Source organism: Lygodium microphyllum, chromosome 2 (genome assembly GCF_053477565.2).
Source record: "Lygodium microphyllum isolate KBCC chromosome 2, Lygodium_microphyllum_v1.1.10, whole genome shotgun sequence".
Taxonomy (NCBI): domain Eukaryota; kingdom Viridiplantae; phylum Streptophyta; class Polypodiopsida; order Schizaeales; family Lygodiaceae; genus Lygodium; species Lygodium microphyllum.
This window is the reverse complement of record NC_141136.1, coordinates 58,812,018-59,100,375: the sequence shown is the minus strand read 5'-3', so window position 1 is coordinate 59,100,375 and position 288,358 is coordinate 58,812,018. Positions and strand designations below refer to the sequence as shown.

The 288,358-nt window shown below is 40.9% G+C and overlaps 1 protein-coding gene across 6 annotated transcripts; it reads right to left on the bottom strand.

The window, feature by feature from the left end:
- Nucleotides 1-87,353: 87,353 nt before the first annotated feature.
- LOC148039779 (branched-chain-amino-acid aminotransferase-like protein 2) lies at nt 87,354-262,523 on the bottom strand. Of its 6 annotated transcripts, XR_015693303.1 has the most exons (20): nt 262,184-262,523; nt 261,284-261,382; nt 261,124-261,195; nt 252,004-252,096; nt 251,578-251,715; nt 241,706-241,764; nt 228,852-228,957; nt 179,980-180,168; nt 179,734-179,834; nt 179,596-179,650; nt 141,648-141,734; nt 141,495-141,546; nt 141,290-141,375; nt 141,095-141,148; nt 140,926-141,009; nt 140,549-140,592; nt 124,118-124,189; nt 123,497-123,577; nt 123,367-123,402; nt 87,662-87,685 (listed from the first exon to the last, which is right to left on the bottom strand). XR_015693303.1 is itself a non-coding variant. In XM_087694003.1 (19 exons), the coding sequence occupies exons 1-19, from the start codon at nt 262,310-262,312 to the stop codon at nt 87,560-87,562; spliced, it is 1,719 nt and encodes a 572-aa protein (XP_087550129.1). In that variant the 5' UTR covers nt 262,313-262,519; the 3' UTR covers nt 87,354-87,559. The 6 variants fall into 6 exon arrangements, 4 of the variants coding, with proteins under 4 accessions (XP_087550129.1, XP_087550139.1, XP_087550148.1 ...); XM_087694003.1 differs by lacking the exon at nt 140,549-140,592 and having other exon boundaries at nt 87,354-87,685; nt 262,184-262,519; XR_015693304.1 differs by lacking the exon at nt 123,367-123,402 and having other exon boundaries at nt 87,627-87,685.
- Nucleotides 262,524-288,358: the final 25,835 nt, after the last annotated feature.

Below are 288,358 nucleotides of genomic sequence, written 5' to 3'. Positions count from 1 at the left end.
TAAAGGTTACTACTATTGACTTATTTAGGACATTATATGCATTGTAGGATGATATGCTTTTGTGTGTGAGTTTTTTCCATGTGCTTTGAAATGTTAATGAAATGCGGTTTATAAAATTATTATTGTAGTGTACTACCATGTTATGCAGAGGAAGTTGAAAGGAAGATGAGCAAGGATTCCTCCTATAATACAATCAAGACAAAAACCAACAAAGGGAGAAGAGTGGGATGTTGTTTTGTAGATGATGAGTGTGGAGAAGAGAGGGTGTGAAGTGTATTGATCTTTTGGTGTTGTGTTAAGAAAATGACTATTGTGCTAAGACTATGAGTATTGTATGGGTTGGTTTGAAAAATTTGATAACCTCGGGTTTTTTAATCTCTATCATATGGTTTAATTATCAAATTTGAGCATGCATGGAGTGTTTTTTTGTGGCTTCAAGTCGTGTGTTGTAAGTAAGGTTTGAGATTTTTCAATAAGCAATTAGAGTAGATAAGAGGTGTGATTTTGGTTCTATAGTGGTTGAATTCTATCACTTCTCTTCGTGTTGCTCTGTTTTATTGCTCTACTCGGTCTTTGCATGCTCGGTTTCTATCTCTTCTCGGTTCATGCATGCTCAGTTTAAAGTTAAACTCATGAAGAGTCCATTTCCCTCAACGATGATGAAGTACCACAAAGAAGCCCTACATAGAACTTCTTTGATTTCTCAATAGGCACTTTCTCTGAAGACCCCAAATGGCTGCTACTCATGGAACACTGGCAAATCCCTTAAGTAAAAGTGGGATGAGGCCTTAGAGAAACTTGAAGTGCTCCAAAATTATCATTTTCAATTTTGTCCTGATGAGAACATGGAGGTCAAGTATTTATGGAAGCACATCTTAATATCCATTAGGAAAACCATAGATAGGACAATGCAATGGGGTGTTATTTCTTCTTCTAACCTAGTCCTAGTCATAGCCATAGCAACAATAGGATCCCAAATTTGAGCTCAAATATCCACTGCTAAAGGCTTCATGTAGAAGAAGTGCACCTTGCAGAAGAAGTCTAGGGAGGAGCCCAAAGATTAGTAGCATGTGGAGGCAAAGACCCTTGCGCCCAACATCACGTTACATGTCGAGGTGGAGCAACTCAAAGGGAGGTTGACATCGGTGGAGGTTGTCTCTTCAAAGCACATCATGCACATCTACTCCTTGGGGGATGCTACTATCCAGCAAGTGCACAACAAGTGGGGCATTTGGAGCAACACCTTGTGATAGTAAGAGTGGAATGGGATCATCTTCAGCAGGCTATTTAGATGGATGCTGACTACCTTGAGATCCTAGTTGCAAAAGTCTTCACTCACTATATTCCCTAGCCGCCCTACTGAAACTACATGGACCTTTGGCTCTAGTAGCACCATCTAAACTACAACCCACTTCTACCCCCTTACCACCAACACCTCCCTAACAATGCCTACTCCAAGTTTGGCCCCTTTCCCTTCACATTTTCCCATCCCTCTGAATTAGCCACTATTGGCTCCTTGCAATACCAATCAGCCCCACCAACATCACTCTCTAGAAGATATTGGAGACATTGAAGAATGATCTCCTATGGGTTTGAGTCCACCATGAGTGCCATGTGTTAGGCATAGAATGCAAGATAGATGAGGTATATTGATGGCTAAAAGTGGCAATCAATGTTGACGACAATAGAGCAATGGACTAATGAAAGGTAGTGGTTTAGCTAATGATTGTGGTAGAAGGACTTCAAGTCATTGTAGGTAGCAAAGGATATAAAAGAAGAGATGAAGTGATGAGGGTTCCACACCTAGGTTATGACCTCAATTGTTGCACTCACACATGGTTGATTGTTGGCATGAGTACAAATAAAAATCACCCCTTATCCCTTCTCCATATTTTCTCATTTATCCTGATTGTATGTTTGCGAGGGTAGCTATGGCCATCTAGCTTGTGCCTTGTGTCCCTTTGAGGGAATTACCCTTGGAAATGTATTTTATTGTTTGAGTCTATTTGTTCTTAGAAACATATCCTTCTGAGACCATGATGCTTTGTATACATTGCACTAATTTTTCTATTTGAGCATATGAGTATTTCATCTTTGATTAAGTATTATCTATGGTAGTGCATTTTGGTTTTCTTCCTTTTGATATGTTGTACTACTAAACCTATCATGCTAGCATATCCCCGTGTCAGGTTTTAATATATTAAAACTCTACTCTCCCATAGAGTTGGTGCAATCCACTTACTTTAGTGATCACAATCAGAACTTGGACCTGATTATAGTGTAAATTGGGTGAGGTAATGGGATATATAGAGTCTTGGAAAGGCAAGCATGTATTTAGGTTGGGAGGAAAGGATAATCCAAGCATTATCTCTCTTTCTATTCCCCTCTTCCACTATCTTTCTTCTCTCTATCTCTCTCTAACTCCCTCTCTTTTAACTATTGTCTCTCTCAACTCTCTCTATCCTCTTTCACTCTATCCCCTTCTCTCTCTCTATCTTTCTCTCTCTCAATTTCTCCCTCTATCTCCCACTATCTTTTCTCTTTATCTATATCTCTCTCCCTATAACTTCCATTATCTTTGTTATTTCTCTCTCTTCATCTCTCATTCACTCACACACACACACACACACACACACTCTCTCTCTCTCTCTCTCTCTCTCTCTCTCTCTCTCTAGCTAAGGCTTATATAGCCTTTAGTCTTCACCATTATTTGGAATTGCAAGGCTAGAAGAATGATGACATTAAGCCTTACTAGCTAATGCTTATATAGCATTTAGTCTTCACCATTATTTAATTATCTTTGCTTAGTCATGTGTGAGATTTCCTCCATCAGGTTGACCTTTGTGTAGCTTTGTAGGATAGAGCATACTATTCAAGCATCTTGATGAGAAGATAGTGGCGATGCTAATGTCAACAGTGGTGAGCATGCAATGAAGTTAATGATGATGAGGGAGGGGTCGTAATAAGAATTGGATGAGGTCGACTGTGATAGTATAGTTGGCAGCCAGTTTTCTTTCTTGTTTTTGAAAATATGAAAATGTTATAAAATTACACTAAACAAGAGTACAAAGATGACCATGCCACCCAACCAGAGGTAACTACTCTTTTAGCAATACCTCTATCCACTTGAACTTTCCATAATTGTAGTGCATGTATCCAAATTCTTTAGGTGATGATGGTGTACTATCAAATAGCCATTGTTGTGTTGAAGGCATGCTACCCTCCTCATACTATGTGCCATTTGTGCTCTTTAAGGTCCTCAAGAAAGTAATTGATGATGTGCAACACTCATATGCAATGTGTGTTCTCTTTAGCAATGCAAAGTGAAACTTAAGAAGGCAAAAGATCAAAGGAAGATTAACCCTCAAGGAAAACAAGAGAAAGTGCAAGCCCTAATTTAGCAATGCAAAGTGAATCCTAAGAAGGGACAAGATCCAATGAAGCTATACATTGATGAGCAAAGACAACCCATGGAATTTCAAGAAGGAGAGTTAGTACTATTCAAGGTTCCAAAGTTAAGATATGCCACTATTAAAGACGGTTTCAGTAACAAACTTATACATATGTACTATGGTCCTTATAAGATCATCAATTATGGGGGAGATCTTACTGCCTATCACTTGGAACTCCCTTTTTCTACAAGGTTTCACAATTTTTTTCATGCAAGCCAGCTTAAATCTTTCATTTGATCGTAAGTAGAACACTTGGAAGAGCTATCATCGATGGATGAAGAGAGTTCGAGTCAATATGTACTTGAGGGTATGATATGGAAGCATGAAAAGAAGCTTAGATATCAATCAATTTGGGAATACTTCATCAAGTGATAGACTCAACCACTTCACAAAGCTTTTTGGAGGCCAATAATCATTTTGAAGGAGTTTTTTCATTTTAAATATTCTATCTAGGGTAAATAACAAGTCAAATTTGGGCTTTGTTTCACTATAGGACTTTATGTTGTGACACCCCACTATTTTAGAATGATTTTAATTTTGATCTAATGATAGATGAATATAGATTTAAATATTCAAAAAAGGATTTCTTTTTTAGCTATAGCACACTTGATTGGATCATCTTATAAAAAGTTATGGAAAATTCAGTGCAAGAGAGTCTACAGTAGACAACTCTATGTCTATCTTTTACAAGAGCTCATCTATGAATAGTTTGTGGGCCTCAAGATAGATGTACATACATCATATTTTATCATCATCTCCAAATCCAACCAACTCTTTTAAGATTCTTCAAGGTGATTAGATTCTTGTAATGCTCAACATAGAGCACCCTATCATCTCCATTGTTTGGAGCCAATTATAATAAGTCTCCTTTTTTGTTTCTAAGGGAAAAAATTTCTAGATGGAGATGGGTTGTAAGGAAGAGAAGCTAATATGATCTTGATACCATGTAAAATATACTAGTCATAGTCACATAGGTATATAAGATATAATAGAATTTACTTTTTTTATTATTCAATATAATATAAAGTTTCTCTCTATTTCTATCTTCTTGCTCATAGTAGCTTCCATGGCTTCTTACCATTTCTCTCTCCAAGGATAACAATTTAGTCAATTTTCTTTGAGCCGATATCTAATAAAAGTGTTATATAATTGGTTATAATCAAATTTTAAATAAAGAAAAAATTGAAAGCAGGCACTTTTTCACTTTAGGACATGTGACTGTAAGAGTAACTATATTTAGCATGTGAATATAGATTTATTATAGCATGGCTTGCATAGTTGTACTCTCATGTATTTCCATGACACAATTATTATAGGCATCTATCACAAAATGACTTTGGTTATAACATATTTCTAATATTTTGGGATGTTTGTGTGGGTCTATGTGAGTCTATCCTAGCTATCTTAAGGTCGCTCAACAGACTAAATGCACATATCAAAATTTTCTCTCAATAAAATTTTCTCTCAATAACTTTATCTTATTTAATAATTTTGAGTATCATGTGTAACTTAGTCTATCAAATTTTTTTTACTTTAACTTATTTTTATAAAAAATAATGAATTAATTTTGATTAGATTAAACATTTCCTTTCTATCTCTAAATGACTTTAGATGCCTTAAAATTTTAATGCATTTATTGTATTCTTTAATGGGGATTTATGAAAAAAAATTAATTGAATTTTTGGAAGTTATGTGTAACCTATTTCTTAATGTAATTTGTCTAAATTGAATTATCCTTCAAATTTCTCTAGTTTTTGCATCATTTCCTACTAATGTAACCTATTTGTTCAGGAAAGACAGAAAACTTTAGTATTTAAAAATTTCCATGTTTCCATTTCTTTTAAATTAATAACTTATATTTGTCATTTTTATTTTTATTTTTAGTACCTTTATGTCAAATTTAATTCCATAAACTACAAAATACTCATTTATAATTTGAAGAAAACTCTTCTATATTTTCATCTTTTATATTAAATGAATTGTAAATTCTATAGAGGGATTGGTTCACAAGCAACGACACCTTGTCCATACTTGTGATTCCCCGTTGGCAGCTTTAGCAATTCCCGCTCCAAAGCTTTACTTCTTCGAGGCCATTATCAATGCAAATCCTCTTATGTGCTAGGTTTCATTCTTCGTCAGACTTGAAGGGTGCAACTATGTGAGTCTAGAGTGGCTAGGTAGGGCCTTTATGAGAGACAAGGACCTTGCAAAGGAAGATGGAATTGCCCAATGGCTGCTAGAGGTTGGAAGGGTGAAAGTAGAGTTTTTCCAAAATGGAAGGAGATACTCCTTTATTGGATATCAATGATTGGATGATGATGGTTCTCATCCTTCGTCTCTTATCTTCTCCTTGTGTCTGTCTCTTTTTTTATGTGTCTTCTCTCTTCCTCTCCTCTCTTTTTTTCTTATATTCTTTATCTCATTCTCTCTCTTTTTAAAATTTATTCTCTTCATTTTTCTACTTTTTCTATTCTTGCTCTTCTCTTTCCTCTCTTCTTCTCCTACTTTTTCCCTTCTACCTCCTTCGCTTCTTCTTCTCTTCCTCTTTTCTCTACCCTTTCTTCTCTTCTTCCTTTATTTCCTACATCTTTCATTTTCCTCCTCCTATCCCACTATCCCTCTCTTCTCTCCCTACCAATCTCTCCTTCTCCCTTCTCTTTCTTCCTCTCACTTCCTCCCTCCCTCTCCCCCTCTCTCTCCACTAGCGTAAAGGATTTAGAATAAGGATATCCCTTTCAAGCCTTAGCCATAAGGATTTTATAGCCTTGTCGATTACAACTTCAAATTCTTAGTTCAAGTCTGGTAGTTTCAAGATAGGGGTTGTGAGTAAGCTTTGTTTAAGCTTCACAAAGCTAGACTATTTAGTGGGAGTCCATACAATAGCAACCTGCTTCTTGAGTAAGTCAACTAGGGGTGCAATAATCAAGGCATAGTCCTTAATAAATATTTTATACCATCCTATTAAACCCAAAAAGCTTTAGAATTCCTTAATTCTTGTTGGAGGTGCCCATTCTTGTACATTCTTGACTTTGGCAAGGTCTACTACAATCCCTTAATTAGATATGAATCCAAGATATTCAAATTTCCTCTTGAAAAATACACATTTCTTCTTCTTGGCATAGCATTTACATGTTCTCACTATTTCAAGGACAACTTGGAGTTATGCCTCATGCTCGAGGAATTCACTATATGTATACCCTCTATATCACGTGCATTCAAGGCCTATTTATAAATATCCTTATCTGTGAATTTTCCCTTAATAAAACATAACCCTTTTCTATTCAATATGTAAGTAATCCTTTTATATGGGACCCTTTTGTATATAAAATATGTGTAAAAATAGTATTTTAAAAATCCCTTATGTTGAACCCACATGATACATACATATATTTATGACTAACCTCCTCAGGGGCTCATGATGTTTGTCCTTCTTTGCAGGTTAAGATGTCATCAAAGAATATAAGGACAAAGTCATCAAGATAGGTCTAAAAAATATATTGCATTAACATATTGAAGGTTATAGGTGCATTGGATAACCCAAAAGAAATCATGACAAATTCGTAATGATCATATCTTGTGTTAAAGGAAATCTTTGGAATGTCTTCTTCTTTGATCCTTATCTAGTAATAGTATAATCTTAGATCAATTTTTGAGAAGATCTTTGCCCCTTGAAGATAGGTCAATAGTTTTTCTATCCTTGGAGTCGGATATTTATTCTTGATTGTCACTTGGTTTAGCTCACGGTAATAGATGCAAAGGAAAAAGTTGCCATCCTTCTTCTTTTGGAACAACACTTAGGCTTCCCATGGTGAGTTACTTGGCCTAATTTATCATTGACCCGAGAGTTACTTGTGTTGCTCTTTTAACCTAATGGCTTCTAGAACAGACATTTTTGGTAAGGTCTCTTTGATACTAGAGCAACTTTCTTAGTGCTAACTTGATTTCATGATCAACTTCTCTTTGTGGTGGTAGTTCAATCAGCTCTTCTAGGAATACATCCACATATTCCTTTAACTAGGATGGCTTTTTCTTTGCCTCTTTCCTATTATGTATCTTATTAAGTTTAATTAGATAGATATGTAGTCCTTTTCTTAGCCCCTTCATGATTAAGAAGCTCTTGCTAATTGGACTCTAGGTTTTTTGGCTTCTTCTTGACTAGTTACTAGCTCTCCTTTTTTATTTTGGAATGTGACTTGGCTTCTCCTACATTTAATTTGAGAATTACTAGGGATAAACCATTCCATTCCTAGCAAACACTCGTAAGCTCCTAGGTTCATAATTTTGAACCCCATGTTGGAAAGATTGCCTCCTAAGTTGAATTCCACTTTGTCAGACTGTTGAGCAAAGATTACCGAGTCTTTTCCATTTGCTAATTCTACCAAAAAAATTTGGTGCAGATGTAGTGTCTATCCATAATCTTTTTGCATATTTTTGTGAGATAAATAAGTGGGCACTTTCATAGTCAATAAAAATCTTGAATGCTTTACCTTGGTAGGTCACTGGGGTCTAGATCATAAAGAATTGGTGATTTGGACCCTTCTTATTGAAGGTAGTATGTATTATTTCTCTTTCCATGTTTGCCTCTAAAGCAAGGTATTCACCTTCTTCCATCCCCCTGAGAGTTACTCCAACAACCTTTTCCTTGGCCATAGTTGCTTGATTTTGGCCATGAAATTGTACTTGCTGAATTGTTTGGCCTAGCTTTGGGCACTATCTTTTGATGTGGCCTAGCTCATTGTTGCAATGAAATATCTTGCACTTCATTGTTTTCAATTGTAAATACAAATATTCCAACCTTCTTCCTTTGATTGGCTTGGTGTTATCCTTGGATTCTTTTGATGTAACCACATGGTCCTTTCTATGGAGAACTCTATCCCCAAAATTTTCCACTCTTGGGTTCTCTTTGAAGTTCCTAGATAATTGAATTATCTTCAATTAATGCATATTGCAAAACAAATAGGTGCATTGCTACGAGGTGAGTATCTAGTGGAGGATTCAATCCATGGAAAAACTTTGGCATATACTAGGAGATATCCATGGGTGGGGTGTATTTCAAAAGAGATACACATTTAGAATAGTAGGTTTCTAAGCTTAGTCCAAACTTTTTCATTTCCACCAAAGCCAACTCACCTATCAACTTTAACTTAGCTATTATTTCTTAGTTAGGATGAGCAATTTTTGTAGTAGCAAAGTAATCCTCCATGGACTCAATACAAACTTTTGCTTCGAATTCAATATCCTTCCCTTTGCTGTCAAAATCGGGCAACTTGATGTCCATAAGGAATTTCTTCTCTTGCACTTCAACCAAGGTAAGCATAGACAAAGAAGATATGATATCCTAGGATTGTAAAACTTGCATGGTTAGATGTATATTTTGCAAGAAACAACTTTCAATCCTCTCTTAACACTTTTAGTACTCTATTTCACAATTTTAAGTTTACAAAAAGATTTTAGCACAAAAATTTGCAATCTTGAAAGGAAATCTAGATATTTATTATTATTCACAAATGTACTAATGCTAGTTGATTTTCTAAAATTACATTAGATAGAAATTCTAAGTACAAAAAATGCTTCTTATGAATGGATAACAAGAAGAGAGTAGCATATGTATAACAAGAAGAGGATAGATCTTTTATTTATACCCTAAAAACTTACAACTTTAGGGTAGAATCCTAAGGATGATAAATAGCTAGATCAATGCAGTAACAACATGGTTGTTTCTGGTGGATATCAAAAAGCTTGTACTGTGAAGGAGGGTTAGGAAGACCTTCTATATGGAATCTATAATGACATGAATAGCCCTATACTAACATTGTGTAAGTCAGAATTGCTATTGTCACTTCATCACAAATATAACAATTTAGATGAATTGCTCAATTTTGGGTGTAAAAGTTGGATTAATTCCTCCTTGATGGGGGGAATATAAAAGCAACTACAAACTTCAGGTTGTCCATTCATTGAATTATCTTTAAGTTTTTTTGGATGTAGTGGAAATAATCAGTAACTATGTAATAGTAACACTCATCCCAAACCCATTTTCTTTCTCAAACAATGGAGACAAATCATACAACCGGTCCAGGATGTGCATCACTTCTCTCTTTCATCCATTGTCAAAGAGGTGTATTGCTGATATGTAAATGGCTCAAAACATTAGAAAATGATCCCAAGCATCCATATTCTATTGAAGTTACACCCACATTAGTAACAAAAAACTTATTAAATTCCTAGCTTAGGTTAACAACTTTTCCATAAGTTTTCATCATATAATCGTAACTCCATTTAAGCTCTCATACCATGTATAATATGCTTGACTGAAATGGTATCATTAACACAATTTAGTGGTCCATCAAGAGGTTGTTCCTAAGTAATTCTACTTGGTATTCTTTAGATTAATGCTAGGTTTGTTGCCTAGGCTCTTTCAAGTCCACTTCACAATGAAACTTTTTGGCCATAACCCATAAGGATTAACTTGAATTTCAGGTTCCTAAAGTAAGCTAAGGTTGTTTATCAATTTGGGTCTTTGAGAATTTTCTTGTACTAGATCACTCAAGTCAAACTGTGTCACACTTGGTTCAAGGAGAGTGAGAAATGAGGGGGAGTATAGGTATGTCAACCCCTCTACCCACCATAGGGTGTTGTCTCACTCTGATTCCCTAAAATGACACAAAGTCAGGATTCTAGCTAATCTCTACTTGGTCAATGTTTACTTCAAATGAATGTATAAAATTATGGAGAAGCGCCTCTTGACTCATCGAGACTACCCTACCTTAGGACAAATTTATCAAGAATCTCGCCCTCCCACTTTCCTCAATTGGTAAGCTTTAGTTAACTAATTACCTAACGTGCTTATGCTTGAACATATAAAACCAACTTTCTTAATTTACCTTTAAAAGAAAAAGGTTACTTCACATAATTTAGGATCAGGACACTGAAACAAAAAAGTCATTTGAAAACAAAAGTCTTATAGAATTCCACCTTTCACCTAGGCAGAAGAACAACCTGAAGGCCTTATTTTTTCCAAGATTCTACCCTTAACTAGTAACAAGGCTCATAGGAAGTCCATTTTGAGTCACGTAGGGATTGGAAAATTCTTAAGAGCCTAAGGGTTTACTAGCAAGAGTCCCCCTGGCATCCTCACCTCTTCCTATCCAACGGTTTTTTTACGGAGCAACCTCTTGCCATTAGGGTAGTTCTTAGCTCTTTAAGGCAATAAAAGATCAACTCTCCTTAGTGTAGGGTTTCATATCTATCCTTGCGGGAGGTCTAATATGACTCTTTTATCCTATTGTAAATTAGATTCAAGTAGGATCCTAAATTTTACAACATATTTTTCTAAGTGCATTAGGCAAACTTTTGCAAGCACTATTCAAATCACAAATAAGATGGAAATCAAAAGTAGGGTTTAACCTAGTAGTCAATCTTTTCAACCTTCCAACTTGGTTTCTCTTCTTCTTTGATGTTTCCAAGATTTTTTGAATCCTCAAACCGATAAACCCTGTCAAATTTTTCGTTTGGATATAATCAACTTACTTGATTTATATATGTCTTTTATCAGCAACCACTCATTAGATGATTGACCTAATTGAGATCCTTAGTTGAGAGTTTGATATTCTATGTGTTGATATAATGCTAAGTCTAAGCTTAGCTTATTAAAGCTAAATAAAATTGTCTTGCTTTGATATTGCCACTAAAGTATGTTATCAAAGTGTATTGTGTTTCATAAAGTTCAGGTTTCAACTATTTTCAGAGAGGATTGATAGGCTCTTATATTTGCTTCTTTCAATAAGGATCATACCTCCTTCTTTATGTGAGTCTATCCTAGTTATCCTAAAGTCACTCAATAGACTAAGTACATGTATCAAAATTTTGTCTCAAGAATTTTATCTTATTCAATGATATTTAATAGCATGAGTAACTTATTTTATCAAAAGAAAATGTTTTTTTATTTACACTTAACTTATTGTTATAATAAAATTATGAGCTAAGATTTCCCTTTCTATCTCTAAATAACTTTAGATGCCTTAAAATTTTAATGTATTTGTTGTGTTCTTTAACAAGATTTTATGCAAATTTTCTATTCAAGTTTTCTAAAGCTATGTATAACCCATTTCTTAATATAATTGGTTTAAATTCAACTACCCTTCAATTTTCTCTAAATTTTGCATCATTTTTACTACCCTAATCTATTTGTTTAGGAAATACATAAAACTTTAGTATTTAAAAATTTTCATGTTTTCCTTTCTCTTAAATTAATTACATAAATTAATCATTCCTATTCCATCCCTTCATTCCTTCATGTTAAAATTTATTCCCTAAAATATGAAGTACTCATTTATAATTTGAAGAAAACTTTGCTATATTTTCATCTTTTGTGTTAAATAGATCTTAAATTCTATGAAAGGAACTTGGGATTAGTTCACAACAAGTGATGGTGTGATGTCTATGCTTGCAGATCCTTTTGCATCTTTAGCATGTCCTACTCTAGAGATTCACTTATTCGGGGCCATCATGGATTCAGATCCTTAGATGCTAGGCTCCCAAATTTGTTAGACTTGAAGGGTACATCTACAAGTCTTGAGTGGCTAGGTAGGGCCTTTACAAGACAAGGACCTTGTAAAGGAAGATGGAATTGTCCAGTGGGTGCTAGAGATTGGAAGGGTATGGATAGAGTTTTCCAAAAATGGAAGACAATACTCCTTCATATGATGTCAATGATCGGGTGATGACATCTCTCATCCATCCTCTCTTATCCTCTAGAGTTCTTGTCCATCTCTTCTTTTATCTCTCTTCTCTCTTTCTTTAACCTCTCCTCTTCTTATCTTCTTTGTCTCCTTCTCTCTTCTTCTTTTATTGCTTATTTTACTTCTTCTCTTTCTTTCTCTTCTTTTTCTCTACCACCACCACCACCTCCTCCTCCTCCTTTCTCTACCCTTTCTTCTCTTATTCCTTTATTTCCTCCTCTTCTTCCCTTTCCCTCCTCCTCCTATCCCACTATTTCCCTCTTTTCTCTCTACCGATCTCTCCCTCACACACACACACACACACACACACACACACACACACACACACACACACACACACACACACACACACACACACACACACACACACACACACACACACACACACACACACACACACTCACTCACTCACTCACTCTCTCTCTCTCTCTCTCTCTCTCTCTCTCTCTCTCTCTCTCTCTCTCTCTCTCTCTCTCTCTCTCTCTCTCTCTCTCTCTCTCTCTCAGCCGACAATTGTTCCCCTATCATAGCTGACATTTGTTCCCCTTTTGTAGCCATTATTTGGAGTACCAGAGCTACATACGCACATACACATACACGACACTTATCACACTCACAGCACCGTATTTTCAGTTTCCAGTTTTTAGCTTTTCATTCAGCACTTTTATTTTGGATAGCTGGACCTCATCAGTTGTATCACAGTTTGTCTCATAGGCCAGTTTTTGGTCTTTAGAAAACGTTAATATAACTTTCTCTCTCTCTCTCTCTCTCTCTCTCTCTCTCTCTCTCTCTCTCTCTCTCTCTCTCTCTCTCTCTCTCTCTCTCTCTCTACTAGTGTAAAGGATTTAGAATAAGACTAGTCCTTTCAAGCCCTAGCCCCATAAGGCCTTTTTATGCTTTCCCATATGTAGCCCTTGATTATGACCATGGCCACCACCATGATGGACTCCCTCTCTCTCACTCTCTCTTGGTGATCCTTTGGAGGATGATTTTGTCTACACAACTGGATGGTGTTTGATATAATCCAGGCACCATGGTATTCTTTGGAGCTATGATGATGGCGAGGAGGAGGGTGGTGGCCAATGAATAGTTGTAATGGGTTCTCTTCAATCCTTTACATTCTTTTCTTTTTTTTTTAAGTTAAAACTTTTAAAAATTTTAAAACTTGCCTCCCAACTGTTTTAGTCTTGTTTTAGTCTTGTGAGCAGTCTCCTATAATTGAGTTATCTTACAATCAAGTTCTAGTTCAAATTCTCTTTCAACTTTTTCTCTTGTAATTTGTGAGAGAAATCACCTTATTCTTAAAGAGCACTTGCCATACCCATAAGAGTTTGGTAAGACTCTCCTACTATGATCTCGCCTAGTCATGAGATGGAGTCCATGATGGAATGTATATTTGCTTCTTTATAAAGCATATAATAGAAAATCCAAGTGTAATATTTTCGCACGAAATATTAATGACCTTAGACCCTGCACATCCCGCGCAAGAGCAATTTCGAGTGATCTCCTACACAGAAAAACCTTGGGCTAAGTACTCCACCCTCGCACATTACTAAACTCCAACCCACGTTGTGCATAAGAGACCGTTACTAAAAACCCGTAGCCCACACAGGAACACCCCTTCAAGGGGAAAAAGGGATAATGGATAATGAATTAAGTGCAAATTTTTTTATTAAACCCCCTACCATTCAGTCGTTGCATGGCGGGGAGAGGGAGTATGAGTAATGGCATGGAGAGGCATGGAGGAGGAGGGCATGCACCTTGCCACGTGTGTGGCTACCCTCCCCCCTTCTACCTATATGAACCCCCCTCTCCCAAGCTTGAGGGGGAGAGGAAGGAGGAGAGCGTGTTGTCCCTTGTTGTCACCATCATGCTGCTACCGCCACCAAGCCACGTCGCCACGCTGTTGTACCACCCCTGCCGTCATCATCACCATCATCTTCATCATCATTACCATCATCATCTTCTTCTTCTTCAGCATCCTCGTCATCCTCCCAATCATCTCCCCACCTCCACGTCATCTTTCTGAGTTCAGAAGCTTGGAAGCTTCTAATTTGGAAGCTTCCAATAAGGCTTCCATAAGCCTTATTCACCCATACCTCTCGGGTTTTTAAAACCAAGTTTGTAAGGCTCGATTCCTGTGAAGAGGAATAAATTCGCGGGCAGAGGGGAGTTTCGGAAATCCGATAAAGGGTAAGGAGAGTTTGATGAGTCGAGATCTACGTCATCGATGGCTTCTAAGCAAAAGTCGCGAGGCGCACACGCGGGAGCTTCCAACCCGAGTACATGAGTGGACAACACCCCGATTCTTAATGCCTAGGTTCTGATAATACACCTGCATGAAAGAATGCATTAAGCATGTCTTTAATTCTCGTAGGGAAATTTTAAATGCATTGACTCATCCGATTTACAAGGTTTAGTGGCATGTCGAGTGCTTGCATTTGCTTGCACTTCCGTGGTCATGAGTAGCTACATTTTCAAACGTATGATGCATAAGTTAAAAGATGGAATTCGTGCGAAGGCATCCTTGTTGCATCTTGCAAAGGATAAGGCTTATGTCGCATAATGCACTTATGAAATAAATTCCTGGTTGTGACTCATGTAGAAGATAATCGTAGATGGTCATTAAATGATGTCCAAATAGTCGCAAGGCATGGAAAGGATTTATGAACCTTGCAAATTGCATGTGATGATAATGACATTCTAGGTTGGGTTAACTACTAAAGGAAGGATTAAATTAGTTATGGACGCATGGCATTCGCTCATGCATGGAGTTTTCTTATCAAAGTTTGATTGCATCTTCATTAAAAATATTAGAGCTTCAATTCGATGCATAAAACGTAGGGCTTTAAAGAACAAGCTCTGAATGTCACTCAATATGGCATAGGGCAAGGAAAAGAAAGATCACTATAAGTTGCATAAAAGCAGAAGGTCTATGGTTTGAAGTTGCATACTCACATGGAATGATACATCTCTTACATCTTGCAGTCATTTACATCTTTTAGGGAAAGTATTTGCATCTCTAAGGAAAGATTACATCTTGTCGTAAGACAATTAGATCAATTAGGTAAATCGCTTGTAATTGTGTAACTCACATGGGATTCATAAAGGTGCAAATAGTTAGTACGACAAACACCTCAATGTGCTAGATAGGGTTAAGCTATGTTAAAATTTTTCCTAGTATCACACTCAGGATGCCAACCTAATATTTCCGACCTCAAAGGTCCTACCCACAATCACAGAATGTTAGGGTTAGCTAAACGCCCATGCAAGAATGATCTAGGGTTCTCACCCTAAGGATCAATTGACGAAATACTAGACTTTTGTATGAATTTAGGAACCCTAGGGCCAAAGCGTTATTGACCTAGTAGGGTTAGTGGGTCAAGAGGAATCCCAAGCCCTTATCTTGATCAAAGGTATTCTTGATCAAGAAAGACCGTATGAAGAAAGATATAATCCCACAAGTTGGTATTGACATCTATCTCGTGCTATGAGCTACAACGCCATACGATCTTGTGTCCAAATCACAATTAGTATTGCTACCCCTTAGACCAAGTTTGGCGAGTTCTAATCGCAAGTCAAATTTCCTAAGAATCGAGGAGACTTCCCGCTTCAACACTCTTCCTTGAAGACTGATTTGTCAAGCCAGGGTAGCAATGACTTGTCAAGAAAGCAGTTGACCAACCAAGTTAGGGCGACGAGGTTGCCCTAGATTTATTAATCTTAATATAAGGAAACCTAACCCTTGGGATCTTGCCAAGTCACGATTGATCCTGGATCGGATGCTGGAAGCGTTCGGGGAGAAGGAATCACACCTTAGCAGTTGGCCATATAAACGACCACTGGAGTGCTTGTGTTTGTACACTCAGGAGCACTGTTTGTTCTTCTTTACTCAAAGAACTAATTCAGGAAAAACATCTAATACTTCAGGTTGAGAGCCTAGAGGGAGAGGCAGTATCAGTTACCTCCAACTATCTGCTTGACCCTATCCAAGGGGGTTGTTAGCCGCGCCGCGTACGTGGACCAACCCACCGCGAGAGGTCTCTCAGTGGGTGCTGCTTGGAGTAGGAGGACGCTTGGGTGCCATGGGAGGCTCTGGCCGTAAATCCCTTGTCTCCAGATCCTGCACAAGAGGCCGATGTGACTCGAGATGGGATCTCGAGGCCCGCATACTAGTCAACGGGCGGAAACTTGGAATAGCGATCCCTGAGGATTGCTGGATTAGCCTTCGAGCAGATTATATGATGTATTCCAAAGATTGATAAATAAAGGTCAAATGTTGAAAAGAAACTTGTTTGACATTGTTTTTCTATGTCAGTTCCTAAGTTATGTGAAGGAACTAGTGATTAATTGGTTAATTAAAGAAGTTGTTTTTGCTTGTCAAACTAAATGTGGTAGGTAATTAGATAACTAAAGCAACCCAAGGAAAGTGCGGTGGATGTGACCTTGGGTCTGTCCTATGGAAGGGTGGTCCCAATTGGCCGGGAAATTTTCTCAAAGGAATTGACAGCAAGGTAACGATGACCTAGAATCTATAGAGTTAGAATCCCGATTTGTGCTATTTTAGGGGAACGGAATGGGACTATGCCTTACGGGCAGAGAGGTTGAGCTTTGCATCCCTCTTGTTTCCCATTCTCCTTGAACCAAGTGCAGCATGAATCCGCTTCGACCCTGATGTTTCTGCGTAAAGTGGTTCGACGCTAGCTACCATTCTAGGAAGTTGACCATTAGGGAAACCCTGATTCAGGTTGGTCCTAAGTAGGAACAGCCGGAATGCTTCCACTTCGTGGCAGACTCGGGAAGACCTAGATCACAAACCCCGTGATGTTCCTTGGGAGTGTCGGGCGGCACTTTCTAGACTCTCTTCTCGATGGGCTGCTAAGACGTGTCCCACAAGTGGACAGGAGGACACATTACAATTGGTATCAGAGCGAATCAACGGGTCTAATATTTACAAGGAAACTTAATGAGGGGAAGTAGAGCAATGTTGCCGTTAAGAACATTTCCTTACTTACCTTGGCTGATGGCCTGCAGAGTCGCGAAGCATGGAACAAATTCTTGGTGTTCGAGGTTATGTTTATGACCACAATGCGTGCTTTGGATTATCGACGAAGGCTAGGTATGATGAATATCCTAGACCGCATCTACAATCCTTCACCCCTGTATGTGAAATGAAGATGGACGAGTGAATCAGTAATTTATTACATAGCTGCCCATCGACTTGCATACCTTTGGACCAACTTGAAGAGAATCAAGTGGATGGAGGATTTAAAGATTGTAAAGCTGTACATATTTGTCGAGGCTATCGGAAGTGACTCAAAAAATCCCTGTTGACAGAATCAAGGTGTTGGGACGTTATGAGAAGAATGGGTATCAAAGGAAAGGATACCCTAAGCTTCCTATGGCCTATCAATTCCTGAAAATCCATGACCCCTCTCCATATTATTACTCAATTTCCATGGCCGAATGTAATACAATCTTATTCTCCCCAAACTGATGTGCCAATCAGCTTGTTCTACCTACCCAAAATTAAATGTATTCAAAAGGGCTATGCCCATATGAATAAAATAGACTTTTTATCACTGTCTGTCATGGCTGTAAGTGTTGGTAAAGGAGTTAAGTGATTAGGTCACTTGGCTAAAAGCTGAACTGGGCATATTAATGTAATGTGAGAAACGTTTAGTAATTTTTTAACGTAAAGAATCTTATTTCCCAGGCACAACCTCAAGTGCAAACTCCTAATTCGACCCCTACACCAAGTACAGTTGTAATCCAAGAGAAGAAGTTCCTTCTCAAACAAATCAAGTCACCTAAATTCGATGGTAAGGGAAGAACTGTCCAAAACTGTCGCTGAGGTCTAGATCGAATCCATGGAGGATTACTTTGAAGCAGCAGGTACTGCACCCGCTAACCAAGCAATGCTCGCCAAAATGAAGCTTACCGGTGAAGCAAGACTTTGGTGGAAGCAATGGTGCAGAGACCAAGGGATCTCGAAAGGGTCAGTTACTTGGGAGAAGCTTAAAAGAGCTGTGCGAGGGAGCTATCTGCCACTTGCCTACCACACACAGAAGATGAATGAATTCTATGAATTAAAGCAGCTTGGACTATCCCTGGATGCATACTATTCAAAGTTCATCTCTCTCTTAAAGTACGCGCCACAAATGGATATGACACAATAGGTGTCAAAGTTTTGTGCTGGATTAAACCCTTTCATAAACACCCGCTTGGAATCAATGTGCCCAACGGGCCTTCAAGACGCTCTCATTGGAGCTATGCCAATAATACAGGAGGTGCAGTCCAAGACAAGAAACGACAGGACTTGGTCTTATAGGGATTAGAACAAGGGAGTGTATAGGTCTGAGACCAAGAGAGCGCAGGGCCAAAACAAGGGGAAAAAGGAAGAAAGCTAAGGCGTACGCTGCTAACAACTTCATTCCTGCAGCACAAGGTGATGGTCGGAATCTCTGTTGCTTCCATTGCAACGAGGCAGGTCACTTTAAAAGGCAGTGTCCCAAGCTTAGCAGAGGACAACATCAAGGGCCATTCCAAGGAGCCACCCATGGACAAGGAGCCACCATCATGGCCAAAGGGAGAACCTCCTGTGTTTCCAACAAGGAGTTGCGTGATGAAGAAGATCCAACCATGGAAGCAGACATTGAGAGGGAAACGGTTCATGCCGCACTTCACAAGAAAGGCCTGAATCGCCAATTCTCAGTGATTCAAACCCCTTCGGATTACCAAGGTAAAAATTTTAAAACCTTGATTGATTGTGGCAGTACACATTCCTTCATTTCACCAGTTTGTGCAAGAAGATTAGGAATAGCCACAAAAGATACACCTACCTTACTTGTGGAATTAGCAAATGGTTGTGAGGTCTCTTGTACTAGGCAAATTGCTAAGGTGAAATTCCTACTGGGTGGAAAGTCGACTTTGGTCAGATTCAGGGTAATGAACCTAGGTGTCCACGAATGCTTGCTCAGAATGGATTGGCTTATACCCAATGATGCCCACATTCACTGTGGAAAAGGTCAAGTTTCCTTTCAAAATTTTGAAGGGGAACTAGTCACAACTCAAGGAGAGGATGGTAGGCCAAAAATTCAATTGGCCAAAGCAACACGGATAATAAAAGGAGTTAGAAAGGGGCTACCTGTCTATTTGATTAAACTAAATAAGCTAGATGAGAACCGGGAATCTAGGGAAGAACCTTCATGGTTAAAGGAATACACAGACGTATTTCCTGAAGAGCTAACAGAACTTCCTCCTCAAAGGGAAGTCGATCACGAAATAAAGCTGGCGCTAGGAGCTGCACCAATCGCAAAGAGACCATATAGGATGTCCATCCCGGAAGCAATTGAGCTGAAGGAGCAACTCAAGCAACTGTTAGACCAAGGCTACATCCGTCCTAGTAGTTCGCCATGGGGAGCTCCAGTGTTGTTCCAGAAAAAGAAAGATGGAACCCTTCGGCTATGCATTGACTACAGAGGGTTGAATCAATCAACCATTAAAAACAAATACCCCATCCCAAGAATATATGAACTTCTTTACCGTCTTCAAGGTGTGAAGGTCTTCTCTAAGATAGATATCAGGTCTGGATATTATTAGATAAGGATCAAGGAAGAAGATATCCCAAAGACAGCATTCAGCACAAGGTATAGACACTTTGAATTCCTAGTCATCTCATTCGAGCTGACAAATGCTCCCGCTACCTTCAACAGGTTAATGTAGGATATCTTTAGGCCCTATCTTGATGACTTCGTACTCGTCTTCTTTGACGATATCCTAGTCTACTCCAAATAGGAAGAAGATAATGAACCCCAGCTTTGCATTGTCCTCAATACAATGAGAGCACACAAGCTTTATGCCAAGAAGAAGAAGTGTGCATTTTTCAAGCGACAGATTGAATATCTGGGATTCATTATATCAATGGAAGGAATTTTAGTAGATCCGGCCAAGGTCAGAGACGTTCTAGAATGGCCAACACCAACTTCTATCAAAGAAATACGTAGTTTTCTTGGATTGACAGGATGGTACATGATCTTTATCAAAAACTATGCTTTGATTCCAGCACCTCTGACTGATCTACTAAAGAAGCAAGTATCAATTGTATGGTCAACTGCTGAACAGTCCAGCTTTGACAAACTAAAGCAAACCTTAGTATCAGCATCCATCCTAAAACTTCCTGATCTTAGTAAGAAGTTTGAAGTGATAACTGATGCTAGTACACTTGCCTTAGGATGTGTGCTTACGCAAGAAGGTCATCTTGTAGCATACTCTTCAAGGAAACTAAAGAGCCATGAAAGGAACTATGCTACCCACGATCTAGAGCTGTTGGTTGTCATACATGCTCTCAAACTTTGGAGACACTACTTGCTAGGTAATAAATTTACCTTAGTAACGGACCACAAGAGTCTTAAATGGATTTTCACCCAGAATGAGCTCAATATGAGGCAACGCCGATGGATTGAAGTGCTGGAAGAATATGATTTTGAAATCAAATACCGGCCTAGAAAGGATAATGTAGTTGCCGATGCACTTAGTTTGCAAGGCAATTCTGAATTCTCCGATTTTGCAAGATCTATCAACAGCAAGATCTCTAACTACAAAGTTATCCATGCCGAACAACCCAATTCTTGAGCTAGTTAGAGAAGAGGCATGTCATGACCCAACCTATTAGAAATTGCTAAGGGAGATCCCCATCAAGGATCAAGACCTGAAGCTACAAACAAAGTATCAAGAATTCTCTATCAATAGTGGACTTGCCTACTATAGGACAAGATTATGTATCCCGACAAGCCAAACACTCAAGCAGAAGATACTTTGGGAAGCCCATGATTCCCCTTTCTCAGGACATCCTGGCTATGCCAAGACCCTTAATGCGGTCAGAAAGAGCTATTATTGGGAGAGGCTCAAAAGTGACATTCTCAAATATGTCACGAAATGTTTGTCTTGTCAATGCATTAAGGTTGAACATGTCAAAATGCCAAGGAAATTGCAACCACTTGGCATTCCCCAAATGAAATGGGAATTCATTAGTATGGACTTTATTATTGACCTGCCCCAAGTTCAGGGAGGATACAACTCCATTATGGTCATGGTAGATATGCTCACCAAGGTTGCACATCTTATCCCTGTTAAGACAAACTATAAGGCCTCAGACATCGCAAGGTTATTCATCAAGGAAATATTCAAACTACATGGATTATCGAGAAGAATCATTAGTGATCGTGACTCTCTCTTCACATCACACTTCTGGAGGGCTATCTTCGAGGCCATTGGGACTCAACTCTGTTTCAGTACTGCTTACCATCCCCAAACCGATGGTCAAACAGAACGAGTCAACCAAGTCATTGAAGATATGCTTAGGGCACACTATTGTCGTGAACCCAAAAAGTGGATTCAATATTTGCCACTAGTTGAGTTTGCCCACAATGCTTCTTACCAGCAAAGCATTCAGATGACCCCTTTTCAAGCATTGTATGGGCATGATTGTTGTATTCCTTTAAGCTTTTCAGATCCAACCTTGAGGGTTGAAGCCTCAAAGCAGATGCTGGAAGACATGGATGACCAAATCAAGTCAATAAGACAGGACATCCAAGCTGTCAAGGACAGACAGAAGGCTTACATGGACCTGAAGTGCCAAGACAAATCCTTCATTGAAGGTGATATGGTCTTCATTCGTGTACGTCCAAAGAAGAGTTCCCTATCCTTGGGTGAATGCAAAAAGCTATGTCCAAGGTATTATGGACCATACAAGATTCTCAAGTACCTAGGGCCCAATGCTTATAGACTTCAACTCCCTGAAAACCTAAAAGTTCATAATGTATTCCATATCAGTCTATTGAAAAAGTATGTGCCTAACAGTAGTCACGTGCTTGATGATCAACAAGTTGTAATGCCAAGCCAAGGAGTCCTTGAGCTACGGCCTGACAAGATCTTAGATGTTAGGGAGAGGCATTTAAGATCTAGGACCTTAAGAGAATACCTCATCCAGTGGAAAGATTACCCCAAAGAGGATGCCACTTGGATGGATGAAAGTACTCTCAACCACCAAAACACCAGGTTTTATCGAGATGAGGACATCTCGATTCCTCTAAGTGGGAGAGAATGTAATATTTCTGCACCAACAATACCCCCCAAAGAGGATGCCACTTGGATGGATGAAAGTACTCTCAACCAACAATACCCCCCAGATTTTATTGAGATGAGGACATCTCAATTCCTCTAAGTGGGAGAGAATGTAATATTTCCACACGAAATATTAATGACCCTAGACCCCGCACATCCTGCGCAAGAGCAATTTTGAGTAGTCTCCTGCACATAAAAACCTTGGGCTAAGTACTCCACCCTCGCGCATTACTAAACTCCAGCTCACGTTGTGTATAAGAGATCGTGGCTAAAAACCCGTAGCCCACATAGGAACACCCCTTCAAGGGGGAAAAGGGATAATAGATAATGAATTAAGTATAAATTCTTTTATTAAACCCCCTCCCCTTAAGCTGTTGCACGGCGGGGAGAGGGAGTATGAGTAATGGCATGAAGGGGCATGGAGGAGTAGGGCATGCATCCTGCCACGTGTGTGGCTATCCTCCCCCCCTTCTACCTATATCAACCCCCCCTCTCCCAAGCTTGAGGGGGAGAGGAAGGAGGAGATCGTGTTGTCCCTTGCTGCTGCCATCGTGCTACTACCGCCGCTAGGCCACGTCACCACGCTGTTGTACCACCCCTACTGTCATCATCACCATCATCTTCATCATCATTACCATCATCATCATCATCTTCTTCAACATCGTCGTCATCCTCCCAAACATCTCCCCACCTCCATGTCATCTGTCTGAGTTCAGAAGCTTGGAAGCTTCTAATAAGGCTTCCATAAGCCTTATTCACCCATACCTCTCGGGTTTTTAAAACCAAGTTTGTAAGGCCCGATTCCTACAAAGAGGAGTAAATTTGTGCAGGGAAGGGAGTTTTGGAAATCGGATAAAGGGCAAGGAGAGTTTGCTGAGTCGAGATCTACGTCATCAATGACTCCTAAGCAAAAGTCACGAGGCGCACACGCGGGAGCTTCCAACCCGAGCACGCGAGTGGAAAACACCCCGATTCTTAATGCCCAGGTTTCGATAATACTCCCGCATGAAAGGATGCATTAATCATGTCTTTAATTCTTGTAGGGAAATTTAAATGCATTGACTCATTTGATTTACAAGGTTTAGTGGCATGTTGAGTGCTTGCATTTGCTTGCACTTCCGTGGTCATGAGTAGCTACATTTTCGAACATATGATGCATAAGTTAAAAGATGGAAATTTGTGCGAAGGCATCCTTGTTGCATCTTGCAAAGGATAAGGCTTATGTCGCATAATGCACTTATGAAATAAATTCCTGGTTGTGACTCATGTAGAAGATAATCGTAGACAGTCATTAAATGATGTTCAAATAGTCGCAAGGCATGGAAAGGATTTATGAACCTTGCAAATTGCATGCGATGATAATGACATTCTAGGTTGGGTTAACTACTAAAGGAAGGATTAAATTAGTTATGGACGCATGACATTCGCTCATGCATGGAGTTTTCTTATCAAAGTTTGATTGCATCTTCATTAAAAATATTAGAGCTTCAATTCGATGCATAAAACGTAGGGCTTTAGAGAACAAGCTCTGAATGTCACTCAATATCACATAGGGCAAGGAAAAGAAACATCACTATAATTTGCATAAAAGCAGAAGGTCTATGGTTTGAAGTTGTATACTCGCATGGAATGGTACATCTCTTACATCTTGTAGTCATTTACATCTTTTCAGGAAAGTATTTGCATCTCTAAGGAAAGATCACCTCTTGTCGTAAGACAATTAGATCAATTAGGTAAATTGCTTGTAATTGTGTAACTCACATGGGATTCATAAAGGTGCAAATAGTTAGTACGACAAACACCTCAATGTGCTAGATAGGATTAAGCTATGTTAAAATTCTGCCTAGTATCGCACTTAGGATGCCAACCTAATATTTCCGACCTCAAAGGTCCTACCCACAGTCACAGAATGTTAGGGTTAGATAAACGCCCATGCAAGAATGATCTAGGGTCCTCACCCTAAGGATCAATTGACAAAATACTAGACTTTTGTATGAATTTACTAACCCTAGGGCCAAAGCGTTATCGGCCTAGTAGGGTTAGGATTGGGTTGGGTTAAGAGGACTCCCAAGCCCTTATCTTGATCAAAGGTATTCTTGATCAAGAAAGACCGTATGAAGAAAGATATAATCCCACAAGTTGGTATTGACACTTATCTTGTGCTACAAGCTGCAACGCCGTACGATCTTGTATCTAAATCACAATTAGTATTGCTACCCCTTAGACCAAGTTTGGCGAGTTCTAATCGCAAGTCAAATTTCCTAAGAATTGAGGAGACGTCCCGCTTCAACACTCTTCCTTGAAGACTGATTTGTCAAGACAGGGTAGTAATGACTTGCCAAGAAAGCAGTTGACCAACTAAGTTAGGGCGACGAGGTTGCCCAGGATTTATTGACCTTAATATAAGAAAACCTAAGGTATTGACAATTTGGGTCAACAGGGTATAAACCCTAACCCAAGGATAAAGGGTAAACAAGCAACATAGCTTATGAAACCCTTGGGATCTTGCCAAGTTGTGATTGATCCCGGATCGGATGTTGGAAGCATTCGGGGAGAAGGAATCACACCTTAGCAGTTGGTCGTATAAACGACCACTGGAGTGCTTGTGTTTGTACACTTAGGACCACTGCTTATTCTTGTTTGCTTAAAGAACTAATTCAGGAAAAATATCTAATGCTTCAGGTTGAGAGCCTGGAGGGAGAGGTAGTATCAGTTACCTCCAACTGTCTACGTGGCCCTATCCAAGGGGGTTGTTAGCCGCGTCAAGTACATGGATCAAACCCGTCGCGAGAGGTCTCTTCGTGGGTGCTACTTGGAGCAGGAGGACGCTTGGTTGCCAAGGGAGGCTCTCGCCATAAATCCCTTGTCTTCGGATCTTGCACAAGAGGCCAATGTGACTCGAGATGGGATCTTGAGGCTCGCATATTAGTCAACAGGCGAAAACTTGGAATAGTGATCCCTGAGGATTGCTGGATTAACCTTCGAGCAGATTATATGATGTATTCCAAAGACTGATAAATAAAGATCAAATGTTGAAAAGGAACTTGTTTGACATTGTTTTTCTATGTCAGTGCCTTAGTTACGTGAAGGAACGAGTGATTAATTGGTTAATTAAAGAAGCTCTTTTTGCTTGTCAAACTAAATGTGGTAGGTAATTAGATAACTAAAGCAACTCGAGGAAAGTGTGGTGGATGTGACCTTGGGTCTGTCCTACAGAAGGGTGGTCCCGATTGGCCGGGAACTTTTCTCAAAGGAATTGACAGCAAGGTAACGATGACCTAGAATCTATAGAGTTAGAATCTCGATTTGTGCTGTTTTAGGGGAACAGAATGGGACTATGCCTTACAGGCAGAGAGGTCGAGCTTCTCATCCCTCTCATTTTCCATTCTCCTTGAACCAAGTGTAGCATGAACCCACTTCGACCCTGATGTTTCTGCGTAAAGTGGTTCGACTCGGGTTCGACGCTAGCTACCATTCTAGGAACTTGACCATTAGGGAAACCTTGATTTAGGTCGGTCCTAAGTGAGAACGGTCGGAATGCTTCGCTTCGTGGCAGACTCGGGAAGACCTAGATCGCAAACCCCGTGACATTCCTTGGGAGTGCCAGGTGGCGCTTTCTAGACTCTCTTCCCGATGGGCTATTAAGACGTGTCCCACAAGTGGATAGGGGGAACGTTACACCAAGAGCTCCAAGAAAGTAATGTAAAGCTACAAGTAGAGCAACCACACCTTTGGGCTTAGTTGTGCATAATGACAACTTCAAGAAATTTGAGAGACAAGTAAGAGGTCCATCAACTACTGGCAACCTTCATGATCAACATAGGAAAGAACCAAAGTTCAATCTTCTAGATAAATTTTAGAGATAAGTCTATATCAAGACAGAGGTCCATCAATTGCTAGCAACGTTCACATGATCAACATAGGAAAGAACCAAATATCAATCTTCCAGAGAATTTTGATGGCACAAGGCCAATCCTCTAGTAGGTATGATTATTCATATGTATGCAACTAGATTATCACCCAAATGATATTTCTCAGGTTGGGACTTTTAGGAATTCTTCTCTTAGGTACATCTCTCTATTGGGTTCCCCCCTTGCTTGAGGAGAAATCCCCATTGCTATACAATTTTGAGGCCTTCATACAAGAGTTCTGTGCCACATTTGGAGAAGTAGATAGAGCAAGCTTAGTTAAATACATGATTAGAAATCTATGCCAAGGGTCAAGACCCACCTTAGTATATGCATCAAAATTTTAGTAACTCACATGCAATTTCAATGGAGAAGCAAAAGAATAAAAGGTTTGGACACACTTCCAGCTTAATATGCAAAGTTCAAGGATGTGTTTCAAAAGAGGAATGCAAATATGCTACTAGAACACCAACCTTATGATTGTGCAATAGATTTACAAGAAGGATCTTAACCTTCTTTTAGCCCCATCTATAACTTATCTCAAGATGAATCAATAGAGCTTAGGAAATATATTGATGAGAATCTTTCTGAGGGACTCATACATCATTCAAAATCTTTAGCTGGTGCTCCAATTCTATTTGCTAAGAAAAAGGATGGATCCCTCTGTATATATGTGTGGATTTGATAGACCCAAGATTTGTGCAAAAAGAAGGCACTAAAATAGACTCTATATGGACATATGCCTAGCATTTGGCTATCTTCTTTGTAATCTCTGTGCTCCCAAACATAAAAACATTATGTAAAAATGGCATGACTCAACATTATAAAGTCATGACCCATGCAATTTGGAAAGGGAAAAAACTAGATGTCCCTTCTAATAGAAAGGTCATAGGACCTTAGCAAAATGAAAGTTTAAAAATATAATTTTGATAATAATAAAAGAAATATTGAGGAGTCATAGGAAGAAAGAAGTGGCTGAGAGAAGTTGTAACTTCCTCTCTCTTCTCCTTTTATCTCTTCCTCTCCACGACTTTCTTTCTCTCTCTCTCTTTGGGCACAACTTTCTTGTCTCTTTCCCTTTGCGCATTCCTGTTTGTTCTAATGGAAGAGGGAGAGCTTGAAGATGGTGAGGATGCAGAGCCTTTGTGTGCATGATGGATGGGTATGGGTGTTTATTTGGGGTGAAAGAGTAAGAGTTTCTATAGATTTTTAAGGTCGGGCATTGTAGGTGCCACTCTACAGCCTGGTTTTTGAGCATATTTTGGTGCCTCCTTGGGTGTCTCCATGATTATAAAGGGCTAAGAATCTTTAACTTTTTCCCTTGATTCCATAACTCCTTGAATAACTTGGGAAAGCCATAATCTTCACTAAGATAGATCCTAATAATGCTTATAATCTTTTCATGATAAAGGAAGGTGATGAATGGAAGATGGATTTTCACACAAGGTATGGGCATTTTGATTATGTTTTTATGCCATTTGGCCTCATGAATGTTCTAGAAAATATTTTTGAGAGTACTTGGACAAATTTATAATGATCTATTTGGATGGCATCTTAATCTTTTTCAAGAACCAAGAGAAGCATGAACATCATGTTTAAAATATTTTTAAATAAATTAAGAGAAGCATGCTTGTATGCAACATCGAAAAAGTGTTATTTCCATCAAATTAAAGTTGAGTTTTTGGCATTGGGAGAAATATGGACTCTCTTTTTTGCCCCTTAAGGAGTGAATAAACAAATATAGGCCTAACCAATGAGAGAGCTAGGGTTCCATATTCATGTAACATGAATCTTCTATCCATATCTTGGCCCAAATATTCCCTCAACAATAAAATAAGGGAAAATGTGGGGAATATAATGCTATTACTTCATGGAAGTTTGTGACTCGAATTTTTATTTTCTTAATTTTTTATGTTTGACTTTTCATTTCTCCCCTTTTCAATTTCCTTCTTAGGTGGAACTCAAATTTATCATATCTCTTTTCTCGCTTCTTCTTTCCTGATGAAATTTTACAACCTCATTGTTGCTTTCCCTATCTATAACCCTATGAAATTTCATTTCCTCTTCACAAACACAGAGTGAGTTTCACATGTTTTATGAGAGCAGATCTTGTTCTACGAAAGCCCTTAGATTTTCTTCACAAAATGTTTTACAGGTATATTGTTCTCTAGAAAACAGTTAAGGATTACTACCCACTATCCTTTATCGACCAACTTTTGGATCAATTGTGGTGGGTAGGGAGATATATTTATTCATGGACAGTTTTGTAGGCTATAATCAAATAGTGATCGCATAAGAGAATAAGCTCAAAATGAAGTTCATAATAGTCTTCGAGAACTTTGCGTATCATGTGATGGCATTTGGTCTATGCAATGCGCCTGGTTCTTGGCAACGAACTACCGATAAGACCTTTGGTGACATTTCCCCTAAGGAGCTGAAGGTATTTATTGACAATTTAGGGGCACCCACAGTGAGAGAAAGGCAGTTGATTATTTTATGAAAATGTTTTGAGTGATGTAGACAATTTTGCATAGCTCTTAATCTAAGGAAGTGCATTTTTGGCGTATCCTATGGGCTCCTACTAGGCCATGTAGTTAGCTCAATGGGGATCGCGACGGATCCTGAAAAGATCAAAGCTATAGTTGCCATGAGTCCGCCATGTACCACCAAAGAAGTCCACAGCTTTTTGTCATTAGTTGGATATTATCGATGGTTCATAAATGATTTGGCAGAAAGAACGTTGCCATTGACAAATCGATTATCCTTCAATTGTTTGTTTATGTGGAGTGACCCTTGTAAGGTGGCTTTCAAGGATGTAAAGTAAGAACTTGCAAGAGCACCTATGCTGAAAGCACCAAAGAGGGGTGAAATTTTTTATATATTTTTAGCAGCTACCATGCATGGCATTAGTTGTTGTTTAGCGCAGATGTGGGAAGAGAAGTGGTATCCAAAATTGTTATAGCTTTTGCTAGTCGGAAGCTGGGTGTATCCGAAATTAATTATACTTATATTTAAGTGAAATAGTTAGGAAAGGTGTCAATTGATAAGTAGGAAAGGTAGAAGGTATATGGATAGATGGAGAAGGGCATGGTGGAGAAGGGGAAAAAACTCAATCTTCGATGAAAGAACAATAGGTAAAGATCGGAATTTGAGGAAAACCTTGAGGTTGGAAAAGGAGAGGTAAGATAGCTGTTGAGTTGGATTGATAAAGGGAAAGATAAGCATCATAGCGATGGGCCATTTGTTGATAGTACAATAGGCTAGGAATAGAGGGACCTAAAACAAATCGTCTATGGCCATCAAAGAAGGATGAATCAAATGGATGGTTCTCGGAAAGATAAGCTAGAAGATCCACCCTCAACTGGTTAGTACTCTGCACATAAGTATAAGTTGTATTCTGACATTGATTCAGGACCACATAATCAATCATTGAATGCCATGAAGTGACAGGGCAAGTATCCACTTTAGAAGAATAACACTAGAACATGTAATCTATCCTCAACTCCAAATAGTTGACATAAGACAGCTTGCAAAACCACATCCCCCATATACCAAACCAAATCTACATCATCTGAAATTAACAGATCTCCTCATAGATACATGTAAGACGGCAACATGGTATCCGTTGTCATAGAACCTTCAAAGACCATAAGGACAAATTCTGTCAGCAAATCAGAAGACCAAGCCCCACTCCAACCATCCTCTAGAAGAGGGAGATCCATCATTGAAAGCTTCATATAGAAGGCCAACTTCCTGCAATTGATAGTGGACAAAGAAAGAATGTTCCAAAGAAACATACATCTTGCCCTGTGCTGGCATACAGTGCAAGAAGGAAGGCCAGGGAGCCTTATGGTCTAGTGCATAGGAACAGATCGTGCATTGTGCATTGAGAGGCCCAACCCGTACGTGCAACACTCCATTCACACATCTTATCTCTCATTTGATTTGAAGGGAAAGACTGGTCACTCACCCCACCCTCTATCTCACTCTCTGTTGAAAGATATAGAGGACAGCCCATACTCACGTCCCCATCCTATTAAGATGAAAGCTCACATCACTCAAGGGGTTGGTGATGAAGATCATGTCGGTTGTTGTCATCAGGATCTTGAAGACGAGGCGTACCCAGGGAGGCAGCCTACAAATCTCATACTTCAATGATTTATAAGAAAGATCATCCTGTTAAGAAGGGCAGACGGACTGATATTGCAAAAACAGCACACCAAGGGAGGTGGCTTCAAATTACTTGCTAGAAAGGTATTGCTGATGAGTCAGCTATCCTGAACTGCAGGGTACTACCTCCTTTTCCACAGTCAGCTTCTCGCCCGAGGGTGTTTCCACCTTTTCTTGGAACGAGGTGTGTTATGACAGGGAATTTCTTCCTTTTCTCCCATAATAGTTTTATTTGTTTTTTTTTTCGTGTTAGGACCAACCTCGCCACCGTTGTTGGATTAGATAAGAAGAAAACAAGGTGGGGTTGAGATGTATCTATGAGGGGCTAGTAGAACAAGACCGCCTCATGAGGAGAATCATAAGGGCTATCAGAAGCACAACAAGAAGGACAGTGCGACGTCCAAAAGGGGGAGGGTAGGTTGATTGTGATTGTCAAGATCCCCAGGGAGGGAAGTACTTCTTCAGACGATAGCCATTGATTAGGAAAGGATCATTGGAGGCATCAACGGTCTGCACCTGAATAGAGCCGTTAAGATTGATAGTAAGTACCTTGTATGGGCCCATCCACCGTTGTTGAAGCTTGCTAGAAAACTTGCCAAATCTCGAATCATAGGCTAGGACAAGATCACCTTCTTTGAGCTCATTGTGCTTGATGAAACTATCATGATAGGCTTTGTGTCACGCTTGAGTGATTTCCATACACTATAGGGCCATCCGCCGTATCTCATCCAAGAATTCCAAGTGCAGGAGGCGGAGTTGTAGTGACTCATCATCTCCCAAGCGTTCTTTGACTGCCACTCACAAAGAGGGAAATTCCAGTTCAATAGGGAAGACGGTTTCTATACCATACACTAGTTGGAAAGGGGTCTATCCTATAGCTGCCTTATGGGAGGTTCTATATGTCCAAAGGGCCTTTGTAAGTTGATCGTCCCAGTCGCAACGATGCATGGAAATTTTTCTTATTAGGATCGAGCAAAGAATGCGATTGGTGACTTAAACTTGGCCATTGGCTCTGGGATAATAGGGAGTAGACTTGCGATGGCAGATCTTATACAGCTCTGTCAGCTCCTCCATGATTTTGTTAAGGAAATGAGTACCTCTGTCACTTACCAACTCGAGGGGACTACCAAACCAGGTGATAATATTCTCATACATGAACAGGGCTACATTGTTACAATCATCCCACTTTAGGGATTTAGCTTTACACCACTTTGTGACATAATTCGTACATACTAAGATGTATCTGTTCTGCTTCCGTCTGGTAGGTGGATTAATGGGACCCACAAAATCAATTCTCCACTTCTCCAATGGCTTTAGGGGAAGAATAGGTTGCAGTGGCATGGCACTTGTTTTGGTGGGTTTCCCCATTCGCTAACAAGCATCACATCTCTTGCAGTAGTCATATGCATCCTTGTGGAGTGTCGGCCACCAATATCCTACTAACAGAGCCTTCCTGGTTGTCGCTTCTCCTGCCAAGTGTCCACCACATGGTTCGTCATGGCATGCTTTCAATGCTATGCCGATTTCATCCCCTGCAACACATCTTCGCAGCACTTCATCTTTGTGTTGAGATTCAGCAATCACACTCACTGATAGCCTCTTTGTATGGAGCTTCAGGGCCAAGGACATGCAAGCTTACCTATCCCATATACACAGTGGTGCCTACTGCAGTTTCCTACTTTCCTATAAAGCATTGTACTTGCTTCCTTTTCTTAATGCAATGATAGTACTCTTTTCTTTCTAGTAAAGTGTCTGTGTCATTGTCCACACACAAGATTGTGTTTATGAGTTCAAGTCTCAATCTTGAAACCTAATTCACTTGTGTGACAGCCAGTGTCTAAGTCTATGTCTACATGAGTCTTCTTCCTGTCTTTGAACCACCATAGCCATGCTCTAGATCCATGTATTTTCACATGGTATCACAGCTCAGCTGAGCATGGTTCTCCTCTACTCTCTCTTCATCTTAGGTCAGCTCAAGTCAAGTTTATGGTTCCATTTCTCACCTCCATCTCTACTTGACCTTCCTTGGCAGCCATAGCCAGCCTGCACCCTGCCTGCTTCAAACTCTTGGATCTCTCTCCACAAGTCAAATCTCTTGGAGCTTCCTTCTCGAAAAGTGTTCCCCAGCTCACAAAGCCTCCTTGTATCACATCAGTCAATGACATTTGGCTTTCTAGAGCTCAGCATTGTGAAAATTCTCAATCTCTGCCCTATGTCTACCATAGCCAGACATGACCTACCTCACTTGGAGCTTCCATAACTCCTCAACCAGGCCACTTCACCTCCTGCTTCCTTCTAGGGGATTGTTCTTCTACTCAATACGCTCCACCCTGGCACATCAATCGATCACATTGTTGCTCTCTGGCCCTGGCATTGGAGAAATTGGCTACGCCTATCCTTATCTGTGCCGTTTCTTGTCAAGAATCGCGTGGTGGGGGGACTTGCTCAAGATGCTGCACCGAACACACACAGAATGCACAAGGAGAAGCTCACTCAAGAGACAAGAAGAGAGATGGAGGCCAAAACGTTTTCTTGCTGGTTTCTTCTTCTTCTTCCACACTCTTTACAATGTACATAAAGTATAGATAAGATACAACATAAAGGAAAGTGGCCTACTAAGTCAAACAATGCATAACCGACTACACTAGTCGACTGGCGCTATAACTATGCCAGTTCTAAATAGGTGTAACAACCTGAATATAATAACTAATGAGTCAGTGGCCATGTGAGAGTCATAATGACCACCGACGTGCTAAGTGTAGACGTGTGGACCCATCTAACCAGGTGGTCCATCATCAATGTTTGCATGTGTTGAGCTTGTCATCTCAACATTCCTGATTAAGCTCTCTGCACGTGCCGTACTGGCCGTGATCTGGTCAATTGCTATGGGGCTTTGATAGCCCTTGAAGTAAGCTTCATTTTCATAAAAAAAACTTTTGAAAATGATCAAGTATTGAGTTCACAGCCAGGTCCCTATCTCAGAAACCCTAATTCCACCATAGCCAAAATCTCCCAAGCTCATTTTTCTCTCAGTTTCTCACTCCTGCCACTAAACCATGCTAAAGCCTACTAAATCTGAAGTTCCCAGTATCAAATCAAGGAGGGAAAGATTTGGATTTTGCAGATCTTGAAGAATTTTGCAGATTTGGAAGACTCAAGGAAGAATATACAAACATAGTGTCCATTGACACTCATCTAGTGCTCTTAGCACTTGTGTCTTGTGACACAACCAACACTTTTGCTACTCAAATCTGAGAAATTGATGTTGATTTGCTGTTGCTTCAACCATCCAACATGGGAAAAGACTCTCCAAATGCTCGGTTCAAGGGAGCCGGGTTTCACACCTGGCAAACCCGCATCAAGCTCATTCTGATGAAGAAGGGTCTTTGGGCCATTACCAATGGCAAAGAGAAGAAACCTCGGGATGCGAACCTTGTAGTTACTTGGCAGAAGAATGATGACAAGGCACAAGCCATCATTAAGCTGGAATTGGATGACAGCTACATCCATCATGTGGATGCCTGTGACACGTCCCATGACACTTGGGACAAATTGGATACCTTGTTGGTGCACAGTCAAAGTCATCTAAGTATGGTCTACTGATTGAATTTTTCCGACTTGATATGAAGCCTCATACATCCCTAGCATCTCATTTGAATTACATGGAAAGTCTTTTAACTCAGCTCGCAGGGATAAAGCTAAAAATGGATGAAGATATTTGTATTGGTGTCTTGTTAAAAAGTCTGCCTCCTGCCTATGATAATGTATCAACTACTCTAACCAATATGCCTAAGCCTAAACTAGTTGATATTAAAGCCTCTCTACTAGAGGAAGAAAAGAAACTTAAAAGCAAAGAAGAGCCTAGCACTTCTAAGGATGAAAAAATGTTATATGTCAACAACAGATACAAAGGTAAAAAGGAACCGCTCTTCTGTGACTTCTGCAAAAGGACCAGGCACACTGAGAAGTTCTGTCATGCTAGAAAGAGGTCCCAAAAGGCCTATCTTGCAGCTGTGAAAGAAGAATAAGACCATGGACCAAAAGAAGAAGATGAAGATGAAGATGAAAACCACCACGATCGAAAGGACAAGCCTCATTAGTCCTTCTACTTCCATTACTCTGATAGACTGTTTTAAAAGCCTTGTATTTCCTAGCCCTAATACTTCTTTCCATAAGCTTTGTAAACTCCTCATGTAACTTGGCACTACAATCCCGGTACACTTTGTGAGGCCCTTGTTATAGCCTCTGGATGTCCATCATGTTTTGGTGCCCACACTTAGCCTTTTCTGCGACAGCCTCTGGTGTCTACCATGTTTGTGGTGTGCCCACACTTTGCAGGTGGTTCTCATTACAGCCTCTACACACTTTGTGCCTTTCTAGTTGTGATTGAGGAGGGGTGTTGAGATTCAGCAATCACACTCACTAACAGCCTCTTTGTATGGAGCTTCAGGGCCAAGGATATGCAAGCTTACCTATCCCATATGCACAGTGGTGCCTACTGCAATTTCTTACTTTCCTATAAAGCATTGTACTTGCTTCCTTTTCTTAATGCAATGATAGTACTCTTTTCTTTCTAGTGAAGTGTCTCTGTCATTGTCCGCACACAAGATTGTATTTATGAGTTCAAGTCTCAATCTTGAAACCTAATTCACTTGTGTGACAGCCAGTGTCTAAGTCTATGTCTACACGAGTCTTCTTCCTGTCTTTGAACCACCATAGCCATGCTCTAGATCCATGTATTTTCATACTTTACCTCTCTTGTACAGTGCACTGCCTAGCAAGGTGTAGGGGGTTGATTCTAACAAAAGATTCTTCTTCTCACGACTTGAGATGCCAGGAGGATACTATTGAGTTTCCAGGAGGTTGGCTATGTCTGCATACCAGGGAGTAACTATTTCAACTAGAAACAAGGAAGCATGAGGAAGGCCTAGATCATCGTGTTCCTCTTCTTTTGTTTGAGGGATCCGTGACAGATGATCAGCTAGGACACGGGAACGGCTAGGCTTAGTGACCACTTCAAAATCAAACTCCTGAAATAGGAGTAACCATCTCATTAGTCGTCCTTTAACATCTGCTTTGCTCATTAGGAAGGACAGGGCTTCATGATCCACGTAGAACTTAAAATGTGTTGATAGTAGATAGTGTCAAAACTTCTCCAGTGCAAACACCATTGCTAAGCATTCAAGCTCTGTCATTGTATAGTTTCGTTTCCTATCAGTGACATTTCATCTTGCATAATATATTGGTTGATCTAATTTAGAGGGGCCATTTTGATATAGAACATCACCTAGCCCTTCAACTGATGCATCTGTGTGCACATGAAACTCCTTCGTCCAGTTAGGAGATTGTAAGATAGGTGCTTGGATAAAGCACTATTTTAGGGTATTAAAGGCTTCTTCATAGTCATCATTCCAAAGGAAATCTGCATCTTTCCTTAGGAGCTTATGCAGAGGGTATGCCTTGGTTGCAAAATGTGCAATTAATCTTCTGTAGTAGCCCACATGGCCAAGAAATTCTCTCAATTTCTTGAGGTTTGTTGGTGTTGTTAAGGCGGAAATCTTCTCAATCTTTGCTGGGTCTGTTGCAGTCCCTTGTGCAGAGACAATATGACCCAGAAGAACTCCTGATGAGACGCCAAAGACACATTTGTCGGGGTTGAGAGAAATCCCATACTCTCAGCATCTGTCAAAACATTGCTCCAGGTGTCCCCAGTGCTCACAGATTAAGCTATAGACACAAAAATCATCAAGATACACCTCAATAAAATCATGCAAATGATTCTGAAAGGTAGCCATCATTACTCATTGGAAGGTGGCACGAGCATTACAGAGCCCAAATGGCATCACTCTATAGGCATAGGTCCCCCATTCTGTGGTGAAGGTTGTTTTGGATTGGTCCTCTTCTGCAATTTGGACTTGGTTATATCCATTGAATCCATCCAAGAGGGAATATAGCTCATGGCTTGCCACTATGTCCAACAGTTGGTCTATAAAAGGGATAGGGAAATGATCCTTCTTCATCTTTGAATTGAGCTTTCAAAAGTCCACACATATTCAAAGTTTCCCATTCTTCTTGGGTACAACCACAATGGGAAAAACCCATTCACTGTTAGCCACAGGATAAATGAACTCGGCTTCAAGAAGTTTCAATAATTCAGCCTTCACCATAGTAGAATAATTAGGATTCATACGCCTTTGTCTTTGCCTTACAGGTTTGGCATTAGGCTCTAGGTCAATGTGATGTTGGCATACTGTGGGATCAATTCCCTTTATATCTTTATATGACCAAGAAAACACGTCTAAATTCTCTTTGATTAGGTCTCGCAGGACCACTAGTTCTTCTTTTGGAAGATTGAGACCCACTTTTAGGTGACGTTCAGTACCGTCAATATCCAGGAACGTCACTTGTTTTTCACCTTCCACTTTGCGGATAAATGTCCCGCGGATGGCTTTTGGATAAAGGTCTGACTCTTTCAAGAGAGTATTTTCCTCATCTGACGTTCCAGTAGAACCAGTGTCCTTCTTCTGAACAAATGACTTATTTTTCTATTGAGGTTGTTGGAAGAGTATCAGAGCTTGGTTTGCTTCTGTGTGAGTCGTAATTTCTTCTGGACTTAGGTATTCATCTTCAGAGGATGTGTCCAAGAATGTCACATAGCACGGACCTTCTAGAGGTCGTGGCTCTTATTTAGGGCTTTGGCTTCTGTTGACAAGGAGCATCATCATCATCTTTTCTCTGGGGACTGAACGGTCAGGGCGACAAGAGCCACTAGTGAACTTAATTCTTATGTCTTTAATCCATTTCTTATACAGATTTTGCATATTTTTTTGGTCCACTGATCAACCCAAATGGAACCATGGTTATTCCATCCAACACCCTGAGATCTTTGGCCTCTGAGGTCTCTATAGGGACATCAACAAGATCATCCACTATCACAGGATCTTCTTCATTTGTACTTCCACATCTTATTTCGTTTTCTTCCTCGTCATTTTCATATTCTTCCTCTGGAGGCTCTATCTCTGCTTCTATAGAGGCTCTATAGGAGAAGAACGTATCTTCTGCCTCTGCATCTGCTTCTGCTTCTGTTACAGTCATTGTCTCTGTGACTGTCTCTGGTTCTGTCTCTGCTCTGTCTCTATTCTGTCTCTGTTACTATCTCTGTGACTGCCATGTAAAAGGGAGAACAATACATCCATGCTTCTATTTCACTGTCAAAGGTGATTTTAGAAGTCAATTCAAGTTGAGGCAGGAGGTATTCTCCCATGGACAAGGACTTTGCTTTCCTTGGTAGTTAGCTTATAGTGCCCACTGTTAGGGACTGTGCCTCTGTTTTCTTGGGAAAGATCTGTTTAACAACCTCTTCATCTCCTAATGTACCATCTGTTACCTCATTGGAGGAGTCAGTTATGACTTCAATAGATGTGGATCCATTGCCTTTTTGCGATCCATACAACTTCAACACCACTTTGTTGGGTCCTCTACCTAGGGTCAGGGTTCCTTTGAACCAGTCCGCCCTGGTTCTCACTTCAAAAAGCCAAGGTCTTCCCAACAACAGAGGGTATGAAGTCCCTTAAGAATTTGGTTTGACCACCAAATATGTCAGCCAATAGTCTCTTCTTGCAAGGGTTGTTTTTAAGTATGGGAGGATGGCCACCAACGGTTTAATTCTACTTTGGTCTGCCAATCTGATAAGCCATTGTGTAGATTGAATTCCTTGCAACCCTAAGTCCTTCATTGTCACATCCATCATTATGTTTACTAATGAACCTCCATCAATCAATGCATCTGAAATAAAGCATCCTTCAAATCCATACACTAATCTCTGGGGTTCCAAGATCTAGGAAGGTATTAGCCACATCTACTTCCTTTACAGGCTCTGAGGCCTTATTAGTCTTGGTCACTGTTGAAGAAACAATCAGTCCACGTCTTCTTGTCAAGATGCCTTTGAATTTATTTCGACAGCTGGGAGACAGCATCACCAACTATCAGAATGTTAAGTTTGGTTTAAAAGTGTCTAGGTCTTTTACCAAGTCATAATCTTTGATAGGATCCACACGCTTCTCCAGCCGACTAGAGAATGGGGCTACACCCATTTTCATCTTTCCTTTTTCTTCTAGCAATTGCAGCATCGGCACTTCTTTTTATTGGAGGTGCTTATGTATCGTCTATCTCCTAGACCTCTAGTTGTGTCTTTGGGACTGTCTCTGTGACGCTCTGTGGCACTATAGTGCTTTGTACTGCACTGTTCTGTTCTGTACTGTTATGTCCCTCTGTTGGTAGGTTGAACTTCAGAGTCTTGGCAAGAAATTTGTTCTCATTATAAACAATTGGTGCCTTCTTCTTGGCACACGTGACAACTGCAACTTCCAACTCTACCAAATTGGAGGCAGGCTCTTGTGCCTTCTGTTGGCTATCAATGGCATTGACCTTTATAGGGGCTGGACTTGTACAGTCCTTTGCAGTGTGGCCTTCACCCTTGCATCGGCTGCATAAGGGCTTGTAATCCACAGATCGTCTAGGGTTTGGACAATTTGAGGAGATATGACCCTTTTCTCCACACTTGTAACATTCCACTTCCTTGGACCAAAATTAGGACCAAGTTTCCTAGGCTTTGGTCCAATATCCTGTGTTGTCATTTTGGACTCTAGCAAGTTGAATCTTGCATTTTCATCTTTATGTCTTCGTTTGTGCATCTCTTTCAGAGAGAAAATATCCTCTATATGGTTCTTTCGCAAACAGTAGTAGGAACATAAAGCTCTAGGAATGGTTGGTTTTCGAGTACATTAAGTGGCTAAATGTCCTACGCTTGATGACACTTTCCGCACCATGTATTAGAGCGCATCACATCTCTTCTAGCTCCCGCAGGAGTGGATATATTGACTGTATTTACCTTCAGCATCTATAGCTGCTTTGTAATCACATCCATAAGCTCTTTCTTGATACTTGCAACTGAGTTGGATAAGTAATCCTTCAGATTTTCACATGTGCTTGTAGTAGGGTTTTGGGAAGCTTCTGTAATTACTGCATACAATGGTTGGGTTGATCTAGAAGGTCCTCTATTTTGCTTCTGATTTAGAGCTCCTACTGAGACTTGGGATTGTTGTTTCTAGTTGGTAGGGTTCCATTGTTGTTGAGTCGCCATTGGAGGAACTGTTTGAGGCCACTGTTGTTGTGGTTGAACCATCATTTGAGGCACTGTTGTCTGTGGTGACCACAGTGGATTAGGTGCATTATACTACGGCACTGTTTGCATCTGGGGATAGGGGTAGGGAACTATCCCTGGGACTGCATTTGGTGGGTATACCATTCCTGGCATAGGAGGAGGTAAGACTCCTCTTCCTGGAGTCATTGACAGCCTTGCTTCAACTTCGTCATACAATCTTGCACCTTCCACTGTAGCTTGCAGATTGACCGGTCTTCTCAATTCCACGAACTTGTGAACTTTTGGTTGTAGGCTTCTGAGAAATACTCCTTTCTGAATGCCTTTGTCCAAATGATGGTTGGTCCATCTCTTTAGGATGGATTCCATTCTCGAGACATAAGCTTCTACTCTTTCTCCAGAGGATTGACTTAGGTTCATGAACTCCTCTCGCATCCGCTCTTCAAAACCTTCACACCTGAGTTTATTGAGGAAGGCCAAATTCAGGTCATCCCAAGTGCCAAAAGTTCCTGCTGCTTGTCTCTCATACCACTGAAACGCTGCACCTTTAAAAGTAGTGGGAAATATTGCTAACCAATGCTCAGGGGTTCTGGCATTGTTAGCCACACATGCTACCATGAGTTCTGCTACATGAAGATCAGGGTCTTCATTGTGCTCTCCCTTAAAAACTAGCAATGGGACTACATTTGCTAGCCTGTCATAAATATTTCTAGGACGAATCTGACTAGGAAGGGGACCCTGAGTTGCCATGGGGACTTCTGTAAAGAGTGCTTTTAGGGTGTCAAAGGAAGCTTCAGCTGCGAGCTCATTCTCAGCTTTGATTTTTGCCTTCTCTCTTCTTACATACCTCTGGACTCGTTCTAATGCTTGCGTCTTGATTACGTCATTCATCAGGGGCTTGGCCCCAACCAGTTGGTCTGTACTCAATAGGATAGTAACAGAGAGGGCTTCAGTCTCTGGGGGATTCTTTGGCCAACATGTCCTCTACTTTCTTCTTTTCAACATCTCTAAATTCGGCTTTCAAACCACTACAGAGGGGGAGATATTTCGTTCTGAAAGTATCAAAACTCATTCTTCTTAGGATCGTTGTTGTGCCATTATAATAATGCCAGCTTTTGAGGTTTCTATAGTGTATGTTGTGAAAAACACTCTGTCTACCAACTTCCAATGGGTTGCTAATTGGACAAACAAAAGATTGTCAGTGCACCAAGCATCCCACGTATCTTGTTGTTGAGCACCCATGAACAAATCCCAACTCTTTTCCTTCTTGTTTTCATGAACCTCAACAAACCACAACTCCTGAAGCTTCTTCACAATCTCCCACTGATGATGCAAGTTTGGAAATCTTCCTATCCTATAGTATCAGAGTTGTGGTCTGTACTCAATAGGATAGTATCAGACCACAACTGATGATGTTTGGAAACTTCTCAATGAATACCAAATCTTCCATGGATGGTCATTCTCTCTGTTTCTACTCTTCAGTTTGTTTCCAAACAATTTTCCACCAAGATGCAAGTTTCTGCTGCTTCAACAGGAAGAGGAAACAATCCACCACATAGAGCATACATCATGATGGTAATATGTTTCCACCATTGTGGGATGAACTTCTTGTGGAAAGTGGCTTTGATAATGAGAATCTCCAACTCTTCAGTGGAAGAAGGAACTTTGCAAACTTCCATTGAATTCTTCTCTTCTTGGCAATGCCATTTCCTTCATTTTTAGCCTCTTCTAACACTTGTTGATGGCAAGTTTCCCCAACTGCGCACCAAAAACATGGAGCCCCAAGAGAAATACCAAGGAGAAGGGGATTCTACTGCAAGAAAATCTATCTTGTAATATCAAAAAGCTTTTATTTCGTTCTTTTGATGACCAAAACAAAGAAAACGGAAAATCTTCACGCAACATCATAGTAGATATCTCCCACGGATTTAATAAAATCAACCATAATCTTCAACATCTTCATAGAATCCATCAACAAAATAAATAATATAAAATAATACACTATTTTTTAATGGAAAATAAATCACATAGTATTCATCTTCAATGTCTTCATAGTTCTCTCTCTTGATCTCTCATATACAATTACACTGTTTTGATAGAATTGACTATCTTTGGCTCTCTTTCTCTCTCTCTCTCTCTCAATAGTACATCATCTCCTCACTATAATACTCTAATAATGACTCTCAATAATCCTTATTAGATCATGGATGCACCTCCCAAGAGGTATGTCTGATGTGAAGAGGTACCAGAGCCACTACAGTGTCTCTTCATAGCTCACTACTGTCACTGTCACTCCAGTCTTCTCTTCAGTCTTCAGTAGTTGCTTCTTCCATTTGTTTTAGCTCTTTTGAACTTAGATTCATCCTTTCTAAAAGTTAGAAAACTTTCCCAAAATCACACATACATTCTACAGAACACTTACAGAAGATCTATAGAACAGTACAGAACAGGAACAAAGCAGATACAGAATAAATACAGAGCAGAGATAGAGGCTCTACAGAAGGTTTACAGAGGGTTATAGAAGGTCATCAGGGAACATCAAATCCTCATAACTCATACTAAAACCATTCCAAACTATCGAAAAATATTCAATAAGCTTTCAAAATATTTCAATCTTCATCAATCATCAATCCATGCTTTATACAAAAGAAAATCAAAACAAAACAAAAGCTATACAGAAGGTATCAGAACCAATCAGAACCTCAACAGAACCTATCAGAACATCACAGAGCTTCATATCTCCACTAAAAATCATCATGAGCTTCCAAAACATAATCAATATCATCCAAAACACTCTCAAATACTTCCATTAACAACCATACATCACTGTAAATCCATCAAAAATAAATTATTCAAACATCAAAAACAACAAAATCAATAAAAAATTCAGTCTTTTTCCACTCTCAACACCAAGATAAAACAATAGACATTGACGTACGATCCACGATGGGTCCCCAAGACCTTATTGCAAGCACAAGGCTACTATGAGGGTAACACTTGGATCTCGGTACATAAATCCAAAAGGGCCAAAGGCCCTACTCAAATGCCATCCTCAAGCTTAACCACACAAAACATCAAGATAGATCAGTCACTCATGCTACGAGAGACTCAGGTTACTGAATCCATAGAACCCCCAAAATCTAGGCCCATAGAATCTAAAACAATCTATAGACCAAAATTTCAAGCCGATACTCACAAACTATCTCAACCTAGGCCTACTAGTGCCCCTCAAACCTCAAAAGCACCATTAACAGCCACAGCCTAGCCTATTGAACAAGAGACCAAGCCACAACCTCAAAAGCACTCCAAGTTGCAACAATCGCCTACTGGACTATCTTGTTTAGTAAAACCCCAACCACCACTCAACCTCGGACCTCTTACCAACAGAGATCCATTCTAACCCTAGCTACTGACCTAGCAAAGAATACAGGTGACAACTTGATTACCTGCCTTAGACGCTTAGATGCCACGTTCATCATGCTTGCTAAGAGTTACAATCGGTTGGACTTAGGCCTTTTAGACGAGCCTCTAGCAATGGAAGTGCACATGCTACCCTGCTCATGGGAGGAATCTGAATTTGTATTTGTTAAAACTCCCTAGGAAGCCGAGGAAATCATTACCACCAAGCTCTCCATTAAGCAAGCCTGCAAAAAATGCCTAATCACCTCTTATGTCAAGAGCAAAGTCCTTGCCCCATGGACCAAGAAATTGCGCAATTGAAGCAGCTCACTGCCAACAACTCCTCTTTCTTACACAAATGGTACACTCTTCGACTTCAATGGGAACAACATGGTTGCCAAATCATGACCAATGCTGAGCGATGGCACTCCATTAAAACCTCTTAGTATGATCCCACCTATGTAGCCCCTACCTCTTTTAGGGTGTTGGTGAAAAACTGAAGTGGAGGGAGTCCGTGAGATAGATCAAATCAGAGGTCACGAGCTCCATGTTATCTTCTCCTCCATTATTCTTCTTCCATTCTCAGATTCAACTACAACAAGTGGTATCCTCAAAAGATAGATACCCCCAACTTAAGGACACTTTACATATGCTTCTATTTTAGATACATACATCCATAGAGTATGTCTTAGGATATGTCGTATTTATCAACACTTCCCCTAAAGCTCAGAATGAGCTTGCACACATAAGACTCCAAGTGCACTCCTGAAGTATGCAAACTTATATTTACCTAATGCTTTGGTAAAGATATCAGCAACTTGGTCATTTGTTTTCACATAGACCAAGTTAATCTCTCCATCAATGACTTTTTCTCTAATGAAATGATAGTGCACTTCTATGTGTTTTGTCCTTGCATGGTAGACTAGGGTCTTTTCCAACATAATGCTACTAGCATTGTCACAATACATAACGACTCCACCATCAATCTCTATACCCATGTCATATAAGATCAATCTCAGCCATGTTTGCTCACATGATGCCAATGCAATGCCTCTATACTCTGCTTCAGTGCTTGATAGAGCACCTGTAGGTTGCTTCTTACTGCTCCAACTTACCATGGCTGATCCAAATGAGAATGCATAGCCACTAGTAGATCTTCTATCCATAGAGCTACCTACCCAGTCTACATTTGAGTATCCAAACAATGTAGGCTTGATTCCTTTTTCATAAAGCAAGCCAAATCCAACTGTCTTCTTCACATACCTGAGAACTCTTCTCACTACATCCAAATGTGATTTGCATGGTTTCTGCATAAACTAACTTATCAATTCAACAGCATAACTCAAGTCTGGTCTTGTAATGGTCAAGTAGATAAACATCCTCAACATAAGATCCATCATCCATAAACTTAACATTTTGATCCAATGGTGTATCAAATTGGTTTGCATCCTGTCATGCCATATTTTTCCAGCATCTCGAATGCATATTTCCTTTGTATCATCCATATACCATGAGGTGTGTCAATAACCTCAATACCCAAGAAGTATCTCAACAAACCAAGGTCCTTTATATCAAACTCTTTATGTAACCCATGCTTGACTTCAGTAATCTCCTTCTCAAGTGTACATGTAATAATGAGATCATCAACATAGATGTCAACAACAACCATACCATCTTCTGTATGCCTCACATAACATGAATAACCAGCTTTGCTTTGCTGAAATCCCATACTGCATAAGAATTTGCCCATTCTATCACACCACCATGCTCTTGTGGTGCTTGCTTTAGTCCATATAAAGCCTTCTTCAACCTGCATACATAATGTGGGTATTTTGGATCCGCATAGCCCTCTGGTTGATCCATTACACTTCCTCTTCTAGGTTGCCATTCAAAAATGCATTGTTCACATCCATTTGATAAAGCTTCCAACCATATATAGAAGCCAAAGCAATTACCTATCTCACTGTCGTCATTTTAGCTACTGGACTAAATGTTTCTTCATAGTCCAAACCATAAGTTTGTGCATATCCTTTTGCAACCAGCCTTACTTTATACCTCTCAAGAGAACCATCCGACTTACATTTGACCTTATAAACCCATCTACATCCAATGGATTTCTTGCCATGAGGTAATTTCACCAAATCCCAAGTCTTGTTTTTCCTTAGTGCATCCATCTCTTCATCCATTTCTTGTCTCCGCTCTTTGCTCTCTACTGCTTCTTCAAAGCAAGTAGGCTCCACATGTTGTACATAAGAAACCATGTATGCATAATGCATCTTCATGAACCCATTATAAGTCAATCTATCAATTGGATACCTTACCCTTTCTGACCTTCTAAATTGAGGTGCACTACCATGTGTCTCATCTGATATAGCATGTGGTGGAACATACTTTCCTGCACTTCTAGTGCCAAGTGTTTTAACATGCGGAATGCCATATTCGTTATCTATAGATTCATCTTCTGAACTTTCAGCCATAGGTTTCTTTCCTTTTGCAACTTCTGCACTCCTTTGTGCATTTCTCAATCTACCACTCCATGGACTGTAGCTGCCACTACTTTCCACTTTCTCTTGAGGTCTTGAAGTATCTTTCACATGCTAATTTTCAGACTTGTTGTTTGCTGAAATTTTCCTTCCATAGCCATCATCATCATTGCTTTTATAGGAATCAACATCCACTACAATTTTGGGCTTGTACCATGATTCATATTTACTGAATCTGACATCCCTGCTTATGTATACTTCTTTATTCACTAGATCATAGCATTTGTATCCCTTCTTCTCATTAGGATATCCAAGGAAAATGCATTTTGCAGCCTTTGGTTCCATCTTCTTTCTCAAATCATCTGGAACATGAACATAACAAACACATCCAAAGACTCTAAGGTATGCAATAGTGGGTGTCCTACCATACATTCTTTGATATGGTGACATATTATGAGTCAAGGCTGTAGGTGTTCTATTCATAATGTGAACTGCAATTTGCACTACTTCTGCCCAATATGACAATGGCATGTTCATTTGGTTCATCATTGCCCTTGCAACCTCTACAATAATCTGATTCTTCCTTTCAGCCACACCATTTTCCTTATGTGCGTGCCTCCATGTCAATTTCCTTTTGATACCATGATCTCTCAAGAAGTCACAAAACTCATATGACATATACTCTCCACCATTATCTGACCTCAAACATTTTATGTAGCATCCAAACTGCTTTTCAGCCATAGATTTAAATTTCAAGAACTTTTCAAATGCTTCACTTCTATGTTGCATAAAGTACATCCAAGTCATTTTGCTAAAATCATCAATGAAAGTGATATAGAATCTACATCTTCCGCTCATGGAAACATTCTAACATGGGCCCCAAATATCTTAGAGTAATATTTCCAAAGGATAGCTGCTTATTCTCCCCCTCTTTGGCAATGGCAATCTGGACTGCTTGCCCAAATTGACATGCCTCACATACATGATCAAAATTCACATATCCAAAATGCAGTAGACCACAGACTATCTGTCTCGATTGCGTTTGCTTCAATCTTTGCAAATTGACATGACCAATCCCTCTATGCCATAATTTCACATCCTTATCTTGCCCATGTCCTCTCTCAACATACATAGAGTTTTGAAGCACTGGAGTACCTGCATCCAAAGCAAATAATCTCCCTTTCTTTCTACCATGAGCAATCACCTTGCCAGTTCTCCCATTATGGAACTCTTTAATGAAACATCCAAACTTATTGAATCTCACCTGCAATCCTTGATGTGTCATTTGACCAACCGATGCTAAGTTATTAGTTATTGTGGGCACATAAAGTACATCACCAAGCTTGTTCTCAATCCCATCTTTACTAACAAGTGGCACACTACCAATATGAGTAATTTTATGTAAAGTATCATCACCAGTGGCAACATATTCCTCATTCTACATTTGCTCCTTGTTATCAAACCACTCAACATAATGAGTCATGTGGTTTGTAGCTCCTGAATCCAAAAACTAGTCATTCTCACAAAGACGGTGAGTCATTCTCCCAAGCACATGCTCCATAGCAAATAGGTGACCTCTAGGCGATCCACCTCTAGGTCCATAACATGTACCACCATAAGTGCCTCCATAGTGTCCATATTGGGTCCTTCCATGACTCATAAACATGGCATTCTATTTTTGATAACAATCACTCTCAAAGTGACCAAACTGCCCACAATAATGACAAGTGCCATCTCTCTGTGAAGAAGGACCAGACCTCCTCTACCTCTAGGGAAAGATCTCCCCCTGCCTCTATGCATGAAGTCACCATGACCAAAGTTACCTCTTCCATGAGAAAAACCATAATTACTACGACCAAGTGAAGAGCCTCTAGCTCTAGATGAGCTGCCACGACCTCTTTGGTGATAGAAAACATTGTCTCCACCTGCATTTTTGCCACTGCTAGATGCATTCAATCCTAGCTTGATTTCTTCTGTAAAGTAGCATTCCAATAAGCTCCTCAAAGTTAGGTATAGAGTCTCCTCTAACTGAAATATAGGTATCCAAAGATTTGAAAGCTGGTCCAAGTCCATTTAGTGTCACTAACACTAAATCATCATCATCAAAAGGTGCATTAATGGATGCGAGGTCTTCTGCAATTTGTTTGATTTCTGCCACATAGACACTGATACTACGATTGCCTCTCCATGCACCATGTAATCTCTGCTTGAGTTGTATCTTACGAGCCTCTATACATGTTCCATACATTTTTTCTATGATTTCCCATGACTCCTTACAAGTACTTGCCTTTTTTATATGAGGAATCAATGTTTGTGAAATACATATGGAGATCCAATGCAAAACCTTCATGTTCTTCCCTGTCCAATCCTTGTTCACTTTCTTTTGCTCTTCAGTTGGATGTTCAAGAACTTCTAGACATTCATCATCACCTATTATGAGGTCCCATAGACCTCTACCCATCAAAAAATTCTCCATCCTGTAAGACCAAACACTATAATTGTCTTTGGTCAATTTTTCTCCTACAATCTGAGTGATTTGTGTTGTGTCAGACATTATGGGTGCTGCAAATTCAGAAAAAAAATAGCAATACAAATTTTCCACAAATGATATTCGGTAGTATGCCCCAATCCGGAACATCAATGGTCCAATCTGAGACCAAAAAGCATTAAAAATAGTCCAAAAATGCATGTAAAAATAGGTTCCAGCAATATGATTGTCATACATGTGTCCAAAATCTATCATATACATCCATCCATGATGCCAACATGTCATACATTCATCCATGATGCCAATATGTCATACATTCAGTTTCCAACAAGAAACATCCAATTCGGATCCCAAACGATGTCCCTACGACCCAAAATGCATCATGGCATCACCAATGATAGCAGTCCCAGAGACTCAAGAAGGACAGCATTCTGCTACACCCACAATGAATGATTTACTTGTAATTGCACCTGGGGTCTTAGGAAGGCTAGTTGCAGGATTGTGGATGAAAGAGTATCCCAGTTCTTCTGTTGTTGGTGAAACAATTATCATAGCACATTATCATGAGCTGCAGTCACTAGGAATATCCCCAATTGTTAAAGGCAGCCTGTCTAGGGACCGCTTTCCTTATATAATATTTTATACACCTCCATCTAGAAGTTCAGACTATGCTTCAGAGCTCAAGCTAGCTGGAGAGTGATGGAATCAAGGTGTATTTCTATTTACCTCCAGTAGTGCTATGTATGACTACAATGACAACATTTGTGATGAGGACACACCAACACCTGTTCCAATCTGCCCCTTCTTATTTAGTTGAGAAAATGTATTCTTCTCAGTTATGGTACCTATCCCCATATTGGCCAATCCACAAACATTGCCACTTTCAGATTTGTTCGTGCCAAGGTGAAAACATTTCATGGACTCTGTTTCAACTCCATCAGACTACTTTATACTCTCATGCCCTAAGCACCTTTGCTCCAGTAGTCTCATGCCCTAAGCACCTTCGTCAATATGAATAGTAGGATGCCATCTTTGAGGCCAAACATTGGCCCTGCAAGTTGATTCATGGTTTAAGAATCCTGCTTACTCTCGAGTTCGAAACTTTGAAAATCTCAAATGAGCAGATGCCGGTTCAGTGAGAGCGAAGCCCCGATGCCCGATAAATACAAACCTGAAGGTGAGAGGAAAAGTGCCGTCAGTTCGTGCCAAGCTGATTTCGACCAATCTCGTCTCGATGGAGATATGAGGAGGAGGAGGCAAAGGCTCCAACACTAGATCTATGACTGCCTAACTTGGTGGAGATGTTTTACAGATGAACCTGTTATCCTTCTCTTCAATCTTGCTTTGCAAATTGACACGCTTCTCAACAAACTGCTCCCTCATAACCAGTCCAATAGTTTCCTTCTTGAAGGCACTTTCCAAGATCTTTAAGGTGCCAGAGCCGAATTGCAGGAGGCCCATCTAGCCATCGGCTGACTTATTCTTGAGTTCTTGGATTTGCTTGCGCTCTACCTCACGCTGCTTCTCCAACCTGCGGATGCCTGCGACATCCTAGGCTGTGCCGACATAACCATCGTAACTATCTCCTTGTTGTTGGTCCTCCACCTTCCATCATCCTTGCAGCAATAGAATTGTAGCACAGTTTTTTCTTTCAATGAATCTGTGGTTTACAATCTAACAAAATGTGCCAGCCTCTCTACGCAGGGTGCAGTCCTCGCCTGGACCTATTATGAGGAAAACACCTCCCTCAACTTAACCATCGCCCATACCAGACATCTTGACTGGGTTTTTGTTCTTTCCATTCCTGTGTTGCTTACAGGAGAGAGTATCTTACAGCATAACGATGAAGTATCAAAATGCTTCTTCATCTCTAGATATGGCTGCTATGAGTCCACCCCTTGCACCAGGTTGTCCCTCCTCTATGTTGATGATGAGTCCTCTTCAATCCTGAAATTCCACTTTGATACTAAATGAAAAACTGAAGTGGAGGGAGTCCGCGAGATAGATCAAATCAAAGGTCAGGAGCTCCATGTTATCTTCTCCTCCATTATTCTTCTTCCATTCTCAGAGTCAACTACAACAAGTGGTATCCTCAAAAGATAGATACCCCAACTTAAGGACACTTTACATATGCTTCTATTTTAGATACTTACATCCATAGAATATGGCTTAGGATATGTCGTATTTATCAACAGTTGGCCACCACTTGCAATCAATCATTGGAAGATCACCTCATGAGCTACCCTTACCTAGATCACATCCTTACTAAAGAAGAGCTACACATTGCTAGCAGGATCAAATCTGGCGACCTTATCACTAATGTATTAACCTATATTACACATGTAAGCATGAGACCTCAAGATATGGACCCCCATGCTCACTTGGAATATAACCCAAAATTCTATGGGTGGCTTCTCCAAGGTTATGTCCTGCTCAAAGGCACCTAAACACTTGTAACCCTTTGCTTTCCAATCTTGGGAAGGATTCAAATCATTCCCAAGGAAGGGAGGGGGTGGGTGGAAAGGAAACTAAGTATAGAAAGAAAATTGGAAAAGAAGAAAACCAACACACCTTAAGCGCAAATCAACATTGAAATGGCAAGACTTAGAATATGGAAAAATTATCAGGGATGCTTTTGTATCATGTGGATTGCTTGAAGTGGAAACTTAAATCTATATTTCAGTGTCTCACATTCACAAGAAGCTTTCATGTATGCTTTATCTACCTTTTTGTGGAAGCCAACTCAAGAAAGCTAATGGTGGGCCATGATATATGACCGAAACCTAAAATGGGAGGGCAAGATAAAGGTAGAAAGCTCCCATTCATGGAGGAAGAGCAAGCAAAGTATGGCTTGATGGTAGAAATGAGGGGCTACAGCTAGTTCACATTCAAGCATGCCATGAACCTAGAAGATGCCATCATGGAAAACAACTTGCAAACCAGTGCAACCTAGAGAAGTACGTAGAGAAGGTCGACTACAGCAAGTGCATAGAATTTCTTAGGAGTTTCAATGCCAAAAGGAACTATGGCACAATAGCGATTAGGAAAGGGGAAGAAGCCCACCAAGTAGAGGTGGAATTAAGCCTTGCAGTGGTGGAGAAGGCCCTAGGTTTGACTAACAGGAGACAGAGAGATGCCCGAAGAGGGATGTGTATAGCATGTTGGGGATGAACAAGGCTGAGGTACACATAGTGTATGGGATAAGCATGGATGACATCCCAAATCCTGAGATCAAGCTGCAGGCAAAGAGAGTTCATGCTCTCTTTTCCAGTCAACGGTACAATGCCCTTGTGAACAGAATTGGGGTGCCGTTGTTGGAAAGCATCCCAGCTAGATTTCTAAATGAGGTAGAGTGGAATGACTTCATGTAAAAGACTATTGAAAGCTTAGCAAAAGCCTTGAACTCAGGCACAGTAGTAGTAGCAGGGGAATCCCTAGCCTCTACAACAAGGTCAGCCCAGAATAAATCCTCCTCCAAGGCATCCACCATTAGGTTCGGTGGAGTCCTAATGGCCATCATCTAGGAGGCCTTGAATGACACAAAAGGAGGTGAAGAGGGAGTAGGGGAGACCCTTGACCGACTGTCTCACCATGAACACACACAGTCCAGTGAAAGGACTATAAGTGATAGATAAGAGCAAGAGACACAATGGCCAAAGAGAGTCGAAGGTGGCAAAGAAGGGAACCCCATCAAAGCCACAGAAGGAGATGAAAGAAACAATGACAAAGGAGGAACATGCTGAGCTAAAGAGGGCCCAAAGAGAGTCCAAGAGGGCTGAAGATGAGAGAAAAAGAAAAGCAGAGCAAGAGGTAGAAGAGTTGAGAAGAAAGGAAGATGAGGACATGGCCGAGGCCATACACAGGTCAGTCGAGGAGACCTTGGGTATGGAAGAGCTAGCCACCATGAGCCCCCTAGGGGAAGGAGAGCCAAGCAGTAGTGCCAGGGCCTCAAAAATCAAAGCAAACCCAATATAGTAATAGGCAAGGGCAAGGCCCCAATGCACCCCCTCCCCTCAATCTTCACATCCCATACCCGACCACCTCAACCACCGAAGAAACTACATCCATCATGGACTTTAGCAAGTTAATATCCATGATGCAATTTTTGATGATGAAGATACAAGATAGCTCCAAATTTGGAAGTAGTGTCCCCCCTACAAGAACAAAGAGATTGGCTATAGTTGATGCTGAGTCAAGGCAAGATCCAAAGAGATAGAAGGTAGAGGCCTCCATGACTACATCATCCCCTACAATGCCCGCGGACACAACATACGATGATTCTGTGTGGCAGGAGAGCCGAGTTGGAGATTGAGAGAGAAGCCTCAACTGCACTCAGTTGGAAGCAATCTGCCAAGTAGCACAGCATCAATGAAAAATCCGAGAGTTAAAAGAATAGCTCGATGCCAATAAAGGAGAAGAAGGAGAATGGAAAGCAAGGTGGGCTGAGGAGAAACAAAGCCACGTGAGCTTGCAATAGCTTAATGAGGAATGCTTTCCTCAATGATTACTTGGAAGAGGATGTTTACATGGATCATTCTGAAGGGTATATGCACGCCTAAGTTTCCACACTATATTTGTAAGCTCAAGAAAGCTTTTTATGGACTGAAAGAGGCTCCTAAAGCATGGCATGCTAGGATCAGTAATTACTTGCAAAGTTTGGGATTCACTATTGGCAGGGCTAATCATAGTCTATTCACAAAAAAGACTGGGGTAGTACTGGTTATTTATGTGGATGAATTGATAATCACAGGTGATGATGACTTTGGGATACATAATGTTATGAAAATGCTAAAATTTGAATTTGATATGAAGGACTTAAGTAAGCTGAAGTACTTCTTGGGTATTGAGGTAATCAAGACTTAAAATGGTTTATGGCGGATGCCGAAACACTATGCCATGGAAATGCTGAAGAAATATGGCATGACTGAATGTAAATTGCTTAATACACCTCTTGATCAAAATGCCAAGTTGGACATTAGCACTAGAGCTGAAATTGATGATGTGATTATATATATACAAATGGTTGGAAGCTTGATCTACTTAACTATCACTGGCGTCATTTGAGTTATGTTGTTTGTTAATCGTCAGACAAAAAAGGTGGAAAATCCGGAAAAGCTAAAGCAAAAGAAAAAGGTCAAGGCAAAGTGAAACAGAAGACGAAGGCGCGCCAAGAAAAATTTAGAAACACAAGAAGCGTAGAAAAGTCCTAAATAAGGGAAAAAGGCGCACAAGGAAAAATGCAAGTCAATACTTTTGTAAAAGAGCGCAAGCACATCATGATTTAATTTAAAGAGCACCGGGCTCTCACTCATGCAATTTGTAAAGGTAGATGGGCGGTAGGAAGGAAGCTAGGAAGATAGGAGGACAATGGGAAAAAGGACTCAGGCCATAGTTGGCCATGTAAAAAAGGGGATAAGGGGATGACCGCCCAAAAGGGATTTAGGGTTTTGTATATAAAGTTGAAAAGTGAATGAGAAGCTCATTCTTGTGTGTGGACAAAACTGGGTCTACTCTTCTTCTTCTTCTTCCTCTTCTTCTAATGACACCCAAAGAAGCATAAAAACAAGGCACAAAAATGTCCATGCACATATCACAATTTTATCTTTTGTAAAGGGGATAGCATTTACATTGTTGCAAAATCACTAAAATACACACTTACATGAGGGGGCCACATCCACATCCACATACACCATGATAAATAAATGGTATACCCAAAATTGTTACGTGCATGCATTTGTAAAGGGTAGGAATACTCAAAATTAAAGGCAAAAGGTCTTCTAATATCAAATGTATCAAAGTTTCAAAGAAATAATAAAAATACGAAGGGGTATGCTTTTTGGGGAAGAGGTGGGGTGGAGTGCACGAGTGGTTATGTGCCTCTTTCCCTTCCCTCTCTTGTCCAATTGCATATTCTCTTTTTTTTGGTGGTGCAAAAAGTGGTTCTCTCTCCTCTCTCCTTTGTCTTTTGTGCAGAAATTATTATTTTCCCTTTTGTTCTTGTATAATGATTGAAGATATGGATGAAGATGATGAAGATAACGAATCGGTTCATTATTAAGTGGAAGATTTATGGTTTCTTTTCAGTTTTTGAGATTAATGGCTAAGCCATACACATAGATTTTGTGTGCTTTCTCCTCGGTTTTGTGGTTATTTCTGTTCGTGGGAGGGTTGCTGTCATTTTGGTGCGCAGTCGGGGAAGAAGCTGATCTCAACAACTACAATTACAGAGAGATTCTATGATCTTCTATGCTACGAACCCTCAAAGAAGATATTCTTCACAATCTCGCCTCCATCAATAATGGAATCCCCTTCACATCCCCTATTTGCATGTCCCTCAACAAAGGATAGTAGCATGAAGAAGAAGATGGCAAGGGGTTTCAGGGTAGGAAGATCAAAGACAACCAGCAAGAAGAAAAATTAGTAGAAGATGAAGAAAACAACTCTCCCCTCCGTCGACACCCTACAAAGAAATGATGACAGATCAGCCCTGAATGATGGCGGACAGCTCATCACTTCGATGATTAGCTGTCGAATTGAAGAGGAATCAACCATACATAGCCATGGATTCGATGAAGATTAGCCGTCAAATGAACTAGATTGACGAAAAATTTGCCATAGATTAATGGCAAAATTTGTCATAGATTGATGGAAGGAGGACCCATGGATCATGCAACGCTGTGTACCCTTGCATTCTAGTGTCCCGCCTTCAGAACTCATCTCGGCCTCCAAGAATGGCGGCACAAACGACCTCGTCTACGAGGCTTTTGGTCAGAGGCCACCAGCTCTCCCTCTGGCACGTGGACCTTAAAGCTTATGGCTGCCACATCATCCATTGCCCCACCTTAGGCAAAGCCCCCTAATCCTCCCTTAACACCCTCCCTCAATAGCAAATCCCACCCCCAGCGCTCCTGCAATGACAAATTCCAGCTTATTTTAGCCCCAGGCAGAGAATCATCCAACAATTAGAGCAGTGAATTGATTCAACATCAAAGCAGAGACATCCCTCTCATAAATCAGAACAAAGGATTAGTGCCACATCAAAGTAGAGATAAATCTCTTGATCATTGCCGAGGATCTTCTCCAAACCGCCTTAGCCTGACTCCATCGAGTGATGAGGAAGTGGATTGCAGTAAGCCTTTGATTAAGCAGCATTACCCCTTTCTCCAGCAGCCTCTTGATTCGGATCCATCTTGCTCAAATCACGATCTGGCTAGTGCCAGTTCGAGTTCTTCTTGCATCCCACATTGCCCTCTAACACCGGTTATCAATGCAGAGGCAAGGGCTCATGCTAATGAGGAGTTTACAGATGATGACAATCAGGAGAACTCTCCTTCCTCCTGCTTAATCAGCCCCAAATCCATTGAAAAACAATCTGCTTATCAATATCTCAATAAGGGAATTATCAATTCACCCTCTTCATCTTCTTATTCTTCATCGCATTTGGCTACCGCTCTAGAAGCCCATTTCCCATCATTTATTGATGTGGAGGATGCTTTGTCTGTTCTGGAAATTGCACATCAAAAACAAGCCAAAAGGAGAAGAAGTAGCATCAATTGTAGAGAGAGAGAGAGAGTCCTTTTTCATGCCTGTGGTTGGCATTCCTACCACTCCAACTAAGCCATACCACTCCACCTCTCACAATCATGAGATTCTCTCATCTAAAAATACACACGACAACCAACCATCAAAAGTGGTGTGCTGATTATTCTTTCCTTGGTCAGACGACTGAGTCAGAGATTGTTTATCACTCTAAGACAAAGAGAGAGAGAGAGAGAGAGGCAGTCGCAGAAGAAGAGAGTGTATACCAGAAAGACAGATCAGAGACGTTTCTGTGAGAGAGAGACATAGATTAGAATATCACGATTTCATCAACATCCTGTGGAATTATGACTGATTGGCCACAACGACTTGGCTCCTAATGAAGACCTACAACAGTAGCATGATTAAGAGGAGACAAGTTGACAATCATCATCTACGATCAAACGTTGATTTGTGCCCAAGTGTTTCGAAACTTTGTTCTTGGATTCCAACTATGAGGCAAACATCATGGCATCTACAATGTTTAGCCATAAGAAGAACGAAGCAGAAGAGAGAGATGGAAAGCTGTAACAGATCATGAAGATGCATATGAGGAACGGAGAGGAAAGAGAGAATGAATGTGCAGCAACGGCGATGCACCCGCCCCAAACACGTCCTGCTCCCCTATTTTTGCCATCATCCCCCGTTCCTATCATAATAGTCACATAGGTGCATACCGTAGAGGAAGGGCAAGAGAATAAAATTCCCTTCTTCATCGACCTCATCTTGGTGCATTCGCAAGGCCTGGTTGGATCTCTGATAATGCCTAACCTTCCGACTATGCATCATCACCATAGCATTTTGTTGTGAGGTTATGCATGGCATTATTTAGCAGGTCACAATACTAGGTAGCAAGCTCACCAAGCTCCTCGCCACCTCTCATATCTCTCTTCTGAATGCGCATGGTGATCCTCATGCCTATCCTTCCTATCTTCCTATGGGTTTACCTAAATGTTGCTATCATCGGCCTCAAATCCCAGCAGCTCACCCATTCTAACCTTCTCTTATCCTCTCCATGCGGTGTCTTGTTTCCCCTAACCCTAAGGCTTTCACCTAAACAAAAAGAAAATTGGTAATATATGTATATTTTATTCAATAAACCACCTTTGAAAAAGGTTGGCCCTTTTGAAGCCCCACATTTGGCCATCAAACGAATTCCCTAGAGTACACATCTCAACAACCACAACCTACCACCTTACTTAGAATCCCCAATATCTTTCCCCTTTCATTCTCTCCAAATTCCCTTATCCCCCACCATTCCTATATTTCCCTTTTCTTCATCTCACATTGGCAACAACCACAAGGAAGCGCAAGAAAAGGTTTAATAAAAAATAACCCTTTTAAAAACACACTTTTCCAAAAAAAAAAAAAAAAAAACATTATCTCAAGAGGAACAACCAAGCCCTATTCCCAAAGTATCCTTGGGGCTACATGATGGAGTCTTATTTATTTCCCTATTGGGATGGAGTTGTGCTCATGATTCCTTGTGAAAGGTAGAACCCTATCTTTTGGAGACTATACAAACTTTTCAGTGTGGGAGTATAGTGGAGGCAAGAGTTCCCTTACTCTGGTGGTCATGGCTTTGGAGTCCCATACCCTACCATGCCTAGGCCTCATCCTTATGATCGAAGTTGTTTTACTAACAATTTTGGAAATGTTTATGTTAGACAGTGGTTCTTCTTTGACAAGGTTCGTGAGGACGCTTCACATTTCAATGTGGGAGGAATGATGACACCCAAAGAAGCATAAAAACAAGGCACAAAAATGTCCATGCACATATCACAATTTTATCTTTTGTAAAGGGGATAGCATTTACATTGTTGCAAAATCACTAAAATACACACTTACATGAGTGGGCCACATCCACATCCACATACACAATAATAAATAAATGGTATACACAAAAGTGTTACGTGCATGCATTTGTAAAGGGTAGGAATACTCAAAATTAAAGGCCAAAGGTCTTATAATATCAAATGTATCAAAGTTTCAAAGAAATAATAAAAATACAAAGGAGTGTGCTTTTTGGGGAAGAGGTGGGGTGGAGTGCACGAGTGGTTATGTGCCTCTTTCCCTTCTCTCTCTTGTCCAATTGCATATTCTCCTTTTTTTGGTGGTGCAAAAAGTGGTTCTCTCTCCTCTCTCCTCTATCTTTTGTGCAGAAATTCTTCTTTTCCCTTTTGTTCTTGTATAATATTTGAAGATATAGATGAAGATGATGAAGATAACGCTATGCCCTATCCTTTGCGTGATGCGGCAAGGACATGGTCTTAGGAAAATTTCATCTTTTAACTTATGCATCCTACGTTCAAAAATGCGACTACCCTTGACCATGGAAGTGCAAGCAAATGCAAATATTAGTCATGCAACCAGACTTTGTAAATTGAACAAGTATATAGATTTTCCAATGCATTTAAGCTTCCCTACGAGAATTAAAACATGCTTTATGCATCCTTTCCATGAGGCAATATTTTTCGGAACCTGGGCATTCAAAATCGTGGCATTGTCGACTCTCCTACTTTGGGTGGAAGCTCCTGCGTATGCTCTTCTCGACTTTTACTTAAGAGCCATTGATGATGTAAATCTCGACTCAACAAGCTCTTCTTGGTCCCCTTTTTCGATTTCCAGAATTTCCTACTGCCCGAGATCTCCTTCGCAGCACGGGAAATAGGCCTTGGGAAACACGGACTAAGCAATCCAACACCGGGGGCAAACCGGATCTAGAGAAGCTTCTCAAGCTTCTGGAATAGACAGAGATGACGTGTGAGAAGATGATTGGAGAGATGATGGGAGGATGAAGATGGTGAGGAGGACAATGATAAGGATGATGATGATGATGAGGGTGGCAACAGCCTGGTGGCATGGATAGCCTGGCGGCGGCAGCAGGTGGACGGCGGCAGCTCCTCACGATGGCGGGCAGAACCATGATCCCCAGGGGGGTTCATATGGGGTGAAGGTGGGGGGGGGGGGGGGGGGGTGGCCACACAAGTGGCAAGTTGCATGCCCTCCTCCCCATGCCCCTCCACAACTCAAGCTCCACATATACTCCCTCTCCCCGCCATGGAATGGCTGAAGAGGAGGGAGTTTTTTTTTTAATATTTGCAAATAATTCATTATCTTTTTTCCCTTGAAGGGGAGTTCTCGCGGTGGACTATGGTTTTGAGCCACGGTTTCTTATGTACAACGCGAGGTTGGTGTTTGTTAGTGCACGAGGATGGAGCACTTAGGCCAAAGTTTTTCTATTTTGCGAGAGATTACTTTGAATCACTTTTGTGCAGGATCTAGGTACTTTAATATTTTATTGTAGAAATATTACAATAATATTTGCACCACAATCTATACATAGTTTGGGTCCTCAAGTGTAGGACAATACTCTCATCTTGCTTAGAGTTTGATCTATCACCCAAACTAATCAAACTATGTCTTATGCACGATAAGAAGACTAGTACTAACCCCTAGGGAGAGACCATATGAGAGATTTTCAATTGCAGGTATTGAAGTCTCCAATGAAAGGAACGTCAGCTCTTCATCAACACCCAACTTTAAACTCTTGTCCTTTATCATCATGCAAGGCCACACAAGCAGAATCCCCAGAACACCAACACCCATGCTAGCCATGAGTGCAACTCCCAACAAAGAATAGCCCTATCACCAATTACAACAACCCTATCACTAGCCAATCATGCCAACAAAGTGCCACCAATGACATTCATTCACACCACCACTAAAACTCCTCCAAGGCAAACCACAACAGTCCCTTCCACCCACGCCTTTTGTGCATGCCAAAGCCCGGTACCTATGACAGAGAGTGCCATGGGACTGGCACTCGGCTAGGAGGGGGTAATGTTAACCATAGTTCCAAGAAAGCAAAAAGAAAATTAAAAATTTGCATGGCACAGTGAAAAAAGGCAGCCCTAGAAACGAGAGGAGAAAATGCCAAAAGTGCAAGGACAATCTTAAAAGTTCAAGGCAAGCGCAAAAGAGGAAATACACATTTTAAATATAAAAGTGGACTCTAAATCCTTGTAAAAGAGTGCCATGCTCCCTCTTGTGCAATTTGTAAATGTAGATGGGCATGGATGAAGGCATAATGCAAATAGGAAGGAAATAGGAAAAAAGGACCTAGACTAGATGGCCGGCCATGTAAAAAGGGATGGGTGCCCAAATGGGATTAGGGTTAGGGCTTTGTATAAAAGACAAAAAGTGAATGAAGAAGCTTATTCTTGTGTGTGGCCAAAAGTAGCTCTCTTGCTCCTCCTCCTCCTCCTCCTCCTCCTCCTCTTCTTCTTTTTCTTCTTCTTCTTCTTCTTCTTCTTCTTGCTTCCTTGCTTGAGCTTGTGCTTGAGAGAGGGAGTGTGAGAGTGTGAGGAAGCGAGGGATCGTGGTGGAGAAGTTCTCAATATTCTCTTATTTTCTTTTCTCTTCTCTTCTCTTCTCTTCTCTTCTCTTGCTCATGACAATGGAGCTTGGAGCGTGGAGCTTGAGGATCGAGCTCGCTTGAAGCTTGCACTTGGATTGTGGAGCTACTAGAGTGCTTCGGGAGAGGAGGCAACTCGATCGGGCATGAAGTTAAGCTCACTACACCTGTAGGTTGAGAGTGTGCACAATTAAGTGAGAGATATCCATAGCATTTGGCTTGAAATGCTTGAAAAAATAAGCGGTCCATGGGTCTTGGCAAATGAGCATGAGCTCCCAGTAGAGGAACCCTCTAGGGGCAGAAACTCTTGCTACAATGATTTCAATGCCCAATAACCCTCTCATAGAAATGGCTAAAGAAGAATAGTGAAGGATCCAATCTATCAAAGAATGTTAACAAAGATTTTTGTTTAAGATTCAAGTCCAAAACTCAAGCCTAAGTATCAAGATTTTTCCATAAACGAGGAGCTTGCCTATTTTAAGACAAGACCATGTTTTCTTGCAAGGTAGAAACTCAAGAAGAAAATACTATGGGAAACTCATGTTTCTCCATTTTCGAGTCATCCTAAATATGTTGAGACTCTGAATATAGTTGGAAGAAGCTTCTATTGGAAAAAACTCAAGGGTGATGTACTCAAGCATGTCACTGAATGGCTAAACTGCCAAATCAAGGCTGAACGTGTCAAGTTGCCAGGAAAGCTCTAGCCACTTGACATCCCTCAAATGAAATGGGAGTATATCAACATGGACTTCATAGTTGGATTACCCCTAGTACAAGGAGGATATAACTCCATAATGGTAGTCATTGATATACTAACAAAAGTTACACACGTTATTCTTGTAAAAACCAATTACAGGGCTTCCAATATTGCCATGCTTTTCATTAAGAAAATTTTTAGATTACATGGATTATCCCAAAGAATCATCAACAACCGCGATTCTCTCTTCACATCAAAGTTTTGTAAGAGTTTTTTTGAAGCTCTTGTAACCCAAATCTGCTTGAGTACTGCTTACTATCCCCAAATCGATAGTCAAATAGAGCAGATCAACCAAGTTATTGTGAAGACATACTAAAAGCTTATTGTAATAGGGAGCTCAAACTATGGATCCAATACCTACCCTTAGTTGAATTCACCTACAATGCATCATACCATCAAAGTATTCAAATGACTCCTCTTCAAGCACTATATGGGCAAGTTGTCTTACATCACTAAATTTTTCCGATCCCACCCTATGGGCAAAAGCATCTAGGCAAATGCTGGAAGAAATGGATTAGCATAAGTAAAGACTATAAGGCAATATATTCAAGCTGCTAAGAATCGACAAAAGGCATATGCCGATCAACAAAGACAAGAAAGCATTTTCAAAGAAGGTGACATGGTTTTCACTCGAGTTTGTGCTAAAGTGTCTAGGAGCAAATGCCTATAAGATGCAACTCCTTAACAACTTGAAAGTACATAATGTATTTCATGTCAGTCTATTGAAAGCATATGTTCCTAACCTTGACCATGTACTTAACGACCAAAAAATTGTGATGCCAAGTCAAGGAATCCTCAAACTTCAACCAAAAAAGATACTTGACATGCGGGAGAAGACTCTAAGAAGCAAAACCCTTAGAGAGTATCTCATCTAGTGGAAAGACTACCCTGAAGAGGATGCCCCTTAGGTTGACTAAAAATCACTATATAGCCAATATCCCCAGTTTCATTCGAGATGAGGACATCTTAATTCCTCTAAGGGAAAGAGGATGTGACATTCCAACTTTTATTTTCAATATTCACAACTTCTTGTAATTAGATTTGGAGATTTTTAGAATAGTAAATAGAGGGAGTCTCGAATAAAACAATCTGAAGTTTGTAACTAGACACCTTTCAGGCAATAAAATCTATAGACAACCTTCACGAAAATTGCCATACACACGGTAGTCATGGCTTGTAAGTCAAAATTGACTAAGCACATTTAAAACTTAGAAACTAAGAGAAAGGTGAAAGATTTAAAGCTTAAGCTTTAAAACGAAAGATTATGGGAAGGAGAAGTCGACGAACAGGGCACCCCCCCTTTTTTAACAGAAAAAAAAGGTGCCAAATTACTCTCTCTCCTCCTAAATTGGGAGATGTTGAAAACACAAAGCAAAACCTAAGTTCTCCTCCTCAATCTCAGCAGACAAAAGACTCTAGTAATCTCCCCCTTTTCTCAATTCCACAAGAGGCCTAGATTGGAGCAAGATCATCTGCTGAGAGCCATGTGAATCAGTCATGGCATCTCTAACAGCCTCTCTAGACCTTAAATATTAGATTGCTAGCTTAAATTGCATCTTGAAAGCTTCCAGATTACTAGATTTCCAAGATACCCTCCACAAAGAGCTCCTCTTCTTGGCCACAACCCATAAACCCCTTCTTCTTTAATTTAACTATAAATATGGGACATGAGGAGCCATTGGAGGGGTAGCCTGATCAGAGAGAAGAGGCTCTTCTTAAACCAAGAGTAAAGAGCAAGAGGGAGTGGGGCAAGAGGAGCACGAGGACGTAAATTCTTGTCATGAAGACAAGGAGGATACTTCGCCGGCTCTTGGAATCAAATCCCCCATCCCTTCTACCTTCACTTCCCTATGGAATCAAGACTCTACTAGATTTTTCTCAATTACTAGTGATCGCCATCCCCCATTAATCCAATTGTGACAACCCCAAGTTCTATTGCCAAAATATCCTCTACAATCTTGTGATTAAAGACCATGGCCCCAAAGAAGAAAATTATGAACGTTGCGGAGGCAGGAGTTGTGAATAACGTTGCGAATACGACCACTATAAACGAAATGGTGAGTAGCGGGATTAAAAATGAAGTTGTGAATACCATCAACCAAGCACTTGTCGTAGATCCCTAGGTACCTTATTTTTATATTAAAGGAGGCTATAGCAGATCATCATCTTATGAGTTGGTAACAAAAGCTGCATTTGTAAAAAAGGAAAATTTTAAATCTCTTGCATTAAATCTTTTAAAGGAATTATTAACCACAAATTCCAAGGGATAATTTGGGTTTGTACGAGATGTTCCAAGGAGAAGTACAAGGAAGGCATTGTGTTCCTAAAAATACTTAAAAATTTTGATCTATATTGGACTAACGAAACCTTTGATGGATAAATACGAACACTAATTCTCCGTATGAAAAAAAAGGGGCCTTGAAGTGTAATTGTTAAAAGAGTACCTTCCATAATCAAATTAACTAGATTTTTTTTTTTTGCGAGCAAAGACCCACGAACTCTGTTGAGAAAAGGAAAGAACATCACAGGAATTGTTCTCAAAAATAGAATTTTTTTTAGATTCAATCCAAACTAGATCCCAAGGGGAGGGTAATCCAAGAAGATTATTGGAAGATATTGCCACTTACGCTAAGTTTTGCCTTGATATTATTATTTTTGAAAGATATTGCCACTTACTCTTTTGAGGGAAGCAAGAGGATGGGATCGAGACCTACATTTGGGTGGACTTGGTGAGCTGAGAGCTTTCCTAAAAAGGAAAAATTTTACATTTTTAATAGGTAAATGTATGACCATTAGAGATCAGGAAGCCTGACTTGCATCATTTTAGGGCTCAAAATGGGATTTTGCACCATGTGCAGAAGGGATTGAGGTGCCATACTCCCCTTCATCTCCCATTCTCTTTGAAGCAAGTGCAATGCAAGTACGTTTCAGTTGGATAATTCTATAAGAAGTGGAAACTCAAACTGCTAACACTAATCAACCATTAGTAGTTGATTTGACTCATAATAGGAACCAAAAACTCAGGTCGATCCTCATGGGGACGGCCGAAACTTCCACTGCAAAGGTAGACTCAAGCGAGCCTAGATAGCAAACTCCGAGGGATTTCATCAAATCCTGGGTGGTGTTCTCTAGGACATCTCTTGATGGGCTACTAAGAATGTGCCAATGAGGAAGCGGCTCGTGTGGGCACGTTACACTACATCACATCACACAACATGTATGATTGTAGAGCACACACTATGACTACTACCCTATAAGATGCACATTCACCTAACCTTGGATATCATGCATTGTCCACATCAATATACATCTTTAAGTAAAATTTATTTTGTTTCACAATTGTGACATATGGATTATATCTATACCCCCTCCATAGTATCTCAAGCTCTTTATTCAATTGTTTTCCAAACACACATTCATCTTTAATCTTGTTCTTGCTTGGAGACCATAGAGAAAGGGTAAAGCAAATATTTTTTATAGTTTAATATTAACATTAGGAGGCAATGAAGGACACAAAGCTAAAGCAAAAAAGGCCCAATCTGAATGTGAGAATTATTTTTGAAAAGAGATCATTTTTATAAACTTCATTGTATGAATTTAGGTGCTCATTTGTAAGATGCACTTGTAACTTAATCTCACCATTTAATTTGTAGATAAGAGAAAACTATATTTTTTAAACAATCGATGAGAGCCAAGTTCACTCCCATGCAAATTGAATATTACTGGGAGTCACATTTAGAAGACCTACAATTGTTGAGAAGATGATCAAAAATCTATGTTTGTTTAACCTAAAACCATATCCACAAAATCCAAAGTACATGCGAAAGGAAAAAGATTGGTCTCAAGTGTATAGGAAAAGGAGTGAGAACGCCAAACTTAAGTAGAAAACTCTAAATCTAACGCTAGTGTGCATAATTTGTAAAGCTGAATAGAGAGCTCATTCTTGTGTTCAATTTGTGAGTTGAAACTCTCTTCTCTTTCTTCTTGATTCAACCATTGCTTGAGAGAGACAGAGTGAGAGAGAGGTTGTGAGAGTGTGAGAGCTAGAAAGTGTAAGGGACTTGGAGAGGGAAGCTCTCTCTTAGACTCTTTTCATCTCCTTCTTCTTTTTCCCTTCTTCTACAACATGTGGATATTTTGTGACACCCATATCTATTTGAGAGCTTACATGAGAGTGAGAAAGTGAGGGAGCATAAAGAATCTCCACTTTTACTTGTCTTCATCCTCTTGTTTACATGGAGTGGAGCACAAGTACACTAGATATAGAGCTTGGCATGCAAGAAACATGCTTTTGAATTGTGAGGCCATCTACTACTCCCTTTAGCAATGGTAGGCTGCAACAAGAAGGTGAGTAATAAATGAGGCTACTAAAAATGTTGTGTTCTTACTTATTTCTTTTCTTTCATGGGGGAGACACACACACATAGAGTTGGTGGTGAGCCAACCAACTAAGTGAGAGGTAGTTGAGCCATGGAAGAATTCAGATCTTGAAAGAATAAGAGGGCCTTCTAGTGTCCACTATTGAGCTCTCATTGTGGCTAACATTTTTATTCCATTTCTTGGGTTAAAGATAGGATTGACTCACACAAGGTGCTTTATTTTTACCTTTTAGAAAAATAGGAGGCTTATATGCTTGCATGGAATGGAATGGTAAGGAACTAATCTCCTACTTGCACTCCTTGCTTACTACAAAACACACACACCTAGATTAGAATATCAAATCAATGAGGACTTGGTTAGAGGATGGATTAGGATCGAATAGGATAGATTCAAAAATAATGAATAGAGAAAAAAAAATTTAAAACATAAACACTTAATGCACTAATATTTTCTCATCAATCTTGTGCTTGAAAAAAATTCACTTGTTTCATGCATTAGGTCAATTGTGCTTCATAAAAGATTAATATCACATATACTTAGATTGAAGTCCACCACACTTGGAAAAAATCTATCATACTTGGACTAAGCATACCTACACCTAAGCTTTCTTTCTTAAGAGTCCTCTTTGGTGGCTTGAGAGTGCCAAGGTGGTAGCATGATCCTGCTCATTAGGAAGTACTTGCCTAAATTGGAAATTTCCACAAGACTAGCTACCCAATATTTCATACTCAAGAGTGCCCTCTACTTACTAAAGAGTGGCTACTACACAAGTTTTCTTACAATTGATCTTGTTCACCCTAACTTTTCCTATCCAACCTACTAATCTAAGCTTAAGAGTTTCCACTTTCAATAGAGCCTAAGAGTGCCTACCTAAGCTTGCTAACCTCAACCTAAGCTTAAGAGTGCTAATTGGAATCTAAGACTATCTAAACCTAAGCTTTCTTACACTTGGACTTAAAGCTTGACTAACCACTTTCTTTGTCTAAGGCCAAATAAGCTTTCTTATACCACTCAGCTAGGCTAAGCTCTCCTATACTAAAACTCATCTGAAGGCCCCCTACTAAGTCTAGATACCTTGGACCCAAGTCCACCCCACATGAACTTAAGCATGCCTCACCTAGATTCAAGCTTACCACACTCAAGCTTTCCTACTATTGAGAAGTCCCAAATCAACCCCATCTAGTCTACCTGCTAACAAACCTTGCCACATGAGTAATATGATTACCTACACTTAGAGCTAGCCCATGATAAAACAAGCTTGCTTACACCTAGACTTACCCAATTTATCTTTCCTATACTTAGATTCAATCCCACTTGGACTTAATCTTTCCCAATCTCCTTTTTTTTCAATTTTCCTACCCAAAAAGAAAAACAACCATGATTATGCTGACTAAGAAATTGATGGAGCTTAAAATAACTCTAGCTTTTGCACCCAAACTCAAATTTGGGACTTTAAATTATTGAAACAATGCCATTCACTAATCCAACTTAAGTGAAATTATAAAATTAATTTGCTATCAATAACCATGATTAAATGCATTGTTTTATGGATGCAACTAGTTTTCCATTCTAAGATCCAAAAACCCATAGGATGCTAAGAATAATATGCCTACACATGCTTCATACCTAGCTTGGATAAAAAGAGAGCTTGCTTGAACCTTTGGGAAACTTGGGAAAAAACAATAAGATTTATTCCCTCTTGCATGAGCATGATCACTAAGAAATCATGTTTAAGCTTATACATAACTAAGAAATCCTAAATATACTTGGCTTCCTATACTAGCCTTCAACTAGGAAAACTTACCTAAAGCTTACCCTACTTGGCCTACCCTATTGAGTAAACCTACCCAAAAAAGCTTGGCTATCTAAAGTAGACCTAGTCTCCCCACCCTCAAAGTAGTCTACTTGAAAGAAGCTAGAATATGGAAAAAAATGTCCAAGTAGGATAAGGGGGCCAATTATAGAACACCTGAGGAAAAATGTTTTCTTTTTTGTTGGGGGGGATTTTACATTTTGTAGTGTCTTTGAGATTTGAATATATGAGCATGTAGGGGATATCAACAAGAAGAATTGAACGAGCCCAATATTGAATTTGTTATTGTTAGAACATTTCTTGCAATTTGAAAACACAATTTTGAGAGGTAAGGGTACACTTGAGAGCTAGTAATGTAACACTTTTGGCAAAACAATGAGTGAAAACTAACCAAGATTATCAATGTATTCTTTTTTTTTGTCACATTGCCATCTGCAAGGTGTTTGTTTTTTAACACCCATTTCACAATTGGCCCATTGTACCATATATGCATGCCCTTCCCCCTCCAGAAAATTTAAAGATTTTACTTTCAATGGGCATAAATTAATGGAAAGAAAACATATCAGAAGTAGTAGCTATAAATAGATTTAGTATTACTAGGTAGTCTAGCTAGTGTTGTCTACACATGCTAATGTTAGACAAAATGTTGGTCAGGTAGCAAAGCCTAGGTTGAGGCGTTCTATTAGAGATAGACGATATCTTGACCATTTTGTGCCCTCTATGGATTATGTACTAGTTACAGATGTAGGAGAGCCTCTCACTTATGATGAGACTATGCATAGGGGTGATTGTCACTCTTGGGAGAGGACTATGCAATCTGAGCTTAACTCATTGCATAAGAATAATACTTGGGATTTGGTTTCCTTGCCTCAAGGTAAGAAGGGTTTGCCATGCAAGTGGGTATAGAAGCTGAAAAGTACCCCTAGACACCCCAAGCTGGCATACAAGGCTCGGTTGGTTGCTAAGGGCTTTAAGCAGGAGAACGGTGTTGAATTTTATGAAGCCTTTTCTCCAGTGGTCAAGATGGCCACCCTATGCTTAGTCTTGGCTTTGGTTGCACAACTGGACCTAGACTTGTACCAAATGGATGTCAAGACAACTTTTTTACATGGGGACTTACATGATGAGATTTACATGGAGCAGCCTAAGGGCTTTGTAGACCCTGGCAGGGAACACCTAGTGTGCAAGCTAAAGAAGAGTCTATATGGCTTGAAGTATAAGTTTGATGCATTCATGCAGTCACATAAGTTTGATGCATTCATGTAGTCACAGGGCTACAGCTGCAGTGCTATGGATCTGTTCTTGTACACGAAGAAAGCCCATGACGGTTCTTTACTGATTTTGGTACTCTATGTGGATGACATGCTTTTAGTAGGGATAACTCATGAGGAGCTAGATGCTCTTAAGGCTCAGCTCAAGAAGATCTTTGAGATGAAAGATCTGGGACATGCCTCTCATACACTTGGTATGCGCATTACGCGCGACAAATCTTAGGGACTACTCTATTGTCACAGAGGGAGTACATTCATAAAGTCCTTGAGTGCTTCCGTATGCAGGATGTTAGGCCTACTAGCTGTCCATTAACTTCTCATGTGAAGGTTTCACAAGCCGATTGTCTACAGATAGATGAGCAGAGGGCTGAGATGACCAAGATTCCCTATGCATCAGTCGTGGGCAGTCTTATGTATGCCATGATAGCCACCTATCTAGATATTGCTTTTACAATTGGGGTTGTGGCATGTTATATGGCTACACCTCTGGCAAGAAACATTGGGATTCCGTGAAGAGTATCATGAGGTACCTGAAGGGCACAACATATATGTGTATTTGCTATGGCAGCCTAGATATAGGAGTCGTGAGGTACAGTGACTCTGATTATGCATGACATGCAGATAGTAGGAAGTCCACTTCTGGCTATGTGTTCACTTATGCTGGAGGGGCTATCTCTTGGATGTCCAAGGCACAGAAGTGTACGAATAATTCTACTACAGAGGTCGAGTATATTGCAGCCACACAGGCTTGCAAGGAAGCTATCTAGTTAGACCGTTTGATTGCAGACCTTGGTATGACAGATGCTATGCCTACATTGCATTCGGATCCTATGAATGCCATTCAGTTGGCCAAGAATCCGGTCTTCCATGAGAAGATGAAACATATTGAGGTGAGGTATCACTTCATGCGTGAGGTCGTTGAGCACAGGTTTGTTGACCTTGTCAAGATTTTGATTGAGCAGAATCTTGCAGAGTTGCTCGAGAAGAGCCTCACTACAGAGCGCTTTGCCTTCCTCAGGAGATTGATGGGCGTTGGATGAGATGATGTCTTTTTCCTCATCTTGTTGTACATGTGTACATGTTGTATTGTCTTTTCTTTTCTTTTCTCTCTCACTGGGGCAGATTTGCCTTTAAGTGGGAGGTTGTTGGGGGTAAAGGCACCTCCTCCTAGCCGCTCGTGTATTACTACACTTTACTACACTAACAGTACCCGCCACTGCACACACTGTAGGTGGCGGGTGCCCGTCACAGTCACTTATTCTTTATTCTTTTAGTGACAATTTGAATCAAGGAAGGCCTGGCCACACATTGTGGTTATTGGAGTTCCCACTTTGAGTTTCTCTCTCTCTCTTGCTCTTGCTCTCCATCCACCATAGCTCTCACTGCCAAGCTTCTTCCTCCTGGGTTCTACTTCCCTTTCAATGGTATCCATCGATTATCGGTTAAAGGTGACTTGCAGTTTTAGTAATTAATCAGGTAAATGGGACCTATAGTGTGCAGGATCACATCTTACGAATGTACCATCGTGCAACTTTGGATATGCTGCATATCTTTGAGACAGTGACTTGTCAGTTAGTTCCTCAACAATGGAATCACTTTGTAGATTCCTTGGCTAACTATGCTTTTGTGAAAGATGTATTTACATCCTAACATCAGTCCTGGACTACGTTGGGGTCTTCTTGCTGACATGTCATATTTTGGACACCGATGGTTAGTTTGGGTTATGAGTCAAGTAGCAAGTGAGTACCTTCCTACTCTATCATGGATGTACAGGATTGTGTATCGTCATATTCATTGGACACCCCCTGCTACTTATGCATGGGGGTTTAGCTAATAACCCTTGTTGTCCTAGGGTTGGGTTAGGTATATCTGGGGGAGATTTGAGTAGTTGTCTACCTCTTGTTATGACATTGTCAGGCAATAAAGACCTACGATAGAGGGTAGCCCTTGTGGCCTTGTCCTCCTGCTTGCTAGGCAGTTGTCTTAGGAGTCCTTGCTCATGTTGGGTTGTTAAAGAAGCCTGCCAAAATATTAAAAAAGAGCAGGTTCTGAATCTATCTAAAATTAACAATTACAGAGGTGTGTAAAAAGGGGTTCTAACCCCTCAATAAGAAAAGGAAAAGAAAAAACAAGAAAGTTCCTATAAGCAATTGATTCTCACCTTGCAGAGGCTTGGTAGGTTTTTGGGGTTGAGTCAAACCCACTGATGCCTTATGTTTCTAGGGGTAGTAGCTAGCAAAAATACAAGGAAGGTTGGAGCAAAAATAAAAGTGAGCAAAAGAAAATGATTAAATGTCACCTTGCAAGAGCTTGGTAGGTTCTTGGGTACAAAGTTAGGACCTAAGATCGATGCCTTGTTCTCCTTGGGTCACTCTATGCTCAGCTCCCTCCTTTTTACATGTCTAAGTATGAAACCTTGAAGGGAAAATGTGTTACAAGAACAATATGATGCCCATGTATAGGAGTCCTCACCTAGTAGGAGGTCCTGGTCAAGTTTTCCTAAGTTAGGTAGGTAGTTTAGACCACCACTAGGATGACCTCTTTGATAGGTTTTTTTAAAGCCAGCTATATTAGAGTAGTTGGTTAGAGACTCACTTTGGATTTCTGTTAGATTATGTTGGGCCTATCCCTTGTGGATTTTCATGCCTTAATTCTATCAAGGGGTAGGGTGAGAGATGTGGAGTGTTTTGTTGTGTATTTGTCGTTTCACCTTGATGCTCTGAATGGTTATGTTTATGTAGATCTGTTTGTGGGATTCGACGGGTTGAGTCACCCTATCCTGTGGTCGCCAATGAGAGTGGAATTTAAAGCCCATTAAAGTGCGGGAAAGAAGCACAGAAGTGCAATTTCAAGGCGGGAATCGAACCTCCTTGGAAGCAACACAAACATATTTGGCAATTTTTATAAGCCATGGAAGATGGGATTTGAAAGTGAATTTGAAGAGTAGTTGCAATTTTTTTATAATTTTTTAGATGCCAAATCAAGCAAGAGCAAGTGACTGGTAGTTTGGGACCTCAAGACGAACTAGCAAAAATTTATGGCACTCGAAACGGAGGCTAGACAGTGGAGATTTGAAGGGCGGGCACTATGAAGGCCAAAATAGGCCAAAGTGAAAAAACTTTGGGCATGGGTATTTTGGAGGGGCCTTGGGCCCCTGAAACTTTTTTAAAAATGGCATCATTCCAAAATGACACCTAATTTTGGGGGAAGTTGGTGTTTCAAAATGGCACCAGCAAAAACGTACTACCCCCCAAAGGCGACGATTTGGAGAGAAAGGCCATGTCAGGCTTGTGAAAAAGAAGAACCCCCCCAAATGATCTCAGTAATGGACTTCTCTGATTTTTCACCTCCAATCACCAACCTTCACTCGCATAATGGTTGCCCATTTGTAAGAGAACAAAATTCAGTCTTTCTCTCTCTCTCTCCTCGTCTCTCCTCTAAGGGGCTGATCACACATAGAAAATCAAGAAGGAAGGGAGATGAAGTATTCTTGTTTGGCGTGGATTGGATTGCTCCAAGATCGAAAGGAGGATGAGAGGCAATGTCCAGCACTGTTGGGGAACTGATGATGGGTCAGTTGGCTACCCGAAACCATTTTAAAAAACCACACAACATGCAAATAAGTGGTATGCTCAATTTTTACAAAGGAAAACTCATTCTCTTGATGTTTGATGGCTTTAATGATGTGCACATGGAAAGAAAATTTGTATGAATCAAGATGAAGTATGTTTGAGGTCTGCACATGATAAAATGCAAAACCCATATTCATACATAGTCGTATTTAATAATTTAAAACCCGAAATACATCTTAAATGAGGAAAAATGAGGGTTTTTCTGTTTCAAGTTGGGGAATGAAGTTCATATGGGATTAAAAAATGATAAAAACTAATGTTCAATTAATATGATTAGTCAAGGCACATAAATTAGAAAACACTATATTTTTTAAATAAATAAATGAGAAAAAAATAAAAATAAGTGAAAAATATTTTTTCACACCTAAAAAATTAGAAAAAAATATATTTTATGTTTGTGAATGTATAACAAGGTTGGAGCATGAGGGTTAAGCCTCATTCAAGCCTTGTTCTCTGTTAGAGTATGTTTTTATTGATTTTTACATGAAAAACTACATAAGAATGAATGTTACACCTACCCAACGAATGTAAAACCTAAATTGTAGGAGGGAAGAGGGATTGTCAATGTAAGTGATCATTGTGGAAAATGTTTTAAATTTTGATTTATTTTATTATGCATAGCATATAGGTCGATCCCCGTTTAAATTTAAAAGAGACTGGTAGCACGAGGAAACTCGGTGCTAGTCTCTAGCAATGCCACAATTACGAGTAGCTTGGAAATCATTAAAGGATTGGATTTTATACCTCACATTGTTGTTTTTTTCATCAAAAAATGATTGAGCACGAGGTTTGTCATCCACAATTTCATTACACATATCACATAGTAAATCATGGATGCATATCAATTGATTGCCAATTACATGACCTACGCTAAGTTGTGAGGAGACCCAAGCTGTAGGCTAGACGCTCAAATCTTTGAGAAATTTCCAAGTGAGAATATTTATATCTTGGAACGTTTGAAATATATAAGAGTGGAGTGTGTTCGTATTTTGTAAGAGCAACGCATCTTGGGGCCAATCCCCAAGGTGTAGGAGAGCTGTAGTGGGGCCATGACATTTAGCCGGAGGGGTGCCTCCTTTATGTTTGTATTACGATGGTGTACTACACCAAGATGTGTGGGATCTCCCTCTAAGAAGTAAGGAAGGGAAATTGTTGGATTATATTCCACTACAAATGCAATATCTACATTATCAATTAGGGTAGTGTGTCTCTTGGATGCTCGTAGCCGATCATTTTCATAGCTTGTTAATATATGTGAATAATGTGATTGTTGGGGATGATAATGTGCAAGAGGTGGAGCATGTGAAGAGTCATCTCAATAAGAAATTTTACATGAAAGATTTGGGAGAGCTAAAATACTTTCTTGGCATTGAGGTGATAAAAATTGCCAAGGGGATATGGCTCTCACAAAGGCAATACATCTTGGATACGTTGAGAAATTATAGTATGGTTGATTGTAACCCAATCTCAATGCCATTGTATCATAATCTTAAGCTAAGTCCTGATGTGGGTGAGATATTGGAGGATCCCATAATGTATAGGAAGATCATGGGAAATTTTATCTTCATTACTATCACCAAGCCAAATTGTGACTACACAATTGGCTCAAAAGGTCAATCTATGCACATGCATTGTAAGCCTTATTTAGACAATGTACCTTGAAGTACCTTAATGCTATATTGGATTATGGTATCTTTTATGAGGTTTAATCGATGGTGCAATTATTTAGTTATACTAATAAAGATTGGGTAGACAACATGTTTGATAGAAAGTCCACAGTGGCTATGTATTTTTCTTGGGGAGTGGGGTTGTGAGTTGGAGAAGTAAGAAACAACTCACTATTGCATTATCGAGTACAAAGGCAAAGTATAGGGATGTCGCTATGGTTGCATGTGAGGTAGCCTGGGTGTGAAAGTTGCTTGATGATTTCAAGATATATATAGATATGAGAGTTTTCATTTATTGTGATAACATGAGTATCATACAATTGGCGAGGAACCCAATGTTTCATGCATGCACAAAATACATTGATGCTCATTATCATTTTATCAGTCAACACGCATTGGCATGTGACATTGATCTCATATATGTGAGAACAGAGGAGCAAGTTGTAGATATTTTCACTAAGGCCCTAGGAGGAGAAAATCTTCAATGATCTCGATGCTTATTTGGAGTATAGGCCATGGAGTTGAGCTTGAGTGGGAGTATTGACAAGCTCAACATGAGTTGACACTCATATACCTAAATCATTGGTCTTTCATTCATATCATTGACATGGTTTACCTACATTGGCATATCATAGTGATACTTTGCAAATGAACATCAGTTAATCCACCTACCCAAGTTATGGGACATCAATGCTACCATCTATTTTCCTTTTCAATAGACATAGCTAGTATTAAATCATGCCCATTCTACCTGGCATGCAGCCAATTAAAACTCTTCTTTTAATTTTTTAGATTACACCGAATTCTCTCCATCACAAGCATGGTCATCAATAAATGAAGCATGAAAAGAAGCCTTAGTGTAGTCGATTCACTATTCTTGATATTTTATGAAGCCCATTTGGGCAATTGTTTTGACTGATAAATGGATGCTCTATTTTTAGGCACTACTACCTCATCCAAATCCATTTTATCAGCAAATCAATTTGGGTGATATATCTCTAGTTACACATGTGACAACATTGGTGGAAAAGAGCCACAATATCCATTAATATATCTAGTGCCAAACAAGGGAAGGAAAATATCCTATTATATATATTATTACCATTTACAAGAGTAAAGGGGTTGAACTACATTTTCAGCAAAATCCCTATAAAATTTTACTTTTGTTTCAGCAAGATTATAAAGCCTTGAAAACAATAATGATCAAGAGTCATATTTTTATTTTATGAGTCATATATACAAGTTTATTATCATCACCAAATGGTTTAACCTAGTCACATTGTCAAGATTGTGGGAGAGAAAGAAGGAGTCTCACTTGTAGCTTTCTTGCTTGCACAATAGGGGAATACACACAGAGGTGGAGGCTGAAAACAGTTTTCCTCTTCTTAGTTGTGTAAGCCAAAAGAACTCTAGTACAAAGAAATAGAAGAACCCTATATATGGGTCTCAAACCAAACTCAACTAACTAAGGTGGCATACTAACTGAGCCACGAACTAGAGTAGATAAGGATAGCTGTCATCTAGCTATTATTCATGGGCGGTGTACCAACCGCATCTGCAACTGACACGTCGGTGACATAAATGCACAACGGTCACCTTGGCATATCACGAGTGGAGCTCGATATCTCAACACTCCCCCTCGAGCTCAATCCCAATTCCTGCACACCAAGCAGGTCTCTGAACTTGCGCAGCTTCTCTACACCCAATGCCTTTGTAAATATGTCAGCTATCTAATCCTCTGTGCTGACATAAACTAGATCAATAAGACCTAGTAAGACCCTCTCTCGCACATAGTGATAATGCACCTCAATGTGCTTTGTTCTAGCATGATAGACTGGGTTATTTGCCAAGTGTATACTACTCATGTTGTCACAATAAATGACAACTGGCCCATCTGTAGACTGATGCATATCATAAAGTAGCTTATGCAACCAAGCTACCTCACATGCAGCCATTGCTGCACCCCTGTACTCAGCCTCTGTGCTTGACAAGGCAACTATAGGCTGTTTCTTGCTACTCCAAGTGACTGCAGCACTCCCAAAAGAGAACACATATCCACTGGTAGATCGTCTATCAGAAATACTACCAGCCCAATCAGCATCAGTGTATCCATGCAACTGTATCTGAACCCCAGTCTCATAAAATAGTCCATACTGCAATGTGGACTTCACATACCTGAGTATGCATCTAGCCGCATCCAAATGCGGTTTCCTTGGAGTCTGCATAAACTGACTTACCATTCCAACAGCATAGCTCAAATCTGGCCTGGTAATAGTCATATAAATCAAACTTCCTACTATGCGTCTGTACATAGTAGGGTCTTCTAGAAGCTCACCTGCATATGTGCTCAGCTTCACATTCTGCTCCAAAGGAACTGAAATAGGCTTACAGCCTGTCATCCCATATTTGGATAGCATGTCCAATCCATACTGCCTCTGCAAGAGATGTATCCCACTCGGTGATCTAATCACCTCAATGCCCAAGAAATAATGCAGCTCTCCCAAATCCTTCATCTCAAACTTCTGCTTCAATAGCATTTTCACATGAATGATATCTTCATCACTGTCACCTGTCATAATCAAATCATCAACATAAATGACAAGTAGCATAATACCTTTCTTTGTTTTTCTCACATAAAGTGAGAAATCTGCCTTGGAAATCTGAAAGCCAATAGTGATAAGATACTGTCCTATCTTGTCAGACCATGCTCTAGGTGCTTGCTTCAAGCCATACAATGCTTTCTTCAACCTGCAAACAAACTCAGGATGAACGGCATGTACATAACCTGGTGGCTGCTCCATATAGACCTCTTCTTACAAATCACCATGCAAGAAGGCATTCTTTACATCCATCTGATGTAAAGACCATCCCTTTGATGCAGCCATAGCAATGACTGCTCTTACGGTTTCCATCCTTGCAACCGGACTGAATGTTTCTTCATAGTCAATGCCATATGTTTGTGCATACCCCTTGACTACTAATCTTACCTTGTATCTATTCACAGAACCATCTGCATTGTGCTTCACCTTATAAACCCACTTACAGCCAATTGCATTTTTACCTTTAGGCAAAGGTACCAATTCCCATGTAGCATTTGCTTCCAAGGCATCCATTTCTTCATCCATGGCTTTCTCCTATTTTTCTTTTCCCATGGCTTGCTCAAAAGAAGTGGGTTCTGGTTCCTGTATCACTTTGACCATATATGCATAGTGAATGGCTGTAAATCCATCATATTTAAGCCTATCCACAGGATACCTAGCTCTGGTAGACCTACGCAAAGTAGGTTCACTCCCAGGTGCTCTCAAAACATCCTTGGTCTTCCTTACTCCAGGTGTAACAATAGAAGGAATACCCAACTCATCATCAATGCTCTGTTCTGAGCCACTGGATTCACCATCCACATAAGAGTGACCTGCATTCACATCAAACATGGGTTGATCAACCTTCTCTTTTCCTTTTCGTGATACCTGCATACCACTATCTGCATTGCTTTGAGAAGATTCTCCTGATCTCAATCTGCCTGTCCATGGCGAAGAATGTGAACCACTGCTAGAGGACGCTCCAGGTCCACTAATATTTTGTGACTGCTGCTGTGAATTATGTGCAGCATTACCATTTTGTGCATCTGCATCATCAATCACATTTACTGGTTTATACCAGCTACTCATCTCATCAAAGACATCTCTGCTCACTGTAAACTTACGAGTAGAAGGGTTATAGCATCTATACCCTTTTTGCTGCAGAGAGTAACCAATAAAGATGCACTTCTCAGCTTTTGGATCCAACTTGGATCTCATCTTATCTAGCACATGTACATAGGCAATGCAACAAAAAATTTTCAAATGAGAAATATCTGGTTTCCTACCATTATACCTCTCCTCTGGAGTCATCCCATGTATTGCTGCAGTGGGAGTCCTGTTCATTATATAGACTGCTGTAGCAACTGCTTCAGCCCAATAAAAATCTGGCAAGTCTTTTTCATTGAGCATGGCACGAGATACCTCTCCAATATGCATGTTTTTCCTTTCTGCAATTCCATTTTGTTGTGGGGTATGACTGCATGAATATTGCTGCTTTATGCCATGCTCCTGCAGGAACCTTGCAAACTCATTTGAGAGGTACTCTCCCCCTCTATCTGACCTTAGGCATTTTATTTGCAGGCCTGTTTCTTTTTCAACCATAGCTTTAAGAGTTTTGAAATGCCCAAAAACTTCACATTTCTTTTTCATAAAATACACCCAAACTTTTCTGCTATAGTCATCAATAAAAGTGACAAAATAATGACAGCCTCCAAGAGATGCAGCTTTAGTAGTCCACACATCAGAGTGGATTAATTCCAATGGCTTTTCACTCTCTTAAACATGTCTAGGAAATGGTTTCCTTGCCTGTTTTCTAAACTGACAGGCTTCACATACCTTATGCATTTCTGCAACCTTGAATTTGGGCAATCCTGCAACAATATTTTGGGCCTTCATTGATTTAAGTCGCTGTACATTAACATGACCAATGCGTTTATGCCAGATATCAATATCTGCAACTACACCGGTCCCATGTGCAAACATTGCTACACTCAATTCAGACATGTTTGCATCCAATGTAAACATTCTGCCCTTCTTCTTTCCTTTTGCTATCAAGCGACATTTATTTTTCATATCCTCAGCAAAGCATCCATGAGGATTAAATCTGACCTGCAAGCCCTGCTCAACCATTTGACCAACAGAAACAAGATTCTTGGTGATATTCGGGACATGAAATACATCGGACAGGTATTTCTTTTTTCCATCCTGCATAGACAAAGGAATTTTTCCAATCTGCACAATAGGATGTGCAGTATCATCACCAGTCTCCACAAATCCTGGTTTTTCCATTTTTCTTGCATCCTCCATCCATTCTACATGACCTGTCATGTGGTTTGATGCACCTGAGTCAACATACCATACATCATTGCTTTCTTCTGCACTTGTCACAGAATTGTTCATGTGCTGCACCATAAACAAATGCTCATTTCTATCATCACCCTGTCTACTAGAAGATGCATAATTCCCTTGTTGCAGTTTTCCATTCATGATGTCATTCTGCTTTTTATAGCAGTCTTTAGCCATATGACCCATTTTACCACAGTAGTAGCATTCAACATTACTGTTTGCATTTTGGCCTCTTTGCCATCCACCACGACCTCTTTGGCTCCCCCTACCTCTAGAGTTACCACGTCCTCCTCCATAGGACTGGTTTTCTTGAGTTTGCTGCATATTCTGATTTCTACCACGGCCTCCAAATCGGCCTCCTCTACCTCTGCCTCTACCTCTTCCAGCATTTGAGTAGAATACAGCTTCTTTTGAAGTTCCTCCTGAAGAAGATGCACCACCATTTCTCTGCTCCTCAGAAATTAGAAGAGCAATCAACTCCTCAAAATTAGGAAATCTTTCACGAACTGAAATGGATGTCCGAAACTGTAATCCTTACCTAGACCATTCAAGGTCACGGAAACTAAATCATCATCTTCCATTGGCGACCCAATGGAAGCAAATGCATCTGCAATCTTCTTCACCTTCATGTGGTAGTCATTGATGCTCATATTTTCTCTTTGCACATTATGCAACTCTTGCTTGAGCTGCATTTTCCTAGCTTGAGTATTTGTGCTGTACATTTTTGACAAAGTATCCCATGCCTCCTTTGGCGTACTTGCATCCTGAATATGCACAATCATAGAGTCTGAAATACTGATAGACAGCCAGTACATAACTTTCCTGGCTCTCTCATGCCATGCTTTGAATGCCTGCATTTGCTGTTGATTGGGAACATCAGGAAGAACTGGTTCTTCTTCATTTCCTGCAACAAATTCCCAATATCCTTTTCCCATAAGGAAATTCGTCATTCTAAACTTCCATGCTTGGAAGTTGTTCTTGTCAAGCTTTTCAGTTACAATCTGTGAAAGAGAATCAGACGCCATTACAGAATCTTGCAAAAAATTATGTCACTGCAGAGAACACAGCTTCAGCCTCACAAGGGCAAATCTGCAAAACTGACGAAAGTGGTATTTGACCACACAGTCACTTCCTAGTGACGATTTTGCATCAACAGGCAACAGGGATGATTCTGTAACTCCCAATGTCTCTGCGCACATGCATACGATGCAATTTCTACAGTAACTTTTCACGGACCAGTAGAACAGTGGCTGCACAGCATAAAACTGCCCTCTTGCTTCACCGCGAAGGGCGTCTCAACCTGAGACAATGCACTCTTGCACTTTTCGGCTGTGCTACCTGCAGAGATCTGCTCCCAAAACAGAAAATGAAAGCAACACTGCTCCTCTTACCAGAACACCACGAGCTTGGCTTGCTTTCTTGAGCTCCTTACCACGAACAAGGCTCTGATACCATGCCAAGATTGTGGGAGAGAAAGAAGGAGTCTCACTTGTAGCTTTCTTGCTTACACAATGGGGGAATACACACAGAGGTGGAGGCTGAAAACAGTTTTCCTCTTCTTAGTTGTGTAAGCCAAAAGAAGTCAAGTACAAAGAAATAGAAGAACCCTATATATGGGTCTCAAACCAAACTCAACTAACTAAGGTGGCATACTAACTGAGCCACGAACTAGAGTAGATAAGGATAGTTGTCATCTAGCTATTATTCATGGGCGGTGTACCAACCGCATCTGCAATTGACACGTCCGTGACATAAATGCACAACGGTCACCCTGGCATATCACGAGTGGAGCTCGATATCTCAACACACATTGGCATAGATCTTCTAAGGATACTTAATCCAAACCATGAAATTCTTTTAAAAAGACTACATGATTGGCAAGGATGATGCATAACCCTCTCATATGCCCATAAAGAGTTTTCCATTTACCATGTGGATAGATTAGGTGGAATCAAAATTGATGATAAATAAGCAAACAACTTTTAGTTCTTCCACCCATCAAAATCTTCTCCAGTCAATTTCTAGGTATCCAATTTGGCTAGCATAGATGTAGAAATGCCATCTTGTTGAAAGAGACCTTGGAGCCACTTCCATCTACAAGTTCATGGTAAAGAAATGATATTTGTTTAGGCCCTCATAATATGGTAACACATAGTTGTAAGTCCATAGTATTATAGGCAGCTTGGTACATTAATTTAAAGATCATGAATCTTTGATAAGCATGTCTCTCCTCTTGCCAATAGTCATATGCTTCAAGACACACATTGCATACTTATCAAGAAAATAGTAACTCCAAATATTCCTATTAACCTTAATGTTTTATTCAAGAAATTACTTAATTTTCTAAGGTTTCATGAGTTCTTTGAAACTTACATACACTTGGATTCTTAACAAGTTGTGATTAGGTATTTTGGATCCTAACAACTTCTCTTTAAATCAGCTACTAGGATCACCTTGATACATGTGAGGCATCCCTCTTGGGATGATAAAGGGGATATGTCTTTGATAGATTAATCCAAGCCAATGTCATTTGGAGTATTCCAAGAGGCACTAATAAGAAACGGGGATCAAGGTTATCAACCACCAACCTCAAGCAAACTACTTGGCATTTTGAGATATCTTTTCAAATTTCAAACTTGTTTATAGATATCGATCTTTTTTTATTGTCGAGCAAAGCGTAGCCACCAATATGCTTCCCAAAAATGCATCTAACCTGGAATCCTTGAATGACATATTTTTTTAGTTTATCTTAGGTTGAAAATTTATCCAACTTACCAAATCCACCCATTCATAAACCAAAAGCATCTCAATCACAATCACATACTTTCACCTAACACATGTGGTAATTTTAGCAGGCCAAATTGTTTACACCACTGCATTGATTAATATGCAAAAGTGTATTACTCCATTACACGTGATTCATTGGTAGAATCCCTTGATAAGTAATTAGCAATTGAAAAGAAAGCTCATATTTATTTTAAAAACCCTAACTTGGCTAGCCTTATGCGTTTCCTTTAGAATAGGCTTTCTAACCACTAACCATGGCTAGGCATGAATGAAAGTACATTAGCCCTTACCATTATCGGTATTTATGTGCTCATTGCCATGTTGAGCTCGTTTAGGTCTTAATTGACTAATTATGTCATGTTGAGAGAGAATAGTCTAATTTGGCTCATTCCCTAAGGTACCTAGTTCAAAATGTCATCTCTTGGGTGACAAACCCTTACCTAACCAATAAGTTAAATAATCCTTACCTACCCATGAGTAATGTTACCTCACCTACACAATTAGGATGGGATGGCCAAAAGACCATTTTGGCTTTGGGTCTTTTATTGTGGTTGTAAACACGTGGATCGAGATATTACATTTCTTTTAATCATACAACCAAGGGCTATGGGGTGGCTAGATCCTCCCAGTGCTTTGCGCTAATGTCTTTCTGATGCTTTGCATTGGGATTCAAAGCACAAGTGGAAGTAAAATAATTAGGACATTCTACATCTTTATGCATGTTTCACGTACTTGTACACCATTGTCTTCATATATATATATATATATATATATATATATATATATATATATATATATATATATATAGAGAGAGAGAGAGAGAGAGAATCTGTGGTGCACAGATTGGATGTTGTATGTGTACATAGTGAATGTGGGAAGGTCCCCAAGAACAAAGAACTCTACAAAACCTTCATAAAAGCAAAAGAGAATTTGCACAACATGTGACAAAATGACAAATTGGGTGCAATCTCCCTCCATGCCTTGTGTGAGCACTTCACAAGGCATGTATTTATAGATTTATTTATCTTTTAGCTTAAAAATAGCCCACTTTACAAATAGCATACTTTTGCTTTTGTGTTTACTTTTTTCCAATTATAGAGTAAGGTGTTTGGGCATCCAAAAGTCGGTGGGCTATGCCCAAATACAAATATCAAATAATGAAATATATAACCGAGTGTCTTTGCACATACAATATAATAAATGTTTTGTCAAGTGCTTTAATAAATAAGTGCGCCTAAATAAATATTAGCGCCATGCCTTTAGTGATAAGGCACGCGGCCATCAAAAATAGTAATTATTCTAGGCATTTGGATTCATTTCATCGCCTGGTGCTACCCAATGCCACTACCGCTTGCTTTACATATTTTCTGAAGCACTCACAATGGTTAGAAAATAATTAGCTAAAATCCAACAAAAGTGAATACCTAGCAGTCTTCAACTATAAAATAATTAAATAGGTTGAAACTCTATCCTAACCTTAATTTAATTCAAGTGCATACTCTAAACTCATAAACGTCCATTAATTTGATATGTATTTTGTAGAATCACCCACTGTGGAATCACTCATGTGTACATTAAATTAATCTAATGTCCGAAAAGGACAAACATCCCCGTCAACTTCTTGCATAAGGAATCAACATTGTGTACAACCCCCAGAAAATAAATATAATCATGGAATCCAGTGTGGAATATGCCTCCTGGCATCATATCTCTGGGGTGGAATAGCAATTGTCCTCAATTGCTATTAGCTCAATGTGGAGCGAGCAGTGAGGGGTAAGCACTTAGGTCGCTGGCGTGCATCCATTGGGCCTCTTGAACATGATGATTTTTAAACTTAACCAAATATATATGACCAGTTCTAGTGGTCATAAAGTTAGTATCTAGAATAGTTTCAAGTTCAAAAATTTTAATTTTTTCTTCTAACAAATGAGGGTTTTCATAAACAAGGTGGACATGTAATTGGCCTCTAAAAGGTCATAGAAAATTGATATGAAAAGTATTATGGATCTTCCAATGGTTGGGTAGTTCTAATTTAAATGCATTGTCATTGATCTTGTGAATTATTTTGAAAGTTCCATAAAACCTAGGTGGTAATTTAACAATAGGTTATTTCTCAACACTTTGTAATCTTCTCTTTTCAATGCGTAACCATATATAATCACCAATATTGAAACTCATGGCGGCTTGTCTTTTCTTATTAGCTTGTTTAGTGTATGATTGCTGGGCTTTCGCAATCATATCTTTAACTTGAGTAAAAGTAGTAGCATGCGTATTTGGCAATATCATCAATAGCTTTAACTTTATTCGATAATGATGTGACATGTGTAGGCAATCTATGTCCATAAATTATTTTAAAATATGCTTTATGAGTAGTTGCATGTGGTGTATTATTGTATACAAATTGAAGTAGATGTAAATGTGTGTCCCATGTTTGTAGTTTTGAAATTGTGTATGTACACAAAAGATCTAGAATTGTACTATTAGTAGCTTCTATTTGCCTATTGGTTTGAGGATGGAATGTAGATGAGAAATCAATATTAGTACCCAAATTAGCAGACAAAGTAGTTCAAAAATTATTACAAAATCTAGAATCACGATTAGAAATAATAACTTTTAGCAAACCATGATCAGTGAAAACGGTCTTCAAAAAAAATTGTACAGCTTGAGATACAGTTAATATTTTCTTGCATGGTAGAAAATATGCTTCTCTACTAAATCGATCTACTAATAATAATTCAAATCATATCATGATTAGCTTGTGTATTAGAAAAACCAGTTATAAAATCCATTGAAATATATTCCCATGGATGGCTCTTTTAAATTTAAACGATGATTGACCTGTATGCTATACATAATCACTCATGTTCACAATCTCTCTTCCCTCCTACCATTTACGTTTTGCATTCATTGGGGGTAGGTGTAATGTTCATTTTTATGTAGTTTTTCATGTAAAAATCGATAAAAACATACTCTAACATGAAAATAAGGCTTGACTAAGGCTTAACCCTCATGCTCCAGCCTTGTCATATGTTTATGAATATAATATATATATTTTTATAAATTTTTAGATACGAAAACTAATTTTCTCTTATTTTTTCTATATTTTTCTCATTTATTTGTTCATAAAAATGTGGTATTTTTTTATTTATGTGTCTTGGCTAATCATATTGATTGAACACTTGCTTTAATTAAATTTTCATCCCATATGAACTTCATTTTCCAACCCAAAATGAAAAAATCCTCATTTTTTCTCATTTAAGACACATTTCAAGTTTTAAATGATTAATTACGACTATATGCGACTACATGTTCTACATTTTATTATGTGTAGCCCTCAAACATACTTGAAACGTGATTCAGACAAATTTTCTTTCCATGTGCACATCATTAAGGCCATTAAACATTAAAACAATGAGATTTCCTTTGTAAAATTTGAGCATACTGCTTATTTGCATGTTGCATGGTTTTTTAAAATGGTTTTGGGCAGTCAATGGACCCATCATCAATTGCCTAACAACGCTGGACATTGCTTCTCATCCTCCTTTCAATCTTGGAGCAATCCAATCTACACCAAACAAGCATCCTTTATCTTCCTTCTTGATTTTCTATGCGTGTGATCAGCCCCTTAGAGGAGAGAGGAGAAAAGAGAAAGATTGAATTATGTTCTCTTCAACCGGGCAGCCATTGAGCAAAGATTGGCGATGGGAGGTGAAAAATCGGAGAAGTCCATTACTAATATCATTTGGGGGAGTTCTTCATAGGTCTAACATAGCCTCTCTCCAAATCATCCCCTTTGGGGGGTGGCATATTTTGGCGCCATTTTGAACCCCCCCCCCCCCCCCCCCCCCCCCCCCCCCCTCCCAAGCTACTTTTTTTTTAAATTAGGGGACCCAAGGTCCCCCCAAAATGCCCATGCCCAAAGTTTTTTTTACTTTGGCCTATTTTGGCCTTTGTAGTGCGCACCCTTCGAATCTCCACTGCCTGACCTCCGTTTTGAGTGCTAAAAGTTTTTCCCATTTCATCTTAAGGTCCTAAACTGCAATCACTTGCTCTAGCTCAATCTGCCGTTTGGAAAATTTATGAAAAATCTGCAAACAACTGCTCTTCGAAACTACTTTCAAATCCGTCTTCCCGAGGCTTCTAAAAATTGCAAAATCTGTTTCTACTACTTCCAATGAGGTTCAATTCCCGCCTTGAATTTATACTTCTTCGCTTCTTTCTTGCACTTCAACAAGCTTTAAATTTCACTCTCAGATTCTAATAAGATAGATTGTTATGACATGAAAGTGCCCATTAGTGGGTAAAGTTTCATCTTGGTGCTTTATAGATATCATTCTTGAGCAAAAAGAAACCTCTAATGACCAATTTTACCTTCGAAAGAAACAATGAGCCTCCTTTGAAGGTCATCATACCTATGACATAAGGAAGATTCAAGTGATTTATCATCATATATAGAAGTGACTCTCATTAGGCAATATTAGCTTAGTTTATGTGCCTATATGGAATAGCTTGGCAAACCTATTTAAGTTTTAAAGATTTTCGAAATATTTAAATATCTTACCTTCTTATATTGATTCACCATATCCCCATGCTTGTTTACATAATCACTCTCAAGGAGAAATTTGTGGCATATGTTCTGACAATAATGTGTGGATGTACTTAAAAATAGTTCCATTTCTCTCCTTGTTAAGAAAGCTTTTCCCTTAGGATCATACATACCTTATCCTAGCCCATTTTAGGGTTGTGTACTTATCTTCTTCCATTTCATTATCCTAGAATAGTAGAGTTATGAGCTTTCTCTCTCTCCTTTATCAGTTCTCATATTCTTACTTTGCCCTATTATCATTGTTTCTAACATGAACTTTGTGTCTTGTAATGTATTAGTTGTCATTTAATCTAACCTTTTGCAACAAGTATTTAAAGAGCATTGGGAATTCTAAGAATGCACCCTCGATCAAAATTCACAAGCAAGCACATCAATTTGGGTGGTCGTATGTGAAAATAATGTAAATTTAGAGTTTAAGAAGAAAATTTCCATTTTGTAAAGTAATGTTCATGAATATCTACTCTCTGGCAATTGTAATAGAAGAAGTGTTTCAAGATGTACGAAAAATTAAAAGCCTTACCTCACATGTATCAAGAGCTTATGAGGTCCACTAGTTTATACTAAAAAACACAAGAATACTGTATGTAGTCTCCTCAATTTGATGGACACAAAGTTATAAGCCTTCAATATGTAGCTGTCAAAAGGCATACAAAGACCAAGATGGAAAGGAAGCTCCCTAAACGTTAGTACAATTCCAAGTAAACAAAAAAAAAAAACATTTGTTTTATAATACATAAATATTAAAATGATATTCAACGATGATAATAGTAACTCTGTATTTGCTATGATATTATTTAATTATACGAGAGAGATTAGTCCAAAAAAGCATAGGAAAAGATTACCAAAGCCTATTCATCATCACAAAACTTTACAAAGCCATGTCATTTGCGTCATTTTGTATTTTTGTGAATATGTAAACATTTAGTGGATGTACAATAGATTGCCATCCAAACTACATTATACCAAGGCAAAAGTTGATGCTTACTAGATATTTGAGATGCCGTCACAAAACCTATAGGTTGTGTACACCTCTATTCATTGCATTAGGCATTGGGCATAGAATATGTGCAATTTGGGTGGGTTGAATTTCTTGATCATGTTCAACATCAATGGTTCAACCTCAAAGGCGGTGGCATGGGTTCATAGTGCAAAGTAGACACCCTAAGCAATAGCAAAATCCTCATTGCTAATACTCTTTTTTTATTACATCTACAAAACTCTTCTTAGTTATCATTTCCTGTCCAACCATAGAGATGAAGGAAACATTTTCTTAAGAGGGCTGGTGGCCATCTAGAACTTCTATGTCTATGTGGATAGCAAAGTAATGTGTACATGTTACATAGTCACAACTCTTTGCAAGAATTCTATTAGTTTAGTTATCTTTCTTGATTCGATGAATGAAATGATGAAATAGAGGATTTGTCAAGCCAAAATGAAAAATCAATTTACTCCAAATTTGATGTCCTTATGCATTGCTTAGGGAAAACATTTTTGAGGGGAACACAACAAGTCCTGAATAAAATTTTTGTCAAGCCCACATGGAAAATAAATTTGAAAAAGAGGTTGATATTATTGTTCATGTTGGGAAAATAAATTTTGGGAAGAAACATTTTAATTATATTATTTGTAGGGTTTTCGCAAACCTTTGGATGGCATGTCACAAAAATATAGCTAAAATGGGAACATTTTCAAAAATGTCAAAGCCTCCTCTTTGAAAATTGGACTGATGTCATCCAATTTGCTGTCTCAGATGCAGTGGATAGGGGTGTTAACAATGGTTAACACTAGGCCACCCACTGATTAAGCCTTATTTGCTGGTATGGGAATGCCAATCTTCTCTACCAAATCTGCATAATGGCCTTGCAGTGTTCTTGTTATTTGCCCAGCTGCACCATCACTGATACTGCGACCGTCTACTTCAATCACCTGCCCATTCAAAAGCAATGGCATGTATCAAAATTCAAAACCAAAATTTGTACTTGCAGTTTTAGTCACAGCACCACTGCATTTGAAAGCTTCAGAAGTTTGAAATATCAAACATTGAGCTTTTACTGAACCTCAAATATGGGCATTTTCATGGTGGAAATAAGTGGAGTTCTAGATGGGCCGTCTTTTCTCCCTTTTCATATCAATGGCATTTAGAAAATCTGTACTTCGGAGACAACCAGCTCAGATGTGTCTACATGCATTTTAAATTGCTGACACTGTATAGCTACAGCGCAATCTGAAGACATAATCTAGGAAAATGTATTGGATTCTGTTTCTGACAGTTGCTAATAGTGGAGGAATCTTTGTATTCTGCAGACTGAATTATCATTACCTGTTCAATTCAAACAATACTCTCAATTTAGACAAACAAAGAGATCAGCTAGGAGTATCAGGAAAAAGAAAGATGGTGGCATCATTTGAATTTGCTGAGGAGAAAGAACTGTCACCATAGGTTTAACTTCCTCCTTGGAAGAGGAACTGCCACGGCTGAAAATCATCTGGCAATGTGCCTTCCAGATGTGCCTCAATTCTTCTGATCGTGATTTTACAGCTTCAATTCTTGGCAGCTGGGCAAGCCCTCCAGACCTACCACATGACAAAAGCCTGCCTCGATGATGAAGATCGTAGCATGCACCTTTGCCTCATATAGTATCAGGCATCCCTGGCTGACTGCCTGCTGCCAGCAGAAGGCCCCCCAAGAGATGCACCCAGGCTACACACTAGCTCAACGGAATAGTCAGTAGACTTCCCATACTAGCTATGTTGCTTCACACGACCAAAGGCAATGCTTTGGAGTCTCCAAATGCTTTTGCGAGCAATGCTTATAGACTGTCCTGTTGCATCTTGGCCAACCAATCAACTACTAGGCTTCTGTGTGCTGAAAGCGATTGAAGTAAGATATTCTCCCTGGCCATTAGCAATCCCAAAGATGACACTAGAAGGTCCGGCAGAAAGCATTCGTGATTCTCTACTCTCCACAATGTCTGCTATGTGAGGGTGCCCAATCCATGTCAACCTGCATCAACAAGTGTCTGCCAATCAGGGCCATCTAAGCAATGAAACTCAGTGGCTTTTGGGAGACTACTCACACTGGCTAGAGCCACTCTCTTGCATTTCCAATCCAACTCATTCAAAAGCTGACTTTCCCAGACTGACAGGCACTACTCCTGGATGTCTGACCAAGCTATGAGTGGATTCATCTTCCATGTCTTCCCTTAGAGGCCGATGACTCAAATCCTTTTCCAAGGGACGCCAAGGAAGTCTAGACCCTGTTCTCTATCGAGGGCTAGCTGGCCACCTTTCTGTAATGAAAAGAAAGTGCCAGTGGATGCCCACTGGCAAAACTTGTGCTGCCCACACTTCTCCTTGCTGCAATGGCTCTTTTAGGGGTGGTTAGCCAACCCTAGGGGATTGCTGCATCAATCTCTGACCTTTGCCCCTCTCTGGCATCCTACTGCCTAGTGTATAACCTTCAGGTCCAGACCCTGATAGATATCTCTTTGAACCCCAATAGATCAGGCAGGGCTAGCCTCCCAACTAGCCCAGTACATGTGAGTGCGCTCCTGAGCTGCATCGTACCACAATCTTGGATCTGTGGGTTCCAGATGACTTGCTGTCTATCAATCTCCTCCTAGCATACTGAGACCCTTTGCTCTATGGCCTTGGGCTCTGCCAAACTCCTAGTAGACTATGAAGGAAGGGCGATCTAGGCAGCATAGTTGATCCTGCAGTCAAGGTCCATCTCAAACACAATCTCTAACCCCAGCATAGACAAGGTCCGCACCCTTGAAAGCCTTCCTGGAGGACTCTTCAGGTCTCACCACTTGGTGTGAGACCTTGGATCACTAGCTTGCTCAGCAAGGCCGGGCTCCCATACTCTAGATCAATGATCCCCAAGTCCCCCTCTGAGCAATGATGGATGATCGTATTCCGAGCCACCTTAGCACGCAGGTCCCTAGACCCATCCAAGCCAAACCATAAGAAGTTCCAAACTTGGCAGCATATCTGAGTAACACATGATGAGCCAATAGGAAGAAACATACCAGGTTGTTGCCAAAAGGACCTGGTTGACCCCTACAGCCCTGCCTGCAAGGGAGAGGGCGACAGTGCTCCATTAGATCAGCCGTGAACAAACTGCTGGGCTGCTGTGATATCAACTCCCCCTTGGAACCCAAGGTACTTGACTCTGTCCCCTGGTCACCCGCCTGAACCCCAAGCAGATGCCCTAGTCCATGCCAGAATCCGAGTCCATAAGAGAACCAACTAACTTATACCAATTGATTTCTGTAGTTGTAGCTGTGCTAATCACCTCCAGTGGCAGTTTGACTCTCTCAAGCATCACCTCATCATCCTCGACATAGAGAGCCATGTCATCTGCGTATTCCAAATCCAGCAAATCTGTCATAGCCCACACTGGTAACCTGAGGCTCCGCAGGTTGTTGACTCTCAAAAGAAAGTAAGCCACCTCTGCATATGGAAAGAAGAGATAAGGAGCTAGAAAACAACATTGTCAGATTGGCCGCTTGAGTTGAAACTCTACACCCCACCCCCCCATGACCCCCATGATCACATGACTGCTGGCCGATCTATAACGTGCATAGACACTCCTGATCCAGTCTTGGGGGAAACCCAACCATGCCATGGTACCCTCTAGGAAATTCTACTCAACCCTGTCTTAAGACTCCTCGTGGTCCAAAAGGAGCATTGCAACCTTCTAGCCACTGTACTAGGCCCACTCTATAGCCTCAAAGAATGTCAAAATATTATCTAGGATACTCCTATCTTGGATGAAGCATATCTGTGTGTCATGATGATTTCTGGGACAATGGGTTGAAGTTAACAGCCAATAATATTTGCCAGTACCTTGTAGGCCACTAGCAAAAAGGTGATCCTCTGATTAGACCCATGGACATGCAGCTTGGCCTCCACCTTAAACTAAGGAACTCTTAGAAAGCTGGTGGCAAGGCGTCCTTCACCTCTTCCCAATGGGTGAAGAAAGCTCTGGATAAACCATCCTTTCTTGGGCATTTCTGTCCATCCTGCAGTTGGAAAGCACAAAATAGCTCCTCCTTGATGGAAGGGGAAAGACATGACCTTCCCATATCCTCTGTTTCTAGGGGTGTGATACAACTGCTGCCCACAATGGATCGCCCAATCTAAGACCATCTCTTGCTAAAAAGCTGTTTGTAGACGTTGGTGGCCAGCCTCATCACCTCCTCAAATCTCATTCTCCCATATGGATCACTGAGGTTTTGGATCTAGCACCCTGCACCTAGAGGAAATTTTTGCATATGGTGTCCCCTTTCCCCACCCAAACGACAACTAAAGTGCAAAAAGAGAACTCTATCCTCTGTCCTCTAATCTTTCAAAAGCCATCCATGACCGCAAATCCTGAGCATGGAAGGTATGGTTTCTCGGTGACTCCTGTAGTCATCTCTAAATGACTACTACATCCTATCACAAGGTCCTCTTGGTCCTCTCCTCCTCCTACCACTATTGTCGAGCTTGGAGGGCTACCTCCTGACAAATCATGCTCAATTCTTACAAGGCTTGTGCCCGCTCCATGATCCAAGGTCGTTTGATTTGTTTTTTCACAGAGAACTGCAGCAGGATTTGCAATACCAAACACAGTGCCCAGTGTCAGCTTGCATCAAAGTTGTTTAAAGGTCACTATCATCTCTCTATGAGTACCATGAAAAACTAGTTTGAAGGCCCTTCTGTAAACCTCTGGAGTGCTCGGATAACTCCAATGTCTCGATCAAGATCAGACTAAAGCTGTCTTCCTTTTTTTTTAATTGCAAGTAAAATGTGGCTAATTATATTACTCAGAAGGCTGAATACACCGAAATGCACATGCTCAAGAGACTAGCTGGAGCTGATGCAAATCACAAATCCATCATGTATACAAGCCTCTTAAGGCCATCTGGAGGGATGGGGGCAAGAAGCCATGGAGGAGGGGTGTCTCACTATCTAGCGCTGCCCACCTGCATCATGAAGAACAGGTCATGGCTGCTGCCCCAAGTGCGCAGAAAGTGAAGACGGAGTTCCTGACGGGCTCAAGACTCACCCTGCACCTGGTCCCACCGGCCGTGGAGGGAGTGGATGATGGAGGTCCAAAGCTCTGCCAAAGTCGCATATACTGAAAGGCACTCCCCGCCAAAAACCACCTGACAGTGTGCCTTCCAAATGTGCCATCTTGTAAAACTTCCTATGATCTCCCATAGCTCTGAGCGCTCTATTGTGGGGTCCAATACTTGGCACATGGTTAAAGCCTCCAAGCCAACCACTGCACAAGACCCAGCCTCGATGAGAAAAATCGTGTCCCGCATCCCAGCCTCATACAAAAGGTGATGGCCATGGCTGACTACCTGCTAGCGAAAATCCCCTCGTGAGATACATCCAAGGATGGGTGCCACACGGCCGAGAATACGGCAAATTGCTCTTCACACGAGCTGTGCTGCCTCGCAAGACCAAAGGCAATGCTTTGGAGTTTTCAAATGCTGCTGTGGGTAGCGTTTACAATCTCCATCCTACTGCATCTAGGCCAACCAACTCCCAATAGACAAACCCCCCCATGTGCCAAAAGCCAAAGGAAATACGATACCCTCCTTGGCCTCTAACTGTCCCACAAGCGACGCCAGAATGTCCGACGAAAGGCATCCATGATGCTATGGTATGCCCAGTATCTGCTGCGCGAAGGCACCCAATCCATGTCTTCATGCATCAATACATGTCTACTAATCCTGGCTGTGTACTCCAAGAACCTCAAAGGCTTCTTGGCGACCGCAGTGGCCGGCCATAGCCACACTCCAAGATCCCATTCCAACTCATCAAGTGGCCTGCTCTCCCATATCCAAAGGCGCCACTCTCGAAACTCCTAGGGCACATAAGGGTCCAGTTGCTAGGTCTTCCCCTGGGGTCCCACAAGAATCCTCCTCCAAGAAAGGACAGCAATCTCCTCATCCTGCTATCCGTTGTCAAGAGCTAGATGCCCCCCATCCTACACGGTAAAGGCTCCCCAAGGGGCACCACCCACTCTACTTGCCACCTGTAAGGGGATACCTGCCGGTGAGAATCTAGCAGCCCACACCTCCCCAGGCTCCACTGGCTCTCGGATTGGGGGATCTAGCCACTCTTGAAGGATCGCTAAGTCAATCTCCCTCCTCAGTTCAGCTTCTCGCTGAAATCCTGATGCCCACTACAACACCTGATCCACCATCCTGTACACCTTCCTCCACGTCCTGATAGTATGAGCAAGGCCAACCCATTGGATATGGGACTGCTCACCTATCTATATCCTGTCCCGATCTCTAACCTAGGGGTTCCAGACCATCGGATGGTGGTCTATAACCTCCTGGCATGCAGGGGGGCTCTCAACTAGGGCCTTGCGAAGGCCTTGCCACACTCAAAGCAAATTGCGAAGGAAGGAAGATTTGGGTGGCGTGATCTAGGCAATCGTGAAGATCCATCTCAAGGATGGCCTCCAACCCCTGCCAACTCGGTTTGCACTCCTGGAGACCCTCCTGCAAAAGGACCTTCCATGTCTGCCCGCCGCCTGGTGTGAGACCACGGACCACTAGCTTGCCCAAAAGGGCCAAGCTCTAGAACTCTAGGTCAATGATCCCAAGCCCTCCCGCAAACCAATGCCGGATGATAGTCGCCCATGCCTCCTTGGCCCGGGAGTCCCCGGAACTATTTGAGCCAGCTCGGAGAAATTCCACACTAGGTGGCAAAGTTAAACCACACAAGACGAGGAGAAACACCAAGAGGCAATGTACCAAGCCGTCGCTAGGAGGACTTGGTTGACCACCAGGGCTTGGCCCAGGTGGACAGTGCCCCAGTAGGTTATCTTCTGCCTAATAGAGTCAAGAAGTGGAAGAAATTTGCTGAGCAGAAGTGATGTTGAGCCCTGCTTGGAACCCTAGATATCAGACGTCTATTCCCTGCACACCCATTTGAACCCCAGGTGGACACCCCACTTCATGCTAGAGTCCAGTAGCTCAATCTCCTCCCTCACCAGAAGTCGCACACGTAGCCCGCTCACTTGTGAGCTGAGAAAAAAGGACATCGCCTCCGCAAAGAGTAGGAACAGATATGGGGCAAGAGGGCAACCTTGCCGACAAATCTCTCTAGCCAAAACTCCTCCCCCTTCCTGCCACCAATGAGAACCCTCATAGTAGCTGATCTGCAAATTGCCGAAACCCCACAGATCCATGTCTAGAGGCAACCCAACCTTGCCATGGTGCCCTCTAAGTCCGAGTCAACCCTGTCATAGGCCTTCTCGAAATCCACGAGTACTGCCAATCCCTGACCATTGTGCTGAGCCCGCTCGGTTGTCTCGAAAAAAGTGAAGACATTGTCTAGGATGCTCCTATCTTGGACAAAATTTGTTTGTGTGTCATGAATGATATCTAGAAGCACGGGGCAGCGTCGATTCCCAATCATCTTGGCTAGGGCCTTATAGGATACTAACAAAACAAGGTGATTGGCATCCACTGGGATAAACTCCAACCGATCTTCTCCTTTGGAGAGGAGACTTACAAGACCTGCCAACAAACTCCCTGGCATCTGTCCTGAGCCGAAAATCTCTTGAAAGGCCAATAGTAGGGGGTCCTTCACTACCTCCCAGTAGGTAGTAAAGAAGGCCTTAGAAAGACCATCCTCTCCTGGGCATTTTTGCCCATCCTATGCATTGCAAGCCTCAGCTAGCTCCTTCTCTGTGAAGGGATCTAGGAGGGAGCATCCCATCTCTTCTGTGATGACCAAGGGCAGAATGCGATCCTAGATGTTATGAGGACATGTATTTTTGAAACCTTACTTAACATGTGGATTAATTTTTAATCACATGATTAAGTAAATGTTGCACATTGGAGATGCAACTAGGTTAAAGTAAATTTACGAGCTCGGGACTCGAAGAAATCACGAGATGTCAAAGGCAAAAGTTACTATAAGTTATGGGCATAGGTACTTGGTAGTATCTGGTGCCAGTTGTTCACCTAGGTCATTCATTTGGCCATAAGTGTCAGTTGATGACACTAGAGAAGCGACGTTTAATAGTACCTAGTGCAAATATGATGGTCAAAGATGGCGCAGATACACCCTTGAATGGAAGTTGCTCATCCAATTCAATTATTGGCCAGTCAGATTATTTTTCAAGGCACCCAAATAATTATTGGATTAATTTTCAATATTTAAAGACTAAAAATTAATATTTAATTATGAAAAATGGTGAAAATAGCATTTGAAAAGGCTACCACTTGTAAAAAATGCCAATCCAAGACTGAAAAACGTCTTTAGAGGCTGGAGAGAAACATTTTTATAAATTCATTCTACAAAGAGAGAGGCAAGGGAGGCTACTAGTCTGATTTGTAGCTAGTGGAGGACCTTCTAAGGCAGCTAGGAGGAGAAGACTAATCAACAGCAGGAGACAACATCTATAGGCTGTTGAGATAGGGCAGCAGCAGTAAATGGTTGATTTTTCTTAAGTTCTTTGCATCTACAAGTTGTTGTGGCAGGGCAACAGCTGCATTTGACTGATTTTGAATCATTCTTCGTGACAAAACTCTGAATTTTCTCTCTCTACAGCTTTTTCTCTCATCTCCCAGCTGTTTCTCAGCTTTTCTTCGAAGATCTCAGCATTTGGACCCTTGGAGGCCGAGAAATTTCAGATTTCTCTACTGTAAATCCTAATCTATTTGCAGAAATTAGGGTTTAGCAGCAACCTCGGAAAGCATGCCAGAAATTGAAAGCTCCAAGACTTGGATTCAACTAGGCTGAAGCTATTTTTAGCCTATTCAAGTGGAAGGACCAGCAAATAATTGAATTTGGGGCATTTTCCATCTCCATCAAAGCGAGTAAACGCCAATTGATTGCCCAAATCAAGGGGCAAATCAGATTAAAGACTTGTTGGTGATTTTGAACAACAAAGGGAGTTGGAATACCGAAAGGGATTGGCAGAATCCCATTGTAAATCAACTTCTTGTTCAATAAAGATAAAGAAATACCCGAAGGGGCGCCAATTTTGAGCCCAATCAGGTGTACATTGTCTAACATCAGTAGGTAAATTTGTATTTTCAGATTTTCACTAATTGTTTGCTACCGTAATTAAGTTGTAATCAGGGATTTACCACCCATCCATGGAAAAAGGTTGGTTGCATAGTTCCATTGCTGGAATACCACTCAATCCCTTGGTTTGGTGAGCCCGAGGCACCTGATTACAAGCAAAAGCATTGTGCTAGTGCTGATTTTACTCTCAGCTGAGAAATTACAGCAATATGTCTTCATACAGTGAGATGGATTCAAGCAATGATGATGCCTCTCAGTGTAAATGGTCACATGGGAATGAAGGAAATGCAATGCCCTTGGACAAGGCTTAGACCATGGAGAGCAAGCTGAAAATGTTGTTGGGCAAGATGCACGGCCTTTAGGGCGTAAGGAGACTGATGACCAGCAAAGTGAAGAGGAATTTGATGACCAGTTGAAGACTCGGATGAGGACAGCAGCAAATCTCTTTGCTGAATTGGCAAAGGATCCTCAATTTACATGATTTTTAAATGCTCCAAAGAAGGATAGCAAAGGCAAGAAGAAAAAGACGTCTTCTACACGTTTGGGATAGCAAAGATGCACCGAAGATAATGCCAAACCCTTCATTTGAAGCTCCCAAAGATGCTAATGAAATAACAATTGATACCTACAGGGCAAGGAATGCAAATGCAAGGCCATCACGGAAATGCCAATCCAATGGATTTTGGACAGCTAGACGTGTATGCTATGATGGGATAGCTAGGATATTTTGGTGGAAGCACGATTTTTCATGCTATGGTTAGACAAGGACCGCATACGGGAATGTATGGCACAAATCCCTATGGTATGTAGCAACCAATGCATGGAGTGCAAGGCCCAATGTATTCGGGTATGGCTGGAAATATGCAAAACCCTATGTATGGCAGCATTGGCTTGATGCCTAGGGCACAAAGTATGTTGGTATTGCATCTGCACCCTTGAATGCTTATGGGACAGATCTTATCCTTGGAAGTAAGCCACCTAATAAGCCACCCTACAGAGCAGTGCAGCCCAACAGGAGAAGAGTATGAGTCAAGTAAATGAGTTGTTAGAAAAAGGGTTGATTCAATCCAGCTCATCTCCTTTTTTTTCTCCAGTGCTTTTGGTGCAAAAAAAGGATGGTTCATGGCATATGTGCATTGATTATCGTGCTCTGAACAAGATCACAATAAAATATCGCTTTCTGATTCCTCGGATCGATGATGTTATGGATAGATTGCAAGGGGCAGCCATATTTAGCCGTATAGATTTGAAAAGTGGGTATCATCAGATACGCATTAGATTGGAAAATGTGCCTAAGACAGCTTTCAGGACATCTTTTGGATTGTATGAGTTTCTTGTTATGCCTTTTGGACTTACCAATGCTCCTGTCACTTTTAATCGGATGATGGATCGTATCTTCAGGCCACATAGAGGATTCGTGGGCACTTTCCTTGATGACATGATTGTCTATTCAAAGAACGAGGCAGAGCATACAAAACACTTGGACATTGTGTTCAATGAACTGCGTGAGCATAGACTGATTATCAAAGACAAGAAAAGTGAATTCTTCTTGCATGAAATCCACTTTTTGGGGCATATTGTTCGCATGGACCCTGCAAAGGTGAGGCAATACGATCATGGCCACCTTTGAGGAATGTGCATGAGATCTGCAACTTCCTGGATTTATGTTCTTACTACAAGAAATATGTATGCGGGTTTGCTGAAATTGCATCTCCATTACATGCCCTATAGAAGAAGGATGTGCCATTTGGATGGATAGCAATGGAAATTTCAGCATTTGAAAAGTTGAAGGAAAAGATCACTTCAGATCCTGTGCTTGTGTTGCCCGATCTAAGGAAGTCATTCATAGTTCAATGAGATGCATGTGGTAACAGCATTGGGGCTGTTCTTATGCAAGACGGCCCAGTTGTGGCTTATAAGAGCCGAATTCTCCACGGTGCAAAAAAGAATTTGTAGGTCTATGAGAAAGAGCTCTTGGTTGTAATTCGTGCACTATCTACGTGGAAACATTATTTGTTGGGGGACTGATTTTTTAGTGCAGATAGATCATTAAACTTTGAGGTACTTTCTGACGTAGACAAAGTTGTCAGAGAAGCATATGAGATAGGCAAATTTTCTCTCTATGTTTCATTTTCAGATTGTACATATTGATGGTAAAAAGAATGTTGTGGTTGATGCACTGTCACATAAGCCACAAATTTCAGCTGTCAGCATGGTTTATCACACTGAGTTGGATGCCATGAAAGAGCAATATGTTACTGATTCGGACTTTGCTAATGTTTATGATCAGCTTTGCAAAGGCTAAGGCATGAACACTATGTGCTAAGAGATGGATTTCTGATGACACATTGATGACTATGTGTCACCAAGCAGTTAAGGTCTAGAGTTATCTCTGACAGTCATGTTCCTCCGTATGCAGGACACTGAGGTATTGATGCCACGGTCAAGGCATTGAAGCATTTCTTTTATTGGCCAGCTTTGAGGCATGATGTAGAACACTTTGTTAAGACATGCATCGTATGCTAGAAGGTAAAGCATGATAGGCAAAAGATGTCGGGTTTATTGCAGCCCTTGCCTATTCCAAATAGGCCTTAGCAAAGAATTGCAATGAACTTTATTTTTAGCTTCCTAAGACACCTACAGGAAATGATGGGATATGGACTATCATTTGCAAGTTTAGCAAACAAGCCCATTTCATTCTGGTGAGGAATAAAATAAAGGCTGATCATATGGCACGATTGTTTTTGCAGCACATCTTTAAGTATCATGGTATGCCAAAGTCGATCATTAGTAATCGAGACCCCCGGATGACCAGTTTATTTTGGAAGGACTTGTTTGGGAATATGGGTACCACATTGAAATTCTCATCATCCTTCCATCCGCAGATAGATGGTCAATCTGAGGAAGCGAATTCCAAAATGTTAGATCTTTTGAGGTGCTATGTTTCAGACCACAAGACACAGCGGGAGTAGTATTTGCCATCGGTTGAGTTTGCTTACAACAACACAAGTGCATAGTTCTACGGGCAAAGCTCCAATTGAGGTGGTTGAGGGTGGCAAGAAGGTACTACCTATTCTACAAACAAAGGATAAAATCTTTGAGGCTGATCGTTATGTGAAAAGCTTGGATGTAGCCTATGCAAAGATAATATATGCACTTTAGAGATCGCAAGAAAAGCAAAAGAGGACAGCTGATCGCCACACACGTGCTTTGCAGTTTGCAGAGGGTGATTATGTATTGCTACGTTTTGAAAAGGCAAGGCTGAAAAAGATGAAAGAAAGAGAAAGATTATATTCAAAGTTGAGTATGAGATACTATGGGCCCTTCCAGGTGTAGGAGAAGATCAGTGATGTGGCATATCGGCTGAAATTACCTCCAAATGTGGCGGATACACAATGCCTTTCATATTAGTTTGTTGAGACTTTTTCATGGAGATGTGCCAGAGGATATGTCTCTTGAAATTCAACTTGAGGTTGAGGAGCTAGATGAGATTTTGATACCTGAGCAAATTTTGCTACATAAGGAAAGAAAGGTCAAATGTAAAGTTTCCAAAAGATACTTAGTGAAATTTCAAAATTATTCACGAATGGATGCCAAATGGATGGAAGAGGATGACTTGGCAAACCATCCTCGGTTGTTACAGCTTTACCTAGATGTCTTTCAATTAGAGCCAACTTTAGTTCAAGCTCTGTCAGGCTTAGCAAAGCAAGGGTTCGGAGTATTACCTGATGCTCAAGGGGGAGGTAGCAGTTCCACTCCTCTAGTTATGGACAGCTCTCGTATGTAGTGGATCTTGGATGTATTCAGCATGTATCCAAGGCACTGCGCTGACAGTATGTTTGCCATGAGATCACTACTTAGTATACTAGCCACTGTGAGATGTATGCACATGAGTATGAGTTTCATCCAAGCACTCCAACTATACTTTTGCATTAGCTTATGATCAATTTAGCATGAATTTTGCCTCAATTTTGAGACAAAAATTCTGATTAGTTTTAGCTCAGTTTTTTATCATCTTGAGAATTGGTAACTATACTTTTGCATCAGCTTATGATCAATTTAGCATGAATTTTGCCACAATTTTGAGACAAAAATTCTAATCAGTTTCAACTCAGTTTTTTATCAGCTTGAGAACCGTTTATGGTCGCGTTTTGGATCGGTTGTACATCAGTTTTTGCACTGATTGCTGGTCTATTTTTGCAATGAGTTTTTGATCAATTTGATGCCACATTTGCAGCAATTTGTGATCAGTTCTCAGATTAGCAGGTGATCACTTCATGATCAGATTATGCTCAATTTTCAATGTGAAAGGGAGTGACAGATCAAAGGATGGACTTGAGAGCTATGGCAGGAGAACAAGAGCAAGAAAGGGAGAGACTAGAAATGGGAACTCCAACAGTCACAATGTGTGACCGGGCCTTCCTTTATTCAAACTGTCACTAAAAGAATAAAGAATAAAGTGACAGTGACAGGCGCCCACCACTTGCAGTGTGCAGTGGCGGTGACTGTCAGTGTAGTAATACACGGGCGGCTAGGCAGAGGCCCCTTTACCCCCAACGACCTTCCACTTAAAGGCGAATCTGCCCCAATGAGGAGTGAAAAGAAAAAGAAAAAACATGTACACATGTACAATAGGATGAGGAAAGACGTCATCTTATCCCACGCTCATCAATCTCCTGAGGAAGGCAAATTACTCTGTAGAGAGGCTTTTCGTGAGCAGATCTGCAGGATTCTGGTCAGTCGAGATCTTAACAAGATCAACAGACTTGTCCTCAACGACCCCACGTATGAAACAATACCTCACCTCAATGTGTTTCGTCTTCGTATGAAAGACCGGATTCTTGGCTGATTGAATAGCACTCATAGAATCCGAATGCAGTGTAGGGATAGCATCAATACCAAGATCAACAACTAAACAACCCAACCAAATGGCCTCCTTGCAAGCCTCAGTCTGCAACATACTCGGCCTCTGTAGTAGAAAGGGCCGTGCATTTCTGCACCCTAGACATCCAAGAAACAACACCTCCAGCATAGGTGAATACATAGCCAGAAGTGAACTTCCTACTATTTGCATGTCCTGCATAATCAGAGTGAGTGTACCCCACGACTCCTGTATCCTGGCTGCCATAGCATATGCACATATCTGCAGTGCCCTTCAGGTACCTCATGAAACCCTTCACGGCATTCCAATGCTTCTTGCCAGGTGTAGCCATATAGCGTGCCACAACACCAACTGCAAAGGCAATATCTGGACAAGTGGCTATCATGGCATACATAAGACTCCCCACTGCGGATGCATAGGGAATCTTGTCCATCTCGGCCCTCTGTTCATCTGTCTGCGGACAATCGGCCTGTGATACCTTCACATAAGAAGGCAATGGACAGCCAATAGGCTTTACGTCTTGCATGCGGAAGCGCTCAAGGACTTTATGAATGTACTCCCTCTATGACAAGCAGAAGAGTCCCTGATGCCTGTCGTGTCTAATGCGCATACCAAGTATGTGAGCGGCTTGTCCCAGATCTTTCATCTCAAAGCACTTCCTGAGCTAAGCCTTAAGAGCATCTAGCTCATCATGAGCTTTCCCTACTATCAACATATCATCCACATAGAGTATCAAAATCAATAAAGAACCATCACGGATCCATAGCACTCCAGCTGTATCCCTGTGACTGCATAAAGGCATCAAACTTATGATACTACTCCCTAGGTGCCTGTTTCAAGCCATAAAGACTTTTCTTCAATTTACACACTAGGTGCCCTGCCAGGTTCTGCAAAGCCCTTAGACTACTCCATATAAGTCTCATCATCCAAGTCCCCATGTAAGAAAGCCGTCTTGATATCCATCTGGTATAAATCTAAGTCAAGCTAAGCAACCAAAGCCAAGACTAAGCGCAAGGTGGTCATCTTAACTACAGGAGAAAAGACCTCAGCAAAGTCCACACCATGCTCCTGCTTAAAACCCTTTGCTACCAATCTAGCCTTGTATGCCGGCTTGGGGTGTCCAGGGGTACTTTCCAGCTTGTACACCCACTTAAATGGCAAAGCCTTCTTGCCCGTAGGCAAGAAAACCAAATCCCAAGTATCATTCTTATGCAAGGAGTCTATCTCAGACTGCATAGCCCTCTCCCAGGACTGACTGTCACCCCTGCGCATAGCCTCATCATAAGTGAAAGACTCTCCTGCATCTGTAACCAAGACATAATGCATCGAGGGCTGAAATCTATCTGGTAGACGTCTGTCTCTGGTGTCCGTCTTACGGCAAGCTCTGTTGCGCCTGCCCAACTGCCTGTCCAACGCCCTGACCATGAGCATCTACTGCAGCTGTAGGCTGTCCAACTGGCTATGCGGGAGCTCTCGGCTCCTCCTAAAATATGACCCTGCGGATCTCAACAACTCTCTCAGGTTGTCTATGTATATTGTCTTCATGAAAGACTACATCATGATTGCAGATGACTTTCCACGCCTGCAGATCCCAGAGATGGTAACCCATCTTGCCTGCATTCGCATAACCAAGAAAAATGCATTTGACACTCTTGGGATCTAGCTTACTTCTCTTGTCCCTGGGGACATGGAAAAATGCCTCACATCCAAAGACACAGAGATGCGCATAAGAGGGGGGTTTCCCAGTCCATACCTCCTCTGCAACCTGGAAATCCAAACCACTAGAAGGTGATCTGTTTATGAGATGCGCACTTGTACTAACTGCCTCAGCCCAAAAGCTCTGTGGTAGGCCTGCATGGCTAAGCATACTACATACACGCTCCTGGATGGTTCTATTCATCCGCTCAGCCAAACCATTCTGGAGGGGGATGTAGGGGGCAGTCAACTGACGCTTAATACCCCTCTCATCACATAACTGCTTAAAAGCACGTGAGACATACTCACCCCCATTATCTGTCCTTAGGCATTTTAGTCTATACCCAGACTGGTTCTCAACCAATGCAAACTATCTCTGAAACACAGCCAAACGGGCATGCCAAAGAGATACATGTGGGATAGAACCCACAGACAAAACATGATCAAGGGAAGAAGCTGATACATTCAAGGGATAGAGACTACCAGCTTTAGCACCTCTCGCAATCACAAGTCTGCCATGAGTAATCTTCCATGCAAAGTCTCCAAAAGATGCATGATAACCTGCATCATCAAGCTGTCCAACTGATGTAAGACTGTATGTCAAAGCAGGTACATGACATACATCCTGCATAACAAAACTGTTGCCAGAAAGAATTTGTAGCCTAACATCACCAATGTCCACAATATCAAGAGAGTTGTCATCACCCAAGCGCACAGAACCTGAAACAGTACGGTATGAATGAAACCACTCTTGGCAAGGTGTCACATGAAAGGACGCACCTGAGTCCAAGAGTCAACACTATGCATACATAGAGTGTATCTCTATCATGTGCGAAGCACTAGAAGAAGCTGCTAGGATATAATCATCATCATCAATATTCTCAAGCTGCATAACATTGATCTCTTCAATTTTAACACCGGACTTTGCAGGTACTATGCTGCGATCAGAAGACTTATCTTGCACTTTGTCTTTTCCCTTATCTTTGTGCCTTTCATTGCACAATTTATGGCATTGTGGCCTAATATGGCCCTTTTTTCCACAATGGTGACAAGTAACATCTGCATTCCTGCCATGGGATTTGCTACGTGACTTCCCACGAGACTTGGACCGATATTTCTGAGAATCCCGTCCACGGCCACTACCACTGCCATGCTTTCCATATCCATCATTCCTGCCTCTAACTGTCATAGCATAAGACACACGAGAGGCATCCAAATTCTTACGGTTAACCTTTTCTTGCAGAAGAGCACTCTCAACATCAGATAATTTCAAGGTAGTAGTAGAGGCACATAATGCAGTGTGGAATACATCCCATGACTCATTAAGAGTACCAAGCAAGAAAAGAGAAGTGACATCCTCTGCAAAAGTGATGTCCTGCGAAGTCAAGTTCTTGAGTATAGCATGGAACTGGATCAAGTGAGTAGACATAGTCACATTCTCCTTCATGCGCAGATCCATAAACTGCTTCAGCCAATACATTTGACTCGCTGGACTTTTCTTGTCATAGAGATTCTTGATTTTATCCCACAACTGCCATGTACTCTGTTCTTCCTCAAATACATTGTAGTAAACCTATTCTATGAGAGACAATACAATGGTAGACTTGCATAACTCATCAAGCTCAAGCCATTCCTCATCTGGCATAGTTGCAGGCAGATGCCTACTTAACCTCAAAGGTTTGATCTATGATTTCTGCACCAACACCTGGCAAATCTAGCTCTTTCAATAAGAGTAATTTGTACCATCAAGCTTAGTGGTGTTGAAAATAGCATGATCTGTGGACGAACTCGCCATAATGTAGGTTGGAAGACTATAGACAATTCAAAACTGCTATTTGTTTACTGCAGAAAATGACAAAAAAAATCACCAAAATCAAGGAAAAATGGCGAGGAAAGTGGAACCAAAGTTGCTGCCTACCAAGTACTAGTGAAAATACATCATTTCAGAGTGTTTCAGCATGAAAAATCCATGTCAGTCCATACATATATGCTTGCTGTAATAAATTTCAGATTTCAGTAAAAGAGAGCTAACAGTGCCAAAATCTGATCCCAAGGCAATCAGATATTGCCAAGACCAAAGCCGGTATCATGCGGACATAGTATAAGCATATGATAGTCGATAAGCATGAATCCAACACCTAAGTATGTTATATAAACATCTGCCAGTGAGTAGACACACCCCCAAGTCAACCAGGCAAAGTGTTCCTGCCACTACCAAAACTTGACATAAGTAGGTGTCAGTTCACAAAGATACGGATCCAAAATTGAGACTTAGCTCATAAGCATACAATGAACCAAGACATATGATGTATCATCCCAAAAGGTAAGAAGTCCCAAAGTCGCAAGTGTTTGTAACTGCTTAATAGCATGTAATAGCTCAATGCATAAAAGTACCGCCTGCTCAATGTCTGATAAGCATTCAAAAATGCTTCCACTAGCACAAAAGTCGTATGTACGAGCTCAAGAGATCAAGCCAAGGCAAGACACAGTGCCAATGACATAAGTCCAAGACAATACATCAATAGTACATCCCGAACATGTAGGCGGTAGAGCATCCGTATGTAGCATCCGTAAGCATGTAAGACATCAAATACATCCCAATCCAAACTCTAACAAGCCAAGTAACATCCAAGACTACTCCAGATAATCCAAAATGCATCCAAGGTGGAGCTTCAATGAGCACTCAAGCTCAATGTATGTATAGGGTAATCAACCGTGACATGAGCATCAAGCCATAGGCAACGGGTATGCATAAACCCAAGAAGCATCACTGTCAAAGCATATACCAATGTCAATAAGTGCGGGTTGAAATAAGCTCAAGCTTCCAAAAGCATTCGGATTCAATGACAAGCTCAAAGTCGTCCCTCGATGATCAATACATCATAGCATAACCCAAGACATACATCCGGAACCAATAGGCATATGTCAAAACATGAAAGATAGCTTCAGTCCAAGAGTATTCAACATGCATTTACTGTTATAAGCTGTGTATTTTCAGCCCCAAAGTCAGGCCAAAATCCTAGCATTACATGTAGCTTCAATCCCCCAATCAATCGGGATGCAATAGGCATCAAACCGGTTATGTAGTCATGCCCAAACAAGCATAGGCATACAAATACATGCTGTCTCAGACCTGAAATATGTTGCAAAAGATTCTGTCATCAAAATTTGGCAAATCCGACATCACCATTGCATCCCGAACGTGCCAAAATCCCAACTTAGACTCTTACCTTGCCTAAATCAGGTTCTGAATGCCCGAGATATGATAAAAAGAGTGATTTTTGGGCCAGATTTTGAAATATGCGCAAATAAAATGTGAGCTAGCTGGGGGGTTCTGCTGTCCCACGTGTCAACAATGGGGCCCAAAGGGGGCACAAATGAGGGCTAAAGAAGGCTTACACCAAGCCTCAGCAAGCCTTGATAGACTGAAAGCAAGATCCAGGTGAAGGAAGCTCCAAGAGGTGTGAGCTATGGCTGCCCACAACTTGTTTACAGCCTGTGAGACTTGAGAACTGAAGTAAACCCTGAAGAAAATGATCAAATACCTCTGATGTAATGCCCTAAAGGTGCCCAGCAATGCCGGGAAGGTGCTCGGGAAGCTAGGGAGTGACGGAAGCTCGAAGGAGTCGGATATGGCTGCCAGAAAGGAGACCCAATGCAAGTAGGGAGTCGATAGGATGCTGAGAATGCCACGAACCAAGCTCAAGAGTCGGAAATCAAAGCTCTCATACCAGTTAAAAGGGAGCGACAGATCGAAGATTGGACTCGAGAGCTATGGCGGGAGAGCAAGAGTAAGAAAGGGAGAGACTAGAAATGGGAACTCCAACAGTCACAATGTGTGATCGGGCCTTCCTTTATTCAAACTGTCACTAAAAGAATAAAGAATAAAGTGACGGTGACGGGCGCCCGCCACCTGTAGTGTGCAGTGGCGGTGACTGTCAATGTAGTAATACATGGGCGGCTAGGCAAAGGCGCCTTACTCCCAACACAATGGTTTACATCTAGTTCCATGGACAACAATATATGTTATGATGCCATTGATGTTTTAGCCATGGTTTATGCTTAATTATGCTATGCTATGGATTGGTTTTGCCAGATGAGTTAAGCTCATGAGAAATGGACATGTCACATGATAATATCGCAATGTTTTTGAGATTCTTTGTGAGTCTTATGCTATGTTATGTTGGCTGGTAATTTTCAGTGTATGTTTGGCATAGGAATGGTTGAACATTAGTGTGCAATCTTGTGTTGACTATGATGCCCAATGGAAATTTCAATGTAGTACTTTGCTTTTAATGCATTTGGTAGTGCAATCTTTAATGCATTTGGTAGTGCAATCAAGGACGATTGCAAAGATTTCAAGGGGAAGGGCTATCATGAGCACATGTATTTTTGAAACCTCACTAAACATGTAGATTAATTTTTAATCACATGATTACGTAAATGTTGCACATGTGAGGTGCAACTAGAGTTAAAGTAAATTTATGAGCCCAAGACCCGAAGAAATCATGGGATGTCAAAGGCAAAAGTTGCTATAAGTTATACCGCACAGGTACTTGGTAGTATCTGGTGTCAGTTGTTGGCCTAGGTCATTCATTTGGCCATATGGTCAAAGATGGCGCAAAGACACTCCTGAATGGAAGTTGCCTAGCCAATTTAATTATAAGCAAGAGGAGAAGAAGACCAATCAACAGCAGAGACAACATCTAGAAGCTGTTGAGATAGGGCAGCAATAGTAAATGATTGATTTTTCTTCAGTTCTTTGCATCTACAAGCTATTGTGGCAGGGTATAGCTGCATTTGACAGATTTTCAATCATTCTTCGCGACAAAACTCTGAATTTTCTCTCTACAACTTTCCCTCTCATCTCCCAACCGTTTCTCAACCTTGCTCCGAAGATCTCAACATTTGGACCCCTGGTGGCTTAGAAATTTCAGATTTCTCTACTGTAAATCCTAATCTGCAACAGCCTCAAGATGCGTGCTAAAAATTGGAAGCTCCAAGACTTGGATTCAACAAGGTTGAAGTTGTTTTTAGCCTATTCAAGTGGAGGGACCAGCAAATAATTAAATTTGGGGCATTTTTCATCACCATCAAAGCGGGTGAAGGCCAATTGATTGCCTGAATCAAGGGGCAAATAAGATTAAAGAGTTGCTGGTGATTTTGAATAGCAAGGGAAGTTGGAATACCGAAAGGGATTGGGAGAATTCAATTGTAAATCAATTTCTTCATCAATAAAGCTAAAGAAATACCCAAAGGGGCACCAATTTTGGGGCCAATCGGGTGTACATTGTCCAAGATCAGTAGGTAAATTTGTATTTTCAGCTTTGCACTACTTGTTTGCTGCTGTAATTAAGTTGTTATCAGGGATTTATCACCCATCCACGAAAGGAAGGCTAGTTACACCAAAGCTCGTGTCTACATTGTTGTACTCTGGCTGAGGCTACCTCATGCTGAAAAAGATGTCTCTAGAAGTCAGTGGCAATCTCCAACACCTCAACTGGGCTAGAGTGAATCCTCCCGTACTGATCACCGAGGCTGCAAATCTGGTCTCCTGAGGTGCGAGGCTAATGCACCTAAAACAATTCCCTGCACATCATGTCTCCCTTCCATGCCCAAAAAGCTGCTAAGGTATGTAAGGAGAACTCAGAGCACTTGTTCTCAAGGTCGGCGAGGGCTGCCCGTGCGCGCACCTCTTGCATGTGGAGAGTGGGATCCTCTGGTGCCCCTTGGAGTAGTCTCTGCGTGGTAGCTAGGTCTCGTCGGAGTGCTCTCTCCTCCCATCTCTGTGTGGTAGCTAGGTCTCGTCGGAGTGCTCTCTCCTCCTTCCAACTCTGCTGCCTGGCTTGTAGGACTGTCTCCTCGTAGATCTTGCTCGACTCAGCTAAGGCCTCTGCAACCTCCTCTGTGATACGGTCCCCCCTGGCCAACTCCCTAGTCAAGAGCTGCACAATCTGCCTCCTCACCTCCTTCCTCCTATAGATCGAGTCTGGGATCCGAGAAGAACACATGCCATGGGCTGAAGCGGGAGCATCAAGACTGAGGAGAATCAGTCAGTGATCAGACAAAGTGGTACCAGCCAATTGCCGTACCTCGCCTCCGCGAGAGCACCCCCACTCTCCCACATAGAACTTGTTCAGTCGTTCCAAAAGAGCTCGGTCCAGCTGCCTATATCCCCAAGAGAAGTCCAGCAACCTCTCCCTCCTGTGGAAAGCTGGGTCCTACCAAGCATCACATGCTCCTACTGCGAGGAGGAGGACCTCCCATGCCTCCTGCTCCTCCCTTGCCATACCCTTGTAATCTCTACCTCTGCCCTGCTGGTGCTCTAAGGCCTCCAAGTTGTTGAAGTCTTCTCCAACAATCCAAAAGTCCACCTCTAGAAGTCTTGTTGCGATCTCCACCCAGAACCTGTTACATGCCCTAATCTCAGTAGAAGCATAAACATTCAGGACTCCGAGGCTCGGGCCAATAGAGGTGAATACGCCTCCACTCCTGCCATGGGCACCGATGGAGTACTCCCAGTAGGTGTGTGAGCTGCCTGGAAGTACCGTCCCTACCCAATGGGCCTGGGAGGGGGTGAGCTTGTGCTCCTGAAGAAGTAAGATGTCGATCTATTCGGTAAGAGTAGGTTGCAACTCCTGCCGAACAATCAATTTCCTAGAACCACGTGCCCCAGACTGGCCGAACAAACATCTGTTCGGTGTGAAAGTTGCTAATGAAGAGAAAGAGCTATGGGACATGCGAATGCGCTGGGAGGGTGAGCTCCATTCCCCCATGGTGGCTCTTGGGCCCGAACCATGGGGGTAATAGATGCTTCGTGCGGTACCACTAGGACGTCTATCAACCAGGTTGAGAGGCATGACTTTGTAGACTGGTAGAAGCGAGCAGCCTGTGCGAGGAGCCACTCAATCACATCCATTGGTGAACTCCATTGTGGAGGGGCTCGAAAAATAATGCTCAGATGTGGGACCTCGGCTCTAGTCCACCAATTAATGTCCATCATGCACCCTCGCCACTACTAGGAAAAAAATATTAGTCCTCCTCCCATCCACTGGGAGATGTGGTCTGCAACCTAGCCCCTCACCTCCTCTATTTGTGTCATCATCCAATCTCTTGAATAAGAGATCTCAAAAAAGAAAGCATAGTTTGGTCCATCCAGTGGTGCTAATAAATAGACCTTGCCGCTCCTTGACTTGCAGACCACGAAAATCCCCACCTCCAGAGGTAATGGAAACCCTCCATGCTTTGCAACTCTCAAATAAGACCACGAACGTTTGTGGAAAAACTCTTGGGGGAGCAATTGCACTTATGATGGAGAGAATTTTTAGACCTCACTCAAAGTTCACATGTGTCTTCTTTGATGACATTCTAATATTTTCACGGTCTGAAGAAGAGCATAGAAAACATCTATCTACTCTTTTTCAAGAGCTTCGCAAGCATAGACTACAAGTCAATGCTAAGAAGAGTGAATTCTTCCTTTCGGAAATTCATCACTTGGGCCATATTGTTTCTCACAATTTGGTGAGAATGGATCTTGAGAAGATTCGAGCCATTATTGAATGGCCTACACCTACTTCTGTACCTGAAGTTTGAAGTTTCTTGGGCCTATGTTCATACTACACGAGGTTCATACGAGATTTTGCGTATGTTGCATCTCCTCTACATGACCTTACTAAGAAGCGAATGCCTTTTCACTGAGAATCAAGGCAACTATAAGCCTTTGAAAGAATTAAGTTTCTTGTCACTCAAGAACCAGTTCTCATAGTTTTGGATCTTCAAAAACCTTTTGAAGTACTTTGCGATGCTTTTGGGGATTGCATTGGAGCTGTGCTTAACCAAAAGCATCATGCAGTAGCATTTGAGAGCCGACGCCTTAGGGATCATGAGCTACATGCTTCAGTATATGAGAAAGAACTTATGGCAATGGTACATGCTCTTCAAGTATGGAAACACTACTTGGTACAAATTTTGTTATTAAAATAGATCACCAAAGTCTAAGATACTTGCTCACTCAGAAGAAGCTCTTAGAGAAACAAATACGCTGGCAAATTTCTTATCTATGTTTCATTTTCAAATCCTTCATACATCTGGAACTAAGAATGTGGTAGCCGATACTCTATCACGGTGACCTTGAGTAAATGCAATCACAACTGTTTACCATAGCGAGTTCATGGATTTATCCAAAATGTATGCAACTGATTCCGACTTCTCAACCATATGGGATCGGCTTAACTCAGGTCAGCCAATTACACCTTACTCGATTCGAGATGGTTATTTGTATCATCATCAAGCAATTTGTATAACATTACCATTGCGACACAAGGTAATGGATGAAGCATATGCATCTCCATATGTTGGACATAGGGGTATTCTACCCACTATGCAAGCATTAGAAATATATTTCTTTTGGCCCACTCTTAGAGCTGACATTGAAAGATATGTCTGCGAGTGCAAGATATGCCAAAAAGTAAAGTATGACAGGTATAAACCACCTTGTCTACTAAAGCCATTACCTATTCCCAATGAGCCTTGGGAAAGTATAGCCATGGACTTTATCATGGAGCTTCCTCGCACACAAGCAGGCAACGATGCAATCTGGACTATCATTGATAGATTCAGTAAGCAAGCTCGCTTTATACCTGTGAGAAAAACAATCAAAGCCGATCATATGGCTAAGCTATTCATTGCTCATATTTTCAAACATCATGGCATGCCTAAGTCTATTATAAGTAATCCAAATCGCCGCATGGCCAACCTCTTTTGGCAAGCTCTCTTTGAGAACCTCGAGACAAAGTTAAAGTTTTCATCCTCTTATCATCCTCAAATGGATGGGCAGAGTGAAAGTGCTAAATCTATTGTTCTGGACCTTTTGAAATCCTATGTCTCTGATAATCAAAGAGAATGGGAAAAGAATTTTCCTTTAGTAGAGTTTGCATACAATAATACGGTACACTCTAGTACTGGTAAGGCACCCTTTGAGATCATCTATGATAAGCCTCATTTACCACCCATCCTTCTTACGAATGATAAGATCTTTGCAGCAGATGACTTTGTTAGAGACATTAATACAGCTTTCACTCAAGTAAAAGGTGCTATCCAAAGAACACAAGAGAAGCCGAAACGCGAAGCTGATACGCATTGTCGTAAGTTAAATCTCAATTTGGGACAACATGTTCTTCTTAAGTTTGAGAAGGCTCACTTAAAGAAGCAGAAAGGTCAAAAGGGTAAAGTGGTTAAGCTCTCTAATCGCTATTATGGCCCTTTCAAGATCACGGATAAGATAAATGATATGACTTTTTGTTTGGATCTACCAAGTCATTGGAACATTTATAATGCTTTCCATATGAGTTTGCTATGTCCCTATATTGGAGAACCTCCAATGGAACCAATCAAGGAAAATTTACCTGACATAGAAGAAAAAGAAAAGTTCCTTGTGCCTGAAAGAATTTTACACCATTAGGACAATAAAGGTATTACGAAAGTATCTAGTTAAATTAAAGAATTATCCCCCATTGGACGCGCAGTTTATGACTAAGAGAGAACTACAAGACTTTCCAGATCTTCTTAAGGACTATATATCCCCTCTATAGTTGAGGTCAACTTTTTAGAAGCCAGAGGGATGCAACTAAATTGATTTCTTATTACGCATTCTCTATTTAATAAATTCATGTCAATAAATTAATGACTCGCTTTTTTTAAAAGTGTTGATGATGATCTAGCATGGCCATCAGACCATTTAGAGAACAATATTCCTAGTGCATCACTTAATGGGGTGATCAGAGCACTGTGACGGGAATATCTGGTACACGCAGTACAAGTTATGAAGGGGGAAAGAAGTATCTGCCAAGTGTAAGAGTGTGCACAAGAACCAAGAAGTTACACATAAATGAAGATGGATTAAGTTCTAAGAAGAGAAAGTGCATTAGCATTGTGTATATGTATTTATGTGTGCATCCGAGGACCCCTGGAACATTTACTTGTGTATAATGGGCATTGCATTCATTTGGGGTTATCCTCTCCCTTAGAAGTCAAGGTTTAAGGTCTTTTCTTTCATTAAGAAGTCAAGAGAGGTAATTCTCTCACTAAGAAAGACAAGAGACGTGATCCTCTGGAAGTGAGGAGAGAAGTGATTTTCTCTTTCTAAGGTCTAAAAAGACACAAGCTTTTGTATGGAAGTCAATCTTAAGGTTGAGGCCCAAGGCAATTTAATGAACTCTCCTTAACGTGATTGCATGAACCACAAGTTAAGAGTACAATTTGAGAAGTTGTTCTTTTTAAAAAAGACATGGTGAATCCATTTTTAAAATATCTCGCGATAGAAAGACGATCTCTAAAAACGGGCCACTAGGGTTATTGGAAATAGGAAGATCTACAACTTTCGTGTTGGACGTTTTTTCATCCGAACAACATAGAGAGGTATCTCGAAATTAGTGCTCCATAGTAGGTCTTGGAACAACCACATCTTGCATGAAGATCAACTTAAGTCTCTCTCCAAGAAGAGAAGCTCTTGAAAACCTATAAAAGAGGAGGCTCTCGTTGGGTGTGAGAGAGGAAAAAGGAAGCATCACTTTGCATGCATCCAAGAGGAGAAGAGAAGATGCAAGTGCTCCGGAAGCTGTGCTGAAATCAAGTTCCAAGAGAAGAAGAGAAGGTGCAAGTGTTGCGGAAGCTCTACTGAAATTAAGCTCCAAGAGGAGATCCCTACATATATTGTGTAGGAGAGAATGAGAGACTTAAGAAGGATCAACAGGTGCTAGCTTCCAAGTTGTGCAAGAATTAGCCTGTTGTATATCGTGCAAGGAACCCTGATCTTGTTCCCAAGATATACAAGTAAGAACTGGTTTATGTGTAACGGTAAAGCTTGCTCCTTGTCAATAATATAACTCCAGAAGAGGGGGACTGGCCCATCTTCCAATCCCTAGTGTATTGTCAATCTCTCTCTCTCTCTCTCTCTCTCTCTCTCTCTCTCTCTCTCTCTCTCTCTCTCTCTAAATATTTCTTTTCTCTCATTTATTCTCTCTCTACGTCAACATAATATTCACAATATCTCGAATCTTATAACAGGATCTGTCTTGAGGCTCTATAAAGGTCTCTTCTTGGATGCTCAAAATCTCCACCCCTTTTGAGTGTACAAACTTAAGCTTTAGATGTGGATGAGAGCAACTTCGGGGCCTTTGTTGAAGCCATGGAGATCTTTAGCAGATCATATGGTGCTTCCATCAACTGGCACAAGTATTATGGCTTTTGTAGATAGACCAACTATAGACCTCGTAAGGACTGGCCTTGGGTTCCCCCCATGACAACCATAATAACTTGGATGTCATGTCAAGGTTGACAATACTTCAGAGGAATAGTTGTCATCTCTTCTCTTCAAAATCAAGCATACCATGTGGGTATTGACATTACTTCACAGGAGCTGTTCACATCTCTTCTCTTAAGCATCGCGCAAAAGCTCCTTTATTGGAGCTCTACGGGGCTTTCTTTAGCAGGGAGAGTGGTAGTTTCCAATCAGGTTATTCTCAAGACCATATGATATTTCACTTCCTTTTGGGTATTCTTGAAGTCATACATTGTTCAAGTGAAGCACCTAATCAAGAGTTTTATCTGATTAGGAGGAGACAGGAGGCTATCTAGGGCAAAGCCTAACTAGGGCAAAGGTGGCTTGGGATGTTATTATTTAGTCTAGATCTGGAGGAGGCTTGGGGATCATTAGCCTAGATAGCTAGATCAAAGCCTTATTGGTCAAGCTCATTGTCAGGGGTCTTCTTCCACACAAGAAGCCTTGGAAGCAACTATTGCTATGATAGGTATAGTCTACTATACCTACACTCCAAGGACCATAGCAGCCTAGCATTCACTTGAGTTTTCAAGAGATTAGGACCACAAATCTAGTGAAGAGCTAAGGTCAGATTTGCAACTAACAACCTCAGCGCTTGGAGATATGTTACATCCGGACTTTTTCAATTAGCACTAGTCATAGTTGAAGAGAAGAGAGGCAACCTCTTCTCTTTAATCACTACCCAAGACGAGAGTTTGGCATCACTTTTGATAGGACTCATCTTTCTTGGGGTAGATTCTCCATGCAGGTCACTTTCTTAGTGGGAGGTTAATTTTCTTTTCAAACACTACACATAGAATACAAGGTCTCAAGGGCACTACATTTTTGTTAAAGACTAACAAAGGGAGTCCCACTTGACTGGAGGACAGATACTGCCACTTCTCAGACCTCAATACATCCCTTCTCTAGAGGGGACATCCTACTTGGAGTCCTTTTCAATAGCAAAGACAGGATCCTCACTTTCATAGCTGATGGTGATGAATGAGTTCAGAAAGAACTTGATCATGTAGAGTAAATGGGCTGCTCCAGAGAGTAGTGCACAGCTGTTAGGTACGAAACGTATGATACAATAAAGTATGGCACTAAGTGGTGCCTTAAGGTTTTGTATGGTACAATACAGTATTAGTACAGAAAAAAACTTGATTTTTAAAGACTACAAATAACAAAACACATGTTTAAAACAAGTCAAAATAGCAATGCCATAAGAGTACATAAGATGAATACACGAGATTACAAACCAAAATCTCAATGGTTTATGTCAATGGCCACATGTGCTACTATAGACCTGATTGGCGAGTTCGAAAGGGTATCTCTTCAGCTAGTTCCACAACATTGAAACTAGTTTGCCAACTCACTAGCGAATTATGCCTATGAAGAGGACATCTTTTTTAATTGTGGTCCTGGGTCTATTATATCTCTTGATGATGAGATGGGACCTGGTCAATTATAGGGACTATTATTTGAACATGCTTTATATGGCAAGTGGTGGTTAGTTTGGGTAATGCAAAAAGTAGCCAAGACCCATCTACCGTTATTATCTTGGACCCATAGCCTCATTAGATGGCATGTTATGCATACACCTCTTGTTGTATATATAGAAGGTATGGGTCATAATTTGATGCATTTAGTTTAGGGTTCAGAGCCCTATTTTCTCCTTGGAATGACGCATCTTGTTGCATATCCAGTACCACTCCAAGGAGAGGATGTGATTAAGCTACCTTGATTTATCACATTAGGCCAAGAGGGCCACTTCTTTTGCTGCAATGAAATGATTTATTTCGTTAGACCAAGAGGGCCATGTGTCTGTTTGGTGCGGGTGTATTTAATGGGTTTTCTTTTTAGTGTTGCACCAGACAAGTTTGAAGAAACCTCTCGTGGGAGCCAATTATTGCACAAACGCTTCTTGTGTCCACTCTAGGCGCTGTCTTTTCTTTCAAAGTTCCTTCTCTTTAAGCAAGCTGTATTAGTATACCTAGTGGATGGTCTTTCTTTATTGGGGACCGGTAGTCAAGGCATGAAGTCCCACAATTAGGTTAAGCATGTCTAGGGAGGTTTGAGTAGTTGGCCCTCTCCTGTGAAGACATTGTTGGGCATACAAAGCTCTGTCTTAGTGGTTATCCTAGTGACCCTATCCTCCTAGCTTGCCACGAAGTTGTTTCTAGGAAATCCTATTAGTTGTGGAGCAGTTAGGGAAGCTTAACGAATAAACGAAGAGCATAATAAATGTGTCTGAGATACCTACTCTACGGAGGAGTGTAAAAAGGGGTTATAACCCCTTGAAATAAGAAAATAGAGGAAATAATAATAATAATAAGAGCAGATGCTTATAGCCTTGTGGAGGCCTAGTAGGTTCTTGGGGATGAGTCAAACTTAGGGTTGGGTTGGAGCGAAAATAAAAGTGAGAAACAAAAAGATTTAGTGTCATCTCGCGAGAGCGGCATAGTTTTTGCAGTACCGGGATTGGAACTAAGGTTGATGCCCTTTCTACTTAGGTTACAATACGCTTAGCTCCCTCCTTTTTACACATCCGAGTTGTAAGTAATGAAGAATGAAGATCAAGGAAAATAAAAAAATATATGAACTTAAGTAGACTAGGCTATATGAGTTCTCACCTCGTAGGAGTTATTGATCCAGTTGCCCTAGGTTAGGTAGGCCGATCAAGCCCTCACTTTGGATGACTTCTTTGATAGTTCTTCTAGTCAGTCTGTGTTGGAGTAGTTGGTTCGTGACTCGCTCTTGATCTCTTTATTAAATTCTGTTCGTCTATCCCTTATGGAATTCATGCTTTGATTTCGTCAGGGGGTCGAGTGAGAGCTATGTTTTGTATTATGTTGTCTATTTTATTTGAAGCAGCTTGATGCTCTTTATGTTTCCTTTATATGCAAATCTGTTCGTGGGTTTGACGGGCTGAGTTTACCTATCTCATGGTCGCCAATGAGAATGGGATTTAAGACCTAATAAAGGGCTGAAAGTGTGTCAAAATTTGTCATTTTAAAGCAAAAATGCAAGCTCACTAGAAGCGGCAAAGGCAAATCCAATCATTTTGAGCATCAGTGAAAGACAAGTTTCAAAGTTGCATCAGTGAAAGACGGGTTTCAAACTTGCATCTAAAGATGAATCTCGTGGAGATTGCATACTTTCATAAAAATTTCAAGTGGCAAGACCGACAATATCAAGTGCCAAGTAGTGTGGGAGTCCTAGATGGGTGGACAAAAAATTTCAGAACTTGATTTGGAGGCCGGACACGAAAGTTACTCTCCTCTTGTGGGATGTTCTTATAGCAATAATCAAGAGAAGTTCAAGATGAGATACGGTTGTCCGGATGAAGATGCGATGATATTGATGTTGAGATGCAATGACCAACACTGAGTGAGCCCAAATTCGGACCAATTTTCTGGCCATATATGCAACTATAAAAATATGAAAAGCGGAAAATCCTAGTAAGTTTTATTTTTAATGGAAATTTAGTTCTTTTTATGTTTAATCATGGAAATGATGTGGATATGGCATGAATTTTGATATGAGAGTAGTATGTGATATGTTTGAGTGCTTTCATTAAGAAAATTCAGAAACTGACAGCACGTTAGTGAGAAACTAATTATCTAAGACATGGAAAAACACGTAAAATGAAGCAGTTTTGATAATAATTCATAGAAAACAGTAGAAAGAAATGTTGTATGCAGAAGAAATGGTGTATGCTGATTGCCATGGTTGGTCTTTGCTGCTATGTGAACAGGAAGTGCAAAATAATGAGTAGTTATAATAGAAATAGTTTTAATAAAATAAAAAAATAGCAAAAATTAGGAAAAATGGTTTCTAAATCCAACAAAATGAGGAGAAATAGTAGAATATGTCCGGATGTATGGTGGGCTATAGAGCATGAGGTTTGGCCCGAGTGTACACCCATTTGTGTGTTAAAGTGGCCATTTAGGGGATGTTCCTATGGAAAAACAACACATAATATAAAGAACGCTATATATAATGAATCAATGTGCAATGAGGCTCAAATATCGAGGGCTTTTATGAAAAAAATAAGTGATTGTGCATTGAAGTGTATCATTTAGATTCTGTTAAATATCTAAAGGAGCTAAAGCATGGGTTAGCAGGTTCCGTCTTCTCAATGTCATACTACATTAAGGAAAAGCATGAAAAGAATGTCTTTGCATAACACGTGGCTAATTGTTAGTTAAAACTATTTGAGCATGCTAGGGCATGACACACTACATACGCACAAAGCACAATATCAAAGAAAACCTCTTGGATGCATAGCACTTGTCTGCTGAATTATGAACCTATGTTAAGCAAAAGAGGTTTTGCCATAGGTTAGAGCGGCTATTTTTGGAGAAATTTTGTGTGAGGAAAAAATAAAAAGAGAGAACTATGTTTTGTTTTTTTAACTGTGTTAAGACGGCGCATCTCAGGATCAATCCTTGGGGTGTAAGAGAGCCGTAGGGGCCACAACATTCAGCTTTTTGGGGGGGGGGGGGCTTCGGTATATGTGTAAATCGAGGTGAAGTAGTCATCTATGTATGGGAAGCTTCCTATGCTTTGAATTGGAATGGGCAAACCGTTGGACTACAGTTTGAAACTTATGTCTACAAATGCATTAGTTAGATAAATCATTTCATATCATCCCAGACGCTCCTGGCCGCAAGGCCATGAGGGTTGATTGGTCAGTGTCAGGGTCAATTTTGGTCCTGAAAGCAGCACATATCATATTGCAGCCTAATGTTATGCTAAGAAAAATGATATCCACATTGGTAAATTATAGCAAGAAAATTATGCATCGTCTTAAGAAAAGAATAAAGACAAAAATGAGTGTCTATTTGTTATGCAACATATGATGAATCCTATTACAAGAAAGGGAACACATAATAATATATGGTATGTTGATTCAAGTGATCTTCTGTAGAACTCTTCATAAAAGAAGACAACAGAGCCACCACAAAAGAAATATCCAATTGAGTGTGGATGAGCCAGATAAGGGAGCCAACAAGGCACCTATAGTGGGCATCTGAAAGGGATCTCTTGCTGACATAAGCTTGGACTCAAGGTTCATGGGGCAAGAGATAGGCCAGCACTTGGTCATACCAAACTTCAAAAGTAACTCAAACATATATGTGTGCTGCGAGATAAAGATGCCATGTGCCATCTGATAAATCTCCAGACCAAGAAAGAAGTGTAGGATCCCACTAGATGTCCCCTAAAAGGTGATGGCAAAGGTTCTTTCTCTTGGTATCAAATACATCTTAAGTAAACATTTGCATAGTAGACAGCATGGGTATGTACATAGTATACATATTCATGATGCTATCCAAAAACATTGTACTTGGCATTAATTGTGCACTATCTCTGAAGAAGGATTTCATTCTTCTCAACATGAATCTAGATAGGACATATGATAGGGTGTGCTAGGAATTTGTCCTAGGTATGATCCAAAAAAAGCTACTTTGGCCATTAGTTTTGCACGATAATTAAGGCCTTGTTCTCTAACTCTTCTATTGTAGTATCCATCAATGGCTATTTGTCCAATAGCTTTAGCCTCCAATGTAGCATCCTATAAGGATGTACTATTTCCCTGCTCCTCTTTGTTATAGCTACTCATCCCCTTTTATGTTGCATTGACTATGCAGTTCATGCAGGTATGATTAGGCCCCTGGTCTTTAATGATAGCCAACGCCTCTACACGCAAATGTTCACCAATGACAACTCCAACTTTCTCAAGCTGATTCAATCAATTGATTCCATGCTTCAAATCTTTGATGAATTCTAAGTATGGGAGGATTTTCTCTAGCCCAAATGAGGTATTGGAGATTGCCACTGACTTCTACAAACAGCTCTTTCAGCAGCAGGAGGCAAACTCAGCCAGAGTACAGTGATGTAGACAGTAGGTCTGGGATCGCATTCCACCCCTTGTCACAAAGGAGATGGAACATTCCCTCCTAGACCCCTTCACAGAGAAGAAGCTAGCTGAGGCCGTCAATGCACAAGATGTGCAGAAACGCGGGAGAAGATGGTCTTTCTAAGGCCTTCTTCATTACCTACTGGGAGGTGGTGAAGGACTCCCTACTACTACTGGCCTTTCACGAGATTTTCAGCTCAGGACGGATGCCAGTGAGTTAATTGGCAAGTCTCATTAGTCTCCTTTCCAAAGGGGGGAGATCGGTTGGAGCTATCCCAATGGAGACCGATCACCTTGTTGTCAATGGCCTATAAGGCCCTAGCCAAGATGATCTAGAGTCGACTCCGCCCCGTACTTTCAGGCATCATTCATGACACCCAGGCATGTTTTGTCTAGGATAGGAGAATCCTAGACAATGTCTTTACTTTTTCCGAGGTGACTCAATGGGCTCAGCACAGTGATCACGGATTGGTAGTACTCCTAGACTTCGAGAAGGAAGATGACAGGATTGACTGGGACTTCTTAGAGGGCACCATAGCGAGGCTGGGCTTCCCCTAGGCATGGATCTGCGGGGTTTCGGCACTTTACAGATCGGCCACTACCAAGGTTCTCATTGGTGGTAGAAGGGGGGAGGAGTTTCGGCTAGAGAGATCTATCCGGTAAGGCTACCCTCTTGCCCCATATATGTTCCTACTCTTCCCAGAGGCGATGCTCTTTTTCTCTGCTCACGAGTGAGTAGGCTACGTGGCCTGCGACTTTCGATGAGGGAGGAGAATGAGCTGTTGGACTCAGAGTATGCAAATGATACTGCTCTTTATGTAGAGGATGATGAGCTGATGTTGGAGAGAGTGAGACTAGCTCTGGAGGTATTTTGCAGTGCAACTGGAGTGAATATCAACTAGCGAAAGTCGGTTGATTTTCTTAGAGATCCAGACTCCAGCACGGAGTGGAGTGTCCACCTAGGGTTCAGATGGGTGAGCATGGACCGTCAAATATCTAGGCTTTCAGGTGGGGCTCGACATCACTCCTACCCAGCAATTTCTTCCAGTTTCCAAGTCTATTAGACGGAAGCTGACCTACTGTGGAGCATTGTTCGTCTTTCTTTAGCGGACAGAGCCCTGGTGGTCAACCAGGTCCTCCTAGCAACGGCTTGGTACATCGCCTCTAGTTGGTTTTACTCCTCTTGTGTGGTTTAGCTTCGCCGCCTAGTGGGGAATTTTTTATGCATTGGCTCAGACGGTTCCAAGGATTCTCGTGCCAAGGTGGCATGGGCAACCATCATTCACCGGCATTAGTCTGAGGGAGGGCTTGGGATCATTGACTCAGAGTTCCAAAGCTTGGCCCTTTTGGGCAAGCTAGTGGTCTGTGGTCTTACACCAGGTGGGTAGACATGGAAGTTCTTTTTGTAAGACGGTCTCCAAGAGTGTAGACCAAGGCTTTGCGGGGGTTGGAGGCCATCCTTGAGATGGATCTTCACGACCGCCCAAATCACGCCACCCAGATCTTCCTTCCTACACAATTTACTTCAAGTGTGGAAGGGCCTTCGCAAGGCCCTAGTTCAGAGACCCCCAGCATGCCAAGAGGAGATAGACAACTAGCCGCCAATGGTCTGGAACCCTCACGCTAGAGATCAGGATGGAATATAGATACGTGAGCACTCCCACATCCAGTGGGCTGGTTGGGAGGCTGGCCCTGCCCGTACTATCAAGACATGGAGGGAGTTGTAGAGGATGGCAGATCAAGAGGTGTTGCAGTGGCATCACGATGTCAGCAAGAAGCTGAGCTGAGGAGAAGGGAGATTTACTCAACGATCCCTCAACAGTGGCTAGATCCCCCAATTCAAGAGCTAGTGGAACGTGGGGAGGTGTACGCTCTTAGATTCTCATCGGCAAGTATCCCCTTACAGGTGGCAGGTAGAGTGGGTGTTGCTCCCTACAGGACTTTCTTCATCGTGCAAGATGGGGGGTGTCTGGTTCTTGACAGAGGACAGCAAGATGAGGAGATTGTTGTCCTTTCTTGGAGGAGAATTCATGTGGTCGGACTCCAAGGAAAGACTTGGTGACTGGACCCTTATGTGCCCTGGGAGGAGTATCGGGAGTGGCACCTTTGGATATGGGAGAACAGGCCATTTGATGAGTTGGAGTGGGATCCTGGAGAGTAGCTATGGCCGGCCACTGTAGTCGTCAAGAAGCCTCTAAGGTTTTTGGAGTACACAGCCAGGATTGGTAGACATGTATTACACGAAGACATGGATTGGGTGCCTCCGTGTAGTAGATATTGCACGGAGCATAGCATCACGGATGGCTTCCATCGGACCTTCTGGTGTCGCCTGTGGGACAGCTGGCAGTTGAGGAGGGTGCCGTATTTCCTTTCGCTTTTGGCACATGGGGATCTGGCTATTGCGAGTTGGTTGGCTCAGATGCAGCAGGATAGAGATTGTAAACGCTGCCCATAACAACACTTGGAAACTCCAAAGCAGTGCCTTTTGTCTTGCAAGGCGGCATAGTTAGTGTGGAGAGGAGCCTACCGTATTCTCCACCATGTGGCACCCAGCCTTGGATGTATCTCATGGGGGGTTTTTTGCTGGCAGGCAGGCAATCAACCAAGGCTGTCACCTTTGTATGAGGCCGAGATGCAGGACACGATTTTTCTCATTGAGGCTGGGTCTTGTGCAGTGGTCGGCTTGGAGGCTTTACCCATCCGCCAATTATTGGAGCCCACAGTAGAGCGCTAAGAGGTATGGGAGGTCATAGCAAGTCTTACAAGATGACATATTTGGAAGGCACGCTGTTAGGCCATTTTTGGCGGGGAGTGCCCTTCAGTATCTGCGACTTTGGCAGAGCTTTGGACCTCCATCATCCACTCCCTCCGCAGCCAGTGGGACCAGGTGCAAGGTCCGTCTCAAGTTTGTCAGGAACTCCGTTTTCACTTTATGCGCACTTGGGGCGGCCATGACCTGTTCTTCGTGATGCACGCGGACAGCCCCAGATGGCGATACAGTGGTGTGGGTGTGGAGCACCAACAGAGAAGAGGAGAGTCCAGTTGGTAGGCGAGGAGGCAGGAGGGTTGGCGGGGAGCTATGGTTGGAGCGCATGGACGGGCACGAGCTATTGGTGGAGGTGCTGCAAGGGAAGAATGAGGAGGAGACGCGGGCTATAAGGCGAGGCCAGGAGGCATTGAGAGAGCGCGGGCGGGGCGCTGCTGGTGGCGGCCGAGGGCTTTACCAACTAATACTTCTGTGGATAATTGCATAATTTGTTCTCTGTGGCTTCCCCAACCAATTCTATCTGCTGGACTAGGGTGCCTTGATTCTGCATCATCCCTATCCTTCATATAGGGGTCAATCTTAAATTAGTCACATTAGAAAGTCCCTTTCAACTTTTATCTAATTTCCATTGTGAGGGAGGATGGTGTATTTGTATCAAAGTTCCACGTCATCACCTGTAGATGGTATGACATATCATAGTACCCAACAAGGCTGCTAGCAAAGACCATAGTACTCCCAAATAAGATGAAAAGTCAACAATCTTCACCCACTTTGCATGAGTTGACAATAAATGAGCACATGTGGATGATTGCTATTATCATGCCTTCTAACTTGGCTAAATCTGTAACTATATTCAATCACATATGTTAAATCTTCAACCATATGTGCACACACCAAAGACACACATCTGCCTTGTTTCTGCATTTATTTAGTTAACACAGCCTTTCAAAAGGGAAATTTGTATACATACAGGGGAAAGCTCGCCCATTGTGCCAGTTGTCCAGATCTGTAGCATTCTATGTGGATTATTTAAAATACCAACTAAAACATTAAAATATTAGCATAAGTATACACCCCTAGGACTAGAGATCAGAAATTACTTCATCTGCTGTGTGAAATTCAGTGATGCTGATTCGTCGTTCCTGTACAGTAAATCCTTTTTCTCTTGCAAGGTCAATCACCTGGATATATAAAGAGATCACTTTGGATGCTTTGTGGCCAAATCTCCAAGGGTAATCCAAAATGTCACGACTATAGACAAATTATGCTTTGAGGAGACTGAGGGATGATGTTTTGATCTTGAGCATGCATAAAAGAGAAGTTGTTTCATGATAACAAAGAAATCCCACAATGAAACCACTTTTATGGAAAGTGAAGATTTCCCCTGCCTCTTCTATAAAGGGAGAACTTTGTTACTTGGGACCCTGAATGTGCACTGATTTATAAGTTCAAGTGTTCCTGGCCATTCAATATATACTTTAGATAGACAGAGAATGGCTGACTCTAGGAAACACTTCTCTGCCTGACTCTAGAGAATGCTTACTCCTTTTTTTTAAACAAGACGCCATGAGTTGAGTTTTCCCTTCAAATCTTGTTCTGGATTCTCTTCTGTGGGTGGAAAAAGAGGTCACAATCCACAAGGCAAAATATACAGTGACAAAAGACATCACAATACACTAGGCAGAAAACATTTTCATTAAACATCAGAAGTAGAAATTTACAGTCTGACGAGTGATTCCTGGTAGGCAGAAATCTGCATGTGGTGTAAGAATAATGCCCTTTTTAACCATGAACTGCAAACCAATAAAGAAGAAAATTATGTTGCATCCCCCTTCATTCTTCTGACAATCTTCAATTTGAGATTGTCCAGGCAACGACCTCTTACTAATCTTCCACTGAAAAAGAATGATAGACTTATTTATAAGAAATGATAGAGATGCATCTGCTTTATGATGTGTGTGAATACCACAGAACTGGATAAGCTTAAGATGTACTAGACTGCAACTCTTTATGAATGACTTTGCACCAGCTGTGTTGCTGATGTATAGATGTGGAAAGGGTACATCTCAAACTGAAAGTCTTACAACAGTAAATAATCCAATAGTACATCTTTTTAAAAAAAAACACACACACACACACAAAAGAATAAAGAAAGAAACATTCTGCTGAAAATGTGTTCACCAGACTTCTCAGTTCTATGATCTGGCAGTAAACCCCCCATCAGTAACCATCCTCTTAGGATATCTGTATTATGATGAAGTGTCCAACCCTGAATCTGTGTACTATGAACACCTGCATCGACTCTTGCATTTTCTAAGCTTTCCTTTGAGATACATATTAATATGGCCTAGATTTTTTAAATATCCTGTCGAATTTCACTTTCGAGTGTGTATACATCTAGGAGTGCCAGGACTGCAGCAAGTAAATTACCCAAGAGAGATGTAGCAAAAAATAACAACGAAGTAATAGTACCTTGAACTTGTGTTGTGGGGTGGTTCTATGTTTTCCTTTTTGCTGAAGACAACATACTATCCCTTATCACATGGGCAGAAGATGACTCATATTTGCTTGTAGACGTTTCTCTAATCTCTATCATGTTTTCTTTCACTTTTAGCTCTCCAGGTTTGGCCTTTTGTCTATTTCTCTTGTACAACGTTTGCTAATTCTCACTCTTGGTGGAAACATGGCACACTCTGTCAGCACCCATGCCCACACCCCCCAACCCCCCATGGGGCCTGGGCATAAGACCACCCTGTCTTTGCTTGTAAACTTTTCTCTTTTGCCTTTTCTCACATTTAACTCTCTATATTTGACATTTTCTCTATTTCTCTTGTACAATGTTTGCTAATCCTCAGTTTTCTCCCCCCAGCCACCCCAGTTATGGACCTTCACAAGACTTCAAGTGATAACCTATCATGAGGCACACAAAATGGCACAGCAAAAAGGGACACAGAATAGATCAATAAGGAATCCTAGATCAATAAGGAATCCTTGTATTCGTGAAATAGAAAGATACAACACGTAGGCACATTTCAGCACTACACCCTCATGATGCCGCATATTAGAGGGTCTGCCACTGAGCATAGGGACTCACATGTAGAGCACATCCTAAGCAGAGCTTGAGTGACTACCACTCCCTATATCTGTGCATTTGTAGGCAATGCCATGGTGTACATACAAAGTAGACCTTCACAGGATTTCAAGTGGTAGCCTGTCATAAGGCACAGAAAATCGCATAACGGAAAGGGACACAGAGTATATTAATAAGGAGTCCTCGTATTCATGAAATAGAAAGATACAACATGTAGGCACATCTAAGGACTCGACCCTTGTGATGCCGCACATGACAGGGTTCACCGCTGAGCGTAGGAAATCACATGTAGAGCACATCCCAAGCACAGCTTAAGTGGCTACTTCTTATATTAGGTGCATTCATAGGCAACACCATGGTATACCTACAAAGCCCCAAATGGGGGAGAGGAGACTTGCCAAAAGACTTGCAAAAGACTTGCAAATCACATGGATATCCATTGTATCCCCCACTGCTACGTCAAGAACGGTCGCACAATGACTTGAATCAAACCTATGCAGTCCCAAGATCAACCAGAACATGGTTGGATGGATGTTTGCTCCAAAAGTAGACAATGGAAAAAACCTTTGAAGTCCTAGGATCAATAGGAACAAGGATGCTTGCTCCAAAAGAAACAAAAAGATTGATGTGGACATCTCGGCTGCTAAGTCTGGTGCTGCCCAGGATTCCTTGCATACCTATGTGCGATGTAAGGAAAAGCAGCCCATGGCACGTACGTCTGCTGATATGGTCTCTTCCACCCCAGGGAATGCTTTTGCCTTGAGAAACCTTGTGGATCACTTCACAAATCCTCTGACCACACTTGCTTCTGACACAGGCATTAAAGTGATCATTCCATGGGATAAGCATTATCCCACATCTAATCCAAAGAAGGGGAATGATCCTTCTACCTCTAAACCAACAAGTCACTGCATGAACTCATTTGCAGTATTCACAGATTTCTTGGATGAGAAAATGCTTGAGTTGTTAAAGCATCAGCAGAAAAAGTTAAAGCTAGGTATAACTAGCCTCAGCCCTGATTTTACTCCTGATTGCATATGAAATCCACTACTTGCAATGTGCATGGCATTTGCACACAAGAAGCAACATGACATGTGGCACATCTTGTATATGAAAATCAATGGGATGTCTTGTGTACCCTTGAACACAAAAGTCACAGTGAAGCACAAAAGATTGTGGATAGTGATGGTTTTCATTTGTTTTGCGTTGGGGGCTCTACATGACATTACTCTAGTGTACTCAAGGTGGTTCATGAGAGATTTCAGCTGGTCCTTGGCAAAAATGATGTGCATCTAGGCCCTGCTTTGTGGTGGTTGAAATTGTGCTTGATTATGGGAAGGTCTTGTGGCTGGTTGATCTCTATGCTTTGAATGATCCCTTGTCTAGACGTAATCTATGGGGTAGACTGACAGCCTCTTTAACACTTCGCAAACCAGGGTTGCTAATGGGAGATTTCAATATGTGTGTGGATTTATTATAGTCTAATTCTTGGCATTTGGTGATGGATGCTCTTGAGAATTGAGTCTTGGCAAGAGTTTGCCTTGACTGTTCTTAAACAAGACCTTTGGTCTTGGCTGCACCCATCAGATCCAAGATTCACCCTTCATTCAACACAGTATTCGGCTACATGGTCTAGTTTGCCTTGAATGTTCTTAAACAAGACCTTTGGTCTTGGCTGCGCTCATCAGATCGATTCACCCTTCATTCGACACAATATTTGGCTGCATGGTCTAGATTGGATTGTATGTATGTCATGCATGATGATGCCTTTTTGCTAGAGATCCTAGATATGCAAGTTTTGCAACAATATGTCTTATCAAATCATTTTCCTCTACAGTTCGAGATGCTTGCACAATCTGTCATGCCTTTCACACAATTCTTGGAAAATATTCCTTTGCGCTTCAATCCTTCTTGAAACACTCGGTTTTTAATGGTTACATGGGACAATTGCTTGACCTCTTCTTGTCAGACTTTCCATCAGGCAGCAATTGCTCCTTTGAGCAAATGATCAGTAATGTGCCAATAGGGTTGCTCGGCAATACAGCATTCACCATGCATCCCTTTGCGGACAGCAATGACATTTAGAATAAGAACTACTGGTCTTGGTTCATTCATTGCTTCTTGAGTCATTGGATGATGCATTTCTGCCTCCATTGGCTGCAAGATTGGTTGATCATATTCAGTAGTTCTAATTGAGATCTTACTAGCAAGCTAAACTAAAATCTCTGACCAAAATCTTGTAAGATGCCTCTTGCCAAACCCATAAATTCTTTCGGGGTTTGCACCCTTCCCCTACTCAAGAGAATATGGTTAGACTCCAAAATCCGGAGGGTCACATGGTCACGGATCCACAGCCTATTGTTCAAATGTGCCAAAAATATTTCCTAGATTTTCTTGGTTTGGTTCAGATGCCCTTTGCACTGATCTCTAACGCTCGTGTGGCCTTCTACCAACTCGTCAAGCATCAAGTTTCACCAAATATCCATGTTGCCTTGGAAAGTGACATCTATGAGGATGAGGTGACAAATGTATTATTGCATTTACCCATGGATAAAAATCCTCATTGGAATGGCCTCACTAATGAGTTTTCTGACCCATATGCCACCTCCCAAGAGTGGCTTCTCCCTTCATGTTGAAACATTGGAGATGCATCTCTCTAATGGGGTCAATGGATAAAATTTTCTCCAAAGTCTTGGCCAATTGCCTTCACAAGTGCCTCACTAACATTGTGCACCCCAATTGGTATGGATTCATCAAGGGCAAGAATGTATTGTGTAAGTATTGAATGTACAAATGGGGATTGACTATGCCAAGCATTCTAATCAGAAAGTGGTCTTAGTGCAGCTGCACTTGCAAAAGGCATTCAATTATCTAGATTAGTCCTTTATTGTAGAACTTATGCATATCATGGGATTTGGGTCGCATATGTCTCAATTGATATACACAATCAGTGCTAATGTATCCTCCCAAGTGATGTTAAATGGTGGTGTCACTGGTCCCATTACCCTTCAACGCTCAGTCACATAGTGTTTCCCTTTGAGTCCTTTGTTTTCCGATTTGGTAACTCATCTGGTACTTACTATGTTATCTCATACGGTGGCCCGTGGGTCTGGTTTGCACCTTTCTCTTGAACAATATTTTTTTGCTTAGTCTTTGCCAGATGATGCCTTGATGATCCTTAATGCAAAAAGGGATAATCTCCATAAGGCATTGGATGCCTAGGATCTTTTTGGTTATGCTTTTAGTTTCCTTATCAATGCTCTGAAGTCCTCCCTTATCAATTGCACTGGATGATAATTTTGATCTTTAGTCCTTGGGATGGCAGGGCTTGATCATACCTCGTAGCAATGTTGTGAGACATATGGGGTATCCCTTCGGGATTGATGTTCAGCCCAAAGTTTTGTTGGAGTGGATTTTGCGAAAGATGAAGGTAAAATTTATCTATTGGAAATTCTGGTGTCGGCCCTTCCATGTATGTCTCAAAGTTGCACAAGCCATCATGCTACCAATACTTCCTACCACTTTTGCCGTAGACTACTACCAATCTACCACTTTGAATGACCTTATGAAGCATGTCTCCTTCATATAGTGAAAGAAGAATTCTATGCATGCAAGAATTTCTTACATCTATTGGAGTCATAATTGTACCCTTATTAAAACTATAGGTGGTGGAGTTATTCTTGATGGGAAGTCTCATACGATGGCCCTTCACTGGTCACTCTTTCGACCTATGTGCATTGACTATCACCCCTTGGTCTTTGGTGTCTACTTTTTCTTGGAAGACTGGGGTCTCATTCATAGTAATACTAGCATACAAGCTTAAACCCTGCTCCACCCAACACCAAAAAACCCACTCTCCCATGACATGGCATACCTTTCCCCCTCTTCTGAAGAACCCTGCTCGACCCAACCCCAAAAACTCCCATACCGCGCCATGACATGTCACGGTGGCACATTCTTAACTCTAATACCCACTTTTGTACATCTTCCTCCTCCTTGGTGAATTGATTGGTTTGTTCTTGGCATCTTGTTCTTTAAAAGGTGCATTAGAATCCTGCAAATGATCGTTTGGCGGCTAATTATTTTCAATTCAGCTATAGGTTGTATCATGGCTACTCTCTTGGGATGTGAAATAGGAGGATTGCCTCAAATATAACCATATCCCATGCTTGGGTTTAACTTCTATTGTTGTTGTTGCCACTCTTGTGAGTTGTCCTTCCTCACAGTCAAGAGACCTCATCGAATTCCTTGGGGGTATCATGAGTTATGGGGTCAACTAGATAGGATGTTGCAGCCTATGCAACCTTTTCTTGTACTTGATCCTGTGATCATCCATGGCAGGACTGGGATCTTCCTAGCTGCCTTAACCTTCAAAAGGCTTCAACCAACCAGGTTTACTATCTCATGATTAAGGATCATCATTGTCTCATCAACAAAGCCAATATGACTTGCGGTATGCATAAATCTAAGGTTTGGTGCACGATGGTTTCGAAACTTTAGTATGATACGTTCGGTAAGTGAATATGTATGGTATGGAAAGTACACAAAAATCTTAAGAATAAAATACATCGTTTCGTACATTAACTTAAAAATACATGAAAATTTGTATATAAAATCGGCCTACACACAACAAAACAAGACAACAGAACATATAAAATGTGCAACTTAAAGATAGATCATGAAGAGGACTAGGCATTGTGGAGAAGAATGAGTGTGGAGAAGAATGAGAAGAAAGGAAGAGAGGGAGTGGAAGCCGGATTTGGGAAAGAGAGAGGGAGAGGGACATGATTAATATGTATGAATGAAACTTGAAAGCGAGAGAGGGGGACAGGGAGAGAGACGAAGAGGGAGAGGGATATGGAGACAAGACAAAGAGAAGGTGAGGGAAAGGAGCAGGGAGAGGGAGCAGCGAAGAGAGAGTAGGGTGGTTGAAGAAGATGGAGGCTCAAAAGCTGAGCTCAAGAAAGGGAGATTGATGAAGACGAAGGCTGGTTTGAGGTGAGATGGGGGAGGGGGCTGCCCTTCTATAAGGGCTGAGGTGAGGGAGAAGAGAAGAGAGAGGAGTATGAAAGAGGGAGGGGTGAAAGAAAAGAAATTTGAGTGTGTAACAGCCCAAAATATGGGCACAATTTCAAAAGCATGTACCAAGGGACATTTTAAATAGCCTGTTTTTTTTGGTACAATTTGAACGCACGCAAACCGTACGGTACCGTATGAAACATAGTGTATGTCCACGGAATGCAACCTTGCTCAAGTGGAAGATGATTGTGATAGAGGGACGGCTAAATAAGACACCTTTTAAATGCAAGGTCTTTCTTTGGCAAGTGATCATGGGTGGGCTGTCACTTCCTTCGGCTATTTCCAAGTGCCGAATATCAAATGATGGCTGCTTTTTTTGCATGACCAGCGTGGAGTCCTCACATCATGGATTGATTTTCTACCCTCTAGCCAAGAAAATTTGGACTCTCTTGTCAGAATTTGAAGAGTTGTGGCTGGGTCCGTTGCTACACCCCTCTGATTGGGTTTTCCCCACACCAAAATATTCCACCCTGTTGCAGCCACATATGAAGATTATGTTTCATTTTTTCAGATTTTGGGATTGTTGCCATAATTGGGTCACCTATAATGCTTTGTCTTCGATTTAGCTGCAAGTATCCAAGGACATATTGTTAGAATCAAGGATCTCCTGCACTAGCAATTAGATCTTATCCAGCATGCTGATCTTCTCCCTAGGGAGGATTTAGTTCCTTGGGATATGGCGATCTCCTCTACTTCATTATAGTCTATTATCATGGTAGAGAGAAATAATCACAATTTGCCATGATCTTCTAGAAGTTGGAACAAACCATGCACGTGTGGATTGGTTAGTGCCATGAAGCCCATCTACCGAAGGGATAAAAATGAAACATTAAAAGTGATAGCATTAAAATAAAAGTGAAATATTAAAAATGATAACATTACAAGAATAAAGATGATAACATTAAAAATGACTAAAACAAAACATTAAAAGGATCAAAATGATAACATTAAAAGTGATTGATATGAAACATTTTTATAAAAAAATGAAAAATGCTAAGCATTAATGCTTGGGGTAGCCACATTTAAAAAGATGTTTTAGCCTACTTACCCAAGTGTCGACCAATTGATACCACAATTTTGCCTCCATGGCACTTTTTACTAGGCCTTCTAGTTATGGTATTGTGCCTCAACCCACAATCATGCAAAGTTTAAGAGTCCTCATGCTTGCACTATAGGTAAGAGTGGGTCCCTCTCTCACTTGTTCCATCAAAGGTTGTCTGCTCATGGAAGGCCCGAAACACCTCAGCCCGAAACTATCAGTGAATTGATGCAACGTCTTTTACTCGAATTTCACTCGCAACTACAACACTTTGACCTAGCAGTAGAGCATTGGGAACACCTGATTGACTGATATATGGATCATGATAGGACCTGTCATATAAATCTTGACCATGAGCTCCAAAATTTCAAAGTCCTTGACTCAGATGGCCTTAAGGTCAAGTTGATTGAGTATCAACTTCTCACTAAATTCTCCACTAGAGGGGCTCCTAAGTTCCCTAATGACCAAGTCACATTGTTTCTAAATAAGGTGACTAGAAAATACTTCCATTTTGTGTAGCAGGTGATCTGACAGCCCAGCATGCTTATGTTCTATGAATTTGTGTCAGCTACTACATTATGCTTGATTGTTCGGTGAGTTTCATAGTGCTTCCTCCACAAAAGGAACTCACCAAGGAAAAACCAATATTGCCAACATTGTTAGAAGGCTGTCTATTTTGACAATGAGTGTCGATCAAAGGTAAGGAGTACACAATCCAAACAAAAGACTCATAGTGTTTTCATCATCTTTTTTTTTCCCATTTAAATGGGGGAGGGGGGAGCTGGAGAGGTGTGTAAAAAGGTTTTTGTTTAGGGGGGAAGAGTCATTGAACTTTACCCACCTATGTTTCACTTTTTGGTTGATTGGTAATGTTGTTTAGTTCTCAACTTTCCATTCTAGCCTTCTGATTACACCATTATTGCATGTGTTTGCATGCTTATTTCTCTTCAATAAAGCCATCGATCGAGGATAAAAGCACACACAAAGATTTGCGTTATTAAGACGGCCACACATCCAGCAAAGCCAAAGCTAGTAACTGAGCACTGAGACAGAAGTTGCTTCATGACCCTCTAAGTGGGTGGGGGGGGGGGGGGGGGGGGGGGGGGAGGGGAGAGTCCTTGGATGAGGAGATGATGTACAGATCCTCAAATGATGCTTATAGAGTCTAGCATGTGTGCCATGTCATAATGCCATAATCCATCATCTAGATTCCATGTTCCATTATTCTTTGATGATAGGTGGCATAGATACAATGTGACATTGCACATAGGTTATAGCTTTTTTATTACATGATCATTAATGTTAACACTCGGTATTGGAGTTTGGATAGATATATGTATCTTGATTTTACTTAGCACTATTATGTGTCTTGGTTCTTGATGTCATTCTTAAGATGATTCATGAGTCTTATAATTCATCTTGTTGTTTTGGAAATTGAGTCTTAAGTTTTAACATTTTGTTGTTTCGAGTCTTAACTTGTAAGTAGTAAGTCAATAATAAGTATTTATGTTCTTCAATCATGTAGTGAACATGTTCGATATAAGTTGTAACATGTTCAACTTCAAACTTCATGAATTCAATCATGTGACATAAGGACGTGAAGTTTTGCTTGAAATTTGACTAGATATTGCTATATGCATTGATATATTTAGATACCTATGTATCTATTTTAGGGTAAAACCCAAAACTTCTCCCACCGTTTCAAAACTTGGCCAAAACTCAGAAACTCAAGTATTCGTTTTCCTATTTTTGAAACTCCCTTGTACTATACTCAGCCACGTAATCTCCAATAGGGGATGTAGGGTGGTGGCAACTAAACTCAGGGATAGTGCCGAGACCAAACTCACACTTCCACCAGTTAGCCATCATAACCAATATTGTTATAACTTGTCTATTGGAAATGAGACTCATCTCGTCTCCATGGAGCATCAGAGATTTCCAGCCTAGTCTGTAATCATAAGTTACCTCTTGACGAGGCGATTGGCCATATGGACCGACTTTACCCGACCATCTTCTCCTATTTGGATCATGGATAGTGGAGCCACCCATCACATGGACACCATTCAGGACATTTTTCTCTCTCGAGCCCCTTCTTTTTTTTTAAATGAGAATAAGGGAAAGCGGGGGGGGGGTGTGACAAGGACAAACTTGCTCCCCTTGCTCCTATTACCTTATCTTAAGCCATATTTTTCAATTGTTTAAATAATATTATTTTACATGTGTGTGTGTGTGTGTAATATGGGATCATTTTTCAACGTAAAATTTTTGAAAAAAATTGTTAAAATTCCATGATAATATCTCGATTATTTTAAGAGGAAAAGAAAGATTTAAAAGATCTTAATTAATGTGTTAGAATTCATTTTTGTCTAAGAATGTGTTAATTGACCATTTTGAGTAGAAAGGTATGGTAAATAAAGTTGAATTTTATAGTGGAGTTTAGGGTATGTTACAATGTACTATACATATGGTTTATACAAGAAATGATTGCTTGATAAGTATAATGAACCAGTATGTTAGGACAGGGCTTTGTATCCAAAGTAAAGTGGATCAACAAGCACGCATTGCCCACAGATACAGGAGAGGCTGCAGTAGAACCCTCTGGTGGTGGTGAAGGACCAGCTACAATTTCATGGGACTGGCTAGCTCCACGTGCCCAAGGATGCTGATTGAGCCGGCTTGCCACACGCCACTAGCTATCATGTTGCACCAATTTGCAATTGTTCCTTGCACACGCGCACGCACGCACGCACACACACACAGAGTTATATTAATGTCTACAAAAAGCCAAATCGGCCTGAGAGACCAAAATGTTACATATGAGAAGTTTGGGAATTTTCCATGTCCCAAAAAAGTTGTCATCTAATGCTATGACTGAGTAAATGGGGAAAAAACATGGAACAATACATAGTTGATGGGTACAAAGTGATGTATAAGCTATTTGTTGCTAGCAGACATCCTTAATAGTTTGTTCCATTGTTTGAAGAATTTGTCCCACGCTATCAGTGAAGTCTTTATTTTCGGCTTTTATTTTTTGTTTACAGTAGAATGGGATAGGTTCTCAAAGGGAACATACTAAGTGCTCCTTCATCCTGTTATCATGGACACCTAACCCTTCATACAGTAGATCTCTCATATAGACTAAATATTATTTGTACTGTCTTGGGTCACATAATTTGGCTTTAAAAAAAGCTTCTCTAGCTTCTAGAATATCATGTAGTTTATTGCCAACTAATTCTCCTAAAAGTAGTTCAAAAAATAGCTATACACGATTTGCATGCTCAGCAATAGCTATTTTAACTTGGGGATGTATGGAAATCCACCATTGTTTTAATCCTCCAACAAATCCATGGATCATAGCATTAAGAATATCTAACCTATTAGTTTGGGATTTGTCTAGGATTTTTTGCCCTACGTAAGCATACATCATATAGATTAAAAGCTTAACTTCTTCAAGAGACTTTCCATCGATGGATCAGATGGGAAAAGAACATACTTTCTCACGAACACCTATCTTTTTGTAGAAATTGGTATAGGAAGGTTTAGAGCCATGAGAAGAAGTAGCATTTACAGGAGTACTTTGAGTTTTGGTAGTAGCTATAACAGAAGAGGAAAACTTACTTACACTAGTTTCTGTATGCACATTGACTAATGCATCCAACAAAGTATCTGTTGGAGCTTCATCCTGAGATGAGGGTTAATGGGGACAAAGTCGTCATCGACGACACTATCTCCATCTTCATCTGAGGATGTCAAGGTGTAAGCTGCTTGGCGCTGGAATTGAGCTTGATCCCGAAAGTACCATGCTGGTAATTCTTGAGCAGGTTGATGTGGTGGTTGTTGTTTAATACTCTCTCCCATGAGGCAAGAGTCTAATCTATCATCCAACTGACGATGAGCTTGGCTTTTAGTTTGATCCATTGGCGATATGCAAGCAAGCATTTGATCAAGAACTTTATTCAATTCTCTTTGTCTTTTGATTCTATCCATCATTGCTGCATCTACTTGGTCAAAAGCAACTTGATAATCTGCATGAAAGGTGAGTAGTTGGTACCATCCAACTTTGTAATGTTAAACATGGCACTATCATGCGAAGATGACGCCATTATGCAGGCTGGAAATGCCCAAACAGTCCAAAACTGCTTGCTGTTTTACTGCAGAAACTGCCCAAAAATGACCAAAACGGGGTCCAAAGGGTGAGCAAAGTGTGCCAAAAGTTGCTGCCCACTTAGTACTAGGTGCGGTACACCAAATCAGGATATTTCAGCATGAAAAGTACACCTCAGTCCACCAATAACTGCTTGCTGTAATAAATTGCAGGTATGCAGTCTAGAGAGCAAACTGTCCCAAAATAGGATCCAATGTCAAGCAAACAATGCTAGGTCCAAAGCCGGCATGAAACGGACATAAGCAAGGCCAATGACAGTGAAAAGAACATGAGCTCAACACCGAAGCATGTCAAAATAACATCGGCCAGTGAAAGGCACACCCCCAGACACTCTAGGCAAAGTGTTCCTGTAATTGTCAAAACCTGACACAAATAGGTGTCTGCTCAAAAAGAAAGATCCAAATATGAGACTTAGCTCATAAGCATCCTGTGAACCAAGAGTACATCAATGCATATCCATAAAGATCGGAATATGATCCCAAAGTCTCAATGCGTATGTAGCTGCTCAAGACATAAACTGCTCCAAATACATGTAAGTGCTCCAATAGCATGCAACTGTCAAAGGTCAAGCAAGCATGTAAAATGCTCCCACTGGCACAAAAGGCATACAAAGCAAGCTCAGAAGCTCAAACAACCCAAGAGAAAGCACCAGTGATAAGTGACCCTGTCAATGCATCAAGCGCATCCAAGAGAGCATGACATACATGAAGCACCGGTCGTATTAACCATGAAGCAATACATAAGCCCAAATAAGCTCTCGGTCAACTCAATGACATCAAATAGCAACCAAGATCAGTGATCAAGTAAGCCGGGAATGCTCAAATACATCCAAATCCAAGCTCCAAATGTCGGTATGGCATACACGAACCAAATAGCATATGTCACGAACCAAAGCATGTAATGCAAAAGCCTAACTGTCAAGCAGAGACATGAGGCATAGGCGGTCCACGAGCATGCCAAGTCGGTCCAAATGCCAGTGAAGACGGAGCTAATGCGAAGCTCAAAAGCATCCCATAATCTCATACATATGCTCCAAGCCGTCCCCAAATGTCAGAGACATCATGCCAAAGCTCAAAGCATACATCCGGTATCGGTAGGTAAGTGCCAAAGCCTGTAAAGTACCTTCAGCCCACTGTTATTCCAGCATGTATTTACTGTTCTAAACAGTAGATTTCAGCCCCGAATTCAAGCCAAAATCATGGTCAAACCAAATGCATACATCCCCAATACATCCGGGTAGGAAGTAGACCGCATACGGGCATCAAATAAGGTAACCGGAGTAGAGTATAAGCATCAAATGCCAATGCCAAGTGTGGCTGCCCTGTTTCCAGCACTGTATAACAGTAAATAACAGTCCCAAATCAGCCAATATTTCAGGCCAAAATCATGGCATAATCATGTGCATACATTCCCAAGGCACTAGGCATCATGTAGACCGCATATGGGCATCAAGTAGCACAACCGGAATGGAATATAAGCAACAAATGCTAATGCCAATGGTGCTGCCCTGTTTTCAGCCTGTTATGATAGTTTATGACAGTCCCAAATCTGAAGAGATCAGCCCCGAATGATCAAGACCAATGCCCAAAGCTTGAATGACATCAAACATAAAGTCTGTAGCCCTCTTGATCAAGGTAGAGAGCAAGAAGCAATGGCCAAGTGTGGAGCTGAAGTAGATGAGTGCTCACAGCCTGGAAAAAATTGATGCAATCTGCCCTGTTGGTGCTGAACTTGCTGCTGCTCCACATGGGCTGAAAAAGGGGGTAATGGGGGGCTTAATGATGGCCCAAGGTAGGCACATACCAAGCCATGAAGGCCCAATGCAAAGGGGAGGGAAGATATGAGCTATGGAGCTCAAGAAGAGTGGCTGCCTTTGTTCCTGCCCTGTTTCAATCTGAGAATACACTCAAATGCCTGCAAATGCTGAAGCAATACCTCAAGGGCAAGGCCCTGATGAAGCTCAAGAAGGCCAGGATGGAGCTCGGGAAGCCGGGGAGAGTCGGGAGCTCAAGAGGTCGGCTATGGCTGCCGGGATGGAGACCCAATGCGTGAAGCGAGTCAATGAGAAGGTCGGGAAGCACCGAGTCGAGCTCGAGCAAGAGAATGCCAAGCTCTGATACCAGTTGAAAGGTGAGAAGGATCGAAGCTTGCACGCGAGCTATGGCGGGAGAGCAAGAGCAAGAAAGAGAGAGACAAGAAATGGGAACTCCAACAGTCACAATGTGTGACCGGGCCTTCCTTTATTCAAACTGTCACTAAAAAAATAAAGAATAAAGTGACGTGACGGGCGCCCGCCACCTGCAGTGTGCAGTGGCGGGTACTGTCAGTGTAGTAATACACGGGGCGGCACGGCGGAGGCGCCTTTACCCCCAACACTGCATCAGACCAATCTAGAAATAAGAGTTCTAAATAGTCTGACAATTCTTCAACTGTGTCGCCAGTTAACAAGGAAGGTTGTAGCAGACAGGGTTATTGCACAATTGTTTCTCCTTTCAGCACAGTGTAAAGATGGACAAGAAATATCTTGGATTTCTTGGAGATCATTATAGTAGTCATCATCCTTCTCCTCCTAAATAGGTGGATAGGCTTGATTTAAATCAGGAAGGAAAGAAACAGACGAAGAGCAAGAGGGGTGTTGAGGAAACCGCTCCCACGATCCTTCTTCCATATCAGCAGAAAGTTTCTCTTTTCCCTTAGACTAAGACACATGGTGCATATTCAAGGAACCAGAAGCAGGGCAAGAGAAATACGAACTCCAGCCCTTTTAGAGTCATTTATTGGAAAAATTATTCCAGTCAAGACTAGCGGACTCAATAGACAAAAGCTAGGATGCAGTAATGGCTGTAGAACTTAGTGTAGACGAACCAGATTTCACTTATAGTTCATTTTTTACAATGTTTTGGCATAAGCTCAAGTATAGAATCACAGAGTTGTTGTAAGGCATCTACCTTTTCAATCAATCCAGAAAGAGCCAAATGTGTCCGATTGGTAGCTTGAAGTTCAATTGTCCAAGAAGTGGAGTCCTAGGGTCTTCATCGTAGAGCTCTCCAACAACAAAAGGTGACTTTAATGCATGTTACTCAAGCTTATCTGCAAACTTCATGGCATTTAAGTACCCATTGAGATCCAACTCATAAAGCGAATGAGGTATGACCTTCTCATAGGCACCGATATTTTGCAACATTTGGTTCCTTACACTTTTTGGTCCGATCATTTTACTGCTTCCTATCAAGGTAAAAAAGCTCATGGCAAACATACTATCAATACACTACCTTGGATGCATGCTGAATACATCTGAGATCCACTACATATGAGAGCTGTCCTCAACTAGTAGAGTGGAAGTGCTACCTCTCCCTTGAGCATCAAGCAATGCTCCGAACCCTTGCTCTGTTGAACCTGAGTGAGCCCAAACTAAAGTTGGCTCTAGCTAAAGAAAGGCATCTAGGTAAAGTTACAACCATTGTGTATCCACCAATGTGGAGATAATTTCAGCCCTTCTATGTGAACAAGCATTCGGAACAAAAAAGGGGTAAGAAAAGGATGATTATCAATTATAAACCCTTAAATGAATTTTGATATGCCATGGCCACCCTATTCCTCTCAAAGGTATGCTCATCAACAGAATCAAAAAAGCAAGAGTTTTCAGTAAATTTCACTGAAAATCAGGATTTTGGCAACTTCCCCTTAAACCACAAGATAGGTTTAAAAGAGGGTTTTGTGTCCCCCATGGACACTATCAATGGATTGTTCTTCCATTCAGCATTAAAACAGCTCCAACTTATTTCAAAGGATGGACTGATTCCATTCTAGCTAAATTCTCTTTCTATTTAGTCTACATTGATGGCATTTGGTGTTTTCTAAAATTGTGAAGTAGCATATTCATCATCTCTACCAATTTGCTCAAGCTGTGGATGACTCGGTTTCTATTGAAAGCATCTTCCTAACTATCTGTCTGGATGGTTTTCTTGTTTGACAAAGATACATGAACATCCACCTCTCACATGGAATCTGATGTGTTATTGGCTAGATCCATACACCTTCACACCAGTGCAAGATAGAGCTTTCTCAATATGGAGCTCCCCCCCTTGCCCTGTGAAGATCAGATTTGCCACTTATGTGAAATGGAGCCAAAGACCGAGGAGCACTACATATGTCACTGCCCAATGACTTATGAGATACAGGGATGCTTTCATTGCCCCTTTGGGGATGACTTTGGCCACCTGACCAATGTGATGGACTTCTCACATCAGCATTTCCTTGGGCTCTTTCTCATCAAGCTGTGCCCGCAAGGCTGACCATACTAGAGATCAAACTCTTTCCCCATAGACCACAAGGCCTGTAGGACCGTCATCAGTGATCCTCACCAAGGACCGCCACCTGACCAATGTGATGGACTTCTCACATCAGCATTAACTTGGGCTCTTTCTCATCAAGCTGTGCCCGCAAGGCTGACCATACTAGAGATCAAACTCTTTCCCTGTAGACCATAAGGCCTGTAGGACCGTCATCAGTGATCCTCACCAAGGACTATGAGCTGTCTAGTGGTGGGTGATACACGAGGATTCAAACTTACCATATACCACTCGTATATGCTTTTACATGGATGTGTACAAAGTCATTTAAATGGCTGGCTATGTTTCTCTAGATACAGTAGTTTTTCCACATACTCTTTTTGTGTTTTCGAGATATGTCCGACAGCTATTTTAGTTGTGGTCAAGCAGTGATTCTCAAACACAGATTTTTCCTTTCCAAATGGACAAGAATAGAGATTTTTGTACCTTTTATGACAAGGGGACAATTGCAACCTTGTAAGTGTGTGAAACTGTGTGAGAACAAATAACGCATCTCAATAAAGGTCTTCTGAGACAGAGAGATGAATCAATCATCTTTTCCATTTTGTATTTTACAATGTTGACTTTGCAATTGCAGTATGGACAGATTACTTTGAAGCATCATCAACAAAATTGATCTGAATGAACAGACTTTTTTCAAACACTCTATAACTAGAGAAGCAAGAGTGTAAATTTCAAATAAAAATAAATAGCAGAGTACAACATTAGCCCATAAGGGGCTTCAGAGATACAACACAGACAGACTATTGGGAGCATTTACTTTTAAATTCAAGGATATTTTACAGCAAAGGATAAAGACTCACGAGGTTGGTTGCATTTGTTTCAGAGACGAAACCATCAATGTCAAGCATGATTGCATCATCTGCTTTTGCAAGGTTTCCCTCCACCTGCGAGAAACTTTCAAGTCAAAGTTTGGCATTGACTGCCAAGAACAGGTTTCCATCAATGATATGGGGTAAAGAAAAGATCCACCTTCGCCAAGATGTTATTGATAAGATTATTGTGATGAATTTTTGAATCTAAGCACTGCATTAAGAGCCAGAGACAAATAAGAAAGTCAATAAACATCTTGAAAAAAGAAGCATTAAAGGATGCAATAACCTTTTCTTATGCAGCAGCTCATTGCCACTAGGTCAATTCCAGGTTAAAAGAATGTTATTCATATACATTTGGAGAATTACGCCTTGTTGAAGCTGTCACCAAGCGAATGCCTTTACTGTTGTCATATACAGGAGGTTTCCACTCAGCCAGCACTGTTACAACCAGCTACATTTTTCCTTATTTGAAAATAGACCAGTTTAAATACCATTTGGACATTCAGATGAAAGTTCCTCGTCATATCTATTTTAACCAATCCACGGAAGGTCTTTACCTATAAGTGTACAGCCGTACAAGTTGAAAGAAGGGCTCATTCCTGATGTAACCTGTAATAGCATTACAACAATGTAGTCTGAAGAAAGTGGAAGAGATCTCAATCCTTGTATGTGAGTTTAAGCGCTTGAAGATTAACTAACTACAAACCTACCTTCTTTCCTCGGGTAAGAGTTAATCGCACATGAGCAGAATCCAGCATACCATTGATAATAAGCGTAGAGAAAATAGCATGTTTGACCTGCACATGATTTTAGAAGTGACTTTCACATTTTAAAAAAGGCTTACATAAGGTCTAACTGCTATTCTCAAGTGTCTTCTTCTTGGTAAGGCAGCTCAAGAGTCCTGATTAGTCACCCAAATCAAAAGTAGCAATCACATATTACATTCATAAATACTATATAAAAATCTACCTCCATTGAAATGTAAAGGCTCTAGATTATGATGAGAAATTTGCTGGTCATTAATCATACTTCTCTAGCACTACTAGAAGGTGCCATGCAAAACCATATAAAATTTTAAATGTACTTCTCAGGGGAAGAAGTGCCAAAGTTCCCTTGACATTAGGGAGGCTACAATGAGGCGTCTCTCTCTCCTCTCTAGCATTTCTCCACTCTCTAGCAACCCTTTTTGGACTTGCAACAATTCTGTCCAGACTTCAGCATTTCTCATTTACGTCAGCATTGCATTTCCTATTAGTGTCTCTCTCTAGATTTGCATTTCTCCTTGAAGACTCTCCTTGCATTTCTTTCTTGACTTGGACCTCCATTCCTCTCTAGACTCTCTCCTTGTACTCCCTCTAGATTTCCATTTCTTTGGACTTTCTAGTCTTGCATTGCAGCATTACTCTATACTTCTCCCTAGATTTCCATTTCTCTTTTGAGTTTCTGCACTTCCTCCAAACTAGCATTTGGAATTTCGCTCTGGACTTCTGTTGAGCTTGCATTTTGTTGGCAACCCATTTTTAGTAGACTTCTCTAGACTCAGTGGAGCCCTTCTCAAAAGCATTTCTGCGACCTTCTCAGGGACAAAGCATTTCTAGAGACTTCGCATCCAGAAAATGGCGCAAACATAGGCCCTAAGGAACCCACCTGCATCATGCACACCTACTCTTTAAAGCTTTGTACTAGCCAACATATGGCACTATCCTAGCAGAAGAGCTCATTGGCCAATTGACTTATCATTTACTGCAGGTTTATGGAAAGAACTGCTATAATTCAGCTTTCAGCTATTTTATTCAGAGCAGACACTTATTTCGGGCACTCTAGTGCTTCTACTTTGTGGATAGCAGTATATTTATTTGGGGGAATATCCTCAAGGTCAGAATAGTTCCAAGAGAGGACATCCTGAAACTCCTTCAGTAAGGTAAGCAGTTGTTCCTCATTCTCCACACTGAGGTCCTCAGCAATGTAGATAGGGTTAGGAGATTCCCCAAGCACCGGAATGTTTACTTCTTTGACCTTTGCCAATCCCTCAACGGGTTCGTTAGATGGGCCTTTGCGCCCAGCAAGAAAACTTTTTTACTCACTTTTTCATTACTCATCTAGGTTTAGCTACTAGCTCTTGCCATGTCAACAATATATCCTATGTATATAGCTTTGACACTGATATTTTTCATGGACTGCTCTCTTGGTAACATAATTTTCCTTGTCTTTCTGTTCTGTTCTCCTATCATCATACTCCTATGTATTTCAGTGTTTTATGTCTTCTCATGTGGGTGTTAACGTTTGCTTGAGGGACTGTGGCTCACCACCACCTTTTTCTCCCTCTCACTCTGCATTTTTCCCTCTCCCACTCTCAGCACTTTGCAAATTTGCTCATTTCACTCAAGCTGGGATTCTTGCTCCAGCTATGACACCTTGCTCTAGCTATAGCTTTCTCTGTAACAACAAACCAACCTAGTTTCCACTGCAGCAACCACCTAGCCTAGCTTATCTCCAGTTGAGCAGCATTAGAAGTGCTCCAGCAAGGCTAGAGAAGGGGATAATACTAGTCTATCCTTAGAATTGCTTGAGCAATGCTAGAGGAGAGGATACTACTCTAGCAGAATATGCAATAAGATCCACTGTTGCAAAACTAAGTCAAGAAAAAGAAGATGCTCTTCCCAAAAATCCAGTGTCAATGCAAGTCCAAAGACGATGTTGGATTTTAACGGAGGAACATCTATAGCACAATTGACCAATTAATAGATAAGCTCACACAAAGAGCTATGAAGGACCATTTCTAGTGATTCAAAATGAAGGCATATCATTATCATGCCCACAGTAACTATGATCCAAAGTCTATCTCCTAGATTGAGAAAAAGTCAAAACATTCACTTTGATGATTCCCTTTTGGAGAGAAATAATAAACTTATTGAGGCTCACAAAGTGTCAAAGGCAATCCAAAAGCTTGATTGTAGTGAAATTTATGGCCTTTAAAGATTGCCCATTTCAAAAGGTCTCCTAAACCATTGAAATTTTTAAAGACAATAAAGCTCTTGGTTTCAAATAATTATAAGCCTTGTTGCAGAGAACAATTAAGTATTTCACAAATCATATGTTCAAACAAAATTTCCTAGAAAGAAAATTGTCATTTTCCAAAGGACAAAATGTGGAAGTTACTATAATAGTAGGAAGTTGTGCTTGCAGTAGGAAAGCATGTGACATGTAGCCTCACTTGCAAGAACGTGATAGTGTATGTTAAAATGGTTCTGCCCAACATCCCTCTTTAATTGAAAAAATTCTCAACTATCATCAAAGAAAAATGTCAATATTTTTCTTTGTTCTCCAAAAGATTTCCAATGGTTAACACAAGGAATCAATTTGTGGTTTTTACTACACTAGAGATGGCATGAAAAAGTATGCATAGAACCAACACATATTAACCAATCGTCAAACTCATGTGGAGAGGCCAAGCCGATAATTTCTCCACCTTGTATTAGACATGTGTTCTTAACATTTGAAACTTTATCTCAAAAAGATTTCCTTCTTTTTTCCAAGATAAAAGAATTCTATTTAAAAAAATCAAAGAGAATTCTCTTGAGGTAAAATACTAGGTACAAGGAACTTTGAAAAGAGTGTCTAAGCACATTAGAAATATAATGGTTGTGAACAACCAATCTAGTGGGCTATAATGCCAAACCATTTTAGGGGATAGTTGGGAAAATTTTATGAGTGCCAAGTCCATAACAAGGCCTCTCTTCTCTTCCCCATCCTCTCTGTTATATTTATAAGGTAAATTACGGGAAACAGGCGCGAGGGACGACCGTCCGGGGGCCTTGGGCACCCGAACGGGTTTAAGGGGAGCCTAGAATGAACTAGAGTCTAAGAATAGTAGGACTCGCTAAAGGTTGACGGCTGGCAGTCGGATCACGAAGAGAGTTGCCAGCAACTATCTAAGCAAGGCTGGGAGGAGAAACGGGACTCGTGCCATTATTCATCTAGAAATCAACTCTTAGTGAGTTGGGCTTTACCTGATTCCACGTTTTCATTTTTGCTCAGCGTGTCATTGGTATCGGAGTCGCCATCGCGTTCTGCTTCAGTCACTGGAGCCGTTGGGTCCTGTTTCAGCTGTCGGGTCCTGCTTTCATCAGTTTCTCACGAGGGCTTTCTTCAGCATCACACGGGTTAGGCAACTAAGGCGACTAGACAGTACCCCATACGTTACGGGTCAGGCGACTAGACGGTACTCCATACGTTACATGGGACTACCGTGAAGACGGACACGTCACCCGTCATCCGTCATAATTGGCCGCAAGGAGTCATACAGCGTGAGACGGTACCCCACACGTCACACGTCATACATTTTACGACCGCAGGCAGTCATACACGACTGATTTCGGAGCGTAGTAATTGGATGGCAGTCAAAACCATCACCAGCCGGACGATGCCAGTCGGACCTGTCTCATATATAGAAGGCGTACAGATGGTTCACGTGACAAATTAAGAAGGGGTATATTTAGTCCCCTCCTTACTAGCCGTTTCTGCCAATAAGCTTCATTTCCAGCGTGACCAACTTAGTTCGGGAAGATAAATTATTCCTCACTCTTCGGGGTTATTATTAAAAACCAGCAACAGTTGCCCTGTCACTATAACCAGGGAAGTACTTTACTTTGTACGCAAATTTCTTATATTGCTTTCCAATTCCAGTGTATTAATGGAAGAGAAAGGGAAAGAGGGAATAGTTGAGGGTTCTAGTTCGGGGGACCACCCTATGGTAGATCCCCATGAAACGAGATACAAGAACAATAGGAAGAATTTTTTGCCACACGAGAACAATTTGAAAATCTAACTGCTCGTGTGCAAGCACAGGGGGTTCAAATGGAATTTTTAACTCAAACACTCACTGAAATAAAATCTCAATTAACTTTATTACTAGAAAGAGATAAAAATAGGATAGAAACCTCAAATATCCCATCTTCATCGAAAGATTTGGATGTGATTATGCGAGATTCTAAGAAACCCCACCACAAGTTGAGGGATAATCCAGTTTTAAAAGATATGAAACCCCCTCCATTTCACGGGGAGAAAAAAGATAGAAATAAAGACACTATCTTTAATTTTCTCCAAAAATTGGAAGATTTGCACAAACTTAAAAATACTCCACCACATCTCCAAGCGCTGGAGGCCAGTTTAACTTTGGGGCCGAAGGCATATAAATGGTGGAAAACTTTAAAGGAGGCAAATAAAATACCTGAAACTTGGGCTCAATTTGAATCGGTCTTTTTGAAAGAATTCCTTCCTGAAAATGAAATGGAAAGAAATTGGGAAGATTGGGATTATGTCAGACAAAAGGGAAGACCCCTGCTGACATATTGGGAGGAATATCGTGAGATAATCCTCAAATTGGAAGGAATATATGAATTTCACAAGACAAGAGGATTCATTAGGGGACTAGATAAGACCTGTAAAAAGAAAGTAAAAAGGAGTTCACCTAAGACGCTTGAAGAGGCAATTAAATTTGCATTAATCAATGAAGATAGTACGCGTCCAGGTACACTCACTAGTCTCACTGATACGGAGCCCAAGACTAAGGAATTGGAAACCTCAAAATTTGTAGGCAAATTTAAAAGAAAATGCCATTTTTTAAGGGCAAGAAACAACCTTTTAATAAGAAATAATTTGTAAGCCCAAAGTTAAGTCCACATGACTTTGATAAGGCCAAAAAAGAAAAGTTATGTTTCAATTGCCTATCCCCTAACCATGCTGCTTGGAATTGTCCTCAAAGGAAAAAGGGGGAAGATAAAGGAAAGGATAAGGACAAGGGCAAGGGAAAAGAAAAACAAATCCATGTAGTGCAGACTCTAGAGTTAAAGGGGCATGAAAAGTATAAATCTTTAGAGGTTTTGCACAAGGATGTACAATATCGGTGTTATATGTCAATTTCTATGTGGCAGCCTACCTTTGGGCCATATGATTTAGTTAGAGTGCATGGATTGATAGCTAGTAAGAGGGTTAGAGTCATGATTGATGACTCTGCTACCCACAATTTCATAAATTATGCACTTGTCAAAAAATTGAAACTCCCCCAACAAAAGAGTGGGCATCAATATGTTATTCGTATGATGCAAGGTCAAGATAATAAAATATGGGATACAATGGTATCCAATTTGGAAATCGAGATCCAAGGATATAAAGATAAACTTGATTTCCAAATTATGAATATGGAAAGAGCCGATATTGCTTTAGGGAGGGAGTGGCTATGGGGATTGGAACCATCCTTAAAACGTAGTTATCATCATAATACATTGGAATTTAAAAGGGATAGTAAGACTTTTGTGATTCAAGGTGAACATGAAGTATCTGATAATCCTTTGTTGTGTTCCACTGAGGTTCAGAAGCTGATAAAGAAGGAAGCTTGTGAGGTATATATGTTATGGCCTCTTCCTGTACAAAACACTTTTACTTTCTGTAATATAAAGCAACAATTTTCTTATGTTTGTGAGTTGAATGTAAATAATGAATTAAGTGGTTTGTTAGATGAATTTAAAGATGTGTTTCCTTCTAATTTACCAAGTGGCCTTCCACCAGATAGGGGTGATATAAATCGCCCAATTCACACAAATAAGGATACACACCCTATTTCTAAACCACCTTATAAGTTAAGTGAAGCACAGCACCAAGAAGTTGAAAGACAAATTAAGGATTACCTTGATAAAGCGTTTATACAACCCAGCAATTCACCTTGGGCTTCGCCAATTTTATTGGTAAAGAAAAAAGATGGTTCTATGCGACTTTGTGTTGATTATAGAGCACTTAATAAGATAACGGTGAAGAATAAATTTCCTATGCCCAGAATGGAAGATCTTTTTGATCAATTACAAGGGGCAAAATTCTTCACAAAGATAGATTTAAGATCAGGCTATCATCAAGTAAGAATTAAGGCACAAGATGTTCCTAAGACAGCATTTCGTACTAGATACGGGCATTATGATTTTTTGGTGATGCCTTTTGGCCTCACTAATGCACCAGCTATCTTTATGAAGCTGATGAATAGTGTGTTACGGCCCTATCTAGGACATTTTGTAGTAGTCTTCTTAAATGATATCTTGATCTTTAGTAAATCAAGAGAAGAACATTTGGAACACTTACAATTGGTATTCCAACTGTTAAGAACACATTCCCTTTATGCGAAGAAAACTAAATGTGAATTCTTCATACAAGAGGTCAAATATTTGGGGCATATTATCTCGAAAGAGGGAATCAAGATGGATCCAGAAAAAGTAAGGGCAATTATTCAATGGCCATCTCCAAGGAACCTGGAAGAGCTGCAGATCTTCCTAGGTTTATCTGGATTTTATCGTAGATTCATTTGAGATTATGCCAAAATAGCTGTTCCAATGACAGACCAACTTAAAGGGAAAGGAAAGAGCTTTAATTGGGGAACAAACCAAAAAGAAAGTTTTCAAAAACTTAAGGTAGCTATTGCTACATCTCCAGTTCTATTAATTGTGGATCCCAATAAACAATTTGTGGTTGAAGCCGATGCCAGTGATAAGGCGATAGGCACGGTCTTATTACAAAAAGGTTGACCAGTTGCTTTTGAAAGCAAGAAATTAGACCGTGCAAAACAGAATTATTCTGTTTATGAGAGGGAGTTGTATGCAATAGTACATTCAATGAAGAAATGGAGGCACTATCTGTACGGTGCCAAACTTTTCATCTTGTCGGATCATGAAAGCATTAAGTCGCTTAATGACCAACCCGATCTACAAGGGCGTAAAGCTAGATGGGCCGAACTCCTCCAAGAGTTCGACTATGAGATAAAATATAGAAAAGGAAAGTATAATATAGTAGCTGATGCAATCAGCAGAATGCCCATCATAAATGAATTGAGTCTTACTCAGTTCACTTCCGATTTGCTTGAATCCTTAAAAGGGAAATGCCAGGTTCATCCAGCATATTCCAACATATGGGAAGCAATAGAAAATGGGGATCCAAATGGAAGGACCTCCACTGAGGAAGGAATATCTAAGGATGTTCAACAAGGAAATGGAGCATCAGGGGTTGCTCAAACCGGATTCAAGTGGAAGAATTTTACCATTGATAATGGTTATTTACTCTACAAGGGTAGAGTATGTGTCCCGAAAGATAAAGAAATAAGGCGCCAGATACTCTTTGAGTGTCATGATACCCCTAGCGCAGGACATCTAGGAGTTAATAAGACTTATAGTCTTATTAAAAGGCAGTTCTATTGGCATGGAATGAATAAGAACGTCCTTGACTATGTGGTCAAATGTAATAAATATCAGGTTAATAAAGCTGAAAGACTGAAAATGGGAGGACTCCTCCATCAATTAGAGATTCCTTCAGGAAAATGGGAGAGTATCTCCATGGATTTTATTGTTGCATTACCTAGAACATAGAGGGGGCACGACTCTGTGTGGGTGATTGTGGATAGGTTAACCAAAATGGCTAGGTTTATTCCAACTTCAACGGATGTTAAAACACCAAAATTGGCTAGATTGTTCGTAGAGAACATATACCGATTGTATGGCCTTCCGGCAAATATAGTTTCTGATCGGGATAGAAAATTTGATAGTCAATTTTGGCGTGTGGTATTTAGGAAGTTGGATACTAAACTTAGCATGAGTACGGCGGACCACCCCCAAATAGATGGGCAAACTGAAAGGCTTAACCAAATCCTTAAAGATATGCTCAGGGCATATGTAAGTAAAAGGCAAACTAATTGGGAAGAGTATCTACCAATAGGCAGAGTTTGCATATAATAGTGCCGAGCACTCTTCCACTGGATATAGTCCATTTATGTTAATGTATGGGTTTCAGCCCAGAGCTCCTCATGCAGTAGGACTACATAAGGAAAAGGTTCAGGCAGCCAAAGACTTTTTGGAGGATATGAATAGTATGTTAAAATTTGCTCAAGAAAATACTAAGAAAGCTCAAAATCGAGCTAGAGCTTATGCAGATTCTCATCGAAGAGACATCTCCTTTGAAGAACAAGAATGGGTCTATCTTAAAGTGCCTGAACAAACTAAAACCATGAAAACGGGACAATGTCCAAAGCTTTCACCCAAGTATTGTGGTCCTTTCACAATACTTAAAAAGGTGGGAGAATAGGCTTACAAGCTCCAACTACCTACTGGTAGTAAAATACAACCAGTTTTTCATGTAAGTAAGTTAAGGAAGAAGCTAGTTGATTTGGATAATTCAATCTTAAATGATAACATTGAGGAGCTATTAGATGACCAATCTAATCCACATGAACCAGAAAGAATATTAAATGTTCGTTACAGACGAACAAGGAATACTATTTATCAAGAATGTTTAGTCAAGTGGAAAGATTGTTCAGAAGAAAGCTCAACATGGGAGCGAGTAAGTACCCTAAGAAAAAGGTTTCCCAATTTACAGTTAGACCTTCGAAGTATCCTTTTCAAGGACGAAACCGATTCTTAAGGAGAAGGAAATGTTATATTAATAAGGTAAATTACGGGAAACAAGTGCGAGGGACGGCCATTCGGGGGCCTTGGTCGCCCGAATGGGGTTAAGGGGAGCCTAGAATGAACTAGAGTCTAAGAATAGGACTCGCTAAAGGTTGACGGCTAGCAGTCCGATCATGAAGAGAATTGCCAGCAACTATCTAGGCAAGGCTGGGAGGAGAAACGGGACTCCTGCCATTATTCATCTGGAAATCAACTCTTAGTGAGTTGGGTTTTACCTGTTTCCACGTTTTCATTTCTACTCAGTGTATCACTCTCAAAGCCTCCCTAGGTGGGAAATTTTTATGAGCCCCAAGTCCATAGCAAGGCCTCTCTCCTCCTCATCCTCTCAAAGCATCCATGCATCCTCTCCCACCTCCCTTGAAGAGTGTGGATAATCACTATCCGCATCCTTGAAAGGACCTCTCTTATGGATATATCCTCGAGGTCTATAGCATCACTGTACCTTGTTGTCTAAATGTACCAAGCTACAATACTAGCAATTAGCTCCCATCTATAACAATGCTCCTAGGTCCACTATGTTGAATGAGGAAAGATAGGCTTCCTTGAACATTCCCATTAGCCATAGGTTGGGCCTCTATCTGTGATCAAAGCTACAGCCCCCTTGATCATGACCATGGTCTTTGCCATACCTTGGAATCATAGTAGCCAGAAACGTTAGAAACATTTAGAAACAAAACGTCAGAAACGTGTTTCATAAGTTTCTTTTAAGAGGGGGTAAAATAAGAAACGCAGGTTTTTTTATATAGGGATTTTTAATAGTTTTGATTGGGGAAAGAGGTTCTAAACCTCTATGGAACTCTCTCTTAAACAAAGAATGGCTAATTGAGTTTGACTGGTAATACAGTCAATTGAGAATAATACATTATACGTTACATATCTATGATCCATCATTATTGACTTGTCACTTATGTCAAAGTTAGTCTAAGCTATACTATGGTTTAGAACTCAAACATTATGATTCATACATATCACACAAAGAAAATTGAAATTAACATGTAAATAGTCTATTTATAATATGGACTGAGTCAAGTTGCAATATCATGATTCTCATTTCAAAATAAACTGACAAAATGTTAAAATCGAGAACGAATCGTAATATATCATAAATAACTCATAATAGAGACTAAAGTCATATAATATTCAAATCTCAATACAAGAATAGATACTAGATTGACAAAGTCCAATAACTAAACAAAATCACAAAAAAATCAGTCTCTTATCCAAAATCTTGAGCCCTCACGAGTCATTGCACATCATCATCATCATATTTAACATTGCCTAATAGTTTTTGTCAAAAAAACCATAACTCACCAAAAAAATAAAAACACCCACGTTTTTTACTCTCAGAAACGTTTCGTACTTTAAGAAATGTTTCGTACTTTAAGAAACTCAAAGAAACGTGTTTCTTAGCTACTATGCTTGGAATATCATCATAAGGGCTATCCCCCATATGTCTTGATCTCTCAAACAATCCACTAGGCAATGTCTCTGTGTCTCCTCTAGCTCACTAAATCTCACACATGGCAATGGATCCCTATTGTATCCAAGCCAAGTGTCAAAGCACGAAGCTCCTGTGAGCTAACCACCATAGAAAGATGGATATCTTCCTACGCATAAAGGTCTCATCTAGCCTCCTCCATAAGTCTCATAAGAAATGATCCGAGATGTCCCATCTATAGTAATGGGAGGTGGGTAGTAGTTGTGTTCTAATCCTGCTCATCTAAATCCTCCTCCCTAGCCTAGTAGTGTAGCAAAAGAAGACCATATCAAATGGCATGTAAAAGAATACAAGATAGGTGTCAATGTGCCACTTTCCCCTATAGTGTGCCACTACTTTCATTCTCGATTTGGAGCATCCTATGAACTCTGTGAGGTCCAAGTCCTACGGTGTTCATTTACATATTTATATTGTTTCTTTTTATTAGATTCTCTTTCAATCTAAAATATAGAGAAGAAGTACATGATTTCCAAAATTCTGTGTTAAGCCTACCTTCTCTCCATCGCACAATGGCAACATGCTTGCAAACATTCCCACCTATAAAATCCAAAGTTCTCACCATGTCACTCAAAGGACATCTAGTCATGACTCATGGCCAAATAAGAGAATATATCCATCCTCTTCCTTAATTACTAGCGACACAAGTTTTCTAGAGTTCACAAAAAGGCGTCTTCCCTATGTGATGTTGGCATATAGATGTCAATTCTATTATATAGTCATCAGCATCTTCCCTATGTGATGTTGACATATAGACATCAATTGTATTATATAGTCATCGGCATAAGCTTGCAACAAAGTTGCCTATTTTGCAAGCAAAGGTTAGGCAAATGACTTTCTTGGAGCTGAAGTTATCTTAGGCTCCTAGGAGGCCTAAGGTACTCGGGAAAATGGAAGGTGGCAAGCTTGAGGTCTCCACTTCCTCAAGAGCTACCTCTCATATCTCTATCCATCTAATCACTACTCTCCCTTGCTCTATCTCAACCTCCTTTGTCTAGCAACATGTTTGCTTTGCTGCTATTTCTTACTCTTACAAGGCTAGGGTCTCCCTCCCCTAATCCTAGAAGGAGACCTATCAAGTAACCTCTTGTTGGTGCATCTTGGGATAGTCCACTACAAAGTTGCATGATACATGCAAGTGAAGCAATGCCATGGGAGGCTGCGGCAGTAGACTACTTGAATCAAATATCCACCATGCACAAAAGGGATCCTAATGGTTGATAAGAGGATTCTAATTATGTATGACCATGACTTTGATTGATGCATGTCAAGGGTACCCGTTTGCATCCACAAGAAGTCATGTCCCTTTGAATTACGTGTCCAAAGGTTCTACTATTTCGTACAATTAAGGGAATCAAGGCCGGTGAAATAGATCATGATATTTTTGACATCACCAAGCATTGCATGTTCCTTACCCTTGACCCACTTGCCAAATAAAGCTATTGAGGATTGGACATCTACTATTTCCTACGGTTCAAGAAATCAAGGCCGGTGAAATGGATCATGATATTTTTTACATCACCAAGCATTACATACTCCTTACCAAGACCCACTCGCCAAATAAAGCTATTGAGGATCAGACATCTACTATTTCCTACAGTTCAAGAAATCAAGGCCGGTGAAATGGATCATGGTATTTTTTACAACACCAAGCATTACATGCTCCTTACCCTTGACCCACTCGCCAAATAAAGTTATTGAGGATCGAATATCTAGTAGGCTTGTCACCACATCATCTTGAACTATTGTGGAGTGTAGAAATTTGACTGTGAAATACCCCTTCCCTAAAGGCTGTCGATGAGGTAATGGGCTAGTGGAATGTGCAACAAATACGAGGGGTATGGAGAGGCAAAAAAGGATGTATGAAAAGCAAGCTAGCAAGGCTGAGTAAGCAAGGGAGACTGCCATGTGCAATGCCACGGATATGATGGATCGAGAGTCGACCACTCCAAAAGACCGAAAAGGAATAAATACGCACAAATGCATGTTTACAAAACAAAATGTCAATGCACTAAAGTTATGCAGCAAGAGGTTATGCAGGTGTGACCGTGCTCATGCAAAATGCTATGCAATGATGCCACTTGGACAGTGCCCTCGAAGAGAAAGTGTTCACTTGTCCAAGTGTCCTTTTTCAACCATGTCATAATAATTGAATCAAATTCTATAAGCATCATCACTATCAGTATCAAGAGAAAAAGCTACCCCTTCTCAAACTAAAAGGCAAAGCAAGAGGGAAGCACCATCTCCCTCTCAATCTAAAGAAGTAGAGGAGGGTGTACCCAAGCTAATCCTAGGTAAAAGATACTGCAACACCGGTCGATTGACTACCTTGGTCAGTATGTCAAAATAGTTATCAAAAACATGTACAAACTCTAGACGTATTGTGCCTAGCTCAACCTGCTCTTTGGTGAAGTAGACGTAAACCCCCCCACAAGCCACATCCGTCATGTAGTCATCAAATTTCCCACAAGGGCAATGGCACTTCAATTGTCACAGTAGACAACACTGGGACAGTCACGTGGAAAGTGTAGCGCCGCCAATAAGCTCCTCGAGTAGATGGCCTCCACGGTACCATCAAAAAGAGCCCGACACTTAGTCTCTGCTATGGAAGCTGCCACCTACATACAACCGGCCCAAGAGATGGGTGTCATGCCCAAGGTGAAGTAGTAGCTACCATGGAAACACTGGCGGGTATCAGGTTCTCCTGCCCAATGTACCTCTACAAACATGAACCAAATCCATAAGTTAGGCCATAAGAATAGGTATACCACAATATCTCAAAACATGCAAGCGTGCAATTTAATGTGACATTCTAGGTGTAGTAAAATATTGACTAAGAAAACTAACAAAGTAAGCTAAATCTAGCCTAGTGTCAATCAACCAAAGAAGCTTCTCTACTACAAACCTATAGGCTTGCTTATTGAAGGGCTAACCAAGGGTATCCTTAGCAAGATGGACAGGGAGATCAAGAGGCATGGCCACAAGCTACGTCTCATCCATGCAATGCTGGTCAACTAACTAAAGATTTTGTTGTGAGACAAAAATACTAACCTCACATCAAACTATCTCCATCCCCAAAAAATAAGATAATAAACCAAGGTCTATCATCTCAAAATTAGAGTAAGGCTAGGCCTTTATCTCTGCTATAGCAACAAAATCAGAGCCAATGATAAGTAAATCATCTACATATAGCAAGATATAGCTAACCCCCTCTAAAGTGGTACGCATATATAAGTTTGGGTCGTAAGGGCTAAAATGGTATCCGTGAGTCCTAAGGAACTCATTCATCCTCTAGAACAACCAAGACCACAGTGCTTGCTTTAGCTTGTAGAGAGCTTTCGGCAAGGGAAAGACCTTATATTTCCCGTCAACAGAAGAAAATCCAAAAGGTTGCTCCACATAGACTTCCTCCTACAAATAACTATTTAGAAAGGCACTTTTGATGTCCATCTAATAGATCGGCCAACCATGGTGAGCGGCAAGCGCAACCAAAAGACAAAATGATGCTAACCACATAGTAGGACTAAAGGTCTCTTCATAATCAATGCCTTGCTTCTGTCGAAACCCTTGCACCACAAGGCAAGCCTTGCATTTGTCCAAAGTTCCATCAGCTTTTACCTTATTCCTAAAAATCCACATTGTTCTGATGACTTTCTTATGGCTTAGATAATCCACCATGGTCCAAGTCGCCAACTATTCAGCTCACAATGCACTATATAATCATCTATAAACAGTGATGCAAATGAAGCCTTAGATGCAATCCGGGCAAATCTTCTAGGGCCCTGCGGAGTGGAATATGGTGGAAGAATCCCCCAATCCCACATGGTCTACTGGTACCAACAAGGTTACAAGTCTCACGGAGGGGAGCTCAGAGGTGAATTTGTGGGTGGATCATGAGTGGGTAGTAGGCCCCGTTCAGAAGACACTATCTCAGTAGAAACAATGTGAGAAAAGGACACAAAATCTAGTATAGAAAACTGTTAGGGTTGTCTCCGTATGTAGTACATACTAATCTATATGGTACGGTACTGTACAAATTCGTAGGATTTAGTACGAAAAAACAGACACTTTTTTGCCACTCTTTTTCAAGTCTGGAACTTTCTTTTTTTCTTTCTCCTTTCTTTTTTTTCCCTTCTTTCTTTCTTTTTTATTTCTCTCTGCCTCAAGCCATTCTCTCTCTCTCTCTCTCTCTCTCTCTCTCTCTCTCTCTCTCTCTCTCTCTCTCTCTCTCTCTCTCTCTCTCTCTCTCTCTCTCTCTCAACCTTCTCTCTCTCTCTAGAGACCTTAATATACTCTCTTTCTTTCTTTCTAGCCTCTCTCTCTCTCTCAACCTTCTCTCTCAAGCCCACACTTCTCTTATTTGTATGATCATTCATATATGATGTATCCACTCCCATCTATGTAGTTGTAAGTTGTATATAGCAGTAGCACATGTTGCGCATGTAGTACGAGGTCTGGCATGTTACCCTGAAATATTCATCTTATATACTCTAATAGCATTGCCATTTAGACTGGAAACATCTATTCTATTATCTTTAGTCCAAAATAATCAAGGTTTAAAAAAATTCCGTACTAATATTGTACCGTACCTTATCAAATATTAAGGTACCATTTAGTACCGTACCTTTAGTATCTGACAACTATGAAGACTGCACAATGTCTCTCTCATCAAACATTATATCCCTCCTAACAATCACCTTGTTTTATCGAACACATGATAGGCTTTCGCTTTAAAGAAATAACCTACAAAAATCAAGAGATCAGCTCGAGAATTTAGCTTGCCTATTTTGTCATCAGGACTATGTGTGTAAGCACAACTCCCAAAGACTCTAAAGTGCGAAACTACACACCAAGAGCCAAAGAATGACTCATATGGAGACCTCTAAGGAACACGCAATCATGCACCCCAAAACCATATTGACCATGAGATGTAAAAGCTGAACTAAAAGATCATGAAGGAGTACTCACCATAGATTCTTACTATTTTTGTTTACCTTTTCTTGAGTGCAATTTGAAATACCTACCCTCTTTAGGGCTAATGTATGAGTATTTGGCATAGATAGTTCCTTCATCATGAGCATCTTTGATATCTTGTGGAAAAGAGTGAGTAAAATCAAAAGATTGAGAAGTATCATGCATACTTGACATGAGAGTGAATGAAGGTGGAGCAGAAAATGGCTTAAACTCCATGTCAATTTCCATGTAAGGGTGATCAGTCCTTTGTGGAATTTCCATCCTTCTTGCAAAATCATTAGACCGGTGAACTGAATCTAAAGGGGAAAACCTAAATTTATCTTCAATCTGTTGTTGAGCTCAATGCACACCGAATCTAAAGAGAAAAACTCAAATTTACCTTCAATCCTTTGTTGAGCTCAATGCATAAGAATGAGGCCAATTTTGGCTCATGAAATCTCATATGGTCTATGGACTCCATGGTAGTCCGAAGAATCTCCGGCCATATCAGATGGAGGAACAAGCTATGAAGCCCACTTTGTCGTGTGTCTTGATGTGCTAGGCTCGGGAGCATCATGATGATGTGGTGAATTTGTGTTCAAAGTCATCTTGCCCTCTTGTTGTTCTTACTTCTTTTGCGAAGGGCTTCCAAATCAAAGGCCAAGTTTTCGTGGAAGACAACCTTGCTCTGATATCATGTAAAGAAATACCCTAATGCAAAAACACAAACTAAAGCGTACGACAAAGCATAAACTTAGAAGAACGTAATTAGGATTAGGGTAACTCAAAGATAATGAATATAGAGAATTTGCATGAATGATTGAATATTAAATATACCATGCCCATAAAGCAAACAAACCATACAAGAATGAGACCTGTAACCCAAACTCTTGCATCTCAAGGATCGAGGCAAAGTTGCTAAGCAAGAGAGTGTGTTGTACTCCTGACGGATCCTAAAACGTAGCAAAGGCAACCTTGGAGAGTTGAACACCAGCAAACACAAACAAGGAGACTGGATCCCAAAACCAAGATGATTGTGAAGCTATGTGCTCCAATTTTAAAGATTTTGCATCTTCCTGATAGAGAGGGTATCACTATGGGGTTGGTGTGTGAGCTCAATGATCGCATGATAGAAAAGATTGAAATTCTTGGGGTCTTTTATGCTTCCAAGCTATAGCAAGTCAAGGCACTTTGTGCAAATCGACGGAACTTGGAGACCAAAGAATCTTGACAATAACAAAGAGGTGAGTAAGGGTTGGATGGATGTAGTTGAACGTGTTTCAAACTATGACATAAGTGCTCAAGGGGAGTTATATGATGAACTGGATAGGTTTAAATCTAAGTCAGGTGCATTTGCTTGTCCTTTTGCAGAGGATGAGAAGAGGATGCATCAAGGTGTGACGTGGTGGAAAACTTTTGGGGAAGAGACACCAAATTTACAGCCCTTGGCACTTAGGATATTGTCTCAAGGCACTTGTCATTCACTGTGTGTGAGAAATTGGAGCACTGTTTCTCTAATTCATACGAAGAAAAGGAACAAGCTTAAGCCAAAGAATATAGAGAAGCTTGTTTTTATACATAGAAAGAAGCACGTGCTACAGCAAGTCTACAATTCGGAGTCTTGACCCTTCTGTCTTCAATCTCTTCAATGGCCTCTATGGAGTCTAGAGTACTATGATGTATTATGAGTCATGGCATTTTGTGATCTTAGTGGGCTGATTATAATTTATGAGTCAATGAGTCATGACATTTTGTGATCTTTGTGGGCTGATTATAATCTCAAAATTCATAGTCCCTTTGTCAAACTTCAAGGTCTTTTATAAAAAAAAATTCAAAGTGTAAGCTTTTTTGAAATGTCTACAATTTATATTAAGGTTCAACTTATCATTCTTATATTTTTCTAGTCTTTTAAGAAAAAAATTAGGTCAACATACGATTCAAACCATGTTTTGAATTATACTTCAATCATACTTTCATACCCGTACACGTATGGAAGTATGAGACATATGTTATCAATTATGGGCATGGTAACCACATGAGGAGCCTAAGGTGGAGGGATAGGGACACGGGGAGCAATGGATGGAAATCCCTGCGTAGAAGTGACCCAAGGGATATCTGACAATAATCCATAAGTAGACGATGGATATCCTTGTGTCTAAAAGGTCGTATCGGGGGTTTATAAGCATCTAGGGATAGTAAGATGGATGCCTATCACAGTCGTCCCAAAGTGGAAGGATGTGGTAAAGTGGGGGTAGATGAAATTTTGAGCTGTTTTAATCTTGCCGATAATATTTGATCAAGTTATTAATCAAATGTGCAAGGTTGTTTAGCACATGTGATGCACATGGCAGTTATTTCATGGACCCCAAGGATATAGTAGGTGTTAAAGAAAAAAGTTGCAATAAGTTATGCTTAAGAGATACTAGGTGCTATCTGGTGTCAAATTTTGGCCTAGACCAATTTATTGATCACTAATATCAATGGTGATATTAGAGACTAGGCATTAATTGATTAATTAATCCCAATCTAAGGGTAAATAACTGCTCAAAAATACTTGGAAGACAAATTGGTCTGGCCAATTTAATTACTGTCAATGGTGATATTAGAGACTAGCCATTAATTGATTAATTAATGTCAATCTAAGGATTAATAACTGCTCAAAAATACTTGGAATACAAATTGGTCTAGCAAATTTAATTACTAGTTGGTGAAATTTATTTTTTGAGTACTAGAATAAGTCTTAAATTAATTTTCAAAATTGATATTTTAAAAATTAATTTAATAAGCTCGATAGTGCTGAAAAAATGAGATTAAAAGATTGCCACTTCGTAAAACTTGCCTATGCAAGTGGAGAAAACGTTTTTAAGGGTTGATTGAGTCTATTCCAGCTATTGTAAGAGAGAAGAAGATTGTTGGACAGAGCAAGGAGAGACTACTGATGTAATTTGCAACCACTAGGAATCAGTCTTACAGCATGTGACAGCAGTTTGGAGCCCTCTAGGAGCAAATGACAGCAGCTCAAGGTCCTTTTGGTGCAGATGACAACATATAGAGGAGGCAACAGGCTTTTTGGCGGTCCTAAGCTACAAGTGGCAACTGCAAACTGTATGTCCGGCCTAGTGTTGTAGGGGTAAATAAGGCATCCAATTGCTGGAGCATATGTGTGTATATCAAAAAAATCACTATCATCATGTAATGACAGCTTTAGTCCAAATTCCATTGGTGTACAAACTGGCTTGCAATCCTGTAAGCAAAACTTCTCAAGAAGTTTACCAATATATCTTGACTGTAATAAACCAATACCTCTAGCATCATGTATGAACTGAATGCCCAAGTAATAATGCAAAGACCCCAAGTCTAACATCTCAAAAGCTAGCTACAAATTTTGTTTGAATGCTGAAATCCAATCAGCATGTATCCTTGTAGGCAAAAGATCGTCAACATATAGACAAAATATTGGCATGGATTCCCCTTCTTTACAAACGTAAAGGGTAGACTCAAATGAGCTGTTTATGAGCCCTTGGCTGAGCAAAAAGGCATATATCTTTGCATACCAAGCTCTAGGAGCTTGTTTTAAACCATATAAAGCCTCTTTCAGCTCACAAACCAAGTCTTCAAATCCCTCAACTGCAAAACCAATGGGCTACTATACATATACTTCCTCATGAAGTTCCCCATGTAAGAATGTCGTTTTAATATCCAACTGATTCACAGTCCATCCATAATGGGCAGCCATAGCAACCATAGACCTAATGGTCATCATTCGGGAGGTAGGAGCAAGTGTCTCCTCATAGTCAATGACTTTCTTCTGTACATAGCCTTTAGCTACAAACCTTGCCTTATATTTGTCAATAGATCCATCTGCATTCCGTTTCAGCTTGTAGACCCATTTTGTTCCAATGGCTTTCTTCCCAAAGGGCAAAGACACTAAATCCCATGTTTGATTATTACTGATAGAATCCAATTCAGCTTGCATTGCTACCATCCCATGCACACTTTGTTGTGCATCCTCAAAACATTCAGACTCCTCATCATCAACTATGCTTGCTGCCATAAAGAACTCCATGATATGTGCAGTATCATGTATACGAGCTTGCCTTCTAGTACGACCAGCCATGGGTGCATCCAAATGACTATCTTTCCTAGTCTGTAAATACCATCTAGGCATTTGTCTGAGAGCAGATTTTTCTTTATACCTGGCACAAACAAAGCATCCTATAGGCAGAGAATAGAGCCATCAATGGTTGTGAGCACAATCTCCCCAATACCTCTAACAGGGTATGATGCATTGTTGGCACACTATATAGACCTGCCAAGTGGAGCTGCACCAACAGAAGCAAATAAATCTCTGCGAGATGTGATGTGCCTAGAAGCACCACTGTCAAAAAACCAAGTGCATACATCCTCAGTAGAGCTAAATGCTTGATCAGCCCAGGAAGTGTCATAACTGCATGTGTAAAAGCAATAGTCCATGTCTGCAACAAAGGACACAGACTCAATAGCAGCGGAAAAGCATCAGAAACAGACATTCCTGACTCCTTTTTCTCCTTGGCGATGCACTTTCTACACTCAGTAATGTAGTGATCTGGCTTCTCGCAATAATGGCATTTGCCCTTTTTGGCTTGCATACCCCCTTGTTTTTAACTTCTCTGTGAGGTGCCTGAAGTCCCAGAGCTTTGCGGAGCATTCTTTACTTGGCTGTCTTTGCCCTTTTGTCTAGCCATAAAAACCTGCCCAGAGGCTTTGATATCCACCACTATTTCTTCTTGTTTGCTCCTCTTGTAGAAGCAAACTGACTAACTAAAGAAAAGTAATCAGTTGTGCAACAATCCTCATGGTGAGGTTTAAGGTCATATGAAAAGCTTAGTACAAAGGAGATAATGAGTTCAATGTAGTAGATATCATATGTGCATCTGAATAGTACTCATCGACATTCATAAGTTGCTCACGCAAGTCCTGAATTTTGTTCAAGTGATCCTGCATAGAATCACCCTCATCCATCTTCAATGTGTCAAGCTCTTTCTTTAAGAAAGAGATACAGGTCTCATTCTTACCAGCAAACATCTGCTCCAAAGTTAGCCAAGCTTCTTGTAAAGAAGCTGTCGAATGAGTGTGAGGGATGATGGACCGCTGAACTGCCAATGCAATCAGCGACAAAGCCTGTGCATCCCCTGTATCCCATGCTTTTTGAGCTGCAGATCTTTGGAAAAGTGGCTAAAGTGGAGCAGGCTGAACAGAATGAGGTGCCCATTGTCCACGTCCTCCTAGAGGAGGAGTAGCTTTTAAGGTTACCATCCAATCTGTCCTCCTTGGATATATAGGTAAAGACATCACCTCCCTAATTTGCCATGATAATCAAATCCAAAAGAAGAAAAATAGCAATTTCCAAGCTAGACCAACCTGGAGCAGTAATATGTTCCATTGCACCAAGTTTCAAATTGATGAAATTTCCAAAATTCACAAAATCCATTTTTATTTGGAATTCCCATATTGATGGGAAATTCCCAAATTCCAAAATATGGAGTTTTTGTATTATTAGTATTGAATAATATTAAGATCAAACACCAAAAGCGTTTTCTAAATAAGAATCATGTATGAAAATTAAATGCTTGTTGCAATTAGTACACTCTGTCAAAACTGTTTGTAATGCATGCAGTCCAAGATGCATTCAGTGTTCAGCAACAGTGTATGAGCAAAAACCCCAAACTTTCTTGCCCCAAAATTGTCCAAAGCAATCTATCACTGTCTAAGACTGCAATACATGTCCCAATGTCTTCAAAAACCTTAAAAGCCCTAAAATTTCAAATAAATTTCACAAGAAATTTGCATCAACTGTGTCCCAGATACGTACTCAAAATTCTATGCCTGCTCGAGCAGAAAACCCCTTTTCTAGAGATGACTCTGAAATAAAAAAGTATTTTTTTTAATACCTCTGAAATATCGAGCTGGAGACAGTTGATACAAAGATAGGCACCAATGGCCTCATGTGCAGCTCTCGTGGTCGTGCGCTGCTAAGAAGTGGCAAGGGGGCAGGTCACAGGTTTAGGCGGCTTAGGAGGCGCCACACACGCAGACGGGAGTAGGAGACGTGCTAACGTCGCTAGCGAGCGTGCTACAGGGGAGGCACAAGTTCATCACTCGTAGGCGGAGACAGGTGACGCAGGTACAGGCGCAAGCAGTACTGCTAACGAGTGTGGTACAGGGGAGGCAGAGGCAGAAAGGCAACGCTCCCAGGCGAGCTGGCAGACTAGTCCTTGGTAATGCAGGACGATCTTCTACTAGCTGGGAGGCTCCAAAAAGAGCACCACAGGGCGGCACGCTGTAGATGCTGAGAGCAAAGCAGGTGGAGCTATAGATATCTAGAGCTTGCGGACACTCCTGAATGCTGAACAAATTTGAACTAAGCTAAGCTGAACTCAGCTCTGATACCAAATGTGAGATCGAGAGAGGATTGAAGCTCAGCTCAGAGTGCAATAGACAGCGTAGAGAGTGAAGCACGACACCCAATGCAATAAATTGAAAGAGTGTAAACTGAAAGTACAAAGTACAACCCTTAAATCTTAGGGTTGTAGGGGGTGTTCACACCCGAACACAATAAGTGCCCGTAAGTGTGTGACATAAGCACATACGAAATAAAACAATAAGTCTAGGGGAAAAAACCTCTCGTACCGAGAGTAAAAAGTGCCCCGGTGTCCTACTAATCACCAACACTCCTATGTGAGCGTAGGCCTAAGTGAAAACCCAACAATTGATTCTTATCAGAGTTTTATATCAACTCTTCGTTTGGTGATGAAAGGTGGCTTGAATGCTTTGTCATTTGAAAATTCGGTTTCTATTCTACTGCAAGAAAGACAATCTAGGCAAAAGAGGTCCATTATGTGTATTGCACATCAAGCTTTTATGGCTAGTGAGAAAGATAAAGGAAGAGCCTCCTATTTTGTTAGTAAGTAGAAAACTGCAAATGTTATAAAGACAAAGAAGGATAATAAGGATAAGAAGAAAAAAAAGTCAAATGTTTTGCAAGGGTTGTAAAGCAAAAGATCATGTCTTAAGGACTATCCTTAACTAGCTATGAAAGAGGCTAGTATGGCTCTTGCACATGCCTCTCCTTCAAAATTAGAATCTACAACTATTATGCAAGACAAAATGGGTTTTTAGTGAGCAGTTATGACTCTTCTTTACATGATTCTTACACGCCTATTGTGGATTCAAATGTATAGAGCTTTGACAATTGTGCCACAAAACATATTACTTCTCTATGCATTCTATTGAGTTCTCTTGAACCTGCTCCTAAGGATAGTACTATGACATGTGTCAATAAATCCTCTTATCCTTCAAATGTGTTGGGAAAATTGTATTGACTATTGTTAATGGTAGTACTTTCATACTTGCGAATGCTTTATATATACCAAAGATCAAGAAGAATATATTATCATTTTTTGCACTTTCCAAGATTGGCTTGATTGTAAAGCTTGTTTATGACAGATATACAATTGTATTTCCTAACTTTCATTGATGAGATATAGATGGGTATATGGTTTGAAAGCCAGTTCAAAGTATTTTTATGCTTCAAGCAATTTGTTGGCATGGCTGAAAATTTGTCAAGATGTAACATGGACACTCTTCATTCTGATCAAGGAGAGAAGGGTATGTCCAAGGAATTTAATGCAGAATGTGAAACAAAACATCAATGTACAGTGTGATAAATACCACAACAAAAAGGTGTAGCTAAGAAGAAGAACATATCTTTCATGAAGATGGCACGATATATAATTCAGAGTCGAGCTTTGTTACATAATTTTTTTGGCTTAAGATAGTGTTATATACAACCTATGTACTTAACGTATCCCACTAAGGTGTTGTAATCTATCACTTCATATGAGGTTTGGCATGGTAAAAAGTTATCTATGGCTCACTTGTGTGTTTTTGGTTGCTTCGCTTATGTTTTAGTACTAGTGCAACAACACAAGAAGTTGGATGACAATGCTATAAATTGCATTTGAGTTGGATACAGCAATGAAAGCAAACATTATAAGTTATACCATCCACAAAGTAAGCATATCTTGGTCAACCATGATTTTGTCTTTGTGGAAGATGTTCTTCAGCCTCCACTTTCATGTCCAAAAGAGAGATATATACACACACAAGATATCTATGATACTTTAGGGGTGTGTGGTCACATACAATACCAAATGAGGTAGTTTTTCAACCTACACAAGCTTCTCATAATAACATAGATCAGCTTTTTTCAAATGCAAATGGGAAGAATTTCTTGATGAGAGAGTAGAGACTGAATAGTTCAAGACTATAACAAAATAGTTGGTGCAAACATTGCATGACAATAAGCTAGATACACTCATGGCTAGTCATACTTGTTTAGGCTCTCACAATGCCTTTTATGCATCACTCTCTCTCTCTCTTTTTTTTCGTAAAAGGTAATTGTATTAATTACGAAAAAAGGTACAAGTTTACATGATTACAAGATACACGATGGCTGTACGCCAATGTGTGTCAATTGTCAGTACAAAACCTGGACAGAGATACACAAGTCATGGCAAAGACACCGTGGAAATTGCCATATACCAGGGAAGTAAATCTTCCCGAGGGAGCAAGTCAGAGTGCCGAATGAGATCTATCTGCCAAAGCAAAAGGCCTTTAAGCCTGGTAATGTGTCTCAAAACATTAGATGCCGAATCAAAAAGAAAGGCATTCCAAGTGGTCCAATTGTCCCAGCATCCCCAATATCTAAGAAAATGGAACATGATCTTCATATGCAACTGTGCCGGTGTGGGATTTTGGGCATACAAAAACCCAATCGAAAGGGCTTAGCAAGAAACCAACTACCGCTCGCCAAACTGCTGACAAAAGCGACCAAATATGCTTAGCGAGAGGGCAAGAGATAAATCGATGACGGGCCGTTTCCACCGTGGTGGTGCAGAAAAAACAATTGCCGTTAGAGATTCGACGCTTGGAAAGGGCCGAGGCAAGAGGAAGACCACCAATCATCACCCTCCAAAGAAAGACCTTGCATTTAAAAGGTGTCTTGTTCACCTACCCTTCCATTACAGTTGCCTTCCACCATGTCTGAGATTTCCGCAACCCCCATACAGTATTGGCTTTAGTGACCAACCATTGATGATCTTTAATCAGAAGATGATACACCTGGTTAGCCGAGACCTTTTCCAAATTCAACCAGCCTGCCAGGACCCAGTCCTGCCAAGGGTGATCCACAGCAAGGGCAGGAAAGGGTTGCCTGCTCTGGAGGACTAACAAAAGCTGTTCCCACAAATCACGGTATCCCCGAGGGATTCAGAAAAGCCGCCTGGCAATGCGAAATGATATGAAGACATTACAACTGGCAAGGGTGGCATCTGCAACAGAAGTCAAGCCCAATCAGGCCATGCGGTTAAATTTTGGCCTAAGCTCCTATTTGCCTTCCCATGAAAGCAATCTCGAGGCTGCCAACAATTCCAATTGAAAAGAATTAGTATGTAAGCAGGCCTCCGCTGGATGCCAACGCGCCTTCTGGAGAACCAATTGCCAAGAGCCGACTAAGTGAACAAGCAGGGATGAAGAAGGACTCGAAAACCGAGAGTCTGCATTAAGAGCATGCCACCACGAGCTTCGAATTTGTGTATTACCATGTAGAAGGCCGCGGTCCTCAAGAAAATAACGGGCTATCACGTCCCACGGGTGATGCTCCACACACATGGCACGAAAAAGAGACCAACGAAGAGCCAGCATATGAGTTTCGGCATCCAAAATGCCCCCCCCACCCAGGTGTTTGGGAGTACATCTATGCAACCACAAAATCCATGAAATACCTGCTTGCAATGAATCCTTCTTCCATAACATGAAACGAATGGGCCGCGTGAGAGCATTCAAAGTGGTAGGAGTCCAAGGCAGCAATGGCAAGAAATATGTGAGCATTGGCAGCATAATTATCTGGGCCACTTTGAGGCGAACATGAAAGGGCCAAGCTTGCGACTTCCAATACAGAAACTTCACTGCCAATTTCTGTGAAATCCACTGTAGTAGTTGTTTTGGCCGAACATCAACACCCAAAGGGTACCCAAGATGCCTGACAATGAAACCACGGGGAATAACCTGGCCCTGCTAGCCCAGTGACTGTAAATCGGGCTCCGTACAACTAAGAATGGCTGATTTGGAAGTATTGATACGAAGACCAGAATCCTGGCCAAAGAGCGTCCAAACATCTAATGCTTTGTGAATATTGTCCTTGTCCGCACATAAAATCATAAAGCTGTCATCAGCCAAAGATTAACTAATGAAGTGCTGACCAAAAGGAAGAGACAATCCGGCCAATTGAGTAGAAGCTGCCATGGAGGATAACATTGAAAGAATCGGATGAGTCGCCAGGGCAAAGAAGAGAGGACTCAGAGGACAACCCTGTCTCACAGAGTGTGCAAGGACAAAGGGCTCTGTAACACCACCATTTAGCATAACTCGCGAAGAAGCCACAACACTAATGGTGTGGATCAAGCGGAACATCCGAATGCCAAAGCCCATGGTAGACATAAGTTCTGCAATGAAAGACCAGTCTAAATAGTCAAAAGCCTTTTCCAGATCCAATTGGACCAATACCACTTCCTGACTAGAGTGCCTTGCATAGTCAATAGCCATTTGCACATTTAATATTATGCAGAATGTTGCGGCCCTTAATGAAACCATATTGAAGAGGATGCACAATGGCCGGAAGATGCTTGTGGAACCGATTCGCCAGTACTTTGGAAAAGATTTTATACATCGAATCCATCAAAGAGATTGGTCTCCAATGTTGCAATAGTGACAGCGAAGGAACCTTTGGAAGTAATTTAATAAGCCCTTCTTTCCATGAGGAAGGCATGAACCATGTTTCCCAAACCTGCTAAAACATAGCCGTCAATGGCTTCACCAATTGGGTAGCAGAACTCTCAAAGAATTCATTGGTGAGACCATCCCAACCAGGACTTTTATCCTTAGGCAGGTGCAATAAAACATCCATAACCTCCTCCTCACAAATATCTGTCTCCAAAGTAGTTTGCATATCGAGTGGAACCTGATGCCCGACCAGATCATAGAAGACTGAACGTGCATGTGCAACCTGATCAGAAGGTCCCTGAGAAGAACCAAGAAGATCTAGAAAATAATTCCTGCACATATTGACAATGGTCTGAGGGTCAGTGACCATTTGACCTTTTGAATTCTAGAGTCTAGTCATATTTTCTGGAGTAGGAGAGACATGCAACGCGCGAAAGAACTTATGAGTTTGACAAGCACAATCTTGCAAATTCTCAGTCAAATTTTGCAATTTGGCCTTCTGATAAGATTTCAACTGAAACTCTTTAATAAGGTTAGCCAAACGCATTGCCAGTGACAACAAAAATTCATCATCCAGAGTGTCCACCAGCAGCGAGCAAACCAAAGCCAGTAAGTCCTCCGCTGCGTGTTGACGCCGCCGACAAAGAGAGGCATGGTGGATCCCATACTGCCGAGCAATCCACTGCACATTAGAGAGCAATCGTTCAAAGGAAGCAGTGACCTCCGAGGTGAAGTCCAATAAGAATCTATCAATCACTTGCTGCATATAACCTCAAAAGAGTGAATGCTTCAAATAAGAGGAGTTGAAATGTAAAGGGAGTCTATCCAACAATTTCATAAAAGGTGCAATGGGTTATGCAAGCATCTCAAGCTGGAGAGGGAAATGGTCCGACAAGGCATATTGCTGCAAGACTGTCATTTCCAGCATCTCAGGAAGAAAATCATCATCCTGCATAATGTACATGAGGTCCAACCGCGACCATTTAGTTGCATATTGCGCCGAGTGGAAAGTAAACCCTATAGCAGAAGGGTGTAGCCAAGACCATAGGTCTTGCTTAAGTACAGCAAGAGCAAACTCATGCCATACCCGACTTTCCGGAGCATCCATCACCGAATGCCCTGAAGTGGACTGCGAAGAATCAACACACATTGAAATCTCCCATAAAAAAACCTGGTCTGCCAAGTGACAAGGAGGTCTTCAAGGTATTCCAAAGATCCCGGCATGATAAAGGGTCATTCGGAGCATATAGGCCCAGCAACCATAAGATCTCTCCTTCAAATAAAACTTCAACCACCACAAAGCGACCATGCACATCATTTTTAATAAGAACTGGCTGATATTTCTCATGTACAATCATAAGCACACCAGAATAATGCTCGGCGTGTGTCCCTGCATAAAACAAGCGAAACCCATGGCAATCCACAACTTTTCCGGCTTCACTGTGACTCTTGTGCTCTACCGCACACAAGACATCCCACTGATTTTCATGCAATATAGTCCACATGGCGTATTGTTTATGGCGAGAACAAATGCCTCACACATTCCACGTGGCTATCTTCATGTGTATTCAAAGAGAAGATCAAGAAGGAAGCACCACTTGCCTCGATTTAACCTTTTCTGCTAGAATATCAAGGACACCCTCATCCAAAAAATCAGCTAACACAGCAAAAGAGTTCTGATCAGAGCAATTAATACGAAGCCAAGCATGCCTTTTCCTAGCAGTGTCCCATAACATACATAAACGGTTGCGATTCATGGCCCTTAGGCTCGCGGGGACCAGCACAGTTCCCACAGCGGCCATGGAATCCTTTAACAAAGGCCAATAGATAGCCGGGCAATTTTCCACTTCAACCCACACCGGGCATTCACGTTGAAGCAGGCGCTGAAAGTCTGCATCGGGCGCCATGGCACAACATGGACCAAACGGCGATCAAAGAACAATGGCAGTTTAGACAGAAGATCACCCCGATGCTTTTCAGATTTCAACAGCACCTCATAGAAGCCTCGGGGCCCAACAAAAATCTCCTCAACACACTCCGCCTGTAGTAAATGGTGCAGCCACTAGCGAATATGGGAAAGCACTGGAATCCTGCCAGTGAAGAAGAGAATAACCGCCCGGTCATAAAACACCGAAAAAGAACGCAATACAGTTTCCCCCCCCCCCCACACACACACACACACACACACACACACACACACACTCTCTCTCTCTCTCTCTCTCTCTCTCTCTCTCTCTCTCTCTCTCTCTCTCTCTCTCTCTCTCTCTCTCTCTCTCTCTCTCTCTCTCTCTCTCTCTCTCTCTCTCTCTCTCTCTCTCTCTCTCTCTCTCTCTCTCTCTCTCTCTCACATAAGCATGAAAAGAGAAGCAAGAACAAAGACTCCCAAAGTTTGCAAATAGAAGAATAGCATTTTTTATTAGATTTATCATTTTCATACAGTTTTTAGGATTTCTCATCCTCATGAGTATCTAGCCCATTTCCATGGTCCTAGACTAGTCTTCTCAAAGTGCATGCAACCTACTTAGCTGAAACCTCATCCCTAAGGTGTAAATTAACTTGTGTATGCTCTAACCTTGTGGTGCTATTAAAAGAACTTACAACTTTGCATGGGACGGAGTCCGAGTCTGGTTTTTATACATCAATTAATTGTGCAATATATCAAATTACAAAAATAATAGTGCAATTAATTATTGCACCTTGTTGATATTAGTTTTATGCTTCCAAAATTATCTAATAAAAATTACGGTGTGTTATTTACCCAATCTTGCATCCTATCCATATTTGTTAATATTATGTCCCCCTCCTACACGAGTGCCAGTCCCATGGCACTTGTGTCGAAGGCAGCATACTCTAGCTTGCATTGAAGATGAGGAATTTCAGGATTTATCCCCATGAAGAGCCTTGGTAGAGGAGGAACAGTTGATGTTGATGAATGGCTAAAGTTGAAGATGGGGTGGAACTTATTGAGGTTGAAGCTCGTTGGTAATCTAGTGGGTAATGAGTAAGGGGCTACATCTCAAGGGTGGAGAGCTGATGGTTCTTAGAGTTAACTTGTGGCACCAAGGAGGAATAAGACATAGGTCATCGAATGGTGATGACAATGTAGGGCCATTGATATTGAGGGGTCTTTACAGGATCTTTCACAAACATGTAAGCCAATTCATGCTCTTCCCAAGGGGTAGCTCTATCTCACTTGTACAATGGTTACTTTTCAAGAATAGGGTTTCCCTTTTCTTTCTCAAGTTTTCTACAAGCTCCCATGGCAGATCTTTCTCTCTCTTTCTTATTGACGTAAAGAATTATTTTTTGACCACCCATTGTAATCAAAACTAGTTGTCTCCCTTGTAATCGGGAATAATAGGAAGATATTATCTATTTGATGAAAATTTTAAACCCTAGTAGAAATAGAGTTAACTAATAGAGGTGACAAAGTCAAAAGAAATTCCCTGCATTTCAAGCCATGTATATATCCACCAAGCATTCAAATAGTGAAATAATTTTTGACTATTTTGTAATGAATATACGGTTCTTATCTCTCCTATCTAGAATGGCAATATGGGGCGGATTGATTCATTGAGGCTAACCGCCCCAACTATATCATAGATCAACCTTAGGTGTATCCAATGGATGGAGGACTCAAAGGCTTATTGAACTATCCTTCCTTAACATGACCCCTTTCTTCATACTAATGACCAAGTAGATAACGAAATCATCACATAAGCAGGAAACCAGCTAAGTTTGTCTCAATCAATGGAATTGCTATTTTAGAGAGTAACCCTCATCATAAGGATATCTAAACCTTCTCACAAAAATATCAAAAATATAGATATACATACCATAACTCCAGCCGGTGAGGTTTGCTAAGTTACCAAAGATTCATGTGTAAGTCAAAATAAATTCTGACTAAGATTAAAGCTCTGGCTACTATGCAATTTGAGGCAATCTAAGTATGATGCTATTGCCAAAAATGGTACTTGGTCCTTATGTAATTTGCCTCCTGGCAAGAAGGTCATTGGTACCAAGTGGGTTTACAAGTTAAAGCACAAGCCAAATGGTAGTATTGATTGTTATAAAGCTAGACTCGTGGCATAGGTTTATGCTCAATAAAATGGCATTGATTTTGATGAGACCTTTGCACCCACTTACCATATGACAACTATTCATAGCAGTTAGCAAATAATGCTTGGAATGTACATGAATTCAACATCAAAACTACATTTCTGAATGGTGATTTACGTGAGGAGGTGTATGTTTCTCAGTCTTGTGATTTTGTGCAAAAAGGGCAAGAGAACAAAGTGTGAACATTGAAAAAGGCCTTATAGAAGATATATGTATACTTGACTGCATGTGATTTTCATAATACGCCAACTGAGAGCACCTTATATGTAAGACATGAGGGTGATATATCTTTGGTCATTGTGATTTATGTTGAGGACATGCTACTCATTGGTCCTAATGAGATATATATTACTAATTTTAAGGCTAAGTTGCATTCAACTTTTAACATGCTGAAATTTGTGCCTATTGTATCATTGATTAGGCATTCAATTCAAGCAATGTAATAGAGGAATTGCTTTGTGTCAAACAAAGTATATTGAGACATTATTGCAAAGATTCAGTTTTCACAATTGCAAGCCTATTGCTACTCCTATAGAGATACATTTGAAGTTCACCCTTCATGATACCAGAAATTACTAGGATAACTTTCTCTATTAGCAAGTTGTTGGATGTTTGATTTATGTATACATTATGATACCTAACATTTAGTTTGCAATTTCATGGATGAGCAGGTTTATGCATAGCCTAGACATTAAGCATTGGCAGGTAGAAAACATATTCTCACTATTTGAGTGGTACTCATGGTTGTTTTATCCCAAGAAGGGATCATTACCGCCACATTAAATGCTTTTTCAAATTTTGACTAGGCTGGTTGTTACAATACTTGTGTATTGCAGTGCACTATCATTATGCTAGAAAGAGATTCTCTATATGAGTGATCAGCTTGGCCAATGTGCCAACACAGGACAATCTTATAGATCTTTTCAAAAAGGCTTTGTGAGAAGTTCAAAGCTGTGGGCTTACTCCCCATCATGGATTAATCTCGTCTATTAGGCATGGCACTTCCCTATTGGAGAACAGCAACTCAGCTTGGGAGAGTATACACGACAATGAACAGCAATACAGAGAGAGAGTGTATGTGGTCACATCTCAACACTTGATTGATTGCAAGTAAGATACCAAGGTCCAAAGTACAAAGTACAACCCTTAGACTTTAGGGTTGTGTAAGTGACTTAAAGTGTGTTCATGCACAAATGTGTGTAATGTGCAATAAGTGATCAAAATGTATAGCATAAATACACAAATCAAGAATTATGTGACAAGAGAAAAAAAACTCTCTTACGGAGAGTAAAAAGTACTTGAGTGTCCTACGTGCAGATCACCGACACTCCTGTGTGAGCGTAGGTGTGAGTAAAATCCAACAAATCCCCCTAGAGTGATAAGTGATTAGCATATAAGGATCATCCACCCAAGGAGATCAAATTTAAAGCATTGTGAAATGCTTCAAATTTGTCACGAGGAAGAGCTTTGATGAAGATATCTGCCACATTGTTGTTGGTAGGACAATAGGCAAGGCTGATATCTCCTGCCTCTCTCTGACAAAGTGATAAGGTATCTCAACGTGTTTCGTGCATGCATGAGACACTGGGTTTCGTGTCAGTACAATGGCACTCTGACTATCAGTAAACAAAGGAGTAGGCTCCATAACAGATACATTAAGATTAACCAACAAACGTCTTAGCCATACACATTCATTCAACTTCACAAGACGATGTGACAACAGTGGATTGTTTCTTGCTAAGATAACAAATGCAATAAGAGCCAAGAAAGAAAAAATTTCTACTTGTAGAGTGATGAGAATCCAAATCTCCAACCCAATTGAAATCACTGTAAGCATGTGACTACAATGCGCCCTCCCCCCCCCCCCCTCTCTGGCATAAAGCAATCTAAGAGTGCTAGTGTCTTGCAAGTAACGGAAAACACGCTTCATAGCTTACCAATGTGACATGCATGGGCTGCGCATATATTTGCTCGAGGCTAAAACGACAAACTGAATATCTTGCCTTGTGTTGCATAAATAAATGAGGCATCCAGCTACTAGAGCATATGTATAAATGTCAAACATATCATTGTAATCATACAAAGACGGCTTAAGTCCACTCTCCATCAGTCTGCTTACTCGCTTGCCATCCTGGAAACCAAATCTCTTAAGGAGTTTACTAGCTTGCAATCCTGGAAACCGAATCACCAAGATGGACTTCTTCCCCACTGACATAATCCCAAAGATTTTTTGCAACAAGCACATTCTTCATCATGAAGGACCGCAAAGAATACTTGTTGCCATCCAATCTATCCTTGTTTGATACATAAGTGAAGACATCACTCTATCCTTGATTTTCCATGATAAATGTCACTCTTCCAATGCACAAAAGCGATAACAAAAGCTGGCCTAACCTAGAAATCTGCAAATTTCCAGAAATGACAACAAATGGCAAGCTGTAATCAACTAAATCATGTTCCACTTGACCACTACTACCTCAATGTGCTGAAATTCTCCAGATTTCAGCAAGCAAGTCGTTGCGCAATACAATAAGAGTACTCAGCAACACTAAGAACACAAAAGCCCCAAAATTTGACCGTCCAATGTGCAAGATTTCAGTGAATTTCAGAATGAAACTTCAACACATGCAATGTCTGCCAAAAATACAAAAGCCCCAAATTTGCTGACCCAAGTGTCTACAAATTTCTGCAATTTGTGCACTGAAGCACTTGTTGAAGCAAAAATTAACCTTTCCCTATAAAAGCCCTTTGCTTTGGCTCTATTTTTCTAAATAAAATAATAAAATATACCTGTGGCAGCTGAAGACGAGCCAGAAGGATGCTTACAGGGCAGTCAACTGTAGACTTACTGCGCAGGAACCAGGGTGAGTGGCCTGGCAGAGTGGGGTTGTTCGAGACAGCTAGAGAAGCAGCTGGCGGAGCTGCCCACTGGCAGGCAGAGCTGCCCAATGGTGGGCAGAGCTGCTGTTGGCAGGTGGAGCCGCTGGAATCCAATGTAGAGGTAATTTCAGCCGATATGCCATATCGCTGATCTTCTCTAACACCTAGAAGGGCCCGTAGTATCTCATACTTAACTTTGGATACAATCTTTCTCTTCCTTTCATCTTTTTCAACCTTGCCTTTGCAAAACGCAGCAATACATAATCACCCTCTGCAAACTGCAAAGCACGTCTATGGCGATCAGCTGCCCTCTTTTGCTTTTCTTGCGATCTCTAAAATGCATATTTTATCTTTGCATAGGCTACATCCAAGTTTTCCACATAATAATCAGCCTCAAAGATATTATCGTTAGTTTGCAGAATAGGTGGTACCTTCTTGCCACCCTCAACCACCTCAAATGAAGCTTTGCCTGTAGAACTATTCACTGTGTTGTTGTAAGCAAACTCAAGCAAAGGCAAATACTGCTCCCACTATGTCTTGTGGTCTCAAATATAGCACTCAAAATATCTAATACTGTGGAATTTGCTTCCTAAGACTGACCATCTGTCTACAAATGGAAGGATGATGAGAATTTCACAGTGGTACCCATATTCTCAAACAACCCCTTCCAAAATAAACTAGTCATCCGGGGGGGGTCTTGATCACTAATGATCGACTCTGGCATACCATGATACTTCAAGATGTGCTGCAAAAACAATCATGCCATATAATCAGCCTTTATTTTCTTCCTCACCAGAATGAAATGGGCTTGTTTGCTAAACCTGCAAATGATAGTCCATATCCCATCATTCCTTGTAGGTATCTTAGGAAGCTCAAAAATAAAGTCCATTGCAATGCTCTGCGCCAAAGGCTATCTAGAATAGGCAAGGGCTGCAACAGACCCAGCATCTTTTGCCTAACATGCTTTACCTTCTGGTATACGATAACAAACTATTCGACATCATGCCTCAAAGCTGGCCAATAAAAGAAATGCTCTAGGGCCTTGACTGTGGCATCAATACCCCTGTGTCTTGCATAGAGAGAAGCATGACTTTCAGTGATTATCTATAAGCCTTAACTGCTTTGTGACACATACTCGTCCATGCATCATCGGAAATCCATCTCTTAGCACAAAGTGTTCATGCCTTTGGCCATTGCAAAGCTGATCATAAAAATTAGCAAAGTCTGAATCAGCAACATATTGCTCTTTCATGGCATCCAACTCAGTGTGATAAACCATGTTGACGGTGGCTGAAATTTGTGGCTTATGTGGCAAAGGATTAACCACAACATCCTTTAGCATCCAGCTTATTCCAAGCTGTCATAATGTCCACCTCAAAGATACTTGTCAACCAATTCAATGCAAACATTTGCTTGAATTGTGCCCACGTTGACGGTACTCTACCTTGCATCAAAAGAGCGGACCACCACTGTAACACGTTCCCTTTTGAGAAAGTGGTTGCCTTTCGAATCTTCAAGGACTCCATGAAGTTCCCCCTTGAATAGGATGCATCAAACTGCTGATAGAAAGTCAAAGCTTTCAACCTATCTTGTACACCACTGAAGGACTCAAACTTGATTGCTGTTCCACCCTCATCATAGTCTTTTGCTATCCCTTTGGGTGTCAAGTTGTTATACACTGGCTGCCACAAAAAGAGTGCATTTGCTGAAATTTACATCAAAACCAATGCCAAATGGAGCATTTGCATGACCAACATTCATTCCTTGATCCCCATAAGTATTCAAGGTGCAGATGCAATACTAAACATGCTACTTTGTACCCCAACCATAAGGTGCATGTGCTGAATTCACATCAAAACCAACACCAAATGGAGCATTTGCATAACCAACATTCATTCCTTGAGTCCCATAAGCATTCGAGATGCAGATGCAGTACCAAACATACTACTTTGTATCCCAAGCATCAAGCCAATGCTACCACATATTCCCGTAAGTAATCCTGTCCAACCATGCTTCCTCCAAAATATCATGGCTGCCCCATCATAGCATGCATGCATGCCTGTCTGTCCAAAATTCATTGGATTAGCACTTACGTAATGGCCTTGCATTTGCATTCCTTCCCCTATAGGTACCAACTGTTTTATTTCATTAGTATATTTGGAAGCTTCAAATGAAGGGTTTGGCATTATCTTCGGTGCATCTTGTTGTCCCAAAGGTGTAAAAGATGTCTTTTTCTTCTTGCCTTTACTGTCCTTCTTTGGAGCATTTAAAAATTGGGTAAATTGAGGATCCTTTGCCAATTCAGCAAAGAGATTTACTGTTGTCCTCTTCTCATTCTTGAACTGGTCATCGAATTCCTCTCCACTTTGCTGGTCATCAGTCTCCTTATGCCATGAAGGCCGTGCATCTTGCCCAACTCAACTTGTTGTCCATGGTCTGAGCCTTGTTCAAGGTCAGGCATTGCATTTCCTTCATTGCCATGTGAATGTTCATATTGAGAGGCATCATCACTGCTCGACTCCGTCTCAATGTGTCTGAAGACATATTGCTATAATTTCTCAGCTGAGAGTAAAAATCAGCACTAGCACAAAGCTTTGGCTTACAATCAGGTACCTCGGGCCCACCAAATCAGGATTGAGTGGTGCCCCGACAATGGAACCATGAAACTAGCCTTTCCTCTCGGATAGGGTGGTAGATAACATGACTAAGCACTATTTACAACAATTAACAAATTCACAAAACTGAAATGCACACTTTGCCATATAATCTTGGACATTGGACACCCTGTTGGCCCCAAAACTAATGCCCCTTTTGGTATTTATTTAACTTAATTAAAGAAAAAGTTTATGTACAATGGGATTCTCCCAATCCCTTTCGATATTCCAACTTCCCTTGCTGTCCAAAATGACCAACAAGTCTTCAATTTGATTTGCTCCTTGATTCCGCCACTCACTTGGCCTTCATCCGCTTTGATGGAGATGGAAAATGACTCAAATGCATTGATTTGCTGGTCCCTCCACTTGAATTTGAATAAAAACAGCTTCAGCCCTATTGAATCCAAGTCTTGGAGCTTCCCATTTCTGGCACACTTCCTAAGGCTGTTGCTAAAACCTAATTTTGGCTGCAAATTAGGGTTAATAGCATGGAAATCTGAAATTTCTCAGCCTCTCGTGATCTCAATGCTGTAATCTTTAGCGCAAGGCTGTAGAAAGGCTAGTAGATAAGAGAGAATGCTAAGGAGAGAGAAAATTCAGACTTTCTTCATGAAGAACAAGAAAATCTATCATTTACTGCTGCTGCCCTATCTCAACAGCTTGTGGATACAAAGAACTGAAGAAAATCAGTCATTTACTGCTGCCCTATCTCAACAACCTGTAGATGATGTCACCTGCTATTGATTGGTCTTCTCTTGCCCCTGGCTACCTTAAAAAGTCCTCCAATGGCTGCAAATCAGACCAGCAGCATCTCCTTCCTCTCTCTTGTAGGATGAATCCACTCAAATCCAAGGGTATCTGCATCATCTTTGACCATCAGATTGGCGTTAGGTACCATTAAACGCCACTTCTCTAGTATCACCAACTGACACTTATGGCCAAATGAATGACCTAGGTCAACAACTAGCACCAAATACCACCAAGTACGTGTGCAACATCATAACTTACAATAACTTTTGCCTTTGACATCCCATGATTTCCTCAGGTCCCGACTTGTAAATTTACTCTAACCCCAGTTACACCTCACATGTGCAACATTTACTTAACGATGTGGTTAAAAATTAATCCACATGTTAAGTGAGGTTTCAAAAATACATGTCCTCATAACATACGAACTACAAGGTGGCGACCTGACTAAGCTAGCAGGGCAGGCAGAGCTGCAGGGTGGCCAGGGTGACTCTCGGATGTGATACCACTTGTTGGAGGAGAACGACAGTAGCTCATCTTGGTAAGAGTGTGCACGATGGTGAACAGCAGTAGAGAGAGTGTGTGTGTGGTCACAACTCAACACTTTATTGATTGCAAGTAAGATACCAAAGTACAAAAGTACAACGCTTAGACTTAAGGGTTGTGTAAGTGACTTAAAGTGCATTCACACACAAATGTGTGTATGTGCGGTAAGTGACCAAAATGTGTGACATAAATACACAAATGAGAACTAGGAAAGCCTCTCTTATGGAGAGTAAAAAGTGCCCCAATGTCCTATGTGTAGATCACCAACACTCCTATGTGTGCGTAGGCATGAGTAAAACATCCCTTGTACATGGCTGTGAGCTCTCGTTCACCACATCACTTTCAAAGGGAATTTGTTACTATATTTGGGTAGTGATATGTGCAAACACACTTACAACCGCTGGGTCATTTTTTCCCTCTTTAGGAGGTTTTTTTTTCCTAGCCTTGTATGTATGCCTACTTACTTTTAGGTGCATACTATGTCTCGTAAAACTTCTCTCTTGATACCTCTCAACACACTTTCAGTTGTACTCTCTCGAGCTTCTTCTTCTCCAAGTTGTGCATATGCATTTTTGCAGCCCTAAAACAATCACATAGCTTTTGGAAGTGAAAGGAATTCAAAGTTCTTATGACGTTATGTTACTGATACACTCTTTTATATATTTGTGATCTAGTTTCCTTCATAGAACAACTTGTAATGAAGATACAATTATTCAAGTCATTTTCTTAACTACAGATGAATCTGGTGCATGTGCTTCTGTGGACTCCTAAACTGAATTATCATCATCTGATTAGTCGAAATTCCCATGCTGTATAGGCTTTGCTTGGGTTGGTTTAGTTACTAGGAACTATTATTAGCTTTTCATGAACTATGGGAAATTATATTTGACAAACATTGTGGCTTGTACTTGATATCATAAGGGATGCACTTGAATTTAGAGCTCACCTCCTCTCTAGTTGGGATGTTTGTAAATGCCATCGCTTTGGCTGAATCAAACAGCCTGTATTCATGGAGATGAGAACAGTGAGACATTGAATGCACCAAAAGTCAATCATGCTTTGATCAATCACTGAGACCACGGACCTATCTAAATGCTCCTCTAGTTTAAATATTTTTCCATTGTAGATCCGTAAGCCTTCCCAGACACCATCACCTCCTTGTACAATGGAATCAAATACAGAAACCTGACCAGAAAGCATTCAGAATTTATTTTTAGATGTTAAGAAATGTAAAGTTCACATCATGTGTAAACTTCTTTCAAGATCAAATACAATAATGGCACATTCAACAATAAAAGAGATCAAAAGAATGAGAACATGTTTCTATTACCTTGGCATCTTCACGTGGAACAATCCCTTCCCCAACCCATACAAGAATTTTTTCATTTTTTGGAACAGGCAGAACTGGATTTTGAAGGCCTCCATGATCTGAGCCAACTGGGCGTAGTGCATAATGCTTCAGCATGTTATAGAAAGGTTGGCATTCTTCAAGTGTCTCATACAGGTCTAGAGGAAAAGCCTGCCATATAGATAGAATAATCATTCAAGCAAATAGATTAAGTAATCAGCATTCAATAGTGCAGTTGTAGAGGAAAGGCCTGCCATATTGATACAATAATCATTCATGCAAATAAACTAAGTGATCTGCATTCGATGTTTATCGAGACACCTTTCCCTGGTCAAATGTTTCTATGCTATTGCATGTGAGTAATGATGGGTCCTAGGAATATGCTTAAAGGCCTTATAACTTTATATCTCAGACTTTGGTCTGTAAATTTATCTTCCAACCAGTAGCTGATATAATGAGTATCATTGTTGCATCCAACGACAAGCTCCAGACTTTCCTTGTTAAATGTTTTCATACTATCACATATGGTAATAATAGGTACTTGGAACAAGTTCAAAGCTTTATAAGTTCTTAACTTAAAGTTTGGTCTGTAAATTTGTATTTCAATAAGTAACTGATGCACCATAGTTTCCAACAGATGAGAAGAACAGAAGGAAGATATTGTATAGCACAAATTAGCAAAAGGTGCCCATCCAAAGTTCACAGGTTAAGACATCACTTTACTTCTTCAAACATCAGCTCTTCTCATTAGCCCACTTTACCTTATTAGGAAGACTACAAAATGATAGAAATAAAAGAACACATTATAAAGATAATAACAGCATAATCAAAGGTATGAAGGCATGGAAATACAGGTTATGTAAAGTGCTCTATTTCTTACCCAGTGAGGAGCCTGTGTCCATTAAACTGCATTTAAAACAAGAGAACGGACTTGCTTCTAGTACAATAATTTCTCCTCAATACAAGGCCTAGCAGTTTCAAAATGTTGGGTGTAAAGGCCCTTTACACTTTCCCGTGTATATATTCCTTCACACACGTGAACTCACCCTAGCGGGTGTAAGTGTACCGTACCCTAAGTATAAATACATTCTTTCATTCTTTGTGTGTACCACACTAGCACACACCTATCTGATGGCTCACTCTCACTCTAACTCACTGTTCAATTCTGGATTATTGAACACCTTGATTAATGTGCCTACTCTCTCTCTCTCTCTCTCTCTCTCTCTCTCTCTCTCTCTCTCTCTTCCTCTTCAACTCTACAAATTGGTATCAGAGCCAATGGCTCCCGCAAGTAGGCAATCGTGATTAGTAGCCAATGTTGACAGTGCAGTCATCACCATTGGGACCAACAGGCGTAACAGTCTGTCGAGCTGTTAAGGAGTAGGCGAGTAGATAATAGACGTCAACAGGCGAACAGTGCAGCTGACAGGCGCCAGGCAGCAAGGTCAGATGCAGGCGAACGAAGCAGGCAGCTGATGGGCACCAGGCGACGGGCCACACAGAACAACGGGGCGCAACAGGCAACAGGGGCCACGGCACAACACACAACTGACGGGCGTAGCAATCAATGGGAGTCACATGGCCGGATCACGCACCATCAGACCTGACGGGTCAACGACCCGTCATTCCATGGGTCTTCTTCTTTTTTCTTTGCAAAAACCATTATTTTCCTCAAAATCCTTTTTTGCAACTCCTTTCTCAAAATCCTTTTTTGCAAATTTGAGCCTGGAAACTTGGGGCTTCTCCCAAATTTGGTGCTAGACACATGTCAATGACCCCTAATCCATAAATTGCAGACATTGAGTACACGGGTCTTAGAAATTTTGGGGATTTTCAGATGCAAGTGAAATTTTTGCTTGTTTTAGCCAATTTTTTGGAAATTGTGCACTCTTGGACCCCAAAATTTGGGACTTTTGCAGAATTTATGAAATTTCCACAACATTAGCCCGTACTTGATGCTCGGGAAGATGTATTGATGCAATTGGAGCAGATTCACTGCAGAAATTTTGGGGCTTTTCACATTGGTGATGCATTTTGAGTCAATTTGAGACTAGACAGTGAAATTTGCAGCAGACTCACTGCTGAGTGGGAGTCTTTTGAGTTTTAAATACGTCAAAAGTTGAAAAATGGCAGCTCCTCTTGGTACATGTATTGTTGAATACACACTATGCAGTGAAACAGTGGTAAATACAACATTTGGGTCATTGCATTTGGGAATTTTGGTGATGTATTACTGAAGTGGGAGCTGTCTTTAATGCAAATGTATCAGTTTTGATTCATGTATATGCTGTAATCAATACTTGAGACTGAAATTGCAGCTAAGAATCTGCTTCTTGGACACCTTGGAAGTACAAGTGTGTGTACTTGCTGTTACAATTCTACAACCTTGCTATTGGCTGAAAGCATTCAGCCCTTTATTGCAGTTGTGTATTGCTAAAGATGGCTAGCAATGCATCTATATCTGACACAAAGAATCTCTTTGAGATTCGTAAATTCGATGGCAATGGTTTTGATCTTTGGAAAGAACGTATGCATGGTATACTCTTTCTAAAGGATTGTGATTATGCTTTAGCAAAACATAAGCATGTTGCTTTGTCAGATGAGGATTGGGCTAAAATGAGTAAAGAGGCTATTACTTACATTAAAATGGCCGTCACAAATGATATCCTGGTCGATATAAAGGGGCTTGATACTACCTATGTAGTTTGGGAGAAACTCAAGGCTACTTATAAGAATACAACTCGTGTCAATCAAGTATATCTCATGATGTTAGGTATGTACTTGGCATCAAGAAGAGTTTGCTTTCTATTGGGCAACTAGACAGCAAAGGTTACTTCACTACTTTTGATGGTGGTATGTGGAAAATTCAAAAATGATCTATGCTAGTTACTAGAGGTGGTAAAAAGGAGGCTCTGTATTATCGCTATTGCAAGGCACTTCTTGGAAAGTTTGTTGCAGTTTCTGAAGTACAGTCACACATGGAGTTATGGCACAAGCGTCTTGGACACATGAGCCAAAAGGGTTTGCACACAGTTTCTTCACTGGGAAGAGCTAACGTAAAAAACTCAAAGCTTGGCTTTTGTGATGATTGTGTTCTTGGTAAACATGTAAAGAGTCCATACTCTCATGGAGCCTCTAGGAAGGCATGTATCTTGGATTTAGTCCATTTTGATGTTTGCACCATGCCAATAAAAACTGATAGTGTTTTCCATTATTTTGTGTCTTTTATTGATGACAATTCTAGGAAGCTATGGGTCTACTTGCTTAAGCAGAAAAGTGAGGCATTGGATGCTTTTAAAAGGTTTCATGCCTTGGTTAACACTCAAAAGGGCTTAAAGTTAAAATGCTTAAGAATAGATAATGGGGGAGAGTATGTATCTAAAGAATTCAATAAGTTTTATGATGTCAATGGGATTAAACGAGAGCTTACATCTGCTTACAATCCATCATCTAATGGTGTGGTTGAGCGAATGAATCGCACGATATGTGAGAAGATTCAATGCATACTGTCCACAGCTAATCTCTCGCAATCGTTTTGGGGAGAGGCACTTAAAACTGCGGTGTATATTTGCAACCGATCTCCACATCGTGCACTTGAAAGTCGCATCCCTGAAAAGGTTTGGTCTAGCAAACCTACTTCATATGACCACTTAAGGGTCTTTGGTTGCAAATGCTATCTACATGTACCTATTGATAGCAGAACCAAATCTGATATGAAATCTCATAGAGGCATCTTCATGGGTTATGGAGATGAAGGTGAAATGGGCTATAGAGTTTGGGTTCCAAGCATGAAAAAGGTGCTATGCAACAGGAATGTGGTATTTAATGAGTCAAAGCTGCTGAAAAATGTCACATCTAACGACTCTGACAAAAAGAAAGTTAAATTTCAACATGATCAGTTACTTGAGCAACCATCAATCACTAAAAATTCAGCTCCTTTTGATGCTGATTATGACAATCAATGTATCATTATTAAGCCAGATGAAAATGGGTAACAAGGGGATGCTGAACATCAGCTTGAGCACCAAAATTAACATGCTGAAAATGAATTACAGCAGACTGAAATTGTATTACAGCAACCTGAACATGTAGTTCAGCAGTCAAACAATGAGGTCATTGACATTCCCTTGGATGTGGATCCATTACCTGATAACAAAGATCATTGGGTAAGAAGGTCTACACGTTTCAGAAGGCCTATACAAAGATTTCATCCTTCTTTGGACTGCATTTTGCTCACAGATGAAGGTGAGCCTCTTACATATAAAGAGGCCTTATCATGTGAATTAAAGAAAAAGTGGGAGCTAGCTATGTAGGAAGAAATGAAGTCACTGTATCAGAATGATCCTTGGGATTTGGTTATATTGCCCAAGGATAGGAAAGACATTCCTAATAAATGGATCTATAAAATCAAATGTGTGGATGGCAAACCCAAATACAAAGCCAGACTTGTGGCTAAGGGCTATGCACAAAAGGAGGGCATTGATTTTCAGGAGGTGTTTTCTCTTGTTGTCTAAATGATCACTCTTCAAGTGTTATTTGCCATTGTAGCCTCTATGGATCTTGAACTTGATCAAATGGATGTTAGAACTGCATTTCTGCATGGTGATCTGGAAGAAGAGCTATACATGAAACAGCCCGAAGGCTTTGTTATACAAGGAAAAAAGCATTTGGTATGTAAGCTTAAGACAAGCTTGTATGGTTTGAAACAGGCTCCTAGACAATGGTAGAAAAAGTTTGATGTCTTCATGCTTTTACATGGATTTCAAAGGAGTAGTGCATATCACTGCTTATATATTAAGAAGGCTGCATCACTACCTGACCAGGATACTCCTCTTGAAGCTCACGTGACAAGGAATCTTTGCCCCATGCTTTGGCAGTAAAAGATGATCAGTAGAAAGTGATCTTTGAAGATTTCTTGGCAACCACCATGGAAGCTTCAGACAAAAGCTTGAAATAGAGAGAAAAGAAGCCTCCTTTTGAAAAGTAACTGGAGTTTAACCTCTAACTAAGCCCGGTTAACCTTCCTTTACCCTAGTTACCTTCAGTTTTGCATGAAGTTTGATGACGACCTGCCACTTAAGCCATCCTTCACCATATTTGACCTTGGATATCTCCAGATGTAGTCTCTTACTAGCTGTAGATGATCTGCAGCACTCCACTCGTCACTGTCTTATACAATTTTTGTCTGAATTTGATTTTGATAGAGGAAAATAGGACTGAAATTTTAATGAAAAAGAATGGATCAAATACCAATGCTCTGATACCACTTGTTAGAGAGAGAACTAGGGAGAGAAAAAGAGGAGAGAGAAGACTGTAGAAGAGAGAAAAAGACTGCAGGAAGAGAGAGAGAAGAAGAGTGATGAGGAGAGAGAAATACTAGATTTGGAGAGAGAAAGACAGGAAAGAGGGAGAAGCCATAGAAGCTGTGAGAAAGATGGGAGAGAAAGACTGTAATTGTATTAATGTGTCGAAAAGATATGAAAAATTACATGTCCTCTCCTTTTATACCAATGTCAATGTGACATGGCATAATATCAATATTATTTACACTAAATCCTTATTCCCAGCTTCTTACATCATCCCAAGTCTTCTTTAACTTTTAACATTTTAATTGCTTATCTTCTCACATGCGAAAGATTTGATCCTGTAAATCCCAATTCTAGCCCCTTCTAAATGCAACTTGGAACATTGAGTAATACTTATGAAAACCATTTGTCTTTGAGTTCTCATGAATTACCACACCAACCTCTAATAAGCATAATCTTTTAAGATTCATATCTACCTTCCTATACTTTTGCGTATACTTGTCATATTCTGTATGAAAAACTCTTATCTTCTTGTGATGAAGAAAATTTTTCTCTTGAAATCATTGTCGTTATTGTGATCCCGGGCCAAAAGCTTTGTTTCTTTAAAACTCAATCTTGCATACACTCTACACTTAGTATATTTAAAGTATCCTATATCAAGATACTCTTCTAGAAGTTGCCTTCTTGCTTCAATTGAGTGTGAGCCACCTATGGCATAATAGTCATATATCTTTGCTTTGGGCATATCAAAGTTTTTTTTTTTTGGGACACTAGTAAGGATTCACCATAACCACCAAAGAAACAATTGTAGAATAAGAATTCATTTTCATTTTTCTCTTCAAGTTACTAACATGTCATTTGATGGGTTCTCACACCTCGAGTATTCTAAGCCGAGTATTCTCATCTATGGGGACACAATGTATTTCTGATTGGAAGGGATATAAAACTCTCTCTCATAAGCTTATATTATTTTATATATCTTCTAAGCATAGTTTGTTCTTAAGGAAGATACCTAATTCGAGCTCCCCACCTGGCATTATAAGTTTCTCTCCTTCAATATTTGACTCATCCTTGAACTTCTCAAAATCAACACTAGCACTTGGCTCAAGTTCCACATGTTTCTAAGATTTCTTTTGTGGTTTTTTTTTTTATAGAGGTATTGGCCTTCGTGGACTCCTCTTCTTTTATATAGGGCTACTGTCTTTTCTAATGATGGAAGCCTTATTATACTTATGCTTTATGTGGATGATATGCTTATTGCTGGTAAGCATAAAAGTCAGATTAATGCATTGAAAAGACAACTGAATTCAGCCTTTTCCATTAAGGATTTGGGTGCAGCTCAAAACATATTTTGGGCATGCGTGTAACACAAGATAGAGTGCAACAGCTCTTATTTCTCTCACAAGAAAAGTGCATCAACAAAGTAATTGATTATTTTTCTATGGCTGATGCTTTTTTTTTTCCAAGAAAAGAGAACTCTATTAATAACACCTCGGAGAAACCCCCCCTAAGAAGGTAAATACAAAGTACAAGAAACTCTCTGAAGAGTAACTAAGTACATGAAAGATACAATGGTTGTGTAAACAACCAATCTAGTGAGCTAAAGTGCCAAACCATCTGAGGGATAGTGTGAAAGAAGGTGTTTGAATCCCAAATCCTCGGGAAAGCCTCCTTTTCTTCCTCATCCTCTCAAAGCTGCCCTGCAACCTCTTCCATCTCCCACGAAGAGTATGGATTATCTCTGTCCAAATCCTCAATAAAGACTCCCCAATGGGTATATCCTGAAGATCAATGACCTGGCTACATCTCGCAATCCATATGTACCAAGCTATAATGCTAGAAATCAGCTACCATCTGTAACAATGTCCCTGAGTCCACTGTGTCTATGAGTAGCCTAGGGTAGGGATCCTGCTCAAATGCTGTCCAATGATGAGAAAAGAAAAGCTCCCCTAAGTGTCCTCATAGCCGCAAGCTGGACCTCTGTTTGTGACCCAAGCTGCAGCCCCCCATGTCGCCACCATGGACTCTATTGTACCATGGAATAATATCCTAAGAGCTCTCCTCCAAATCTCTTGGGCTCTAGGACACTCCCAGAGGCAATGTCTCTATGTCTCCTCTAGCTCACCACATCGTGCACAAGCCATTGGGTCCTTGCCATATCCAAGCCAAGTGCCAACTGCTAAACTCCTATGGGCTAGAAGCCATAGAAAGAGAGATATCTTCCTGGGCCTGAAGCTGTCATGTAGCCACCTCCAAAAGTCGTACAGGAACTCATCTGAGACTCCCTCTCTATACCAATGAGGGATGGCTGCAGCCTGTGCTCTACTAATCTTGCTCATCTGTATCCTCCGTCCCAATCTAGTAGTGTAGCCAAAGAAGGGGATGTTGGATGGCCTATCAAGGAAGGGATCCCTCCACACCCACTCTCCTAGATCCCACTGAAGTCTCTATAGAGGCCTCCTCTGGTATGCCCAATATCTCCATCCATCTATAAGACAAGTGGTTGGGTCCAGGTCTATATGCCATTTTCTTTTAAAGTGTGCCACTACTCTGATTCTCTGCTTGGAACAGCCACTGAGTGCTATAAGGTCAAGGTCCTCTCGCTGGAGGCGGCCATCCTCCTCAACTGTGAAAGTGAATGTCATGTCTCTGCTAGATGCAATGACCGCTAGAAGGATATCCCCTCTAGAGAAAAGACCAATCCAAGTCTGAGAGGAAGCTATTTCAGTTTGCCAGTCTAGTGGAACCCCTTCCATCACGGCCTCTATCATAGCCCTAGCTCCCCGAAGACCATGTAATCTCTGCCTTTGGGTCTTGTGTGGTAACTCCTGAAATGCAAACCACTCCCCCCCTGATGTAGTGACCTATAAAGAGAATCTCCCCCATGATAAGTGTGTCCGTTGCCCAATGGTGTGGCCTGACTCTGATCTCAAATAATGATTAAAGAGAAGAGGTTGTCTCCTCTTCTCTTCAATAGTAGTCGAGGGGAGCTGGTGGAGCCCTGGAGATACAGATCTCCAAGCTCTAATAATGGCAGCTGCAAATCTGACCTCGAAGCTCCTCCCTTAATCTCTGGTGCTGATCTCCTAAAATATCTAGTGAATGTTGGGCTGCCATGGTCCTCCATGTATAGGTGTCAAGTCCTCTAGCCTCCCCATCAAAAGTTTCTTCCCGAGCTCCTCTCCTGAAAGGAAGCCCCTAACAATGAGCTTGACCAATAAGGCTTTGCTCTGACTATCTGGATCTATGATTCCCAATCCTCCTCTGGATCTAGGCTATATGATGACATCCCAAGCCACCTTTGCTCTGGCTGGACTCCCATCTCCTCCTGACCAAATGAAGTACTTGATGAGGCGTTTCACCTGGCCAATACACGACCTAGAGAATGCCCAACAAGAAGTGATGTACCACATGGTTGCAAGGAGAACTTGGTTGGCAACCACTACTTTTCCTGCTAACAAGAGTCTCACCGAGCTCCAATATAAAACCACTACTCTTATAGGCAGTTTCAAGGAAGGTGATTGGTCTCCACTGTGTGATCTCCAATCTATCTCCACTTCCTTTCGGGATAAAATGAATCAGCCCCCCAAAGAGTCTCTCTGGCATAGTCCCTAATGCCATAATCTCCTGAAAGGATGAGTGAAGGACTTTTTTGATAGATCCCAATAGCTCACAAAGAAGGATTTATCTAGTCCATCTTCCCCTGGACACTTGCTTGAGGGTAGTGCCCGAAGCGCCTCCTCCAACTCCTCCTCTGTAAAATGGGCCATCAGATTTCTGCTCATCCTGTCTGTAACCACCCTCTCAGTGCTCTACCAAAATGCTTCTCTATCTCTCTCATATCCAAGCCGTCTAGTGGTGGATCCTAGTAGGGATGTTTAGTATTGTGTGGCCACCTGTCTCGCCTCTAGAGGGCCCTATGCAATGGATCCATCAGCTCTCTTGAGTCTCCGAACACCCTGTCTAGAGAGTTTAGGCCCTTTGGTGGTGCGGAAAAAATCCCTATCAACCCTGTCCCCCAGACTGAGTCCAAAAAGAGGCTCTTGCATGAAATATGTACTCTGATCTAGCTTCCTTCATGGAATCAATCTCTCCCCTGGCGGTATGTATCCTCTCAACTATCCATCTGCATCCTGGCCATCTCTCCTCCTTCCTCTGTAAGGCAACCAATGATACCTTAGCAGTTCTTTCCTTCTCTAGAAGGCTCTATCTCTTCCTTGTGGACTCCTCTCTGAAGAGGGAACTAATCTCCTGTATGCTCTCATCCGAGTCACTAGCTGCCCGTCTAGCTGAGAAGGGTCTAGATCTCCAACACTGTGTGACTGTTTCTCTAAGATCATCCCCATAAAACAAGTGCTCTGGAATCCTGACATTGGAATGGGGTCCCCCTACTCTCTCAAGAAGAAGTATCTGAATCGGTGAGTGGTCTGAGAGGGTCGTGCCAGGTATGATGCCTATAAGGCCACCTCTGTCACAGGCCCAATCATCCACATAAAATCAATCAATCCTAGAGAAAGTCCTGGCTCCTATCGCCCTGTCCCTCCTGGAGAACTGAAGTGAGCTTGTGGTCCTGCCAAACTCTGCTATGAGCCATGGGTCCTTGCCTCTAATTTGGAATAAGAACTCCTCCCAAGTAGCGTGCTCTCCTCCCCTAATGATTTCTATGCATCTGCCTCTCCTATCCTCAAGAGCCTCCACCATATTAAAGTCACCCCCTACCATCCAATGATCAACCTGTGGTAAAGACTGACTGAGGGTGGTCCAAAATTGTCTCCTGTCTCATTGACCATTCGGGGCGTAAATGGCCAACAAACCAACGAGTGCCTCCTCCACTCTCACCGAGACCCACATGGCTCTCCCTGGAATCAGAATACCCCAGCCCTTTACCGACTGAGTCCACTAATCTCCAACACATATACATACTCCAGCCTGTATCTCGGTAGCACCTAGAGCTGCTGCCCAGTAAGTGTGACTCTACCTTGGCAATAGCTTCCCACAACATTGGAATATCCTGTCTGCAAAAAGATGGTGCTCCTATAACATAAGAAAATCAATCGATCCTCTCCTACTAGAGCTCTGTGCAGATCCTGTCACGAGGCTCCGGCCCTGCCTAAAGTGACGACCTCCGAAGCCTCGTACATTCTATGAGAGTATCCTCATGCAGTGTGTCTCAACCTCTTGGAATGGCGTGGCTCTACAGCCCATGCCTGCCTCTGCTACTTCCTAGTATATACCCAATCATGTGTCCTCCCCGCTATCTCTGCTGCAGGGTGTAACGGGGGGAAGTCCTCAAAGTAGGCATCTGAGTCCTCTACATCCTGCTCACTGTCCTGGCCTATCACGGCCTCCCTTGCCTGTTGTGTGTCGGGTACCTGAGATGGGCTAAGCTCGAGAAGCTCAACCTGATGGAGCAATGGTCTGGGGGACTATGGCGAATCTGAAGCCTATTGTAGCTCCTAAGAAGCTACTAGTGTCGCTACCTCCATGGACTGAATCACATCCATTTGCAGTGCTGACCCTATCGGTGGTTGTGGGACCTCTGGCTCTTGGACATCCATAGGAGCGTTTATGGGAACAGTGGGGGGCTACAGTGGCTCTGCATGGGCTGACGGCCTGAGGTCCTTGATTGCTCTCCTCCGTCTCGGCTCTAGACCCTCGTGCCTCTGCCTCTCATCAACACGATCTCTTCGCTGGCATTGTCTCCTCCTCTATCTAGCCGTGCGCCATTTCTAGCGCTCTGCATTACTCCTCTGACACGTCTCAGATCTACCACCTCCCTCATCCTTGAAGGAGGTCTGGGGTCGAAGGTGTCCTGGGGCATTCAGCTGCAAGATATCCAATCATCCTGCAAGCAAAGCATTGACCAAGGATGCCTGTATAAGAGACTCGCTGGATAAGAAAGTGTCACAACTCTATAGAAATAGAATTTGTATCCTTTTTCATTAATTTGACTATATAATGATTTATTAAATTTGTTTCCTTTGCAGTAATTAGATATAAAGAAAAGTGCATTGGAGCTGGCCACTGATGAGTGGTCACAGGTTATGGTGGACCCATGCAATGGGTTAGAGAAAAGATAGTTCACACTTCCACCTATATGGCCGATTAGGCGCCTGTGACCAAAAGTCACGCATATCAGGGTTAGACTCGCACACAGAAAGGATTGATGCCTTGAAGTGTGGGCTAGATCCGCCAGAACAAACAGTTATAATCAACAAGATGGCATGATCATGAAATGCTTGTACAATGTGCATGTGTGGGCTGAAAGCTTGAAATGCACATTTCTTTGCATAGGAAAGTCACATGAAGATTCTGATACCGTTTTTGCGATGTACACGGAAAAAGCTTTCATACGACACCCATATTGGGGGGTCCCTAAATTTTAGGAGCCTCGAATTAGCCTAAAAATGCTAGTCCTAAAAAATAGGAATGACATTTTAAAAATAGTAAATTCTGTACCCTGACTGTGCTTACTAAATTTGGTTGTTTCTATTCTTGATAGTATTGAGCCCAAAAAGGAAAACCATAGAGAAGAGACAAGTGTCAAGACACTTGTCACACAAGTTTCCAAGTGTCCCACCACTTGTCACATCTCATGACATGTGGCTGGACACTTGTCTTGTGCTACTCCACTTTCCCCTTTTGTACTAGCTCTTCCCTCTCCTATAAATAAGAGCTCGTTTTTCTTCATTCAGCATCATTTTTATTTGCTGTAAACTCATGTACAGCACCCACAGATAGCCAAAAACTGGCCCTATCCATCCCATCATCATCCCCCACTTCTCCATTATCAAATTCCTCCATATTCCCTCTTCTATCACTACTGTTTTACAGGACAGCAAGCCTGTAAATTCATTACAACACCTCCTTCTCAAGCTCTTTCTTCCATTTTAGCAACAAGAAGCAAGCCCTATCCATGTACTGCTGATCAACGATGGAGAAAGGTTGATTTCCCCTCTTTCTTCTCTCATACTGTAAAGAAATCAGTTCTTATCATTGCATAATAGATAATGCATGTGTGTTTGTACATCTTTGCATGATCTTGTGAGAGTGAGAATTACTTCTCCTCACTCTCAGGTTGATTGTAACTGAGCTCTTCCCTAAGGGACTTGGGCTGAGCAAAAATACATTTCCTTCGGGGGGGGGTGCCCATCTTCAACCCTCAATCTTGTCTCCATTACTTTTACATTTTCATGGCTGTAATTTTGTGAGTAATTTTCATTTTCAGCTTTAAGTGTTTATTCTCTTTTATATTAAATCTCGAAAACAAGCGAATATCATAATTGTTAAGCATACTACATTGTTTGGGGCATTTACAGAAAGCCCCCGTGAATGGAGGGAAGTCCTATCCCTCTGTATGACGTGACTGAATACACTACCAATCTCAGAAAGGTATAGCGTAAAATACTCATCAAGGCCAGGAAAAGAGATGGTGATGGCAGTGCCATCTCTAAGCAATGAATAGTCCCGGCCCTCAATCCATCAGTCAAAGTATGCTACTGAGGTCCTGACATCAAGTGGACTGGTAGCAAGCACTGCCTCCATCTGCTCGGGTAAGCTGAACTGGAGTCTGAAGCATCCCTTTCCAAAGGGCACCGCTCGCGTGATCTTGGCTAGGGTGCCGGTAAGAGCAGACTAGATGGAGTCCTTAAGACTGTGGATGGGCGGACAATCTCCAATCATTTTGCAAGCCAAGGATGATGCTTCTAGGGTTGTCACTCTCTCCCTAAGTGCCAACTCTATGTCCGAAGCAAAGCAGATCAGTGGGAAGGCATTGGCCGAGTGTATGCGGGGGGCTGCACTGGAACCCCTTGGGGATGGTGGAGGACTGGCTGCAATCTTAGGCGATACGCTAGCTCCATGTGTCAGTGGTGCGGGTGCTTCCTGGTCTGTTGGCGCAGGGTATAGCCGTTGGTCTGCCTGTTGGGGTTGTGCGGGGGAAGGGGAGATGGATGTTGCTTGTGCAAGGTATCTCACAAAGGCTGCAAGGGTGGATGAGGAGGCTAAGAAAGTGTCCATGGCTGCGAAGCAAGGGGTTGCTGCCAGCAAATAGCTGATGAATTGATGATGGGTCTTGTCGAATCCAGTTCCCCCTACAATGCTACACAGAAGAAGTCATTTGCTGGGCCCAGGGCAGTGTGCACCCTGGCAGGGCACACAGGACACGTGCAGTAGGAAGGGCCACAGGCACAGCAACGTCAGGGTAATTCCTACAAGCTGCACCTTGTCACTAACGTCCTGCTCTCACGTGCGTGCTCTATCTCTGATGTGGGCGCTTTGCAGACAATAAGAGATTGTAAGCGCATAGATAAGGGGTGCAACTATGGCATGCAAACAGGAAGCGTGGGGTATGATAGTCGAAACCCTAATCTGCAAGTCTAATGTTTGACGTCTGATGGGATGCTAACGCCTAACGCCTGACACCTGATGCGTGACAGGATGCTGATACCTGACTCCTGATGCTTGACCAGGACCTCGCAACTTGGTCACTTTGTTCGTCAAGTCTAGGGATTTTTCCACCTTGATGTACCTTTTCCACCTTATCTTAAGCTTAGCAAAGTAGATTACCCAAAAGATGATAAGACAGCCAATACTATGAAGGGTGTTCCTTATGCTTCACCTTGTGGTTCACTCATATATGCTATGGTTGCCACTAGACCTAACATTGCTTATGCAGTGGGAGTTGTAACTTGTAAGCAAGTTCATGTCAAATCCTAGCAAAGCACATTGGGAAGTAGTGAAATGTATCTTATAGTACCTTAAGGGCACACAAAGAAAATGTATTTGCTATGGCAAGGGTACGTTAGATCTGCAGGGGTATTGTCATGCAAACATGGCAAGTAACTTGGATACTTGCAAGTCTACTAGCAGATACATCTTTGCCTTCATTGGTGGGGCGGTTTCTTGGTGCTCTAGATTGCAAAAAATAGTAGCACTCTCTACCACTGAGACTGAGTATATTTCAGCCACTGAAGCTTCAAAAGAAGCAGTTTGGCTTGGTCATTTGGTCAAGGATTTTGGGCTGCCCACCAAAACACATGTACTTAGATGTGATAGCCAAAGCACTGTATGTCTGGCTAAGAATGCCATGTTTCATGCACGTACCAAACATATTGATGTTCGGTATCATTTTATCATACAGGTTCTGGATGATGGTCTACTCACCCTGACTAAGATCAAATCACAGAATAGCCCTACAAATGTTCTCACTAAAAGTCTTGCAAAGGCTCAACATGAGGATTGCATTAGACTTGTGGGAGTTGGTTAAAGGTTCGCTTCGAACCTTTAACTGGGAGGTTGTTGGGCGTAAAGGCCCTTTACACTCTCCTGTGTATATATTACTTCACACACATGAACTCACCCTAGTGGGTGTAAGTGTACCGTACCCTAAGTATAAATACAAGCTTTTATTATTTGTGTGTACCACGCTGGTACACACCTATCTGACAACTCACTCTCACTCTATCTCACTATTCAATACTGTTCATTTCTGGATTATTGAACACCTCGATTAATGTGCCTGCTCTCTGCTCTCTACTCTCTCTCTCTCTCTCTCTCTCTCTCTCTCTCTCTCTCTCTCTCTCTCTCTCTCTCTCTCTACTTCCGCTTCAACTCTACACATAATACCTTGCCCATCTAGATAACTATGTAACATCATATGCATAAATAGAAGCATACAAACCTCATATCCATCAAGTTTGACGTGGGGCTTCTTTGAGCATCAATGATGGAGTTTATTGCACCTGTTTCCTGTGAGGTCACCCTTTACTTTCAGACTTCAAGCTTTCCATGTTGATCACCTCCTAAGAGCTTTGATGTACAACGTCACACACTCATGAAGGAAGGAGTTGAGATTTTTATTCTACACTAGAAGGAAACTTTTGTGGAGTATGGGGAATACAAGAGTATCTTCCGATTAAAGGAAGTGCTCAACGAAAAGGTAAATTACAGTCCCAAGAGGCTGAAAGGGGAACAAGAAAAGAGTACACCAAGGTCCCAAAGCTCATGGAAGATCTTTCTGCTGGAGACTCAAGAGCTGCCTTCTTGGCAGTTCCAAATGGCCATGAGCATGTGAATGACTTTAATCCAGACTTGACTAGTAACCATCAAACCATATATGACTAACCTCAATAACATCTGCACATGTGGATTTCTAATGGCACGCAACATGCTATCTATGATCTTCCATAAGGTATATATGATTATATAGGCCCTTAAAAGAATATTCCATAGAAGGCATCCATACTACATATCCCTTCCATTATGCATCATAATGCTATACATTGATTATTTCCTTCATCTTAAAGCTGAGGTCCTGATTGAGTCAATCAAGTGACTATAACATATGCTTTGAAATCAACTAGCTAAGAAGCTGAGCTTTAACTGCCCTTTGGGATATGGCCTTCTTACATTCCCATAAACAGTTATGAAGAATCTTGTGATGGGTATTGCTTTTGGATTTTCAAACCACCAGGATCAGCATCAAAAGTTCATCTCACTCAATAAAAACAAGCCTCAATGCAAAACAATCAATGAAAATATCTGCTCATCTAGAGTCTATTCCAAAGTCTTTGGAGTGTGTGCATATGACTCGCTTGGGCCTTAAGGAAAGGCATTAACTCCCATCAGAGATGAGCGCGAGCGGAAGGACGGAAAGAAAGCGAACAGAGAAACACATAGGGACTTAGGAAATAACAGGATTTGTTTGCCAGTAACAAGATATGGGAAAAGATAACTCTATATTATAAAAGTAAATTGAGTACAAGGCAAGGGATGGCTTGTGAGTTCACTCCTGAATTCTCTCTTGATCTCACTCTCGATTTCACTCTTGATGTCACTCTGTCTTTACAAGACAATGGAACGTCTTTATATAGGCTCTTGGGCTGAGAATTTTCCCGTGCAGGGGTTTTCCCGCTTTTACAAGTAGTGGGATAGAAGTTTTGCCCGCTTTAAAGAGATAAGAAGGCATCTTGTTGTGCATAATGAGTTGGATAAAATCTTTTACATGATAAAAGATACAGGGAATATTGTACAGTAGCTTTTTGCAAGTGGTTATGATAACTTTTTGGATAGGAGATCAGCAATAGTGTTTTGTGCTCTTGGAAGATATTTGAAAGTCACATCAAGGGCATCAAAAAAGAGTGACCACCTTAACAATCTTTTATTCCCTATCTCATTGGGTGCTTTTTTAGTGAGGTATCCCGGCACATGTTTTAGATCAGTGCGGATGGTAAAGGAAACAAATTCAATAAAGATTCTGAATGTCTTGATTGCTTTGATCATTGCTAGAATCTCTCTTTGGTAGGATGGGTAGTTTCTTTGAGTTGTGGAGAAGATTCCTGAGGCGTATCTGCATGGGTGTAACTCTTTTGATTCTTCTTCACAGAGACAAGCACCCCAACCTGTATCAGAGGCATCTGTGTATAGAAACAATGGAAAACCTGTAGGCAATCTGAGAGGGGGAAGATTTTTTATTATCTTCTTAATACTTTGTACTGCAATTGTTTGTATCGGTTTCCATTTGAATTTATCCTTTCTGAGTAGAGGGTAGAGTTCTTGGGAATAATGGGCTACATTTGGAGTAGAGGAGTTGATCCAATTTAAACAGCCTAGGAATTGTTGAAGCTGTTTGATTGTGGTGAAAGTATCTGGCATGTCTGTGATTTTAGTCAATACATGCTCCTACAGTTTTATGCGGCCTTGGTTGATTTCTATACCAAGAAACTCTATAGATGTTTGAAACATCACTGACTTAGTAGGTGAAAGTACTATCCCTACTTCTTCCACTGCTTTTGCAAATTGGGTGAGATGCTGGATGTGTTCCTACACAGTTTCAGAAAATACAAGAATGTCATCAATATAGGTTAGGCAAAAAGGATATTTGCCAAAAATGGAATCGGTCCATTCTTGAAACTTGGTAGGGGCTATCTTTATTCCAAAGGATAGCACTGTCCATTGATGAGGAACACAAAATGCTCTTTTATACCTATTGCTATGTATCCTAAATGGGTATAATCCCTCTGTTTAGGCGTGGCCTAAATGCCTCCTGTATGGCTGCAGTATTAGACACCAGACATATAAATCTACATGATATGATAGTAGGAGCAACAGTTTCACCTCTATCTAATGGACCTATTTTCTTTGGAAATTATGTGATAGCCGTAGATGATCCCTACCTGCCTGAACTTCTAATGTTACATATTAGAACCCTAGGTTTGGAAATGAAAACCTCATCTGCTCATCTAGCTATCCAGTACCGTATGGTATTTAGATGCATATCTCTTGCAATTCCAAGAGTTGTTGAAGGAGTAAATTCATCCCAAGACAAAGGCCAAACTATCATCATGAAATTTGATGATACTACTCAAAGGTTTCTTCCAGACAGTGTAAACTGGTCTGAAATAGAGTTGCCTCATGAATGGCAATTGGATATTTCTTCTATCCAAAAAAATGAGTTACTCCCACCAAAACTGATAAAGGTACAAAATATCAAAGGGAAAACACTATTACTTCCACAAAAACAATTACAAAATGGCTCCTTGTCTCTACAAGAACTACCTTCTCAAAAGCCAGTGGTACAACAACCTCAACTAAGGATATCACCATCCCAAAAGGCAAATACTCTCAAGTTTCATACTCAGTCATGTAATCATGTTCAGATCATACAAGGAGTATGCCAACATTGTCGAAAGTTTATAGAAAGAGCTAGATCAACTTCTTGAGTTATAAACAACATCCAAGAGTTCGAATATGAAGGGAACCAATATAAAGCAGCTCCATATCTTCGTCCATAGGATAATTCATCATGGACAGCAGAATTACAATCTGAAAATTGGACTCATCTTGCCCTCACAGGATTAATAGAAAAGATAGAAAATCTACATCAAATGACAGACAGACTTCTTCAGTTATGTCAACAATTACACAAAGCCTCTATTGCAAAGCCTACTGCAACACCTGTCACTAAGACTACTACATCATTATTTCCAACATATCAAACAATCATAGACTGATCTACTTTCTCCAACAAGAGATTACAAAAAGGCTGGACATCTCACTTTGCTTCACCCTCCACAGATACACTCAATGTTCATCATATTATTTCTGAAAAAGGAAAAGATAAGGAATTTATTTCCACAGGAGAAGGAACTTCCAATACATCTATTCCAATAGATATGGATATGTACTGTTATGAAACACTTCCAGATACTGAAAGTAATCCAGAATATGAACTAGAAAATATTCTCTTAAAAGAAGTACAGCAAATTTATTGCCCTCTGCTAAAGGATCTGGATGAAGACTTCCCGGAACTCAGTCCTTCCTCCTATCAGCAACCTTTACAGTCTCGAAAGACTGTGACAGACCTGACAGATTATCTAGAGCTTACGTTTCCAGATTGGTCTGACAGCGATTACAGCAGAGCTTTCGAAGACATTGATGACAAGGATCTTGAAAAGATTCATAAACAAAGAGAAGCAAATCAGGTACTAGACCAAATGCCTTTATGTATTGATCATTCTGAAAAGGATAATAATGAACTTACCCGAAGCATACACAAAAGACTTGATTCAAGGATTATGGGAGAATACATAGAGCAAAATCCTCCGAATCAACCATCCTTAGAACTGCCAGCATGGTATTACCATGACCAAGCACACTTCCAGGAAAGAGCCACATTCACTGCATCATCTTCTGATGAAGACGGAGATAGTGTGATTGAGGAAACATTTGTCCCTATAAATCCACATCGGCAGTCATCTCCAACTTCACCAACTTCAGTGCTACGAGCTCAATTGAATGCTCATTCTTCTTCTGTAAGTAATTCTACAGCTATTACAAACCTTGTAAATACTACTTCTGCATCAACCTCCAAAACAAAGCCTTCTTATAACCACTTCTATAAAAAGATAGGCGTACCAGAAAAGGTTGGATCTTTTCCAATATGGTCTATTGATGGCAAAACATCCGAAAAAATTAAGCTTCTTATTTACATAATGTATGCATATGTAGGACAAAAAATGATAGAAAAGCCACAAACAGATAGAATAGATATTCTCAATGCAATGACACATGGTTTTGTCGGTGGACTCAAACAATGGTGGATATCCATTCACCCCCAGGTTAAATTAGCTATAGTACAACATCAAGACCCAATTCAAATCTTCTTTGAGTTATTACTAGGAGAACTAGTATAGATGATGTATTAGAAGCTAGAGAAGCATTTTTCAAATCCAAACTACGTGATCCCAGATTATACAAAGAATATCTTGTATATATGAGAGACCTTATGTATGAAGGTCTTGGAGCTCATGACAATTCCATGAAAAAACATCTAGTATGCTCTTTTCCAGAACCAATTCCTTTTTACTGTAAACAAAGGATGAAAAATAAAAATAGAGATTTTACTGACAGTGTTGGACAGATCATCCAAACTATTGAACAAACTATCAAAGAGGTTTATCACCAACAAAAGATGACACAGCTAAACCAAAAGTTTCCACAATCTATATGCAAAAAAGTCTCTAAATTTGATGCAGATTTTGGATGTGACAAAGATCACTGTGATATTTCCACACACAGCTATTACAAAAGGAAGAACAACAAGCATCATCATCATCATCGCCAGCGACATCGTGGATTTCAACCAGAGTATAAACAGGAAGCTTCATATAGCCACAGGTTTCGCAGGCATTCCAGAAGACCCAAAGAAACCAGGAAAGCTAAGTATCACCAAAAACTTTATTTTGGCAAAGAAAAATATGATAAAAAATCACAAAATAAAGATTTGAAATGTTTTATTTGCGGAAGTGCTTCACACTTAGCAATAAATGCCCAAAGAAAAAGGATAATGCGGATGCAGCCAAGGTCAATATGATGCGGTACCATTATGATTATGACAGCTGTTACTCTTATGACAGTTATTCAGATGAAGAATATTCTTATGACAGTAGCTATGAAGAAAATGAAGAAACAGAATTCTATGAAGAAGAAGAAGCAAACTCTTCTGACACATCTTCTAAAGAATCTTCTGAAACAAATTCAGCAGACTATTTCTCAGATGCATTACAAGCCACTCCATTTGATATATCTGAAGATTCAAACGATGAAGTAAACCCAGACAATTTTCAAGCCATTAATGCTCACAAGGCTCATTTTGCTTCCAAGGGAAAATTCATGGGAAATACTTTTGCCTCCTCTTCAAAAATGAAAGGAAAGAAACTTGAAGACAGCTTATCAAGCCCAAAAGACTCTGACGATACAGGCACCTCCTCGTCAAAACACAAGAAATAAAAGAATAAGATACGACAAGAGTTCTTCTCAAATCCATATGACCTGCCAAAATAGAGAACTCTCAGCCCAAAAACAAAAGGTCAGGCAAATCTTTTCATTCCACACAAACTGGAAACTCTACACCATCCCAGGACAGCATCGCAACTACTAAATTCAATTTCTCCAGGTATGCAACAAGCAGGACAGGATATGACTAATGCCTTTTTACAAATGCAATATGAATTACACTCACTCTGTAAAATCCACAAAAGAATCTTGCTAAGCCAAAAGGAGATAGCCCAAGGAACTACTGCAATCTTATAAGAATTGCAATCTTCAACCCCAGGAGACAATATACACCCAATCAACCAAGTAAAGTCATCTCACACCAAAATCCACAAACTCAATGCTTTGGATACAAGTGGACCCATTCCTATAGTATGTGTACAAGTCAAAAATATGCCACAATTTTCTCTTTATGTGGATGCATTATTGGACACAGGATCTTCATTAACAATAGCCCCTTATGAACTTTTTCCCAAAAATTGTATAAAGGTTACTACACCCATCATAGTGGAATTATCAAACAACAAAAAAATCACACTTATTCATGTAACACAGGCTTATCTACAACTTGGAACAATCAAAATCCCAATAGCAATACAGCTTATGAATCTACAACTTGGAACAATCAAAGTCCCAATAGCAATACAGCTTATGAAACAAATGAGGTATGACTTATTGATTGGTACAGACATCTTACAACATTTGGTACCCTATACCTTTTGGGCCAGAAAGTTCACAATAACCTACAAGGGTAAACAAGCCGACATGACACTACTCACAAAAATTGGAAGAACTGTTTACTCTGTTGCTGAAGTAAATCCTAAGGATAAAGAAAACTCAAGATCTCAGTGGCTCAAAACATAATTGAGGAAACAGGAACAAGCTACAACACAGATACAAGAACACATAAAATCCTTTATGCATGATGACCCTATGATCTATCAGGAGAAAAGACAAAGGTTTGCAATATCTTTACCTATTCAGTCAAATGCAATCCCTACTAAAGCAATTCATTCAAGTATGAAAGATGAAGATTTACAATTGTGCAAAGAAGAAATCCAGTCTCTGTTGACAAAGGGCTTAATAGAAAAAACAAATTCACCATGGGCATGTCAAGCCTTTTACGTCAATAAGCATTCAAAACAAAAAAGGGGAAAAAAGAGATTAGTGATCAACTATAAACCATTGAATAAATATCTAATAGGACATGGCCATCCTATTCCCTTAAAGGATCTTCTTTTGAAAAGATTGAAAAAAGCCAACATCTTCAGCAGATTTGATCTGAAATCAAGTTTTTGGCAATAGCCTATAAAGAAATAAGACAAGTATAAAACAGCATTTTGTATTCCTCAAGGCCACTATCAATGGACAGTGCTATCCTTTGGAATAAAGATAGCCCCTACCAAGTTTCAAGAATGGACCGATTCCATTTTTGGCAAATATCCTTTTTACCTAACCTATATTGATGGCATTCTTGTATTTTTCAGAAACTGTGCAGGAACACATCCAGCATCTCACCCAATTTGCAAAAGCAGTGGAAGAAGCAGGGATAGTGCTTTCACCTACTAAGTCAGTGATGTTTCAAACATCTATAGAGTTTCTTGATATAAAAATCAACCAAGGACGCATAAAACTGCAGGAGCATATATTGACTAAAATCACAGACATGCCAGATACTTTCACCACAATCAAACAGCTTCAACAATTCCTAGGCTGTTTAAATTGGATCAACTCCTCTACTCCAAATGTAGCCCATTATTCCCAAGAACTCTGCCCTCTACTCAGAAAGGATAAATTCAAATGGAAACCGATACACACGATTGCAGTACAAAGTATTAAGAAGATAATAAAAAATCTTCCCCCTCTCAGATTGCCTACAGGTCTTCCATTATTTCTATACACAGATGCCTCTGATACAGGTTGGGATGCTTGTCTCTGTGAAAAAGAATTAAAAGAGTTACACCCATGCAGATACGCCTCAGGAATCTTCTCCACAACTCAAAGAAACTACCCATCCTACCAAAGAGAGATTCTAGCAATGATCAAAACAATCAAGACGTTCAGAATCTTTATTGAATTTGTTCCCTTTACCATCCGCACTGATCTAAAACATGTGCCGGGATACCAAAATATTTTCCATTATATTCCGGCCCTTGATGAAACCGTATTGATGTGGATGAACCAAATGCGGAAATACTTTCTGCAATCTGTTGGCAATGATTTTAGAGAAGATTTTATATAAAGAACCCATAACAAAAATGGGTCTCCATTGTTTCAAAGAGGTTGGAGAGGGAACCTTAGACAATAACCGAATGACTGCAATCTTCCAGTCTGAAGGCATCATACCAAAATTCCACACTTGTTAACACAGGCGAGTCAATGGGACCTTAAGCTGTTCAACATGGGCTGAAAACAGCTCATTAGGAAGCCCATCCCAACCAGGGCTTTTCCTTCAAGGCAAATGGGACAGCACCTCTTTCACTTCATCCTCTAAAATATCATCCTCCATCAAATCAACCCATTCTGGCATAACATAGTTACTAACCAAATCACAAATGTATCAGCGAGTAGAGTAAACAGCATCAGAAAGAATCTCATGTGGGCCAACAATGATTTATAATAGTCAACACATATCTGAATGATGGATGCAGGATCTGTCACCATAACACCTTGCTCATCCATCAAACGCACAATATTTTTCCCGAGTCTATTTTTGGTGTAATCAAGCAAAGAATTGATGAGATTGACAGTTATTGTCATGTAAAGCTTCCGCTCTCGCCAGCAATTTGTATTTAGCATATTCCTCTTCTTGTAGAGATTGAACTCTACCTTTCAACCATTCAATGAATATGAGCAAGTCATCAATGGTATCCCCGACCGACTAACACAAAGACAACAAATGGGCCAACAAAGATTGCGCATGCTGCAATTCAGCGCATAAAGAGAAAGCATGCTGAATACCATATTGTCGGGATAACAATTGTGCATTATCCCTAAAAACAACCCATGCTTCCATCCCTTCAAATTGGACCCTGGAGCGAAATGAAGCAATTAATTGTTGAATACATTCCAAAAACTAATTTTGTAGTCGAAAGGATTGATTGAAACGAAGAGGCAAACAGGCCAGGAGAGCCTTAAAGGCATGAACAGGTCATTGTGTCAATTCCAAGACCAAAGGATAGTGATCTAGCAAGACATGTTGTCGCTCCACCCACATATCAATGACCGCAGGAAGAAAAGAATCACTCTAACAAATGTAGATCCTATCCAATCTGGCCCAAGTGTTTGGATGCTGAAGAGACCGATAAGTATACGCTCACTGAGAAGGATGCATCTAAAACCACATGTCCTATTTCAAAGACACAGCTGCCAGAGCATCCCAAGCCCGTCACTTAGGACCATCCATGACCGAGTGATGTGAAGTCGCCTGATCCACAAATTTACATGCATTAAAATCACCCATAACAAAGCCTTGACGAGCCATGGCAAGGCAGTGCAAGTCACACTTGAGCAAATGTTTCTTGCACATAAGGTCTACTGCTTCTTCACAAGAAGCATGGCTCACACTTGAGCAAATGTTTCTAGTAAAAAATGAGACCCGCATCTCTTTCTTGAAAAAGGAGCTTGAGAATGTGAAGATGGATGAAGGTGATGTCATGCAGAATCATCTTAACAAAATTCAAGACTTGCACGAGCAGTTAGTAAATGTAGATGAGTATTATTATCATGCATAGATTATCTCTACTACTCTAAATTCCTTGCCACTCTCTTATTTGGCCTTTCACACGGCCCTAAATCTCATTATGAGAATTTCTCCACAGCCACTTACATTTCTTCACTTGGTTAGTTTGCTTCTAGAAGAAGAGCAAACAAGAAAAAACAGTGGGGTGGATGTTGTACCCTCTGAACAATCTTTTATGGCGAGACAGAAGGGCAAGGGCAACCAGTCTAGAAATGCTCCGCAGAGTTCCAGAAGTTCAAGTACCTCACAAACCAACAAGAAGCAGGGGGCACACAAGCCAAGAAGAACAAGTGCCATTATTGTAAGAAGCTAGGTCACTACATCACAGAATGTAAAAAGTGCATTGCCAAGGAGAAGTCAAGGATGTCTGACTCTGATGCGCCTTCTATTACTACAGAGTCTCTGTCCTTTGTTGTAGACTGTGGCTACTATTTTTACACTTATACTTATGATTCTTCTTGGGCTAATAGAGCATTTAGCTCTTCTAAGGATACTAGCACTTGGTTCTTTGATAGTGATGCTTCTAAGCACATTACATCCCGCAAGGATTTGTTTTCCTCTATTATTACAGCTCTTGTTGGCAAATGTGTGCAATGTGTGAACAATGCATCTTACCTTGTTAGAGTTGTTGGGGAGATTGTCTTGAAAGCCATTGATGGCTCTACTCTCCATTGACATATTGCATTATATGTGCCAGGGATAAAGAAGAGTTTGTTGTGCATTTCTTCTTTAGCAAAGTGTAATCTCCAAGTCACATTTGATGATAACAAATGCATGGTCAAGGATAAAAAATTCTTGACTTTGATATTGACAAGCACATTATGTCATGGAATGTATGAATTAGATGCTTATTCGATTGATCAGTCGGTCTATTTCACATCTACTCTAACTCTTGCTATGTCACAAGCAAAGTTATGGCATGCTCGCATAGGGCATGTTAACTATGGCAGTTTGATGCTTATGCAACATACACAGATGCTAGATGCCTTCTCTCTCTTAGAGAGACCTTCTGAGCATATTTCTAAGAGATGCATTTTGGGAAAAATCCACAGATTCTCTTTTCCTCGTGATGTTGCATTTAAGGCAACAGCCACATTACAGATTGTGCATTCGGATGTATGTGGACCTATGCAAACCAAATCATTGGGTGGATGTTATTATTCTTGTGTGTAAAGTCCCTTTGAGTGTAAAGTCCCTTAATCTCTGTCTGTATAAACTTATGGGTGTGAACACACCCTTATTTGTACCCTAACATAAAATACATTTTAGTCTATATACTCATCTTAGGATTCTCTCACTCTCACTCTCAACACTATTCTTGCTCCATTTCTATCTCGCACTTCATTGCGCACTCATCCCAAAAAACTCGTATCAGAGCTAAAAGAAGAGTATGCGCGCTTCTGAGGACAATGCAAGTCAATTCTACGTGTGCGCGTGAAGGAGGAGTCAAGCAACTTACCTTTCAACCAATTGAGCATGAGTAGGCGTTCGTCTTGACCAGCCCATCAGCAACTATTGTGACCACATGGAGACCAACAGGCAATTAACGTGACTAGCGTGGCATAGCAGGTCGAGCGTGACACAATAGGCCATGCATGAGGTAGGTTAACGAGTGCCACGCTTCGGTAGCTCCTTTTTTTTTCATCATTTTTTCTTTAAATCATTTCCTACAATCTATTCCCCTTTTCATTGATAGGGATTCACATGCATAAGCACAACTCCCAAATTTGTGCATATTTATGCCCAAAATTTTGGGATTTTTTCCAGATTTGATGCTAGTCATGCATAATAGTGACATTGGACCCAGAAACTGCAGAAGTTGTGCATATTGGTTTTCAAATTTTAGAGGCTTTTCATGTATCAATAAAATTTTGCTCAGCTGAGTCGAATTTACTGACATTGGTGCACATTTGAACCCGAGAAATTTAGGGCTTTTGCAAAATTCTGCAATATTTTGCTAAATTTTCATGTTTTACGCTCTCGGGAACACATTAATGCAATTGGGGTAGATTGATCAGTGAAATTTTGAGGCTTTTGCTGAATTTGTGAATTTTAACAAAACTGATGTGTGAAATGCACATTGGGGACATTGCTGAAGCAATCTTGGTGCTATAAGTAGTGAAATTCAAGCTTATTATCTCCCACTAGTGAGATTTTGAAGAAATTTGCAGAGAATTCTATTGTTTTTTGGGTATTAGAAGTGCTTTTGGGCACATATGTATGCAATACACATGTTTGGCAGCTCCCATTGAGTTGATATATTGCTGAATATTCATGGTGCAGCAGTCTTGGTGATCACTTGCAGTCTGGGACTGTTGCAAATGTATTTTTGGCAATATTGCTGAAGTGAGAGTCACTTTACAGTGGTGTATGCATGGACTATATGCTGAAATCTCAGTTATATTGTTGAAAATCATTTCTTCTACTGTGCTGTACATGAACTTTGATCAAATCTTACTCTTATCTCCTGACATTTTTGGCTGAAATTAGCTGAATATTCAGCTAATATTTACTGTCATAAAATACAGCATTGGTACTTCGCACTTTGCTGAATAATGGCCACTAATGCTTCTAACAGTAGTCACACTAAATCCCTTCTTGAAATCAAGAGGTTTGAAGGCATTGGCTTTGACTTGTGGAAGGACAAGATGCAATGCATTTTGTTACTCAAGGATTGTGATGACGCTCTCTTGGAAATCAAGCCTGTAGCTATGATAGATGAGGATTGGGCTAGACTCAACAAGAAGGCCATTGCATACATTAAAATGGTTGTATCTGATGATGTACTTACAAACATTAAGCATCTTGATACAGCTTACGCCATATGGAAAAAGTTGGACACTTATGAAAATACAACTCCAATAAATCAAGTGCATCTCATGTGTAAGCTTGTCGACTCCATGACTCTAGCTTGTAGTCCTTCAATGATACATTGAAGGTCATTTGCTTGTTGACTTTGCGTGATACCTAGGAATCCTTGGTTGTTTCACTAAGCAACAACCCTACTTTAACCTTTGATGGTATTAGGGGCTCCATTCTCAATGAGGAGAAAGAAAGTCCAGTGGAGAAAGTTGTGGTTCAGTCTATCATCTTAGAGGCACATCAGAAAAGAGGGGTAATACAAGAAATAAAGGCAAAAGCAGAAGTAAAAGTAAGGGCAAACAGCAGGATGTTACTTGCTATCAATGTGGACGTAGAGGGCATAAAAAGCCCCATTGTCAATACTAAAAGAAAGAGCAAGAAAGAAAGAAACACAAGGAAAGAAAAAGAAGGATGACAAGAGAGATGATGACAACTCTCCCTCAAAAAAAGTTGCAAAGATAAATGTTACATCTAGTGTAGTCATTGAAAAGCTCTCTGACACTGGAGAGATACTTGTTATAGCCTCATGCAATGATGTAGATGTTATGGCAGCAGCAGGTGATATGCACATCACTAAAAAGGAGGTGATTGATGCCTTACTTTCAGCTCATGATGGGCTGTCCCAATCATGGATAGTGGACAACGGTGCCTCTTTTCATATTACTCCCTCTTTGGAGTCCTTTTCTAAATACATTGCAGGTTGCCTAGGCAAGGTTTACTTGGGCAACAATTATGCATGTGAAATAGAGGGTGTAAGTATGTAATGAAGGAGACCTAATTGTCCTAACTAAGGGGAAAGAGAGAGAGAAGGACTGCAGAAGAAGAGGGGAGAGGAGAAAGAAAGGTAAGAAGAAGAGAGAGAAAGAGGGTGACGAGGAGAGAGAAAGACTAGAAGTAGAGAGAGGAAGGCAAGAAGAGGAGAGAGAAATGGCTGGCAGCCACCATGGAAGGACAAGGAAGAAGGTGAAGAAGGTGAAAGGACAAATGTGTATTCATCAAAATGGTGCCTATGCAGTGTCCCTTACACCTTTTATACTTAGGTCAACTTGGCCTAAGTATTTCCCCTCCATTACAATCCATCCCCACTCAAAATGAAGTTTTTGTCCTCAAAAACAAAGATCGGACTTATTGGTATAGCCAAGTAGTGGGCTCCAGAGTACTACTCTGTATAGCATTACAAGTGGCAAAAGATAGGGGGGAAGGGGGGGTTCTTAGCATAGACCCAGTAAAAGATTGCCTAATATTCAAGAGTAGTACTAGTCTATGCAGAGGGTCAAGGTCAGCCTATAGCCATCCGGGTCAAAAGGGAAAGTGGTATCGCTGCCATGCATTGGATCAACTTTCATAAGGTCAAAGTCAAGTACAGCTGGAAGCATGATCAGCATGGTGGTATTCTCTAGCTCTTCCATGAGCCTCTCAGGCATCACCATGCTCTGTATGACTGAAGCATATGGGGCTGAAGTCACCATTGCATGGACTGCATCAACCCCTAAGTGCTGCATATTCATGGACCCTACATTCTTAGTGATGTCCAAGCATTTAAACTGCAGGTCTGTGGAGGACTGACGGGGCTCCCGCATGGGGTCATGATCGTCCAAATTCACATGCTGCCCATGGTCTTCTTTCTTGAGCTGAAGTTCTTGTTGTGGACCCATACCAAAATGGTCTTCAACAAGATCTTCTCCATCCTTTGCATCCTAATACTCTAATACCAAAAGTATTTTGGCAGTCTTTGCCCTGCATGTGGCTTGATGATTACGAGATATTGGCTTAGCACATCGATAGCATAAGCCCGCAACATGCAATTCCCGTATCGTATCACTAGTAAGGTGTCTAATACGTTTAGCCTTAGAGAGCAATTTACACACATGCTCATCACCATTGGTCAGCTCAGTAATAGTTCTGACATGTTACTCATAGACATCTTGCTGCTCATATACAACAGATGGCTGTCCATGCTCATGACCATAATGCTCATGCTATCCATATGGATGGTCATACCAATGTGGCTGCTGCTCATAATGATATTCATGCTGTCCATACTGCATATGGTGATAATAGCCCTGCTGCGTATCAGAGGGACAATGTGGTTGAGCATATGCATTTGCTTCCACTGATGTTTGCTGCTCACGTACATAAGCATGCTGCCTTTGATCATTGATCCCACAACATTGGTCATGCTGTCCATAATCTCTATGAGAATGCATGTCACAAAAATGTTCATGCTACTGTCCAAATACATCTATTTGTTGTTGACTACTACCAAAACTTTGGTCATATTGTTGCCCATAAACATGCTGCCCAAGATTGCATGATGACTGTCCAACATGACTACAACAGTGTTCTTGCATCCTAGGCTGACCATAAGTATGATGATTGGCAAGTCCATGAGCATAGGTATCGGCATGATGTCGGTCATACTCGCTTGCCACAACTGCATTCCGGGTGGCTGTCCGCACTCACTCCTGCACGATTCGATCAATGATTGCATAGAGTCCCCGTGAACTTCTGCATCAGTCCTAGCAATTAGATCAATCAGCATGTTCTTGTGTTTTACGTGATCTAGGCCTTCTCGCAAAACAATATTGCCATAGAGGTTTACAAGAGCCTGCACGATACATTGTTGTATCAACTGAGAGGTATTAAGTGTTAATTGTTGTACCAATACACACTCAACCAGAACAACATCTACTATTTCTGCAGCCATCATTGTATCATCAAATATCATGAGCGCATGTGCCAATGCAACCATCATATCAACCATTCCAGCATCAAGCTTGCAGAACATAATTTTCTCTATGGTACTTTTGATTACCTTTCCATATGCACACTGTTGCCCATGAGAGTAAGCATGAACATCATACATATAAGCATAGTGCTGCCCAAAACCAGATGATGGCTGTTGTTCATGCATGGATTGAAGCCCATCTGGGGGCCCTGTGCCCTTTGCATGCATTCCGTACAATCCAAAATTACCAGCAATAAGTGATGCATGGTTGTCATTCACACCTGACATATCCATATTGCTGTAACGAGGTGCTCCTGGAGCATTGTAATAGCCATAACGGTCTAGATACCCTGCAAGCATTCCCAATCCATCTAGCAGCATATTGCTACCTATATATGAGATTTCTTTCTGCACAAAACCAGGCTGGCTATTACAGCCGCTACTCCAACATACATGCTTCTGCCCACGATTCTCCATGTCCTATATCTACTCCAGCATTAAGCCACTGTTGCCTCACTGCTGCCTTTTCTATTGCAAAACAAAGGAGCTCCCCAACAAATTCCCGGTCAATCTTCAATCATGCCATTAAATTTACAGAACTCTTTGTCATTATCGTCTTTTCCAGATATATCATCTGTAGTGGTAAATGAAGTTCTTAATCCAAAGCAAGCTGGCCAAGGGGCACTATCAAGCTTTATCAGCACAAAAATTGCTGAACTACACAGGCCTTCAAATGCATGGGTTACTGGGTCTGCCTCTACAGATGGAACATGTAACCAATCTTTTGATCCATTGACTACTAATGCTATAACTGGCAATCCAGCCAAATCTGATCCGCTCAGTTCTGAGCTGCCAGTTCTGAGCTGCCTGTCTATGTCACCTCCTGGGCTGATTGCGAGGGTGATGATGAGGAGGAGTTTGCAATGCCAGTGCACTCAGGCGACCTGTCTTGAGAGCTGACATCTTGAGAGGGGACATATTGTTCTGTCCTGAAGCTGATGCATGAGCGCACTAAATTTAGGCTCCATTCACATGATGTACCATGTGGTTCAGGCAGTGGTCAGCAATCTGTAACCCTGTACCGTATGGTTCAGGCATTGGTCAGCAATCTGTAACCCGTTTTGGAGGAGTTGAAGATGCCAACAGTTACTGGATTGTCAAACCACCAGAAGATTTCACTGCTCAACAAGGGGACAAATTTCCTGATGGTGCAGTTATCAAGCTCATCTCAGTAGGACCACGGTCATCTTTGATGCACCTGCAAATGCAAGACTGAAGCGCATGGAGATCCGGCGCTTCAAGAAACTTTCAATGCATGCCTCTGGGAGCATGAAAATCAATAAGCGGTCTCGTCAACTTCTGTTTGCTGCAAGTTGTGATCTATGTGCTGGCATTGGTCCCTTGACCAAAGCTGAGACAGTAGACGATGTCACTCTTGCTCCTCAATTGGTTGTTAAGGCTCCTCAATTGGTTGTTAAGGTTAGTGCAGGAGTTATTGGGCATAACCTGATCTCAGCAATTGAAGGAGGTTACCAACAGTCAGCATTAGCCAGATCCAAGTCCTTCCCACTGGAGGGGTGGCATGCCAGCAAGTGCATCCTGCACATATGCAAGGCAAGCCGCACTCATACTGCAGGGGAGTCAAGTGGGCGTATTGCCACTGCTATCAACCATGATCATGGTGGTATGATGGAAGATCAGTCTTTAGCAATCAAAGATCTGGCTCAGAAACTCAGGTGCAAACAGAGGCAGACCACTTACACTGGGGCAACATATTACTGGCCCGAACGGATCAGGAAGAAGTGTACTTCAAACTGAGTGGAGAAGACATGTTTGCAAATACATGCGGCCTTTTCGTGCATATTGTTTACTTTACTTTATCAAGAGTTCGCACTCGCAAACATGTGCTCTTGTCTGACTTGTTAGCTGATCCTGCCTTGTTCGAAGGGCGGAAGGGGGATATTCAGGCAGAACATACCGCAAAATGCTTCACTTGACAAAAGGGCATTGGGACGCAAGCTTTTTGAAGACCAATTGCCTTTGGATTCAGTCCTGATAAGTGCCTTGCCTTCTTTGCCAAAAGCCTTAAGTGCTGCCTTGATCACATCTTGCACAGATGCATCACATTTAACAAGAAGTCGAATTCCCTGAATACTGCCCGATGCTTTCACTGGCTAGTGGATAGGAAACCTTCTCTTTAGCAGTCAATGGATGCAATATCACAATCTGCGACTGGTAATATGGAAAGTACAACACCAATGGTACTCTGTAGAAAAGATTGCTACTTCTGAGGGGACTCAAATTAATAATTCTCTGTTACACCAACGATGCTCTGCCGAGAAGTCTGAGACTGAATGATTCTCTGCAGCACCAATCGTGCTCTGCTAAAGAAGATGGCTTTGTGCCTGCGTGGTCTACTACCCTGTAGGTAGGCTTCATGGAAGGCGATGCTGCAGCAGTACGAGCCAGCCGTTTTGTCCCCCGAGGCAGGCAACTGCCTATCTACAATGTCAAATGGGAAACCAGTATTTCATCCCTTCCTTGTACCTTTACCTCCCTGAAACAAGACAGCAAGCTCAAGGAAGTATTGGATACATGAACAGATCCCCCAGATCTGCTTGTGTCCTTGGGTGCCTTTTCTCCATTTCACACAGACAGCGCACCGCGGTCGAGGAAGAACCTCTGGACTACAATAGAGCGACAAAGCTTGTCCATCAATGATCAGTTCAGAAAGACTGGCATCACATTTGCATAATTCATATTCAGGTCTTCAACAGTCTCAGCTACCAACATTGGAAGAGTATGCCAAAGGAGCAAAACAGGTCAAATTTTACAGAAATTGGAGCGTTGTGGAATGGCACACAATTGCAAAGCTGTGAAAGAGGTATTCCAGGGAAAGATGAGATGCCTTCACACATCTCTTGCTCAATTGGATCATATGAGGTTGATCTGTGGTTTCACGTCCAGAGGTGCTGAAGTCCGAGTCTGTTGTCCAGTCAAATACACAAGATCCATAGATTCAATCAAGCCATTGAGCTCTCTGCTGAAATTCTTGCCAATGTAAAGTTTATTCAGGAGAAACGGCTTATTGGCAAGTATTTTGAGGAGATCCGTCAGGACACTGGGAAGTATGTGTTCGGGATCGAGGACACTCTTAAAGCTCTAGAAGTGGGAGCCGTTGAGACGCTTATTGTGTGGGAGGATCAGGCGCAGTCAATTGTGAAGGTACTGCTGCGAGAGAAGGGCACCTTACAGATAGACTCAACAGAGCACATCTTCAAGCTTGCTGTGATAAAGAAAAAGTTTGATGAAGTTCTGAAAATGATCAAGAGTTCTCAGCTTTGTGGGCAGGCTATAATTGCTTATCTTCAGCAAAAAGGTTTTCCAGACATAGCTCTGCATTTTGTGAAGGATGAAAGTACTCGGTTCAATCTTGCAATTGAATCTGGAAATATTGCAATTACTCTTGCTTCTGCTTATCACTGGGAACCTGGGTGATGTTCTTGAGCGTGTGAAAATTTTGGAGTCAGGTCACCTTCCTCTTGCATATGCTACAGCTGCGATCCATGGGCTCACAGACATAGCAGATCGTCTAGCTGAAGAACTTGGTGAAAATGTTCCGGCACTTCCTGAGAAGTCTGAACTCCTGCAGCCACCTGTGCCTGGGGTGAGGAAGTGGAAATTCCTGAAGTTGTGGAAAGTCAGAATGGTGATGTTGTGGTGCTTGAAGGGGATGAAGTTGAAGAAGAGAATGAAGAAGAGGGGGGGGATGGGAAATGGAGGATCTAGAGCTTCCTGCTGATACTGGGGCTGTAGGCACTACAGCTACTGTTTCTCAATCTCAGTTCTTTATTGCTCCCCCACCTGGTTTGCCTGTAAGTCACATCTGGACACAGAAGTCATCTTTAGCTGGAGAGCATGCTGCCGCAGGAGCATTTGACACTGCCATACGCCTGTTAAACAGGCAATTAGGTATTCAAAACTTTTCACCTCTAAAATCCCTCTTTTAGGATCTCCACATGGCCAGCCATACATTCTTGCCTGCTTTCACTTCTATCCCTGTGGTTCCCTTGGCTTCTTCTCAGTAAGGGCTCCACGTCTTGCTCACTGTACACATGTTCCACAAGTTGACCTTGAGGGAGACTGCCAGGACAATGCAAGCTCTGATAATATTGCAGGCTGCTCACGTGGCCTGAAACTTGCCAAAATGGTGCTCTACGTCCTGTATATGACGTCTAGGATCCCTTACACAAGCCATTGCTCCAGGAAGATGAAGATCTTGAAGGCAAAAGAATGAAGTTGCTGGCATAGGTCTGCCATGGAAGCTTGAAAGAGAGATCGGGAAGAGGAAAGAAAAGGCCTCTCTTCAAAAGTAACCCTGACTTAAGCCTTCCCTACTGTTACCACTCTTTTTACCAAAATACCTTCAAAATTGGCCTGAGCTTGCAAAACGAGCTGCCATCTTTGTCTATCTGCCTCCATGTTTGGTCCAAGCTCCATTTAAGATTCCGCCATGGTCTGTGTGGTCTTCAAGAAAGCTGCCATTAATGCTCCTGCCTGCAGTCCTTGTAATCCAGAGATCTTTGGAAACTCCCCTACTGCTCCCTGTACCTGTGTACCTGTGACTCAAAATTCCATGTGACTAGAAAGTTGTAACTGGGTAAAATAAGGGACTAACTGGGACCAAGAACCTACGCTCTGATACCAACTATAATGAAGGAGACCTAATTGTTCTAACTAAGGGGAAGGAGAGAGAGAAGGACTGCAGAAGAAGAGGGGAGAGGAGAGAGAAAGGTAAGAAGAAGAGAGAGAAAGAGGGTGACGAGGAGAGAGAAATACTAGAAGTAGAGAGAGGAAGGCAAGAAGAGGGGAGAGAAATGGCTGGCAGCCATGGAAGGACAGGGAAGAAGGTGAAGAAGGTGAAAGGACAAATGTGTATTCATCAAAATGGTGCCTATGCAATGTCCCTTACACCTTTTATACTTAGGTCAACTTGACCTAAGTATTTCCCCTCCATTACAAAGTATCATTCACTTGGCTGTTGAAAATGGCCAAGAGCTGATTTTACATGATGTCAAATATATACCTGGCATAAAGAAAAGTTTATTGTCACTTGAGCAACTTGATGCAAGAGGATACTTTACTACCTTTAGTGGTGGACCTTGGAAGGTCCACAAGGACTCTATGCTAATTGTTAAAGGTAGCAAAAAGGAGACTTTGTACTATTTGCATTGTAAAGCATTACCTGGCAAGTTTTTGGTTGTGTCTGAAGTTCATTCACAGATGGAACTTCGGCATAAAAGACTTGGCCATATGAACCAAAAAAACCTTCATATTCTCTCCTCTTTAGAGAGATTTGATGTAAAAGGCTCTGGTCTCGACTTTTGTAATGATTGCATACCCGGAAAACATGTGAAGTCTCCTTATTACGCTGGTGTCATTAAAAAGTTTAATGCTCAACTTAGTACACTTTGATGTGCACTATACCTGTTAATTCACATGGGGATGCATGGTACTTTGTCACTTTTATCGATGATTTCAATAGAAAGTCATGGGTGTATGTGTTAAAGAGAAAAAAAGGAATTGTTGGATGCTTTTAAAAGGTTTTATGCCTTTGTTACTACATAGAAAGGGCTTAAGTTAAAAGCTATAAGAACAGATAATGGGAGCGAGTATGTTTCTAATGAGTTCAAAAAGTTTTGTGAGATGTATGGCATTAAAAGAGAGTTGACATCCCCTTATAATCATGCATCAAATGGCGTGGCTAAAAGATATAACCGCACACTTTGTGAGAGAGTCAAATGCATGTTATCCACAGCTAATCTCCTACAATAATTCTCGGAAGAGGCTCTTAAAACTGCAATTCGTGTATGCAATCGCTTTCCTAATCGTGCATTGGAAAATGGCATTCCTGAAGAGGTTTCGTCTAGCAAACCTACTTCATATGACCATTTGCATATCTTTGGTTTTGTGATGCCTTTGTGCATGTTTCTGTAAATCAAAGGACTAAACTAGGCATGAAATCCATGAAGGGCATCTTCATGGAATATGGAGATGAGGGAGAGATGGATTATAGAGTTTGGCTTCCTCAAGACAGGAAGATAGTACGCAGTCGAGACGTAGTATTTAATGAGGCAAAGTTGCTGAAAAATGCTACACATGGTGACCTTGACAAAAGGAAGGTCAAATTTCAGCATGAACAGCTAGCCATTCAGCAACCATTAGCTAAATATTATGTTTCTTTTGATGCTGAAAATGAGTAGCAAGCTATAGTGCTACAGCCAGAAGATAATGGACAGCAAATAGATGCACAAGATGGAATAGGATAGCAAGAAGAACATGCTGAAAACAGGTTACAGCAACAAGGAAATGCTGAAAACCAGTCACCAGGTGATGGTGTGCACATACTTGAGGATGTAGACCCATTTCCTAACAATACAGATCATTGGGTAAGGTCTACACGTATCAGAAGGCAGCCACAGAGGTTTCAGCCATCTTTGGATTGCATTTTACTGATTGATAAAGGTGAGGCTCAAACATTTAGAGAGGCACGGTCATGTAAAAACAAGAGAAAGTGGGAGCTTGCTATGCAGGAAGAGATGAAGTCTCTGTATGTGAATAACACATGGGAGCTTGTACCTTTGCCCAAAGATAGGAAAGCTATTCCTAATAAATGGGTTTACAAGGTGAAATGTATTGATGGGAAGCCCAAGTACAAGGCACATTTGGTTGTTAAGGGCTATACACAGAAGGAAGGCATAGACTTCCAAGAGGTTTTTTCACCAGTGGTGAAAATGACTACACTCCATGTCTTATTCACTCTCAATGCATCCTTGGATTTAGAGTTGGATCAAATGGATGTGAAGATTGCTTTTCTTCATGGTGACCTAGGTGAAGAGCTGTACATGCAATAGCCCGAAGGTTTTTCTATTCCAGGGAAAGAGCATTTAGTTTGTAAGCTGAAACGAAGCTTATATGGGCTCAACCATGGATTTAAATGCAGTCGTGCACATCACTACTTATACACTAAAAAGGTTGATGATGAAAGCCTTATTGTGCCGGTCTTATATATGAATGACATGCTGATTGCAGAAAAGTATAAGAGTACTTTAAATGCTCTTAAAAAGGCAGTTCAGTTCAGCCTTCTCAATAAAAGATTTGGGGGCAACTGAACACATTTTAGGCATGCACATTAAAAGAGATAGAGGACAGCACTTGTTGTTTCTCTCACAGGACAAGTACATCAGCAAAGTATGTGATAAATTTAATATGGCTGATGCTAAGCCTCTTGGTGTGCCTTTACCGCCACATACAAAGCTTAGCAAAGCTGATTGCCCAAAAGATAATGCAGCTTCTACTACTATGAAGGGCATAGCTTATGCATCAGCTTGTGATTCTTTGATGTATGCCATGGTTGCAACTCATCCTGACATTGCTCATGCAGTGGAAGTTGTTAGTAGATTCATGTCTAACCTTGGCAAGCTACATTGGGAAGCAGTAAAATGTATCTTTAGATACTTAAAAGATACACACGAAAAGTGTATATGCTATGGAAAGGGTATACTAAAGTTGTAGGGACTCTGTGATTCGGACATGGCAGGAGATCCTGACACTAGAAAATCTACCAGTGGGTATGCCTTTACTTTGGCTGGCGGGACTATTTCTTGGTGTTCAAGGTTGCAAAACATTGTAGCACTGAGTACAGAGACTGAATATATTTCAACCACAAAAGCTTCTAAGGAAACTTTGCGGTAGAGTGCCATATGTCTAGCTAAGAATGCCATGTTTCATGCACATATCAAACACATAGATGTTCAATATCACTTCATTCGACAGGTCTTGGATAATGGTCTTGTCACACTGACTAATGTCACAACCCAAGATAACCCTGTAGATGTTCTCACTAAGAGCCTTGCAAAGGCTCACCATGAGCATTACATCCAATTAGTGGGAGTTGGCTGGCTTAAAGGCATAGCAGCTAGAAACGTCAAAAACGTTTAGAAACGTGTTTCATAAGTTTCTTTCAGGAGGGGGTAAAATAAGAAACACGGGTCTTTCTATATAGGGATTTTTAATTGTTTTGACTAGGGAAAGAGGTTCTAAACCTCTATGGAAGTCCCTCTTAAACAAAGAATGGCCAATTGAGCTTGAGTGATAATAGAGGCAATTGAGAATAATACGTTGCATATCCATGATCCATTATTGACTTGTCACTTATATCAAAGTTAGTCTCTGGACAACCTATACTATGGTTTAGAACTCCACATTATGATTCATACATATCATACAAAGAAAATTGAAATTAACATGTAAATAGCCTATCTAATCAGTCTCTCATCCAAAATCTTGAGCTCTCACAAGTCATTACATATCATCATCATCATGTTTAACATTGCCCAATAGTTTTTGTCAAAAAAACCATGTTCTGGGTTCCAACTCACCCAAAAAAAAAAAACCGCCCACGTTTTTTACTCTCAAAAACGTTTCATAAGTTTCAAATTCAAAGAAACGTGTTTCTTAGCTGCTATGCTTAAAGGTACCACTTCAAGCCTTAAAGTGGGAAGTTGTTGGGTGTAAAGTCCCTTAATCTCTGTGTGTATAAACTTATGGGTGTGAACATGCCCTCATTTGTACCCTAACATATAAATACATTTTATTATTTGTCTACTGACACTCAACTGTACACTCATCTTGGGATTCTCTCACTCTCATTCTCAACACTGCTCTTGCTCCATTTCTATCTCGCACTTCACTGTGCACTCATCCCAACAATTCTTTCGTCACCTTCATTAATGACTTTACTCGTTTTTGTTGGGCCTACTCAATGAAAAAGTCAAAGATGTATGATGCATTTTTTACTTTTGTTGCACTAGTTGAAAATCAATCTAGAGGCAGGATTAAGACTCTCCATTTGAACCGAGGGGGGAAATACATGTCTTCCTTGTTGAATAATATTTTGAAGAAAAAAGGCATTGCCCATTAGTATATTACTACATGTACTCCACAGCAAAATGGGCTTGCAAAAAGGAAGAATCGGTCACTCATGGAGATGGCTAGATGAATGCTGAAAGCCAAGAATCTACCACATGGCTTTTGGATGGAAGCAGTTATGTGTTCTTGTCACATTTTAAACAAGTACCCTACCAAGGCATTCAAAATTGTCATGCCTTTTAAGGCTTGGAACAGCCCGAAACCTTCAGCCAGCTACTTTCATAGTTTTGGGTATTTTGCATATGCTCATATTTCCAAAGTATAAAGAAAACACTTGGACAACAAGGCTGTCAAATGCATTTTTGTAGGGTACAACATTGAAAACAAAGGATACAAACCGTATGACCCTATTTCTAAGAAAGTCTTTGTCAGTAGGGATGTGATATTTGATGAAAAATCAGAATTATCTCTTGCTGGTTTTAACACATATCGGCTGAAAATGATGTGTTTGAAGGGTTGCTACCCATTTCTTTTGGTAATACAGCTGGAATTTTAGTAAATGAACAAAATGTTCAGCCAATTGCTCCATTAAGCGATTCAAAAATTCAACCTATGGCTGATTTGAATATTCAGCAAAATGCTGAATTTAAGGTTCATCAGGAGCTTGTACATAATCACAAAGCTAGGCAAATGCCTAGATGGTACTTACACACTATGAAAGATAGTCATTTGGATGCTCCTATTGCTGGTCATACTAGAAGACAAGCACGTTTGCATGATCATGCTAATACAATGGAGTTTGTTAAGGCAGCACACACACTTGATGATGAGGAGCCTAATTGTTTTGAGGATGCACAACAAAGTATGCATTGGATGGCAGCAATGAATGTTAAGAAGACTGCTCGGGTTTGCACTGAGGACACACAGAGTGTACGACCACGACAAAAACACAAAGACACAGACACAGACACAGAGAGCAAAACTCAAACCCTAAACGCAAAACTCAAAACTCAAACACAAAAACTCAAATACAAACAGAAGAAGGGAGAAGAAGGGAGAGAGAGAACACAACTCTGAAGTGAATGAATGCTCTAAATGAATGTAAGAGTGTACAGTGTACTCAAGGGCAAAGCAATGTTGGAGCATGACGTCCACCGAAGATGAATCCCAAGTCTGTGACCACAAGTCGGAGTGTAGGAGTGCTGAATAGTGAATGGCAGCACGCTGGTCACCAAAACGCAGCAGTCTGGAGGCTGGAAACTGGTAAACGCAGCAGTGTACCACCGATCGGGGGCTAGAAATTGTGCACAGTCTGCTATAAACAGCAGGCTGAAACAATGTCTGAGAGTGTCAGGGCCTGCAATACTGAAAACGCAGGCTGGCTGACCCTGGAGATGATGGACAGCAGGCTAAACAGCAGTCTAGGATAGTTTGGAGTAGTAGCCAGCAGCTGAGAGCTATCTCCTACAGCAATGGATAGGCTGAAGATGATGTGGCTGCACTCGATGATGGCTGGACAGCAGATGGAGGCGGGCTGCAGGCTGGAAACTGGGCGCCAACAGCAACAGAGGGTGTGTGGGCTGATGTAACCTGCAAAACAAGGATGATTACTGAATGGGGGCAGCCTGTCTATTTATAGATGTGGAAGGGCGCCCCAAAAATTAGGGTTTCCACTAAACTTTCTCGAACTACTCCCCGTTTTAGGGTTTCCACTGAACTCTCTCGAACCACTCCCCGTTTTAGGGTTTTACTCTAAAATAGCATTTTTAGTGTGTTTTGGGGTTGTTTAAGAGACTAATCAGCAAGTAATGCAATGAAAGTTAAATTTGACTCTATCCTAAAGAATCAAACATGGGATTTAGTGACATTGCCTGTTGGAAAGAAAGTCATTGGCACAAAATGGATCTATAAACTGAAAAGAAAAGTGGATGGGTCCATTGATAAGTATAAAGCTAGGCTTGTGGCAAAACGCTACATGCAAACAAAGGGCATTGATTATGAGAAGGCATTTGCTCCTACATCCCGTATGACTACCATTCAGTGTATGGTTGCTTTGGCTGCCCATTATGGTTGGATTGTACACAAGCTTGATATTAAAACTGGATTATTACATGGGAAACTTCAAGAAGAAGTGTATGTACAACAACCCATTGGTTTTGTAGTTGAGGGATCCGAACACTTGGTATGCAAGCTGAAAAAGGCTTTGTATGGTTTGAAGCATGCTCCACAAGCTTGTTATGCAAAAATTGATGTCTTTTTACTCAACTAAGGATTTACTAAGAGCCCATCAGAGTCTACTCTTTACGTATGTAAAGATGAGGGATCCTTGCTAGTCATTTGTCTTTATGTGGATGATCTTCTGCACACAGGGACACATGCTCATCAGAATTCAGCATTCGAAAAAAATTTGCAACAAACTTTTGAAATGTCAAATTTGGGGCCTTTGCATTACTATTTGGGCATTCATTTTATTCACGATGCTAGAGGCATTCAATTGTCATAGTCCAGACATATTGAGAGATTTGGCTTCCAGGATTGCAAGCCAATTAGCACACCAATGAAACCTGGACTCAAGCTATCTTTGCATGATGATAGTGATTTGTTTGGCATTCATATATATGCTCCAACAATTGGATATCTCATTTATTTATGCAACACAAGACCATATATTCAGTTTGTAGTATCAACCTTGAACAGATATATGCACAACCCACACATGTCACATTGGCAAGCTATGAAGCATGTTTTGCATTACTTGCAAAGGTACTAGGACTCTTGGATTGCTTTCACATTTCATACGTCACCTTTCTTTTGTGAAAATTTTGGTCAAATTTGAAAAAAATTTGAAAAATAAGGCCATAAGCAAGTAGAATATGATTTTGCTATTGGACTTGTTAAGATTTTTTAAATTCGTTGTTTCTTGAATACAGAAGCATAGTAATCAATATATTTAGTTACTTAAACCAATCTTAGCATAAGATTGAGCTATTTTAATCAGTTATAGAGCCCTTCCTGCCATGGTTGCCACATCATCCTGTGAAGCTGAATACGAGGCAAGTTTCACTACTACAATTGAATGTGTATGGTTGGGACGTTTGTTGGCTAATCTTGATGTATCTATCATGGAGCCTACTCCTTTGTTCACTCACAGTCAGAGTACCATTGCAGTGGCACAGAACCCATTGTTTCATGAATGCATGAAACACATAGAGATCAACTATCACTTTGTCAAAGAGAGGCTACATGCATGAGATATCAGCCTTGTCTACTATCCCACCACCAGTAATGTGGCAGTGGCACGGAACCCATTGTTTCATGCATGCATGAAACACATAGAGATCAACTATCACTTTGTCAAAGAGAGGCTACATGCTTGAGATATCAGCCTTGTCTACTATCCTACCACCAGTAATGTGGCAGACATCTTCATCACCAAAGCTCTTTCTCGTGACAAATTTAAAGCATTTCACAATGCTTTAAATTTGATCTCCTTTAATGGATAATCCTTGCATGCTCATCACTTTTCACTCCAAGGGGGTTTGTTGGGTTTGACTCACACCTACACTCACAAAGGAGTGTCAGAGATCCGTAGTAGAACTCTAGGGCACTTTTTACTCTCCTTACGAGAGGTTTTTTCCCCCAGTTACATTATTTTCTATTTTGCATGTTTATGTCACACAGTTCGGTCACTTATCGTACTTTACACCTTTCCGGTGTGAACGCACCTTAACAACCCTAAGGTCTAAGGGTTGTACTTTGTACTTTCACTTACACACTTGGGAATTGCATCATGTGCCGTGCTGTCTTCACTCTCACTCTCTCTACTATCTACTATGTACTCTAAGCTGAGAGCTTCCATCTCCGATCTCACAAATCCTCACAAGGCATCCAAGATCCATATTCTCTCTCTGTCCCTCTTATAGTAGCTAGGAGGCTTAGTTGTTTAGTATTGTGTAGCAACCTATCTCACCTCCAAGGAGTATATACAATGGACTCAATAGCTCTCTTGAGTCTCCGAACACCCTATCTAGAGTGTTTTGGCCTATTATGCAGAAAAAGCCTTTGTTGACCTTGTCACCAGACTGAGTCCAAAAGGAAGCTCTTGCATGAAACCTACACTCTGATTTGGCTTTCCTCATAGCATCAATCTCTGCTCTAGCAATGTGCATCATCTGATTTGTCCATCTACACCCTGGCCATCTCCCCTCCTCCCTCTGTAGGACAACTAATGATGTTCTAGCAAATCTCTCCTTCTATAGAAGGCTCTATCTCCTCCTCGTGGCCTCCTGCCTAAAGAAGAAACTAATCTCCTGAAGGGTCTCATCCAAGTCACTAGCTACTTGTCCAACTAAGCAAGGTCTAAATTTCCAAATATATGTGGTTGTCTCCATAAGATCATCCTCATAGAACAAGTGCTTTGCAATACTAATATTGGAGTGAGGTCCTCCAACTCTCTCAAAGAAAAGTAGTTGAATCAATGAGTAGTTGGAGAGGCTTGTGCTAGGTATAATGCCTATTAGGCCACCTCTATCGCAATCCCAATCATCCAACATAGAATCGTTCCTAAAGAAAGTCTTGGCTCCTACTGCCCTCTCTATCCAAGAGGACCAGAGAGAGAATGTGGACCTGCCAAACTCTACTATGAACCATGGGTCCTAACCTCTAATTGGAACTAAGAGCTCCGAGGCAGCTTGCTCTCCTTCTCTAATGGTTTCTATGCATCTAACTCTCTTGTCCTCGAGAGCCTCTACCAGTGAAGTTAATCCCTATTAACCAATGATAGCTGACTGAGGGTAATCCAAAACTATCCCCTATCCCACTCAGCATTGGGGCACAGATGACCATCAGACCAATAAGTGCCTCCTCCACTCTTACAAAGACCCATGAGGCTCTCCCTGGAATCACGATATCCCAACCTTGCACACTGACTAGGTCCACTACTGCCCAACGCATATGCATAGTCCAGCCTGTATCTAGTGACACCCACTGCAGCTACTCCCCACTAAGCATGGCTCTGACCTAGCAATAGCTTCCCATAGTATCAGCATATCCTCTCTATTAAAAGATGGTGCTCCTACAACATGAGAAAGTCGAGCAGTCCTCCCAGTGGTGCTCTGTGCAACTCCCGTCTCCTACCCTACTTGAAGTGGCATCCTCTGAAGCCTCATACATTCCATGAGAGTATCCTCATGGGATGTGTCTAAGCCTCTCAAACCAATATGGCTTTGCAAGCCACAGCCCCTACCACAGACCACACCCGCTCATGTGTCCTCTCTACTAGCTCTGCATGTTGGAGGGGGGAAGTCCTCAAAGTATGCATCTGAGTCCTCTCCCTCCTAGTCGCACTACTGGGTCACCTCAACTTCCCCCACATATTGAGTGTCCAGTACCTACGATGGGATCAACTCTCGGATCTCCTCTTGGTATGCAAAGAGTTTGGGAGATGGCAGTGTGTCTGCAACCTACTACATCTCCTTTGAGGCTATTGGTGTCACTGCCTTTGAGGACTATGTCACGCACCTGTAGCACTACTAATATTAGGCATTGTAGAATCTCTAGATCCTGGATAACCAAGGGACTTGGGAGTATCCGTGAAAGTTGTAGGAGGCAGGTGTGGAACCACATGGGCTAGCATCCTGAGGTCCTTGACCACTCCCCACTGCCCCTCTACCTGTCTCTACAATTGTAGACCTCTCTGCTCCTGCTCTTGCCCCTCATTTGTGCACTCTCATTGTCACTAGCGCTACCTCCTCCTCTGTCTAGCATTACACCATCTTTAATGCTCTGCATCACTCCTCCTTCGCACCTTGGGCCTACCACCTCCCTCATCCCTTAAGGAGGTTTGGCATTGTCGTGCCCCAGGGAATTCCTCTACACTCTAACCTAAGTGCTATGATGCCAGGAGGCATATTCCACGGTGGATTCCGTGAGGTTTTACGGTGGATTCCGTAAACTTAGATGACCGGGGCTCATACGCAAAGAGGATTCTTTGTGCGAGAAGTTGATGGGGACGCCTGTCCTTTTCGGGCGTTTCATTAATTTAGTGTGTACATGGGTGATTCCATAGCGGGTGATTCCGCAAAATGCATATTAAATTAATAAACGTTTATGAGTTTAGAGTGCGCACTCGTAATAAATTAAGGTTAGGATTTATTTCTAACCAGTTGATTTATTTATGTAGCTGAAGACTGCTAGGTATTCACTTTTGTCGGTTTAATTGTGTTATTTTACTAACGATTGTGAATGCTTCAGTTGATGTGTAGAGATAGCAGCAGTGGCGGAGGAAAGCATTGGAGTCTAGCGAGTTTTCGACCTTTCGACTATATTTTGATAGGCGCCACGCCTATATTTTGATTATGTCTATAGAGACATCGACTATTTATTATTATTTTGTATGCGTTTATGCGCCTGGATATGTTATTTTTATTTGGACATTGAGATTGGGCGTGCCAGACTCTTTGGGCACCGTCCATTAGCTTTATTTTCCTATTTTTGGTAGAAAGCAAACTCAAAAGCTAAAAGCTTGTATATTTTTGTAATTGGGCTATTTTTGAGCAAAAAGATTGAAAATATATATTAAATACATGCTTTGTGAAGCGCTCACACAAGGCATGGGGGAGATTCAACCCAATTTGTCTCTTGTCTCATGTCGTGCTTGTTTTCACATTGGTTTTTGTGCTAAAAAGTAGAGTGCTTTGTTCTTGGGGACCTTTGGGAATTCACTACGTGAGCTACCTGCGTCCGATCTGCGCACCAGTGGTATCAGAGCGGAGCAGAGATCAAGGGCTTCCAATCGCTACCAATCTCGGGCGAAGGCGGAGCTCCAGGAACAAACGACCTCTACAGTCAATCTCGTCGCGAACCGTCGATACAGGCAGACTTCTGGCGATCAAGAACCCCTGTTTCCACTCTCAGATCGCGAAGGACCACTCCCTCAACTCCATGAACAAGTCGTGATAGAACAGTGAGAAATTTCTTATCTTCTTCATTAACAAAGCTTAGTTTTAAGCTTAAGAAGCTTATTAGCTTCATAATCTTCAAATCGTGGCAAGAGGAGATCATCCCGAAAATCGCGGAATCAAAAACGCCCCCCCCCCCCCCCCCCCACGATCAGAAAAACGGCGGCCTTCTTCTTATTATTAAGCTTAAGCTTAATAAGTTAAGCTTAAGTCATTAAGCTATTCTCAAGTCAGACAAGGCAGAGAAGTTTGTAAACTCCGGGTCACGCACTCCAGAAGACAAGTTTCGCAAGTCGACACTAATCAAGTACTGCAAGTCCTGCAAGTCGAGTCCAGCAAGTCAACAACCCTGCAAGTCTGTTAAGTCTGCAACTCTGCAAGTCGGACTAAATCAGAACTGACTAACGCTCGAAACTCCTAGAAGACTTGTTCGTTTGCAAAAACTCTGAACTGGAAAGTTGTTCGCAGCAAGCTGTTTTACCTATCTGCAAGTTCGTTGAAGTACTTTCAGCAAACGGAGACAGAAATATTTCAGAATTTCTGAAAATTGAAGAAGAAAATACCCAAAAATACATAGCCTTGTAACCCCAAATTTGAGCTACGCTCATCCCGCTAACTGATTTTGAGTGAGAAAGGTTTGTTGAGTTTTACCTGATGACTACCCCACATATAGATGATCCTATGGCTGAAGACGACCTACCCGAGCCTACCATGGAGCAAAAGCTGGATCTTATCATGTTGCAATTGGACGAAGAGCGAAGAGCTAGGCAAGCCTTGCAAGCGCAATTGACAAAGCTACAAGGAGCGTCCACTGATAAAGAAGAACCTCAAGCTGAAGATCTGATTCGCCGTACCATCGACGCCACTCTTGAAGCACAAACCATTCGCAAGGAATCCAAGATAAGTAAACGAAGTTTCAAGTTTCGCACTTTCAATGGCATAAGAGAAGGAAAGACTGTTTTATCATTCATTAGCCAGTTTGATGACTATTTCCATGAGGAAACTTATCCTGAGAAAGATAAAATCAAGTGTGTTACTAATCATCTGATAGATAGAGCATCACTTTGGTGGACTGTCGTCCGCAAGAGCATAGAATGTCCTGCTACATGGGAAGATTTCAAGAAGAAGTTTATGCAAAATTTTCTACCACCGCAATTTCATGAGAAGGCAATCAAGCAATGGGATTTACTTCAACAACGCGACCGTGAGCCTATTCCACAGTATACAGAGCGTTTTTGGAATGCACTCTTACAGCTACGCATGCTTGAAGACGTACCAGAGACGACCCATAAGCGGAAGTACATGTCTGGACTTCTTGGACATTACTACGCTGAGGTGAATATGTTCAAGCCTGCTACCCTTGAAGATGCTATCTCCTTAGCTCACGACACTGAAGATAAGTTACGTGGAAGAGATCGACGACCACAGCCATTCCAAGCAAACGGTAATTATGGATCTAAACAATTCAATTCAAATTTCAGAAGGTTTAATCCAGGTCGTTTTTCATCACCATCTTTCCGCAAGAATTGGCCTAAACCACCCGCATTACCATTCACTGTCAATCCAAATCCTAAGCCTATCCAACAAGCAAATCCAAATATACCCAGACTCCCAGCCATTGCAAATAATGTGACCAAAGCCAAACCCATCGTATGTTACAAGTGTCACCAGCCAGGCCATCTCGCAGCAAATTGTCATTCAAAGAAGCCATCAGCACATATCAACTACCTTGGAGCTATGGACGAAGACGAGCATGAGGATATGCCGGACTTCACTGAAGAAGAAGATGATCCTACTACTACTTCCGACACTTTACCAGGTATGCCTACTTTACATTCATTGTTGACTATGAAATGTATGGTGCATGGAAAAGAAAGAATTATATTGCATGATGACGGTAGTACGCATGATTTTATTTCAGCAAAATTGGTAAAGGAATTGAAATTGCATACTGTACCTACGCACTATCGCATAAAAGCTGCATTTTTAGGCACTAGATACAATGGCACACAAGAAGTTCAAAATTTAGAAATTCAAATTGGTCCATATATTGAAAGAAGAAATTTCTTAGTTGTCCCATTACAATCTAGCGACATTATTCTAGGAATGCCATGGAGACACCAACATAATCCCAATATAGATTATTCCACACACACAATGAATATAAATTTTCAGGGAAAATCTATTACATTATTTGGTATGCATGCATCTCATATGTTTCCACTGCTTTCGCATACTCAAGCAAAACGTGCACTACGCAAGAATACTAAATCATATCTCATTTGGGTGAATGAAATACACGCAAAAGAATCCTCTTTGCGTATGAGCCCCGGTCATCTAAGTTTACGGAATCCACCGTAAAACCTCACGGAATCCACCGTGGAATATGCCTCCTGGCATCAAAGTGCTAGCTCTATGTCCAGAGCAAAGCAAATATATGGGAAGGCATTGGCCGAATGTGTGCAGGGGGCTGCATTGGAACCCCCTGGTGGTGGTGCAGGACCGGCTGTCACTCTAACCTAAATGCTAACTCTGTGTCCAGAGCAAAGCAAATATATGGGAAGGCATTGGCCACATTTGTGCAGGGGGCTGCATTGGAACCCCCTGGTGGTGGTGCAGGACCAGCTGAAATCTCAAACGACACACTCACTCCATGGGTCTTTGATGCGGATGCTTCTTGGTCAACTGGAGCCAAACTTTGCTGCCGTACTGTCTGCGGGGAATGTACAGGAATAGGGGAAGTGGAAGCTACATGGGTGAATAATCATACAAAGGCTGCAAGGGTGGATGAGGAGGTTGAAAATGTGTCCATATTAAGAGGTTGGACAGAAGGGAGCATCTGGGTGGGGTGGGGGGGAGTGCTGGTTTTGCAGCAAGCAGTCTAGCATTTGTCTGAAACAAACAGGGCAAGGTTGGCAGCCCATTTTTAGTATCTGTTTGAAATCCTTCTAAAATGTTTAGTTCAGATCAATGAAAGTATTAAGTTTAACCTTCTTTGGGTATAGTGGAGGAGATCCAAACCCAGTTGACTGATGTACTGATTTGTACCACCATGGAGCCCAGAGACCATCTTCCTTCCTACCTCCAGCATTCCAACTTTAAGGAATCAAAGACATCAAATGTTAGTTATACAGATAGAAATCAATTTGTATGCCACATTGACACTGAAACAGGCTTTTTAACATGAAAGATTTTATCTACAAGACAAAGGACCTGCTTAAATACATATTCTTTATATTAACAAAGAAGATAAAGGAAACATAGACTTGTATAGACTTCAGTTAGAAAAACAATTGTAACCTAAAGAGAGGTTCATATGACATGAAAACTTGCCAATTCACATGATTGAAATTGAATAATTTAGCAATATTTCCAATGTTGCATAAAAATTTAAACAACTATTTCAAGCATGTATGTGAAGTAATATTCTTTAATGATTCTTTACATGAACTTTTGAGATGAAAATTTTGAGTCAAACTGAGAATTAAACTTAGTCGAGCATCGACAAAGCTATGCCTACAAGACCAGTGATGGTCCCACATACCTTCGGTCTTGGGATGAATGTAAAACAATCATAAATTATGTGCAGATAAGAAGTTTCCCAAAACTTGATCAGTTGCAAGTGATTCTTTCCAATGTGAGAAATGGTTTCCTTGAGCATGAGCATCTCCACTTTTAAGAACCTGCTCAACTAGACAGATGGCTGTGTGGATCTAAGTGAGATTAGGAAAATCTATAACTTTCTCTAAATGAGCAAGTATTTTCTGTTGCCAAAGTGGTATTTATTGGTCTTACCGTCTTGGACTATAAACAAGAAGTCAGTTAAAACAAACCTTAGAATCATGGGCAGGGATACCTATGTTCCTGCAAGAGTGTTGGCTATGAATGTGGATCTTGCCCTTTGCATCTTGCTGCTTGCATAAACCTTGAGGGTGTCCAATGGGCCCAATATTGTTTTAATTTCTTGAGAAAATTAACATAATTTAGATGTTGGATTTATGATGTGAAGCTACCATTACAGATATCATATGGCTGATTGATTATTCTTGAAGGATTTGGCATATCTCCTTTAAAACTTCTGAGACATAGGCACACTATAGTTGGAACTGGCCCCTACCACAAGAGATTCGCCAAACAGCTCTCAAGTAGCTTTTTCTCAAGTGTAGATTGACAAATGATAGCTACTTACGAAGTTGTAGCATAATCTTCGACCCAAAGTCTACTTTTGGGTTATACTGGCTATCTAAGAAGTATGTCAAGTCAATGGCACCCCACAACTGCCTTCCAATCATCCGGAAATCTTTTCGCTAGCTTTCTGCACAGGGTGCTCATTAATCCTATGTCACCTCATTGTGTTTGAAGCAACATCCTTCCCATATTCACTTCTCCTCCTCTACATCAGCAAGATTGGCTATCCATCCCCTGAAGGGCTAGACTTCCCTTTAACTACTTACTATTGCTGCTGACATGAAGCTCCCTTTCAATAGCCTTCTCTTGTGCTTCCACTGCCAAAAGAAAGAAGCGGCAAGCTTCCTGACGGATCTCCAGAGTAGAGGCATCATGCACCTTTGGCCGAGCAAGTTTGATGACATGGCAGGCTGCATGTCAGGGCAGATATGAAGCAGTTCTTTTGGTAATAAAAATGCAGCAGTATAGGGTCTCCATGGGCAGCAACCACAGCAATCAACAGTGTGTCCAGTCTGGGCAGCAGAGGCTGACACCTGTTGGCAAGTAGCAGTCACTTGATTTCCTAAGGCTGTCATGATCTGATGAAGAGAGACAGAAGCTCTGGGAAATGTGATAATGGCTGAAGGCAAAGGGGGAGAAGATGGCTGTTCTGCTGGCAAGGAACATGACAATAACAAGGATACTGCAAGGTGAAAGAGTGGCTTGCCCACAATAACCTTCTACAAAAAGTTCTGAGTTAGTTATCCTATAAAAACAAGGATAATATGAGATGAAAGAGTGGCTGCTACATCAACAAGGGGCTCTACTACTAGAAACTAGACCCTCCGCAATGAAGGCTCTAGCTCTAGACCCTCATCAACAAGAGAAGCTAAACAAATGTGAGCCTTGACATGTACAATCTCCTTGTCAGTGGTTGTGAGAGAAGGCAAGATTGAAGCTCAGTATAGAAAACAGTAGACAGCCTGAGAGTGAAGCACGACACCCAATGCAATAGCTGAAAGAGCGTCAATTGAAAGTACAAGGTACAACCCTTAAACCTTAGGGTTGTAGGGGGTGTTCACACCCAAACATGGTAAGTTCTCGTAAGTGTGTCGTAAGCATACACAAAATAATACCATAAGTCTAGGGGAAAAAACCTCTCCTACCAAGAGTGAAAAGTGCCCCAGCATCCTACTGATCACCGACACTCCTATATGAGCATAGGCATAAGTGAGGCGTGAGTGAAATACCCAACAAACCCCCTGGAGTGAAGAGTGATCAAGAGTACAAGGATCATCCGCCACCAAAGGAGATCAAACTTAAAGCATTGCGAAATGCTTCAATTTTTTCACAACGAAGAGCTTTGGTGAAGATGTCTGCCACATTACTAGTGGTAGGACAATAGACAAGGCTGATATCACCTACACATAGCCTCTCTCTGACAAAGTGATAATATATCTCAATGTGTTTCGTGTGTGCATGAAACACAGGGTTCCGTGCCATTGCAATGGCACTCTGATTGTTAGTGAACAAAGAGTAGACTTCGTAACAAATACATCTAGATCAGCTAGCAAGCATCTAATCCATACACATTCAATTGTGGTAGTGAAAGCTGCCTTGTATTCAGCTTCACATGACGATGTGGCAACAGTGGACTGTTTCTTGCTAAGCCAAGATATGCAAGACGAGCCAAGAAAGAAACAATTGCCACTATTGCCACTAGTGGAGTGACGTAAATCATAATCACTAGCCCAATCAGAATCACTGTAAGCATGTAGTTGCAGTGGTCCCCCCTTGGCATAAAGCAATCCAAGAGATCTAGTATCCTGCAAGTAACGAAAGACACGCTTAACAACTTGCCAATGTGACATGCATGGCTAATGCATATATCTACTCAGGGTTGAAACTGCAAACTGTATGTCTGGCCTAGTGCTGCATAAGTAAATAAGACATCCAACTGCTGGAGCATATGCGTGTATATCAAACAAATCACTATCATCATGTAATGATAGCTTTAGTCCAGGTTCCATTGGTGTACAGACTCGCTTGCAATCCTATAAGCCAAACTTCTCAAGAAGTTTACCAATGTATCTTGACTGTGATAACCCAATACCTCTAGCATCATGTATGAATTGAATGTCCAAGTAATAATGCAAAGACACCAAGTCTGACATGTCAAAATTTTGCTACAAATTTTGTTTAAATGCTGAAATCTGATCAGCATGTGTCCCTGTAAGCAAGAGATCATCAACATAAAGACAAATGATCAGCATGGATCCCCCCTCTGTACATACATAAAGGGTAGACCTAGATGAGTTGTTTATGAACCCTTGGCTAAGGAAGAAAGCATCTATCTTTGCATACCAAGCTCTAGGAGCTTGTTTCAAACCATATAAAGCTTTTTTCAGCTTACAAACCAAGTGTATTGATCCCTCAACTGCAAAACCAATGGGATGCTGTACATATACTTCCTCATGAAGTTCCCCATGTAAAAATGCAGTTTTAATATCCAATTGATGCACAGTCCATCCATAATGAGCAACCAAAGCAACCATAGACCCGATGGTCGTCATGTGGGAAGTAGGAGCAAATGTCTCCTCATAGTCTATGCCTTTCTTCTGTACATAGCCTTTGGCTACAAGCCTTGCCTTGTATTTGTCAATGGATCCATCTGCATTCCATTTCAGCTTGTAGACCCATTTTGTTCCAATGGCTTTCTTCCCAAATGGCAAAGACACTAAATCCCATGTTTGATTCTTAATGATAGAATCCAATTCAGCTTGCATTGCTGCCATCCAATGCACTCTGTTGTGCATCCTCAAAACATTCAAGCTCCTCATCATTAAGTGTGCTTGCTGCCATAACAAACTCCATGGTATGTGCAATATCATGCATACGAGCTTGCCTTCTAGTACGACCAACCATGGGTGCATCCGGATGACTATCTTTCATAGCCTATAAATACCATCTAGGCATTTGTGTTGCCTCTTGACTATGCATAAGCTCTTGCTAAATTTCAGTTTCAATACTTTGCTGAATATTCAAATCAGCCAATGGCTGATTTTCTGCATTTTCCAAAGGAGCAGCTGGCTGAACATTGAGTTTAGTTGTTGCTGAAACTCCAACTGAATCACCAAATGTAATGGGCAGCAGCCCTTCAAATACATCATAGGCAACCTAATATGTGTCAAAACCAGCCAGGGACAATTCTGATTTTTCATCAAATAGTACATCCCTACTGACAAACACCTTTTTAGAAACAGGATCATAGAGTCTGTAGCCTTTGCTCTCACCGCTATATCCCACAAAAATGCATTTAATAGCCTAGTTATCCAACTTTTTTTTAAGTACCTTTGGAATATGTGCATATGCAAGGCACCCAAAGGTACAAAAGTGTCCAACATAAGGTTTCCGACTGTTCCAAGCCTCAAAAGGTGTAATTTTCTTCAAAGCTTTGGTGGGGCATCTGTTCAAAACATAGCAAGCACACATGACTGCTTCCATCCAAAAACTGTGAGGCAAGCTCTTTGCCTTCAGCATACATCTGGCCATCTCCATGACTGACCGATTCTTCCTCTCTGCAACCCCATTTTGCTATGGAGTATAAGCAGTAGTGCACTGATAGACAATGCCCTTCTGCTTTAAAAAAGAATTCAGCATAGAGGACATGTATTCCCCTCCTCAGTCTGAACAGAGAGTCTTAATTTTACAACCAAACTGGTTTTCAAAAAGTGCAATAAAAGCCAAGAATGCATCATACACTTCTGACTTTTTGACCAAAGAGTAGACCCAGCAAAATCAAGTAAAGCCATCAATAAAGTCACAAAATAGTAACATCCTCCCAATGACTTTGCCTTCATAGGCCTGTTGGAGCTTGAGGGGGGGACAGCAGAGAGTGATGGAGGTCGAGCAAGAGTGAACCAGTGAGTGTGACAGCTTGCGAGAGTTTTAGCAGAGTGAAAAGTCCGAGACGATAAGAGTGTAGCAACAATGTGTTGGTACACAAAGAATAAAATGTATTTATACTTAGGGCACGTAAAGGGTACGTTCACATATACAATGTGCGTATACTATATACACGGAGGTTACCGGGCCTTTATATCCTAGGCACGTAAAGGATGCATTCACATGTACAATGTGCATGTACTATATACACGGAGGTTACCAGGCCTTTATATCCCAACAACCTCCCACTTAAAGGTCCGATATGAACCTCTAGCTAACCACCTCCCACTAGTCGAATGCAATGCTTGTGTTGAGCTCGGCTTTGACTTTTAGTGAGAACATCTGCAGGGTTATCTTGTGTTTTAATCTTGGTCAATGTGATTTGACCATCTTCCAAAATCTGTCAGATGAAGCAATATCACACATGTATATGCTTTGTGCATGAATGATACATGGCATACCAGATACACTACAATCAGGCTATCACATCCCAAAACTGCAGTACCCATAGACATGCCGAGATCATCTACAAGTCTGCTCAACCATATAGCTTCCTTAGAAGCTGATATGTATTCAACATCAGTGGTACTCAGTGCAACAATGTTTTGCAACCTGGAACACCAAGAAATAGCCTCACCAGCAACCATAAAGACATACCCGGTTGGTGGACCTAGGAGTGTCCAAGTCACCTACCATGTCTGCATCACAATAACCCTGCAAACTAAGTGCACCCTGCCCATAGCAAATACTTTTTCTTTGTGTACCCTTAAGGTATCAAAGAATACACTTGACAGCCTCCCAATGTGCTTTGCCAGGATTTGACATAAACCTGCTAACAACTCCCACTGCATGAGCAATGTCTGGACGAGTAGCAACCATAGCATCCATAAGAGAGCCACAAGCTGATGCATAAGGAACTCTCTTCATAGCATTTGCTTCCACGTCATCTTTCGGACTGTTGGCTTTGCTAAGCTTGAGATAAGGAGGTAAGGGTACCCCAAAAGGCTTAGCTTCAACCATGTTAAATCTATCCAGTACCTTTCCAATGTACTTTTCTTGAGATAAAAACAGCAATTTCTGCATTTTATCTCTACGAATCCTCATGCCCAAAATATGCTCTGCATTCCCCAAATCTTTCATGGAGAAAGCTGATTTCAGCTGATTTTTGAGAGCATCCAAGCTAGTCTTTCTTTTCCCAACTAGTAACATATCATCCACATACAAAACAAGTATTATGGGACTGTCATCTGTATCCTTTTTCATGTACAAGCAATGATCTGTATAGCTGCGTGTAAACTCATGAGATAGCATAAAAGTATCAAACTTTTTGTACCACTGCCGTGGTGCTTGCTTTAGCCCATACAGGCTGCATTTTAGCTTACACACCATCTGTTCTTTTCCAGGAACTACAAAGCCCTTGAGCTGTTTCATGTAGATTTCCTCATCAATGTCACCATGCAAGAAAGCTATTTTTACATCCATTTGATACAGCTCTAAATCCAAAACAGCAGTAAGAGCAAAAAGCACACGTAAAGTGGTCATCTTCACAACAGGTGAGAAGACCTCTTGGAAGTCAATCCCTTCCTTTTGTGCATAACCTTTGGCAACTAGCCTTGCCTTGTACTTGGGTTTCCCATCAACTGTCTTGACTTTGTACACCCATTTATTTGGAAGTGGCTTTCTTCCCTTTGGTAATGACACAAGATCCCAAGTATCATTTGCATATAGAGATTTAATCTCTTCCTGCATAGCTAGCTCCCACTTACTGCTGAACACACATGACTTGGCCTCTTTGTATATAAGAGGCTCACCCTCATCTGTAAGCATCACATAATGCAAGGGGTCAAGCCTATGTGGTTGCCTTCTTATGCGTGTAGACCTGCGTACCCAATGATCAACATTGTCAAGAATTGGGTCTACATCAGGAGGTATATTATTTTCAGCATTCATTTGCTGCTGTAAACCATTTTCAACATGCTGTTCATGCTGTACAACACCTTCAATTTCATTTCCAGCACCTGCATTTTCATAATCAGCAAGCCTATCTTGCTGTCCATGACCTCCTTGTGCTTCTATTTGCTGTCCATCATCATCTTGCTCAAAAATAACCGGCCAATCATCATTTTCAGCCTGTGGTACAGCACCTTGAGGCTCATTTTCTGAAGTAATGGGTGGCTGCAAACTCTGAAATTTTACCTTTTTTAGATCTTCATTAGAGGCTAGAGTGCCTTTCAACAATTTTGCCTCATTAAACACAACATTACGGCTGCGAATAATTTTCTTGGAATAAGGTAACCACACTCTGTAGCCAAATTCACCCTCATCACCATAGCCCATGAAGATGCCTTTGGTAGATTTTGGGCCAAGTTTGTTCCTCGGTTCATTCCTAACATGCACAAAGGCATCACAGCCAAAAATGCGTAAATGGTCATATGATACGTAAAGGCATCACAGCCAAAAATGAGAATAATTTTCTTGGACTGAGGTAACCACACTCTGTAGCCAAATTCACCCTCATCACCATAGCCCATGAAGATGCCTTTGGTAGATTTTGGGTCAAGTTTGTTCCTCGGTTCATTCCTAACATGCACAAAGGCATCACAGCCAAAAATGCGTAAATGGTCATATGAGGCTGATTTACTAGACCAAACCTCCTCAGGGATGCCATTATTTAGGGACCTGTTTGGAGAGCGGTTGCAAATGTAAACCGCGGTTTTGAGTGCCTCTCCCCAAAATGCATGAGGGAGATTAGCAGTGGACAGCATGTACCGCACTCTTTCACATAAAGTCCTATTATATCTTTCAGTCACTCCATTTGAAGAAGGGCTGTAAGGGGCTGTAAGCTCCCTCTTAATACCATGCAAGTCACAAAAGGACTTGAATTCAGTCAATGTGAACTCACCCCCATTATCAGTTCGCAAGCATTTCAGCTTTCTACCTATCTGGGTGGTCACAAATGCATGAAAAGTTTTAAAAACAGCAAACACATCACTTTTCTTTTTCAGCAAGTACACCCAAATCTTCTTGGAACAGTCATCAATAAAGAAGAAAAATATGCAATACCACCCAATGATTTCATGGGCATACTACATACATCAGAAAGCACTAAGTCCAAGACATTGGACTTACGAGAGACACCAGAGTAAAAAGAATTTTTTATTTGCTTTCCAAACTGACACTCATTACAAAAATCAAGTTTAGAGCCTTTTTCATCAACCCTCTTCAAAGAGGTAAGGACATCAAGTCCTTTTTGGCTCATATGGCCTAATCTCTTATGCCATAACTCCAACTGCAAATTTCAGCAACTACAAGAAACTTACCATTCAAGGCTTTACAGTGCAAACAATACAATGTGCCCTTCTTGGTTCCTTTTGCAATCAGCATGGAACCCTTTTTCACTTTCTTAGATGGCTCTGAGCAGAGCTTGATGAGAAGTTTGAGATTCCATCTATTAAAACACCTAGTGCACAAAAGGCATGAGAAGATGCTAGAGCATCTAGTAGTAATCTAGGTCCATGCACCTCAAATAGAGTAAGAAAGCTAATACAATAATTGATATATAATAGCTATGTATCTCATCACTATGCATACATGGCTAAGATTGTGTAGGATGTGGAACCCACTTGTTTTGAGAATATAATGGGGAATGTAGGACATGGAACCCACTTTTTTTGAGAATGTTGTGGATAATGAGTATTGGGATCATGCTATAGATGAAGAAATGCATGCACACTTAAGGAGAATGATACATGGGAGTTGGTACTTTTACATAAGGCAAGAAAGTTATTGGATGCAAATGGATATACAAGGTTAAGCATAAGTCAGATAGATCTATTGAGCGCTATGAGGTACAATTGGTTGCCAGGGCACATAAAGGGTGCGTTCACATGTACAATGTGCGTATACTATATACACGGAGGTTACCGGGCCTTTATATCCCAACAAGGCCCACATACATCTAAATGCACTAACTGCAACCTGGCTATTGCTCTAAAAGCAACATCACGAGGAAACGAAAAGCGATGCATTTTCCCCAAAATATATCCTTCGCACAAGTGCTCAGGAGGTCTTTCCAGTAGAGGTAATCCATCTAGCATCTACGTACGCTGTAAGAGCATCAAGCTGTCAAAGTTCACATGCCCCATCCTAGCATGCCATAACTTTGCCTGTATCATAGCAGGAGTAAGAGTGGATGTCAAATACGCTGATTGATCAACTCAAAGAGCATCCAACTCGTATAACCCATGACATAAAGTGCCTGTCAAGACCAAAGTCATGTGTTCTTTGTCTCTCACAATGCATCTGAAATCATCAAATGTGACCTGCAATCCACAACATGCCAAAGAAGAAATAGAGAGCAAATTCATCTTTATGCCTGGCACAAATAAAGCATCTTGTAGGCGGAGAATAGAGCCATCAATGGCTGTGAGCACAATCTTCCCAATACCTCGAGCAGGGTATGATGCATTGTTGGCACACTATTGGCACACTGTACAGACTTGCCAACTGAAGGAGCACTAACAGAAGCAAATAAATCTCTACGAGATGTAATATGCCTAAAAGCACCACTGTCAAAAAACCAAGTGCCTGCATCCTAAGTAGAGCTCAATGCTCGATTTGCCCAAGAGGTGTCATAATTGCATGTGTAAAAACAGTAGTCTTTGTCTGCAACAAAGGACGCGGACTCAGTGCGATGAAAAGAGCATCAAAAATAGGCATTCCTAACTACTCCTTGGCGATTCACTTCCTGCACTCAATGATGTAGTGGCCTTGCTTCTTACAGTAATGGCATTTGCCCTTTTTGGCTTGCATGCCCCCTTATTTTTTACTTGCCTATGATGTGCCAGAAGTCCTAGAACTCTGTGGAGTATTCTTCACTTGGCTACCTTTGCCCTTCTGTCTAGTCATAAAAGCCTGCTCAGAGGCGATAGCATCCACACCACTATTTCTTCTTGTTTACTCCTCCTCTAGAAGCAAACTGACTAACTGAAGAGAAGTGATTGGCTGCATAGTAATTCTCATGGTGAGATTTAAGGCCGTATGAAAAGCCAAGTACGAAGGAGGTAATGAGTTTAAAGTGGTAGATATCATCTGTGCATCCAAATAGTACTCATCAACATTCATGAGTTGCTCTAGCAAGTCCTGAATTTTGTTTAAGTGATTCTGAATAGGATCACCTTCATCCATTTTCAATGTCTCTAACTCTTTCTTTAAGAGAGAGATGCGAGTCATATTCTTGCCTGCAAGCATCTGCTCCAAAGTTAGCCAAGCTTCTCGTGAAGAAGCTGCTGAATGAATGTGGGGGATGATTAACCGCTAAACTACCAATGCAATCAAAGACAAACCCTATGCATCCCGTGTATCCCATGCTTTTTGAGCTGCTGATCTTTGTGGAAGTGGCTGAAGTGGAGCAAGCTGAGGTGCCCATTGTGCACGTCCTCTTGGAGAAGTAGCTAGAGCCACAACTCCAGGTCGAGCTTCTTCTCCACTGACATAATCCCAAAGATTTTTTGCCACAAGTACATTCTTCATCATGAAGGATCAAAGTGAATAGTTATTTCCATCCAGTCTGTCCTCTTTGGATACATAGGTGAAGACATCTCCTCCCTGATTTGCCATGATTATCAATTATCAAGAAAAATCAAAAGAGCAATGTTGAAGCAGGACCACATTGGAAATCTGAAAATTTCCAGAAATTGCAGGAAATAACTTTCTGCAATTAGTGTACAGAGGTGCATTCTGTCAAAACTATATGTCATGCACGCAGTCCAACGTGCAATTAGTGTTCAGCAACACTGTACCAGTAAAATCCCCAAAATTTCTTGCCTTAAATTTGTTCAAAACAGTCTTTCTGTGACTATAACTGCAATGTGTATGCCAATGTCCTCAAAAACATGAAAGCCCCAAAAAATTTTATGAATGTGCCCAAAAAATTTGCATCCAATGTGTCACAGACACGTTTCTAAATGTTGTGCCTGTTGCGTAGGAACCCCTACTTCCAGAAATTTATGCTAGAATTAAAATTTTTTAAAAACGTTTACCAGAAAAAATTACGGGTTGACTACTGGTGCATATTTAGGGGTTCCTTTGGGCACAAATATCAACGAAGCTCAAATATTTTAGTGGGTTCTAGACAAACTCAAGATCAAGTTAGCCCGATGGGAGAATGCTAGGTGGCCGCTACATGTCAAGCTCAAAATTATTAAGCTCTTTATCTACTCTGCTCTTTGGTTTTACCTATCCTTTGTTTGATGGACAAAGAAGGCCTCCAAGGAATTGGACTCCATTATCAACATATTCATTTGGGGAAAAGCTACAATAAGAGGTACTTGGCCTCGATCGGTATCAGTCAGCTAATAAAGAAAGGTTGGGAAGAAGGACTACAGTTGATGAAGGTAGAGGAGGAAGTGTAGCACTCAAACGTCGACAAGTGTCAGGCAGCGCTTTAGACAGGCTGAGCTGGTGGCGGGACTGACGTTAAGCAAACGGACCACTAGCGGGGCACGATAGGTGACGAACGGCACAGGGGCGCAGTCGACGGTCGAACAGGAGGTGTCAGGTGGGTACAGGCAGGCTTAGCAACTGCAGGCAGGGGTCGTTCGCTGGTCAGGGGAGTAGCTGCAAGTACAGGTAGGCTGTCGGGCGGGCTCCCAGGCTGGCGCACAGGTGCTGCAAGCAGCACTTCTGGCGCTGGTTATTGCTGACAGAGCTGGCAGTCGGCTGACATACAGCAGACTGGCAGTTTGCTCTTTCAAGAACAGGCAGTGTGGAGGAAACTGACGGGCTGACTGATGCAGCCTGACTAAGCTGGCTAGGCGCAAAGCAAGAACTTGAGACCTGAGCAGAAGCTCCCAAAGGTTGAGCAGAGCTGGGTAGAACCTGAGCTAAGCAAGCAGAGCCAATGCTCTAATACCAAATGTGAGAGAAGGCAGGATCAAAGCTCAGCATAGAAAACAGTAGACAGTCTGAGAGTGAAGCACAACACCCAATGCAATAGCTGAAAGAGTGTCAACTGAAAGTAAAAGGTACAACCCTTAAACCTTAGGGTTGTAGCGGGTGTTCACACCCAAACAGTGTAAGTGCCCGTAAGTGTGTGTCATAAGCACATACGAAATAATACCATAAGTCTGGGGGGAAAAACCTTTCCTACCAAGAGTAAAAAGTGCCCCAGTGTCCTACTGATCACCGACACTCCTATGTGAGCATAGGCGTAAGTGAGGCGTGAGTGAAATACCCAACAGTGGTTGCCATCAGCATAATCAGAATCAGATACCTGTGCAACCAGCTTACAGATCTCCTCTAATCTCAGCTGTTGAACACTCAACTCTGAATTCTGGGCACTTATAACCACTTGTCCTATATAACTATCATGCAGAAGGGCCTGAAAAACAAAAGAAAGATTCAAAGTCCCAGGTAAATCTTCTATGAAGTACTCATCTGCTGACTGGCCTGGCTCAGGAGAGCCATATTTGCAGAAAGTTTTCGTGACTAGAATAATTATGGCTGTCTAGATCTCACTGCATGATATTTTTACCAAGAAGCAAATCATATCATCAGTAATGAACAACAGACTGGTTATGTCTATGAGCTACTGCTATTTGCTATCGACAAAGAGCTATTTACTCCACAACAGTACTTTCAACAACAAATATGTACAGGCACAGTAGGTTACATGATGTTCAGATTAACATTTGTCAAACATGAACCTTAGATTAGAGTTTCACTTGATTACCTTAACATAGATTTTTGGAATGTGATATCAAGGGCCGCACAAAGTGACCATAAAGTCCCCTACAAAACATTTAAAAGCATTACTTCTCTCATCATCAACTTGATATACCTATTTCCTAAATTAAGTTCTACGAAAAGACTTTTGAGTAATATACAGTAGAGTATGCCAAGTTTAATTTTACTCAGATTTCAACAGTTTGCAAATCCCAAGGCATTTTACTTGCAGTTGCACATAAGATTGTGCATACTTTTGAAGCAACTTTAACGTTGTGATTATTTCCATAAAGCATAAAATTGTGAACTTTTTCATTTTAATTTTTGTCATAACAGCTACCTGGATGATAAAAGGAATATTCTGAACTAAAATATAGATTTGAGCCCCTCTGATTCTTAAATTACATATGACAATTTGTGCTGTAGAGGATGTGAAACAAAGAAAAATAAAGCAGTGTTTTGTTTTTTGAGTTATGCTCCTTTATTGGCAAGGGTCAATTCAAAAGTGTATACTTCCAAGGTTATGCACGTTACATTAAATCTGATATTACATATATATTTAAAGCCCCCTGTGTTTAAAGGAACTGATGAGATCCCATTTGGGAGGAGCCTTTTTGTTGCCCTTTATTCTTCTAAAAGTGACATCACCTAAGAAAGAAATGTTTACTTTTGTCCAAGCTATTAGGGATATGAACTGCATACATGACAAAAATTGATTGCACCAGAGACCATGTTGATACCACTGTTCCAGCTCAATTCTTAGACCACAGACAATATGGCATATGGATCTGCATCATCCCCTTTCCTATGACAAAACTTCAGGATGATCCAGAGGATAAATCAAAGCTGAGAGGCTTTTATTTTCTCTTCAAAGAAAAGGAAATTCTATCATTAACACCTCAGAGAGAATCTCCTGAGATAAAAATCCAAAGTACAAAGAACCCTATAAAGAGTGGCCAAGTATGTCATAATACAATGGTTGTGTAAAGGACCAATCTAGTGGGCTACAATGCCAGACTTCTGAGGGCATGGAAAAGATGCCGGAGTCCAAGGTCTGCAAGGAGGCATCTCTCCTTATCCTTTAACAGCCACCTTACAGCCTCTCCCATCTCCAGTAGAGTGTATGCCTGATCTCTGTCCAAACCCTCGAAAGAGTCTCTGTACTGGAGACATTCTAACGGTCATAGCATGGCTGCACCTCTCAGGCAACACATACCATGCAAAAATACTAGCAATCAGCTCCCATCTATGACAGTTTCCCTCTGTGCACTATGCTTGCGAAGAGTAATCTGGAGGGGGATCCTACTCAGGTGCTAACCAAAGATGAGAAAGGAGTAGCATCCCCCAAAAATCCTCATATCCACATGCCGGGTCTCTGTTGGTGATCAAAGCTATGGGCCCCCAAGTCACAACACCATGGCCTCTATTGTGTCATGAAAGACCATCCTTAGGCCTCTCCTACAGACCTAACCTTTGGGATAGTCCCATAGGCAATGTCTGCATCTCCTCTAGCTCACCACATCTTACACATGCCACTAAGACCCTGCCATAGCCAGGCCATGTACCAACTACTAAGCTCCTATGAGCTAATATCCATAGGAAGAGAGGGATCTTCCTAGGCCTAAAGCTGCCATCCAGCCTCCTCCAAAAGTCTGACAGGAAATGATCCAAGATACCGCCTCTGTGTGTGGTTGTTAGCTATGATCTTATCCTGCTCGTTTGAACCCTTAAACCTCATAGGGTAGCCATGCAAGGCCATATCACATGTCCCATCAAAACATACACACTCTCCCACACCCCACATAGTCTTTGAAGGGCCTCCTCTCAAAGGCCCAATGTCTCCATCCATCTATCAAGTAGGTGGCTGGGTCTAGGTCGAGATCCATTACCTCCTCTCACAATGCACGATCCTTTGTCTAGAGCATCCTGTGAACTCTACCTAATCCAAATCCTCTCTCTAAAGGTGACCATCCTCCTCCACCACAAGTGCAAACATCCTATCTCTACTAGTAACAATGACCCCAAGAAGTATGTCCCTTCTAGAGAAGAGACCAATCGAGGTCTTAGAAGTGGTTGAATCTATCCGCCACTCATGAGGTACTCTTCTACCATGGCCTTCCTCATAGCTCTAGCACCCCTAAGGCACTAGGGCCTATGCTCTCTACCTCTAGATCTCCCATAGAATTTCCTAAAATGTAATCTGGTCTCCCACTTAGGAAGCAACTTGAGAGAGCTTTTCTCAAGATAGGTAGTCCTTCATCCAAGAGTGTGGCCGGACTCTGATCACAAACAATGATTGAAGACATAGCAGCCAGGAATTTCGAAAATGGCAAAACAGATATATGTTTCGGAGTCGCAAAATGGAGTTTCAGTCCTAGTCCAAAACGGTGAAAGAGAGAAACGGGAATCCAAAAAATACAGGTATAAAAATATAAATATAACTATTAAAATACAGGTATTAAAATATAAATATATATATTCATAAATGTAACTATAAATATATGATAGAGTAACACCACTTGTTAGTTGAACCTCTACATCAAAACACTTAAATTCCTCAACAATATAACATTAGAACTTAGAAGAGAATCAAGATTTGATAAGTTTAAAGTATACACGAATCGTAATTCAATTTAAGATAATAAATTGTAACTTGTCATAGACAATAAACTCAAGATTGAAGGCTTAAAAGTGAACAATCATAGACTCATATTATGCCATATAGACTAAAAAAAGAGAGAACTCGTGAGTCATAACTCAGTAAATAGTGCGTGAAAAAGAAATATAACTATGATGTATGATGTATGGCATATCACAGTATCTCATGAGTCATAAGTTATCCAAACACCTCTGAACTATAAACATGAATCTACATAATCAACTAACAAGTCTGCAAAGTACAAGTCTATGAATCATCATATCATGATATGTCATCTAATGACTCATAAGAGTCACTCAGTATCATCCAAAGCCATCTCTCTATCTCAGCCTCCTTAGGGCTACTAGCAAAAGCACTAGTATTGCTACTAGAGGAAGAGGAGGCATCATCATTACCATCTGCCACTAGAGTTGCAGAGGTAGAAGCAACTCCACGTCAAAGTCGAGATTCTCTCACTTTAGCTGATGTACACCTAGACCATGTCAATGCACAAGTGCAGACATCTCCTCATATAGCATATTGTAGATGTCTATCTCCTCCGCTGGAATAGTAGGAATGTCCCTCACCTTCTCTATGTCAATCTTATATATATTTACCTATTTTGGCTCAAGTGAGTAACTTGAATTCTCAATCAAATGCAAGTTACAATGGCCAAAAACCAACCTCTCAAATTGAGTAGTCTTTAACTTATTTCTCTTTCTAGTGTGAAACAATGCCCACCTGCTCCAATTTCACTCAGCATGACCACTACCACAATCCTATGAGAGAATACAGGTATCCATCTTCTTTGCCAAATTCCAATAAAAGAATAAGAAGAAATTCAACCCACTTTTTTATGTTACAACTTACATGTATCATTGTATAATGTAACACGTGCTTATTATTTTAACTTTACTCGTCAATGTCAAAGCACAATTTCCATACTTCTCCTACTAAGACATAGGCTGGAGTTGTCTCACATAACTCTATTGTGGGGCGTACAAATAAGAGAGCATGATTATGAAACTTGAGGAGATTGTCCTCAAGTCGCATAATGATGGAAACATCTCCATCATCCCACTTATCAAAATAATCTTGCAACCCCTCTTCAAGATCCTCACTTGCATTGTGCCAAAGAAAATGCAAGCAATGTGCAACAACATGGATTGGTTTGTGAAATCAATCCCATCTCTTATTCCACACTACACAAATGTCTTGCACTCTATAACATATATAAAAGTTAACCTATTACCCACATATCAATATAAATTATGAATCATGATAGATCATAGATTCATAAATATAATTAAAAAGGTGAAATTAGAATGAATGGTCATTGATTCACTTACTTATCTCAAGATAAGAAGATGTTTTTGTCGAGTGCCTCTCCAATTTGATCCATGTACTAGTTCAAAAGGCCTAGAGTACTACCCTCCATATCAGTGATCCTGAAAACTAGGTAAATGGGAGTCTAAGAATTTACCAATGCAACTGCATCCTCCCAATAGGTCTCATCCATGACATTTCTAAAAGCCTTAGGCTACCCCACCTCATCCCATGCATCTCACTCTCTAGAGACAACCATCCTTAAGAGACCTTAGTGGACTCTAACAAGTCTCTCCACAACAATAAACATGTAAGAGAAGCAAGTGGTTGATGGAGAATGCTGTAGAGAGAGAAAATTCAAAGATTTGTTGCGAGAATTTGATGAAATTGAGCTACTAACCTAGTTTTTCAACCCCAAATGGATTCACCAATAGCAAAGGGAGCATCAAAAGCTGAAATCTTCAGGAGAAATGCCTAAACCATGATCATTAGCTTCCTTTGGTCAAGAATATGCAAGTGTCTTCACCAAAATAGTCTCCAATGGTTGAGAAATGGCTCCAAAAGTAGACAACAATAGCGCAACCTCTCTTTCCAACTGCTCCAAAATGCAAAAACAAGATTTCCTTCTCCCTTCAGCCCCAATTCAACATTCCTAAACTTGCATGGCAAGTTTTGCCAAGTAGCAACCTTCTAAATTGAATTTCGAGCATTATCCAATCCATTAAATTAATTTTTAAAATATAAATTTTGAGAATTAATTCAATAATTATTTTGTGCTCAGAAAAATAATCTACCAACTAGCAATTAAATTGGCTAGACTAATTTATCATCCAAGTGATCCTAAGTACTCATTAGCCCAAAACCGGCATTAATTAATTAAATAATGTCAATTCTGTAGTGCCATCACTCACACTAATGGCTAATTAAATGTTCTAAGCTAAGTTCTTTGATACCCTATACCATATCTAGTACCTCTCAGGCATGGCTTATTACAACTTTTACCTTTGGCACCAACCGATATCTCGGAGTCCTAGGTCCCATGCTATAAAATCATTGACATACATCTCACATATGCAAGTCATATTTACACATTTGATTAACTTTTAATCAAATGCTAACAAAACAATAAGCATAAATAGAATAGGAATCCACAAGGGAGTCCCACCCAGTCTTCTCTCCAATACTCTAACCTGCATCATTTAGCTTGTCTTTGGCTCTTTACCATCACATGTAAACTACATGGCATGGGTCCATAACTTTGTTTTCTTACGTGCACTAGAAACAAGAGATCTCTCTTTATAACCCATACGTAGCAACATGTATAGCTACATATGCATTCCGCATTGCAAGATCTTCAAGAATCTTCTACACACCTCCCCTTCCGAACTTTGTAAAAAGGGGCATCTACCAGTTTTGTTTGCATGATCTTCCCATCCTTCCAAAAGATCAAATTCTTTCTTAAAGCATCTCTGTATAAATCACAGTCACTGTGGTCATACTCTACACTGTCACACCATATGCAACAAACAACAAAATCTTCCATAGACGAGGTCTTTGAATTAAAAGCTTTTCTTGACTCTTCAAGCTTACCAAGCTTGATCTATAAATCCCATATATTTTTTATGAGTTCATCCATGGCACTATCGTTTGAAGAATCTGCAAAAGGAATGGAAGACAATTGCCTCATTACTAGCTCTGACATCTATGTTGACCGACCGGACATGGGCTTAGGCATGGCCAACAACTCAATTCTCTATCTCTTCACTAGTTTAGATACTGTATTCTGCATGCCTCTTCATTTAGTCTTTATACCTTGCTTGGTACTATTATCCTCTAACAACTTCTCTAGCTCTAGTAACAACAGAGGATCTACAACCTATAAAAACAAAAGAATTTCTCTATAAGTAAAGATAATTACTCTAGACTATCCAATTGATCAAACTTCATCTCAAACTCTCTTTGTAGCTCTAGAGCAAAGAGACCCTTTGCAAGTTCATGAGCCCACTCAAGGAAAGTCCACTTGGTTACTAAAACTAGCCTTTCTTCAGTGGATGGTTGGTAATTCCTTGATTACAACCTAGTTACAACAACATTTATTACAAATTTGAGAAATGCAAATTAGCTTACAATCTTAGACAATGGACACCTTGTTGGCCCCAAAATTGGAGCCCTTTCAAGTATTTTTTTAACGTAATTGTAAAAGAAGTTGATGCACAATGGGATTTTCCCAATTCCTTTCAATATTCCAACTCCCCTTGCTATCAAAAATTACCAGAAAGTAATCTGATTTGCCCCTTGATTCAAGCAGTCAATTGGTCTTCACCCGATTTGATGGAGATGAAAAATGCCCCAAATTCATTGATTTGTTGGTCCCTCCACTTGAATTTGGCTAAAAACAGCTTCAACCTTGTTGAATCCAAGTCTTGGAGCTTCCAATTTCTAGCGCATTTCCCAAAGCTACTAAACCCTAATTTCTACTGTAGATTAGGGCTTACAATAGAGAAATCTGAAATTTTTCAGCCTCTAGTGATCTCAATGCTATAATCTTTAGAGCAAGGTTGTAGAAAGGCTGGGAGATAAGAGAGAATGCTGAGGAGAGAGTAAATTCATACTTTCTTCACAAAGAACTGAAGAAAATCAATCATTTACTACTGCTTCCCTATCTCAACAACCTGTAAATACTATCAATTACTATTGATTCGTCTTCTCCTACCCCTGGCTACCCCAGAAGGTCCTCCAATTGTTGCAGACCAAACTAGCAGCATTTTCTTCCTCTCTCTTGCAAGCTAAATGCACTTAAAATGCCTCTCTCCAATCTCTAAAGACATTTTTCAAACTTGCATGGGCATTTTTTTACAAGTCGCAACCTTCCCAAATGGTTTTTCCAACATTATCCGTAATTAAATATTAATTTTCAGTCTTCAAATACTCAAAATTAATATAACAATTATTTCGATACCCAAAAAAATAATCCGTTTCCGAGTGTCTCTTCGCCATCTTTGACCATCAGATTGGCGTTAGGTACCATTAAATGCCACTTCTCCACTATCACCAACTGACACTTATGACCAAGTGAATAACCTAGACCAACATGACACTAGATATCACCAAGTACCTGTGCGGCATAACTTATAACAACTTTTGCCTTTGACATCCTGTGATTTCCTCGAGTCTCAAGCTCATTTATTTACTCTACCCCTAGTTACACCTCACATGTGTAACATTTACTTAACCATGTGATTAAAAACTAATCCACATGTTAAGTGAGGTTTCAAAAAAATACCACCAAGTACCTGTGCGGCACTAGATACCACCAAGTACCTATGCCGCATAACTTATAACAACTTTTGCCTTTGGCATCCTGTGATTTCCTTGAGTCTCAGGCTCATAAATTTACTCTATCCCTAGTTACACCTCACATGTGTAACATTTACTTAACCATGTGATTAAAAACTAATCCACATGTTAAGTGAGGTTTCAAAAAAATACATCTTCTCATGACAATTACATTGTCTGTATCCTCATGAAATACTCCTCTTTTCGGGCTCTCTTGAAACTAGCCTATGTATTTCCATAATCTGTGTAGATAGACTCTATGTGGCTTTCAATTTGATAAGAAACAACTCTGGTAAAATATCTCAACATATTATATATCCGTATACTAGCCAACTCTAGCTTCTCTGCATAGAAGCGAAGAAATATTAAAATATTTCTATCGTCAAACTTTTTCATCTTTGCAATCACTTCTTAGAGAGCTTTGATAAAGCCTCATCATGTTTAATTAATTCACAAGTCCTCATGAAATCTTTGATGTCTCTTGTTTTGAAAACCACTTCATCTTCAGCTAGTTCTCCCATCTTTTAGACTCTAAGGTAGGTCCTTACGTCAGTTTCACCAAATGTCAGGGGTTACAAAGGTCTAGGTCTAAATCCGCTAAGGGTCAATGAAAAGAAAAGATAGATGAAAGAAAGAAATATTAGAACAAAAACTTCTTGAATATTATATAGAACACAAGAAATAGATAGACACAACAAGCAACTAAATTACACTTATAGCACAACTACAATGAATCCCTTCAAGCTGAATATAATGCACCTATGACAATAGCTTAGGTAAACTATGTCTAAGATGATAGCTCAACACAACTCTTATTGCCCCAAAGAAATTACAATGGCAAGTACAAGGGAAAACTTTTAGTCCTCACATACAAAAGTAAGTAAAGATATCTTCAAATATATCCCAAAAATAACCTCTTACACGTAGGCCTTTCTAGCTAAAGGCACCAATAACAATGTAAAATCACTTGTCTTTTACTTCAGCCCTATTAATTACAATAGTAGATCACTTGTTTCTTCACCCAAACCTATTAGGCTCAAATCTCTATTTATCACCATTTATGGCAAATTGCAATTTAGGCTCACTTTTCATTGTTGCTTTTCATGCTTTTTGCCTTTCAAACTCTTGTTGTTTGCTTTAATGCTTTCCATGAATTCGTTTTCTTCTATGCTTAGCTGCAATTTGTTTCGACCATAACTTTCACATATGAACTTAGAATAGGATCAGGTACACAAATTGAAGTGAGCTAACCTAGTCAACAAGCTTGCACAGGTAGAATTGCGAAAATCCCTTCAAAATAGCCAAAACCGCCACTTGCAAGGTTATACCGATTCCGATTAGGCGTGAGATCTCGACACCTAGCATTCCCATGGCGACTACATCTACTCTTTGGGCACGTTTCCCAAATCATGATCAAGCTGTAAGCAAGAGACGGTGGCTACTTTCACCACTGAGATAAAGTATCGAGTACTCTTCAATGGCACCATAGAGGCTGTGCACTTGAGGAGTTTGTTGGTGGCACTCCATTTCCCATGTGCGACACCGATTGTCATTTTCTGCAACAACTAGAGTGTTGTAGTGCTGTTGATAAACCCATCATTAGTCAATGGACAAGACATATTGGAGTACATAACCACTTTATCAAAGAGAACATTGAGCTAAGCACCATCCACCTAGGGTTTATGCCATCATCATACAGCTTTGCAGACATCTTGACAAAGCCGCAATTCTTCATTACTTCCTACCACAGATCGGCATGGGTGCTCCCTCCCCTTCTACTTCAAATTCATGGGGAGAGAGGGTTCCCTCTAGCTTTCCCTTTCACATTGAGAGGGGGCGGCTTTCTTCTCTTAGTGGTGACAAGATTTTGATTCCAGATGCTTCATGGACTTATTCATTTTTGTATATTGTATCATCATCCATAGCATCAAGATGACTATGATTATAAAAGGGTGCTTGAACAAGTGAACAATTTCCCTATGAGGGCACTATCCAAGTGACACCGTTGCATAGCATTTTGCATGAGAATGATAATTTCCATTGCCCTTTGCATTACCCCATCCATTAGAATTCAGTTTTTGTAAACATGTATCTATGCACATTTATCCCTTTTCAATCAAAGTGATTGGCTCTAGATCACCATATTCACAGCATCTCCCATAGCAATCTCCTTGCTTTCTTCACCACATATCCCCTATAGCTTCCTTCATATCATAAGATAAATACAAAACAAAAAGGCATCAATAGAGGTCATGGATGATTAGAAAGAATAATAAAACCAAAACTTTAAGTTTGTTTGATTAAACAATTGAAAATCACAGATGATAAATTCTACGAATCTTGACAATCTTTCACGTATTTCACAATGTACACCTGAAACTTTGTATTCCATACAAGGATAGGCCAAGTTTTGTAAATTTATTTGACATCTAATACATGTAGTACAAATTAAACTCTTTTCCGTTGTATGAAAATCATTTTCTCCTCTTGAAAACTTGACAGATGGTACTAAAGTGGAAAAGTTAAACCTATCTATCATAAAACACCACATCAACTGTTTAACACCAACAGACAAAAACCTCTGGATTAGCTTGTAAATCTGCTGCATCAATAACTGCTGGAGGACGACCCAACCGCTGCAATTCATGGTAGATGGTAACCAACTGTGGCAGGTCCAACTCATGGCTGGATGCTGGTAAAACGTTGTCAAATGAAGGCTACAGAGGCAACAGTGAGGTGGTTCAGTGAAATAACTTAACAAAGCAGAAATGTCCAAACATCTATGTGCTTTTTTAACAAAAATGTCTATGTGGCAGCTGAGATTATAAACGGGTTTTACAATACTACTCTCAAGTCTATTTTACTTGTTTAACAACCGGAACTCTGATGATATGGATGAGAGAAATTGCTCCCAAAAAATGTTATCTTCATCTTTCGAAACTAAGATTTTATAACTCTGAAAGCATCTTTCAAAGAGAGCTTGTTGCAAAATCTAGTTTACTCACAAGGGAGTTGAGCGGATTCCTTATAAGAATGAAATGCTTTCCTGTGGTGATAAGCTGAGAAGTCAAGGTATATGTCCTTTGTTTAGCAATATGCTGCAAAATAAAAACACCAACACAGCCAGTCTTTGTTTAACCATGTCTACCAGAAAATATGATCTCCCTCCCTCCCTCTCTTTCCAAACACTATTTATTTCTCTTCTCCTGCACCTCCACAACACCTGCCCCCCCCCCCCCCAAAAAAAAAAAAAGAAAACTCGATATCAACTAGCACTGCTAAAAAAAATGGACCCAACTCAGCATCCTCAATGTGATTCTTCCCGAGCAATTGCAGCTGGAACTGACACACGTTGGTAGTGAAAAGTCGTAAACACTAACCAAGACATGAAGCAAAGGCAAAGTTGTAAATGTGGTAAAAAGCTGTTACCCTATAGAATAAAGGTGTTTTCCCACATGTTAATCATTGAATAAGTGGGATGTTAGAGAAATGAGGCTTGTAAATTAGCTTTGGTAGAAGGTTTAAGAGACAAAGAGCCTTCGTATGCATGCTTCCCACATGGTAACATCCTTATTCAGGAGAGAAAGGAAAGGAAAAACACGGTCATGATTGCCCAAAAAAAGTGAGCCTGAGGAAAAACTTGAGACTCACCCACGAAATAAAACAAAGGATGACTAGAGCATAACAAGAATAAAAGGTCTTTCGTGCCAAGGGATGGGAAAAAACTGCAGAAGCTTGAAGCTTTAAAGTTCAGGATAAAGATGAATTTATGCTACAAGGTCTTCTGCTGTCTTTTATCATGTGGGAGAGAATGATTGTCTCTTGTATCTTCCTACTCTCGTTAATCACCGATGATCAAAATGATTGGTTGGGTTGAAGTTGTGAGAGTGCACAACAAAAAGAGGAAACTGAACATGGAGAGGAGGAGACAAAGAGAACACAGGAGAGAGAAGGAACGATGTGACTAAAATGGCTGAAAGTACAAGGCTGCAACAGTCAGCCCCAACATGCAGCTCTACACGTTAGTGTGGGTGCTAGACAATGGCAGTGGAATGAGAGAATGAGGAGGGCTAGTTGATCACAAAGGATCAATGATGCATAATTGATAATAATAGTGAAAGGACAGGCCACCTATATATAGGCAAAAAATAGGGAAACCCTAAATGTGATCAAACCCCTAAAAAATAGCCAAAATTACACAAAAAGAAATGCACTAATGTGCCCTCCATCTAAAATGTCTAAAACACATAAAATGATAAACAAAGAGAATGTCAAAGCTCCTAATGTCCTCGTCTTACTCAGACTGAAGCTCGCACACAAGAGATGACCATACAAAACACACATGATTGCTAACACCCCTTTACAGATCTTGGATGTGGCAGAAGTCCAAAGGAGATGTAGATTCGAGGGTGGCAGGAAGAGTGCCAAAGCTAACGTAGTTCGTCAATGAAGAAAGCTAGCCAAGGAGCAAGACCCCCTCTCCATATAAATATCTGATCAAATGGAAGGCCACCAAAGGACAATGGAAACGAAGAGGCCTCAAACGGATCACTCCAGAAAACTCCAATCGAGGATAGGTGAGCCAAGTCTCACCCAACTATGAGACAATAGCAAGGAACTATCGAAGGTGCAATAAGTTGTATAGAAACACCAAGGACTAAGGGCCAAAAAGCATACTCCCATCAAGGACTAAGGACTAAGGACCAAGGACTAAGGACCGATGACTAAGGACTAAGGACTAAGAAATCAATACTCGCATCATCAATATCATCCCCGTCTGAAAGGAATGGGAAGTGCGAGGGAACCACCAGAGGAGATGGGAGGGGATGGGATGGAACCTGTGGGATAAATGGTGCACAATCGGAAACAGGTGGGGCAATAGAAAATTGCATCATCGGAGGGCCATGTACAATGGAAGGGGAATGGAGCATAGATAGCCCCATCTCTTACCAACCTATCACAAAAGTGGCTCCTGGAGAAGAATCCTCAACAAAGACAGCCGGCTTAGTGAACATAACACAGGTCCCAATTCTAGGAACGCCATGAACTGAGAGAAGAGGAAAGCCTAAGTCAGGAACAGGTAGGGCCTCAAAAACGGAGGTCAATGGATGGTCAGAAAATAGAAGCAAGGTGCCAACACCACTAATAGACACTGAAGAAATGTCACCACCAATGACGATACCCTCTAATACACGGAGAACTTGTAAAAAATCACCTCAAGTCATAGGATACAATGCACCACTATCAAAGAGCCAAAGCTTCTTAAAAGACAAGAAATGCAAAGAAGGCTCCTCCACCTAATAAATGTGTAGAAACACAGACTCCGTGATAATAGTGGGTGACGAAGTAGAGATAGACGAAGGCTCCAATGTAGATCCACCCTTTGCTCCCAGACAAAGGTAAGGGTATATCCTCCAACACTTCCTCAGGGTGCGAGGTCTTTCCACAATGAGGACACATGGGATATCCTCTACACTTCCCAACAAAAGTCATATCAGAGTCTGAAGATGACTCCAACTTCTTTCTCTTCCCTTTCTTTTGTGTAGTTGTCCTATACCTATAGATAAAACCGCATAAGCACAGCCGTGTACACAAGCTCTGCAAGAATCCATCTCACTGTGATGCATATCCTACTGAAGCACCAATGGAACTAGCTCCTCCCAAGTGAAAGTCTCCTGACTACGAGAAGTGAGAAGACTGGTGTAGAACACATCATATGTCGATGACGGAAGATGTGAGAGAAGTGTCATAGCTAGGTCCTCCGAAGAAATGTTTGTACCAAGGAATGAAAGCTCATCTCAAATCTCCTCCGTCCTATGGATGTAATCCCTCATCATAGGGGAATCTGTAACAGAAACTTGTCGTAGCTTCAACACAAGAGATAATCGATGCCCAAATATCTAGATCCAAAAGAGAGATGCCAACCAATCTCCTCCAAATCTCTGCAGCGGTGCGGAGATGTCTAACATGCACGAGCACAAAATCTTTACAACTCAAAAGGAGAGTTGACATTCAATCCATCCATAAAGCTGCCAAATCCACGGTCACACCATCATGAGGATCCATGGTAGGTTGGGGTATAGGGACTGTAACAAAATCCAAAAGGTCACAGTCGTCGAGGAGATACTCCATGCGGCACAACCATAGAGGGTAGTTCGTCCCATCCAGCTTGTCGAATGTGGAGAGAGAGGTAGGACTGGTACCTGCTCAAGAGATGCCATCAATGCCAATCAAGGACTAGAAGTCCTAGAAGAATATAATAGGAAAGATAAATAAAATGGTGGTCAGTCTAAATGATCCTGAATCACACAATCCCCAATAGGATACACGTCAACCATAGATGTCCTTCAATAAAGTACCTGTAAGAAAACAAACAAGATACTGCCACTGGGATGTCCTCCACCTATATGGGGTCCGGTCAATATGCTGATCAGAGAGCAAGGTAGACAGGGGAGTATCCAAGGTGTGAGAGACGAATGCCGAGCTGAAGGGGCAGATCTGCAAAATGCAGATATGGCTGCAATAAATGCAGTCAAAACAGGTCAAAGACCTGTCACCCAGCCAAGAAAGAGGCCACTTGGCAAAGAGAGAGTTCGTCTAGTAGGAAATACAGAGTAAAAAGGTCTGTTCACCTATAAAAACAGGCCACCCAATACATAACAAATGCCACCCAGCCTTGAAGTGCACTGCCCAGCCTGGATAAGGTCTCACAAGGGTGTATGAAGCCACCAAAATCTGGAGACTGCCCCGCAGGAACAAAATGCAGATGTGGCAGTGTTTCACCTGCCTGAAAACAGGCCACCCAGCTATAGTCTGCCCAAAACGCAGACTGAAGGGGTGTCACCTAACGTAAAACACATGTCAGAACTTGTATAGAGGGCCACCCAGCAGATAGGAGCTACTGCCCAGCAGTAAAAACTGCCGCCCAGCACAAGGAGCTGCTGCCCAGTGAAAAAACCGGTGGAGTGTGAAACACAACAAAACTGCCTGCTTGTCTAGCCAAGAGAAGCTGCCACCTGGCCTGAAATAGACCGCCCAGGTCTGTAATATGTTCACCTGGTCTGAATAATGACTGGCCAGCACAGAAAATAGGCTGTCCAACTAAGAAATGGACCATGCAGCCTAGAGACTGCCCTGCAGGATCAAAACACAAATGTGGCAGTAGTGATCCTGCCTGAAAACAGGCCGCCCAGGCTGTGTTGATGCTGCCCACATATGGAGAGTGGGTCCCCTGATGAAAACGCAAGTCTGGCTGCCAGTAAACAGGCCACCCAAGCTACTGTAATGCTGCCCAGCACTGAATAATCGCCAACAAGCCTAGGAAGAAGTGCCCTCATGCAAAATACAAAATGTTGATGCCAAACACAACCTACTATGGGCTGGAAATAAGCTGCCTTGCATTGTTGGATGTTGAACGCAGGGACTACAACACGTGTGGATGGCGCCACCCTGGTTTTGTTGTGGACAGCATGCTCCTCTTCAAGATTTCCGGCTCCCACAAGTGGCTCTAATACCATGTGAGAGTACACAACGGAAAGAGGATAGTGAATGCAAAGAGAAGGAGACAAAGAGAACGCAGGAGAGAGAAGGAAAAATGTGACTACAATGGCTGAAGGTAAAAGGCTGCAACAATCAGAGGGTAGCAAGGGGATGAGAGAATGAGGGCTAGCTAATCATGAAGGATCGATGATGGATAATGGATAATGAAAGTGGAAGGACAAGCCACCTATATATAGGCGAAAAAGAGAAAAAACCCTACATGTGGTCAAACCCCTAAAAAATAGCCAAAAATGCACAAAAAGAAATGTACTAATGTGCCCTCCATCTAAATTGTCTAGTACACAAAAAATGACGGACAAAAACAATGACAAAGCTCCTAATGTCCTCATCTAACTCAAACTAGGGCTCACAAGCAAGAGATGACCACACAAGACACACATGACTGCTAACTGAAATTGTGTGGATGAAAATTGTTAGCAAGAGAAGCGTGTTGTGTTTATCAGTTTATGACTAACGAATGGGAGTTTTGAGTATATGGTCATTGTAATCAGTCTAAGGAAGTTAAAGAACTACTTCTCCAGAAAGTTTCAAGCCCACGAAGGCTACTAATTTGAAAGCATAAACAAACAAGTTATCTCGTGAATTTTCAGAATCCATGACCGATGGCTGTGCGATCAATGGAAGAGGATGACTTAGAAGATTCACCTCAATTGTTGCAACTTTATCTAGAGGGATTTCAGTTGGAACCCACTTTGGTTGGCACTAATAGTGAAACCAGCCTTCAAACATCCAAATAAGCCACAATACGCAAACACTTAATTCAGCAAAACAATAGAACTTGGCAACTTAAAAACATGCTCAACTAGACCCATGCTCCTAGACCACATGTAACACCTCTTGGATCCAATGCCTAGTGCCCCTTTTGATGTCTGCTTAGATTACAGAAGAGCGATCCAAATTAATTACAACAGGCCAGATCTCTTGCGCTTTCTCAAGCACAATTGATCCACAACCTCTCTGCCACCTTCATTGGTAGACTCCTACCAACTCTAGACTATCCAAAAGCCCACCTGTAGACTTCAGTCTGCCAAAGCCTAGAAAACACAGCCAGCTATTGACTTGAATTCATGGACCAATCTTCAATCAGATCTGTCTGGCACAATTCCCATGCACACCCACACTATTCCTCTCACAAACTATGAGTTTTCCCATGATAGAACTGTGAAACATAAACTTTGTCCATGACAAAAGTGTCCAAAAAGAACATGTGGCTTGAGATCTCAGAGAGAGAGAGAGATTTCCAACCCTATCTGCCATACAAACCTGTTCCAACAAGGTTTAGACCAAGATTAGAAGCATTTCGCTGCCATAAATGGAGATTTGAAGCTGCCCAACAGGTTCCTCATTCTTAGAGGAGAAGATTGGCTGCAATGTCAACACATTCTCGATGACTGAAACCTGCAATTTCTTCTGCAATCATGTTGTGGGAGCTAAAAGGAGGCAGATGAAGAAGAATATAGCAAGTCCATTCTCCCAAATGAACCCTTACCAATGAAAAGTGCTCAAGAGCTGATTTAATCACCAAGGGACTGCTTGCTAATGCATTAAATGCCAAAGGGCCTGCTTAAAATATATAAGTCACAAGGTCACTGCTTGGACATTAAATCCACTTCCACATTCACTGAAAGTTGCATGTCAACCTCAGAAATGCACATTTCCCAAGTTCCTTTCAATTTGTCATTGAGCTACACAGCTCATCGCAGTTCCTTTGGTCCTGTCTTTTGAACCACACAACTCCTGACACTAGACAATGTCTAGAAACAATGGATCTAAGCACTATGCCCAAGCGCTCATGGTTCCAAATTCAACATTTTGAATTAAAAAATAGTACTGTGTAATTGCTGAGAAATTCTTGCATATTCTAGTGGCATCCACTACATGTATCGCAATGTACCATTACCAAAATGGTACTTACTAGCAAGCAAATAACCAAACATAAATGAACAAATACAAGCATCTATCACACAAATCATGGATGTCTCAAAACTACAATAATGTCAACACACAATGCATGTATACAACCTAAAAGATCTCCAAACAACCTCCAAATATCAAAGTCTATATGTGCCAAGGAAGTAAAAGCACCACTTGTTACACCCTTGGACATTAGACCCTTCGCTTCCCAACCATAGAACCAAACGGGCTCACCCTCGATCCTAGGGCCAACAGCATTGCTCAAGAGCTCACAATTACAAATTTAGCATTCTTATTTAAAAATGTTAACATATAATTGCTAAACATTATGGTTCTTTCAACTGGCAAGAAATGCCATGCTCGTGTAAGAACTTGGAAAACTCGTGGGAGGTAAACTCACCACCACTATCACTCCTCATGGTTCTGATACAACCACCAATCTGATTTTCTACAATATGCACCCATGTAGAGAAGTATGCGAACATGTCATATTTATACTTTAAGAAGTACACCCATACATCTCCAACAGTCATCCACAATCAAAAAGAAGTATAGCATGTCATTCAGGGCAGTAGGGAATGCTGGATTGGATGAACAAACGAGTCCTAAGCCCACAAGTGAAGTTTGGTGGTCTCAATACCAAGAGATGTGGTACCTCTAAAATAGTGAAACACTCACATGCTAACCTACCAATGAGTCAAAAGAGGAGAGGTAGAAAATGACCTCGCATGATAGCTTGGTGTTGGCTAGGTAGAATGGGCCAAACCAATTGTCGATATCTAGTGCATCTATCACCTCCAAACCATTAAGTGGGAGTTCAGTATTTGTATTGAGAGTAGAAACACGTGTACGCTTCAATATGCTACAGGTTAAAAGAGCCTCCATATGTTACTTCTATTTCAAAAGGAAGGTCCTATTGAGCTACCTTAAGCTTAGCCTAAAATTAAACTCGTGTTATTACCTGAATTCATTTGGCTCTCATACAGCCCCAAAAAGGGATCCCAATCATATTCGATCAAGTGTGCATTTCTAGAGTCTTGGCAGTACAAGGGAATCATGGGTGTTGCCATAGTTTATCCCTGTCATCACATATCTCCGCCAAATTCCATCATAAACTCATCATCATCATCAAGTTTTACTGCTGTCTTACCCTCTCCATATGGGTCCAAGCTGACTGTCATCATCTTTTTTCTGCCATTGCCATATCATACACGGTTGTGTTTGTTTTCTCCCTCCATCAACTATCTCCAGAGCTTCCATCCAAGCTTTCCTCTCTGCAGTGTTTGGCATCTCCAGCCTAAATACAGTGTTTTTCCATGCAGTGCTACCATCCAAACTCAAACCAGCTAATTTTTGGCTATGCTAACTCTCCACTTATGGCCATCACAACCAAGAGTTGTAATATTATTGCCTAAATTTCTTCCACTCTCGTACAATCAAAAAAGAATTCCAATTAACTTGAATCCAATACAAATTTCTAGAGTTTTGGTACAACAATTGGCTCAAAAAGTCCTGTAAAAGAGATGATCGCTAATCAAGAAATCCATCTCAAGGGCAACCTCTACAGCATAAGAGCCATGCTACAACATCTCCAATCCCATGTCATCTACACCCCAATGCTTCCAACCTCTTATGAAATTGTAGATCTCAAAGCATTAAAGTTAGAACTCTGTATTATTGTCCTGGTCATTACCAAAATATGATGCTAAGTCATGGTGACTCTCATGAATTGACCCATCTGTCGAACTCATGCCCATTGAGGACACTTGGCAATGCTTCTGACCCTTTTGCTTGCAGTTGAAAAACCTATTCTCCTCCTATGCCTCTTTGGAAGGGTATCTCCCAGTACTGTTGGACTTGCCCTTCTCTTTGGCTATGCAGTAACACAGTGGTTAGGCTGTCCAGCCTTCCTACAACTCTCTCATCTCTCGAATGTGGTGGCCATCTTCAGTGTCTACTCCAAGGAATCTCAACACTGCACCTACAAATCGATGAAAACAGAGGTACACAGCTTTCCACCATTATATTCCAGGTTATTATCGAGGAGGGGAGAGCACATAGTTTTAGGATTCATTCACTACTTTGTGGACTTCCACAAATTCCTTAAACACTTTCCCTAGAGCTAGATCAACAAGGAGGCTGCAAGAAATGGGAGTACTACTGTATGAATCAAATGATACAGCACCAATCCCTCCATCAGCTGAGGGATTTAATTGGAAGTAAGAATGTGTGTTAGGGCATGTATCAGTTTAATAGTAACAAATGGGCCAAGTTTGTTTAACGGGGACCCGTCCAATGACACACTCAGAGTTGGACGATCTAGTGAATGCTTATCAAATACCAGAAACATGGGCAACCAGAACATTCACTCCCAATAGCTAACTTCTTCAAGTCCCTACCAACGATGGTTCAAAATCATGCAAACCCCCAGCTCTAACCTATCCATACATTATTTTTCAATGTCTACATGACATCTGTTTAAGAACCGTTATTTATAAACTGGAAAACCCTGTTATTAACTTTTTAAGTACGGGACAAACAAATACATCCATGGTGGAACATAATAAAAAGAAGTCTCAAGTTTGTGTGTAATATTGCAAGGACAACATAGAGCCAGCTAAGGAAGTCCATCCAGATTTTCAGATGCAAACCTTACAATATCGGTACCTCTTTTTACAGGGCCCCATTACCACATTTTGAAAAACTTTGTTGCCATCTGACTCCTGCACAAGGCAATCAGAAATTAAACATTTCCAGCAGTTTACTTGATCATGAGAAAAGTATTTGCACCATGAATGAGGACTGCTATACCATTGCTGCAAGTAGCTCTTCTCGATAGGGCCTTTCTGCTCCTGTAACTTGCAGGTAATGTGCATAAAATGGTTCATCAACAACTTCAGTATCATCCCTCTGATGCAAATTTACAGGTATTAATGAAATATGTGAAATATCATCGATGAATTTATTGATCATATTTTAAAATTGAAAGAGAATTTGGTCTGGTGTCAACATCAATGAGGCGATTTCTACATGTGTTCTCAAGCATAACCCGTGACGGTTTTATAGGTTAATTCGTAGGAAAATAGAACAATGCTTTAACACCAAGAAAAATTTGAGGAAAAAACCAAATATGATGATCTGTTTCGTCATTGGTTCAAGTCTCGTGAGGGATCCAAGGAAGAAACACCCCTAGTGTTGTTCACATGTGGTGTCTCAAGGCCCATGCATTCTGCATTTGCATCAATCGCATAATGGCAAGAGGAAGAATTCCCACATACAAAGTGCTGCGATTTTGACAAACTGTAAGCACCAGAGCTTTGTGCTACTGCCAGTGAAATAAATCTTAATGTGCATTACAATAGGCAGTGGATCTTTCGATTTATCTGTGAGTGTGCAATTGACATAATTTAAGCTTGGGCCTGGCTTGAGGATTGCTGCCCCTTTTGAGTAATGATCTATGATCGGGTGCTGACTTGAGGATTGCGAAACTTTGCCCCTTTTAAGTATAGCTTGAATTCTGATATATTGCTGACACCGCTTGAGCTTGGAACTGGCTTGAGGGTTGCCAAATTTTTGACCTTTTGAGGATGATCTGTGACTGACACCATTTGCGCTCGGGACTGACTGGAGAAGTCGCGATTTTTACCCTTGTGAGGATTGTCAAGTCCTACAAAAAAAAAAGGAAAGAAAAAAGACCGCTTCGTGTGTTACCTGGGCGAAGGAATACATGAGACTGGTGCTGAGAGATCGGGGTCCAGACCACGCATGTATGACCTCAAACTGGTTCACAGTGCTGCTGCTGCTGTCTGATGGTGATGCGGTGCCAACGGCATCTGACATGCTGATGGTTTCGGTCGACGATTGATGATGGTGTCAGTCACCCTGTTGGAGGCTGGAGGTTAGATTGCGATAATGATGCTGATAGGAAGAATGATGGTCAATCAGTATTATAATGTTGACAATAATTATGGTCAACCCGTATCATAATGTAGGGAGTCTGGGGCTTAGATTCAAATGATGCTGCTGACAGTAATGATGGCGTCGATGATAAATGATTGATAATAATCACTAGTGCAAATTACAATACTAGGCCACTCTTCTAAGCGGCAAGCAAAGTTATCGTGCTGCTTAGTTCAACAATCCATTTTTCATTTTTGTCTCTCCTCTTTTTCCTCTTTCTCTCTCCCCAAATTCCTTATGTCTAATTTTTCTCTCTCTTTTTTTCTTTGCCTTCTGTTTTAGTTTATTTTTTCTTTTCTCTTGGTTTTCTCTCTCACTCTCTTTTTCTCCCCGCTTTTCTTCTCTCTCTCTTTCCTTTTATTCTCCCCCCTCTCTCCTCTCTTTTCCTTCTCTCTCCCTCCCTTCTTTTTCTTTTTTTTCTTTTTCCTCTCTCTCTCTTCATTCTCTTTTTAAATTTTTTCTTTTCTCTCTTTTCTTTTCTTCTCTTTCTCCTCTCTTTTCCTTCTCTCTTTCTCTTCTATTTTTTATTCTCTCTACATGTTCTCTCTCTTCTTCTTCTTCTTCTTCTTTCACTTTCTTTCCCCCCCCCCCCCTAATCTCTCTTAAAGTATATAAATTTTATCTTTTCCTTTTATAATTCTCTCTTTATGTTTATATTCTCTCTCTCTCTCTCTCTCTCTCCGCCCCCTTTTCTTCTTCTCCCCTTTCTCTTAATTCTCTTTTTTTTCTTCTCTCCCTCTCTCCCTTTTAAATTTTATCTTTTTTTTCTCTTCTTTCTTTTAAATTATATATATATATATATCTTTAAAAAATATTTAAATTTAAAGAAAACTATTTTCTCTTTTTCTCTTTCTTCTTCTTATTCTTCTTTTCTCTCTCTCTCCCCTCTCCTCTCCTTTCTTTCTCTCTCCTCTTTTTTCCTTTTTTTTCTCTCTTCAAATTTTGTTCTTTTCTCTTTCTTTTAAATTTTATCTTTCCTCTCTCTATAATTCTCTCTATGTTCAAATTCTCTCTCTTCTTCTTATTATTTTCTCTCTCTCATTTTCTTCTCTCTGTCTCTGACTCCCTTTCTCCTCTTTTCTTTTTTTCTTTTTCTTTTTCTCTCTCTCTTAAATTTTATATTTTCTCTCTCTATAATTCTCTTTCTCTCTGTTCCCCTCTCTCTCCCTCTCTCTCTTCTTCTTTCTTTTTTGCTCTTTATATATATCTCTCCTTATTTTTATTAAAAAGAAAGTTTCTCTTTTTTTCTTTTCTCTTTCTTTTAAAATTTATATTTCCTTTCTCTATAATTTTCTCTCTCCTCTTTTCCTTTTTTCTTTTCTTCTCTCTCTCTTAAATTTTATATTTCCTCTCTCTATAATTCTCTTTCTTTCTTTTAAATTTTATCTTTCCTCTCTCTATAATTCTCTTTCTTTCTTTTAAATTTTATCTTTCCTCTCTCTATAATTCTCTCACTGTATTCAAATTATTTCTTTTTTTCTTATTTTCTCTCTCATTTTCTTCTCTTTGTCTCTCTCCCCTTCTCTCCTCTCTTTTCCTTTTTTCTTTTCCTCTCTCTCTCTCTTAAATTTTATATTCCCTCTCTCTATAATTCTCTTTCTCTCTATTCCCCCTATCTCTCCCTCCCTTCCTCTCCTCTTCTTTTTTTTTGCTCTTTCTCTTTCTCTCTCTCCTTATTTTAATTAAACAAAACATTTACATTAAAAAGTTTAGTTTGAGAGAGAGAGAGAGAGAGAGAGAGAGAGAGAACCTAGGCCCTATGCATGAGAGAGAGGGGAAGGGGGAGAAGAAAAATGTTTAATTAAAAAAAGACTATTCTCTTTCCTCTTTCTCCCCTTTCTCTCTCCGTCTTTTTCTTTTTATCATTCTTCGTCTACTCTCTCTCCCTCTCTTTTATTTTATTCTATTTCCTTCTCAAAGTGTGTGAAAAACTATGTTCGAAAAACTTTAAATTAAAAAAATTAAAATATTTAATAAAAAATTTAAATTAAAATTTTTAATCTAACTTTGAGAGAGAGAGAGAGAGAGAGAAACTTTTGATTTAAAAAGAAGTTTGATTTAATTAAAGGAGAGAGAGAGAGAGAGAGAAAGAAAGAGAGAAAACCTAGGCCCTACACATGAGAGGGAGGGAGGGGAGGGGGAAAGAATTTAATTAAAAAGGGGAGGGGAAAAGAAAGAGAGTGATTATAAGTGAAAGAGAGGGAAAGGGGTTTTAATTTAAGGCTTTAATGAAAAAAGGGAAGGGGAAGAGAAAATGAGATATTGCACCTGAGAAAGAGGAGGGGAGGGGGTTTTGATTAAAAAAGGGAGGTTTGGAAAAGGGGGTAGGTTCAAGAAGCCCTCCGGAAGTTTGGGGCTTTCCGAACCTATAGCTAAAATAATATAGTAATAAGATGATCATGACGACAATTAACAATATTGCTAATAGTAATTGTTTATAATTATAATTCTAATGTTTATAGTAATGGTGATGATGATGAATAATGATATGACTACCTAGTCATAATAATAATGATGATTAGTGAGATCAAGGGAGCTCGGCTGGTTAAAACACACGACTATGAGAGTAGGAACTAGCCTGGATCAAAGATAAAAATAATTCCACTCGCATCGTGTGGTCTTCATTGAAAGCTTTTTGAGTTCCTAGATCAAACACATATGATTTCTTATTTATTCTATACAATATATATTAGAAGGCTAGAAGAAACCATAGTAAGAACTTTTAGATCATATGCAAGTGAGCTTTCCAATAAAGCATCCCAATAGCTATACTTTGTGTAAACCATACTTGTAAAAACTATTTCTTGATCCTGTTGGGACGCATGGATGTCTCCAAGATCCTTTGTTAACCTCTCAAGATCCAAAAGAGTTTTTGAGCATCCAGGCATTGATCTCAAAAAATCTTTAGAGTATCTTTGTATTCCAACAAGCATATATGAACCAATATGTACAAGTGCTTTCTTTGACCTCATTTCCCCATAGTAATAGGGTTAATCACAGCCTTCTTGCAACATCTCCCCATTATTTATCATCCTTGAGGAATCCTTCTAACAACATCTTCACCTAGATATTCTTGCTCGTCCAAAAACGTATATCCAATACAAGGAGTATATTCCAAAAACATTTGTTTAATATGAGAAATATATTTCAATTCCGAAGAGTGCTCCTCAAAAGTATCTTCATCTTCTAGCACATAGGATTTGTGCTCAATCTTGCTTCAATGAACCATGCAAGCATCATCCACTAAGTTTGTATAACCAACTCATCATTAAATAACATTACCACAATCAACACCAACACCATCATGATGCATGACTAGAAACATTACTCCAAACATCAACAAACTCACAAGAGACATCCAAACCCTGTTCAAAAAACAACAAACACAAACCTAAATCTTTGTCATCAAGGAAAACACATGTCAATCATGCATTGCCATAAGCTATAGGAGACTTAGGAGAGCCCTTCCCCTTGTCTATATGGCTAGAAATAGCAATAGTATATGTAGCCAAACAACCTTTCTCCATATCAAAAAAGCTATCCACATTGATGTGTTTCCTTCTACATGCATGCATGCCTTCTCTTCCACACTGCTACAACTTATAGATAGCCCATAAGAAAAATCTTGTACTTTCTGCCATATTGGATATACTATATCAATGTAGTCCTCATAATACCAACCCATCTCTCTAATCTCATTGAGATACACCTAATATAAAATGTGAAAATGCCTATATGATTGATCATTCATAATAAAACCTAGAGGACGAACAAAGAAAAAACTCTTGAAAATTGGGAGATGATTACCTGGCTACTAACAAGGTCGTTTGGCACACAACCTCAAGTCCTTGCAGAGTGAGATATATGTCTGCCTCGTTATCCACCACACCAAATTATAAAATGTGTTTTTCAACATAAGCAATCCATGCATAGATATCTTCATTTAGATCCCTATGAAAACTAGCCATCAAACCAAAACACCAATGCCACTTATAGCGCTCCTTTGTGGAGGCACCAAGATTTATGTAGTACAAGCAATGAAAGGGAGGAAATCCTCCTCACATCCCAATGAAAGAAGACAAAGGAGCATTAGTAGAGTTTCATAGCTTGGTGCTATGGCTTAATAGGTATGGTCTTTGACCACCAAAATTCATTCTAACAATATCTTTGCATACATAACCAAGGAACACTATAAAAGTGCAACCCAAAACCACCACCCAACCAACCAAACAAAGCATCATAATGTAAAGCCAACCCATTAGGAGGAAACAAATCCGAATGCATAGTCAAACCATGAAATTCCATAGGCTTTGCAATATCAAACATGTATGAACTTGTACGACCACTTGCATGGCAATGCATGCTTTTCACCAAACAAAGTAACCAACTCCCGTGTATGATTTTTCCTGTAAAGAGTCAAACTCTGACTACATGGCCCTCTCCCAAGAGTGACTATCACCACAACGTATAGTCTCATCATAAGTGAGAGGCTCACCTGCATCTGTCACCACCACATAATCAATGAGGGGCTCAAATCGCTCATGAGAACATTTGGCTCTAATAGAGGTAGGATCAGAAGCCTGCACATTCTGTCTAACATCATGGTCATGGGCCATTGGAGCATTTGCTATTGCTGCAGGTTGTCTAGCTGGTTGTATAGGAGCAAGAGGATCTTTCTAAAATATAACCCTAAGTATCTCGACTATTCGCTCAGGCTGTTTATGCATCTTTTTCTCATGGAAAACTGCATCATGGCTGTGGATGACTTTTGGATCCCATAGGCGATAGCCCATCTCACCTACATTTCCATAACTAAGAAATATGCATTTCATAAACTTAGAATTTAGCTTTGTGCACTTGACCTTGGGTACATGGCAAAAAGACTCACAACCAAAGACATGCAAATGAGCATAGGAGGGAGGTTTTACAGATCACACCTCCTTTACAACCTAAAAGTTAATAGTACTGCAAGGAGATCGATTGATCAAGTGTACGGCAATAGTCACTACCTCAACCCAAAACTACTCTCGTAAGCCTACCTAGCTAAGCATACTACGGGACATTTCCTCTATTGTCCTATTCATGTGCTCATCCATACCATTTTGGGGTGAGGTATATGGGGTAGTCAACTAATGCTTAATACCCCTTTCAGCATAAAACTGCTCAAAGGCTTTAGAGACATACTCACCCCCATTATCTGACCGTAGGCATTTCAGCCTATACCAGACTGGTTCTCAACCAATGCAAGCCAATGCTGAAAGATAGCCAAAATATCAAATTTCAACTTTATGGGATATGACCAGACCTTATGTAAGTAATCATTAATGAATGTGACAAAGTACTTCACGCCTCCTAATGACTGACAAGGCATAGGTCCACATATATCAGAATGAACAAGAGCCAAAAGCTCACCCATGCGCAAAGTGCCAGACTTTCTATACGTGCTACATGTTTGCTTGCCATACAAACAATGATCACATGACTCAAAACACTTATAGTCAAGGGACAGAAGATACTGCAAACGAGTAAGCATTTTCATTTCCTTTAAGGACATGTACCCAAGGCAATGATGCCAAAGAGATAGATGTGAAACTACAACCACAAAAAAAACATGATCTATGGATCCATATACAATCTAGGGATATAAAATGCCACACTTGGCACCATGTGTTAGAACAAGGTTCCCATGGGTGATCTTCCAAGAAGATTTCCAAAAGGAAACAAAGTAACCCTCATCATCCAGTGTACCAATAGAGATAAGACTCTTCGTGAGAGCTGGTACATACCGAACATTATGCAAAGTGAACATGCTGCTTGAACCAAATTGCAACCGAATATCACCAATACCAACTATCTGCAATGCCAGGTCATTCCCCAAATGGACAGATCTAGTCATACTATGATAGGAGTAGAACCACTCTTTTGAGAGTCACATGAAAGAAAGCCCCTTTATCCATCAATTAACACTGAGTAAAACCAGGTAAGGCATCAATTTTTTGTGACTCATCAAAAAGAGAAGCTGTAGGTATGTGATCATCATCAGAGTCAAGTTGTTGCACTACATTGATCTCTTCATCTTAACACTCGACTTAGCAAGGACAATGTTGCGATCATCAGACTTGTTGTGCACTTTCCCTTTACCCTTTTCGTTGTGATTGTCATTGCACATTTTATGACACTGCGGCTTGATATGTCTTGCTTTCCCACAATAATGGCATGTCAAAATTGACTTACATCCATAGGACTGACTCTTGCGAGACTATCCACTAGATAGAATGAGACTTCTATGAGTCTCTACCACGATGGTTATTCCCACTCTTGCCACCATGGCGACTATGGGAGCTTTCGCTCAATCGCCAAGACCCACGGAACGCTTATTATTTCAAGTGTTCCAAGCCGAGCACTAATGGCTACCTATCACATAGCCGACGCGCCATCCATATCTACGGGTGTAGTGAGCTTACCTCCATGCCGTTCGAGTTACCTCCTCTCCCGCGCACTCCGGTAGCTCCACGATCCAAGTGTAAGCTTCAAGCAAGCTCCATCCTCAAGCTCCACGCTCCAAGCTCCATCACTGCGAGCAAGAGAAGAGAAGAGAAGAGAAGAGGAGAAGAGAGGAGAAGATGGAGAGCTTCTCCACCCCACGGTCCCCCACCCTCACACACTCACTCCCTCACACTCTCACACTTCCTCTCTCAAGCACAAGCTCAAGCAAGCAAGAAGAAGAAGAAGAAGAAGAAGAAGAGAAGAGCCACTTTTTACTACACACAAGAATGAGCTTCTCATTCACTTTTCAACTTTATATACAAAACCCTAAATCCCTTTTTGGGCTGTCATCCCCTTTTTCCTTTTTTACATGGCCGACAGTAGCCTAGGCCCTTTTTCCCATTGTCCTTCTATCTTCTTAGCTTTCTTTCCACCGCCCATCTATATTTACAAATTGCACGAGTGAGAGCCCGGCATTCTTTGAATTAAACCGTGATGCACTTGCGCTCTTTTATGCAAGTTTTGTCTTGCGCTTTTCCTTGTGCGCCTTTGCCTTCCATTTCTCTTGCCTTGGCCTTTTAAGGTTGCCCTTGCGCTTTTGGCATTTTCTCCTCTTCTTTCTTCAATCGAGCTACCTTTTTTCCACCTTTGCCCTATGTCTTTTTTATTTCCTTTTGCTTTCTTCGTGTTGGGGTTAACATTACCCCCTCTTAGACGAGTGCCAGTCCCATGGCACTCTGCGTCGAAGGTAGCATGCAGAGCTTGCACCGAAGACGTGGGTGGAAGGGATTGTGGTGGCTTGCCTTGGGGGAGGTCGGATGCTAGTGCGGATGAAGGTCGTTGGTGGCACTGCATTGTTCCGATTGACGGATGAGAGGATTGTTGTAGGGGGCAATAGGGCTACTCTCTATTGGGAATGGCCACGTATAGTTGGCACGGGGGTTGGTGTTCGTGGGATGCTTGTGCTCATGAGGATGCTTTGGTGGTTTGCATGATGAAGTAAAGGACAAGAGGTTAGAGTGGAGTGTGGATGTAGAGTTGATGGCGCTTCCGTTGAAGTCTTTAAGACCTGCAATTGGAAAACCTCTCAGGTGGTCTCTCCCTAAGGGGTAGTGCTAGTCTTCTTAGCGTGCACAAGACATATTTTGATTAGTTTGGGAGACAGGTCGAACTCTAAGCAAGCCTGGAGTGTTGTCCCACACTTGAGGACCCAAACCGTGTATAGAATTTGGTGCAGATATTATGTGTGTGCTCGTGAATACTTAGATATTACGTAGGTAGAAGATTACGGCCTGGTCTCTCATAACGTTGTGTGGGTGAAGCGAAGTGGTTTATGATAGAAAGAAGTACGCGTGAAGGTGGGTGCAACATCATGTGCATTGTGATTGGATGACGTAGCAGGATAGAACCCAGGGATAGTGTACTATCCTTAGGTGGTAGACATGGGGCCGGTGCGATGAGGACGATGTACTGTGCATGGCCATTCGTGCGGTGCATGCGTCAAGTGATTGCCATGGTTTTAAGGCAGAGTATAAGGGGAATTGTGTGAGTGTGTCAGGGTGACAGGTCTAACCATAGGCGAGAGAGGCTCCCTACCTATGTCCTGCCCTTGAGGTGCCCTGAATGATTGTGGGGGGTGCTAGGGGGCTAGGAGACTGGGGGGGGGGGGGGCGACCAAGGACACTAGACGCACCTAATTTGAGGGCCCCTAGGTGTGGTGTTGTGATCGTGGGTGCTTTTTATTTTGTCGTTATTTTGTTTTCTTCTCTCTTTTTTTTTGCCACAATACAACCATTGCGATATGCGGAGGCTATGAGCCTTCCAATAGGTCGAGACATGTCAAGCCTCGGAGGCTCAGGAACTGGATATACCCGTGATGATTTTGCCCTAGCCTCGTTGTTAGGGGAGCCGTTGTTGCGATATTGGTGCGATTGCAGTGATGCCCGTCGTGAGCTCACCGTAGAGCTCGGCCCAAGAAGAGAGTGTAGCCCATGACTATGCTTTGGTTCGTGCAATGTAGGCACTCGCAAGGGTGATTTTTCGTGTTCAGCAACGTGGCTTTGTTGCGGTTCTTGTGCAGTTGGTGGTCTTGCGGTGGCCTAGCCATTGAACACGTTTGCACAAAGACCTGTGTCATCCTGCATCCACTTGTCACTTCGTGAGAGGATATGCTTGCTTGCGTTAAGTACATCGAACAAATGCAATCATGTTAAGACATAATTTTTTAGAATGCTATGATGTCTATTGCGATGCCTATCCCATTGCTTGTTAAGGTCACATACATTAACGATAGGTAAAGGAAATGAGTACAAGTGGGGATCTTGCCCCTTTACTCAAAAAAGACAAAAAGTTGCGTCCTGATAACTTGTCAAGCTACTTGTATATCATAGGAGTTTAGTCGATTTGTACTAGGCGGGGTGAGTCCGATTGGTTAGGCGACTGGGGTGGTGCTGGGACGGGACTTTCGTGAGGTCGGGCAGGGCACATGTCGGTTGGGACATGAATGGTGTAGTCTCGGCCCGCCACCGTTTCCAAAATGCCTTTACATTATTCATTGAACTCTTCCCTATCTCGGGCCGCCTTTTTTGCCCTTGAGCATCTGGTGTTTGAGCGTACGTTGGGGGTTTGTGCCACTGGTGTTGCCACTTCTTGTGCGCTTTGTTGAGCTTTGACTTTCCTAGTCCGCAGGTTTTTCGGCCTTCGCTTGGGGCGGTGTCGCTTAGGGCACATAGCGCACCGACGGAGGGGCGTGTGCTGCATGTTCCCGTCGTCCGCGAAGAGCATCTCTGCAAGCCAGCCGCCCATGGTTCTCCATGTTTTCCTTGTGGGGGGCCTGCAAGATGCAACCCAAGGGTTAGGCCTTGATACAGAATAAGATCGTTTGCATAGGAGGGATTTTAGTATGGGTTATCAAACACATATGACTAGAAGAGGAGGGGTGGAACGTGCTATGCTCATTGTAGCAGAATGGGCCCCGTGATGATGTTGACTTAGCCTCCTGCCATTAGCAGATCTCAGCTCACGCCGGGTTACATCGGCTGGTGGTCATGGATTTGGGGTAAGGCTCATCCTCAGAAGGATAGACCGGAAAGGAAAAGGTGTATAGGAAGGGGTTGCACCCTGCTTACCTCATCAGAGTTATTGGTCAAGGCTTTCCACGGTGGCAATGCGGGGTGTACGCCCTTCGGCCGAAGGTGGAAACGGTCATGTGAGAGGTGGACCGGACGAGTTTACCCTGTTGGCCCCAACTCTTTTGTCTGCGCTTGACTATTATTGATTGTGTGTGTTGATAGTGTCTATACAGGGTGACAAAAGTTATTGTTTATTTATATAAATTTTCATGGATCCAAGTCGCTTTATGAGGATAAAAACCAGCTATAGAATTCTGGATTGTACTGGAGCGTGGCACACGCATCTAGTATTCATGGCAGCTTACTCAATACCGATAGATATTTTGCCACATCGCGTAGCATGGAACCTTGCCTGAGTCTACTGGCAACGTGTAACTCCTCCTCAATGAGAACCTTATCAAACAGAGAGTTTTCCTGGCTAGGTTCAGCCAAGTCCGTACCCCGAATGGCAGTCAGCACTCAAAGGGAGGTTGGTGCAACATAGGTTGGGTCTCTTTGAGATCACCATTTGGCCAATTGCTCCTCAGAGACTGTCATGATCTGAGCCCCTAGTTCGGCCATTGCAATGCAATTTTCACACCAACGTTGTTCAAATTGAATTCAGCCCTCTGACAGTCACTTTAGTTGCTCTATTTCCAAGAGATTTGGTTGGCAGTGAGCATCATTGAATGTGACAGTTAAGCACAATTCGTCGACTTCCTCTCCCGAGATGAGTAGCATGCGTTCATGCAGGAGCCTGCTGTAGTGCTCGTCAAGATGTTCTTGCTCTTCCCAAGATAAGGGAAATGGCAAGTATTCTCTGAGCTGCTCTTTAGGGAATGCGCACATGTCTGCTAGGACATAGACACGTGAGAACACCTTGAGCTTAGCATCCAACTCAGTTAAGCATTCTACGTCACTTCTATGTTCAATGAGGGCTTGCTTGGTTGCTATCTCATGCAAGGTTCTAGGAGTTTGCCTAGGCTTTAGCGTAGCTAGGGGCTCAGGCCTAAATGAGCAGGATCGGTCAACGCTAGGCTATCTGACGCTCTTGGGATTTCCGTGTTTCTCCTGAGACTCCGTTATTGCGTCATGGTTTTCCCTGGATGTGACTGGTATAGGTTTGTCACCTTGTCGTGACAACGTTATATCCACTCTTGACTGGTTAATGCAAGTTCTATTGTCGGTGGATTGAGTGTTGCAAGCAATCATGACTGCTTGGATTTTTCAGAGCACATAAATGTGTTTGAGATTTCACCGCAGTTAGGGGAGGCATCAGTGGGTTCATTGGTGGGTGGACTCGATGCTTTCTTCATCAACTCTCCAGCGCTTTTCGTCTCAATGTTCTTGGGGTCCTTAACCACCTGTAGCTGTTGTTGTTTTCGTTGTTTCCTCCTCTTTTTCTTGGTTAGTGAAGGTGCATCTCTCAATGACTCAGGACCCTGGACTAGGTCAACCGTTGTTGTGCTTGGCTGGACCTTAGCATTTGCTTTCTCTTGTGTGTCCTCATGGGACATAGCAGTGGCCTGCTGAATAGCCTTGCTAGGTTGAGTGGTTCGATATGCCATTTCCTTGGCCACACCTTTGAAAGGTTTCTCGTCAAGCCTAGGCTTTAGGTGCTTTGGAAGGGCTGGAGTTGTCAAGGATACTGGTTCTGGCACCTCCTCCGTAGGTGGATTGCTAAGGATGCGTTCCGCAAGGGGCATAGTCACAGCCAAGGGCTGCGACTGCTGTGATCCCTGACTGGAGTAGTAGCGTCTGGTCCAGTGGGCTGGTTACTCTTGGTGGGTCACAATGTCGAGTCCCTAGGGTGATCGGAATTGGTCGTGTCTTCTGTTGCCCTTTGAGCATTCACTTGTGTAGATCGATCATGAGTTGACTTAGTCACATTGGATTGCACGGGCATATCCTTGGGCCGAGAGCTACGGCTAGTGTCATGTTTCCCCTCTTGGATATTTGGAAGCTTTGATGGAGACAGAGATTAGGAGTGAGCGACCACCATTGACGACTGTTGTTGTGCTTCTTGGGTCCGTTTGGGAAGAGAGGACATAGGAGATCTAGGACTCTTAGGTGGACTTGGCACTGGCTGAATGGCTTGCTCATGATTGTTAGACGATTCTGTCATTAGCTTTGTTGAGCAGTTAGCCTTATCATGAGCAATGTTGTGCATGTGGTGCTCATTATTCTCTTTGGAAGTCCAAGGCTCTTTGGGCGCTAATGGTTTTTGTGCATGCTCAATGGCCACGTATGACATCTGCTTATTAAGCATGCGAGGCTGAGGCTCTTTCTTTTGAACACTCATGTCTGGTTTCTTGCCTTGAGACCTAGAGTTTCTCTTAGATTTCCTCCTATGCTTCGTTGCTTTTGATGTAATATTGCCTTCAGCTAATAGAGATGGTTTAGCAGGGGATTTTGGTACCCAAATCCATCGGTTACCTACGTAATACCCTTGGGCATGTAGCAACACTTTAGATATCCATCGCGGCGTTGTGTTGGCCCTCCACCGGTGCCTTCGCTTATAAGGCTTGGGCTTCCTTTGGGGTCTTCTATGATATTTGTAAGTCCCAAGCCAGTCCTTGGCATTGTCTCTTGACCTTCTTGGTTCAAGCATGGCCTCGCTCACTGGTTCTCATTGTTCGACCTGTGCTTGTATCAACTCCTTCAACAACTCCTTGCTCTCATTACTAGGCTTGCTTGGTATGTCCGAATGCTTCTTTCCCTTTCCTCGAGTTTTGGTGAGGTCACCCTTGCTAAAAGTTGTGATTTTCTTGACTCATGGTAGTGTTAGGTGTATCCTCTTGCGATATAGTCGGCTTCACACTTCGTTGCCTTTTTGAAGGGCCTTCCTAGGAGGATTTCCTTTCCACAATTCTCGCCATTTGGAGGAGCATAGAACAGGATTTGAAAGCTTTCTGTTTCAATAGCTACAAGGATTCTGCACTTCCCTAGAAGTGCTTGTGGGTGTTCCCCATAAGGATTAAGAGTTGCATCGGTCGGTTTGAGCTTTGGTTGAGCTTTGGTTGACCTAGTAGAGTCCATGCTTCGTAAGTTAAGATATTGAAATCTGCTCATTCATCAACGAGAGCATCAATACTATGCTCTCTTTCTGCGGTGAGTTTGACCCTAAGATAAGCAGAGGGCACTATGTCTTTTATCTTCTGGGTCTTGGTTTATAGCCTCAAGCCTTCTGATACATGCCTTTGAGTCCCTAACTGCACAGTCAAACGTGGATTCTCTACTGAGGTCTTGGGTCGTCTGTGCGGTGCTGCTCAAGGTATATCTATTGTCAGGACTATCATGTCTAGTCATCCTTGTATTGATAGCTTGATGATGTTGCATTCTGCTTTGACTAGACGTAGTTTGAACACAATGTACATGTGTTCTTGTGGTGTGGCCTTTTTGCCCTTGACAGCTAGATTGGCTCGTTGAGGTTCTAAGGTCTTTGTTTGTCTCTATTCGGGTACGGGCTTTGGTTGCTCTTGTGCAAGTGAGAATCCATGCTCGTGTAGAGCCACTACTACACTAGGGTCTAAGTTGGAGGGCCTGTCACTGTGCGTGTTTTCTCTCCAACCTACTTGGGGGAAGTGCGGGGGGGCAGAGCCCTCTCTGCAGGGGTGCGGGGGGGCAGTCCCCTCCCCAACCCACAGGGCCGTTACGTAAACACCACGTGCAGTTTGGAGGACCATTCAGCCAAATCTTGAACTACTTGCTCTAAGTTTCAGCCCAGTGATAGATCTATGATGTGCCTTTCGCTCTATGTAGCTTGTGGGGTCAATTTCGGGGTTCAAATTTGTTGCCTCGTTCATCTTTGAGTCTAATCAAGCTTTACCACTCAGCAGTTTGCATCTAAGTCCTTAGGTCTCACAACTGCCTACTTCTAGCTGTTATACGGTTGTGCCCTACGATTTTGCCTATTCCATGTGCCAGAATTAAGTTTTGAGTGTCCTAAGGGCCTTCGATAGTTTGCGTTGTTGAGTTCTAACTAAGTCATGTCAAATTTCTGAGAGTTTGATCAAAATTTTTTACTCAGCCCAGCTGGTCTGAATTGCAGGGTCTGAGTGCCCGATTCGGACTATCCAAGGGCCGAGTAATAGGGGCCATATGTAATTGTCCGAATGCCAAATTCGGCCAGTCCGAGCCTAGATGTCTGAGTACCAAGTTGGCCAAGGCCGAGTTAGGAGGTCCGAGTGAGCCGAGGCCAAGTTTCAAGGTAGTCCGAGTGCTTGATTCGAACGGGTCGAGCGTGGGCGTTCGAGTGGTAGTGGCTGAATGGTCTAAGGAAAAAGTGGCTGAGGGCCGAGTTGGGTGGTCAAGAGGGTCAAGTTAAGTGGTCCGAGGGCTGATTCTGGGACTCCGCCCAGAATCACTGTCACTTGAACACGTCGAGCGCGGCACATTTTTTTCACCGGGCCTCATGAAGTCTGCCGCGCTGAGCGTCAGAGGCCTTCCCCCTAGTCAAGCAGCTCCAGATCCATCCTAATCATGTAGAGAAAGGTGTAGAATTACCTGGGCTGGGCAGATATCTCTCGAATGACAAGATCGAGGCGGATTCACTCACGAAGCTTTCCTCTTCTCTCCTGCTCTCCTAAAACCCTGCAATGCACACTGTGGCCCTTCTTGCCACTCTTGGCCCTTATACCCCTTCTCGGGTATGGTATTGATGCCCCCAATTACTCACTTGCCGATCTTAGGCATCACAAGAGAGCCTTTTTACCATTTTTTGCACGATTTTTGCCCTGTTTTGCAACAGTAAGCCCTAATGCTTATTTTCTTTGTTTTTCTTTGTTTTCTCCTACTCTAATGCATCCAAATCACAAAGTAAACACCTACACTACTCCATCTCGCAACATAAATCTCAAAAAAGCAAAAAACCTACTTGCCAAGGAAATCCAATACCATCTTCAACCCCCCCACTTCCTACCTATCTCAAGCATCGGTTTGGAGAAAACCCTTACTTTGATGCTCGATTCGAAGTGCACAAGCGCTCAAGGCTTGAATCCGTTGTCCCAGCACAATGGAACCAAAATGTGGGAGCTTTCGCTCAACCGCCGAGACCCACAGACCGCTTATTGTTTCAAGCGTTCCAAGCCGAGCACTAATGGCTACCTCTCACATAGCTGACGGGCCATCCATATCTACGTGTATAGTGAGCTTACCTCCATGTCGTTCAAGTTACCTCCTCTCCCGCGCACTCCGGTAGCTCCACAATCCAAGTGTAAGCTTCAAGCAAGCTCCATCCTCAAGCTCCACTCTCCTCCAAGCTCCATCACCGCGAGCAAGAGAAGAGAAGAGAAGAGAAGAGAAGAGAAGAGAAGAGAAGAGAAGAGAAGAAGAGATGAGAAGATGGAGAGCTTCTCTATCCCACTTTCCCTCACCCTCACACTCTCACACTTCCTCTCTCAAGCACAAGCTCAAGCAAGCAAGAAGAAGAAGAAGAAGAAGAAGAAGAAGAAGAGGAGAGCCACTTTTTGCCACACACAAGAATGAGCTTCTCATTCACTTTTCAACTTTATATACAAAACCCTAAATCCCTTTTTGGGTGGTCATCCCCTTTTCCCTTTTTTACATGGCCGGTCGTAGCCTAGGCCCTTTTTCCCATTGTCCTTATATCTTTCTAGCTTTCTTTCCACCACCCATCTATATTTACAAATTGCACGGGTGAGAGCCCGGCGCTCTTGGAATTAAACCGCGATGCGCTTGTGCTCTTTTATGTAAGTTGTGTCTTGCGCTTTTCCTTGTGCGCCTTTGCCTTCCATTTCTCTTGCCTTGGCCTTTTAAGGTTGCCCTTGCGCTTTTGGCCTTTTCTCCTCTTCTTTCTTCAGTCGAGCTACCTTTTTTTCGCCTTTGCCTTGCGTCTTTTTTATTTCCTTTTGCTTTCTTCGTGTTGGGGTTAACAGCGACCTCGAATAGTCAAAGTATGAGAAGCACGAGAAGCATCTACGTTCTTTCTATTTATCTCCTATGTCAGGAGTGCATCATCTACATCAATCAATTTTAGCCCATTCTCGGGCATATTTGCACACATAGTAGTACGAAATGTGTGCCAAGACTCAGGTGAAAGGTGAGAAGGATCGAAGCTTGCTTGGAAGTGAGCTATGGTGGAGAGAAAGAGTAAGAAGAGAGAGAGACACAAATGGGAACTCCAACAATCACAATGTATGACCAAGCCTTCCTTTATTCAAACTGTCACTAAAAGAATAAAGAATAAAGTGATGGTGATGGGCGCCCGCCACTTGCAGTGTGTGGTAGCGGGTACTGTCAGTGTAGTAATACATAGGCGGCTAGGCAAATGCGCCTTTACCCCCAACAATCTCCCACTTAAATAAAAATATGCCCCAGTGAGGAGTGAAAAGAAAAGAAAAAGATAGTACAATGTATACATGTACAACAAAATGAGAAAAAACGTCATCTCATCCAACGCCCATCAATCTCTTGAGGAAGGCAAAGTGCTCAGTAGTGAGGCTTTTCGTGAGCAAATTTGCAGGATTTTCATTAGTGGAGATCTTGACAAGGTTAACAGACTTGTCCTCCACGACCCCACGTATGAAGTGATACCTCACCTCAATGTGTTTCGTCTTCGCATGGAAGATCGGATTCTTGGCTAGTTGAATAGCACTCATAGAATCCGAATGCAGCGTATGTATAGTATCAGTCACAAGGTCATGAATCAAATGGCCCAACCATATGGCCTCCTTGCAAGCCTCAGTGGGCTGCAACATACTCGGCCTCAGTGGTAGAGAGAGGCGTACACTTCTAAACCTTGGACATCCAAGAAACAACACATCCAGCATAGGTGAAGACATAGCCGGAAGTGGACTTCCTACTATCTGCATGTCCTGCATAATCGGAGTTTATATAGCCCACAACTCTTGTATCTTGGCTGCCATAGCAAATACACATATCTATTGTGCCCTTCATGTATCTCATGATATCCTTTACGACATCCCAATGCTTTTTGCCAGGTGTAGCCATATAGCGTGCCACAACACCAACTGCAAAGGCAATATCTAGACAAGTGGCTATCATGGTATACATCAAACTACCCACGGCTGGATGCATAAGGGATCTTGGCCATCTCGGCCCTTTGCTCATCTGTCTACGGACAATTTGCGGGCAATTGACCTGTGAAACCTTCACATAAGAAAGTAATGGATAGCCAATAGGCTTTACGTCCTGCATGCGGAAACACTCAAGAACTTTATGAATATACTCCCTTTGTGAGAGGTAGAGTAGTCCCTGATGCCTGTTGCGCTTAATACGCATACCAAGAATGTGAGAGGCCTGTCCCAAATCCTTCATCTCAAAGCTCTTCTTCAGTTGAGATTTAAGAGCATCCGGCTCATCATGAGCTTTCCTTACTATCAGCAGATCATCCACATAAAGTACCAAAATAAGTAATGAGCCATCACAGGCTTTCTTCGTGTAAAGACACGGATCCATAGCACTCCTGTTGTAGCCCTGTGACTACATAAAGGCATCAAGCTTGTGATACCACTCCTTAGCTGCCTGCTTCAAGCCATAAAGACTTTTCTTCAATTTGCACAATAGGTGCTCCTTGCCAGGTTCTGCAAAGCCCTTAGGCTGCTCCATGTATATCTCATCGTGCAAATTCCCATTCAAGAATGCAGTCTTGACATCCATCTGGTACATGTCCAAGTCAAGTTGCATGACTAAGGAAAAAACCAAGCGTAGGGTGGTCATCTTGACCAGAGGAGAAAAGACTTCATCAAAGTCAACTCCATGCTCCTGTTTAAAATCCTTAGCGACAAGTCTTGCCTTATAAAACGGCTTGGGGTTTCCAAGGGTACTTTTTAGCTTGTACACCCATTTGCATGGCAAAGCCTTCTTCCCCTGAGACAGTGCAACCAAATCCCAAGTCATATTCTTGTGCAGGGAGTCTATCTCAGACTGCATTGCATCTAGGGGCTCAAATCTATTAGGTGGATGTTTATTTGTAGTACACCATCTCACGATAGGCTCTGCGACCAGTCCAACACTCTGGCCATGTGTACCAACTACTGCTGTAGGTTATCCAACTAGCTATGCAAGAGCACGTGGATCCTCTTGGAATATAACCTTGTGTATCTCTACCATCTTCTCAGGTTGCCTATGCATCTTGTCTTCATGGAAGACTACATCATGGCTGCGGATGATTGCGGATCCTAGATGCGATAACACATCTCGCTTGCATCCCCATAGCCAAGGAAAATGCATTTGACACTCTTAGGATCCAACTTAGTATGCTTGTCTTTGGGCACATGGCAGAATGCCTCACATCCAAAGACACGTAGATGTGCATAAGACGAAGGTTTTCGAGTCCATACCTCCTCTACAACCTAGAAATCCAAACCACTAGAAGGTGATCTATTTATGACATGCATAGCTGTACTGACTGCCTCAGCCCAAAAGCTCTGTGGTAAGTCTGCATGGCTAAGTATACTGTGTACACGCTCCTGGATGGTTCTATTCATCCACTCAACCAAACCATTCTAGGGTGGGGCATAGGGGGTAGTCAACTGACGCTTAATATGCCTCTCGTCACATAGTTGCTCAAAAGCACGTGACACATATTCTCCCCCATTGTCAGACCTAAGGCATTTTAGCCTATGCCCAGTTTGGTTCTCGACCAATGCAAGCCATCTCTGAAACATAGCCAAGACTTAAGCTTAATGGGGTAAGCCTAGACTTTACACGAAAAATCATCAATGAACGTCACGAAATACTTTACACCATCCATAGACTGACAAGGCATGGGTCCACAATCATCCGAATGTACCAATGCCAGGGGCTTACTCATGCGTGTCCTGCCAGACTTCTTATGCGTATTCCTGTCTGTTTGCCATAAAGATAAAGCTCACATGAATCAAAACATGCGTAGTCAAGGGGCGGTAAGTACTGCAAACCAAAAAGCATTTTCATTCCCTTCAAGGACATATGGCCCAAACGGGCATGCCAAAGAGATACATATGGGATGGAACCCACTAACAAAACATGGTCAACAAAGGACCCATCAACTACAAGAGGATAGAGGCTGCCAACTTTGGCACCTCTAGCAAGCACAAGTCTACCATGGGTGATCTTCTAGGCGAAATTTCCAAATGAAACATGAAACCCAGCATCATCAACATGCCCTCCAGCAGACATAAGACTGCATGTAAGCGCAGGTAAATGATGTATATCTTGTAACAGAAAAGTACTGCCAGTAGAGAACTGCAGTCGTACATCCCCAATGCCAACAATAGCAAGTGACCTGTGATCACCCAAGCAAACTGAACTTGAGACAGTGTGGTAGGAGTGGAACCACTCATGGCATGGTGTAACATGAAATGAAGCACCATAATTATAATATAGTATATAGCTAATAGACATCTTGATAGGGTTCCCATAAGGCGATTCGCTAGTGTCTGAGTACTCTAATTGGATGTATTGACTCTATAGATGCCATGCATGCATATAGACATATCTATGGGCTATTGTGGGCTGTAAATACTCTAAATCTACATTGATTTCACTGTTGATTATGTAGTATAGACCATCAAGAGTTTGTATGGCATTGTTATTGTCTATCTAAACTAATGTTGAAGCTCATATGTACGTGCATTGAACCCCAGAGGTTATGGTGTATGTTGGAGATGGTTTGAGGGTATTTTGAGTTGGAAATACTTCAATTTATGTAGAGGATTTATGGTTGGTTATACATAGTTGGAAAACACCTACATCAAGTGTATGCTATTTACTTGGAATACCATCATATCTAGATTTTTTGCTACATATTTGGGGATATTTTTGACATGTCTTTGAGCTGAGATACCTTAGTTATTACTAAGAATTACTATTACATGTTCTTGGATTAAAACTATCATAAACAATTGAGTGGTTTGTAGGGAGTCAGTCACTTACAAGTGGTATACGACAATGAATACTATAATTGCAGATATGGCAAATGCTCAAGGCACTGATAGAATCACTCAAATTGTGGGAGAGAAGCTTGATAATAAAAACTTTTCTTTGTGGATGTTTGAGATGCAAAATTTCTTGATTGGCATAGGCTACTGGGATTTATGCATGGGAGCTGAAGTAGAACCTGAATTACTTGAACGGAATTCAACTCATGATCAATGAAGAGCTCACTAACAATGGTTGGAAAGAGCAAGCAAAGTGTTACACTGGTTCTCTTTATGCATTTCTAATGCGATGGCTATACAAATTACAAACTGTGAGTCCCCAAAAAAGGATGCTTGGGATATTCTCATGAATGTACTCCCCATTGGAGTCATCAGTCTGCATGACATTTATCTCCTCAATTTTCACATTGGATTTTATAGGCATAATGCTACAATTAGAGGACTTTTCATGTACTTTATCTTTCCTATTCTCTTTGTGCTTCTCATTGTGCAACTCATGACATTGTGGGTGTATATGACCCTTCTTGCCACAATGATGACATGTCACATTAGTATTTCTCCCATGAGACTTGTTGCGCGACTTACCATGTGACTTAGACCTAGACTTCTGCGAGTCTCTGCCACGGCCATTCCCGCAGTCATTCTTGCCATTACCATCTCTGCCTCTAACAGTCAAAGCATGCGATACACGAGAGGCATCCAAGTTTTTATGATTGATCTCTTCCTGTAGAAGAGCACTCTCTCTACATCAGGCAAGTTCAAAATAGTAGTAGGAGCACATAAGGCAATGCGGAATACATCCCATGACTCACTTAGAGTCCCAAGCAAAAACAATGGAGTAACCTCATCATTAAAGGTAATACCCTATGAAGTCAAGTTCTTGAGAATAGCATGGAATTGGCTCAAATGAGTAGACATTGTCATATTCTCCTTCATGCATAGGTCTATAAGCTGCTTCAGCCAATACATCTAACTTGTTGGACTTTTCTTGTCATAGAGGTTCTTAATTTTATCCCAAAGCTGCTAAGCACTCTGTGCTTCCTCAACCACATTGTAATGCACCTGTTCAGTGAGAGACAAGATGAGGGCGGACTTGCATAACTCATCAAGATCATCCCATTTGTCATCAGTTATAGTTTCAAGCTGCTTGCCATGCATCCTTAGTGGCTTTATCTGCGATTTCTGCACCAATACTTGCCAAACTTGGCTCTTTCAATAGGCATAATTCGTACCATCAATCTTAATGATGTTGAAGATAGCACTATCAGTGGAAGAAGAACCCATAATGTAGTCCAAAACAATGTAGAAAGCTCAAAACTACTTGTTGTTTTCTGTTGTAAACAACCAAAATACCACCAAAACCAAGGCAAAATGACCACGAACTAATAGCTAATGATGATGCCCACCAAGTACCATCCAAACTACATAAAATCAGGATGATTTAGCATGAAAATTCCACATCATTCCATACATAACTGCTTGTTGTAATAAATTACAACCAGGTACAATGAGAGCAAACTGTAAACAAAATCAATGCACCAAGTCAACCACTGACTGTCAAAGCATAACCAGCATCAAGTGGGCATAAATTAGCATATGACAGTTATACAAACATCGAGCAAACACCCAAGCATGCCAAATGAATCCGTTAGTAAGCTAGCTCACCCCTTGTGTAATAGAGCAAAGTGTACACAACACTGGCAAAACCTGACACAAAGAGGCGTATGCTCAAGGAGTGCAAAGTCTAAATTAGCCCAAGTACATGTATGCGGACCACGGTATATAAACCATGTAACATCCAAATGAAGAAGATCCTAGTCTCAGAAGACTTAAAGCTCAATAGCATAAACCACTTGCTCAATGTCTGTCAAATATCCAACAATGCTCCCACTAGCACAAAAGCCGTATGGATCAAGCCAAGAAGCTCAAGAAAGACATATGAGAGCACTAGTGACGAAAGATCCAAGACTAGATATCAATAAGACATCATGAGCATATAGGCTCTGTAGCCTTCAATTAGAGCATCCATAGACATCAATTGTATCCCAAATACAACTCTAGCAAGCCAAGAAATATCTCAAGTAAGTTCTGGGAAGCCAGTTGCAAGCCAAGACAAGGCACTAGTAGCAATTGGCTCCAAACAATGTAACTAGCATGTAGAAGTGGCATAGGCAAAGCATGTCAAGACTGTCGATCAGACATAGGTAACATACATGTCATATGTACATCCAAGATGGAGTATCAAGTGCATTCCAAAGCTGAGCTCAAGCTCAAATGAAGATTTGGAACCAAAGACAAGCTCGATGTCGTACCCCGAAGGTCAATACTTCATTGCATATCCCAAAGAATACCATATTAGAGATTTTGGGAATTTTCCAAGTCCCACTTTTAATGAATGTCTTACTTTTGTGAATGAAAGAGAGCACTATGTTTATGTTTATCTTTAAAGGGCACTTTGTCTGTTACAAATATGAGATCACACATCTTGAGAGCTTAAACGATGAATGTAAGCTATGTGGCTATTAGGAGATTTGGATTTCACCTCTATCTTTTCTAGCATACTAACAAAATATGATGTTGTATGGTGGTGGAAACATCAAGGAGGCTTAACTAGTATATACCTAGGAAATTTTCAAGTTTAATGTAAGAATACAAAGGTTTGATGGAGTGGAGAGAGAATTTAGAATACAAGAGCCTTAAACGTTGTATGAAAATATGTTATTATGGCCAAAATTTATAATGTTATGGATTTGAAGATATTATAATGAGTTTTTTCTTTTAGATATAGCATCATTTAAAGTGACATGTATAAGTTTCATGAACTAGAACCTTAAAAGAGTCACTACTATCTCGGTGTGGTTTAATAACTTGATCTAATACCATACAGTAATAAGTTTGGATAATCTATGATGTGATAGTTCTTTTTTTTGTGTAAACCAATAGACACAAGTATGTTAAATAATTGCTTATCCCATTTGCATTTTTTGTATGTATATGCATGATATATAAATATCTTTTGTTCAAAATTTCTATCTATCTTGACAATATATGGACAATATGGATATTGACTTTGGCCAAAATCAACTAGCTTCACACTTTGACTAGCTAAATGAACTTTCATATCATAAAATGAAGATTTATATACCAAGCTAGAAGTTTATGATTTTTCTAAGACAGAAGATTTAACCTTTGACCAATGGTTTGTGTTTCCAAAGAAATAGACATAAATTTTATTATTAATTAAGACATTAGCTAAGACATAAAGTACAAAATTGGACGTCAACCACTTTATAAGAAATTTCAACACAATTAACTAATGTTATTGAAAGAATAAAAAACATTAAGTAGATTCTCTCATTGATATTGGTGGTGTTTAAAAACACCAAGGTAACTACATAAAACACTTTAAATTTCTAACAAGCATATATTTCATAGCCATGCAAAAGCCCTTAATGTAAGGGATATATTTACTATGGAAGTCAAAATTAGTCCATATAGAGTCATTGTCTTGTTGCATCATGTATATTGAAAAAATACAACTTTTGTAGATAGCTGCACTACCATTTATGAAATGTTTGTGATATCCTAACTCATGAGCAAGTTGCATTGCTTCCATATCTTTCAAAGTAGAGACTAAAGGAGTCTGCTTCAACTTCCATATCTTTCAAAGTAGAGACTAAAGGAGTCTGCTTCAACTTGGATAATTGTGACTTGTTCAATGTAAGTGACAAATGACGTGAGGCATTTGTTGAGTATGTTTGTATAATGGTAGACGGTCATAAAGTACAAAATAGGATTTAAACCACTTTATAAGAAATTTCAACACAATTAACTAATGTTATTGAAATAATAAAAAACATCAAGTAGATTCTCTTATTGATAGTGGTGGTGTTTAGAAACACCTAGATAACTACATAAAACACTTTAAATTTCTAACAAGTATATATTTCATAACTATGCAAAAGCCTTTAATGTAAGGTATATATTATTATGAAAGTCAAAATTAGTCCATATAGAGTCACCGCCTTCTTGTTACATCATGCACATTGGAAAAATACAAATTTTGTAGATTTTGTATAAAACGTTTAGTTGCACTACCATTGATGAAATGTTTGTGATATCCTAACTCATAAGCAAGTTGGATTGATTCCATCTCTTTCAAAGTAGAGACTAAAGGAGTCTACTTCAACATGGATAATTGTGAGCTATTCAATGTAAGAGATGGATGATGTGAGGCATTTGTTGAGGATGTTTGTATAATAGATGGTCTCTTGAAGCAAGAAGTAATTGAAGGTTGGACATATATACCATCTTTATCAATCATGGTCTCGCGTGGTGCTGATAATGAAGATGAAATACCATCATTCTGTACTCTAGTCCATTCATCAATGACAACCTTGAATTGAGCATACAATTCATGTCCATATTGAATTGGATCCTGTCCATATCGATCAAACTTGATGACTTCACATACATCATGGTATTTGCTTAAGCAAGTCAAGTACGGTAGAAGTTCTTTGATCAAGATAGAGCCTTCACGATCAATATCAAATATTTTTGGATAAATGGAATTCTCAACAGGATTTGGACATCCTTTGTAAAGACTGTCATCTATGAGAATAGTCTTGGTATGCTGACAAACATCTCCATATTGATCCCATACATACTTCAAAGGCTTGAACATTGCTTCTACTCCCATCTTATCTTGCCTATATATGATTTTGAGTCGATGTCTATGACATTGTTTTTAGTCTCAAAATCATGAAGAAAGGATACTTCCATTTTGCATGGATCTCCAAGCACTTAATAATTGCCATGACATTCTTATATAAAGCTATTGACCAAACTCCCACTTGGAATCTTGCAAATAAGGCTTCAAAAAACTCCATACATCTTGGTCAAAGAACGAGCCATTTCTTTCCCATTTGAAAGCTTTGAAACCTTTTAGACTTAACAAAGCATCGTTGTAAAAGAAGACCATTGAGATCAAGTATTACACATAATTGTGTTGCATTTCTTATCAAGGATATATCAATCACATCGTCGTGCTCTATTGTTGTTGAATCTGTTAGATATCCAACCATAGATGTCTAAGTTGAAGTTACAAAGAAGAAAAAGAAGCACATTAGATTCATTTACTTCCTCATCATTCTACTTAATGTTTGAGCAATAAACTGGCATAGAAAACTAAAGCAATTTAACTTCATATTGACAAATACATACATAGGTACTACTTAATAAATGATATCTTAAGAAAAGATACATTTGACCATGTGGTCAAATACAACCAAGAGTAATATCATGAGGTGAAAAAAAAATATGATTTCTTTGAAGTAAAATCTATTCTAATAAAGTCATTTTTTCATACCTACTTTTTATCGCTAATTATAAGTATACTTGAGATACTAACAATAGATTTTTGTAATTAGTTGTAAAAATTATATTATCATTATAATATTTAACATACTCAATTTCTAAAAAGGCCTTCAAAATGGCATGTATAAAGAAGGTGTTTATTAGTCCTAATTATTATAAGAAAATTTAAACATGATACTTTTGACCATGTGATCGAAACTATGTCACATGTAAGTGACACATGATAATTTAATTGATATACGTTATACTCTATTTGGATAAGTTTTCGTAGTTTATTCTTAAGGACTAACCATTCTATTTTTGAACTAGTTATATCCCATAGATATTTAAACTCATGAATTGTAACAAGGATTTTACCTTAATATTCCATATACATATCTTAAAAGATACATTGGAGTGAAATCTTTGTTGCAATATTTGCTAATGAGGTAAAACTCCTTTGGGAGGTGCAATGAATCTTTTTTGGGGTGTGCAATATATTGTTGGCTCTCTTATCCTAAGGTACATGCATAGACATACACTAGTGATATAGTAAAAGAGGCTAGAAGAGATAAGAGATTTGACCATGTGGACAAATCTAACCAAAACTAACATGATAAGATCATTACACAACACATATAAGAGTTTAATTGAAATAAGATCTAAAATAGACTTAAGAAAATTTTGCATATCTAGCTTAAGCTTTTCATTATGATGAGTATTCTTACACACTAGATTACAATTAAATAGTCATCCTTATGAAGGATGATAAATTTTAATGAGCTCTTTAATACTATTTTTGCAAAATATTTACTTAAATAAATTTTTAAAACCAAACATGCTTGGTACCTTTTATAAAAAATTTAAAAACTAAAGACATAGTTTCTTTAAGTAATATCACCAAAGAAAGAAAATATTGCAAATGCTAATGGAAGTAACTTCTCAAGAAAAAAAATCAAAATTACATCAATGTGGATGAAAGGAGAAGGAACGGAGTTTAAACACGTGAAGTAGCCTTTAATTTCTCTTTCATAATTAGACTTGCTATATCTTGGCCTGATTCTTCTATG

What these genes read in the sequence shown, in the direction of transcription:
- LOC148039779 (XM_087694003.1), bottom strand. Translation starts at nt 262,312, where the DNA reads ATGTCAGATGCCGTTGGCACCGCATCACCATCAGACAGCAGCAGCAGC. An exon ending in CTCTTACCCGAGGAAAGAAG is followed by an intron (nt 141,547 to 141,647) that starts GTAGGTTTGTAG and finishes ATGCTATTACAG; the next exon opens with GTTACATCAGGAATGAGCCC. An exon ending in TCAATAACATCTTGGCGAAG is followed by an intron (nt 141,010 to 141,094) that starts GTGGATCTTTTC and finishes AGTTTCTCGCAG; the next exon opens with GTGGAGGGAAACCTTGCAAA.